Genomic DNA, 288,358 nt, shown 5'->3' with positions numbered 1-288,358 from the left:
ATTAATGGGAACAAGTTTCTCTATTTGCTCTGTCCAGATTCCTCATGAGTGTGTGCACTTCTGTCAGATCTCCTTCAGCCTTTTCTTCTGGTGGGATAATGGCCTGAACTTCATCAATCTATCCAAGAAGTCTTTCATCTTTCAAACTATTTTTAAACTATTTTCTGCACTCACAGTCGTTTACCCATGAATGTCTTCAGAGATGGCGTGTTTCGTGTTGGACTGCTATAGATGTTTCTTGCACCATGATGTTAAGACGGTTGAGTGATTGCGTATCAAAGCATTATCCTGGAGAAGTTCTCTCTTTCATTTACTTCTGATACACCATCAGCAGACGTCCAGTAGAAATATCTACTCAAAATATTTTGTCTATCTCATCACACTCCACCTAGCTCCAATACAACTCCTTCCTCTCTCTCATACTATCCCTATTTTCATCACACTCTCTCTATCCCATTTCATTCACCCTATCCTATCACACTCATACAGCTTGCAATTCTGAAGTTTTTTTTAAATGCAATTATTATATTTTCATATAGGAGACTTAAATTTAAGGTAATTTTAGAGGTTTATGTGACTTGTTCTGTAGTTTCCCAGGCAAGACGTCTGGTGTTCTTTTACGTTCAGCATCTACTTATGGATTAAGAAAAGGATTTAATGGATTCACTCTGAGCGCCATTTAAGACAAGGGCAGAAGACCTGTGTTTACAATGAATAGACTCTGGAGAGAACTTTCTTAGCTCTTAAGGATGGGAGCTACGGTGAGAAACTTCAGAAAATTGGGTGAGATATCAAGCGAAGTTTTTCTTGATGTCAGGTGCAACAAATCTTATTTTCCAACCAATTGCTGAAGGGTCTCTTGACTTGAAAAACCACTTCCTATCATTCTCATTATCCTAATCTCACCACATTAATGTGCAGGTTCTTATTCTCTCACCTACTAGACAGAAATTATCATGGAAGTCAAAGTGAGTACATGGTGACACCAAATTGCTTCAGGCTTATCTCTTGGGCATCCTGGCATTTCAGGGCACACTCCATGGGCAGAGACCATGCACACTCATGTCCATGGGCGTTGGCATCTAATACATATCATCCTCATCACACCAACATGCCACATCTCCGATCCACTTATAGAGTGCATCTGGACTGCCGTGGAGCACACCAATACCTTTCATTGAGAGGCCACTGTAGACTTGGTACAGAGGGACAGTTGGTAGGGCCAAGCTCTGTATCAGGTACACTTGCCTACTCTCTTTGCTCTCACTCCCTTTGTGCCTGTTCTGATTCTCACCGCATTCTTGCTTTTTTGTGTGCTTTGTCCCTTTAGCCAGACTTTGCCGTACCTCTGTCTTGCCTTGCTGTTTAGCTCAGACACAAAGACCAGCAGCTTATGATGATTGTCAGCAGTGGGCAAGGTGCTTTATGGCAGTGTGCGATGTCATTCACATAACTGTCCCAGATATCAGTAGCATAAACAGCAAAAACACTGCATGTGCAGCAAGTCAGATCTCAAAGTCATAGAGTCATAGAGCAAAGAAACAAAACTCTCAGTCCATTGTGTCTATGCTGACCATCATATACCAAACTTCACTAATGCCATTTACCTGCACTTAGTCCATAGCCTACCATACCCTGGCGTTTTAAGTACTCATCCAGATGCTTCTTAAATGTTGTGAGAGTACCTGCCTCCACCACAGTCTCAGGCAGCGTGTTCCATATTTCTACTAACTCTGGGTGAAAAAAATATTTCTCAGCCTCCTCTGTCAACCACCTACCCCTCAACTTAAACTTATGCCCTGTGGTCTTAAAAACATTTGCCATGGGGAAGAGATTATCACAATCTACTCTGTCCATACCTCTCAAGATTTTATATTCCTCAATTAGACACCCCCTCAGCGTCCTCTGCTCCAAGGAAAACAAGCCCAATCCATCCAGTTCCCCACATACTGAGGAGAAACTTCCTATCCCAGGCAACATCCTGAGGTGAATCTCCTTGTCACCCTCTCCAGTGCTATCACATCCTTCAGAAGTGGGGCAACCAAAGCTGTCCACCTATAACCTAATCAATGTTATATAAAGTTGTAACAAGACTTCCTTGCTCCTATATGCTATGCTCCAACCAATGAAGGTAAGTATCCCACGTGTCTCCTTCACCATTCTGTCTTTCTGTGCTGAGACTTTCAAGTATTTATGGCCTTGTATATCAATGTCCCCTTACTTCTCAGTACTCCCTAGGACCCTACCATTCATTGTGTATATTCTTCCATTATTAACCTCACTATTACTGGCATTAAGTTCCATTTGTCATTACTCTGCCCAATTTACCAGCTGATCAATACCAGAATACAGCCTGAGACCATCCTTCTCACTATCAGCAATGAAACCAATTTTTGTATTGTCTAACTTACTAATTGTACTTTCTACATTTCCAAATTACTAACATACATAATAAAACAGCAAGTTCCAAGCACCTATCCCTGTGGTGCGCTGCTGGCTTCCAGTTACAAAACCAACCCTTCACTATCACCCATCATTGTCTCCTATGTGGAAGACAATTTTGGATCCAGTGTGTCAACTTGCTTTGAATCCCATGGGCACTTACATTTTGGACCAGCCTTCTACTTGGGACCATGTCAAAGGCCTGACTGAAGATCATGTAACGCATATCCTCATCATTTGGTCACCATTTCAAAAAAGTCAGGAAAATTAATCAGATATTACTTCTAATACATATTTGCTGACTATCCCTGATTAATTCCTGCTTTTCCAAGTATTGATTAATCCTGCCTTTCAGAAATGGCAGCTGGATGTCCTCTGCTCTGTCCACTCTTCCTCTTTCTTTTCCTTTATTTTCTCCCTTTTGGTCACCGCTTAGTCCCAGAAGCAAATCCAGGAGTAGGGGCAGGCGTGGGGAGCACGTCCCGGAGCGCTGAAGGCAACGAATCATGGAACAGCACGTGGGCAGCGAGTCCCAAAGCAATGACAGGAGCGAGTCCTGGTAGAGCAGAGCATGGGTAGTGAGACCGGAAACAGTCCCAGTGCACCAACCACACGCAGCGAGTCCCACAACAGCACCACGAGGGCAGTGAGTCCCGGAGCATGATGGGAGCAATAGGTCCTGGGGCAGGGTGGGGGCAGTGAGTCCCAGGGCAGGGCGGGGGCAGTGAGTCCCGGAACACCATGGTGCAGCAAGTCTTGGTGCAGCATGTGGGCAGCGACTCCCTGGTGGAGGCTGGCATTAGGGAGGAAGTCCTAGATCTTACCTGTGAGCACCTGAGTGCTCGCATGGAGCAATCTGCAGCCTTGGAATGGAGAGGGGACAGCCTTTGGACTGGGGCCTGGCGGTGGCGGTCAGACCATGTGTGAAGGCCCTACGTTGAGCCGCTACACTCTAATGTTCATTTGAATTTTTTTACCTGACTGAAATGTCAATCCTTTAATGATGTCTTATTTCTAAATTATTTTTTAAACTCTGTAAAGTAATACAACTACTTTTTTATTCCTCTTTTGTAAGATTCGTACTTAAAAGATGGTGCCATAAGAGGCAGACATTGTAAAAGCTTTTCACTATACGTTGACAATGGAGTACACGTGAAGATAGAGGATATTATATGCTATTCCCTACCATTGACACCAGACTAACTTGTCTGTAATTTCCTGGATTATGTTTGCTAGATCCTGTCTAATGATATTGAAATTGGCCTTTCCCCAATTTAGACCCAATTCTTGTACTATCCTTATTCCTTTCCAGAATGATTTTGAATTTGAGGGGTGTAACTTTTCAGTGAAGTCAAGGGATACTGCCATTAGGCAGAGTCTCCTGGTCCTCTCAGTTAAAGACAGTGTCCGCATACAGTCCAGAACACGGTCAGTCATCAGCTTGGGGCAGTCCATCTCACTACAGCTCAGTGAGTGGGCCACAGTCAACCCTGCAGGCCCAGTGTGAGCAGATAGGGGATTCACAGATCTTCCGTAAGGGAGACAGATGCGCAGAGAGCAGTCTGGGGCCTGGTCAGTCATCAGTCAGGGCTGCCTGTCCCAGTTGGACTAGAGGGTGGGCCACAGTCAGTCCCGGGGGTGAGCAGAATGAAAGTCAAGGAACTTCTCAGGGAATCCTTTTGTGGTAGGGTAGGGAAGTGCAAATGCTGGGGATTGGAGGCAGCCACCAGCAATGTGGAAGGATCAAGGATGATGAAGGGCAGAACACACATATATGGGGTTGGTGGGGGGCACTCAGTAAGGCATGGGACATGATGGACATAGTGCTATTCCAGTCCCACTATCACCATGGCCTCGATAGGTGACAATAACAATGGAGGACAAGACTGAACGAGAGGGTAAGGGCTCAGAAAGTGAGGATGGGAGTCCCAGTCATAATTCTAGGTGGTGGATTGAAATGTGAAGGGATATCAATGGTGATGGGCTGTTTAGGGAGGGTCAGGTAAAAAGAGACGTGAGTATTGGGAGTGGTCTCAGTGGCCAGGCTGAACCTGTGACTCACAGTGCCAAGTGCAGCCCATGTTGCCTTCTATGGTCTAATTGCAATGATTCAACGTTGGCTGTGACCACACCCAGAGTGAGGAGATTCAGTGATTATTATATTTTACAAAATGCAAGTTCCAGTTCTGAGTGAGAGGAGGCCCTTCATCCATCAATCATGTCCTTGCAGAATGCAGGTTGTGTAGAAGACATGGAGCACACTGGAAAGAATGCAACAGTGAGTTACAGGAGTCGTCCCAGGAATGAGATACTTCTGTTATGAGGATAGACTGGAGAGAAGGAGGCTGAGAGAGGGTTTGACAGAGATTTTCAAAACCATGACCCTGCAGGATAGGGTAGATGGGCAGAAACCAATCCCCCTCATGAAAGGAACAACAACAAGAGGGTATAGACTTAAAGTGATGTACGAATAAAGCAAGGGTGATGTGCGAAAAGAAAGCATTTTTCACCTAGTGAGTAGTTAGGGTGTGGAATGTACTGCCTGGAAATGTGATGGAGGTAGGTTCAATGGAAGCATTCAAGAGGGTGGCGGGTGTTGGATCATTATTTGGATAGAGGTGGTGTGCAGGGATATGGGGAAAAGGCATGAGATTGGCATGAGGGAATGTTGATTTTTTGAAGAGCAGGTAAAGGTACAATATGTTGAATAGCCTTTCTCTGCACCATAACAGCTCTGTGATTCGGTAAACCTGAAAACTTTTCCACTCATACACATGTCTGTGTGAAATTAATGCACATGGTGTGTAAGTGCTGGTCAGAGGCAGTGACCATGTGGTTGGTCATTCTAGATTGAACATGGTTACCTCCGTGAAGCTGAAGTAATTATAGGGAGTCCTTAAAATTGTCAGCTGGATGCCACAATTCAAAGAGTTACTGTAAGACTTCAGAGATTGCACAGAGGCTCAGAACTAATTCACTCTCAACTTGAATTGTAAGCATAATGCAAAACACGTTTAGATGCAATTATGCTTTTCGTGCGTGTTAGGAAGCTAAGTGGACATAGGTTGAGTATTCATGCAGCATTTACAATCTCTGTCTGTCACTTTGAATGGTTCATTTGAATAAGGTCCAATGTCAAAGTGCCATACAAAGACATTCCATACTCCACCTTTACCGAGTGCTCTGCTTCCCACTGTATAAAGCAATATTTCAAGCCATCATTTGTATGTGATGTGAGTGACAGCAACTGTATCAACTACTGGAATGGGACCCGTGACCTAACACAGTGAGTCACTCCTTGGTGTCATGGCCATGAAGATGACAACTGTACTGAATCTTTAAGTGACTGGCTCCTGTGAGACCTCTCAGTCACCCTACCACACCTCAAACAAGTTTGTGACTGATGTTATTTCTACCAGGTCACATCATTTCATCTTATTTCACCATGGCGAGGTTAGTGCTGCAGCCCGGGGAGTAGGATTCAGGAGAATAGCGGTGATAGACCGAAGGCGCATGGCACTGAGAGGACTATGTCCTAATGGCGATGAGTTTTCATAGATTCATGGAATCCATACAGTGTAGAAGCAGGCAATTTTACCCATTGAGTCTTCAGTGACCCTCCGAAGGGCATCCTACCCAGACCCACCCTCCCTACCCTATCCCTGTAACACCAAATTTTCCATGATTAATCCACCTAGCCTGCACACTATGGGCAATTTAGCATGGCCAATCCACCTAAACTGCACATCTTTGAAACTGGAGCACCCAGAGAAAGCCCGCAGGAATGTGAAAAATCCATACTGAGAGTCACCAAGGCTGGAATTGAACCTGGTACTGTGAGACAGCAGTGCTAACCATTGAGCCAATGTACCATTATTTTATATTGAATTCATCAATATAAAAGGGTTTAATTCCATCAAAAGGCAAGTCATCTGTGATTATTAGTTTCTTGGAAGTCTGCGTTAAGTATCCTGTCATGATGTCTATATCCTTGAGCACCCTTAATTCCTACTGTGTTTCAAGGGCCAGATACTTTATAAACATGGTCACTGGGAGACAAAGGCTCCCTTCTGTGAGCATGGCTATCGACTCCAATATGCAACCTCCTGACTGAGAGAAAGTGAGCACTGCAGGTGCTGGAGAACAGAGTCGAAGAGTGTGGTGCTGGAAAAGCACAGCTGGTCAGGCAGCATCCGAGAAGCGGGAGAGTCGATGTTTTGAGCATAAGTCCTTCATAAGGAATGGAGAGGTTGCCGAAGGGGGCTGAGAGATAAATGGGAGGGGGTCAGTGCTCGGGAGAAGGTACCTGAGAATGCAAAAGGTAGATGAAGGTGGGAGTGAAGGTGACAGGGCAGAGGGGAGGGTGGAGCAGATAGGAGGGAAGGAAGATGGAGAGGTCAAGAGGGCAGTGCCGAGTTCGAAGGTTGAATTTAGGATAAGGTGGAGGGAGGGGAAATGAGGAAACTGGTGAAATCCATATTGATCCCATGTGGTTGGAGGGCCCCAAGGTGGAAAATGAGGCGTTCTTCATCCAGGCATCAGGTGGTAAGGGTTTGGCGATGAAGGAGGCCCAGGAGCTGCCAGTTCTTGGCGGAGTGAGAGTAGAATTAATGTTCGGCCGGGGCAGGGAAGGGGGAGAGGTTAGTGTCCAAGATGGCGGCAATCTAAGAGGATCACGTTGCAGAGCAGCACAAGCAGGACGATGTTCTAACCCACCCAACCAGGACCATCGCGATATCCTGGGTCTCTAGAAAGGTTGTGGAGTCCCAGGAAACTGAAAAATTGACTTGCGTGTGATTTTGCCATCCAGAGATGCCGAAGAAGGGAGGAGGGGCATCTGAGGCCGGGCCCGCGGCCCAGCCTGCAGGAGCCTTGGACTTGATTACCTACCAGGCCCTGGTGAAGGAGCTCGTGAAGTCTCGCGAGGTGCCAGGTCTTGAGGGTGAATATCAATTCCCATTTAAATGGTCGCAGGGGGGTTTTGTGTATTTGGGCATATTCATTACTCCAGTTCTGGATCGGCTTTTCAAAGCCAATTTTGTTCAATTATTTGACAAGATTAAACAAGACCTTCAAAGATGGGAGGCAATTCAGGTCTCGTGGTCGAGTCGGATAGCACTTATTAAGCTGAATATACTCCCCCATTTGCTATACCCTATACAGATGCTCCTCCTGATTTTCAATAAGCAAACGTTCAGGAGACTGAATGGCTGGTTCAGTTTCTTTATTTGGCATCATAAGTGGCACCTCATTAAATTAGCTAAACTGCAATTGCCTCACAGATTGGGGGGAGTGGACCTTCCGGACATTAAAAGCTACCAACTAAGCTCGCTTTTGTCCTACGTGAGTGATTGGGCCTGTGGGGACATTCTTTCAATATGGTTCGATATCAAAGCCTCCCAGGCAGGGTGCCCTCTTACTAACTTGCTGTTTTTGGACAAAATGAGGACAGTTAGGAAATATTACCATAACCCAATTCTTATCAATACTGTTAAAACATGGAGGGCAATTAGGCAGAGGGAAGGCAATATTGGCAAAACATCTTCTTTTATACCTTTAGTGGGTATGCCGGGTTTTCACCCGGGGATGATAGTTTCAGGATTCAAACATTTGGGAGCTAGGGGTGTGTCTTGGATGGGTGATTTATTTGAGGGAGACATAATGATGTCCTTCGATCAGTTAACACAGAAATACAAGCTATCTAACAAGGACCTCTTTCGTTTTTTTTCGAGTTAGGGATTTTATTCAAAAAAAGACAACACTTTTGATTGATCCCTACAAATCTGACATAGAGAGGAGGGTGCTCAGTGCTAAGAGTACACTTTCTGTTAACACTTTATATCATCAATTGGGGAGTGCCCCCTCAGATGAGTTTAATTGCCTCTGCAGGGTGTGGGAGAGAGAGCTAGGTGTGGAAGTCTCCTCAGAGACATGGGAAGATATTTGGGAAAACTCAAGAAAGAAATCAATTTGCAATAGGACCCATGCTTTACAGTTGAAGATTCTCCACAGGGTCCACTTTGCTCCAGGCCTTTTGTCAAAATTTAAACAATGGTTATCTTCAACATGTCCTAAGTGCAAGCTCTGTACGGGCACTCTCACCCATTGTCTTTAGTCTTGTGGGAGGCTTCAAGCATATTGGAGTGCTGTAGTGGGTGCAATGGAGGGGATTTTGGGTGTAAGGGTGGAGAAGGACCCGAATTTCTCTTCTTTTGGGCCTGCCCAGTGTGTTCCCTGCAAATGCGCATAAGAAAAAACTTTTCAATATCCTCACTTTTTGTGCAAGAAAGAATATCTTGCTAGGTTGGGTACCCGAAAACCCCCCTGGCCTGTCGGGTTGGTGGAAGATTGTTATGAAGCATATGCCCTTGGATTTTCTCACAAGTATGGTACACCACAAAACTGAGAATTTTTATAAGACATGGCAGCCCTTCTTGGAATGCTTGGACACAGATTTATAAGGGATTTTATGTAGCCGTAGCGGATTGTGTTTTACGAGTCCAATATCCAGGGAGGAGGAACTGTGAACATATGAGTGTCCTGTTTGGCTGAGTTGAGTTATTACTATTTATTAATTTGTTGTTGGTTATTAATTATTTAGTTAAATAGCTAGTTGGGTTTTTTAAATATTATATTTTTCTATACATATTTATACATTTGTTTATGAAGGCCGGTTAGACTTTTTTTTACAGTTTTTTTTCTTGTGTTCTTTTTTGAATTATATTGTTTTGTATTTGTTGTAATATGTAAAAATAATTTTTTTCAATGAAAATATATTTAAAACAAAAACGTGATCAGTCACAGAGAGGGGGGGTTGTCTCCACGCATGAAGCAACCCCGTGGCTGAACACTTTAACTCCCCCTCCCACTCCTCCAAGGACATACAGGTCCTGGGCCTCCTCCACTGCCAAATCCTAACTACCTGACATTTGGAGGAAGAATGCCTCATCCTCATTCACCTTGGGATCCTCCAAATACACGGGATCAATGTGAATTTCACCAGTTTCCTCATTTCCCCTCTCCCCACCTTATCCCAGATCCAACTTTCCAACTCGGCACAACCCTCTTAAACTGTCCTACCCGTACATCTTCCTTTCTATCTATCCACTCCACCCTCCTCTCCAACCTATCACCATCACCCCCTACTTCATCTAGCTATTGCATTTCCAGCTACCATTCCCACAGCCCCACCCCCACACCCCCCTCCCATTTATCTCTCAGCCCCCTTGGGCTACCCACTCATTCCTGATGAAGGGTTTATGTCCAAAATGTCGATTCTCCTGCGCTTTAATGCTGCCTGACCTGCAGTGCTTTTCCAGCACCACACTCTTCGAACTCCCTGAGACGGAGCATAGACACAAAACCGTCGAGTTTTTTGACCAGGGCCAGCATTAAGTGATGATAGGCAACTTGAAGATGAGGCATTGCACAGGGTTATGGGAAGGGAGAAAAATGAAATGGTGTAATAATAGGAGATTCCAAAGGCAGAGGGTCAGACAGATGCTTCTGCTGGCATCAAACTGACTCCAAGATGGTATGTTGCCACCTCTAGTGCCAAGGTAAGAGATGTTACAGAGTAGCTGCAGGACATTTTTTCTGTGATCGGTGATTTAACTAAGAATGAGATTAAGTCCTGAAAGAAGATGTTAGTGAACTAAATAGGAGATTGAAATACAGGAGCTGTAAGGCATTTTTTTTGAGGATGAACATAGAAAGCTAGTACAGGAGGCTGGGCATCAGATTTCTTGGGCATTGATACAAGTTCTGGGGAAGTTGGGATCTATACGGATTGAACAGTCTATACCTGATAAGGATTGGGGTAAATAACCTTGCAGGGAGATTTGGCAGTCCTTTTGTGGAGAAGTTAAATAGGATTAGCAGGAAGATCAGAACTTGGGGGCAAATTCAGAGCAGGGAACAGGAGAATTGGCTGTCTGACAGAAGGCAGAGAGTTGGGATAAAAGGTTCTTTTTCGGAATGGCAGCTGGTGACAAGCGGTGTCCCGCAGGTTCAGTGTTGGGGCCGCAGCTGTTCACATTATATATTAATGATCTGAATGAAGGGACTGGGGGCATTCTAGCGAAGTTTGCCGATGATACAAAGTTAGGTGGACAGGCAGGTAGTACTGAGGATGTGGGGAGGCTGCAGAAGGATCTAGACAGTTTGGAAGAGTGGTCCAGGAAATGGCTGATGGAATTCAATGTGAGCAAATGCAAGGTCTTGCGCTTTGGAAAAAAGAATACAAGCATGGACTACGTTCTAAACAGTGAGAAAATTCATAAAGCCAAAGTACAGAGGGATCTGGGAGTGCTAGTCGAGGATTCTGTAAAGGTAAACATGCAGGTTGAGTCCGTGATTAAGAAAGCGAATGCAATGTTGTCAATTATCTCAAGAGGGTTGGAATATAAAAGCACCGTTGTGCTACTGAGACTTTATAAAGCTCTGGTTAGGCCCCATTTGGAGTATTGTGTCCAGTTTTGGTCCCCATACCTCAGGAAGGACATACTGGCACTGGAGCGTGTCCAGCGGAGATTCACACGGATGATCCCTGGAATGGTAGGTCTAACATATGAGGAACGGCTGAGGATCCTGGGATTGTATTCATTGGAGTTTAGAAGATTAAGGGGAGATCTAATAGAAACTTACAAGATAATACATGGCTTGGACAGGGTGGACGCTAGGAAATTGTTTCCGTTAGGCGAGGAGACTAGGACCCGTGGGCACAGCCTTAGAATTAGAGGGGGTAAATTCAGAACAGAAATGCGGAGACATTTCTTCAGCCAGAGAGTGGTGGGCCTGTGGAATTCATTGCCGCAGAGTGCAGTGGAGGCTGGAACGCTAAATGTCTTCAAGGCAGAGATTGATAAATTCTTGATGTCACAAGGAATTAAGGGCAAGGGGAGAATGCAGGTAAGTGGAGTTGAAATGCCCATCAGCCATGATTGAATGGCAGAGTGGACTCGATGGGCCGAATGGCCTTACTTCCGCTCCTATGTCTTATGGTCTTATGGCAATGAGTTAACGAGAAAGATGTTGAAAAGTGTACAGAAAATAGGGTCAGTATTAGAAGTTGTCTATGTAAGCGCAAGGCGTACGGTGAATAAAGGCAATGAGATGAGGGCATAGATAGACACAAGGTGGCGAGGAAACATGGCTTTCAGAGGAGCAAGGACGTCAATTCAACAACCTCAGATAGTTTTCAGCAGGAGGGAGATGGGGATAAATAAAATGGGTGTGTGACATTATTGGTTAAAAATAATCAATTACATTTGTGAGTAGAGACGATATTCTTAACGAAGCATCAGATGAGGCCATATAGGTTGAGCTCAGGAAAATGGCAGCCTCACTACAAGATGTGTATTCTTGACCCTCAAATAATAGGAGAGAATCAGAGGACCAAGTATGTCGGCAAAGTTCTGAGTACCAAAACTAATAGGAGAATAATAGTTGGGACTTCAATACTCAAATATCTACTGGGATATAAATAGTCTGGCGTGAGATGCAGAAGGCAGAAAATGAACTGCATTCTTGGTAACAATTGTTTTAACTTGCACAGAGCAAGAACAATGAGTAAGAGCACAATTCTAGGTATGGCCTTAGAAACTGAAGCTGGGCAAATACATTGAAGCGGCAGTGAGTGACCTTTTTTCATCAAGATAGAGTCATCTTAAGCATAATTATGGAAAGGAACAAAGATGGAACCAGAGTAAAAGTTCTCAATTGCTGGAAGGCACATTTTACAAAGCTGATAGATGATCTGGCAAAGGTAGACTGCTTACAGCTACCTGAAGGAAAGTCAGTGGGAAGCATTCAGAGGTAGGTTTTTACAAGCACAGTGAAGACATATACTGGTAAAAGAAAGTGGATGGTACTGCCAAATATAGAGCCCCCTGATTATCCAGAAATATTCAAAGATAAAGCAGAAAAATAGAACTTCTAATGTTCTCACAAAAGTAATGCTTTAGGAAGCCTGGAGGACCTTACAAAGTACTGAGGTGAAGTTAAAACTAAAATTTGGAAAGCAAAAATGCAATTGCCGGTAGATAGGATAGTGAGAAGGCACTTAGTATGCTTGCCTTTATCGGTCAATGCATTAGTACAGGATTGGGAGGTCATGTTGCTGTTATACAGGACATTGGTTCAGCAGCATTCAAAATACTGCATTCAATTCTGGTCTCTTTCCTATTGGAAAGATGCTGTGAAGCTTGAAAGAGTTCAGAAAAGATTTACAAGGATGTTGCCAGGGTTGGAGGGTTTGAGCTATAGGGAGAGGCTGACTGGTTAGGGTTATTTTCCCTGGAACATCGGAGACCGATGGGTGACCTTATAAAGATTTAGAAAATCATGGGGGGCATGGATAGGGTCAATAGGCTATCCTGGGGTGGGGGAATCCAAAACTAGAGGGCATAGGTTAAAGATTAGAGGGATTTAAAAGGGACCTAAGGGGCAACTTTTTCATGCAGACTGTGGTGCATATATGGAATGAGCTGCCTGAGGAAGTGGTGAAGGCTAGTATGATTACAACATTTAAAAGGCATCTGGATGGGTATATAAAACCTTGATAGCTATTCCCATCATGGAAGAGTTGAGAGGGATATGGGCAAAATGCTGGAAAATGGGACCAGATTAGTTTAGGATATCTGGTTGGCATGGATGAGTTGGACCAAAGGGTCTTTTTCCGTGCTGTACATCTCAATGACTCTAAGACAAAGAATACAAAAATAGAATTGGCTGGTAAAATTAAGGAAAGTCCAAAGTGATTTAATAGTACATTAAGAGCAAGAGGAAAGGGTTGGACCCATCATTAAAATCAAGGAAAGTCCAAAAGTAGTTTACCAGTTCATCAAGAACAAAAGGAAAGGGTTAGGTCTCTCAGAGATGGATGTGATAACTTGTACATTGATGTAGAATGTGTTGGCAGAATTCTAAATTTGTGTTTTGTTTCTGTCTTCACAACAGAGAGGGGTGATGTGGGCAATCTAATTAAAAAGGAGAGTGCAAAATATTGATAAAATAAACAGAAGGGAAGCACTGGAGTGACTGGCCTCCTTGAAGAAGGGCCAGATTAATTGCATCTCAGAAATTAAAAGAAATCAGAAAAGAAGTGTTAGATACTCTGAGGATTATGTTCTTCACTAGGTATAGGCGATGTACCAGAGAATTATAAAATGTTGGAATATTATTCAAGAAGGGGTATGAAAGATACGCCAAATAATTTAGGTTAATTAGTCTGACTTCAATGCTGGTGAAATTACTGGGAATAATACTCGGGAAGAGGATTCATCATTATTTGATAAGGCATGGTTTAATCAGGGATAGTCAGCCTGGGGAACAAATTGAATCTTGGTAACTCTTGCTTCCTCTTATTGAGGAAGTAACAAGAATGATTGATCAGGTAGTGTACTGGATCTTAGTAAGACATCTGACAAACTTTCACATGGCAGACTGGTCAGAAAAATTAAAGTCCATGGGATACAGGGTAACATGGCAAATAGTATTCAAAATTGGCTGGATGTTTTTAAACCTGGAAAGCAGTTTCCAGTAGTTTCCCAAAGGATGCAATGCTGGGTCCCTTGCTGTTGGGACATTTGTTAAAAATGTAGATTTAAATGCAGGAGACATGATTGGGAAAATTTCTGACAACACAAAAATTAACTATGTAGTTGATAGTAGTGAAAGGGGTCGGTCCAACTGTAGGACGATATCAGTGGTTTAGCTGAGTGGCTAAAAATGTCACAAGTGGTATTAGATCCAAAGGAGTGTTAGGTTATGCGTTTGGGGAGGTTAAACAAAGCAAGGAAATTTACAATAAACAGGAGAGTGTTGACCGGGGTAGAGGAAGTCAGAGATTTTAAACATCATGTCCACATATCTCTGAAGTTGTCAGAACAGGTGGTAGAGAAGGCATTTGGAGATGCGTTCCTTCATTGGCAGAGTTATTGACTATAAGAGCAAGATGCAATGCTGGAATGACACAGGATGCTGGTTAGACTACATTTGGGCTCTTGTGTCCAGTTCTGGGTCACTACATTCCAGGAAGGCAGCAATTACATAATTACTCCAGAGATAACAGAAGAATGTCACCAGGACTGGAATATTACAGTTATGAAGAAAGATTGATGTGGAGGTGCTGGTGCTGGACTGGAGTGGACAAAGTCAGAAGCCACACAACGAAGGAGCAGCACTCCAAAGGCTTGTGATTTCAAATAAACCTGTTGGACTATCACTTGGTACTGTGTGATTTCTGACTTTGAAGAAAGATTGGATAGGCTAAGGTCATTTTCCTTATAACGGAGGAGACTTAATTGAGATGTAAATAATAATGAAGGACTTGGATAGATTGGACAGGGAAGATGTATTTCCCTTAATGGAGAGGTCATTTACCAGGATTTAAGGTGATTGAGATAAGGATTAGAAGGGACATGAGGAAAATCCTTTCCCCACAGAAGATGGTGGGTATTTGGAATTCATTGCCCAAGCTGAGGCACCTTCCAGTTGTATTATCACTAGAAAATTAATCTAGCAACCCAGGGGATCTGGGAATGGCAGAAGGTGTACTTGGATTCAATTTTTAAAAACCTGAAATTAAGGGTCTAACTGTAAACATGAAAGCATTGCTGATTGTCAGGGGAACAAGATCTACCTAGTTACTAATGCTCTTTAAAGAAATTGCTATCCTTACCTGGTCTGACCAACATGTGACCACACCAATGTGGTGGACTCTTAAATATCCTCTGAGCAATTAGAGATGGACAATAAATGACAATGAATAATAATCTAGCAGTAACACCCACATCCAAACAATGTAGAGGGCTAGTATATTCAGCTGGAGCAAACATGATGGACAGAATGATTTCTTTCTGCGCTATAACTTATCTATGCTTCTATGGTCCCAGAAAGATATAGAATCTGTTGCAACAATCATCTGTTCATTTACTTGCAAGATAAAAATGAATTGAACGCTCAAGGAGTTAATTAGCATTTCTACTTCAATTCAAGCATAAAGTAACAATAACAGGACAGGGCCTTCTCAAAAGTTCAATTAACATCTCAGGTTGACAGCAGTTTTATGTGGTCAGTAAAAAGAACAATCTTTGCGAGCTATTATAGTCTGATGCAGGAGGGATACAGTTTCTAGTTGAAGGTGTGTATTCTGCATTTTTCTATGGATTACAACAGGTTTGACCTGGCTTCAGGGAGGGGTAGAAGAGACAGGAAGAATTGTTAGGATTTAAAGGCTTTCCACAACTTTAACAAAGTACCTAGAGTCTGCCACTTAATGCTACCACATGCAAAACAGGGAGTTGGGCACCCGTTAGAACTGGGAGCATCTAAGGATTGTGAGTTAAAATTACTTCAGTTCTTATCAGATAGTGGTGTATGATAATAATAAAGGGGAAATATTCCTCTCTGTAATTTAAAAAAAGTCATTATCAAAAAATTAGCATTTAGTCAACAATTCTTTCAGTCATATGTTACAGTAAGAGGTTTAAAATTGTGAAATCTTTGAGATTCGCTCTTTCATTCATTAAGTGAAAATTTAAATCTTTTTTTTAAAGTTTCAGTCTCCAACAGTTATGTGACCAGATCTCTGAAAAAAAAATTAGTTGGACAATATTAATCCTGCAACCCACATCACTAAAAGAATAGGTTTGTCAATGTTTCCTCAATATTTGTGGGATCTTGCTGTGTCCAAACTGGCTCATGTGTTTGCTATGTTGCAACAATGCTTGTATCTTAAAGCCATTTTGCAAGGTGCTATGGCTGTGCAAAGATTTGCATAAGTAAAGGCATATTGTTCTCTATTAGGAAAAGTACTGATTAAGACGGCTGAATTGACAAATGTGTTGACTTGAGTCACGTATACCAATGAAATCTCACGTGACATAACACAGTCAATCTAAGATACAAGGTCTGATTGTGCTGTTTATTTCAGGAAGTTCACGCCAGGAAGTCGGCAGGATACACAGATGAGATTTTCCACAGCATTGCTCTGGAGAAAAATCCAGGAAAGATTCATATGAAAAGGTGTTGGTTCAAATTATAGCAGTGTGAGATGTATTGATCTCAGAGTTACTCAGAGTCAGGAAACAAGCCAACAATTTAGGGCACATGATGCAATTGAATTTATTTGAAATTGGCAAGCAACCAACCTTGGTGTAAGAGGTGAATATGGAAGTAGGCTCGCAGGGTGGAATAGCTTTGTCCTGTCGGATTTCTTCCATTGTTATACTGCAGCAGCTGCTTTGTTTGCCTGCAGGGCGAGTCCTAGCAGGTACAGAGTTCTCTAACATCTACGCAGAAGATTTCAGCTCTACCTGCCTGAGATCAATAGGAGTTAACACACAATGGAGCTACCTTCAGTTTCACGGTGACCTTTAGTCCTGCTGTATTTGTTGCAGGCCCTGTTTCCACAGTGATTGGTCCAACGCGAAAGGTTGTTCCTCTGCACTTAACATGAACAAATAAAGTGAGATTATTGCTATTGGAAACTGACCAATTTTCCAATGCATCCTGATTCTGAATATGTTGTCACACGGTTCAGGGTTGAGAAACATGTAATAGTGCATGGAAAGGGTGGTGCTAGATGGCAGCAGACTTTATAGAGTTTGAAACAATACCTTTGGTGAGGTTTAGTGTGCAAATCTTCAATGCTCTTGCTAAATAAGGATAATATTTACTTGCATTTAATGGCAATAAAAAGGAGGGAGTGGTGTCGTGCTAAGGTCAGTGGACTAGATTTAGATTTAGATTACTTACAGTGTGGAAACAGGCCCTTCGGCCCAACAAGTCCACACCGACCCGCCGAAGCGCACCCACCCAGACCCATTCCCCTACTAGTTTTCCAGAACCCCAGGGCAATGTTCTGGGGACATGGGCTGGAATCCGACTGTGGCAGACGGTGAAATTTGAACTTAATTTTAGCTGGACTAGTGGTGACCATTTAACTACTAACAATTGTTATAAAAGTCCAGCTATGTTAATAGTGCCCTTTCAGGAAGGAAATCTGTCATCCTTACCTAGTCTGGCCGACATGTGACTCCAGACTCACAGAAATGTGGTTGACTCTTAGCAGGCAATTGTGACAGGCAATAAAAGCCAGTAACACTCACATACTGCGAAAAAAAAGATTTAAAAATAAAGCATCCTAAGACATTTCATAGGAGCAAACATTTTTACTCTTTCATGGGATGTATGAATCATTGGCTTGGCCAGCATTAATTGCCCAGCCCTAATCGGCTTGAAGAAGTTGTAGTGAACTCTTATGGGATTTAGGGGGACTCACAGTACTTCCAGAATATTGACCCAGCAACAGGAAATAAAAGATGTTTGTAGTTCCAAGTCTGGATGTAGCTTGGGGGGATTTTGTAGCTGGTAGTGTTCCCATGCACATACTGCCCATAGCCTTGTAGGTGGTAAATGTCCTGGGTTTGGAAGGTGCTTTCAAAGGAGCTTGGTTTAGTTGTTGCAATGTATCTTGCAGATGGCACATACTGCTATCACTGTGTGTCAGTGGTGCAGGAGGTGAATGTTGATGGTGTTAAATGGAATGGCAATCAAGCAGGCTGCTTTATCCTGGATAGTGATCTTGCGTGTTCGAACTGCACTTGTCCAGGTAAGTAGGGAGTGTTCTATCATGCTCCTGACTTGTGCCTTGTAGATAGAGGACAGGCTTTAAGGTATCAGAAAGTGAGTTACTCACTGTAGAATTTTCAGCCTCTGATCTCTTTGTGTAGCCACAGTATTTATAAGCCAGATGTAGTTCATTTTCTGGTAAATTAGCTGTCAACTAATGGGGTTAATGAGGTTTCAGCATTGCTGATGCATGTCAAGAGGCAATAGTTATATTCTCTCTTGTTGAAGATGGTCATTGACTGGCATTTGTAGATTTTATCCATGTTTTACTGTATTTGGACATGGACATATCTGAGAAGCTGCAAATGATATTGAACATTATGCAATTATGAATGAGCATCCTCATTTCTGACCATATGGTGGAGAAAAGGTGAAGCAGCTGAACATGGTTGATCCTAGGACTCTATTAGTTGTCAATCAAACTTTGACACTGAATCAGGAGATATTAGGATAAGCAATCAAATGTTTGGTCAAAGATAGGTTGTATAAAGGACAGCAAGATGGAAAGACAGAGTTTTGAGAGGTACTTCCGGAACATTGGGCGCAGGCATAGTTAAACAATGGCTATGAATGGTGGAGTGGTAGAAATCAAGGATGTATGAAGCTAAAATTAGAGAAACAGTAGGACAGTAGGACTAGGAAAGGTAACAGAGATTGGAAAAGTCAAGGTATATGAAAAATTTGATGAGAAAGATGGGTATTTTACACAGTATTTAACTATAGAAACAAACTATTTGTCTGCGTGGGTTTCCTCCGGGTGCTCCGGTTTCCTCCCACAGTCCAAAGATGTGCAGGTCAGGAGAATTGGCCATGCTAAATTGTCCGTAGTGTTAGGTAAGGGGTAAATGTAGGGGTATGGGTGGGTTGCGCTTCGGCGGAGCGGTGTGGACTTGTTGGGCCGAAGGGCCTGTTTCCACACTGTAAGTAATCTAATGAAATAACGTTCTAGCTCTTTGCTCTGCTGTTCACAAGCTTCTTGTTGAATGTACAGACATTTAATGCAGTATGTCCCTCATTCTATCTCCAGCCTGTGGAAAGAAGCCTTGCTGAACCCTTATTGCAGTTATGAATGACTATCTTTGATTCATATTGATATGTTTTAGACTCCCCTCAACTGGAAGCACATTAAATATGTCTACTCCATATCTAACCTTCATAGTTTTAAATGTCAATTAATCTCCTTTCAATAGAACATAGAACATTACAACGCAGTACAGGCCCTTCAGTCCTCGATGTTGTGCCGACCTGAAACCCATCTAACCTGCATTATTCCATCATCATCCACATGTGTATCCAATGACCATTTAAATTCCCTTAAAAATGGCGAGTCTACTACTGTCACAGGCAGGATGTTCCACCCTCTTCCCACCCTTGTCCAGAGAAGAAAATCTTCCGTTTGTTCTGTCTTTCCTGACAGACACAATCCTTCAATTCTTGTAAATCTTTTTTCTGTATTATTTCAGTGCTCCTTGATAGGTTTCAAATTATGGTGTGGCTGGATCGTGAGTAGATACCGGGTTAGTGAGCACTGAGGTGATGGAAGAATGGGACTGGGTGTGAGCGAGGATCGAGGAGGCAGACTGTTCACTTTGCAGTCACAACACATATTCAGCTTTTATTACTTTGTAGTCTTTTAACTGGAACACTGTATGATTTATAATAAATAGTACTTTGATTCTAATGTGAGATCATGCGATCTTGCTGTTTGTCCAGCGGGTGCATATGTCTGCGAAGGTGAACTGTCTGGGTGCTGCTGTGTAGTTATAAGCTGTGTCCCCTCTTCCACCTTCATCATTGATGTATTTGTTCCAATGACCCAAATGTTGGTCATTCCTTGTTTCCAGCCTCAATGCTGTGGCTGTCTAGACCTCCTCAAACTAATTCCTAAACCTAATTTTGAAAATGTCCTCAAGGAAATGTGTGCGTCTGTCCTCTTCCTGCCGGAGCCTCGCAAACTTCCCTCTGTTGTGCATCTGCCATTTTTGTCTGTTTTTTTGGCATAGAGGAGTGTTGTTACTTGCCAGAGTGTGATTGAGGATGCAAGCTGTTTCCATTGTGCCTCTAACCCTTGTTTAAAATTACCTCCTTACAATGCGATGTATTTTATGCCTTTTCCCAACCTTTTAAAGCCTTTTGTTTGCTTTGTCATTTCATGGAATGTGGGTGACACTGACAACACGCACTTGCCTTTGTCTTGCTCTGCCATCTCTGAAGAAACTTTTCAGTGAACAGTATTAATTAGTGCCTGGGGTTCATGCGAGGCCGGTCTCGGTCAGGATAGCAGATTTCTTTCCTTAAAGGCCATTACCGAAACAAGTGGGTCATTACAACAATTGATAATAGCTTCATGGCATATTCCAGATTTTTTATTGAATTCACATCCCACCAGCTGCTGTGGTGGGATTTGACCATGTGACTCCAGAGCATTGGCCTGGGTCTCTGGATTATTAGTCTATAGTGAAATTACCACTACCCCACTATCTCTTCTATTAGTACATGAATAAAGCTGCCTCTGTGCAAATTGCAGTTCAGAACTCATGACTCTTTGCTTCCTTACAAACGCTGCTGGGTTATCCTTGTTTAACCTATAAATATGATTTCTCCCAAAAACTGCCTAACCTTTCCTCCTGTTTCACATCAATGCTCCACTGGGCACTTTCAACAGTTACTGTTTGATTTTACATTCTTATCATTTCTGAATCAGTGGGAGGAAGTGAGAGAGGAGAGAAGAGAGACAGAGAGAACTAGAAGGAGAGAGAGTGGTAGGATGGGAGAAACTCTGAATGCAAGATGGCAGGAGTGAAGGATCAAGAGAAACAAAAAGATGGAGAGGTAGAGTGGGAGAAGAAGAGGAAGTGAGAGAAGGTGGAATGAGAGAGTGAGTAAGGGGGAAGGAGGAAGACTGGGAAACAAAGAAGAAGGCAGCGATTAGGAGGGAGGGAGAGAGGAAGGGATGTCGGAGAGAAGAAAGTCAAGCAATAGAAAAAGAGACAGAGGGAAAAGGGAAGTGAATGAAGGAAGTGAGAGATGGAATAGGAATAGCTGGGGAAAAAGGAGAAAGACAAAATCTGCCGAGGGAGCAGTGTCTTTTCTAGAATATAACAAGAAATAGGAGCAAATGTAGGCCATTGGAGGTCTGATCTTCAACTAAACTTCACCTACTGTACAGTACAATGTCCATATCCCTTAATTGCCTAAGAATCCAGCAATCTATTGAGCTCAATGGAATTACACTGTGGAGCTTCTGCAGTGATGTCCCAGGTCAAAGATGACCTCCAATAGTCACAACCATTATCCTTTGCACCAGATATGACTCCAAGCAGCAGGTAAATCCCCATCCTCCTCTGATTACCATTGACTCTACCTTTTGTTCGGGCTCCTTGATGCTACAATCAATGAAATGTGGTTTTGATATGGCAGTCACTCTCACCTTGCCTCTGGAGTTCAGTTTTTTTGTCCATGTCTGGACTAAGACTATAATGAGGTCAGGAGCTGAGTGGCCCAGGTAGAACCCAAACCATGCATCAAAGAAGGGTTCACTTGTTTCCACTATCCGTGATCTCTACCATCACTTCATTGATGATTCAGAGTAGATTAGTAAGGCAATAATTGGTCAGATTAGTTTAGCCTGAAAAGGCAGTTTAACTGAACCGTGTGTAGTGTAAACAATTAAAGCATTGTGTTGAATCATGAGGAGAGGCGGTGGTGCTGGACATTGTACTGACTATAAAACACACCCTCTGGAAATAAACTTGAACTGTCTGAAGTGGGTGTAGCTTGCTCTGTACACAAACCTGCAAGGTCAAAGCTATCAAATAACGAACTTCTCAGTTACCAAACAAGTAACCAAACTAAACCAGGAATCATCCAACTTTATCTGCTCCTTCCATAGGTAATGTTCAGCATTGAATAAATTGGTCCAATCACAGGTCCGTTATTAGGGAAAGAGAGAGAGAGAAAGCATGTATCCAGGCATGTTCTCAAAGTCCAAGTTTGAGCAGTAATACCTGAGGGAGTGCTGCATTGCTGGAGACTCAGTTAGGTAGTGCTGCAGTGTTGCAATGTTGAGGGAATGCTGTACTGTTGCTAGGTCAGTACTGAGGACTGCACAACTGCAGCACAACACTGAGGGATGGCTGCATCCTCAAAGGAATAGTTCTAAAGGAGTGCTGTACTACCAGAAGAACAATACAGAAGGAGGACTGTGATAAATGAATTTGCATGGATCACTCCAAGACATACAGAGGGAGGCTATAAACATCTTGTAGGCAAACATGAGGACTGCAGATGCTGGAAACCAGAGTTTAGATCAGAGTGGTCAGGCAGCATCCGAGGAGCAGGAAAATCAACATTTCAGGCAAACGCCCTTCATCAGGAATAGAGGCAGGAAGCCTCCAGGGTGGAGAGATAAATGGGAGGGGGTGGGGCTGGGGAAAAGGTGGCAAAGAGTACAATAGGTGAATCAGGGTGGGGATGGAGGTGATAGGTCAGAGAGGAGGGTGGGGGAAGGGAGCAAAGAGTACAATGGGTGACCTAGGGGTTGCAGTGAGAGAGAGAGACTCTCTGAGATTCTTGTGGAGAGAGGAGGAGAACTTCTTCAAGGTAGGCATCCTTGCAAGAGGATTCACAGTAAGGTTAAAATCAACTAGGCAAAAGTGAGGACTGCAGATGCTGGAAACCTCTATTTCTGATGAAGGGCTTTTGCCCAAAACGTCGATTTTCCTGCTCCTCGGATGCTGCCTGACCTGCTGTGCTTTTCCAGCACCACTCTGATCTAGAAACCTCTTGTGCTCAAGACAGACAGTACTGACTCGCCTCATATTTTTCAACTTGGAGACGGGTGCTTGAACCTTCTGCTGAACAAACTGTTCCAGGTGCCTCAGTCAGAATGGCAAAGTTGCATTGCTGCTGAATAAGGTGGGGTTAAGTTCCATCCCAGATTAAAAGCACGAAAATCAAGGTTGATAGTCCAGTGCAGCACTGAGAAAGTATTGCACTGTCAGAGGGGCTGTCTCTCACATAAGACATTGAGTCAAGTTCCCATTTGTCTGCATGGTTAGTTGTAAACGATTCCTTGGATGAAAAACAGGAGCAGGAAGTTTGGTGTCCTGTACATGGCTATTCTCTGCAATTAAACAAAAAGTTATCAAATCATTTCACATTGTTGTTTGTGGGAGTTTGTTGAGCACGCATTGGCTGTTGGATTCCTCACATTACAACACTTCAAACCCACTTTTTGAAAAATTCACACATTGGCTCGAGGCGTGGCTGGCTAGATCAGCATTTATTGCCCAACCCTAATTACTCAGAGGGTGGCTAAGACTCAATCACATTGCTTTCGGTCTCTAGTCACTTGTACACCAGTTCAGATGAGACAGCTGATTTCCTTCCTGAAAGGATATAGATGAGTTTTAAATGACAATTCATGGTAATTATATGATTGCCATTAAACTAACTTTGAGGAGAAAGTGAGGTCTGCAGATGCTGGAGATCAGAGATGGAAATGTGTTGCTGGAAAAGCGCAGCAGGTCAGGCAGCATCTAGGGAACAGGAGAATCGACGTTTCGGGCATTAGCCCTTCTTCAGGAATGAGGAAAGTTGGTCCAGCAGGCTAAGATAAAAGATAGGGAGGAGGGACTTGGGGGAGGGGCGTCGGAAATGTGATAGGTGGAAAGAGGTCAAGGTGAGGGTGATAGGTCAGACTGGGGTGGAGGTACAGGTGAATCTGTGGCGGATATGGAAGTTTCCTTTGGGGCTTTGGAGGGAGGTGAGGGGGGAGGTGTGGGCGCAAGTCTTGCACCTCCTGCGGTTGCAGGGGAAGGTGCCAGGAGTGGAGGTTGGGTTGATGGGGGGTGTGGATCTGACGAGGGAGTCACGGAGGGAGTGGTCTTTACAGAATGCTGATAGGGGAGGGGAGGGAAATATATCCTTGGTGGTGGGGTCCGTTTGGAGGTGGCGGAAATGGCGGCGGATGATGCGCTGTACATGGAGGTTAGTGGGGTGGTAGGTGAGGACCAATGGGGTTCTGTCCTGGTGGCGGTTGGAGGGGCGGGGTTCAAGGGCGGAGATTCGGGAAGTGGAAGAGATGCGGTGGAGGGCATCGTCGACCACGTCGGGGGGGAAATTGCGGTCCTTGAAGAAGGAGGCCATCTGGGATGTGCGTTTTTGGAACTGGTCCTCCTGGGAGCAGATGCGGCGGAGTCGAAGGAATTGAGAGAATGGGATGGCGTTTTTACAGGGGGCAGGATGGGAGGAGGTGTAGTCCAGGTAGCTGTGGGAGTCGGTTGGTTTGTAGTAGATGTCCGTGTTGATTCGGTCGCCTGAGATAGAAATAGAAAGGTCGAGGAAGGGGAGGGAGGAATCTGAGACTGTCCAGGTGAATTTGAGGTTGGGGTGGAAGGTGTACAGGGGGCAGGATGGGAGGAGGTGTAGTCCAGGTAGCTGTGGGAATCGGTTGGTTTGTAGTAGATGTCCGTGTTGATTCGGTCGACTGAGATAGAAATAGAAAGGTCGAGGAAGGGGAGGGAGGAATGTGAGACTGTCCAGGTGAATTTGAGGTCGGGGTGGAAGGTGTCCAGGTAGCTGTGGGAGTCGGTTGGTTTGTAGTAGATGTCCGTGTTGATTCGGTCGCCTTCCATATCCGCCACAGATAACTTCCATATCCGCCACAGATTCACCTGTACCTCCACACATATCATCTATTGCATCCTTTGCACCCGATGTGGCCTCCTCTATATTGGGGAGACAGGCCGCCTACTTGCGGAGCGTTTCAGAGAACACCTCTGGGACACCCGGACCAACCAACCCAACCACCCTGTAGCTCAACATTTCAATTCCCCCTCCCACTCCACCAAGGATATGCAGGTCTTTGGACTCCTCCATCGTCAGACCACAGCGAAACGATGGTTGGAGGAAGAACGCCTAGGAACCCTCCAACCACAAGGGATGAACTCGGATTTCACCAGTTTCCTCATTTCCCCTCCCCCCAGCCTGTCTCAGTCAAATCCATCAAATTCAGCACCGCCTTCCTAACCTGCAATCTTCTTCCCGATCTCTCCGCCCCCACCCCAGTCTGACCTATCCGCCACGGCACGGTGGCACAGTGGCACAGTGGTTAGCACTGGCGGCACGGTGGCACAGTGGTTAGCACTGCTGCCTCACAGCCCCAGAGACCCGGGTTCAATTCCCGCCTCAGGCGACTGACTGTGTGGAGTTTGCACGTTCTCCCCGTGTCTGCGTGGGTTTTCTCCGGGTGCTCCGGTTTCCTCCCACAGTCCAAAGATGTGCAGGTCAGGTGAATTGGCCATGCTAAATTGCCCGTAGTGTTGGGTAAGGGGTAAATGTAGGGGTATAGGTGGGTTGCGCTTTGGCGGGGCGGTGTGGACTTGTTGGGCCGAAGCGCCTGTTTCCACACTGTAAGTAATCTAATCTAATCTAATCTATCACCCTCACCTTGACCTCTTTTCACCTATCACATTTCCGACGCCCCTCCCCCAAGTCCCTCCTCCCTATCTTTTATCTTAGCCTGCTGGACCAACTTTCCTCATTCCTGAAGAAGGGCTAATGCCCGAAACATCGATTCTTCTGTTCCCTAGATGCTGCCTGACCTGCTGCGCTTTTCCAGCAACACATTTCCATCATTAAACTAACTTTATCAATACAGAGTTTCTTTCTGTAATTCAAATTTCACTGTCTGCCCTAATGGGTTCTGAATTCATGTCCTTGACTATTTACCGAGGATTCTGGATTACGAGTCCAGTGATATTACCATTACAACATCACAGGCCCAAAATGCAGGATACGCTTTGAGATATTCAGTGAGCATTAAAAGTATGCGTGAAAGGAATTCTTTATAATTATGAGCTGCCCTCACCCAGGATTAACAGGATGAGAATGGCCTCAGAATGGGGTCACTAACCTTACTGTCCCATTTGTGCTGGCAACGCAGCTTACTCCTGCAGCTGGCATTGACCCATCTCCCCTGACTAACCTACACATCCCTGAACACTATGGGCAATTTAGCGTGGCCAATTCATCTAACTTGCACATCCTTGGACTGTGGGAGGAAACCGGAGCACCCAGATGAAACCCACGCAGACACAGAGAGAATGTGCAAACTCCACACAGACAGTCGCCCATGGCGCTGTGAGGCAGCAGTGCTAACCACTGAGCCAGCGTGTTGCATTAGTCATGATGCTAATGCACGGCGAGACCCGGAGGTGAGTCTGTGGGAGTGGAGAGCCCAGGTGAGGCCTGGAGGTGAGTCTGTGGGAGTGGAGAGCCCAGGTGAGGCCCGGAGGTGAGACTGTGGGAGTGGAGAGCCCAGGTGAGGCCCGGAGGTGAGATGTGGGAGTGGGTGAAGGTCAACTTCAAATTATTTCTGTGAAGCAGCAGTAAACTTCCTGTGTACCAATCCTGCAGGTCACCAATAATTTTCTTGAAATCACCTTGCTGATAACAGGTCCAACTTGATTTCCAAGCTATAGTTCAGAGAGCTGTGGCACAGGTTTGATATTTGCAACCCACCTCACATTTAGAAATAAGACAAAGTTTTCAACTTGACTGGGAGCATCTTCATGGATGGAATCAATGCTGATGAGATCACTTTCCCAGGTCGATCATGCAACAGCCAATGTTTCCCACACAACCCTTACTGTGGATAGGAATTGTATATAGACCAATGAAGACTAAAGATTGTCCTCCCACATACCGACATGAGTAAAGACCTGGGAAGCAGTACATGAATAGAGAAGGGTAGTGCATAGTTTCACATCCCTCTCCCATGTCCTGGCCCATGTATTACAGCATCCATATTAGACTATTTTAGTAATCTCAACGGAACCCAGGGATAAACTCATTTCCTCTTTTTTCCCTTTTGCATTTTGCCTGCACTTCTCTATTTGAGATTTCTCTCTGAAGCAACTTCCCATGGGAAAGATTACAGGAGCCTCTCAGAGAGCAGTACAATCCCACTCCCATCAGAATGCTGAGCAGTCAACTTTCCTTCCCAAATGATTCCTTTTCCTCAGGTACTGTCCCCCTCCCTTTCAAATTGGTTAACATCTTGGTTGTTGTATTTTCTCTTTGAGTCTTCCTTCCTGATGCTATTCTCAGATGTATATTGGCACTGTGCCCTGGAGCTCTGGCAGTGCTGTTGATTGAATTTGTGGGTTTGAGCCACTCAATATTTTTCGTCCCTCCAGTCCGAGTAGTACTTGAAAACAATAGGCATTATTTTCCCTTTAAACTCAAACAAGTTCATATTAAGCTGCTCCCATGCTCTGGAAGGAAGAGGAGACACCTGAAATTGTTCCTTTTCTTCTTGTGGATGGTGCATGTCAGTTGGAGGTCATGTTTTCCTCAGATCTCAAAATTCCCAACCACCACATGGACATTGGTGTCCTAGGCTGGCATCGGGGGTAATCTTCAGTGCCCTTAAAGGACCCTTTGAAGAACATGACAGTGAAGGGCTCTTGAGATGACTAACCTCTCTGTGTACATGAGGGGCATGGATAGGATAAATAGACAAGGTCCTTTCCCTGGGGTGGGGGAGTCCAGAACTAGACAGCATAGATTTAGGGTGAAAGGGGAAATATTTAAAAGGGATATTCTTCATCAATTCCCTGTGCCTGTCTAATCTTCTGAAGTTTTCTTACTGTCCCTCTGGTATGTACCTGGAAGTAAAGGATCTCTTCTACATTAAAAATATCTGATCCTCCTACTCTAACTACTCAATTAATACTCTTGACAAAGCATCTTGATACTTTCTCTATATTCTATTGTAACATTGTATCGCATTAGTACTTGACCACAACCTTCATATCCTTGGTGGCATTTTTACAACCTCTTCAGCATTCAATACTGTTAAGTATGTAAGTTAGCTCGCCGAGCTGGAAGGTTTGTTTTCAGACGTTTCGTCACCATGACTAGGTAACATTCTCAGTTTGAGTCTCCAGTGAAGCGCTGTCACATCATGGAATGGGTACTGCAGCACTCAAGAACTACAAAAAGCAGAAGAAAAATACCTACACAATGTTTTCCAGAAAAACGAGTACCCAATAAACGCAATCTGCCAATTCCTCAGAAACAAACACAAACAAGCAGACACAATGCAATCCAAAACTATAGCCACATTACCTTACATGAAAGGCATATCAGAAATGACTTCCAGACTACTCAGACCCCTTGACATCCATGGTAGCCCACAAACCTGCCAAGACACTCAAACAGCGAATAATGAATTTAAAGGATCCATTAAATACTACCAGCAAAACTAACACCATTTACAAGATACCATGCAAGTACTGTAAGAAACACTACATTGGACAAACTAGCAGGAAACCTGCCACCAGGATACATGAACACTAATTGGCCACCAAAAGACATGATCCACCATCACTAGTTTCTATACATAAAGACAAAAAAGGACACCACACTGACTGGGACAACACACACATCCGAGGACAGGCGAAACAAAGACACGTATGAGAATTCTTAGAGGCATGGCATTCTAACCAAAACTCTATCAATAAACTCATTGATTTAGATCCTACCTATCTCGCCTTGAAAAAAAGAAACAGAAATGACATCACCCATCTTAAGAAACCAAGACCTTTAAATAGAGAGGCAGGACATACCGCCAGCACTTCACCAGAGGCTCTCACTGATGATGTTACCTAGTATGGTGACAAATATTTGAAAACCAACCTTCAAGCTCAGCGAACTAGCTTACATATTTATCATCAACCTGAGCTACAAATCTTCTCAAAAATCGCTAACTCAGCAATGTTATCAATGGCTTTTGGTCTGTTTCTATAATAAATTACAACTCGAAGACATAATAAGAAAATTATTTGCATGCTGTCTAAATGATAGAGTTTCTTTCTCAATCGTTGCATACCTACCTTTTGTTCCTGGGTCTACATTTTTCTTACTTCTGGATTTTGAATAACACAGCCCACAGTCTTTTGATAATGTATCAGTCAACACTGTAATTTATAGTTCAGGGTCGTAATGAGCTGCAATTGCTGATGAGATAAACCTTTCCTGTACATCTTCAAATAACATCAACTTCTTTTTCCTGACACCATGTTTGATTCTGTGTGAGGAAGTGTTGTAATTGTCTATTTGTGCGTAGTGATTTGGTAAAGATTATCTCACTCACTTGACCATTCCCATAGACCTTTGCATATCCATGACATTTTTGGGTGTTGAGTACCTTTTTGAGAAATCTGGTTCTACTGGTCTGTTGTCATCCTACATGTCTAAATAACATGTCTCTAGAACTTGACATTGAGAACTCTTTTTAATTAAATTCAAATCCTTCCTGCAAAGTTTTCAGTCCTGTTCTTACCCTTTATGGCGCTCAGTTTTGATTGAACCATGTGTTGGGATGTCATCTGTATGACAGATAACTCCTCGCCTCCCTCCCTCCCTCCCTCCCCCAATCCCTTTGAGATGTCTGCATCATCCTGTGCAATTTTTCCAGTGTGGAAGTAATGCCAAAAAAGGGAACAGTTAAAGCAATACTGTCCAAATGGAGCAATGAATTTTGTTAAGAGATGAGATTCCTCATCCAAAAAATGTTGCCAGAAGCTACGATAAGTGTTGAGTTAGTGGAAAATAGACAGTCAGGAGGCTGGAAGAACACAGCAAGCCAGGCAACATCAGAAGGTAGAGAAGTCAACCTTTCGAGTGTAACCCTTCTTCAGGACTCAGTTGGTGGAAATGGCTTTCTTTGTTAGCTTCACCACTTGCCTCCACTGATGCCATAGAAGGGATTTCTCGCGCTCTGCAGCTTTATTTAATTGTGTAACATGCACAAAATTTCTTAATCAGGCATTTAATTTCATAACTGGAACCAGCCCAGGGACACAAATAACTGACTTGATCACTGGTAAAGTCATACCTTGCTGGAGCATTGCCTCAATCTCATGTTTCACTTTTTACAGAAGTGGATACAGGACATTTCTGGATGGAGGTTTGCTCGCTGAGCTAGAAGGATCGTTTTCAGATGTTGCGTCACCATACTAGGTAACATCATCAGTGAGTCATGAAGGGCTTTTGCCTGAAATGTCGATTTCGAAGGTCCTTGGATGCTGCCTGAACTGCTGTGCTCTTCCAGCACCACTTATCCAGAATCTGGTTTCCAGCATCTGCAGTCATTGTTTTTACCTTTTTACAACATCAGCAGTGAGCCTCCGGATGAAGCACTGGTGGTATGGCCTGCTTTCTATTCCTGTATTTGGGTTTCCTTGGGATTGGTGATGTCATTTCCTGTGATGACACCATTTCCCGTGGTTATGTCATTTCCTGTTCTTTTTCTCAGGTGATGGTAAATGGAGTCCAAGTCAATGTGCTTGTTGATAAAGTTCAGATTGAAATGTCATGCTTCTAGGTATTCTCGTGCGTGTCACTATTTGGCTTGTGCTAGGATGGATGTGTAGTCCCAGTCGAAGTGGTGTGTTTACTCATCTGTATACAAGGATGCTAGTGAGAGTGGGTTATGTCTTTTTGTGGCTAGTTGATGTTCATGTATCCTGGTGGCTAGTTTTCTCCTAGATGTCGCAGTAGAGCGAACAGCCAATGGGGAACTTCAAACCAGCATCTACAGGAAAACAACACACACGGACCAAATACTGAACTACAGAAGCAATCCTCCCAAAACGAAGCTGCATTAGAACATTATTTCAATGAGCCACCACACACTGCAGCACAGAGGAACTACAAAGAGCAGAACAAAATCACCTATACAATGTATTCAAAAAGAACGGGCACCCAATGAACACAGGCCGCTGATTTCTCAACAACAAACCCAAACAAGCAGACAAAACATGTCCAGAAACCCTAGTCACTCTCCCCTACATCAAAGACGTCTCAGAAATGACTGCCAGACTACTCAGACCTCTTAGCATCATAGTAGCCCAGAAACCCACCAACACACTAAAACAGCAGCTAATGAACTTGAAAGATCCTATACAGACAACAAGCAAAACTAATGTCATTTAGAAAATACCATGCAAGAAATGTAACAAACACTACATTGGACAAACAGGCAGAAAACGAGCCACCAGGATACATGTACATCTACTAACCACAAAAAGACATGACCCACTATCACTAGTATCCTCACATACAGATGAGGAAGAACCACTTCGACTGGAACAACATATCCATCCTTGGACAAGCCAAACAGAGACATGCATGAGAATCCCTAGAAGCATAGCACTCCAACTGGAACTCTATCAACAAACACACTGACTTGGATATCATTTACCACCCCCGAGTGTCATCATAAGTGTCATCACAACAGGAAATGATGTCACCACAGGGAATGACATTGTCAAACCAAGGAAACCCAAACACAGAAATAGAAAGCGAGCCATACCACCAGTGCTTCGTCCGAGGCTCGCTGAAGATTTACCTAATAGGGTGATGAAACTTCTGAAAATGAACCTTCCAGCTCAGCGAGCAAACCTACATCCAGAACCTCAGTCTGAGCTACAAATCTCAAACTTGCTAAGACATTTCAAGGTGTTACTTGACAATTGACATGCCATTAGCTTTCAGAGTTAAACAGCAACCTGCCTTTAGCTTTGCCAGGCTGCTGACCAACTTTGGGAACCCAACTTGTTTGTTTCCTGGCTTTCCACTTTGTCAAACTTGAAAATAAGTTTCAGGATGGTCTAAACCTTCCTGGTCAGAAAGAAAAAAAAAATCCCAAATGAAGCCTTGATGATTGTTTTTAACATGCAGTTTTACTGTTAACTAGCCTTTTAATTTTAGTAAGCTACCTCCTAGTCCATGGAGTAGAGGCTTGGATGTTTGTAATGCTTCTTGAATCAAAGATTACAATGTGTCTGAAAGGATTGATATACCTGGCTTAGTATCAAGTTTAAAATCCACTGGATGTTTCATTTATTTTTATGTCAGCACTCAGAAATTTCAAATACTTTGCTTCTTTCATTTCTCCAAGAAATGTGGTTTGGCTCTTCAAGTTTTGAATTTTATTCTTCATTGTGGATTTTTCCTTCTATTTTGGGGGTACAATCTGTTCATTAATACACACTTGTTCAAAATGGCCAGCCTTGCTGTAGGTAAAGCCTGTTGCTTTTCAGTGGGGACATCTTCCTGCTCACCCAACTTCGGCCCACCAGAGTGGGTGCACAGTGTAGTAGCATTTGGTGCTCTTTCTCTGTGCCTCCTGCCTTGAGCTTCGATGCACTGCTAGTTTCTTGCCCCATGTATTATGCTGCCTCAAGTGACTTATCCCCATAAGCCATCTCTATCGTCCTGAATGAAGACTCTGCTGTTTCCTTACGTCATCTTGCTCTGCTAACTGTACCATTTCAGACCTGGTCCTTGTTTGATTCGACTGCTAATTCTGAAGTGATTCCATATCTTTCTCTTGTTCTGTCATTTCTCAGTGCGTTATGGGCTTTCCATGCCTTGAATGATTCTGTTCAGGATAGGGTGAGTTCTGTGCTTTACCCCCCCCCCCCATTGGAGTTTACTTCTTCTTCTGTTTTGTTTCTCCACCATGCCTGTGCATTCGATTGCTTCCCGCCACTGAACTGTCTCTTCAGTGATTCTCCTGTTTTGGTTCTGCTGCTGGGTCTTCCACTCACTGACATCATCTGTTATTAGGCGAGCATGGCTAGAAAAAGGTTGAGTGTTGTACATCAATGAAGAGAGGCTGCTGGAGTCTAAGGTCGTTTTATGATTAAGGCCCACTCAACATTCCAGGAACTGTTGGCAGGTTTAGACTTAGCAAGAAGTCTACAGTTACATTTTACTTTAATTTCTCCATCATGTGATCTCTTGCATCACTACTGACATAACTTACTATTTACATATGTGAGTATTAACCCTTTACATTATATTCTGCACTGAAATTTTCATGATTCTACAATTTTATAAAACACAAGTCTATTATTTATTAAAATATTGCTATTTCCTTCAATATAGAAGCAGTTCAGATGGTACAATATATCTGAATTGCTTGAGGGTGAAAATGAATTTTGGACAATCCCTCAGTATGGGCCGTCAACCTTCTACGGCAGCACTTTTATGGTGTCAGAGCAGGGGCAAAGTATGTCTTCATTTGGGAATGATTAAATCAAAATCCAGCACCCAGGAATCCAAATAGGAATTAACAATTGAAAACCTCTGTTATGCATGTTGCACTGTTGGAGTGCGGTTTCTTGTGGCTTGCATTTCGAAAGTATCCTTAAATTAAACACAGCTGCATATTTCCCAGCCAGCCTTTAACAGTTTATGGCGTAATGGTTCAGAAATTTTTTTCAGAGCCTTTTTCAGTTTGTTCACTGTGACCACTGACAACTTATCATAACTTCAACTGTTAAAGCCATAAACTCTGGATCACTTCTTTGCCTTAATTTCCTTGAAAGACCAAGCTTTTGATGATCTAACCTAATACCTGCTTGAGCTTAGTGACAAGTTTTTGTTTGATTAAATTTCTGTCATATCTTTTGGGATGTTTAGCCAAAGAACAAATGTTAGGCAAACACAATTAGTTGTTGCATAATCAAGGAATGAGCAATCTTTATTTTGGACTCACAGCCTTACGTTTTATATATGTCGAACTGTCTTTACAATTGTGGATATTTATTCACTGACAAGTAAAACTATGCAGCTTAGTAATTGGCATCATAAGGATAAAAGTTCATAATTGCTTGGTTACCTCTCATTAAAAAAAAAGCTACAGATTCTCATCACGATTCTCAATAGTTTTGACGACTAAACATTTTGACTTCTCACAGTGAACTTAGCAAGTTCCATTCTCTAATTGCCTTCTCAAGCAAGAAATGAGGAGTGAGATCCCAATGTTAATCCATACCATCATGCCATTATCATTTTTGATGGTAAGAGAGATATCAGTGCTAGCACTAATAGTGAAAGTTCTGACTGGCTTTTGTGAATTGGCAAAGACTCTATTGTTTACGCTCAATAGAGCAGGCCAGGCGAGCAAACTTTATGTTTCTTTTTTAGTTAACAGGATGTAGGCATCACTGGCTGGGCCAGACTTAATTGTCCATCCCTAACTGTCTCAGGAAGGTGGGACTTGAATTGGTTTCTTAATCCACTGGCCATGGGGTGTTGGGGGAGAGTTCCAGGGTCTTGATCCAGTGAAAGTGAAGTATCTTAAGACCGCATATCCATAAAGTACTTTGGGCCATCAGCAGCAGCAATACCTACTCCAATACAATCTGAAACCTCAGCCCAGCACATTCCCCACTCTCTCAATATCATTAAACCACAGAATCAACCTTGATTCAATATATAGCATAGGAGGGCATGTCGGGAGCAGCACCAGGCATACTTAAATATGAGGTTCAACCTGGTGAACTGCAACAAAACATAACCTGTGTACCAAACAGCAGCAGCAGCAAGTGATAGATACGGTGAGTGATTCCCCCAACCAATAGTTGGATCTAAGCTCTGTAGTCCTGCCACATCCAGTTGTGAATAGCTGTGGGCAATTAAACAATTAACAATGAGTGAAGGGTCCTCAAACATCCCCATACTTATTGATGGGGGAGCCCAGTATATCAGGCTAAAGTATCTGCATCCAACCATCCTGACTGGATGATCCATCTCTGCATTTTCCAGAGGTCCCCAGCATCACAGATTCCAGTCTTCAACAAATTTGATTCATACCACATGAAATCAAGACCCAGATGGAAGAATTAGATACTGCAAAAGCTATGGACCTAAACAATAGCCTCCAGCAACAGCACTGAAGACTTGTGCTCCAGAACTTGCCGCTGAACTAGCCAAGCTCTTCCAGTTACAACACCTGCATCTGTTTAACAATGTGGAAAATCACCCAGGTATGTCCAATAGAGAAAAAATCAGGACAAATACAATCTGACCGATTATCATTCCATCAGTTTACTCTTGAACATCAATAAAGTGATTGAAGGTGTCATCAACATTGTTATCAATCTGCACTTGTTCAGCAATAACCTGCTCAGCGATGCCCAGTTTGGGATCCACCAGGACCCCTCAGCTCCTAACCTCATTATAGCTTTGGTTTAAACATGGACAAAAGAGCTGAATTTTAGAGATGAGGGGAGAGTGATAGCCCTTGACATCAAGGCTGTATTCAACCAAAAGTGTCATCATGGAGCCACAGCAAAATTAGCCCAATGGGCTTCGGGGGCAAACTCTCAAAAACAAAGAACAAAGAGCAAAGAAAATTACAGCACAGGTACAGGCCCTTCGGTGCTTCAAGTCCGTGCCGATCCAGATCCTCTATCCAAATCTGTCACCTATTTTCTAAGTCTCTGTATCCCTCCGCTCCCTGCCCATTCATGTATCTGTCTAATGTCAATGACGCTATCATGCCCACCTCTAACACCTCTGCTGGTAACGCGTTCCAGGCACCCACCATCCTCTGCATAAAGAACCTTCCAGGCATATCTCCTCGAATATTTTCCCCTCTCACCTTGAACTCATGACCTCAAGTAATTGAGTCCGCCACTCTGGGAAAAAGCTTTTTGCTATCCACCCTGTCTATATCTCTCAAGAGTTTGTAGACATCAATCATAGCCCCTCTCAACCTCCATTTTTCTAGTGAAGATAATTCTAATCTACCCAACCTCTCTTCATAGCTAGCGCCCTTCATAACAGGCAACATCCTGGTGAACTTACTCTGCACCCTCTCCAAAGCATCCACATCTTTTTGGTAATGTGGCAACCAGAACTCCACGCGGTATTCCACATGTGGCTGAACCAAAGTTGTAGACAACTGTAACATGACCTGCCAACTCTTGTACTCAATACCCGTCTGATAAAGGAAAGCATGCCATATTGACCGCTTTAGTGATCTGTGCTGCCCGCATCAGGGAACAATGGACCTGAACACCCAGATCTCTCTGTACATCAATCTTCCCCAGGATTTTTCCATTTACTGTATAGTTCACATTTGAATTGGAACTTCCAAAATGCATCACCTCACATTTGCCCAGATTGAATTCCATCTGCCATTTCTCCACCCAACTCTCTCCGATCTATCTATATTCTGCTATATTCTCTGACAGTCCCCTTCACTATCTGCTACTCCACCAATCTTAGTGTCATCTGCAAATGTACTAATCAGACCACCTAAACCTTCCTGCAGATCATTTATTATGACTCTATTTATGTATATCACAAACAACAGTGGTCCCAGCATGGATCCCTGTGGAACACCACTGGTCACAGGTCTCCATTTTAAGAAACTCCATTCCACTACTACTCCCTGTCTCCTGTTGCCCAGCCAGTTCTCTATCTATCTAGCTAGTACACCCTGGACTCCATGCGACTTCACTTTCTCCATCAGCCTACCATGGGGAACCTTAGCAAACGCCTTACTGAAGTCCATATCTATGACATCTACAGCCCTTCCCTCATCAGTCAACTTTGTCACTTCCTCAAAAAATTCTATTAAGTTGGTAAGACATGACCTTCCCTGCACAAAACCATGCTGCTTATCACTGATAAGCCTATTTTCTTCCAATGGGAACAGATCCTATCCTCAGTATCTTCTCCAGCAACTTCCTTACCACTGACATCAGGCTCACCAGTCAATAATTACCTGGATTATCCCTGCCCAAAGAGTGTGGTGCTGAAAAAGCACAGCTGGTGAGAATCGATGTTTCAGGCATAAGGTGACTCTCCTGCTCCTCAAATGCTGCCTGACTGACTGTGCTTTTCCAGAACCTCTCTTCGACTCTGATCTCCAGCATCTGTAGTCCTCACTTCCTCCTAGTGGATTATCCTGCTACCCTTCTTTAACAAGGGGACATTAACCATTCTCAAGTCTTCGGGATCTCACCTGCATTAAAGGATGCTGCGAAGATATCTGTTAAAGCCCCAGCTATTTCCTCTCTCGGTTCCCTCAGTAACCTGGGATAGATCCCATCCAGACCTGGGGACTCGTCCGCCTTCATGCCTTTTCGAATTCCCAACACTTCGTCCCTCCTTATGCCGACTTAACTGAGAGTAATCTAACTTCTATCCCTAACCCCAACATTCGTCATGTCCCTATCCTCAGTGAATATCAATGCAAAGTACTCATTAAGAATCTCATCCATTTTCTCTAACTCCACACATAACTTTCCTCTTTTGTCCTTGAGTGGGCCAACTCTTTCTCTCGTCATCCTCTTGCTCCTTATATATTTCTTAGAATCCCTAAAGTGTGGAAACAGGCCCTTCGGCCCAACAAGTCTACACTGATCCTCCGAAGAGTAAAACACCCAGACCCATTTTCCTACCCTATTATCCTATATTTACCCCTGACTAATGCACCTAACTATATATCCCTGAACACTTTGAGCAATTTAGCATGGCCAATTCACCTAACCTGTACATCTATGAATTGTGGGAGGAAACCGGATCACTCAGAGGAAACCCACACAAACACGGGGAGAATGTGCAAACACCACACAGACGATTGCCCGAGGCTTGAATTGAACCCGCATCCCCAGCGTTGCGAGGCAGCAGTGTTAATCACTGAGTCACCGTGCCGTTACGAATGCAAGGCTTTGGGATTTTCCTTAACCCTGTTTGCTAAAGATATCACATGTCCCCTTTAGCCCTCTTAATTCCTTGTTTCTGATTGGTCCTACATTCCGAATACTCTTCCAAAGATTCTTTGTCCTCTGTCGCCCAGACCTTATGTATGCTTCCTTTTTCCTCTTCGCCGTGTCACAATTTCACCTGTCATCCATGGTTCCCGAATCTTCCCATTTCTATCCCTCATTTTCACAGAAACATGTTTGTCCTGCACTCTAATCAACCTCTCTTTAAAAGCCTCCCACATATCAAATGTGGATTTAACTTCAAACAGCTGCTCCCAATCTTCATTCCCCAGCTCCTGTTGAATTTTGGTATAGTTGGCCTTGCCCCAGTTTAGCGCTCTTCCTTTAGGACCAAGCCCGTCTTTGTCCATAAGTATTCTAAAACTTACAGAATTGTGATCACTATTCCCAAAGTAATCCCCTACTTAAACTCCAACCAAATGGCTGAGCTCATTCTCCAATAACAGGGTCCAGTATGACTCCTTGCCGAGTTGGACTATTTACATACAGATCTAGAAAACTCTTTTGGATGTTCCTTACAAATTACAACATCTAGACCTCTAACATTAAGTGAATCCCAGTCAACGTTGGGAAAATTAAAATCTCTTGTCACCCACCACCCTGTTGCTCTTACATCTTTCCATAATCTGTTTACATATTTGGGCCTCTATCTCATGTTGAGAGGCCTGTAGTACAGCCCCAACATTGTTACCACACCCTTCCTACATCTGAGCTCTGCCCATATTGCCTCATTGTTCGAATCTTCCATAGTGCCCTCCTTCAGCCCAGCTGTGATATCCTCTCTGACCATTAATGCAACTCCTCCACCCCTTTTACCTCCCTCTCTATCCTGCCTGAAGTATCGATATCCTGGGATATTTAATTGCCAAACCTGCCCTTCCCTCAACCAAGTCTCAGTAATAGCAATAACATCATACTCCCAGGTACTAATCTAAGCCCTAAGTTCATCTGCCTGACCTACAACATTTCTCACATTAAAACAATTGCACTTCAGACCACCTGTTCCTTTGCATTCACTATCTGCTCCCTGTCTACTCTTCCCCTTAGTCATGCTGACTTCATTATCTAGCTTCTTACAGGCTTTATTTACTACCTCCTCACTGTCTACTAACCTCCTCATTTGGTTCCCATCCCTCTGCTACATTTGTTTAAACCCTCCCCAACAGCATTAGCAAAGGCACCCCCCAAGGACATTGATTCCAGGAATTCCCAGGTGTAGACTATCCAATTTGTAATAGTCCCACCTCCCCCAGAACCAGTCCCAATGTCCCAAAAATCTGAACCCCTCCCTCCTGCACCATTTTTCAAGCCACGCATTCATCCTGCTTATTTTTCCACATTATATTACTTACAGTGTGGAAACAGTCCCTTTGGCCCAACAAGTCCACACCGACCCTCCGAAGAGCAACCCACCCAGACCCCCCATTCCCCGATCATTACGGGCAATTTAGCATGGCCAATTCACCTAATCTGCACATCTTTGGACTGTGGGAGGAAACCAGAGCACTCCAAGGAAACCCAGGCAGACACGGGGAGAATGTGCAAACCCCACACAGACAATTGCCGAGGTGACAATTGAACCCGAGTCTCTGGCGCTGTGAGGCAGCAGTGCTAACCACTGTGCCACCATGCCGCCCATACCCTGACCAGCACGTGGCACTGGTAGCAATCCTGAGATTACTACCTCTGAGGTTCTACATTTTAACTTAGTTCCTAACTCCCTAAATCCTTCGTGTTGGACTTCATTCCATATTTCTACCTGTATCACAGGTGCCTATATGCACCATGACAACTGGCTATTCACCCTGCCCCTGAGAATGTTCTGCAGCCAATCTGAGATATCCCTGACCCGTGCACCTGGGAGGCAACATATCATTCGGGAGTTTGTTTTCGACCACAGAACCACCTATCTACTCCCCTAACAATTGAATCCCCTGTGACTATAGTCCTTCCACTCTTTTTCCTGCCCTTCTATACAGTCACGGTGCCATCAACCTGGCTACTGCTGCCTTCCCCTGGTGAGCCATCTCCCCCAGCAGTGTCCAAAACAGTCTATCTGTTTTGGAGGGAGATGACCACAGGGGACACCTGCACTGTCTTCCTGCTCTTTCTCTGCTTTTTGGTCACCCATTCCCTTTCTCCCTTAGCAATCCTAAAAGTGCTATCCACAACCCCCTCAGCATCGCAGATGCTCCGCAGTGAGTCCATTTACAGCTCCAGAGCTGTCATGTGGTCCATCAAGGGCTGCAGCTGGACACACTTCCTGCATGTGAAGGAGTCAGGGACATCAGCTGAGTCCCTGAGATTCCCCATTGAGCAAGAAGAACATAACATGGCTCTGAGATCCCCTACCATTTTTAATCTTAACTTTAACTTAGTCTTAACTTGGATATTTGGAAAAGGAAAGGAAAAAAGAGTTTTTTTACCAATCACACAATTAAAAAAATAGAAAACTCCTTACCTCATCAACACACCAAAGAGTTCTTTTATTTGGTTGGAATCATTGCTGGCACATCAGAAGATGGCTGTGGTTTTTGGAGGTCAGTTATCTCAGCTTCAGGACATCTCTGCAGGAGTTCCTCAGGGGAGAGTCCTAGGTCCAACCATCTTCAGTTGCTTCATCAATGACCTTCCGTCCATCATAAGCTCAGAAGTAGGGATGTTCACTGATGATTGGATAATGTTCAGCACCATTCACAACTCCTCAAATACCAAAGCAGTTCATGTCCAAATGCAACAAGTTTTGGATGATATCCAGGCTTGGGTCGAAAAGTGGCAAGTAACATTCATACAACAGAAATGACAGGCAATAGATATCTCCAATAAAAGCCATGGGAGTTATCATTAACTGGAAAATGAACCAGACTTACCTTAGAAGTATAGTGGCTATAAGAGCAGCAAGGGTGTTGGGAATCTGCAGCAAATAACTCACCTTCTGTTTCCCCAAAGTGCGCCTACCATCTACAAGGCACAAATCAGGGCGAGTGCAGCTCCAACAGTCAAGTTACAAGTTTGCTCGCTGAGCTGGCAGATTTGTTCTCAGACATTTCATTACCATGCTGGGTAACATCATCACTGAGCCTCCAATGAAGTGCTGGTGTTCTGGCCTGTTTGCCATTTATCTGTCTTGGTCTGTTGTGGTAGGTGATATCACTTCTGGTTCTTTTTCTGAGAGGTTGGTAAATGGGGTCCAAATTGATAGGTTTGTGAAGGGAGTTCGGGTTTGAATGCCAGGCCTCTAGAAATTCCAGTGCGTATCTTTGTTTATCCTGTCCCAGGATGGATGTATTGTCCCAGTCGAACTGCTGTTCTTCAGAAGGGCTTATGCCCGAAACGTCGATTCTCCTGCTCCTTGGATGCTGCCTGACCTGCTCCGCCTTTCCAGCAACACATTTTTCAGCTCTGATCTCCAGCATCTGCAGTCTTCACTTTCTCCTAGTCGAACTGCTGTCCCTCTTCGTCTGTGTGTATGGATACTAGCGATAGTTGGTCATGTCTTTTGGTGGCCAGTTGGTGCTCATGTATCCTGGTGGCTAATTTCCTACCTGTCTGTCCAATGTAGTATTTGATGCAGTCCTTGAAGGGTATTTTGTATATGATATTTGTTCTGTTAGTTATTGGTGTGGGGTCCTTTAAATTCATCAGGAGCTGTTTCAGTGCAGCGGTAGATTTGTGGGCTACCATGATGTCTAGGGGCTGGAATAGTCTGGTCATTGTCTCCGAGATGTATTTAATATATGGCAGGATGGCTAGAGTCTCTGGGCATGCTGTATCTTCCTGTATAGGTCTGTTGTGCAGGAATCGGTGAACTGAGCTTATCGGGTACTCATTGCCTCTGAATACATTGTACAGGTGTTTTTCCTCAGCTTCTTGTAGTTCCTGGAGTGCTGCAGTGTATTGTGGCTATTGTGTCATAGAGATGTATAGCACAGAAACAGACCTTCGGTCCAACTAGTCCATGCCAACCAGATATCCCAACCTAATATAGTCCCAACTGCCAGCACTTGGTCCTCTAAACCTTTCTTATTCATATACCTATACAGATGCCTTTTAAATGTTGTAATTGTACCAGCCTCCACCACTTCCTCTGGTAGCTCATTCCATACACACACCACCCTCTGTGTGAAAAAGTTGTCCCTTAGGTCCCTTTTATATCTTGCCCCTCTCACCCTAAACCTATGCCCTCTAGTTCTGGACACCCCCACCCCAGGGAAAATACCTTGACTGTTTATCCTATCCATGCCCCTCGTGATTTTATAAAACTCTGTAAGGTCACCCATCAGCCTCCAACACTCCAGGGAAAATAGCCCCATCCTATTCAGCCTCTCCCTATAGCTCAAATCGTCCAACCCTGGCAACATCCTTGTAAATCTTTTCTGAACTCTCTCAAGTTTCACAACATCCTTCCGATAGGAAAGAGACCAGAAATGCACACAATATTCCAAAAGTGGGAGAAAGTGGGGTCTGCAGATGTTGGAGATCAGAGTCAAGACTGTGTTGCTGGAAAAGCACAGCAGGTCAGGCAGCACCCGAGGAGCAGGGGAGTCAATGTTTCAGGCCAAAGCCCTTCATCAGGAATGAATACAATGAAGGGCTCTGGCCCAAAACGTCGACTGTCCTGGTCCTCGGATGTTGCCTGACCTGCTGTGCTTTTCCAGCAATACACTCTCAACCCTATTCCAAAAGTGGCCTAACCAATGTCCTGTACAGTTGCAACATGACCTCCCAACACTTGTACTCAATATGCTGACCAGTAAACGAAAGCATTCCAAACACCCTCTTCACTATACTATTCTACCTGCGGCTCTACTTTCAAGGAGCTATGAACCTGCACTCCAAGGTCTCTTTGTTCTGTAACCGCTCCCTAGGACCTTACTATTAAGTGTGTAAGTCCTGCTCTGATTTGCTTTTCCAAAATGCAGTACCTCGCATTTATCTAAATTAAACTCCATCTGCCACTTCTCAACCCATTGGCCCATCTCATCAAGATCCTATTGTAATCTGAAGTAACCCACTTTGCTGTCCACACCTCCAATTTTGTTGTCATCTGCAAACTTACGAACTATACCTGCTATGTTCACAGCCAAATCATTTATAGAAATGACAAAAAGTAGTGGACACAGCACCTGGTCACAGGCCTCCAGTCTGAAAAGTAACCCACCACCACCCTTTGACCTAGTTCTGTATCCAACTGGCTAGTTCTCCCTCTATTCCATGAGATCTAACCTTGCTAACCAGTCTCCCATGGGGAATCTTGTCAAAGGCCTTACTGAAGTTCTGGTAAGGTGGGGTGCCAACTCACATTCTCAGTGTCTTAGGCTGGTTCTCTGGATGCCCAATGACAGTGTCACATTGCCAAACTACACCCCGCCCCCCCCCACACCACTGCCTCCCACCCACACAGCCTGTGAAGAAAGCTTAATCTGTACATATGTACTGGATGGCAGATAGTCGAGAGTATATCATTGAAGATGGAAATGTGTTGCTGGAAAAGCGCAGCAGGTCAGGCAGCATCTAGGGAACAGGAGAATCGACGTTTCGGGCATTAGCCCTTCTTCAGGAAGGGCTAATGCCCGAAACGTTGATTCTCCTGTTCCCTAGATGCTGCCTGACCTGCTGCGCTTTTCCAGCAACACATTTCCATCTCTGATCTCCAGCATCTGCAGACCTCACTTTCTCCTCAGTATATCATTGAAACCTGGGAACTGTTATGGTGCCGTGGTGTTATGATGCTGTTATGGTCCCTATCTCTGAACCAGAAAGCCTGCTCTAAAGTCTCACCTCATCCAGAGGTGATTTTAACACATTTGAACCAACTGATTAAAAAATATTTACAATTGCACTGAATTATGGACAGTCCACGTTTAGCAAAGCAGCAAACATTCAGTAAGCATTTAAAGGAGATTTATCGGAATGTAACCAGAGATGAGGCTTTTAGTTCAGCAACAGTACCAGAGAAGCTGGTGATTTTCAGCATAGAGCAGAGAAGCTTATGGTGACATTTAATGAGGTGATCAAAATTGAAAAGGGATTTGGTTGAGATGGAAAAAAAAACAGATTGCAATGCCAGTACATTTGAGAACCATAAAGAAACAGATTTAATATAATTGGCTAAGAAAAGCTGGAGGAGGTGAGGAGAAATTTATTATGTAGAGAGTTGATTTTAGCTGGAATGTGTCCCCTGAAGAATGTTGGATTTATTAGTCATGTACAAACTGGAATGAGATAAGTATTTGAAGGGGAGATTTTGGCTTGGCAATAGGGTAAAGGTGGTGAACTTGGTACAAACATAAACAGGCAAGTAGCCTCTTTCAATGCTTCATTATTCTGCATTTCTCCAAACACTGGAAGGTAATGCACAGAGGGAGACTTGCTTCAGTCCCTCAGATCCTGGGTAAGCATTACACCATCTTTTGGAAGAATGCCATATTGTTTCAATCCTCAGCTTTTAGCATTTAACTCCTCATTGGAAAAACCTTTTGTTTCTTGTTTACCTTTTGTGCAATCGCAATACATCATCCAGACATATGATAAACAGCTGTGAATGGACGATGTCAGACTGAATATTACAAGCACTGTATTGGTCCATGCTGAACAAACTACACCTTCCTCAATGTCAATCAGGATGAAGGGATTATGCCCGAAACGTTGATTCTCCTCCTCCTCAGATGCTGCCTGACCTGCTGTGTTTTACCAGCATGACACTCTCAACTCTGATCTCCAGCATCTGCAGTCCTCACTTTCTCCTAAACCTTCCTCAATGTTTTAGATGAACCATGCTTGTTAATTTACTCATAGAAAGAAACCAGTTTGATACTTTTGACCAAGAATCTCTGAATAAATTGATTCAAATAATGCCACAATGCTGATGGTCCAAGGTTGCCACCCAGGTTCGGGAAATCTCAGCTGTCTAAGGGAATATCCAGCACTGTAAGATAAATGTCAATGAGCTTCTGCACTTGACTGGCTTCTCTCCGATACTCTCTGTCTCTGTTACTGTACCACATCCCACCAAGACAAATGCTTGACCTTTCTCATTATTGCCCACAACATCTTCCCTCATTTGTGGTTACCAACCCACCCTCTGTGCTACCTACTCACTCACTTGGGACACCTCCCCACCTTCCCCAAGAGTAACAGCTGTGCCACACACCTGCATCTCCCTTAGTACATGCTTCTCTCTCAATCCAGGAAGAAAACAGCCCCAAATAGTGCAGAAAGAATCAAGTGAAGTCATCGACTGCGTGACATTCAGCTCCTTCCCCTCATGTGGAGATGGTCCTGACTGTGACTGCCCCAAGTGACTGTTTCCATATCGCTGGATTGGTATCAAAGACAGCCCGTGATGGATTGTGCTAGGGTCTCTTATATGAAGCTATCGCTATTGACTCAACTGAGGACTGCTAATAACTGTGACAGGCTTCTTTCCTTCGTGTCTGCACCAAATGGCATGGCAACACAGCAGTAAGGCAAGTCTGGTACCTCTGGCTGAGGAAACAACGTGCAAAATGGCATAGCCACACAAGGATGCTGTGAGCATGTAGGCTCAGTATGAGATGCAGCCTGGTCCAGTCCATGAGCTGGGTTCACGTTGCAAAGCACACTGTGATCTTGCTGCAGCAAGGCCAGTTTCCAGTGCAACGCTGATGTGCCATGAAAGGCTGGTGCATGCTGGTGGCCAGTATCCATGGACAAGGGATGTGCATGGTCAGTGCCCATGGAACATGCTGCCCTGAGATGTTTGTGCCAGTGTCCCACCGGAGGTCCTTTGGGGCCAGTGGTGAGCTGAAATCACAATGTAGCTGTGACGATAGAACACTGCATGTTAGTGAGGTGAGATGTACAATTAATGAGGTTGTTAACAAACAATAGTCTTCTGTTATACACAAGTCGCCACTGCTCAGTGAGAATCTCAGCTCAACCACTCAGAATTGGATTAAAAAATGCAGCAAGTTGCTTCCAACATTGAGATGGGCCTCGCTGGAAACCTTGCACGATTCTGCCTCAAGTCTCACTGCAGCCTCTGTGTTCAGATCTCTACAAGTTTCCACTTAGTTTTTCAGCTCACCAGAGCAGTCACTAATCCCTTGAGGAGCATTTGGCCAGAAATGAGAGCAGCTATCCAGCAGTCGAAGAACTTTGTTGTCTCAGTTAATTTAGTGTGCCTGAAATATTGTGCCTTGCTGCAGTTCCACTTCCAATAATTTTCGCAATCTTTCTGTTTGAACAAAAACGCAACATTGGGAACATTGGCAACAGAATTAACAGAGCAAGATGATTGCGAAAAGGTTTGGCAGCACATTGAGTTCACTCCAACAAAATGTAAGCACGGCTCAGTTGGTCTTGCAATGCTGATTTAGTTGACTCTAGATTTCAGTTTGGAAGCAATTAACTTGACATCTGGATCTAAACTAAACTAGTACTATCACATGACATCCAATCACACTGCCAAGGAATTCTGGCAGTGTCCAAGATTTCTCAAGGAACGGAAAAGGAGAATGGGCGTGCAGGGAGAAGTTCAATTTCTCCCTGTTGTATCCCCACAGGTATAGATCCCAATCCGCACTGCCACTTACAGAGACACCCTGCCTTGAACATTCTCTCGGTGTTGCTTAATTGATGTTAAACGTGCTACAGCTGAAGCAATACAAGCGATTCATCAGATGTTTGCAGATCCATTCTTCTGAATTTTGAGCAAAAACAAAACCGTTACTACACAATCCATTTTGGATCAAATTCCTGGTTCATGAAATGTGTTGAAAAATACAAAAGTTTTCATAATTTATATAGCGCCATAAGACATTGGAATCACTGAAGAACTACCGTCGCCAGTATAATGTAGGAATCACAGTGGCCAATTTATACACTGCAAGCTCCAATTAGCAACAATGAGCTAAATGACCAGGTCATATTGACTGAAGCGAAAGTTTTTTGAAGGTAAATAATGGCCCCGGATTACCTAGGAGAACCTAAGAGGAATTAAGAGGGCTAAAAGGGATTAGGAAAATCCCAAAGCCTGATATAAGGAACAAGAAGGTAACTAAAGAAAGGGTTGACCCACTCAAGGACAAAGGAGGAAAGTTATGCGTGGAGTCAGAGAAAATGGGTGAGATTCTTAATGAGTACTTTGCATCGATATTCACCGAGGAGTGGGGTATGATGGATGTTCAGGTTAGGGATAGATGCTTGATTTCTCTAGGTCATGTCAGCATTAGGAGGGAGGAAGTGTTGGGTATTCTAAAAGGCATGAAGGTGGACAAGTCCCCAGGTCCAGATGGGAAGCGAGAGCGGAAATAGTTGGGGCCTTAACAGATATCTTTGCAGGTGAGGTCCCAGAGGACTGGAAAATTGCTAATATTGTCCCCTTGTTTAAGAAGAGTAGCAGCGATAATCCAGGTAGTTATAGACTGGTGACCCTGATGTCAGTGGTAAGGGAGCTGCTGGAGAAGATACTGAGGGATAGGATCTATTTACATTTGGAAGAAAATAAGCTTATCACTGATAGGCAGCATGGTTTTGTGCAGGGAAGGTCATGTCTTACCAACTTGATAGAATTCTTTGAGGAGAGAAGGCCTGTAGATGTCATATACATGGAGTTCGGTAAGGTGTTTGATAAGGTTCCCCATGGTAGGCTGATGGAAAAAGTGAAGTCGCACAGGGTCTAGGGTGTACTAGCTAGATGGATAGAGAACTGGCCGGACAACAGAAAACGGAGAGTAGTAGAAGGGAGTTTCTCAAAATGCAGAACTGCGACCAGTGGTGTCCCACAGGGATCAATACTGGGACCACTGTTGTTTGTGATATACAAAGATGATCTAGAGGAAGGTATAGGTAGTCTGATTAGCAACTTTGTAGATGACACTAAGATTGGTGGAGTAGCAGATAGTGAAGGGGACTGTCAGGGAATACAGCAGAATATAGATAGATTGGAGAGAGTTGGGTGGAGAAATGGCAGATGGAGTTCAATCTGGGCAAATGCGAGGTGATGCATTTTGGGAGACCCAATTCAAGGGCGAACTATATGGTAACTGGAAAAGCTCTGGGGAAAATTAATGTACAGAGTCATCCAGGTATTCAGATTCATTGTACCCTGAAGGAGACAACGCAGATCGATAGAGTGGTCGAGATGGCATTAGGAATGCTTTCCTTCATCGGATGGGGTAATAAGTGGTCAGGTCATGTTACAACTGTTTGGCCACATTTGGAATACTGCACACTGTTCTGGTCGCCACATTACCAAAAGGATGTGGATGCAATGGAGAGGGTGCAGAGGAGGTTCACCAGGATGTTGCCTGGTATGGAAGATGCTAGCTATGAAGAGAGGTTGAGTAAATTAGGATTATTTGCATTAGAAAGATGGAGGTTGAGGGGAGACATGATTGAGGTCTACAAAATCATGAGGGTATAGACAGGGTAAATAGCAAGAAGCTTTTTTCCAGAGTGAGGGGGTGGGAGGACTGAATTACTAAGGGTCATGAGTTCAAGGTGAGAGGGGAAAAGTTCTTTATGCAGAGAGTGGTGGGTGCCTGGAATGCGTTGCCAGCAGAGATGGTAGAGACTGGCATGATAGCATGTTTAAGATGCATCTAAACAGATACATGAATGGATAGGGAGCAGAGGGATACAAATCCTTAGAGAATAGGTGACAGGTTTAGATCGAGGATTTGGATTAGTGCAGACTTGGAGGGCCGAATGACCTGTTCCTGAGCTATAATTTCTTTGTTCTTTGTTCTTCTCCAGAGGAGTGGGATTTTTGTTTACATATATCTGAGAGGACAGACAAAGCCTGTATTTGATGTCTTACCTAATAAACCATTCCCTCAGTATGGCCTTGGAGTATTAGCCTGGATTCTTCTGCCGAATTAATGGAGTAACATTGTGCTCCCACATATCCACTAACTTCAAAGTCAGAGAGGGACCAACCATTCCACAGCCAACACTGAAGGGAAGAAATAAGATCCCACAGGTTGTTCTGATATAAAAGGTAATGGTGATGATGAGATGGATCATGTGACAGCCATTTATTGGTTATAGAGTCATAGAGGCATTTAGTTCATCAAATAGAGTCATAGAGGTGCACAGCATGGAATCAAAACCTTTGTCTAACTCGCCTGTACTGACTAGATTGCTCAAATCTGACCTAATTCCATTTGCCAGCATTTGGCCCATATCGCTCTAAACCCTTCCTAATCATGTACCCATCCAGATGCCTTTTAAATGTTATAATTGTACCTGCCTCCACCACTTCCTCTGGCAGCTTCTTCCACACATGCACCGCCCTCTGATTCGAAAGGTTGCCCCTCAGGTCCCTTTTATATCTTTTCCCTCTCACCTCAAACCCATGCTGTCTAGTTTTGGATTCCCCTACTCCAGGAAAAATACTTTAGTTATTCACCCTACCACTGTCCTTGTATGATTTTATATCGTTCTAGAAGTCACCCATCAGCCTCCCGTGGAAAAAGCCCCAGCCTATTCAGCCTCTCCCTGTAGCTCATAATCTTTAAGATGCAATGCCTCAGGAGGCTCTACATTTTGGTAGGGCAAATCAAGGCAGGATTTATACATTTAATGGAAAGGTTCTAGGGAGTGTTGCTGAACAAAGACCTTGGAGTGCAGGTTCATATTTCCTGGAAAGTGGTGTTGCAGGTAGATAGGATAGTGAAGAAGGTGTTTGGTATGCTTTCCTTTATTGGTCAGTGCATTGAGTACAGGAGTTAGGAGGTCATGTTGCCGCTATACAGGACATTGACTAGGCCACCTTTGGAATACTGTGTTCAATTCTGGTCTCCTTGCTATAGGGAAGCTGTTGTGAAACTTGAAAGGGTTCGGAAAAGATTTACAAGGATTTTGCCAGGGTAGGAGGGCTTGAGCTATAGGGAGATGCTGAATAGGCTGGGGCTGTTTTCCCTGGAGCTGAGGGGTGACCTCATAGAGGTTTATAAAATCATGAGAGGCATGGATAGGGCAAATAGACAAGGCCTTTTCCCACAGTACGGGAGTCCAAAATTAGAGGGCACAAGTTTAAGATTTAAAAGGGTCCTAAAGGAACAATGTTTTCGTACAGGAGGTGGTGCATCGATGGAATGAGCTGTCAGGGAAATGTGGGGGCTGGTACAATTACAATATTTTTAAAATATCTGGATTGGTATATGAATAGGAAGGGCTCAGAGGGATATGAGCCAAATCCTGGCAAATGGGTCTAAATTAATTTAGGATATCTGATTGGCAGGGGCAAGTTGGGTCGAAGGGTCTGTTTTTGTGCTGTACGTCTCTTTGAGTCTCTGACTAGGGAGTTTTCTAAAGGAATGTGATGCACTAATGAAGGCAGCTCTCAACTGGCTCTCCAGTCAACCATTAGACTCCCTTAGCAAGAGTCAAGGGTCCTGAGTTTCTGCTCCCATCAAAGAACTGTCACTGTAGTGGAGAATTGAGGGGTGTAGCACTGCTCTCTTTGTGATGAACCATTAAACTGAGATGCCTGTCTGGCCTTTCAGGAAGGAGTCAATAATTCTGGAGACTATTTGAACAAATGAGATTGCCTTGGTGCCCTATTTTTCAGCTGGAGTGAAGCTTCAATATCTTTGACATGCCATTATGGAATATCCGGAGCTAATCGACTTTCCTCTCTTAGAGTTGGGAATCGCAATCTTTGAAATAACTTCACTGAAATAAATCATCAGCCAGTTTAGTTCGTTGCTGTCCTGGGGATCATGCTGTGAAAAAGAAAGTTGCTGTGGCATTTTCCTACAAGGGTAGGCATCCTTCAAATACATTTCAGAAACTGAAAGATATTTTAGGAAATCTTGAACTCATGAAAAGTTCTTGCTTTGCCCCAGGGTTCTGGTCAGTGTGTACCAGTGCAAGCTTTAACCCCTTCTTATGTTGAATAGTAGTTAAGGTCATGTTTACATCGTAGCCCAGATTTCCATCTAAAATGAGTCTGCTGTCTGAAAACAGTCAACATTTCTGATAACTGCTACCATGTTAAATGTTGGTTACACAGAGTCTAAGCATGCACTTTTCCACCCTTTTTTTTTCTATTCATGTTCTGCAAAGTCTAACCACTCTTGGTTAACTGCTCCCCAAATGAATAAACCCGGTTGAGTCGCTCACTTAATTATCTCTTAATTAGCATATGATCCTAACCTGTTCCCTGGGTCCATTCAGTCTCCGGGATCATTGGTGACGTCTGTGAGGTGATAACATAATGTTTCACTATAACCTGGTGTTGTGTGATTTTTAACTTTGTACACCCCAGTCCAACACCGGCATCTCCAAATCATGATTTCAAAATGGCACTGTGTGCAGAGGTGGTCATAGGGATGGTAACACACCCACATCATGCTGAGGTGGCTTCCTGTCTATTAATGCTAGCCAGGGTTAGCTCAAAATCACTGTGAAGAATGAAGGCCCAGAACTCTCTGCTTGCTGCTTATATTCCATGCACAGTGAGACATGACCCAATCAGGTTTTAACCCTTGTTTGCCCCATAGGGATATGGAACTGTGTGTTAAATATATTAATTATTTAAATGGAGATATAACACACAGGAAACTGCAACAAATTTGTTTATTCATTTGGGCGGCACGGTGGCACAGTGGTTAGCACTGCTGCCTCACAGCGCCAGAGACCCAGGTTCAATTCCTGCCTCAGGCGACTGACTGTGTGGAGTTTGTACATTCTCCCCGTGTCTGCGTGGGTTTCCTCTGGGTGCTCCGGTTTCCTCCCACAGTCCAAATTTGTGCAGGCCAGGTGAATTGGCCATGCTAAATTGCCCATAGTGTTAGATAAGGGGTAAAGGTAGGGGTATGGGTGGGTTGCGCTTCGGCGGGGCGGTGTGGACTTGTTGGGCCGAAGGGCCTGTTTCCACACTGTAAGTAATCTAATCTAAAAAATTCAATGCCTATCAGCTCTTCAGCCACTAAATTACAGTTTCCTGTCTCTAAGCAAGGAAATTCGATTATCTGTGGATATTCTATTATAGAATATCAAAAAGATTGACGCTTCTCTCCATGTGGAAAATAGTAATGAATTGATTAAGCAAAGAATGATACAGCACAGGAACAGGCCCTTTGGCCTTCCAAGCCTGTGCTGACACATGTTGCCCTTTCATACTAAAACTGTCTTCACTTACTGGATCTGTATCCCTCTATTTCCTTCTTATTCATGTATTTGTCTAAGTGCTTCTTGAATGCTGCTCTTGTGTCTCTATGTTCATGGTAGATGAAAGTGTACATGAGCTGGGGAAGGAATTGGCAATTTGGATCCCTTTAAGACTGAATTTTTCTAGTGTTTCCTCAATCAAATCCTTCATTTCCCCAAAATGAACAATTTCCAACAGACAAGGCAAAAGAAAGATGGCAATAAAGACCTCCAAGGCCATATATAACATTGCCTCATGTCAAAGAGCAGTCTGACATAATGTGTACCTGCTATCACTGCGGTGATTGAGAAAATAAGAGTTTACTCCCAAACTTAGCTTCAAATGAAGTGGAGAACAGTTATCCTGATGTCATGATTAGTTATCTCAACTCCATTGGCTGAAAGGATTGAAATAAGTAATTGACACAATGTAAAATATTAGATATTAATGAGTGCCTGGGGTCAGAGGGCAGTCCTCATCAGATGGAAGATAGACTAGAAGAGGAAAAGCGAAGACCCAGAGAGAGAGTCCCCCGATGCTTCGGCTATGAAGCAGGATGCTGCCTTCACAGCTATAGTGAGATCAACATACTCTGTGCCAACTCCCTGTTCATTCCCACCTCCACCCCCCCACCACCATCACCACCACTGGTTTCAGTGAACCATTCTCAATTATTGCAGGTTACATATTATTTTTTGTCTAAATAACTGATGTTTAAGGTCCTGCACTGTGGGCGGCACGGTGGCACAGTGGTTAGCACTGCTGCCTCACAGCGCCAGAGACCTGGGTTCAATTCCCGCCTCAGGTGACTGACTGTGTGGAGTTTGCACATTCTCCCTGTGTCTGCGTGGGTTTCCTCCGGGTGCTCCGGTTTCCTCCCACAGTCCAAAGATGTGCAGGTTAGGTGAATTGGCCATGCTAAATTGCCTGTAGTGTTAGGTAAGGGGTAAATGTAGGGGAATGGGTCTGGGTGGGTTGTGCTTCGGCGGGTCGATGTGGACTTGTTGGGCCAAAGGGCCTGTTTCCACACTGTAATGTAATCTAATCTTAACACAATCATAAACTTTCTGAAAATTACCAGAAATCACCAATATTTATGTCGATCAACTGTAATTGCAAACTTCCAAAGGTGCATGATCCCACTGAGTGTTTATGCTGGACAAATCAGATCCCAGAGTGAAACATTAATTTTTTGCTTGTTTATTTTCTAAACAGTGGAGGTCGGCCACTGAGTTCAGTCATAAGAGTCTGCAAGTGTCTCTTTGACAAAGACAAAAGAAAACAAGAAAAACATGGGCTGGATAAAAATAAGTTGAAAAGATTTCACCACAAACACAAGTACTTTCCTTAACAAAGACCGAATTCCCAATTCCAACTCAGCTTTGCTATTATCCCCAGCAGGCTTCTCGTTCCACCTGGTTTCCTTCTGGCAAATTTCTGCAAATTTGCTTTTCTTCTTCAGCAAGTGTCTCTCTCTCTCTCTCTCTCTCTGTGACACCAAACTGCCAATTAAACTCACTGTTACTTTAACTTCAGAGCAAACATGTGACTTCTCTAAACTCAGTTCCCAAAGATTTTGCAGGATTCCTTACAACATTCCTGCCTTCATTTTCTAGCACACAGTGACTGACTCACTTCTCTACAGATTTTTCTATCTGCGTATCCCCGGACCACTGTCTCAAAAGCTAGCAGTTATTTCTCCCTCCTTAATGCACTAACATGCTAATCACTGTATATTCACTTCAAGGGCTTTAAGTCCTCATTGAAAGAAAGTGCATGGCTACAAATGCCCCACTCAGCACCAAACTCTCAAGAACAACTCTAAATGAAGCTAAAACCATGTGTTCAATTTATAACACAAAAAATACAAAATGCAAATTAAACTTAGAGTTATGCATTGTGCCCAATATAGAGCAGAATATAGAAGGCGATTAAATGGGTGAGATGAATATGTAAAAGAGGTCTTGTGAGGAAATGGGTTCTGTCCCTGCCAAAAGTTCCAGATTTGAGTCCCACTTCATGGTTTGATGATCCAGGCAGCTGTGTCCATGCTACAGTCAAACAGGTTCAATTGCCATTGTAACTCTACCTAATACACAACAGTGGGACAGGGCAGCACAGTAGCTCAGTAATTAGGTAAAAACAATGACTGGAGATGCTGGAAACCAGATTTTGGATTAGTGGTGCTGGAAGAGCACAGCAGTTCAGGCAGCATCCGAGGAGCAGCAAAATCGACGTTTCGGGCAAAAGCCCTTCATCATTATTTCTGATGAAGGGCTTTTGCCTGAAACGTCGATTTTGCTGCTCATCGGATGCTGCCTGAACTGCTGTGCTCTTCCAGCACCACTAATCCAAAAGCTCAGTAATTAGTACTGCTGTCGCACAGTACCAGACATCCGGGTACCATTCCCGCCTTGGGCGACTATATCTGGAGTTTGCTCATTCTACCCGCATCTGGGTGAGTTTCCGTTGGGTGCTATGGTTTCCTCCCACAGCGGACCGGAATGGTGGATTAGCCATGCTAATTTTCTCATTCCTGATTAAGGGCTCCGGCCTGAAACATCAATTCTCTTGCTCCTCGGATGCTGCCTGACCTGCTGTGCTTTTCCAGCAACATACTCTCGACTCTAATTTACCCATAGTGTCCAGGGATGTGCAGGCTAGGTGGATTAGCCATGGGGAATGCAGAGTTACAAGGATAAATTGGATCTGGGTAGGATGTTCTTCAGAGGGTCAATGTGGCCCAATGGCCTGCTTCCACCCTGGGGATTCTAGGACTCCAGGTCAGCCTTGCACTTGGTTGGATTGGATTCAGGATCTGCCTTCTTCTGCCAGGGCAGAAATCATGGGCAGGGAGCTCAAAGAATAGGATATTTAAGCTAATTCTACCATTTGAAAGAACATCTCAGGAAATTTTTTTTTTTGGATTGTCCTGTGCATCTATTGGCTGCTGTGCACCCCTGAAGTGATGGCAATTCAAAAGTCCTTCATTGACTGTAAAGTGTTTTGAGACTCCTGGAGATCACAGATGCTACTGTGGAGGTGGTGGTGTGTTGGCGAGGTCGCTGGTTATTGTAATCCAGCACCTCAGTTTGCGTGTTCTGGGGATGTTGAAACAAATCTCACTGTAGCAGATGGTGAAATTTGACTTCAATTAAAAATCGAGAATTAAAAAAAAGAGATGCCAGTCGAATGGTGACCATATAACTTTTGGCAGTTGGCATTAACAAACCACAGGGTTCGCTAATGTCCTTTGAGGAAGGTTATCTGCCATCCTTACCTGGCCTGGCCTAGAGGGGACTCTGAACCCACACAGCAGTGTGCTTAACTCTTAACTACCTTCTGGGTCATTAGTTCATGATGTCTACTTCACATGAATAAACAATAAATCTTTGATTAAGTAAACCTATTTCATTAGAAGTAAGGTAATGGTGTTCACAGATTGTGGAAGGAGATTAATCAAGTGAGTCATGGTAAAGCAGGAATGGATAGGGACCATGGCGGAAAAGGTTTTGATAAACAACCTAATTCTTATTCTATTATGACTTGATTTGTCTGTGTGGAAATCAAATCCCTCAATGTTATAAAAGAAAAACAAGATGTAATGGTAAAATGGAGATAGATAATGGAAGGATCAAAAATTCACAGAGACATCTCACATGCTCCGTTAGGCATGACACGTGTTTTGGTACATTCTCTGTACATACTCTTGGTCTGTATTCAGATTTGTGATAGATTTGTTTGCTCTTTTGGAACTTTAACCAGCTGTTGGCTGACTTTTGCTAGTTTCTATGTTCATGCGTATGTGTCTATATTATCAACATGACAGTCTAATCTCTTTGCTCGTTGTATAATTTTCCATGATTGTATTTATATTGCGTTGGCTCCAACTCAGCAAGTCAACAGCTTGCAATAATTATTGTGGCATGTATTTGTATATCCAACAACTTCTTCATTATAAGCAGAGTATAAGAACTGCCTTCCTACCCAAAAATGCTTTAAACAATAACTTACTTTTATCCATGACTTCAGTGAAAGGAAAACAAAACAACATTTGCATTCATTTAGCAGCTTTTATGACATCAGGATATCACAAAGTATTTTACAGCCAATTAGGTCCATTTGAAGTGCAGTAGGGAATGGAGGAAAGCAATACATGCATAGCAAGCTCCCACAAAGAGTAAATAGAAAATGATCAGATGATAACTTTAAGCAGCATACATATAGGCCAGGATAGCAGCTAAAATTATTTTGCTTTTCTTTTACAATCCGTGAGAGAGCCAACATCTGGGGTCAAAATTGAATAAGGGTGTAATGTTTGCAATTCTCCAATCCTCCAGCATCTCCCCCAAATCCAGGGGAGATTGAAATATAAATGCCAATGAATCTGCAAATTCCACTTTCAATTCCTTCAATATCTTTCAATGTATCTCATCTGGTCCTGAGGATCATCTTAATATCCAAACCTGCTCCTTATTAATTTTAAGCTCTTCTGGTGAATATGTTTCCTCCTCTATCACCATAACTCTTGGCAAAATCTGACTTGTAGATAAAGACAGATGCAAATTAATCATTTAAATTTCAATTGTGCCTCTTATCTTTAAATGTAAATCCTCTTTATTTGCCCCTAATTGGCTCCTTTTATTATTGTGCTGGTGGGATTTATTTTTATGGTCACTGCCAATCTTTTCTCATAATCTCCCTAGCTTCTCACGTTTGCTTTCTCACCTCGTTTCTGAACCATCTGTATTCAGCTTGGCTCTCTCTTTTTAAATTCCACACAGAGGGTGGTACGTGTATGGAATGAGCTGCCAGAGGATGTGCTGGAGGCTGGTACAATTGCAACATTTAAGAGGCATTTGGATGGGTATATGAATAGGAAGGGTTTGGAGAGATATGGGCCGAGTGCTGGCAGGTGGGACTAGATTAGGTTGGGATATCTGGTCAGCATGGATGGGTTGGACTGAAGGGTCTGTTTCCATGCTGTACATCTCTATGACTCTATGACTCTAATTGATACCTTTCATAAACACACTTTTTCTTCAACTAAATTTCTATTGCCCCTTCATATTCCAGGGAGGTCTGGATATGTTAGACCTGACTTTCTCCTTTGTGGAAACATATCTTGACTATGTCCAAACCATCTCCTCTTCAAAAAGTAGCCCATTGTTCAGTGACTGTTTTTCCTACCATTGCCTCCAATATATTTGGCACAGCTTTGTTCTCGCCCTATCGAATGCAGGTTTCCACCTGGAGGTTAATTATTCTGGAATCAAGATTAGAATGATGCTAGAAAAGCACAATAGGTCAGGCAGCATCCACGGAGCAGGAAAATCGATGTTTCGGGCAGGAGCCCTTCATCAGGAACATCGATTTTCCTGCTCCTCGGATGCTGCCTGACCTGCTGTGCTTTTCCAGCACCACTCTAATCTTGACTCTGATCTCCAGCGTCTGCCGTCTTCACTTTCACCTAAATATTATGGAATGACCAACATCATTTTCTACTATCACCTTACAATGTTATCATCAGTGTCTGCTAAAGGCTCCCCACCTGTCACTTGGCCCACCTCATTCCCAAGTATTAGATCTAGCTCTGCTAGTTTTTTTGTTGGACTGGGCACATGTTGCTGGAGGAAGTTCTGAACACAACACAGGAATGTTTATCTTTCATTGCCTCTTCCACTATCACTATCCCAGCTGATACCCACATACGGCTAAGAGTTGGCGGACATTAGAGATAGGATTGTCTTAGGCATTAGAGGTTCTGCCTTGATAGCATTCTGCTAAGAGAGGAGAAGGGCGGCACAGCCGCTCAGTGGTTAGCACTGCTGCCTCACAACGGCAGGAACTCCGGTTTGATTCCTGCCTCAGGTGACAGTCTGTGTGGAGCTTGCACATTCTCCCTGTGTCTACGTGGGTTTGCTTCAGTTTCCTCCCACATTCCAAAGATGTGCTGGTGAGGTGAACTGGCCATGCTAAATTGCCTATAGTGTTAAGGTGCATTAGTCAGGTGTCAATGTAGGGGAATGGATCTGGGTGGCTTCTCTTCAGCAGGGCGGTGTGGACCTGTTGGGCCGAAGGGCCTGTATCCATACGGTAGGGATTCTAATCTAAAAAAATAATTCTCGTAAGAGGATATCAACAAATGCAGCATGTCTGACGTTGCCAATTATCAGTTATAGAGTATGAATAGGTGAACAGGTGAGGCTTTGCAATTTGCTGAGAGACAGTCCAGGCTGAATGAGAACAAAAAATAACAAATGTTTACACAACAGCCAGCAGAAAGCTCAGAGGCAGATGATAGCATGTAAATATTGAAGAGGACTCCAAAGAAAAGTAAGCATGATCAATATGGGGAAAGCAATCCCCAACTGCAAAAAAACTGAATCACTTAGCTCGAGGGACCTTAGACAGACCTATAAAGATGGAAGTTAAAGTGTTATCAGATGATGATTCAGATTAATCAATGTACACCATGTAAGAGGTTGGCATCCTCAGATCAAAAAAGAATAACTGATTTGTAACGGTTCTAGTGATGACTACAGAAGGAGAACGTCAAGTGAATGTAAAGTGCCACCAGTGCTTTGTGCAACATCATGAGCTTCACCAACCTGAGTAAAGTGGCTTAAGATGACGATCCCAACATGAAGCCCTTGAAGTGGGGTTGAAGTGAAATGATGGAATGATTTTCATAGCAAGACGGCACAGTCAATCGCTGTGGTGATACATTGGAAGAACTCAGCACGGCTAATAATCAGAATTTAGTGAGGCTGCTAGGGAGAACTCACTTAGATGAATCTGAGATTGGACAAGGAAAAGATGCCAATTGAAGATGTCTGAAGTCAAGCACATATACTGTACTGTGTGGATCCTGACAAGGTGGGATTTTAACCAGAGATGTAGCAACAACAGATATGAAAGGAGTACAGTGATTTGTTGGATTCATGAACTATTTTTTTGATCTGTTTTGCCAGTTCCCTGCTGAGAATGCATAGTGGTAATGGGGAGCAGAACAAGAAGCAGCTTTCTCGAGAATAAAACACCTAGTAATGTCAATGCGCTGAAGTATTACAGCCTCAGTGGATGACATCACCTAGAAATCTGTTGCTAGCGAGGCAGGATTTGGTGCAGCCTTCATGTGTCAGGGACAACCAGTTGCATCTATATCTAGGGTGTCAATGCTAACTGAACATCACCACACTCAAATTAAGAATAAGCACATGTCAATTGTCTTTGCTTGTGAGGTTCTTATTCATAGCCTGTTCAAGAGAGACAAAGTGACAATAGAGTCTAACCACAAACCACTTCACAGCATCTTCCTTATGCCAACTCCACAGCAGCTGCAATGACTTAAGTCATTTGCTGAGACATGAAAAAAGTTGAGGATGCTAGATCAGAGTCTGAAATCTTCCAGATTCAATGAGAAGCAACAGCGCAACATGCCATGGAATTCAATCCAGCGCAAATATTACATTTGAAAGACAAGCAAATTGTTTAAATAAAATAATATTGGCCACAAGATGAAACTGTTCGAGTGCTGCAGGAATTTAGTGGTGAAAGGTTGGCTTGGAATGCCAAGGACACACTTGCTGTTGTGAGAGACTATTTTGCATACAGAGGTCAAGAGACAATAACTGCTTTCCCAAAAGCAAAATAAATTACTGAAGTCAGAAGTGATAGCAGGCCTAATTGGCAAAACCACAATGGAATTTACAGAAAGTAGAATTTAACATCTTTAAAACTGCGAAATCAATGCCAGAGCTAGACATTTGATGTGGCACGGTGGCTCAGTGGTTAGCACTACAGCCTTACAGCACCAGGGACCCAGGTTCGATTCCAGCCTTGGGTGACTGTGTGGAGTTTGCACATTCTCCTGGTGTCTGCGTGGGTTTCCTCTGGGTGCTCCAGTTTTCTCCCACAGTCCAAAGATGTGCAGGTAAGGTGAATTGGCCATGCTAAATTGCCCATAGTTCGAGGAGCATTAGTCATAGAACATAGAATATGGAACAATACAGCACAGAACAGGCCCTTCGGCCCACGATGTTGTGCTGAACATTTGTCCTAGCTTAAGCACCCATCCATGTACCTATCCAATTGCCACTTAAAGGTCACCAATGATTCTGACTCTGCCACTCCCACAGGCAACGCATTCCATGGGTAAAGAACCTACCCCTGACATCTCCCTTATACCTTCCCCCTTCACCTTAAATTTATGTCCCCTTGTAACACTCTGTTATACCCGGGGAAAAGGTTTCTGATTGTCTACTCTATCTATTCCCCTGATCATCTTATACACCTCTATCAAGTCACCCCTCATCCTTCTCCGTTCCAATGAGAAAAGGCCTAGCACGCTCAACCTATCCTCGTATGACTTATTCTCCATTCCAGGCAACATCCTGGTAAATCTTCTCTGCACCCTCTCCAAAGCTTCCACATCTTTCCTATAGTGAGGCGACCAGAACTGCACACAGTACTCCAAATGTGGCCTAACCAAAGTCCTGTATAGCTGTAACATCACTTCACGACTCTTGAATTCAATCCCTCTGCTAATGAACGCTAATACACCATAGGCCTTCTTACAAGCTCTATCCACCTGAGTGGCAACTTTCAAAGATCTATGAACATAGACCCCAAGATCCCTCTGCTCCTCCACCTTACTAAGAACCCTACCGTTAACCCTGTATTCCGCATTCTTATTTGTCTTTCCAAAATGGACAACCTCACACTTGGCAGGGTTGAACTCCATCTCCCACTCCTCAGCCCAGCTCTGCATCATATCTAAGTCCCTTTGCAGCTGACAACAGCCCTCCTCACTATCCACAACTCCACCAATCTTCGTATGATCTGCAAATTTACTGACCCACCCTTCGACTCCCTCTTCCAAGTCATTAATAAAAATTTCAAACAGCAGAAGACCCAGAACTGATCCCTGCGGAACTCCACTTGTAACTGGGCTCCAAGCTGAATATTTACCATCTACTCTCTGACTTCAACCGGTTAGCCAGTTTTCTATCCAACGGGCCAAATTTCCCACTATCCCATGCCTCCTGATTTTCCGCATAAGCCTACCATGGGGAACCTTATCAAATGCCTTACTAAAATCCATGTATACTACATCCACTGCTCTACCCTCATCCACATGCTTGGTCACCTCCTCAAAGAATTCAATAAGACTTGTAAGGCAAGAGCTACCCTTCACAAATCCGTGCTGGCTGTCCCTAATCAAGCAGTGTCTTTCCAGATACTCATAAATCCTATCCCTCAGTACCCTTTCCATTACTTTGCCTACCACCGAAGTAAGACTAACTGGCCTGTAATTCCCGGGGTTATCCATATTCCCTTTTTTGAACAGGGGCACAACATTCGCCACTCTCCAGTCCCCTGGTACCACCCCGTTGACAGTGAAGATGAAAAGATCATTGCCAACGGCTCTGCAATTAAAGATCATTGCCAACGGCTCTGCAATTAGTCAGTGGGAAATGGGTCTGTGTGGGTTACTCTTCGGAGGATCGGTGTGGACTTGTTGGGCCAAAGGGTCTGTTTCCACTCTGTAGGGAATCTAATCTAATAAAAATTAGAGAACTAATTCAAAAGTGAACATTCAACACTCTGAACAAGACTCCTCTGATGTGCCAACAAGAGACTTGTGCAGACCAGTTGTCACCTCAATCATACAAAATGAGCAGTTATATGTTCATAAGCGCAAACATATATACGCAAACAGAAAAGCTGTTCTTTCACTACAGGCACCTGAACAGGAACATGCAATCTCACCTGCTGTACAGGCTACACTATGACCATCAAAAGCAATGGATGAGAAACAACAGTTAGTACAGCAACAACATTTACAACAGGAATGACATTCCCCAGAGAAAGAAAGCTATTCTAGGAATCAACAGATTCCAGACAAACAGTCATTGACCATATTCATGCATGCTATTTATAGACCTGTATGGTTTAAAAATCCAACAGTGCTGCAGTAACTGATGAAAGCAGAATTGAGTGGAATTAATGCACAGTTTTCTAATGAATAATAGTTTTCTTTGTTGACCATGGATATTATGTACATTGGGTCATTGTAGGGGGAAGAAATAATGCTTGAGATTTTTAAAAATGGAAAGCTAATTAAGGGACACCCCTTAGAAGAGGCATCATGCGCTGTTTTATCTCTGTTGCACTCACTCAGTACTGACCCTCCAATAGAGCTGCACTCGCTCAGGACTGAACCACTAACAATGTAGCACTCCCTCAGTACTGATCCTTTGACAGTGCAGCGCTCCAGGTATACTGATCTTCTGACTGCACAGCACTCCCTCAGTACTGGCCATCGGGTGGTGCAGCATTTATTTGACAGTACAGCATTTCCTCAGTTCTGATACTCTGTGCAGCACTCGCTCACTACTGGTCTTCTGAGAGTGCTGCTCTGTCTCAGCACTGACCCTTCAAAAATGCGACAATCCACCAGTATTGACCTTCTGACAGTGCAACACTCCTGCAGGCTTGATGTTTATGAAAGTATATTCATACCTCTGTGTTGCTTCTCTGACAGTATAGTGTTAAAAATCCATTTAATATGATTAAATGTGTTCTTGGGAATCCTCTGGTGAATTGTGTAATGCTGACTGATTTTGCTGCTCAGGGTTACAGATAAGCTATTGTTTGTTTCTGACTCACAGAGCTGAACTTGCACATAAAATGGTTCAACAGAACTGCACACATTGATTGGTAGGAAGAAATCCATTATCGAATAGTTCCAATTGAACACCATCATTCAAAGTTAGTCATAGAATCCCTACAATGTGGTAAGAGGCCATTTAGCCCATCAAGTCTGTGCCAACCCTGTGAAGAATATCCCACCCAGACCCACCCCATCTCCATAACCTTACATTTTCCACAGTGAACATCCCCTGGACACGACTAACAATTTAGCGCGTCCAATCCACCTAACCTAGACATATTTGGACTGTGAGAGGAAACTGGAGCACCCAGTAGAAACTCATGCATACACAGGAAAAACATGTAAACTCTGTCAAACAGTCACCCAAGCCTGGCACGGTGGCTCAGTGGTTAGCACTGCTGCCTCACAGCACCAGGGACCCAGGTTTGATTCCAGCCTTGACTGACTATCTGTATGGCGTTTGAACATTCTCCCCGTGCCTGCATGTGTTTCCTCTGGGTGCTCTGGTTTCCTCCCACGGTCCAAAGATTTGCAGGTTGGGTGAATTGGCCATGCTAAATTGCCCATAGTGTTAGGTGCATTAGTCAGAGAGAAATGGGGTCTGGGTGGGTTACTCTTCAGAGGGTCAGTGTGGACTTGTTAGGCCGAAGGGCCTATTTCTACACTGTAGGGAGTCTAATCAACTTAGATTCCTGGCACTATGAGGAAACACTGAACCTCTGTGCCATCCAGGAAAGACGCCCCATTAAACTTTATCATTAAGGGACTGTGTCACAATTCCTTGTTTCCTTTACAATGTAGAAAATCTCCAGTGAAACCCTCCAAACATGTATCATGTGAATTTAACCTGCTCTTTACACATCAGGACGCTCTGTATTGGAATAATATTACAAAGGTGGTATATTGAAAGTTGCTTTTCCTAACCAGCTTCCAGATGCAGTTTGCCATTTTCCAGCATTTGATAATGGGTAACATTTGTAGTATTAATCCGGAGTGCAAGTCTTTCTGTTTTCAGCCCTGGGTCATGTATACAGGTGTAATCATCAATGTGTGCTTACTTCAGCAGAGACCTGGATGAAGTGAGAGTGGATGGAGTCAACCAAGTCCTAATGATGATGGGTCGACAATACTCTGATGTATTGTACACTTCATTGCTTCATGCAGATGGGTTTGTGCATTGGAGCAGAGAGCTGGTAGCTACATGGGGAATCATGTCAATCCTTCTTGATTGTGTTATCCCACCTGGCACTCGCAGAATAAAGTTGTGGCTGCTTTGGGATATATTTGATTCATTCCTATGTCCACTGCCAAGATTAACAGAGACAGGAGCAGTGATCACTGAGCAGCTAAATATTAGTGGAATGGTGCCTTTTCATGCGTGTTCCTGAAATTGAATGATATTGATGACATGGTAAAAACAATGACTGCAGATGCTGGAAACCAGATTCTGGATCAGTGGTGCTGGAAGAGCACAGCAATTCAGGCAGCATCCGAAGACAGGCAAAATCGACGTTTCGGGCAAAAGCCCTTCATCAGGAATAAAGGCAGAGAGCCTGAAGCGTGGAGAGATAAGCTAGAGGAGGGTGGGGGTGGGGAGAGAGTGGCATAGAGTACAATAGGTCAGTGGGGAAGGAGATGAAGGTGATAGGTCAGGGAGGAGAGGGTGGAGTGGATAGATGGAAAAGGAGCTGGGCAGGTCGGACAAGTCCGGACAGGTCAGGGGACCGAGTTTCTGGAGGTTAGAAGCTAGGATGAGGTGGGGGAAGGGGAAATGAGGAAACTGTTGAAATCCACATTGATGCCCTCCAAGGCCCCAAAGGAGCTTTCCACATCCAAGGCCCCAAAGGAGCTTTCCACATCCAATAAAAAGTTTTACCTGCACATCCACTAATATCATCTATTGTATCCGTTGCTCCCGATGCGGTCTCCTCTACATTGGGGAGACTGGACGCCTCCTAGCAGAGCGCTTTAGGGAACATCTCCGAGACACCCGCACCAATCAACCACATCGCCCAGTGGCTCAACATTTCAACTCCCCCTCCAACTCTGCCGAGGATATGGAGGTGCTGGGCCTCCTCCACCGCCGCTCCCTCACCACCAGACGCCTGGAGGAAGAACGCCTCATCTTCTGCCTCGGAACACTTCAACCCCAGGGCATCAATGTGGATTTCAACAGTTTCCTCATTTCCCCTTCCCCCACCTCATCCTAGCTTCTAACCTCCAGAAACTCGATCCCCTGACCTGTCCGGACTTGTCCGACCTGCCCAGCTCCTTTTCCACCTATCCACTCCACCCTCTCCTCCCTGACCTATCACCTTCATCTCCTTCCCCACTGACCTATTGTACTCTATGCCACTCTCTCCCCACCCCCACCCTCCTCTAGCTTATCTCTCCACGCTTCAGGCTCTCTGCCTTTATTCCTGATGAAGGGCTTTTGCCCGAAACGTCGATTTTGCCTGTCCTCGGATGCTGCCTGAATTGCTGTGCTCTTCCAGCACCACTGATATTGATGACATGTCTGGGCAAATTGGTGCCACATATGAGGATGGATTCGTATAGGAAAATGTGGGTGGGGTTGGGACAGGCTTCTCCTGTTTATCTTTCAGAAGACTCTAAAAGGTCTCTGGGATAAATTGTGTAAATTCTTCCCTTCACATTTTTAACCTCTAAAACTGAATGACATTCAATGCTGCTAATGAACTGGGCTGGTTTCAGTAAACAAGGCAGCTGGTGCACACATACATATGTAGTTGATTAACTAAAACATTCTCTGATAGCTGTGACCACCCTGATAGAAAAAAAACTAAAGTGAAGGTCAGTGGTTATATTGACATTACAATGTATTGTGTTAAAACTTCAGGACCCTGGAGCAACTTTGTGATGATGTCATGGATTGCTCCTTGCTGACATAAATGGCAAGGTATTAGTGGAGTTGAAAGTTATTTGGTTTTGTTGACTTAACACGTAAATGATAGAAATAGAGAAAATAAAAGCATGTGTTGACAGTCATGAGGAGTATCTGGATTAGTGGTGCTGGAAGAGCACAGCAGTTCAGGCAGCATCCGAGGAGCTTCGAAATCGACGTTTCAGGCAAAAGCCCTTCATCAGGAATAAAGGCAGAGAGCCTGAAGCATGGAGAGATAAGCTAGAGGAGGGTGGGGGTGGGGATAGAGTAGCATAGAGTACAATAGGTCAGTGGGGGAGGAGATGAAGGTGATAGGTCAGGGTGTAGAGGGTGGAGTGGATAGGTGGAAAAGGAGCTGGGCAGGTCGGACAAGTCCTGACAAGTCAAGGGGACAGTTTTGCTGGAGGTTAGAAACTAGGATGAGGTGGGGGAAGGGGAAATGAGGAAGCTGTTGAAATCCACATTGATGCCCTGGGGTTGAAGTGTTCCGAGGCGGAAGATGAGGCGTTCTTCTTCCATGCGTCTGGTGGTGAGGGAGCGGCGGTGGAGGAGGCCCAGCACCTCCATATCCTCGGCAGAGTGGGAGGGGGAGTTGAAATGTTGAGCCATGGGGCGGTTTGGTTGATTGGTGCGGGTGTCTCGGAGATGTTCCCTAAAGCGCTCTGCTAGGAGGCGCCCAGTCTCCCCAATGTAGAGGAGACCGCATCGGGAGCAATGGATACAATAGATGATATTAGTGGATGTGCAGGTATAGCCAACCTTATATGAGACAATAATATTTGTGAGGTAATTATTAAATAACTTACAAATGAAACTAGAGGAGAAAGTGAGGACTGCAGATGCTGGAGATCAGAGCTGAAAATGTGGATTCCTGAAGAAGGGCTTATGCCCGAAACGTTGATTCTCCTGTTCCCTGGATGCTGCCTGACCTGCTGCGCTTTTCCAGCAACACATTTTCAGCTACAAATGAAACTAGAGCCTGTTATGCCTCTGAATACCATGTACTGTAATTTTTTGTCTTTATGTATAATAACAATATCATAAGTAAGTTCTTGACTTTGCCTTCTCTTTGACCAGTCTATTCCAAACACAAACTCATGATTTTTGATATTAAACTATGTAAATGGTATGAGTATACAGGTAGTTTTTCTCTAACGCGTGTTTTGTCAGTGTAAATTGGCTAGAATGGGATTGATGCATTGTGAATGTTGTTTGCATAGTTTGAAGTTTCTGCTGAACGGTTTCCATAACGCGATCTTCTACTTCACGATTTCAATAGCGGTTTCCCATAGCATGATTTTCTATAGCGCGAGGTTGCAGAGGAACGTGGCTGTCGCGTTATAGCAGACCAACCTGGATGAGAATCCACTTTTCAAAAAAAATGAAAAGCTCACAATTTGCAACTTTAGAAATATGAGCAGAAATTAAGAAGAATTATGGTCACTGCTCATTTATGTACAATAGGTGTGCATGAAGGTTCGGTTTCTGCTGAATGATATGAAGAATTACAACACTTCATTGATGATGAAACACATAATGAACCCTAACCTTCTTATATGGTGCCTTTTGGACCTTGTGACTCATCTTGACCAGCTGGTTGACACTCACCCTAGTTATTTTCACACATTGAGCTGTTGTCCAAACAGTTGGACAAGCTCTTTGAACCTCTTTGAGCATAACCACAGCAGATCCTTCTTGAATCTCCACCTTAATTTCATACACTTCTCACAAAATCTAATGATCTCCGCTCAGAAGTTTCACCTATTGATAATTAACCTCAGGCCGTGAAGTTTTCTGGAGAGCTGTGTCTTCAGTAAGCGTGGTATGTGGAAGATTGAGCATGCTGCTTCTACAGGGACAATGGTGGCACGGTGGCAATGCTGTTGGATGAGTAATCAAAAGCCCTAGGCTATGGGTTCAAATCCTACCCAGGCAGCTAATGACATATGAATTCAATAAAATCTGAAGTAGAGATATGGTCTAATTTCAGTTGTCCTCAAACTCTGTACAGTACTGGTAACTCCACCTCCAAGGCAATGCATGCTATCTTAGCTGGAAGTCTGCACATGCTCTATAAAGTTCTTTTTTTAAAATTTCTGCTTTATAACTGAATGCAATGAATAGCTTTTACCTAATGTGAGCTCCAAGTTAGTTATGCTACAGAACAACAATGACTGAATTATTGTTGTGAAACCCATCAGGCGATTGCAACAGGAAAATCGATTTGGCGTTTTTTCCCCAATGTAAAAAAATGCTGATTCCCATTTAGAATATCCTGTCACTAATCTGCGATTACATGTCCAAAAATGCTCTTCAGAAACAAGATGAATTTATGGAAAACGTCTGGAAAACAAGGTACAATATATGTCTTCTTCATATGTTAGTCACTCAGTGATAGTCACTCACTGCACATTGACAGGATTGATGAGTGATAGATGGCATTGTGGGGGTGGGGAGGAGCATTTGGGATGTTGGTACCTTGTGGTTCAAGTGTCATTCAGTGACTATTAAAAATGGGTGTTAAAATTGCCAGTATTAACCTGTGTAGTGTTAAATCTACTCAGTGATGTGCTTCCACATTGGCTTGCCTGGCCAACGTCAAAGCAAACCTCCTGTTTTTGCAAGAGTCTGGGATACCATACCACAGCAGCTCGAGGAGATGGTTGAGCTTATGGACCCATGGGTCTTCAATTTGGTCGGGGAAAATGACAGCTGTTCCCCGGGACTGGGTATTCTCCTGCAAGTAGGCAACTTCACCATCTCCAAGGTTCAAGAAGTGATGATTGGGCATCATAGCCTCCTCATAGCAGATTTTGCATACAGAAAAGTTCCCCTGAGAAGAATTAATGTGTACATCCTGGGAAAGAGTGAGTGGTTGGCCATCCTGCAGCAGCTCCCCCTGCTGATAATGACGTCCAGATGGGTCATTCTGGCCGAAGACCTCAACTGCATCATCGATGTGGATGGACGATCCAGAGGGGCTGACAGTGAACTGCATTCTGTGTCCAGATTCCTGATGGAAATGGTTAAAGTCACCAAGCCGCACAACACCTTCAGTACCCCCACGGATAGAACACAGCGTAGACCCACCTGGTCATGGCCAGAGGGGGCTATCTGCTCAAGGATAGATTTTCTGCTTGTGTCCTGCATGTTCTCAGCCAGATCCACGGCCATTAAACCGGTGTTATTATCTGACCACTGCCTCTTACTGGCCGACTGTCACATGGAAGCTGAATGTGAAATTGTTGACCCTTGAAAGCACTGAGGAGCTTAGAAGGGATTACATAGGTTGGAGAACTGTAAAACCCCTCTTTGAGTCTCCAGTGGACTGGTGGGAAACAGATAAAGTGAAATTCAAGAGGTTCTTCATCCTCAAAGGTGTTTGAAAGGCAAGAGAGAGGCAGGCCAAGCTGTTCACACTCCAAAAACAGCATGTAGAACCTACTCCTGCTGCCAGATGTGGGGGTCAGTATCACGGAGGATTGTCAGGAGGTGAAGAGCCAGCAAGCCTCACTCTTTTCCTCAGAGGCCTCCAAGATAATCTTCCAGTTCAGGATCTGTACAATGGAACAAGATGAGATATGCTCTCATTTCTTCTTCAAGAAGGTGTATAGCCTGAAGGAAGAAGACAGCTCGGTAACATCATCTCAGACTGCCATTCTGAGAATCAACAAATCATTTTATGCCAGAAGCTCACAGATAGTGCAGCCTCCTAGTCATTCCCATCATCTATGACAGACATCTTGGATGACAGCACTGAGGAGAGACTGGACCAGTTGTTATCTCTGGATGAGCTGCCCAAGGCCCTCGAGCCCTTAGAAAAGAACAAAACTCCCAGAAGCGACATCTTACCAGCCGAATTGCATTCAGCTCTGTGACACCTGATTGGTCAGGACATGCTGGAGGTGTACAACAGTTTGGTTCTGGCAGGTACCATAAGCGAATCCAAGAGGAAAGGTATCATCACCATCGTCTACAAACGGAAGGGAGAGGGGGGAGGAAATTAGTAATTGGAGGCCAATATCATTGCTGAATGCAGACTACAAAATCCTGTCTAATGTCATCACCAAGTGGGTCAGGTCTGCTGTGGGATTGGTGATCCAACCCGACCAAACCTGTGCTGTACCGGGCAGGACGATCTCTGAGAGCCTCATGTTCCTCAGGGATATGATCGCCAATGTGCAGGCAGTGGGGTGGATGGATGCCTGCCATATCAGCCTGAACCAGGAGAGGGCCTTTGGTCGGACAGTGCACACCTATCCTGGGCATGTCCCAAATGGGCTTTGGGGAGGGAATCTTTAATTGGATCGGATTGCTCTACACCAACATCGTTAGCGCAATCGCAATCAAAGTGTGGGAATCAGAAAGCTTCCCGATCAGATCTGGAGTTAGGCAGGGCTTCTCCCTCTCTCTCCTGCCTTGTTTGTGTCTTGCATGGAGCCTTTTGCTGAGTCCACCAGGAAGGAGGCGAGCCTGAGAGGGGTGACTATTCCAGGTAGTGGGGCCTGTGGGTCAAGGCCTCCCTGTACTTGAACAACATCGATGTTTTCTGCTTGGATCCACTGTCAGTGCATAGACTCATGAGCAACTTTGATGAGTTTGAACTGGCCTCAGGTGCCAAGGTAAATCAAGGCAAGAACAAGGCCATCTTTTTTGGTAACAGGACCAAGTGATCCTTTATCCACTTCACCATTAGGACAGGTTAGCTGAAGGTGTTGGGAATATGGTTCAGAAGGACCGGGGCATGCATAAAATCTTGGGAGGAGCACATCGCCAATATGAAGCAGAAACTGGTCAGTTGGAAGCACCGTCCTAAGGCACTCTCTCTGTTGTTGTACATGGCGCAGGTCTGGCACATTACCCAAAACTGTGCCGTTTCAGTCATCTGAGTTGGTTCTAGAATTATGGTATATACAATCTCAGAATGGGATGAAGACCTTTTAGGATGGAGATGAAAAGTAATGTCTACACTGAATCATGGTAAGTCTTTGGAATTCTCTACCACCAGAGGCCTGTGGAGCCATATTGAATGTGTTCAAGGCTGAGACTGATAGATTTCTTCATTTTAAAAATAGAACATAGAACATAGAAAAATACAGCGCAGTACAGGCCCTTTGGCCCTCGATGTTGCGCCAATCCAAGCCCACCTAACCTACAATAGCCGACTATCCTCCATATGCCTATCCAATGCCCGTTTAAATGCCCATAAAGAGGGAGAGTCCACCACTGCTATTGGCAGGGCATTCCATGAACTCACGACTCGCTGAGTAAAGAATCTACCCCTAACATCTGTCCTATACCTACCACCCCTTAATTTAAAGCTATGTCCCCTCGTAATAGCTGACTCCATACGTGGAAAAAGGTTCTCATGGTCAACCCTATCTAAACCCCTAATCATCTTGTACACCTCTATCAAGTCACCCCTAAACCTTCTTTTCTCCAATGAAAACAGCCCCAAGTGCCTCAGCCTTTCCTCATACGATCTTCCTACCATACCAGGCAACATCCTGGTAAACCTCCTCTGCACCCGTTCCAGTGCCTCCACATCCTTCCTATAGTATAGCGACCAAAACTGCACACAATATTCCAGGTGCGGCCGCACCAGAGTCTTATACAACTGCAACATGACCTCAGTACTCCGGAACACAATTCCTCTACCAATAAAATCCAGTACGCCATATGCCTTCTTCACCGCACTATTTACCTGGGTGGCAACTTTCAGAGATCTGTGTACATGGACACCAAGATCCCTCTGCTCATCCACACTACCAAGTATCCGACCATTAGCCCAGTACCCCGTCTTTTTGTTACTCTTACCAAAGTGAATCACCTCACACTTACCTACATTGAACTCCATTTGCCACCTTTCTGCCCAGCTCTGCAACTTATCTATATCCCGCTGTAGCCTGACACATCCTTCCTCACTGTCAACAACTCCACCGACTTTCGTATCATCCGCAAACTTGCTCACCCAACCTTCTAGCCCCTCCTCCAGGTCATTTATAAAAATGACAAACAGCAATGGTCCCAAAACAGATCCTTGCAGAACACCGCTAGTAACGGCACTCCAAGATGAACCTTTACCATTAACTACTGGGCGGCACGGTGGCACAGTGGTTAGCACTGCTGCCTCGCAGCGCCAGAGACCCGGGTTCAATTCCAAGATGAACCTTTACCATCAACTACTACCCTCTGTCTCCTTCCAGCCAGCCAATTCCTAATACAAACCTCCAACTCACCCTCAATGCCATATCTCCGTATTTTTTGCAGTAGCCTACCATGGGGAACCTTATCAAACGCCTTACTAAAATCCATATACACCACATCTACCGCTTTACCCTCGTCTACCTCCTTAGTCACCTTCTCAAAGAATTCAATAAGGTTTGTGAGGCACGACCTGCCCTTCACAAAACCATGCTGACTATCCTTGATCACATTATTCCTATCCAGATGTTCATAAATACCATCCCTTATCAGGGGATAAATCGTTAACATGGGCAAAATGGTGTTGTTGTGCAAAAGCAGCTGTCATTTTATTGAATAAGGCTCAACAGGCTGAATAACCTCCTCTGGACCCTATTTCTTACATAAAATCTGTTCACTCCTACAGATTAACTGAGGATTGGAACTAGAAAGACCCAGTTAGTAAGTCTTGAAGCCAAAATTGAGTGATACAAATCAAAACTAAAAAGGGAAGGAAAATACTGAACTGACTGGAACTTAATCTGTCGTAAACAGAGAGCTGTTTAGCACGTCTCATCAACCCTTCCCCCACCCTGCTTCTCAATGCACCAAGTGTTTACCGGGTCCACCTCTCCTCAGTGGGATCTTGTCAAAGCAGAGGTCCCTTGAAGACCCACAGAAGGTGAAGCCTCCTGTGCATTGCTGTCCTTCCCGTTCCCCAAAGGCCACCGATTGCCTGACAATAGAGGCAGTTAAAAACAATCAAAAGCCCTGTGAAAATCTTTCTCTGTTGTGCAACTGAGCATTTTAAATTAATCAGGTTAACACATCAAAACAGCACTGAACTAAGTTTTGCAAGATGTTTCTTGCAATTTTTTTTTACGAACAACACCCTTCCTACTCATTGCTGCCAAGTTACCAGGCAGGTTTAGCACGTAGTGGAATTGGCATTGCAGTGGCAGATCCAAGTTAAAAGAAAACTCAGTAGAAAACCTGAATTCAAACCACGCGCAGTATTTTAAATAGTTCTGGTGTTAGACGGAGTGTTAATTCAGCTGGAAACATACTGCAATTTGTTTATACCATTTTGACATATAGTAAGCTTGCTTATTATCTGAAAAACAGGCATAGGGCTTGGAATTTCTAAGTAACAGTAACCCAGAGGTGCAATGTGTAAATATGTGAAAGGGTTAATGAGTGGGGGAGGGAAGGAATTTGCCTCCCCATTGGAAAGTCTTTCAGCTTCTTTTAAAATGCCATTTTAAAAGCACTGCGCAAGGGAGATTAGGCAGTTTTGTTAATAAAATCAATAGTGCCCCCCTGGAGAGTTTTGGCATGTTCTAGATTGCGACTGGTCTCCCACGTCTGCTACTTCTGCCTTCCCTGTGCAATTTTGCCGAGGACGTCAAAGATTTGTGTAAACCAGCTCACATCTAAAGCAAAACCCTTCCCTTTATGTTCAGCCCCTGGATGTTGGCTGCAATCTAAAGATGACGGGTCAGTGAGAGGGCACATGTTTCCCTGGGTTGGTCTGAAACCTTTAAACATTCATGTAGTTTCATGGAGCCAGTTCCACATTATTCAGCAAGTATGCTTCCAAAAGATTCCAGGCAGGAAATTACTTTCAACAAAGCTACTTAGTTTGTTCTGTTTACATCAAGAGAATGTTTTACCCTGTCAAACTCATAATACAGGAGAGAACAATCAAGAGTAGAGAGAGGTGATTGCGGTACTGGCATAGTGATTAATAATGGCTTGTTGGTCTAGTTTTGAATCCACGGCAGCTATAATGGCAATTAAATTGAACTCACTAAGAATTTGATTAATTAATCGGGAATATGAAGCAAATCCCATGAAACATCTATTGATTGCCTTCAAAAAAATGTTCGCTTCACTAATATTCTTTGGGGAAGGATATCTGATATCCGTATCTGGTCGGGCCTACAAGTGATTCTACATCTACAGCAATGTAGTTGACTCTGAACTGCCGTCCGACTGAGCAAGAGACAAAAAAAAACTGCAGATGCTGGAATCCAAAGTAGACAGGCAGGAGGCCGGAAGAACACAGCAAGCCATGCAGCATCGGGAGGTGGAGTAGTCGATGTTTCAGGACCTGAAGAAAGGTTAGACCCGAAACGTTGACTTCTCCATCTCCTGATGCTGCCTGGTTTGCTGTGTTCTTCCAGCATCTTGCCTGTCTACTCTAGCAAGGCACTCATTTCAGGGCAATTAGGGATTGGCATAAACCTGTGCCAGCTATACCCACATTACTTGAAATCATTTAAATAGTAATGAGGCCGAGACTTGGGTGTACAATTTGCTCCTTGCACTGGGGTTTCATTCATCACCATTTTCCAGGGGTGGCTTACCATGTGACTCCAGTGCACCTAGCATAGTCTCGGTTTTCAAATAAGCACCCTGGGCAAGTTTGAATCAGGGGCATTGTGGCCTGATAAACTGCATGGATACAGAGCCATATAGCAGCATGGTATCAACCACACAGGCTTTGTTCTATGACAAAGAAGGTTCAGATTTTACGAAAAGGTTTGGAGGCACTCACCCCTTGAAAAATTCCCGCTACATATAACAACTATATTTTCTTGGGATCATCGCATTCTGCCTTGTGTGTTTTTAAACAGATTGGCTGGGTGACTACCAACCAATGCATGGGACAGACATTAATCTTGCCTTTCCAAACAGTCAAAAGGGTGAATTCGTTGAGGGACATTGATTCGCAAAGAGATTTACAGATTACATTACAGTGTGGAAACAGGCCCTTCGGCCCAACAAGTCCACACCGACCCGAACCCACCCATACCCCTACATTTACCCCTTACCTAACACTACGGGTAATTTAGTATGGCCAATTCACCTGACCCTGCACATCTTTGGACTGTGGGAGGAAACCGGAGCACCCGGAGGAAACCCGCACAGACACGGGGAGAACGTGCAAACTCCACACAGTCAGTCGCCTGAGGCGGGAATTGAACCCGGATCTCTGGTGTTGTGAGGCAACAGTGCTAACCACTGTGCCACCATGCCGCCCACAAAGATGACGCTTTGTGATTGCAAAATGCTTGTTTCAAACCTCCAAACACCTTAATCCTCAAACTTCCACAATCTCTACCACCAAAGCAAATTCCCCAATTCATGCAGTTCCTCCATGAATTCCACCGAGGGAAAGGCAGAGCCAGAGCTGAAATGTCTGAGTAACTGGGGCACTGATGATCCCAATGCTGACCACCCTGATTTGGAATTTATTTATTTATTTGCAATTTTGGAGAAGATTTGTAGCTCAGGTTGTGGATCAGGTTGTAAGTTTGCTCATTGAGCTGGTGGGTTTAGACAATAGACAATAGACAATAGGTGCAGGAGTAGGCCATTCTGCCCTTCGAGCCTGCACCACCATTCAATATGATCATGGTTGATCATCCTTAATCAGTATCCTGTTCCTGCCTTATCTCCATAACCCTTGATTCCACTATCTTTGAGAGCTCTATCCAACTCTTTCTTAAATGAATCCAGAGACTGGGCCTCCACTGCCCTCTGGGGCAGAGCATTCCACACAGCCACCACTCTCTGGGTGAAGAAGTTTCTCCTCATCTCTGTCCTAAATGGTCTACCCGGTATTTTTAAGCTGTGTCCTCTGGTTCGGCACTCACCCATCAGCGGAAACATGTTTCCTGCCTCCAGAGTGTCCAATCCTTTCATAATCTTATATGTCTCAATCAGACCCCTCTCAGTCTTCTAAACTCAAGGGTATACAAGCCCAGTCGCTCCAGTCTTTCAGCGTAAGGTAGTCCCGCCATTCCAGAAATTGACCTCGTGAACCTATGCTGCACTCCCTCAATAGCCAGAATGTCCTTCCTCAAATTTGGAGACCAGAACTGCACACAGTACTCAAGGTGTGGTCTCACCAGGGCCCTGTACAGCTGCAGAAGAACCTCTTTGCTTCTATACTCAATCCCTCTTGTTATGAAGGCCAGCATGCTATTAGCCTTCTTCACTACCTGCTGTACCTGCATGCTTACCTTCATTGACTGGTGTACAAGAACACCAAGATCTCTCTGTACTGCCCATTTACCTAAACTGATTCCATTTAGGTAGTAATCTGCCTTCCTGTTCTTACCACCAAAGTGGATAACCATACATTTATCCACATTAAACTGCATCTGCCATGCGTCTGCCCACTCACCTAACCTGTCCAGGTCACCCTGTAATCTCCTAACATCCTCCTCACATTTCATCCTGCCACCCAGCTTAGTATCATCAGCAAATTTGCTAATGTTATTACTAATACCATCTTCTATATCATTAATATATATTGTAAAAAGCTGCGGTCCCAGCACTGATCCCTGCGGTACCCCACTGGTCACTGCCTGCCATTCTGAAATGGAGCCGTTTATCACTACTCTTTGTTTCCTGTCAGCCAACCAACTTTCAATCCAAGTTAGTACTTTGCCCCCAATACCATGCGCCCTACCTTTGCTCAATAACCTCCTATGTGGGACTTTACCAAAAGATTTCTGAAAGTCCAGGTACACTACATCTATTGGATTTCCCTTGTCCATCCTCAGAGTTATATCCTCAAAAAATTCCAGAAGATTAGTCAAGCATGATTTCCCCTTCATAAATCCATGCTGACTCTGACCTATCCTGTTACTACTATCCAGATGTGTCGTAATTTCATCCTTTATAATAGACTCCAGCATCTTTCCCACCACTGAGGTCAGACTAACAGGTCTATAATTTCCTGCTTTCTCTCTCCCACCTTTCTTAAAAAGTGGTACAACATTAGCCACTCTCCAATCCACAGGAACTGATCCCGAATCTATCGAACTCTGGAAAATAATCGCCAACGCATCCACGATTTCTCGAGCCACCTCCTTCAGTACCCTGGGATGTAGACCATCAGGCCCCGGGGACTTATCAACCTTCAGACCTAACAGTCTCTCCAACACCAACTCCTGGCAAATATAAATTCCCTTGTGTTTAGGTCCTTCAGCCACTGTTACCTCAGGGAGATTGCTTGTGTCTTCCCCAGTGAACACAGATCTGAAGTACCAATTCAATTCTTCTGCCATTTCTTTGTTCCCCGTAATATATTCCCCTGTTTCTGTCTTCAAGGGCCCAATTTTATTTTTAACCATTTTTTTGCCTTTCACATACCTAAAAAAGCTTTTACTATCCTCCTTTATATTTTTGGCCAGTTTACCATTTTTTTTCTGCGTATTTCCTTCTTAGTAATCCTCTGTTGTTCTTAAAAAACTTCCCAGTCCTCCGTTTTCCCACTTATCTTTGCTATGTTATACTTTTTCTCTTTTAACTTTTTATGCTTCTTAACTTCCCTCATCAGCCACAGCCACCCCTGCCTCCTCCTAGGATCTTTCTTCCTTTTTGGAATGAACTGATCCTGCATCTTCTGCATTATATCTAGAAATATCTGCCATTGTTCCTCCACTGTCATCCCTGCTAAGGTATTGCACCATTGAACTTTGGCCAGCTCCTCTCTCATAGCTCCATAGTTCCCTTTATTCAACAGAAATATTGTCACTTCTGATTGTACCCTCTCTCTCTCAAATTGCAGATTGAAGCTTATGGTCACTACTTCCCAATGGCTCCTTCACTTTGAGGTTCCTGATCAATTCTGGTTCATTGCACAATACCAGATCCAGAATTGCCTTCTCCCTGGTAAGCTCAAGCACCAGCTGTTCTAAGAATCCATCTCTGAAGCACTCCACAAAGTCTCTTTCTTGAGGTCCAATACCATCCTGATTCTCCCAGTCTACCTGCATGTTGAAATCCCCCATAACAACTGTAGTAACATCTTTGCGACAGGCCAATTTCAGCTCCTTATTCAACTTACACCCTACATCCATACTACTGTTTGGGGGCCTGTAGATAACTCCCAAGAGGGTATTTTTACCCTTAGAATTTCTCAGCTCTATCCATACTGACTCTACATCCCCTGATTCTAGGTCCCCCTGCGCAAGAGACTGAATATCATCCCTTACCAACATGGCCACCCCACCCCCTCTGCCCGTCAGTCTGTCCTTATGATAGCACGTGTAGCCTGGAATATTCAATTCCCAGGCCCTGTCCACTTGAAGCCACGTCCCAGTTATCCCCACAATATCGTATCTGCCAATTTCCAAAAGAGCCTCAAGCTCATCCATCTTATTTCTAATGCTTCGTGCATTCATATATAGTATTTTTAATTTGTTACTGCCCTCACCCTTCCTATCAACTCCTATTTCACTCAACCTTACGGAATGATCACTTTTTGAGTTTTCTGCTTCATTGATACAGTTGTCTTTCTTGACTTCCCTTGTTCTAACTTTCCCTCCAATTTCCTTTTTAAACATCCAGTTTGTCCCCTCCCCCCCGCTACTTAGTTTAAACGTAGCTGTGTTGCAGTAGCAAACCTGCCTGCCAGAATGCTAGTCCCCAACCTATTAAGGTGCAAATCGTCTCTCTTGTATAATTTATGCTTACCACAAAACATACCCCAGTGATCCAAGAATTTAAATCCTTGCTTCCTGCACCAGTTCCCCAGCCACACGTTCAGGTCCATTATTTCCCTGTTTCTGGCCTCACCAGCCCGAGGAACTGGAAGCAAACTGGAGATAACCACCCTGGACATCCTGCTTTTCAGCCTTCTTCCTAGTTCTCCGAAGGCCCACTGTAGTATGTTCCTCCTCTTCTTCCCAACATCATTTGTGGCGACATGTACCACCACCTCTGGCTCTTCACCTTCGTCCTTGAGGATTTCCTGCACTCTGTCTGTGATGTCTTTAACCCTGGCACCAGGAAGGCAACACACCATCCTTAAGTCCCACCTGCTGCCACAAAAACCTTGGTCAGTTCCTCTCACTATGGAGTCCCCTATTACCACAGCTCTGTGCAATGTCCGACTCTTCCGCTCTGCCTCCACACCAAGCTTTGATTGACAGACCTGGCCGCCTCGCGGACTGACAGTGTCATCTGTCTCTACTGTTTCCAAAAGATTCAACTTGCTCCTGACAGGTACTTTCCGCGGTCTCTTGCACCTGTCTCCTCTCTCTGCCTTCCTCATCGTCTGCTCTCTTCTGTTATGGTCAGTGTAATAACCTCGCTGAAGATCTTGTCCAGAAAGATCTTGTTTTCTCGGATGAGCCTTAGGTCCTCCAGTTCTTTCATCAGTGCTGCCAGTATGCTCTGCCAGTAGCTGAACGTGCACACACTTATACGAGCCAGACACACCAGAGTCATTGACCTCCCAAATCAAGCACGTAGCATACTGAACCAGCTTGGCAATCATGTCTTCACCCTCTTCAACTGTGGCGTAATCACTTCACTTAACCTCCTTGTCAAAGACTCCTGAGCTAAAGCCTCACTCTTCAATCCACAGGAACTTCCTTGGACCCACTTTTTGGGGCAAGTCTGTGGACTTTTAATTTAGGTTAGAGGAGGAGGGTGGGAGGGAGGCCCAACTACTTTGTTCTAGACCCCAGGTACTTTGTAGGACCTGGGGTCTAGAACACACCCACTCAAATAACAATCACTTACCTTCCCGACCGGCTTTGCGCTCCGACTTCACTTCTGCCCAGCACCCGCCGTTCTCTGCTGCAAAAGGTTTGTTCTCAGATGTTTCGTCACCATGCTAGGTAACATCATCAGTGAGCCTCAGGTGAAGCGCTGGTGTTATGTCCCACGTTCTATTTATGTGTCTTGGTCTCTTGAGATGGATGATATCACTTCTGGTTCTTTTTCTCAGAGGATGGTAGATGGGGTCCAAATTGTTATTGATGGAGTTCCGGTTAGAATGCCAGGCCTCTAGGAATTCCCGTGCACATCTCTACTTGGCCTGTTCTAGGATGAATGTGTTGTCCCAGTTGAAGTGGTGTCCTTCTTTGTCTGTGTGTAAGGATACTAGTGATAGTTGGTCATGTCTTTTGGTGAATATTTGGTGTAACATACAACATAGAACATAAAACATTACTGCACAGTATATGCCCTTAATCCCTCAATGTTGCGCCAATCCGTGGAACCAATCTGAATCCCATCTATCCTACACTATTCCATCAGCAATTCCTGATGAAGAGCGTAAGCCCGAAACGTTGATTCTCCTGCTCCTTGGATGCTGCCTAACCTGCTCTGCTTTTCCAGCAACACACTCTTGACTCTGATCTCCAGCATCGGCAGACCTCACTATCTCCCCGTAAAGTTGGCAAGATTACTACTGCTTTAGGCAATGCGTTACATGCCCCTACTACCCTCTGAGTAAAGAAACTACCTCTGATATCTGGGTCGAGACTGTGATACTGGAAAAGCACAGCAGGTCGGTCAGCATCCAAAGAGCAGGAGAATCGACATTTCAGGCATAAGCCCTTCACCAGAATTGAGGCTTGTGGGCTGGGGTCTGAGACATATATGGGAGGGGGGTGAAGGTTTTGGGGGAAGGAATGCAATAGGTAGGTGAAGGTAGGGAGAAGGGGAAAGGAGGGTGGAGCAGATAAATGGGAAAGTTTCAGGAAGGTGGTGCCAAATTGGAGTCTTGGGACTGGGATAATGTGGGGGAGGGGGGATAAGGAAACTGGTAAAACCACATTGATCCCATGTGGTCGCAAGATCCAAAGACGGAAGGTCATATGTTCTTCTTCCAGGCATCGGGTGGCTAGGATTTGGAGGAGGCCCAGGACCTGCATGTCCTTGGTGGAGTGGGAGGGGGAGTTGAAATGTTCAGCCACGGAGAGGTGGGGTTCGTTGGTGTGGGTGTCCCAGAGATGTTCTCTGAAATGATCTGCAAGTAGGAGTCCTGTCTCTCCAATGTAGAGGAGACCACATCAGGTGCAACGGTTACAGTAAATCACATGCGTGAAAGTACAGGAAAATTTCTGATGAATGTGGAAGGATCTTTTGGGGCCTTGGACAGAAGTGAGGGGGGTGGTGTGGGCCCAGGTTTTGCACTTCTTGCAGTGGCAGGGGAAGGTGCCGGGAGTAGGGTGTGGGCTTGTGGGGGGCATGGATCTAATGAAGGTGTCGCAGAGGAAATGGTCTCTCTGAAATGCAGACAGGGAGGGGGAGGGAAATATTTCTCTAGCAGTGGGGTCTGTTCGGAGGTGGTGGATGTGGCAGAGGATAATGCGGCGTATATGGAGGTTGGTGGGGTGGAAGGTGAGGACCAGGGGGGATCTTTCCTTGTTTCATTGGGAAGAATGGGGTTCAAGGTGCAGGAAGTGGAGGAGATGCATTGGAGGGCACCATCAACCATGTGGGAAAGGAAATTGCGATCTCGGAAGGAGGCCATCTGGGATTTTCCAGGGTGGAATTGGTCATCCTGGGAACAGATGCGACAGATGTAAAGGAATTGGAAATAAGGGATGGTGTTTTTACAAGAGGCAGGGTGGGAGGAGGTAGCTGTGGGAGTTGATGGGCTTGTTGTAGATGCCTGTGGTTAGTCGGTCACCAGAAAGACATCTGTCCTATATCAATCACCCCTCAATTTATAGCTGTGTCCCCTCATGCTAGCCAACACCATCCAAGAAAAAAGGCTCTCACTTCCACCTTATCTAATCCACTGATTATCTTAGATGTCTCAATTAAGTCACCTCTCAACCTTCTTCTAACGAAAACAGCCTCAAATCCCTCAGCCTTTCCTCATAAGACCTTCCCTCCATACCAGGCCACATCTGAGTAGATTTCCTCTTCACCCTTTCCAAAGCTTCCACATCCTTCCTATAATGTGGCAACCAGAACTGAACACAATATTCCAAGTGCAGCTGCACCGGAGATTTTGTACAGCGGCTCTGAAACTCAATCCCTTTACCAATAAAAGCTAACACAACGTATGCCTTCTTAATAACCCTATCAACCTGGGTGGCAACTACATACATGGACACCGAGGTATCTCTGCTCTTCTACACTACCAAGAATCTTACCACTAGCCCAGTACTCTGCATTCCTGTTACTTCTTCAAAAGTGAATCACCTCATACTTGTCTGCATTAAACTCCATTTGCCACCTCTCAGCCCAGTTCTACTGCTTATCTATGTCCCTGTGTAGCCTGCAACATCCTTGAGCACTATCCACAATTCCACCGATCTTAGTGTCATCCGCAAATTTACTAACCCATCCTTCTATGCCTTCATCTAGGTCATTTATAAAAATGACAAACTGCAGTGGCCCCAAAGCAGGTCCTTGCAGTACACCACTAGTAACTGAACTCCAGAATGAATATTTCCTATTAACCACCACCCTCTGTCTTCTTTCAGCTAGCTAATGTCTGATCCAAACTGTTAATCACCCTCAATCCCATGCCTCCATATTTTGTGCAATAGCCTACCATGGAGAATCTTATCAAATGCCTTATTGAAATCCATATACACCACATCAACCGCTTTACCCTCATCCACCTGTTTGGTCACCTTCTCAAAGAACTCAATAAGGTTTGTGACGCACGACGTAACCTTCACAAACCCGTGTTGACTATCCCTAATCAATTTATTTCTCTCTAGATGATTATAAATCCTATCTCTTACAACTTTTTCCAACACTTTACCCATGACCGAAGTAAGGCTCACTGGTCTATCATTACCAGGGTAATCTCTACTCCCCTTCTTGAACAAGGAAAAAACTTTTGCTATCCTCCAACCTTCTGTCACTGTTCCTCTAGACAATGAATGGCGTAAGGATCAAAGCCAAAGACTCTGCAGTCTCCTTCCTGGCTTCTTAGAGAATTCTAGGCTAAATCCCAATTTTGCACATGTGAAGGGAATGTAACATTGGCATTGGTTTCAATCCTTCCAGCAATGTTCATCTGGTCTAATCAAATGAGGTACTTTAAATAATAACATCTGAGTCATGTTAGCTAGATTGAGTAGCTGCATATTATCAAGTGTTTTGTTTCTCCTGAGTTAGAGGCAGTATATGCTTGAGTAGATATTTCTCTCTGGATAATGCTGCTTTGATTTGTGGAAGGTAACTTGGTGGTTTCATGGTCAAGAATTGTTCCATTCCCCTTTGCTTCAAACATAATGAATGCAAAAGTTCACTACATTGAGAGAAGATTCATTGGAATTAGGGTGTGCTCTTCTAATTCTAGGCAATTTATTTTGTTAAACAATAAGTCCTGGCTACCTTCAATAATTTAGACTTTTTTGACACTAAGCCCTATAGAGAACACATAGTTTGATAACTGGCTCGCAGTACGGCTTATTTACATGTATCAGAAACTGCATATATTCATATGCAAGGTTCTGTCCTTTGAAAACAGCTGTTCACACATTGTGCCTTTTTCAGTTAAGCAAAAGCTTAGGTGACAATGATTCCCAGTTTATTCACCATGGAAAGCCTGGGCTAATCAATTGCTGGAAATGCCTTGACTGATCAGAATCACCTTATTTGGTTTGAATTTCAACAAAAACTTTCATGTTAACTGTTGCCTGGTGCATTATCCATTGCAGTGCCTCAACCAACCGGAGTATGCTTGCTAACCAATCCACATCCTCTGCTCATACAGTATAAATTTTCATTCCCATTAAAATTTTGTATTCTTGCAATTTCTGTCCTGATGAATGCAAAAGGGAAAATTTCAACATTGTCTTTTTTTTTCGATGGGATGTTTATCAGGTGTATTGTCTGATCAGAATCCAGTAATTTAGTTATATATAACTAAAGAAATTTATTTAAGGGTCTAACTTTAATTGTTCCAATATTAGAATATTTTCTCAACGTTTGCTTGTTCGGTCTGGTCATTAAGGATGACCTCATCAGCAAGACAAGTGAACGTCAACCCATAAGTATCCCTGATCGAAATTACCACCTCAGCAAATATGAATTGACAAAATCAGGGAAAATAAATGAAAGAAATGTAAGATTCCTTCACAAATGTATATCTGATTTGGTCAGCGTGCAAAATTTTTTTGGTAGCTTCATTTAGAGAAATTTTTATAAGCAAATATGCTCATCGTCTGAGCTCACTTACCACACGTCATTCCTGCACATATTTTTCATCATGTTTTGCATCATATTGGCAGATTCCTGACTGATTCAGTTCCTGTCTTTACATTAAGTGCTTTGAAATTTGTGATGTAGCGGCAGTGACTTCACATCAGTCATAAGCTGGAATTTTCTTCCTTCCCACTAGTTGCAGTCAAACTTATGCTTTCTGACTCTTGAATTAAAATGAGTGCCTGGTGGTGATGAGCTGGTTGCTTTTAAGTTCCATTTTGCTGCTCACATACTGATATTTTGGGATTCTGGCCTCTGAGAGATGTGAATGGATGTGCAAAACTTGAAGACTGAAATGCTTTCGAAAACAATGTATCCTTTCTGAACCATAATGATAATTTAAAGAGTCATTGTCAATTGACTTGACTCAGCAGAAGATAGACCCATAGTCCCACTTAAAGAAGAAATAAACTCATCACCGATTTAATTGTGTGTACATGAGAATAATTGGGCCTTGGTGTTCATTGAGGTATTGAGGGCTGTATACTATTTGTTGATGCAAATACAGTCCAGCCCTTGCCTAATTATCACAACTGTGGGTTTGCCAATATTGACTATATATCGTGATTAGCACCTTTTTTTCTGCCCTGACCATAATCTAGGGTACTGAGACCAGTTGTAACACCCCATTGATAGTTAAAGATATTTTATTTTACTGAATCAAAGAATCACACAGCTCAGAAAGAGGCTATTTGGCCCATCAGGTAGTGCCAGCCCTTTCATTCGAGCAATCAGTAAGTCTCTTCCTTTCTGTTATTCCTGATATTTTCCACTTCCAAAGACTTGTCCCAGGCCTGTTTGTGCACTACCACTGAGTCTCTACCTAAAACCCTAAAAAAGGGCATTGTGCATCCTGAGCACCGATTAACTTTAAAAGGTTTCTCCTCATCAAATTCATGATTCTTTTGCTAGCAATTCACCTTAAATTTGTGTGTGGTGCTTATTGACTCTTCAGCCATTGAAAACCCTTCCTAATCCTTTCAAAATGTTAAACATTCTATCAAATCTCTTGCTCTGAGGCAAACCTCAACCTTTCCATTGCATTTGTACAATTGAAGTTCTTCAACCCAGAACAATTCTCGTAGATCTTGGCTCCTTCCTAACATGTGGTGCTGAGAATTAGTCCTATACTCCAGCTGGTGAGTCAAATTAGGTTTTTGTATGTAGATTTAGAATAGCTTCCTAGCTTTTGGACTGTGTCTTTATTTGTAAACCTAGGATCCCTTCTAGTTTTTTTAATGTGACCTCCCATCATCAGAAGTTTTATGCACACACCCAGGTCACTCTCTTTTCTTGCAGCCTTTTTAAAATTGTTGGAACTTGGTATGCAGTTTTTGTCCATTTTTCCTATGAGTAGGTATCTTTTTTTTTAGATTACATTACAATGTGGAAACAGGCCCTTCGGCCCAACAAGTCCACACCGACCCGCCGAAGCGCAACCCACCCATACCCCTACATTTACCCCTTACCTAACACTACGGGCAATTTACCTGACCCTGCACATCTTTGGACTGTGGGAGGAAACCGGAGCACCCGGAGGAAACCCACGCAGACACGGGGAGAACGTGCAAACTCCACACAGTCAGTCGCCTGAGTCGGGAATTGAACCCGGGTCTCTGGCGCTGTGAGGCAACAGTGCTAACCACTGTGCCACCGTGCCGTCCACCGTATCGCCTAATTCTTACCTGCATTAATTTATTTTGTCATCTGTCCATCTATTTCAAAAGCCTGACAGTGCCCTATTGAAGTATTATTACCCTCCTCATTATGACTGCACTTACAAGTTTATTGCCACCTTCAAATATTGAAATTGTGCCCTGTATCCAAAGTCAGCAATTTATATCACAAATAGCACTATCTTGATACCAAGTAAGAAACTCTTCAGCGAGAGAGTAGTGAATCTGTGGAACTCATTCCTGCAGAAGGATGTAGAGGCCAAAGCATTAGGTGCATTAAGACAGACAGGGATATGTTCTTGATTAGTAAGAGGATTGAAGGCTATGTGGAGAAGGTAGTAGAATAGGGTTGAAAAACATATCAGCCATGGAATGGCAGGGCAGACTCGATGGGCGACATATTGTGGTCTGATGGTTTAACCTTGAGAACTCTATTGTATACCTGTGTCCAGTTCACAAAGCAGTCATTCATCACAGTACACATTTTTCTATCCCTTAACCGACTTACTGTCTATGTCCCTTTTATTTGATAGAAATCAGTCTACTATGTGGTATTTTATTTCTTCTTTCAAGGAGTCCATTTGCACAACATTGTCTTATCCTTATTTCAGGAAATGTAGGAACAGGAGGTATACTTAGTACGTTTGCAGATGGCATTAAAATTGGAGGTGTAGTGGAGAGCGAAGAAGGTTTCCTCAGATTACAACGGGATCTTGATCAGATGGGCCAATCGGCTGAGCAGTGGCAGATTTAGATTTAATTTAGATAAATGCGAGGTGCTGCATTTTGGGAAAGTAAATCTTAGCAGGACTTATACACTTAATGGTAAGGTTCCAGGGAGTGTTGCTGAACAAAGAGACCTTGGAGTGCAAATTCATAGCTCCTTGAAAGTGGAGTTGCAGGTAGATAGGATAGTGAAGAAGGCATTTCGTATGCTTTTCTTTATTGGTCAGAGTGTTGAGTACAGGAGTTGGGAGGTCATGTTGCGGCTGTACAGGACATTGGTTAGGCCACTGTTGGAATGTTGCATGCAATTCTGATCTCTTTCCTATTGGAAAGATGCTGTGAAACTTGAAAGGGTTCAGAAAAGATTTACAAGGATGTTGCCAGGGTTGGAGGGTTTGAGCTATACGGAGTGGTTGAACAGGCTGGGGCTGTTTTCCCTGGAGTGTCGGAGGCTGAGGGTGACCATATAGAGGTTTATAAAATCATGAGGGACATGGAATGGATAAATAGACAAAGTCTATTCCCTTGGATGGAAGAGTCCAGAACGAGAGGGCATGGGTTTAAGGTGAGAGGGGAATGATATAAAAGAGACCCAAGGGGCAGCTTTTTCACTCAGATGGTGGTACGTGTATAGATTGGGGTGCCAGAGGAAATGGTGGAGGCTAGTAAAATTACAACATTTAAAAGGCATCTGGATGGGTAAATGAATAGGAGGGATATGGGCCAGGTGCTGACCAGTGGAACTAGATTGGGTCAGGATATCATGGACAAGTTGGACCGAAGGGTCTGTTCCCGTGCTGTATATCTCTATGACTCTATGATTCTATGACTCAACAGTATTGAGAATGTTTGCAGCCTCTGTGTCCTACTTCACCCAGAGTTGTCTTTCCATCCCCTATTCCCTTTTATTTACCAAGCTCACCAAGTCATCCCTGAACTATCACCTAGAGATATAGTCAGGGCAGAGTGCATATAAAGTGGTGAAAGGTCAGAGGTTGCATGTGGTATTTATTATTCTGTCTGCAAATGTGGCTGGGATTCTCAGGATTAGAAAGAGTTGGTGACTTAAGACTCTGATGGCCAATGACATGACTGCAATCATGATCAAACATTGGAGCCAAGAATATTTCTTTGACAACGTCAGGGACATAACAGCGTGTGACACAGCCTCCTGACACAGTTGGGGACAATGTCCGGGGAAAACAAAGCTTCCTTCTTTTTGGATGAATGGAAGATTGTTCTTAGCCTTCTCAGAATAAAGGCTGGTAACATTTCTGAGGGAGTCCTGAGTCATTGAAATTTCAAACAGGATTTATCCACTTTCGCACATATAGACTCTAAGCCTGTAATTGAATCTCTCGGCTGGGATGGCAATTCTCCCTCTTTTGCTTTAGAACATAGAACATAGAAGAATACAGCGCAGTACAGGCCCTTTGGCCCTCGATGTTGCGCCAATCCAAGCCCACTATGCTCCATATGCCTATCCAATGCCCGCTTAAATGCCCATAAAGAGGGAGAGTCCACCACTGCTAATGGCAGAGCATTCCATGAACTCACGACTCGCTGAGTAAAGAACCTACCCCTAACATCTGTCCTATACCTACCACCCCTTAATTTAAAGCTATGCCCCCTCGTAATAGCTGACTCCATACGTGGAAAAAGGTTCACACGGTCAACCCTATCTAAACCCCTAATCATCTTGTACACCTCTATCAAGTCACCCCTAAACCTTCTTTTCTCCAATGAAAACAACCCCAAGTGCCTCAGCCTTTCCTCATACGATCTTACTACCATACCAGGCAACATCCTGGTAAACCTCCTCTGCACCCGTTCCAGTGCCTCCACATCCTTCCTATAGTATGGCGACCAAAACTGCACACAATACTCCAGGTGCGGCCGCACCAGAGTCTTATACAACTGCAACATGATCTCAGCACTCCGGAACTCAATTCCTCTACCAATAAAAGCCAGTATGCCATATGCCTTCTTCACCGCACTATTTACCTGGGTGGCAACTTTCAAAGATCTGTGTACATGGACACCAAGATCCCTATGCTCATCCACACTACCAAGTATCCGACCATTAGCCCAGTACCCCATCTTTTTGTTACTCTTACCAAAATGAATCACCTCACACTTAGCTACATTGAACTCCATTTGTCACCTTTCTGCCCAGTTCTGCAGCTTATCTATATCCTGCTGTAACCTGCCACATCCTTCCTCACTGTCAACAACTCCTCCGACTTTCGTATCATCCGCAAACTTGCTCACCCAACCTTCTAGCCCCTCCTCCAGGTCATTTATAAAAATGACAAACAGCAATGGTCCCAAAACAGATCCTTGCAGAACACCGCTAGTAACGGCACTCCAAGATGAACCTTTACCATTAACTACTGGGCGGCACGGTGGCACAGTGGTTAGCACTGCTGCCTCGCAGCGCCAGAGACCCGGGTTCAATTCCCGCCTCAGGCGACTGACTGTGTGGAGTTTGCACGTTCTCCCCGTGTCTGCGTGGGTTTCCTCCGGGTGCTCCAGTTTCCTCCCACAGTCCAAAGATGTGCAGGTTAGGTGAATTGGCCATGCTAAAATTGCCCGTAGTGTTAGGTAAGGGGTAAATGTAGGGGTATGGGTGGGTTTCGCTTCGGCGGGTCGGTGTGGACTTGTTGGGCCGAAGGGCCTGTTTCCACATTGTAATGTAATGTAATCTAATCTAATCTAATCTAATCATTCTAGGTACTAGGTACTCCCAGTTACTAATCCAAGCCCTAAGTTCATCTGCCAGACCTACAACATTTCTTGCATTAAAACAAATGCACCTAAGAACATCATTCCCTTTGTGTTCATCATTTGCTCCCTGCCTATTCTTCCCCTTAACCATGCTGACTTCATTACCTACTTCCTTACAGGCTTGAGTTACTACTTCCTTACTGTCCACCAACCTCCTCATTTGGTTCCCAGGCCCCTGCCACATTAGTTTAAACCCTCCCCAACAGCCTGAGCAAAAGCATCCCCAAGGTCATGGGTTCCAGTCTGGCCAGGTGTAGGCCATCTAATTTGTAATAGCCCCACCTCCCTCCAAATGTCTCAAAAATCTGAACCCCTCCCTCCTGCACTACCTCTCAAGCCACACATTCATTCTGCCCATTCTTTCATTTCTACTCTGACTAGGACGTGGCACTGGTCACAATCCTGACATTACTACCTCTGAGGTCCTACTTTGTAACTTCGCTCCTAACTCCTTAAATTCTGCTTCTAGCACCTCATCCTATTTTTTTACCTCTATCACAGGTGCCTATATGCACCATGGCAACTGGCTGTTCACCCTCCCCCCTCAGAATGTTCTGTAGCTGTTCTGAGGCATCCCTGACCCATGCACCTGGGAAGCAACATACTATTAGGGAGTCTTGTTTTCAACCACAGTTCCACCTATCTTCATCCCTTACAATTGAATCCCCTGTGACTATACCCCTTCCACTTTTTTTCTCTTCTTCTGTACAGCAGAGCCAGCCATGGTGCCATGAACCTGGTTACTGCTGCCTTCCCCTGGTGAGCCAACTCCCCAGCAGTGTCCAAAACAGTCTACCTGTTTTGGAGGGAGATGACCGCAGGGGACACCTTCACTGCCTTCCTGCTCATTCTCTGTGTTTTGGTCACCCATTCCCTTTCTCCCTCAGCAATCCTAATCTGCGGTGTGACCAATTCACTAAATGTGCTATCCATGACCCCCTCAGCATCGTCTATACTTCAAAGTGACTCCAACCACAGCTCCAGAGCCGTCATGCGGTCTAACAAGAACTGCAAATGGACACACTTCCTGCATGTAAAGGAGTCAGGGACATCAGCCGTGTCCCTGAGCTCCCACATTGAGCATCCCTTGAGCTGTTACATTCAGTGTAGTGTCTCGTTCCCCCCTTCGTATGCTTTGTTCGTGCCTGCTGGCCTTCCTGATGCCAGAGGCTTGACCTTTCCCTGGGCAGGCTTCTGCTTGATTTTCACATCCGACGGCTTCGTTGTCTGAGGGGATATCACTCACTTCCAGCAGTGCTGTCTGTTGTGACCAGGTAGGGTGCATGTGGCCTTGCAACCTGCCTCAGTGACTATGCAATACTAGGAGGATGAATGTGGCAATTTTTTCAAGTCCAGGATTACCCTACCCACCCCCCCCCCCCCCCCCCCATCATCCCAACACCCTGTGATTAGACTTGAGGGGCAAGCACATTAATCTTCTAAAATCAGTTTCTGTTATTCGCTCACAGAATGTGGGCATCTCTGAGTAGGCCAGCATTTATTGCCCATCATTAATTGCCCAGAGGGCAGTTTAAGAGTCAGCCACATCATTGTGGGTCTGAAGTCACGTGTAAACCAGACCAGGTATGGCTGACGACTTTCCTTCTTAAAGGACAATATTGAACCAGGTGGGTTTTTCCGACAATTGGCAATGGTTGCATAGTGATCATTAGACCCTTAATTCAAGATCCTTTATTAAGTTCAAATTCTACTAACCACCATGGTGGGATATCCCCAGAATATTAGCTGAGCTTCTATGGTAATACTACTAGGTTATTGCCGTTTAAAACTTACCTGCCTTGGTGACATGCCCTCGTTTCCAAGGAGCTGTTCTGACAGCTGCCAATCTCCACCTCCTTCACTAAGATTTCAAACACTCAAGAGAATGTTTCTGGATGAGCCCACCACAGCGTAGCCTGCTATGTTCATCAGAACAGGTCTGTTCCAGAAACCTTCCTCCCCCCAACCATTCTGCTCACTTCCTCAGTACCTTCAGCTGCATGGCACCTGACAGCCATTTTTCTCCTCTGTGACATCCCTGTTCCCTTCCAATCAGAGAAACATGGCCTAGAAGCAGAGCTGAAGCCCACGTGTGTCACCAGGCCTCGAAAAGTTCCATGCCATCTCTCTCTGTCTCTCTTTGTCTCTCTCTCTCTCTCACTCTCTGTCTCCCTCCCCCCTCCTCTGTCTCTCTGTTTCTCTCTCTCTCTGTCTCGTGTTTTCTCTCTCTCTCTCTCCCTCTCTCTCTCTCTCTCTCTCTCTGTCTCGTGTTTTCTCTCTCTCTCTCTCTCTGCCTCATGTTTTCTCTCTCTCTCTCTCCCTCTCTCTCTCCCTCTCTCTGTCTCTCTCTCTCTCTCTCCCTCTCTCTCTCCTTCTCTCTGTCTCTCTCTCTCTCTGTCTCGTGTTTTCTCTCTCTCTCTCTCCCTCTCTCTCTCTCTCTCTCTGTCTCGTGTTTTCTCTCTCTCTCTCTCTCTCTCTCTGCCTCGTGTTTTCTCTCTCTCTCTCTCTCTGTCTCGTGTTTTCTCTCTCTCTCTCTCCCTTTCTCTCTCCCTCTCTCTGTCTCTCTCTCTCTCTCTCCCTCTCTCTCTCCTTCTCTCTGTCTCTCTCTCTCTCTCTGTCTCTGCCTCGTGTTTTCTCTCTCTCTCTCTCTCCCTCTCTCTCTCCCTCTCTCTGTCTCTCTCTCTCTCTCTCCCTCTCTCTCTCCTTCTCTCTGTCTCTCTCTCTCTCTCTCTCTCTCGTGTTTTCTCTCTCTCTCTCTCTCTCTCTGTCTCTCTCCTTCTTGCAGCATAGCCATAGCTGGACAGGCAGCTGCTCTTTGGTGACTGAGAACAGGAGTGGACAAAATTGGTTCAAGGAAAGGGATTTGAAAGGAAGATTAGATTAGATTAGATTAGATTCCCTACAATTTGGAAACAGGCCCTTCGGCACAACAGGTCCACACCAACCCTCCGAAGAGCAATCCACCCAGACCCATTCCCCTACATTTACCCCTTGACTAATACACCTAACACTACGGGCAATTTAACATGGCCAATTCACCTGACTTGGACATCTTTGGACTGTGGGAGGAAACCGGAGCACCCGGAGGAAACCCACGCAGACACGGGGAGAATGTGCAAACTCCACACAGACAGTTGCCTGAGGCGGGAGTTGAACCCGGGTCCCTGGCACTGTGAGGCAGCAGTGCTAACCACTGAGCCAACGTGCCGCCCCGGCGGGAGTTTTATAGCCTCGTCTACATCCAGCCTATCAGCCAGCCAGTAGGCTGGGCAGGCGCTCAGAGAGCAGCTTAAAAGAGAACGTACCATCAACCTGAAGGTTGAAAATGTGTTGCTGGAAAAGCGCAGCAGGTCAGGCAGCATCCAAGGAGCAGGAGAATTGATGTTTCGGGCATGAATTCCTGAAGAAGGGCTCATGCCCGCATGTCGATTCTCCTGCTCCTTGGATGCTGCCTGTCCTGCTGTGCTTTTCCGGCAACACATTTTTCAGCTCTGATCTCCAGCATCTGCAGTCCTCACTTTCTCCATCAACCTGAAGGCCCCCAGTGACATTGGACATCTCTGATCCTACCCCCAAACTGCCTGGTGATGCTAAGAACTATCTCCTCTGCCTGGTTCAGGAGATGCAGTTGTCCTTGATTCCCATTACCCGCACCCTGGGACAGAATGAGACTGGTTGGGAGCACCATTTCCACTTGTGTGCCTGCCACATCAATAGCCAGAGGTATGGAACCCAATGGGAAGTAGATGTCAGATTGATAGAGGAGGGTGCAATGGAGCATTTGGTGATTGGGTGTAAGTCCTGAGTACCAGGGCTGTTACGATGTGAGTGTTGGAGGTGTGGGACAGTGGGGAGTGTGGGTCTGTGGGCCATGTACGAGATTGATGCTGTACTGAGCAGGCAGTACCTTATAAATGAGCATCACTGCCCTGACTGGGATCAAGTTATTAGATCTCTTCTGGCACTGAACAACTAGGTCCCTGGGGCTGGGCTGCAAGAGTTGATTTTTGTGGCTGTCCACTGACACTCAAATCTGAGAATGGACCTGGAGATCGTCCTACTCACTTGCCCCTCCCAATGCGTCGCCTAGCCCTGCCATGCAGAAACACAGAGTTTCCCTCACACTCAAATTTCTAACCCAATCTTTTCCTTATTTTATTTCCTTTCTGTATGACTGCTCAGCTTCCCTTGATATTTATAACCTGTTAGTTCTGGTACCATCCTTGTTGATGTTATTACACCTCCCTCTTCAGCTTTTGCAAATCCCTTCTGTGAATGTCAAGACCAGAAGGGTTCCCAGCAGTGTAGTAGTCTCACCTTTGTTCATCAAAGTTTCAGTGGAACCTTTATTTCATAAAAAAATCTCTCTCCAGAAATGAATCCGCGTGGGAATTGCTTGTATTTTTATGACACCACGTTCTATAGACAGCTGCCAATTACCTCCTGTCTGTTTACCCCAGAAAGGTAACAGAACACTTAAAAATGTGCACTTGGAACTAGTGAGTACAGTATGGTGGAAACCTGTGAGCACAATACATTGGGATCCATTGAGTTCAGTATGTTGAAACCCAGTGTGTATATAAGTAATTAGGATCCAGTAACCACAGTATGTTGGAACCCAGTGGATTTGGTGCATTGGGATCTAATAGGTAACATGTATTAGGAGATGGAAATGTGTTGCTGGAAAAGCGCAGCAGGTCAGGCAGCATCTAGGGAACAGGAGAATCGACGTTTCGGGCATTAGCCCTTCTTCAGGAACACATGTCCAGCAACACATTTCCATCTCTGATCTCCAGCATCTGCAGACCTCATTTTCTCTTCAAACATGTATTAGGATCCAGTTACTAGATTATGTTGCGATCCAGTGCACTGTTATTCTGCGTATATACAGTGCTGAGAGGAAAGTACAATGTGTTGCATTCTACTGGATACAGTGGGTTGGGATCCAATGGGATTTAAGTTTGGTCAAGTATGACCATGTAGGTACAACAGTGTTTGATAGTGGGCGCAGTGTGGATCCTTTGTGTTTGGGATTCAGACTGCAAATGCATTAAAATGCAACAGATACAGTGCATTTGGAATCCATTATTTGCAGAGAATTGGAATCCAGGTGGTATGTCATGTTACGTTCCAGTATGCACAACACGTTAGAATCCAATGAATGCAGAGTCTTGTTATCCAATAGATGCAATGCATTGGGATCCAGTGTGTACATTGTGTTGGCATCGAGTTGGTATATTTGGCTCTAGTATGCAGAGTGCACGAGAGACAAATGGGTAAAGTGTAGTTAATCGGGTGAATCTTGTGTGTTAGCATCCAGTGGGTGCAATATGTTGGTGACCATTAGATATACTGTATTAGAATCCCGTGTTCATTGGAATCTAGTTGGTACAATGTGTTGGGCTGTAGCATGCACAGTACATTGGGATCAAGTAAGCAAATTGTATTGGGTACCAGTGAGTACAGCATGGTCAGATCCAATGAGTAGAAACTGGTGAGATCCAGTATGTATAATGTAGTGGAATCCAGCATGCATTCTGCATTTGGATCATGATTTGGAGATGCCGGTGTTGGACTGCGATGTACAAAGTTAAAAACCACACAACACCAGGTTATAATTCAACAGGTTTATTTGGAAGCACTAGCTTTCGGAGCACTGGTTGTGGAGTATAAGATTGTAAGACACAGACTTTTGCTATAACTTTGCATTTAGATCAAGTGAGTACAGTGTGTTACGATCCACTGGACCTATTTTTTTCAGTTCAAGTGTACTGAGTGTGCTGGGATTCGATGTATTTGAATCCAACGAGTACAAAGGTGTTGGGAGACCTGCAAGAATACCATATGGGGTCTAATGGATAAAGTATGTTGAATACAGTATTCTGTGCAATAATATGTTAGTGCAGTGTTCTGTTGGTACAGTGCATTGTGATCAGTTACTACATTGTATTTGATCCAGTGAGTACATTACATTGAGATAAAGTGGGCACAGTGTGCTAGAATCCAGTATGTAGTGCTCTGGAAGCCAGCGCAATGTTGCATTCCACTGGTATACAATACGTTGGGTCCAGTTAGGGAATGTATGGTAGGAACCAGTTGGTACAAAGTGTTTGATCCAGTGGCTACAGAGTGTTTAGTTTAGTAGTTTTGGAATCCAGTGAGCATATCACATGTATAAAGTATGGTCGTATCCAATTAGTACCCTGCATTGATATCCAAAGCGATGGGATTCAGAGAGAGCAGTGTGTTGAGAAGCAGTGAGTACAGCATGTTGGGATGCAGTAGTTAACAGTGTTTTGAGAGTGAGTAGATTAAGTATTCCAACAATCAGTGAATCCACTGATGAGAATGTAGTGAAGGGGCTGCCTCTCAACCCTGTTGCAAGTTAGTTTCAGTTCCACCTGCAGCTCTCAGTGAGAGAGAAGGGGGTGAGTAGTGACTTAGGGGGCAAGTGTCTCTACAAAGGATATGCTCAGGTTTATATGTGAAGATAAAAAGAAGCTATCAATGATTAGCAGAAAAGTACATGAAGCACGCACCACCCAATCTCACAGCAAAGATTAGTCTGTAAAAAATGAATTGACAGCAACTATAACATTTTAAGTCAAGACTTCCTGCAGCTGGCTTCCTGTTCTATTGTCAGAAGAAAACAGCAGCAGGATTTTTAATATAACGTTGTTTGGATGTTACAAATTAAGATATTCACATCCTAATTCTGCAGAGCTGCTTAACTCTTCAATCAAATCTGAGAAGGGAAATTCCTGTCTGTGAAAGACAAGGGAATTGAGAATTTCACAGGTTGTGCCTCAGTGTCGACAATTGACCCCAAAATTCCTTCTTCCTTGTTCCACTTCTTCTAACCCAATGTACGTGAGTGGAGGCATGGGCCAGTCCTCGGAAATTGACACAGTATCTGTATGAGTTATTGGAGCAAAAGTAACTGACAATTTCTTTTGAATGTGGATGAAGAATATTCTGCAGTTAAAAGGTAAGTACAGCATAGACACTGTGTTTTGCTGCCAACATTTCCGCCACCTCCAAACGGACCCCACCACCAGGGATATATTTTCCTCTGCACCCCTATCCACTTTCCGCAAAGACCGTTCCCTCCGTGACTACCTGGTCAGGTCCACACCCCCCAACAACCCACCTTTCTATCCTGGCACCTTCCCCTGCCACCGCAGGAATTGTAAAACCTGCGCCCACACCTCTTCCCTCGCCTCCATCCAAGGCCCTAAAGGAGCCTTCCACATCCATCAAAGTTTTATCTGCACACCCACCAATATTATTTATTGTATCCATTGCTCCCGATGCGGTCTCCTCTACATTGGGGAGACTGGACACCTCCTAGCAGAGCGCTTTAGGGAACATCTCTGCTACACCGGCACCAATCAACCACATCGCCCTGTGGCTCAACATTTCAACTCCCCCTCCCACTCTGCCGATGACATGGAGGTCCTGGGCCTCTGCCACGCTGCCCCCTCACCACCCGACACCTGGAGGAATAACGCCTCATCTTCCGCCTCGGAACACTCCAACCCCAGGGCATCAATGTGGATTTCACCAGTTTCCTCATTTCCCCTTCCTCCACCTCACCCCAGTTCCAACCTTCCAGCTCAGCACCATCCTCATGACCTGTCCTACCTGCCAATCTTCCTTCCCACCTATCCGCACCACCGTCCTGTCTGACCTATCACCTCCATCCCCACCTCCATCCACCTATTGTATTTTTTGTTACCTTCTTCCCAGCCCCACCTCCTCCCTCCCATTTATCTTTCCACCCTGGAGGCTCCCTGCCTTCAGTCCTGATGAAGGGTTTTTGCCCGAAACATTGATTTTCCTGCTCCTCGGATGCTGCCTGACCGGCTGTGCTTTTCCAACATCACTCTAATCTAAACTGTGTTTTGTTCTGTTCATTCATAGGATATTGGACATCGCTGGCTAAGTCAATATTAATTGTCCTGGAGAAGGTGGTAGTGAACTGCCTACTGGAACCACTGCAGTCGCTGGGATGTGTGTTCATGTGGTGCTGTTGGGAAAGAAGGTCCAGGATTTTGATCCAGCAACTGTGAAAGAATGAAGATATATTTCCACATCAGAATGATGTGTCTTGGAGGAGAGTGTACAGTGGAATATTATCAGGCCCTAACTGGAACCAGTGAAAAAGCAGAGGGGCCTGGCTGTTCAAAATATCAACAGGCCTGACTCTCCCAGACACAGAGGGGGCGTAACTCTCCCGGACACAGAAGGGCCTGGCTCTCCCTGTATCAGAGGGGCCTGGGTCTCCAAGTATCAGCGGGACATGGCTCTCCCAGACACAGAGGGACCTGGTTCTCCCAAACACAGAGGGGCCTGGCTCTCCCAGACACAGAGGGGCCTGGCTCTCCCAGACACAGAGGGGCCTGGCTCTCTCAAACACAGAGGGACCTGAAGCTCCCAGACACAGCGGGGCTTGACTCTCCCAGACACAGAGGGGCCTGACTCTCCCAGACATAGAGGGAACTAACTCACCCAGGCTCAGCAGGAGCTGGCTTCCCAGACACAGAGAGGCCTGACTCTCCCAATCACAAAGGGTCCTGGCTCTCCCAAACACAGAGGGGCCTGGCTCTCCCAAACACAGAGGGGCCTGACTCTCCCAAGACACAGCGAGGCCTGGCTCTCCCAGACACAGAGGGGCCTGACTCTCCCAGACACAGAGGGGCCTGACTCTCCCAGAAACAGAGGGGCCTGGCTTTCCCAGACACAGAGGGGCCTGACTCTCCCAGAAACAGAGGGGCCTGACTCTCCCAGACACAGAGGGGCCTGACTCTCCCAGAAACAGAGGGGCCTGGCTTTCCCAGACACAGAGGGGCCTGACTCTCCCAAACACAGAGGGGCATGGCTCTCCCAGACACAGAGAGGCCTGGCTCTCCCAGACACAGAGGGGCCTGGCTCTCCCAGACACAGAGAGGCCTGGCTCTCCCAGACACAGAGGGGCCTGGCTCTCCCAGACACAGAGGGGCCTGACTCTCCCAAACACAGAGGGGCCTGGCTCTCCCAAACACAGAGAGGCCTGGCTCTTCCAGACACAGAGGGACCTGGCTCTCCCAAACACAGCGGGGCCTGGCTCTCCCAAACATAGAGGGGCCTGGCTCTCCCAGACACAGAGGGGCCTGGCTCTCACATTCACAGAGGGGCCTGATTCTCCCAAACACAGAGGGGCCTGGCTCACCCAGACACAGAGGGGCCTGGCTCTCCCAGACACAGCGAGGCCTGGCTCTCCCAGACACAGAGGGGCCTGGCTTGCCCAGACACAGAGGGGCCAGGCTCTCCCAGACACAGCGAGGCCTGACTCTCCCAGACACAGAGGGGCCCGACTCTCCCAAACACAGAGGGGCCTGGCTCTCCCAGACACAGAGAGGCCTGGCTCTTCCAGACACAGAGGGACCTGGCTCTCCCAAACACAGCGGGGCCTGGCTCTCCCAAACATAGAGGGGCCTGGCTCTCCCAGACACAGAGGGGCCTGGCTCTCCCATTCACAGAGGGGGCTGACTCTCCCAAACACAGAGGGGCCTGGCTCCCCCAGACACAGCGAGGCCTGACTCTCCCAGACACAGCGAGGCCTGACTCTCCCAGACACAGAGGGGCCTGACTCTCCCAAACACAGAGGGGCCTGGCTCTCCCAGACACAGAGAGGCCTGGCTCTTCCAGACACAGAGGGGCCTGGCTCTCCCAAACATAGATGGGCCTGGCTCTCCCAGACACAGAGGGGCCTGACTCTCCCAAACACAGAGGGGCCTGGCTCTCCCAGACACAGAGAGGCCTGGCTCTTCCAGACACAGAGGGGCCTGGCTCTCCCAAACATAGATGGGCCTGGCTCTCCCAGACACAGAGGGGCCTGGCTCTCCCAGACACAGAGGGGCCTGGCTCTTCCAGACACAGAGGGGCCTGGCTCTCCCAAACACAGAGGGCCTGGCTCTCCCAGACACAGAGGGGCCTGACTCTCCCAGACACAGAGGGGCATGGCTCTCCCAGACACAGAGAGGCCTGGCTCTCCCAGACACAGAGGGGCCTGGCTCTCCCAAACATAGAGGGGCCTGGCTCTCCCAGACACAGAGGGGCCTGGCTCTCCCAAACACAGTGGGGCCTGGCTCTCCCAAACATAGAGGGGCCTGGCTCTCCCAGACACAGAGGGGCCTGGCTCTCCCAAACACAGTGGGGCCTGACTCTCCCAGACACAGTGAGGCCTGAATCTCCCAGACACAGAGAGGCCTGGCTCTTCCAGACACAGAGGGACCTGGCTCTCCCAGACACAGAGGGGCCAGACTCTCCCAAACACAGAGGGGCCTGGCTCTCCCAGACACAGAGGGGCCTGGCTCTCCCAGACACAGAGGGGCCAGACTCTCCCAAACACAGAGGGGCCTGGCTCACCCAGACACAGAGGGGCCTGGCTCTCCCAGACACAGCGAGGCCTGATTCTCCCAGACACAGAGGGGCCTGGCTCTCCCAGACACAGAGGGGCCTGGATCTCCCAAACACAGAGGGGCCTGACTCTCCCAGACACAGAGGGGCCTGGATCTCCCAAACACAGAGGGGGCTGGCTCTCCCAAATATAGAGGGGCCTGGATCTCCCAGACACAGAGGGGCCTGGCTCTCCCAAACACAGTGGGGCCTGGCTCTCCCAAACATAGAGTGGCCTGGCTCTCCCAGACACAGAGGGGCCTGGCTCTCCCAAACACAGTGGGGCCTGACTCTCCCAGACACAGTGAGGCCTGAATCTCCCAGACACAGAGAGGCCTGGCTCTTCCAGACACAGAGGGACCTGGCTCTCCCAGACACAGAGGGGCCAGACTCTCCCAAACACAGAGGGGCCAGACTCTCCCAAACACAGAGGGGCCTGGCTCACCCAGACACAGAGGGGCCTGGCTCTCCCAGACACAGCGAGGCCTGACTCTCCCAAACATAGAGGGGCCTGGCTCTCCCAGACACATAGGGGCCTGGATCTCCCAAACACAGAGGGGGCTGGCTCTCCCAAATATAGAGGGGCCTGGCTCTCCCAGACACAGAGGGACCTAGCTCATCCAGGCTCAGCAGGACCTGACTCTTCCAGACACAGCAAGGCCTGGCTCTCCCAGAGACAGAGGGGCCTGGCTCTCCCAGGCACAGAGGGGCAAGACTCTCCCAGACACAGAGGGGCCCGAATCTCCCAGACACAGCGAGGCCTAGCTCTCCCAGACGCAGAGGGGCCTGGATCTCCCAGACACAGAGGGGGCTGACTCTCCCAGACACAGAGGGGCCTGACTCTCCCAGACACAGAGGGGCCTGGCTCTCCCAGACACAGAGGGGCCTGGCTCTCCCAGACACAGAGGGGCCTGGATCTCCCAGACACAGAGGGGCCTGGCTCTCCCAGACACAGAGGGGCCTGGCTCTCCCAGACACAGAGGGGCCTGACTCTCCCAGACACAGAGGGGCCTGGCTCTCCCAGACACAGAGGGGCCTGGCTCTCCCAGACACAGAGGGGCCTGGCTCTCCCAGCCTCAGCGGGACCTGGCTGTCCCAGTATCAGCAGGACCTGGCTCTTCCAGACACAGCGAGGCCTGGCTCTCCCAGACACAGAGTGGCCTGGCTCTCCCGGGCTCAGCAGATCTGCCTCTCCCTCAAACACTGATGGTCTAATTCCTGCTACACTGCAAACATGATGCATGCAGGCTAATTAACCTGCAATAGTCATTTGTACATACTGGTTATTGAATATTGCTTAGCTGTTTTTAATATAGTTTGAAGACTGTGATGGAAAACGCCAGCATTGCTTAGTAAAAACGGTAGTATAACAGGGCGAGCAAACATGAGTTGCAATAATTCGTAACTCATTCAATGGATCCCTGGTCAACTTTGATATCACTCCAACATAGATACACTTATCATTTTGAGGTATTGCCTAATCTTGGCTGTATCAGGAGTTACCAGGTCAGTCAATATTCATTCTGAATCCTAATGTTTGCTGCAACTAAAGAATTTGCTGTTTATGAAACACGCCGAGAGGACATGATCCACCATGCTTTTGTTGTGATTCATAAGAAATTGCTGCCCTTGATTGAACTTGTTTGGTTGGTCACATCAAAGGGTAAAGTTCTTTTTGGTTCAGACTATAACTCTCTGAAATTAAAAATGTACCAAATTACATTTTACTATAAAAATAAGGGTCCAATTTGCTTGAATCATATAAAGAGGAAATTTATTACCTGTTGAACCAGAGAAAAATAATTCTTAAAATGCAATGTAAAGGATACAGCTTCATACAGATATTTAAGGCCCTATACACACATATATACAAAGACACACATGCAGTCACACACATGCACAGACAAATAGGTACATACATGTACACAAAAACACATGCACCCTAGCATTCATCTTCATTCATTCACACGCACACACTCATATACCAGAGACGTTGGTTAGGCCACTGTTGGAATATTGCGTGCAATTCTGGTCTCCTTCCTATCGGAAAGATGTTGTGAAACTTGAAAGGGTTCAGAAAAGATTTATAAGGATGTTGCCAGGGTTGGAGAATTTGAGCTACAGGGAGAGGCTGAACAGGCTGGGGCTGTTTTCCCTGGAGCATTGGAGGCTGAGGGGTGACCTTATAGAGGTTTACAAAATTATGAGGGGCATGGATAGGTTAAATAGACAGAGTATTTTCCCTGGGGTCGGGGAGTCCAGAACTAGAGGTCATAGGTTTAGGGTAAGAGGGGAAAGATATAAAAGGGACCTAAGGGGCAACTTTTTCACGCAGAGGGTGGTACGTGTATGGAATGAGCTGCCAGAGGGTGTGGTGGAGGCTGGTAAAATTGCAACATTTAAGAGGCATTTGGATGGGTATATGAATAGGAAGGGTTTGGAGGGATATGGGCCGGGTGCTGGCAGGTGGGACCAGATTGGGTTGGGATATCTGGTCGGCATGGACGGGTTGGACCGAACGGTCTGTTTCCATGCTGTACATCTCTATGACTCTATGACTCGGGGACGGAAAGGCAGCCAGGTACAGCTTGTGTAAGCAGGTTGGGTGGGGGCTTAGGTAGAAGTGAAACCTGGGGGATTCATTCGAAAGGTTATTAGGAAGCAGATCTGGGTATGAGGGGGCTCATTACATACCAAGGCTAAAACCCAGTGAGAAACACTCACTCCTTACTGGAATTCGAACATGCACAAAGTGAAGGGAAATGGCTGGGGCCATACTTGGCGTGGATGAGTTAAGTGTCTCAGCCGGTGAGGATAGGCGGCTGCAGAACCTACCAAGGGATAAGGGCTTTTAATGGGGAACCACATTACAGATGGAGCCATGCACAGTGCAAAGCACAGACCAGCAAGTTCCTGAGTCCGTAGCCATCGTAATTGCATTGACCACATGTGTGGTGCAACATTCCCTGTTCCAAACATCAAACACCATTTCATTCACAGCAGTGCAGGGGGAAGTGAATGAATTGGGGCTTTCCATCAGGAGGGGCAATGGTGTTGGTAGAATGCTCAATATTCTCCTCTTTTGCACCACCCCATCCATCAGGAATTCAGGTTCCTGTTGGAGAATCATGGCGCCATCTTCCTCTTCTCTGATATCTTTGCATTGTTGCCATTACTCAGCAGGGCAGCTTTGGAATGTTAGTGCTCATCTGGGTGCACAGTGGCCTTTTAAAAATGACTATGGTATCCTCATAACCTCGGAAACTGGGCATGGACATCATGGGATGAGGAATCCAGCAGATGTTCACTACATCCAGTGATTATATTACATTCAAGGGCACATCAGTGTCTGGACTAAAAGTAGGCTATTCAGTTACAACAAGTGAACATGCTTCTTGTAGAGTGTCATGCTTCAGATGAATCTAGGGTTAGATAGAATCTGAGATCTTTCTAGCTTCCGATAAAATATTATAGCGCAGTAAGGATATCATGAGCATGCTGACATGATAACTCAGCAACATGACAAAACAGTAGCTAGTCCCCCAACTCAATTTGTCAATCTCAGAGCTATATTCAGTGAAGAGAGATGACTACTCTGTATTTTATATCATCATGGGTATATCCACAAAGTCTGGCTTGTTATTCAATATTTCTAGGAGCTAGGCTGAGGTTAGGATCTGACTTTAGTTTTGCTCATGTGGTTAATGGCTGTTCATTTTGTTGCTATTAAAGACGGTGATGATTACCAAATTGTTTTCAATAAAATTACTATTACATAATGATACAAAGCAAAACAGAGAAAAACAAACATGCAGTAAACATTCCTTTAATTCAAACCACAATCTAAAATCATCCCAAGGGACATTGTTCAATTGTGAGCCCAGATTCAGTCTTTTTGTTTGAAGCAATTTCAAGCTGATAGACTTGATTACTTCAGTGACTGCCTGGCTGATCTTCCTATTTCTATCGATTCAGGTCAGCAGCTGATGTCTATTTCATATACACCTCATTCAGCCTTTAGTCCTCCCTGCTCACTGACTTACACTGGTTCCCAGCCTAACAACATAACCAAGGGCAAATTCTCATCCTTGCTTTCAACTTCCTGCAAGACCACAATCCTCCCTATTATTGTCAGCTCCTCCAGGTCCACAATCCTCCCTATTGTTGTCAGCTCCTCCAGGTCCACAATCCTCTGATACATCTGCATTTCTCTCATTTGGGCCCCTTACACATTCCTGATTTTAATCACTTCACTACTGGTGGCTGTGCCTTCAGTATCAAACCTCTGGGATCCTCCTTAAATATCTCCACCCTCCACTGCTCTCTCATCTCTTACAATCCACCTCTTTGATCAGGCTACTGGTCACTTAATCTCATGTCTCCAATTTTAAGACCATCGGACGTAAAAGCAGGAGTGAGGCATTCAGTCCATCCTGCTTGTTTCACCAGTCAATGAGATCATGGCTGACAAACCCCTCTCCTGCCTTTTCCCCATAATCCTTGATTCCCTTCTCAATTAAAAATCTGTTTATCTCAGCCTTCGATATACTTAAACACCTAGCCTCAGCAGCCCTCTGCAGTAAGGGGTTTCACAGATTCACGACCCTCTGAGAGAAGAATTTTCTGCTCATCTGTAACTTAAACGTATGACCCCCTCATTCTGAGATTATAACCCATCTTCCTAGATTCTCCCACAAGGGGTAAAAACCTCTCTTTGCCTCAGTCTCTATTTCATTATTGTCCAGTGAAACAGCTAGAGGCATTGTAACATGTAAAAGGTGTTTTATCAATGCATCTTATTGTTGTTGTCATTTCTTCTTAAATTATCAAAACAATGATTCTAAACAAAGGCTGACAATTTGTTAACAGTGTACCATTCCAGATATCATTCTATTTTATTTCCCCTGCTTCCCACCGTATTAAATGGAAAAACTCCTTCCACCGGCCAGTATGAGTCTAGACATGCCACAACACACTGTTGACTATATCTCTGCCTCAACTTATTGCTGGGTAATAAAACCATCACATCTACACTCGACCAACCTCGCAGCCCTACAGTCCTCCCAATATGTACACTGACTTGACATGCCATACATCCATACTTCTCTGTCTTTAATCCTTTATGTTCAACTGCAACGAAAACAGGGAATTAAGTTCTTTGTCTTTTGTTTGACGCAGAAGCTTCTAGAAGCAATGTAAGTTGAACCCAGGCCAGACTGAGCAGTAGGGTTGTTTCCTCTAAACAGCTGGCTGTTGTGAAAGTGGAAAGTTTTGATGCTATTTTCAGCTGAGTGCCGGTCTAAGATGGCTGTCTTGACCCTGTCCCTAGCCTTAGTGGGCGAGGGAAATGGAAATCAATTGGGAGCTTCTGATGCAACCTCCAACAGGAATACAAACAGGGCATTGTAAAATTCAACCACAAAATGAAATCTTGCACTTAGGTATAACCTCAGCATGCCCAAAGTGCTGAACCAATGCCAATGAAGTGTTGTAATGCAGGAAAAGCAGCGGCCTGTTTGAACATAGCAAGGTCTCACAGCAACAAAGTGATACTGATCTGAAAATCTGTTTTGTGAGGTTGGTAGTGAAGGGGATGTGGGATAATGAGATTCATGTTAATTATGCTGACATAAATGATCACATGACTCTGACATCAGAGAAAGAAAAGAATCTAATCTGGAATAAGGTGCGAAAAGACACTACCTTAGACAGCTGTATTTGATAATCTACTCTGTGTACAGATATAAATAAGGGAGTGCTACAGCACAAAAGGAATCAAAGAACTTCACTTAGTGATTAGGAACAATAGCCTTAGGGACAGTGTATGTGCAGACACTCACAGGCGACGAATACATGATGAGTGGGAGACCCTGACAAGCACCAAAAATCAGAGGGACCATGTTAACCCCTCACTTAAGGTAGTGGAACAGGTAAATAAAGTGGTTAAGGAGACTTATGGTTTACTTGCATTTATCAGTCAAGGCATAAAGTTTAAGATCAGGGAGGTTATTCTAGAACTGTATAAAAGAATTGGTTAGACCGCAGCTAGATGTATTGCATGCAGTTTTGGAATCCACATGACAGGAGGGATGCGACAGCACCGGAGAATGTTCAGAGGAGAATTGCTAGGATGTTGGCTGGGCTGGAGACTTACAGTTATGAAGGAAGATTTGACAGACTGGGATTGTTTTCCTTAGAGTAGAGGAGATTGAGAGGGGACATGATTGAGATGTATAAAATTACATAAGGGTGTAGAAGTAGAAACCCTCATAACATTGAAGACTTTTACACTTGCAATGCCAAGACTACAAGGTTATGGGCCAAATCCTGGAAAGTGGGATTAGAATGGTTAGATGGTAGCTTATTACCAGCAAGGACACAATGCACTGAAGGGCCAAAGGCCTTTATTAGTATTATAGGCCTTGATGATTGTAAGACTCCAGACTAACATTGCAATGTGCAGGTGGCCAAATTGGCTGAAACTAAAAGATAAAGTAAAGAAGAACCTTTCTGGTTTTCAAGCAGTGTCATGGGATCTTTTTTATCAATCCTAGATGGGGCATTGGTTTAACAATTCATCTGAAAGATGGTTCCTTTGACAGTGGAGCAGTTCCTCAGTATTGCACTGGGCGCACTGACCTAAATTGTGTGCTGTAGTGTCTGCTGTGGAACTTATCACACAACCTTGTGATGCTACCTTTAATCCTTAATAGCCAAGGAGAAGTCCTGTTTCAAATTCTGGTAAGCTCTGCCGACATGAGGAGGTCAGACTCCCACCTTCAATTCGACTGTAGACATAGGCCTGGCAGACAGGGCAGCATGGCTGCTAACCAACTGGTACTCTCGTCAGGGCCAAAGGATCAGCTTGCAGCTGCCCAAAGCTGACTAGGTGAGTAAACGTTCTGGGGATGTGGTGTCAAATCCCACCGGGGCAAGTTGGTGAAATTTGAACTACAAGAAAATCTGGAAGCAAAAGCTATACTTTTGGTGACCATAAAACCACTGTCAATTGTCCATAGCAACACATCAGATTCATTTATGCCATCTGGAGAAGGAAATCTTTACCACATTATCTGGTCTGGACTACATGCGACTCTGTATATATCAAATGTTGAGTGTAGACTCAATTTTGTGTGTTGGCATGTATATTGAATTGTGAGTGTCGGGAATCTGAAAAGAATTTCTAATGTTGGGTGTATATCAAATTTTGTGGTTTGGGTATGTATAGAATTGTGTTAGTTGAGTTTAAGAATAGGTGGAACATCACACATAGTTCTATATATACATCTGATATGCAGAATTCTACATACACACAGAATTGAACATTGGGAGTGTGTACAAAAGTGAACTTTTGGTATAGATAGTGTTTGTTGATATGTTGATAGAATTGTCTGTGTTTGGTGCATAGGGACATTTGTGCACATTCGTCAATCTGCCTCTGGTTGCCTGGTCTTACTTGGCTATATTCTGTTGCTAGTGACAAATTTATTGGTTGTATCTGAAATAATAAGTCCCAACACTTCCCTGGTGAGCTGATGGTTATGAGCAGTGCTTATCTTTCTCTGATCCTTATGATCTTAGCTTTTGTTTTCAGGCAATGGAAACCTAGCCGAGTAAGTCAATGCATTACACAAAGATTGAAATGACCAGCTAAATGACCTGTCTAACACTCTGAACTGTGGTTACAAACAAAGAATACAACAGATGAGTGACACTCAGTGAGCATAATCTCTTTATCCCCTTTCTGTCATCTGGATATTAGTAAATTAATTTGCACTGTTTATGTTCTTTCACTCATCCATTCTGCATAAACTGCACCACCAGCCAGAAAGTCCCAAGAATGGTAATTGACTTATTTCTGCAGAGAGAAAAATAGGAAGCAAAAGAATAATGTAGAAGTTCACTGAACCTCCTGGAAATGAGAACTTGCTGTTTTGAGACATCATCAATCTTTTAGCCACACACACACATGCATTAGATAAAATATGGGGGGGAAATCACATTTTCATTCAAATTAGTTCCTGATTCAACCTGATATTTCTGCACCGTCCAAACATTGTGATTTTTTTTTTGGACCAGTTGTAGTTCTCCTGTCTGAGCCAGAAGGCTGTGGGTTCAAGCCCTACTCCAGTAAACCCAAACACAGAAATCTAGGCTGATATGGCTCATGTGGTATCAAGAGAGTGTATCACTGTCTGAGGATCAATCATTTACATGTCATGTTCAACTGAGCTCCCACCTGCTTCCTCAGGTGTTCATGAATGATCTTATGGGACTACTTGGAAAAGAGAACCTGCTTCCCTGGCCAAAACAACATCACCAACCCTACTCCACCACCATCATTAGTTGCGTGTGAACGTTAAGACAGTTCATGACTATGGGTAAAAAACTTCAAAAAAAAGATGGATGCTAGAAATCAGAAAATAACCCAGAAATTGCTGAAGAAACTCAGCAGGCCTGGCATCATCTGTGGAAAGAAATCAGAGTTAATATTTCGGGTCCAGTGATCCTTCTTTAGAACTAAGTTCTGGACCCGAGAGAGTTGCTGCATAGATATAGGGCAAGGTTAAGATCCTGGTGAGGTCCCAAAAATCTACAAGATCCAAGTGCTGATAATCAGAGTTAAATTGCACGCCAAGGGCGCAGAGGGACTGAAGTCAAATAATTTACAACCTGCTCAAATTTGAGTGGAAGAATAAACAAATGGAGCCCAGACTGAACCTCACCCTGACATGGACTCTCCAAAAGCAGGTCACTGGGCAATGCTTCAACAGGGAAAACGGTAACACTGAGACCAATATGCACAACCAACAGCTTGGGTGAGGCTACTAAAACTCTGCTCTCTACAAGTGTCAGCTTGACCCAGTGCTTGCACTGTTGCCTTTGAGTAATGTGTTCCAGCTCAACTTCAACAGCATAAGCACGTGATCAAAGTAGGTATGGCATACAGTATCGAGAGAGTGTGGCATTGTGGGTAGTAAAATCAAACCCTGCCAGCCATCTCCGGGGTATGTGTGCATGTGTCTGTATGGCATTATTTGAAGGTGTGAGTTGGGAAGGTCCTTTTGCTCTCCTGGGCAATATATTTACCACTTATCATGAAGTCAGTGTTATTTCTTTGCTGCTTATGGGACCTTGCTATATAGAAATTAGCTGCAGCGTTTTCCACAGTACAACAGTGAGTACTCTTCAAAAGTACTTCGCTGGTAATAAAGCACTTTCAGATGTGTGAAAATCTGCTTCGTTCCATACCTCAATCTCAAACTGAGGCTAACGTATTCAAACCACTCAAATACTTTCCGTGCAATGCTCCCACTTTTCTGATCTGCAAATCGTGTTCAACATCTGTCGGGGCAAACTGTGAAGTTTAATCACAAGCTCCTTCTCCACATGAATTTGTTTGAGTTCCCAAGTTAATGGGCTGTGTCACAGACCACCCACAATGGCCCAGTGCATGACCTTGGACCGTACAAATGTCCTCTAGATATGTGGTGTATTAGATCAGATTGTTGTGTATTCAGTAAGGGGAGGGTGAATATGCAAATCTCCTTTTTAAACTTCATCCATTGGATAGGGGCATCGTAGGTTAACTCTGTATGTATTATCCACCCCTAATTACACAGGATCAGCTGGTGGTGATGAACTGCCTCCTTAAGCAGCCAAAGGCCATGTCCTGTAGGCTGAACTACAATGCTGCTTGGAAGGGAATACCAGGATTTTGACCCAGCAACATTGAAGGAATGCTGACCTATTTCCAAGATGAATGGCTTGAAGGGGAATTTACAGGGGAAGGCGTTCCCATGTATTTGCTGTCCTTGTCCTTCTGACTCCAGCTCTCCTTATGTTAATAATAACTTCAGATAATACTCCTATGTGAATGTGGCAAGGTCTCCACACACAAAAAAAATTCAGTAAGTCTGTGATGCATTTTCCAGAATGTTCTATTTAAATTGCTTCCTGAATGTGATATGCGGGATTTTCCTGGTACAATCCTTAGGACAACATGACCTAATTTCCCCTGGGTGCTGAGATGATTTATTCACACAGTATCTTTATGTTTTCTCAACTAATTCCATCTGAACAAGAGACTAAACTCAATGACATTTATAAAGCACATGGATCTGTACTCAGTAAGGTTAATGTTAACTATCTCTGGCATGGAAGTAATGGGCTGACTGGTCTCCTTCTGTACACTAAATGTCTGTCTCCACTGTTAGGGGGAGTTTAACCAGATCCTGGAGGAGGGATTGCTGGCAACAGATTTGCCAAACACAATCTGAACCAAATGCCTGGTTGAGTTGACAAAGGATATCTACCTCTGGGCACTTTTCCCAGAGGCGGACCAAGTACAATTTTGGCAGCGACAGAAAGGTTTGATTGGGAAACAGTTAACAGTAACTTTACCAAGGTAATGGAATTTACCAGCTGAACATAGAATGGCTGCAGTGCTGAAACTTTGTCAGATAACAAAATAGGTGCTTGGGCACTGAGAGGTTGGGCTTTCGAATGCAATCTGCTTTTTAAAGGTGCTAATTCACATATGTGGAGGTCAACTACAGGCAGAAGCTGGAGACTAATGTCAGGGTTCATGCTGCCAGTGAAGAAAGGGCTGTCATTTCTTCCAAGTCTTTTATGCCTCCAGTTCAACCCCCTTTCTCTCTCTGTTATTTTATATACCACAGCAGTGCTCACACTGCAAATACCACATGGATTTAGGACATCATATTGCAGCTGTACAAGACACTGGTGAGGCCACTTTCGGAATATTGCGTACAATTCTGGTCGCCATTCTATCGAAAGGATGTTGTTAAACTTGGAAGAGTGCAGAAAAGGTTTGCAAGGATGTTGCCGAGACTGGTTAGAGGAACAGGTTGAATAGGCCGGGGTTTTCTTCCCTGCAGCATCGGAGGTATAGAGGTTTATAAAATCATGGGGGGGGGGGGGGGAGCCACAGTCTCTATCTGACAGTGCGGGAGTCCAAAAATACTGGTTTAAAGTGAGAGGGACAAGATTTAAAAATGACCTGAGGGCTAACGTTTTCACACAGAGGGTGGTGCAGGTATAGAACAAGCTGCCACAGGAAATGGTGGAGGATGGTACAATTGCAACATTCAAGGGTTGAGAGGGACATGGACTATATGCTGTCAAATAGGTCAGATTGGGATGTCTGGTTGGCCTGGACGAGTTGGACCAAAGGGTCTGTTTCAACTCCTAGAAAGGAATAATTTAATTTGATTAGGGATAGCCAACATGGTTTTGTGAAGCCAACATAGATTGTGCCTCACAAACCTTATTGAGTTCTCTGAGAAGGTGACGAAACAGGTGGATGAGGGTAAAGCAGTTGATGTGGTATATATATGGATTTCAGTAAAGCACAGAAGTTTCCCCACAGCACGCTATTGCATAAAATACGGAGGCATGGGATTAAAGGTGATTTAGTGGTTTGGATCAGAAATTGGCCAACTGTAAGAAGACAGAGGGTGGTGGTTGATGGGAAATGTTTATCCTGGAGTTCAGTTACTAGTGGTGTACCGTAAGGATCTGTTTTGGGGCTACTGCTGTTTGTCACTTTTATAAATGACGCAGATGAGAGTGTAGAAAGATGAGTTAGTAAATTTACGGATGACACTAAGGTAGGCAGATTTGTGGACGGTCTGGAAGGATGTTGCAGATTACAGGGAGACATAGATAACCTGCAGATCTGAGCTGAGAGGTGGCAAAGTGAGGTGGTTCACTTTGGAAGGTGTAACAGGAACACAGAGTAGTGGGCTAATGATAAGATTCTTGGTAGTATGGATGAGCAGAGAGATCTCGGTGTCCATGTATATAGATCCCTGAAAGTTGCCACCCAGGTTGATAGGGATGCCATAAAGAACTACGGTGTGTTAACTTTTATTGGTAGATTAAGTTTCGGAGCCATGAGGTCATGCTGTAGCTGTACAAAACTCTGGTGCGGCTGCATTTGGAGCATTGTGTACAGTTCTGGTCACCGCATTATAGTAAGAATGTGGAAGCATTGGAAAGGGTGCAGAGGAGATTTACCAGGACGTTGCCTGGTATGGAGGGAAAGTCTGATGAGGAAAGGCTGAGGGACTGAAGGCTGTTTTCTTTAGAGAGAATAAGGTTAAAAGGTGACTCAATAGACACATTAAGATGATCAGAGGGTTAGACAGGGTGGACAGTGAAAGCCTATTTTCTCAGATGGTGATGGCTAGCACAAGGGGGCATAGCTTTAAATTGAGGGGTGATAGATATAGGACAGATGTCAGAGGGTAGTAAGGGCATGGAATGCCCTGCCTGCAATGGTAGTAGACTCGCCAACTTTTAAGGGCATTTAAATGATGATTGGACAAATATATGGATGATAATGGAATAATGTAAGTTAATGGATTTCAGATTAGTTTCACAGGTCGGCGCAACATCGAGGGCTGAAGGGCCTGTGCTGTGCTGTAATGTTGTATGCTGTGTGAATCTATGACTACTGGTGACATATGCAATTGGCAGCACAGAATCTCCTTCCCTGTCTCCCCAAACATTTGCTAGCCCTAAAATGACAGTATTTCCAGAGATAGCTTCTTTGTTTGATCCCACTCACCTATCTTGTAAATAACTAGGGTGCTAAACTCCAGCCCCACATCTCAGTCAAAGAAGACTACATTCGTATAGAACCTTTTGTGACTTTGGGAACTTTGTGATCACAATTGTCATATCAACACTGAAGTGTACTTGCTTATCTTCAAAACGTGCTGCATGATCTTTGACACCTATCCAAGAGGGCAGACAAGTTTAACACTTCTTTGGAGAAAATGGCACTGCTGACAGTGCAGCATTCCCTCAGTGGAGACCTGCAGGCTTTGTTCGTCCACCAAACCGATTAGGATTGTTCCAGATCTACAGTGCTGGAACTGGTTTACAAACTGATAGCAAGTAAGAGATGGGCCCAGTTTATTTTAAATGTATATTTTATTTCATTTTTATATTAAAATTTTTCAGTGGTTTTCTTTTAATAGGAAGACAAAAACAATTGGCAATGCATCATCATTACATAGTATAAATTCAGCCACGGTCCACAGCTCAATTATTCAGCGTCTCCCACCCTCATCCCATACCATTAGACAAACCCCATCCCCAACCTACACTACCTTCAAAGCTGTGTCAAAAGCAAACATAAAGAATAAAATCACCATAAACAAGCAGAGTGTCTTGAAATATTGAGGGATCAGTGGGCCAACGCCTCTCCCCTCAAGGCGCATGTTGTGATTATTGACGTGCCATATGTATATTAAAAAAACTGGTCGGCATTGTAGAAACATAGGGGCAATTCAGCTGCCAATTTCAGGATGCTTGTTCCATTGCAGACTTCTTTTCCTGTTCGATTACTGCAAAGACAATTTAGATTAGATTAGATTCCCTACAGTGTGGAAACAGACCCTTCAGCCCAACAAGTCCACATCAACCCTCCGAAGAGAAACCCACCCAAACTCATGCAACTAACACTATGGGCAATTTAGCGTGTCCAATTCACCTGACCTGCAGAACTTTGGACTGTGGGAAGAAACTGGAGCACCCGGAGGAGACCCACGTGGACACGGGGAGAATGTGCAAACTCTACACAGATAGTCGCCTGAGGTGGGAATCAAACCTGGGTCCCCAGCACTGTGAGGCATCAGTGCTAACCACTGAGCCACCAAGCCGTCCATTAAATGAGAGCTAGACACATGTCGCTCAAACACCTCAAAGCTTAACAAGAGCAAGCACTAGTGATGGGGCAGTGCACTGACCTGGTGCCACAATGTTGATAATGAAATGCCAAAGTTTTGTGTGGTGTTGGTTTCAACAAGTCTTTTAAACGAAGGGCAATCTGCTAAAATTCACAAGCCAATTCTAATGCAGAATTACATAGTTTACTTACAGATATATAAACTTGTTGATATATGTTTTAATTTGGTGCACAGTTCTTTCTTAATTTGGACCCAAAACCCAGAAAACCTTAGCGCAAGTTCTCCTGTATTATATGAAAGTAGACTGGCAATTAACGGTTCATCTGGAAAATGTAATTCACAGCTTGACATCCTTTCTCTTTGTATCTCAGATTTTAGTGCTTCCTGATTTTACTTCTGAACTGAATTGGTCTAGTTTGTTCTTGGTTCCTTTACAAGAGCACATGATATCTTTGTACTTATCTAATCTTTTCAACATTAATTGGTCTTATGATCAGATCACCCTTCCACTCTTAAGGGACTATGGGTTGAGGCCAGCCTTTGTTGCATTATAACGTTTTAAACCTTTGTATCATTCTGGTATATCTGAGTTCTTATCAATTTGACCTTCCAGTGATGCGATGGCCTATAGCATCCATTTCACAAGTTTGCTGTGCTGATCTACTTCTGCCATAGCTTTTCCCACTTGCATAGTGTGTCACTGTTATCTCCTCTTCACCTCCACACAATGTACTGTTCCGCTAGGCTTAGAGATTCTAGAAAACTTGGATATCAATTCCTTCATTGTTTGTGTTATATCCATGGTGAAAATCAAGGTGCATTCTGGAAAATGTGACCTCTCAGTCCCTGTAAGTCAGAGAAAGTTCCCACTATCTCGACTAATTTCTAAGGTTTATCTCTTATTTCATGTACTGTCATTTTTGTCAGCAGTCCACTGTGTAGAACATGATGAACTTCATTCTGAAACTCTATACAGGCACTGTGCTATAGGCACTGTGCTATCACCATTTAGTGACCTTTTCAAAAAGGTCAATCGACTGATTACATGTAGCTTCCTCTGAATAATTCTGTACTGACACTCTTTGATCAGCTAATGCCTATCTAAGTACACAGGTCTAATGATGAATTCCTAGTTCTGATTTCCCTTACTTCTTTCTGGTTATACAAAAAACAGTTTCTCCCTCTTTATTCTATCAAAATCTTGGAATGGCTTTGAAGAGCTCTAATAAATTTCTCACTAATCAACCTAAGAAAACAAATGATTCGACCCTCTTCAAAGTCTCTTTAAACTAAGGTCCTGCAACCCTTTCTTATAAATCTTCTCTATCATTTCCTAAGAATTTTGACATCTTTCTTGATATTTGAGGCAAAATGGTTAACAGGGAAGAAGGGTAGGAAAGGGGGAAGAGGAGAGGAAAAAGGTGATGAGAGAGTGGGGAGCGAGAGTAAGAGAGACAATCAAGAAATAAGAGGTACAGAACAGTGAAAAAAATTTTTAATAAGATGATAAATAAAATGAAATAAAATTACGGAGCAGAATGAAAACAGAGGGTTGAGATGGGATAATCATCTGAAGTTGTTGAATTCAATGTTGAGACCGGCCGGCTGTAACGTGCCTCGTCAGAAGATGAGATGCTGTTCCTCCAGTTTGCGTTGAGCTTCACTGGAACATTGCAGCATGCCAAGGACAGACATGTGGGTATGGGAGCAGGATTGGGTGTTGAAGTGGCAAGCCACGGGAAGGTCCGGGACTTGATTGCGTACAGACCAAAGGGCCACTTTCCAAAGTGGTGCTCTTAATATGTGCTCCTTCTTCTCCAACCGTGGCTTCCCACCTACAGTTGTTGACAGGGCTCTCGTCAGCGTGCGGTCCATCTCCCGTGCCATGACCCTCACCCCCTCCCAGAACAAGGATAGGGTCCCTTTTGTTCTCACATTTCACCCCACCAGCCTTCAAAATGTAAAGAATAATCCTCCGCCATTTTCGCCAACTCCAACACGACGCCACCACTAAACACATCTTCCCTTCCCTCCCCCTGTCTGCATTCCGCAGAGATTGTTCCCTCCAGATCAACCTAGTCCACTCCTCCATCACACCTAACACCTCTCCCATCATACACGGCACCTTCCCATGCAATCACAGAAGGTGCAACACCTGTCCCTTTACCTCTTCCATGCTCACCATCCAGGGTCCCAAACACTCATTTCAGATTAAGCAGCATTTCACTTGTACCTCTTTCAATTTGGTCTATTGCATTCGTTGCTCCCAAAGTGGTCTCTATAACATAGAGGCAAAACGCCAACTGGGCGATCGCTTTGCTGAGCACTTTTGGTCTGGGTCTACGCAATGAGGTCCCGGACCTTCCCGCAGCTTGCCACTTCAACACACAATCCTGCTCCCATACCACATGTCTGTCCTTGGCCTGCTGCAATATTCCAGGGAAGCTCAACGCAAACTGGGGGAAACAGCATCTCATCTTCCGACGAGGCACGTTACAGCCTGCCGGTCACAACACTGAATTCAACAACTTCAGATGATTATCCCATCTCAACCCCTCTTTTCATTCAGCTCTGTAATTTTATTTCATTTTTATTTATCATCTTTTTTCCACTGTTCTGTACCTCTTATTTCTTGATTGTCTCTCTTTCTCTTGCTTCCCACTCTCTCATCACCTTTTTCCTCTCCTCTTCCCCCTTTGCTACCCTTCTCCCCTGTTTTCCATTTTGCCTCTGTTTCACCCATCCCCCCAACCCCCCATCCCCCACATATTTTGTCACACAGCACTGGCTTCAGCCTTGGTCATTCACAGCTCCTAATCTCCCTATAATCTCTCTATGCACTGTCATTATCACCTCTTTATTGCTACCTTTGCTTCTGGAGCCATCCTCAGCCTCATAAATACCTCCCTATTTCTCCCCATTTTTAGCTTTGACAAAGGGTCAGTTAGACTCGAAACGTCAGCTCTTTTCTCTCCTTACAGATGCTGCCAGACCTGCTGAGATTTTCCAGCATTTTCTCTTTTGGTTTCAGATTCCAGGATCTGCAGTAAATTGCTTTTATTTTTTGATATTTGTCCTGAATTAAACTCAATATACTAGCCTAATTAGCATTTTATCAAGGCTTAGCACATCACCCTTGTTTTTAGACCCAACAATGTCACTGTTAATAAAACTAAGGCTATTCATCCAAATGTGTGTTTAGAATTTGCCTCTGAATTTTCCAAATTGTAAGTAGCTAATGTTATAGAACCCCTACAGCATGAAAGCAGGCCATTCAACCCCTCATTTCCACACTGACCCTCCAAAGAGCATCCCAACCAAACCCATCCCATTCCTGTAACCCTGCACATTCCCTGGCTAATCCACCTAGCCTGCACATCCCTGGATATTACGGCCAATTTAGTATGGCCAATCCATCTACCCTGCAAAGCTTTGGACTGTGGGAGGAAACCACAGCATCGACAGGAAACCCACCCAGAAACAGGCAAACTTGCAAACTCAACACACAGACAGTCACCTGAGAGTGGAATCAAACCCGGGTCCCTGGCATTGTGTGGTAGCAGTGCTAACCACTGAACAACCATGCCACCCTGGTCAGAGTTTAGGATTGGTGTGCTCTGACTGTGGCAACTTAAATATAAAAAAACCCACATTGTCAACACCATAGAAACTCAACAATTCAGATGGAGTTCAACTACTAGTGCTCTTGGGGGGGGTTTAAACTAACTCGGCAGGGGCATGGGAACCCAGATTGTAGCTTCAGGGTGCAGGGCCTGGAGTGTAGGGAGGTGAGGAACATGGCATCAATTTCCAAGGAGGGTGCCTGTAAACAGGGAAGTGGCTTGAAGTGTGTATACTTCAATGCAAGAAGTATACGAAATAAGGTAGGTGAACTTGCAGCGTTGGTTGGTACCTGGGACTTCGATGTTGTGGCTATTACGGAGACATGGCTAGAACAGGGACAGGATTGGCTGTTGCAGGTTCCGGGATTTAAATGTTTTAGTAGGGTCAGAGGTGGGGGTAAAAGAGGGGGAGGTGTGGCATTGCTTGTCAAAGATAGTATTACAGCGGTGGAAAGGACGATGGATGAGGACTTGCCATCTGAGGTAGTTTGGGCTGAGGTTAGGAATAGGAAAGGTGAGGTCACCCTGTTAGGAGTCTTTTACAGGCCTCCTAATAGTCCTAGAATCATTGAAGAAAGGATTGGGAAGGTGATTCAGGAGATGAGTGACAGTAATAGGGTGGTTGTTATGGGGGACTTTAACTTTCCTGATATTGATTGGGAAAGCTATAGCTCAAGTTCGTTAGATGGGTCAGTGTTTGTTCAATGTGTGCAGGAGAGTTTCCTGACACAATATGTAGACAGGCCAACAAGAGGTGAGGCCGTACTGGATTTGGTTCTGGGTAACGAACCAGGCCAGGTGTTAGAATTAGAGGTAGGTGAGCACTTTGGGGATAGTGACCATAATTCGGTGATTTTTACACTCGTGATGGAGAGGGATAAGTGTGTACTACAGGGCAAGAATTATAGCTGGGGTAAGGGAAATTATGATGCGGTGAGGCATGACTTAGGATGTGTGGCTTGGAAAAGTAGACTCCAAGGCAAGAGTGTAAATGATATGTGGAACTTGTTCAAGGGGCAACTATTGAGTGTCCTTGATAATTATGTACCTGTCAGGCAGGAAGGAAAGGGTCGTGCGAGGGAGCCGTGGTTTAATAAGGAATTGGAATCCCTTGTTAAATGGAAGAGGGCGGCCTATCTCAAGATGAGACGTGAAGGTTCAATTGGGGCGATTGAGAGTTATAGGGTAGCCAGGAAGGACCTGAAGAGAGAGCTAAAAGCAGCAAGGAGGGGACATGAAAGGTCCTTAGTAGATAGGATTAGGGAAAACCCTAAGGCTTTCTATAGGTATGTTAGGAATAAAAGAATGACTAGGGTAGGAATAGGTCCAAGTGAGTCTGCAGATGCTGGAGATCAAAGTTGAAACTTTATTGCTGGAACAGCACAGCAGGTCAGGCAGCATCCAGGGAACAGGAGATTCGACGTTTCGGGCACAGGCCCTTCTTCAGGAATGAGCAGAGAGTGTTCAGCAGGAGAAGATAAAAGGTAGGGAGGAGGGACTTGGAGGAGGGGAGTTGGAAATGTGATAGGTGGAAAGAGGTCAAGGTGAGGGTGATAGGTCGGAGTAGGGTGGAGGCGGAGAGGTCAAGAAGAAGACTGCAGGTCAGGAAGGCGGTGCCGGGCTGGAAGGATCCGGCTGAGACAAGGTGGGGGGAGGGGGGATGAAGAAACTGGTGAAGTCCAAGTTCATCCCCTGCGGTTGGAGGGTTCCCAGTCGGAAGATAAGACGCTCCTCCTCCGACCGTCGGGTTGTTGTGGTTTGGCGGTGGATGAGTCCAATGACCTGCATATCCTCGGTGGAGTGGGAGGGGGAGTTGAAATGCTGTGCCACAGGTTGGTTGGGTTGGTTCGTCCGGGTGGCCCAGAGGTGCTCCCTGAATCGCTCCGCAAGTAGGCGGCCTGTCTCCCCAATATAGAGGAGGCCACACCGGCTGCAGCGGATGCAGTAGATGATGTGGGTGGAGGTGCAGGTGAATCTGTGGCGGATATGGAAGTTTCCCTTGGGGCCTTGGAGAGAAGTGAGGGGGGAGGTGTGGGCGCAAGTGTTGCACCTCCTGCGGTTGCAAGGGAAGGTGCCGGGAGTGGTGGTTGGGTCGGTGGGGGGTGTGGATCTGACAAGGGAGTCGCGGAGGGAGTGGTCTCTACGGAAAGCTGATAGGGGAGGGGAGGGAAATATATCCTTGGTGCTGGGGTCCGCAATTTCCCCCCCGACGTGGTCGACGGTGCCCTCCACCGCATCTCCTCCACTTCCCGCTCCTCCGCCCTTGAGCCCCGCCCCTCCAACCGCCACCAGGACAGAACCCCACTGGTCCTCACCTACCACCCCACCAATCTCCATGTACAGCGCATCATCCGCCGTCACTTCCGCCACCTCCAAACAGACCCCAGCACCAAGGATATATTTCCCTCCCCTCCCCTATCAGCTTTCCGTAGAGACCACTCCCTCCGCGACTCCCTTGTCAGATCCACACCCCCCACCGACCCAACCACCACTCCCGGCACCTTCCCTTGCAACCGCAGGAGGTGCAACACTTGCGCCCACACCTCCCCCCTCACTTCTCTCCAAGGCCCCAAGGGAAACTTCCATATCCGCCACAGATTCACCTGCACCTCCACCCACATCATCTACTGCATCCGCTGCAGCCGGTGTGGCCTCCTCTATATTGGGGAGACAGGCCGCCTACTTGCGGAGCGATTCAGGGAGCACCTCTGGGCCACCCGGACGAACCAACCCAACCAACCTGTGGCACAGCATTTCAACTCCCCCTCCCACTCCACCGAGGATATGCAGGTCATTGGACTCATCCACCGCCAAACCACAACAACCCGACGGTCGGAGGAGGAGCGTCTTATCTTCCGACTGGGAACCCTCCAACCGCAGGGGATGAACTTGGACTTCACCAGTTTCTTCATCCCCCCTCCCCCCACCTTGTCTCAGCCGGATCCTTCCAGCCCGGCACCGCCTTCCTGACCTGCAGTCTTCTTCTTGACCTCTCCGCCTCCACCCTACTCCGACCTATCACCCTCACCTTGACCTCTTTCCACCTATCACATTTCCAACTCCCCTCCTCCAAGTCCCTCCTCCCTACCTTTTATCTTCTCCTGCTGAACACTCTCTGCTCATTCCTGAAGAAGGGCCTGTGCCCGAAACGTCGAATCTCCTGTTCCCTGGATGCTGCCTGACCTGCTGTGCTGTTCCAGCAATAAAGTTTCAACTAGGAATAGGTCCAGTCAAGGATAGTAGGGGGAAGTTGCGTGTGGAGGCGGAAGAGATTGGGGAGACACTGAATGAATACTTTTCTTCAGTATTCACTCAGGAACAGGGCATTGTTGTCGATGAGAATACTGAGGCACAAATAAGTAGAATGGATGGCTTTGAGGTATGTAGAGAAGAGGTGTTGGAAATCCTGGAAAAGGTGAAAATAGATAAGTCCCCTGGGCCTGATGGCATTTATCCTAGGATTCTCTGGGAAGCAAGGGAGGAGATTGCAGAGCCATTGGCCTTGATTTTTATGTCCTCTTTGTCTACAGGAGTAGTCCCAGAAGACTGGAGGATAGCAAATGTGGTTCCCTTGTTCAAAAAGGGGAGTAGGGATAGCCCTAGTAACTATAGGCCGGTGAGTCTCACTTCTGTTGTGGGCAAAGTCTTAGAGAGAATTGTAAGGGATAGGATTTATGCACATCTGGATAGGAATAATGTGATCAAGGATAGTCAGCATGGTTTTGTGAAGGGCAAGTCGTGCCTCACAAACCTTATTGAATTCTTTGAAAAGGTGACGAAGGAGGTTGATGAGGGGAAAGCGGTAGATGTGGTATATATGGATTTTAGTAAGGCGTTTGATAAGGTTCCCCATGGTAGGCTACTGCAGAAAATACGGAGATATGGCATTGAGGGTGAGTTGGAGGTTTGGATTAGGAATTGGCTGGATGGAAGAAGACAGAGGGTAGTAGTTGATGGCAAAGTTTCTTCATGGAGTGCCGTCACTAGCGGTGTTCCGCAAGGATCTGTTTTGGGACCATTGTTGTTTGTCATTTTTATAAATGACCTGGAAGAGGGGTTAGAAGGTTGGGTGAGCAAGTTTGCGGATGATACGAAAGTCGGAGGAGTTGTTGACAGTGAGGAAGCATGTAGCAGGTTACAGCAGGATATAGAGAAGCTGCAGAGCTGGGCAGAAAGGTGGCAGATGGAATTCAATGTAGCTAAGTGCGAGGTGATTCACTTTGGGAAGAATAACAAAAAGATGGGGTACTGGGCTAATGGTCGGATACTTGGTAGTGTGGATGAGCAGAGGGATCTTGGTGTCCATGTACACAGATCTCTGAAAGTTGCCACCCAGGTAAATAGTGCGGTGAGGAAGGCATATGGCGTACTGGCTTTTATTGGTAGAGGAATTGAGTTCCGGAGTCCTGAGGTCATGATGCAGTTGTATAAGACTCTGGTACGGCCGCATCTGGAATATTGTGTGCAGTTTTGGTCGCCATACTATAGGAAGGATGTGGAGGCATTGGAACGGGTGCAGAGGAGGTTTACCAGGATGTTGCCTGGTATGGAAGGAAAATCGTATGAGGAAAGACTGAGGCACTTGGGGCTGTTTTCACTAGAGAAAAGAAGGTTTAGGGGTGACTTGATTGAGGTGTACAAGATGATTAGGGGGTTAGATAGGGTCGACAGTATGAACCTTTTCCCGCGTATTGAGTCGGGTATTACAAGGGGGCATAGCTTTAAATTAAGGGGGGGTAGATATAGGACTGATGTTAGGGGTAGGTTCTTCACTCAGCGAGTCGTTAGTTCATGGAATGCCCTGCCAGTAACAGTGGTGGACTCTCCCTCTTTATGGGCATTTAAGAGGGCATTGGATAGGTATATGGAGGATAGTGGGTTAGTGTAGTTTAGGTGGGCTTGGATCGGCGCAACATCGAGGGCCCAAGGGCCTGTACTGCGCTGTATTCTTCTATGTTCTATGTACTCATGGAAACATTAAACATTGTATGAGGGCAGGCTCAGTGTAGGGGCAAGCGTTGAGTTATAAAATAGTATGCAACAGAGAAAAATCAAGACAAAGGGCTCTCCAAAACCCTAGACACTTTTTTTGACCTGCAGCCAAAGGCACAGCACGCTATTCTTAAAGGCAGAATTTAACACTGCAACTGAAGTCAAGATTGTAGATGAGAGTGGTGCTGGAAAAGCACAGCAGTTCAGGCAGCATCCGAGGAGCAGTAAAATCGACGTTTCGGGCAAAAGCCCTTCATCAGGAATACAGGCAGAGAGCCTGAAGGGTGGAGAGATAAGTGAGAGGAGGGTGGGGGTGGGGAGAAAGTAGCATAGAGTACAATAGGTGAGTGGATGAAGGTGGTAGGTTGGGGGGAGGGTGGAGTGGATAGGTGGAAAAGAAGATAGGCAGGTAGGACAGGTCACGGGGACAGTGCTGAGCTGGAAGTTTGGAACTGGGGTGAGGTGGAGGAAGAGGAAACTGTTGAAGTCCACATTGGTACCCTGGGGTTGAAGTGTTCCGAGGCGGAAGATGAGGCATTCTTCCTCCAGGTGTCTGGTGGTGAGGGAACGGCGGTGAAAGAGGCCCAGGACCTCCATGTCCTTGGCAGAGTGGGAGGGGGAGTTGAAATGTTGGGCCACAGGGCGGTGTGGTTGATTGGTGTGGGTGTCCCAGAGATGTTCCCATAAGCGCTCAGCTAGGAGACGTCCAGTCTCCCAATGTAGAGGAGACCGCATCGGGAGCAACGGATACAATAAATGCTATTGGTGGATGTGCAGGTAAAACTTTGATGGATATTAGAGTATGCTGGAAAAGCACAGCAGTTCGTCCTCTCCTACATATCCCCACAGAGAAATTAGATTAGATTAGATTACAATGTGGAAACAGGCCCTTTGGCCCAACAAGTCCACACCGACCCGCCGAAGCGAAACCCACCCATACCCCTACATTTACCCCTTACCTAACACTATGGGCAATTTAGTATGGTCAATTCACCTGACCCTGCACATCTTTGGATGGTGGGAGGAAACCGGAGCACCCGGAGGAAACCCACGCAGATACGGGGAGAACGTGCAAACTCCACACAGTCAGTCGCCTGAAGCGGGAATTAAACCCGGGTCCCTGGCGCTGTGAGGCAGCAGTGCTAACCACTGTGCCAAATTCTTTGCATGCACAATCTCTAGGTCAGACATAGATACTTGGAAGATACAGCCCAATGGGAAACAGTAAAGTGGATCAACAGAATTCGAATTGTACACACCGTCTTTTGTTGGCAATGTGTTCTTCTCTTGAGTCTCCGTTTTCTTTAGGCTGCTCTTTTTGAACGCTTTGATTTCTGACATGTCTTTCTTCTTATCTTCCTCTGGTTTGTTTGGCATGTTTTACAATTAACTGTAAAAAGAAAACAGTTTCCAGTTTCTTCATGAGAACATTCCCAATAAGGGCTGTGTGCTAGGGAGAAGGAAATCCCTGAAATCAAGCAACAACTGGGAAAAGAAACCGCAGGCACAGCACGAACTGGCAGCAAAAGGAGTAAAAATGAAACAAAGAGAATCAAAAATGCAAAAAACATAGAGAAGACAGGAAGGTAGAAAATTGGATTTTAAAAAAAAATCATATTGGACTTCTAAGCAAAGCTGCAACTACGTTACAACATTTTTCAGGAAGTGAGTAAGAGCTGGAATGCATTGCCTGGATATGCGATGAGGCAACTTCAGTTGTTGCATTCAACAAGAGCACGGGATGATTATATGGATGTACAGGGAAATGGAGAAAAGCAGGAGGTAATGATTTATCAGGCCATTGACTGAATGGCTTGTTTCTGGACTATATCACATCTGTGATTCCATAAGCTAAGTGACTTGCACAGTCAGAACCATGTAGTCTGACAACGCTAACTGGGATATAGAACATTACACCAATTTGTGAAACCAATCTGAAGCCTATCTAACCTACCCTATTCCATTATCATCCATATGTTTATCCAATGACTATTTAAATGCCCTTAAAGTTGGCAAGTCTATTACAGTTGCAGACAGGGCATTCCACACCCTTACTACTCTCTGACTAAAGAACCTACCTCTGACCTCTGTCCTATATCTATCACCCCTTAATTTAAAGCTATGTCCTCTCGTGCAAGACATCACCATCTGAGGAAAAAGACTCTCACTGTCCACCCTATCTAATCTTTTGATGATCTTGTATGTCTCTATTAGATCACGACTTAACCTTCTTCTCTCGAATGAAAACAGCCTCAAGTCCCTCAGCCTTTCCTCATAAGACCTTGCCTCCATACCAGGCAACCTTCTGGTAAATTTCCTCTGCACCCTTACCAATGCTTCCACATCCTTCTTATAATGTGGCAACTAGAACTGTTCTCAATACTCCAAGTGCAGTTGCACCAGAGTTTCGGCACAACATCATGGGCTGAAGAGCCTGTTCTGTGCTGTACTGTTCTATCTGCAACATGACCTCATGGCTCCAAAACTCAATCCCTCTACCAATAAAAGCTGACACACCATATGCCTTCTTAACAACCCTATCAACCTGGATATGGAAAGATTCCTTGCATAACACTGATTTCCGACCACATGATATCCGTTCAAATGAATTCAACCAATGTTAACAGAATTGTCTCATCATGTGTGGGTTCACTTAGAATTAGAATTTTCACCAACATTGTTAGGGTTTTCACATTCTTTGACGGGGCTCTGGTAATTCAGGAAAGGCAAGCATTTGTCCGTGACTACCTGGTCAGGTCCACGCCCCCCTACGACCCACCCTCCCATCCTGGCACTTTCCCCTGCCACCGCAGGAACTGTAAAACCTGTGCCCACACCTCCTCCCTCACCTCCATCCAAGGCCCTAAAGGAGTCTTCCACATCCATCAAAGTTTTACCTGCACATCCACTAATATCATTTATTGTATCCGTTGCTCCCGATGCGGTCTCCTCTACATTGGGGAGACTGGGCGCCTCCTAGCAGAGCGCTTTAGGGAACATCTCCGAGACTCCCGCACCAATCAACCAGATCGCCCCGTGGCTCAACATTTCAACTCCCCCTCCCACTCTGCCGAGGATATGGAGGTGCTGGGCCTCCTCCACCGCCGCTCCCTCACCACCAGACGCATGGAAGAAGAACGCCTCATCTTCCGCCTCGGAACACTTCAACCCCAGGGCATCAATGTGGATTTCAACAGTTTCCTCATTTCCCCTTCCCCCAACTCACCCTAGTTTCTAACCTCCAGCAACACAATCGCCTGACTTGTCCGACCTGCCCAGCTCCTTTTCCACCTATTCACTCCACCCTCTCCTCCCTGACCTATCACCTTCATCTCCTTCCCCACTGACCTATTGTACTCTATGCTACTCTATCCCCACCCCCACCCTCCTCTAGCTTATCTCTCCACGCTTCAGGCTCTCTGCCTTTATTCCTGATGAAGGGCTTTTGCCCGAAACGTCGATTTTGCCTGTCCTCGGATGCTGCCTGAATTGCTGTGCTCTTCCAGCACCACTGATCCAGAAGCATTTGTCAGCCAGCCTTAATTATCCCTGAAAAGGCAGTGGCGAGTTGTCTTTCTGAACTTCGGCAATTCAGCTGGTACAGGTACATGCACAACAATGCAAGGGAGAAGGTAGTAGTAACATTAAGTTCATCATCCAAAACCAAGTCTGGGACCCATGGTTCAAATCCCAGCATGGTAGCTGGTACAAATTAAGATTGAGGTGCCAGTGTTGGACCGCCAAACAAGCCTGTTGGACAACAACCTGGTGTTGTGTAATTTTTAAACTTGTTACAAATTAATTCACTTATTTCATCCATTCCCTTTGGACATTTCCCACATCACATGGGATGGCAACAATGCTGGTGGATCACTCATCACGTCACATGCCATTCTTGGATTTGGCGGGCGGTGTTAAAACCAGATGTCCTTCCATCGCAGAGACCCCATTGATCCAGGACCGGGACAAGCTCTGTCACACACTAAGTTGCCTGTGCCATTAGCTAAGTCTTTGTTTGCAGGTAAATGTACGGCTGGAAAATGGGAAGCCTTCAGAAGTGAGATAATGAGAATCCAGAGAAAGTATATTCCTGTCAGGGTGAAAGGAAAGGCTGGTAGGTATAGGGAATGATGGATGACTAAAGAAATTGAGGGTTTGGTTAAGAAAAAGAAGGAAGGATATGTAAGGTATAGACAGGATAGATCGAGTGAATCCTGAGAAGACTATAAAGGCAGTAGGAATATACATAAGAGGGAAATCAGGAAAGCAAAAAGGAGACATAATTCTATTTGCCAAAGGTATCTTAAGGAAATCCAAAGGGTTTTTACAATTACATTAAGGACAAAAGGGTAACTTGGGAGAAAGTAGGGTCTCTCAAAGATCAGCAAGTTAACCTTTGTGTGGAGCCGCAGAAAACGGGGGAGATACTAAATGAGTATTTTGCATCAGTATTTACTGTGGAAAAGAACATGGAAGATATAGACTGTGGGGAAATAGATGGTGGCACCTTGCAAAATGTGCAAATTACAGAGGAGGAAGCGCTGGATGTCATGAAATGCATAAAGGTGGATAAATCCCAGGAGAAAGTGAGGTCTGCAGATGCTGGAGATCAAAGTTGAAACTTTATTGCTGGAACAGCACAGCAGGTCAGGCAGCATCCAGGGAACAGGAGATTCGACGTTTCGGGCACAGGCCCTTCTTCAGGAAGAAGGGCCTGTGCCCGAAACGTCGAATCTCCTGTTCCCTGGATGCTGCCTGACCTGCTGTGCTGTTCCAGCAATAAAGTCTCAACGATAAATCCCAGGACCTGATCAGGTATGCCCTAGAACTCTTTGGGAAGCTAGAGAAGTAACTGCTGGGCCTCTTGCTGAGATATTTGTATCATCGATAGTCACAGGTGAGGTGCCGGAAGACTGGAGGTTGGCTAACGTGGTGCCACTGTTTAAGAAGGGCGGTAAAGACAAGCCAGGGAACTATAGACTGGTGAGCCTGACCTCAGTGGTGGGCAAGTTATTGGAGGGAAGCCTGAGGGACAGGAGGTACATGTATTTGAAAAGGCAAGGACTGATTACAGGTCGTCAACATGGCTTTGTACGTGGGAAATCATGTCTCACAAACTTGAGTTTTTTGAGGAAGTAACAAAAAGGATTGATGAGATCTATATGGACTTCAGTAAGGCGTTCAACAAGGTTCCCCATGGGAGACTAATTAGCAAGGTTAGATCTCACGGAATACAGGGAGAACTAGCCATTTGGATACAGAACTGGCTCAAAGGTAGAAGACAGAGGGAGGTGGTGGAGAGTTGTTTTTCAGACTGGAGGCCTGTGACCAGTGGAGTGCCACAAGGGTTGGTGCTGGTCCTCTACTTTGTCATTTATGTAAATGATTTGGATATGGGCATAAGAGGTACAGTTAGTAAGTTTGCAGATGACACCAAAGTTGGAGGTGTAGTGGACAGCGGAGAGGATTACCTCAGATTACAACAGGATCTGGACCAGATGGGCCAATGGGCTGAGAAGTGGCAGATGGAGTTTAATTCAGATAAATGCGAGGTGCTGTATTTTGGAAAAGCAAATCTTAGCAGGACGTATACACTTCATGGTAAGGTCCTAGGAAGTGTTACTGAACAAAGACTTTGGAGTGCAGGTTCACAGCTCCTTGAAAGTGGAGTCGCAGGTAGTTAGGATAGTGAAGGCGGCGTTTGGTAGGCTTTCCTTTATTGGTCAGAGCATTAAGTACAGGAGTTGGGAGGTTATGCTGCAGCTGTACAGGACATTGGTTAGGCCACTGTTGGAATATTGTGTGAAATTCTGGTCTCCTTCCTAACAGAAAGATGTTGTGAAACTTGAAAGGGTTCAGAAAAGATTTACAAGGATGTTGCCAGGGTCGGAGGATTTGAGCTATTGGGAGAGGCTGAACAGGCTGGGGCTGTTTTCCCTGGAGCATTGGAGGCTGAGGGGTAACCTTATAGAGGTTTATAAAATCATGAGGGGCATGGATAGGGTAAATAGACAAAGTCCTTTCCCTGGGGTAGAAGAGTCCAGAACTAGAGGGCATAGGTTTATGGTGAGAGGGGAACAATATAAAAGAGACCTAAGGGGCAATGTTTTCACACAGAGGGTGGTACGTGTATGGAATGAGCTGTCAGAGAAAGTGGTGGAGGCTGGTATAATTACAACATTTAAGAGGCATTTGGATGGGTATATGAATAGGAAGGGTTTGGAGGGATATGGTGCAGGTGCTGGCAGGTGGGACTAGATTGGGTTGTGATATCTGGTCAGCATGGATAAGTTGGACCGAAGGGTCTGTTTTCATGCTGCACATTTCTATGACTCTATGATTCCTGGGGTGGGAAATCAACTCAGTACTTTTCAGCTCAGAGGTAACCCTAACCCTAACCCTGAGCCACTCCAGCTCCTAATTTCAATTCATAAATCTGGAATTGAAAGGCTAGTCTTAGTAGGTTGACTTTTAATCTATTATTGATGGTTGTAAAATCAACACGGGAAACTAATATCCTTTAGGGAAGGAAATCTGCCATCATTAGCTGATCTGGTCTACATGTAACTCCAGACCCACACAATGTGATTAATCTTTTTTTAAATAAAAGCCTGTGAAATGGCTGAGCAAACTACTCAGTTCATTGGTGGGCAAAAAGTGCTTGTCTTGTCAGTGACCTCCATATCCTATGAAGTAAACAGGTAAAAAGCCCTGGAGGAAGGGAGCAGTGGAGGAAAACTTAGGAGAGGGTTACGAGGGGGGAATGCCAATACAGTGGAGCAATAGGGTCATCACAATATTTCCACCTTATCTATGTTAATCCTTCGTATCCGACCGTCTCCTCAGTATCATAGCCTCAGCAAAGTCATCTCCTTTGGTAAACACAAATGGTCTGCATTTACTTCAGTCATATTTGCTGCTTCCAAAACAGACATCCATTTTGATCCTGAGTAGGAACGCCTCTGACAATATACCCACAGAAAACATCTAGGTTTCCTTTTGTGACAGGCGTCATTCATTCTCACAGTCCCCAGTGTTTATTTCGTCACTTTTCTGTCAGCAATCTGGTATTTGTCATATACCCTCATTTTCTGCTTCATGTTACTCTAGAACAAACAAGCTCTGACTTTGGTTGCAGTCCCTTCCTTTCTGGGGTATACCTCAATTTATCCATTCTAACTTCTCTTTCAAGTCTGACCTTGTTATCTTCCATTTCAGCTTACCAATGTTATAATTCAACTAACCCATGTCAGGTCACCCATTGTTTTGCTGAAATTAGCCCTCTTCCAGTTAAGGATGTTTTATTCTAGATGCCGAGTGCATTCAGTCAAGCAATCTGACCACCTAAACAGACCCTGCAACTTAACACTGTGTCCATAGTTCTCAAATCTCTAGTCATGTGGCACATCCGGTCAGTAACCACCCTGTGAAACACTCCTTAATGTTTCAAAGACATCACCTCTCATTCTTCTCAACTCTAGGGAGTATATTATTTATTCAACTCTTCTCATTGATTGCTGGAATGAGAGGATTTTCCAGTCTAGAGTTTGATCCTCTCTGTACTGTTCACACTTTCTCTCTTTACTGAAAGTTCCTGGGAAATGCTGCCCCCCCAACTCACCCACTCACTTAAGCCCCAAACCACTAAGAACAAGACTCCTTCCTCCCGAAGTCAACTAACCTCGAACGAACCATCTTTTCCCCGAAACTCCAATGCTGAGTTCCCCTGGATTTCCCTCTTCAATCCCCGCCCTGTTGTCTCTCCAGTTTCCACAGGTCTACAGTCCTCACAGTTCTGGCTACCTGCAAGCCTGCACGGGATGTTACCAAACTTAAGAACTCTCTTCTCAGTCACTGTGCACACCACTCTGATTCATACTTCCTCCCCCTCTCTCTCTTGGGTACAGTCTCACCCTTCCTCTCTCTTTCTAGCACTCATGTTGTCTACGACACTAGCTTTATCCCTCTGGCCCACTCTCTTTCTTTTAGTTTCTACTTTCTGTCTCCCTCCTGCACACATGCACTCCTCTTTCCCCCCCCCCCCCATCTCTCACTCTCTAGGATTCTCAAACAGATTTCCTATTACGATCTGAATCCCGGTGTCTCCTGCCTGTCTCTCTGTTATCTCCTTCGGCACGCAAGTTCTGTCTGGCACGCATTCTGTCCGCCACTGACACACACCTCTCTTTCTCACTGAGGCACAAGCTGTCCATCACCAAGATTAGATTAGATTACTTACAGTGTGGAAGCAGGCCCTTCGGCCCAACAAGTCCACACTGACCCTCCGAAGCGCAAGCCACCCAGACCCATTCCCCTACATTTTCCACTCCACGTAACACTACGGGCAATTTAGCATGGCCGATTCACCCAACCTGCACATTTTTGGATTGTGGGAGGAAACCGGAGCACCCGGAGGAAACCCACGCAGACACGGGGAGAACGTGCAAACTCCACACAGTCAGTCGCCTGAGGCGGGAATTGAACCCGGGTCTCTGGCGCTGTGAGGCAGCAGTGCTAACCACTGTACCACCGTGCAGCCACAAAGATGCTTCTTTGTGTTTTAGAAAGTCTGGATTAGCTTAGGCAGAGTGAGGTACAGCATAAGAAAGTTAAGGAGTTGGTAAACTAAAGTGTTTTTCTCGCACGTTATGATTGTGGGGAAAGAGATCAGAAACTGATCTGGTCATTTATAATGCAATCACTGCAACAGTGGGGAATGTTTCTTCAGTACCTAATTTCGGGATTGCCATCCTTAAACCACTCTCCGCCCTCTCATCCTCTAATCTGACTCTCTCAACCAACAATGGTTTAAAGCAGCATATTTGCTCAAAGTACTGAGCTGTTTGCTTGCTCACGCCGGAACAATTCACATTCTAGGACTAATACGTAGTAATACACCCACGACATTCCCGCCTTCAAAATCCTACAAGAGCATCAAACTTTCCTTCAGAAATAGATCAAAATGAATTCAAACACGTTCCAGCAGCCAATCCTTAACAGCTTTAATAAGTAAAAAAAAAATTCAACACTGCCTGGACAAATCCCGGTCCTCTTTCGCCCCAGGGTCAGGAAATGAATTGAGCTGGAATCTCTGAGAGCGACAATATTTAAAAAAAACTTTGAAATGTTGCTTTCAATAAACCTAGTTTCATCCTCAGCTGCAACAATATAACAGTGTTCAGAGTCTTGCAACTCAGTGTTTTCGACACAATCAGATTGGATCATGAGATTGAAATTCCAGATGTTATCTCCAGAGCTTGAATGCCATGGAAAATATTTCCAGCATTTGGTAAACAAATTCGTTTTTACTTATCTCACGATTCTCCCCCCCCCCCTTTTTTTTCTTTGCATTGTAAAATCGGGAGAAAAATGCATATTGCAAAATCTATTCACTTTGGGGTAAATTTAGGGCATAATAATTTTAAAGCAACAGTTTTTTTTTCGTTCTATTGTTGGTAAATTGAACTGTAAGGATCAAACATCAGTTGCCTTGTCCTTACCTGTGTGTGTCTATACTGCTGTCTGTTCCTCCTTCTCCCTCTCTCTATCCCACGCCTCCCCGCTCAGTCGTTTTTATTCAGACCCTGCAGCTCAACCTAACCTGAAGCATTTCTCTCCCCCGCCCACTATAAGGAGGTGCTCAAAAAGACCTTGTTCCAGTTGGACCTCAGGCATGTCAATCATTGCACCCTCCAGCCTGCAGATTAGGATGCACTGTACCGAGTGTATCTGTTTGCTACACATTGTTAGAGATAAAAACACTGCAGATACAGTTGGACTGTAAGCTGGTGTTGTGTGATTTTTAACTTTGTACACCCCAGTCCAACACCAGCATCTCCAAATCATGCCTGCAGACGCTGAAATCTAAAGTAGACAAGCAGGAGGCTGGAAGAACACAGCCAGCCAGGCAGCGTCAGGAAGAGGAGAAGTTGACATTTCGGGTGTAACCCTTCGTCAGGACTCGGCAGTTAAATAAACAGAGGTACAGCAGAAGGAATTCTATTAACCACCGCAACAAAAAAAAAGTTATTTTATTCAGACAGATGCAATGCAATGCCGAAAAAGACACACTTTATCCAGCTAATTTTACGTGGAGATCCCAGAGAGGGTTTGATTCTTTGTAGAGATTGCCACCTTGTGGATAGAAGTCGAACTTGAGAAACTGGCGGTGTTTTGGACTGAAATGGACAAAGTTAAAAATCACACTACACCAGGATATAGTCCAACAGGTTTTCTTGGAGGCACTAACTTTCGGAGCGCTGCTCCTCCTTCATCAGGTGGTTATGCACTTTGAAATCTCATGCCTCTGAATAAACCTGTTGGACTATAACTTGGTGTAGTGTAGTTTTTAACTTTGTTCACCCCAGTCCAATAGCGGCTCCTCCAAATAGAGTCATAAAGATGTACAGCATGGAAACAGACCGTTCGGTCCACCTCGTCCATGCTGACCAGATATTCCCTCCAGCACCAGGCCTCTGTCCAAACCCTTCCTATTCATATAACCATCCAGATGCCATACAGTCATAGAGTCATAGAGATGTAGAACACGGAAGTAGACCCTTCCGTCCAACCTGTCCATGCTGACAAAATATCCCAACCCAATCTCGTCCCACCTGCCAGCACCCGCACCATATCCCTCCAAACCCTTCCTATTCATATATCCATCCAAATGCCTCTTAAATGTTGCAATTGTACCAGCCTCCACCACTTCCTCTGGCAGCTCATTCCATACACGTACCACCCTCTGCGTGAAAAAGTTGCCCCTTAGGTCTCTTTTATATCTTTCCCCTCTCATCCCAACCCTATGTCCTCTAGTTCTGGACTCCCCCGCCCCAGGGAAAAGACTTTGTCTATTTATCCTATCCATACCCCGCATGATTTTATAAACTTCCATAAAGTCACCCTCAACCTCCGACGCTCCAGGGAAAACAGATCCAGCCTGTTCAGCCTCTCCCTATAACTTAAATCCTCAAACCCTGGCAACATTCTTGTAAATCTTTTCTGAACCCTTTCAAGTTTCACAACATCTTTCCGGTAGGAGGGAGACCGGAATTGCACGCAATGTACCAACAGTGGCCTAAGCAATGTCCTGTACAGCCGCAGTATGACCTCCCAATCTCCTTACAAATTTGTTTCTCAAGAATAAGAATCCTTGCAACGCCACCCTCAGGAGCGGTAACTCGAGAATAACCACCAAAAGAGAAGACACCTCCAAGACCATCGGAAGAAGATTACACAACCCCAGGTTATAATCCAACAGGGTTATTTCAAACTACAAGCTTTCGGAGCGCTGCAGGTAGCTAGTGAAATAGGATCATAGGACACAGAATTTATAGCTAAAGATCCTAGTCCCAGTCTATATTTGGAAAGTTAGAAACCTCTACCATCAATATTCTTACAGATAACTGAAATCTCCTTACAAATTTGTTTCTAAATTTTCCTCTGACTATTGGAGGGTGTCTGTAATAAAACAATCCCAATAAGGTGATCACTGCTTTCTTATTTCTCAGTTCCAACCAAATAACTTAATTGGATGTATTCCCAGGGAAATCCTTCCTAAATAGAGCCATAATGTTATCCCTAATCAAAAGCGCCACTTCCTCTCCTCTCTTGCCCCCATTTCAATCCTTCCTGTAGCACCTATATCTTGGAACATTAAGCTGCCTGGCCTGTCCATCCATGAGCCACATCTCTGTAATTGTTATGATTTCCCAGTCCAATGTTCCTAACCATGACCTGAGTTCATCTGCCTTAGCTGTTAGGCCTCTTGCATTGAAATAAAAGCAGTTCAACTTATCAGTCTGACCTCATTCTCTACTTTGTTACCTCCCCTGTCTGATTGGCTTATTCTTTTCCCCAACTGTACCAGTCTCAGACTGATCACTTCAGTCACTATCTCCCTGGGTCTCTCTCTCTCTCTCATTCTCTCTCCCATGCGCTCTCTCTCATACACACACACACACACAAAGGCCCCTCCACCTTACTAGTTTATATTCTCCTGAACAGCTCAAGCAAATCTTCCCACCAGTCCCCTTCCAATTCAGGTACAATCCATCCTTCTTAGACAGGTCACTTCTACCCTTGAAGAGATTCCAATGATCCAAAAATGTGAACCCTTCTCCCTCGCACCAGTTCTCCTATTCCTACCCTACTAGCTGAGATGGTGCTGAGCTGGAAGGTTGGAACTGGAGTAAGGTGGGGGGAGGGGAAATGAGAAAACTGGTGAAGTCCAACCTGCCAGCTCATGACCTGTCCTCATGACCTGTCCTCCCTGCCAATCTTCCTTCCCACCTATCCGCTCCGCCCTCCTCTCTGACCTATCACCTTCATCCCCACCTCCTTTGACCTATTATACGCTTGGCTACCTTCTCTCCAGCCCCACACCCCCCCCCTCCCATTTATCTCTCCACCCCGGAGGCTCCCTGCCTCATTCCTGATTAAGGGCTTTTGCCCGAAACATCGATTTTCCTGCTCCTCGGATGCTGCCTGACCTGCTGCGCTCTTCCAGCACCACTCTAATCTAGACTCTGGTTAGCTGCAGGCCGAGCCAACGACGTTGGCACTAAATCCAGAACAAAGCAGAGACCAGCATAAGAGGAATACAGACAATTCAGAGGACCTGGAGTAGGTTACAGGGCTGCAGTAGGTTAGAGGAATAGGTTACAGGGCTGAAGTAGGTATGGGGTGGAAGGTAGGGAAAGGTGAGGGTGAGACCATGGACGGATTTTGAAAACCAGGATGAGGATTTTAAAATTGAGGCCCTGACAGAGAATGATCCAAAGTAGATCCATAACCACAAAGCTAATGGAATTCGATAAGAGTTTGTGTACAGAGTTCTGGGTGGAGGCTGGAAGGTGGGAAGCTTGGAGAGGACTGGAATAATCAAGCTGAAAGGAAAGGTAACTCTGGAATGTCCTGTTTAACAGATCAGTATCTGTTAGTTGAATTAGGCAGCAAAAGACCATTGGAGATTTACAAGCTTTCCAAACCTATAATTTAACACAAACATCAGCTTCTACCTTTTTCCCTGTCCAAAAGCCAACCTTCAACTTGGGAAGAAGCTAACCCTTTAGTTTGAAAAACATTGAACCTGTTCAGATATTTTGCAGCACATCTCTGGGGCAGACTGAAGTTTTAGCCAGATCTTCTGCACCACAAGAGTCCTCTTTCAGGAGCAATTACAGATACAATGACCTCCTTCTGTACTGTAAAGTTCTATGATTCTGTGATTGAGTGTTCGAATCAAACAGTTAATGGACTTTATTACACGTCTCTGGAGCCAGTGTGACTTGAATCTGAGCTTCCTTGGTCAGAGGTAGGGACACTGCGTCATGAGATTCCGCAAGATTTAGTATGATTTCTTTCTTGTCTATACCCAGATGTGCTCTTGCATACAACTGAGACATTCTCTTCTCCCATCGCCAAATCATCCTCCGTGGTTCTTATCACCTATTATCCATCACAATTAAATCCACTTCCGTTTCCAATGAATCAAATTATATACAAAGCCTGACCAACACAATGCATTACGACCAAAGGTGAGGATTAAATCAAAATGGAGTTGAATGGGGAAGATTGGATGCTTAAATGCAAAATTCATTGAACATTGTCTGGTCTCAATCAACTTTGAAGTTGTTATGCTTGACCCTTAAAGAGCCCTACATTTCTAGCACTCATATTTTCTTGAAATGAAGACTAGAATCCCTAAAGTGTGGAAACAGGCCCTTCAGCCCAACAAATCGAGACCAACCCTCTGAAGGGTATCCCAACCAAGCCTATTTTGTCCTGACTAATCCACCCTACCTACCCATCCATGAACACTATCGGCAATTTAGCGTGGCCAATTCATCTAAATTCTGGATTAGTGGTGCTGGATGCTGCATCCAAGGAGCTTCGAAATCTCTGGATTAGTGGTGCTGGATGCTGCCTGAACTGCTGTGCTCTTCCAGCACCACTAATCCAGAATCTGGTTTCCAGCATCTGCAGTCATTGTTTTTACCTCCCTAATTCATCGAAATTGCACAACTCTTGGATTGTGGAAGGAAACTGGAGCAAACTCCACACAGACAGTCACCTGAGGCTGAAATCAAACCCAGGACCTTGGCACTGTAAGGCAGCAGTGCTAATCACTGAGCCACAGTGCCACCCAGTAGAATAATGGAGGAGTTATAGAGTCATTGAGTTATATAACACAGAAACTGACCTGTCCAACTTGGCCATTCCGGTCAGATATCCTAAATTACTCTAGTCCTATTTGCCAGCATTTGGCACACATCCCTTGAAACCCTTCCTGTTTCATGTATCCATCGAGATGCTTTTTAAAGTTGGAATTGTACCAGCCTCCACCACTTCCTCTGGCAGCTCATTCCATTTAAAATATTTCCCCTCTCACTTTGAACCCACGCCCCTCTGGTTTTGGATTCCCATACCCCAGGAAAAAGATGTCTGTTCACCCCATCATGACCCTCTTGATTTTATAAACCTCTATAAGCTCATCCCTCAGCCTCCAACGCTCCAGGGAAAACAGCCCCAGCCTGTTGAGCCTTTCCCTGTAGCTCAAATCCTCCAATCTTGGCAACATTCTTGTGAATGTTTCCTGCACCCTTTCAAGACATCTTTCTTGTAGCAGAATTGAATGTAATATTCCAAAAGTGGCCAAACCAATGTTCTGTACAGCCACAACATGACCTCCCAACTCTTACACTCAACACACTGACCAATAAAGGCGAAACACTTCCTTCACTACTCTGTCTACCGGCAAGTTTACCTTCAAGAAACTATGAGCCTGCATCCCTAGATCCCTTTGTTCCTTATTTAGTTCCTTCCACTCATGCACTTGTGATAATAGGCTCCACAATGACCGCATAGTTATGGCTGGAGTCGAGGCCTTCTCACTGACAAAAACAAGATTTTGAGATCATTTCAAGTTCCTTTAGTTTAGAATAGCTCGCAGCCAAAATTGCAATTAACCGTATAAGTCTTGCTGTCAGCCCTGGGTCAGCAGGTTGCATTCTTTCATTTGAGTCATGACATCTTGAGTTCTGCAACAAATTTGGAGAATTGAGTGTATAATTGAAGCTGAAACCCCAGTGTACTACTGATTGAAAGCTGCACTGATGGAAGTGCCTGTTAGTGAAACTATTTGGAAGAAGAGCTGGCAAGTTGCCATTGTGCAATATTTAATATTCAAACAACATAATGAAAACAGATTATCTGTTCAATATCTTGTTACTGTTTTTGGGATCTTGCTGCATTTTTATTTTTGTTGCGCTTCCTATGATATGACGATGACTGCATCTTGGAACTTAAAGCTGAAAAATGCTTTGTGAGATATTGAGCTTGTGAAGGGTGAAACATAGAAAATAGGAGCAGGAGTAAGCCATTCGTCCATCCGAGCCTGCTTCCCCACTGAACATGACCATGGCCCTGCTCCTGCTTTTTATCATAACATTTGCTCTCTCTTGCCCTAAGAACTTCACCCGACCCCTTTCAAAGTTTTGGCATGAACCGATTTCTGTGACAGAGAATTCCGCAGGCTCAGCACTCTCTGGGTGAAGAAATTTTCCCTCATCTCTGTCCTAAATGGCCTACCCCATATTCTTTAACTATGACCCCTGGTTCTGGATTCCCTGGTCATTGGTAATATCTTTCCTGCATTTGTCCAGAGAGAACGAATTACAGTACAGTACAGGAATGGTCCTTCCGATGGTGTTGTGCGGACATGACACCAAGTTGAACAAATCCTTTCTGTTTATCCTTGGTCCATCCCTTGCATGTTCGCGTGCTTAACTAAAAGTCCCTTAAATGCCCCTATTGTGTCTGCGTCCACCACCTCCCTTGGCAGCATGTTACAGATTCCTACCACTCTTTGTGTAAAAAACTTGCCTCCCACATCTCCTTTGAACATTCCCCTCTCTTGCATGCTCCTGAGTAGTAGATATTTCAACTCTGAGAAAATGATTCTGACTGTCAATCCTATCTATGCATCTCATAATTTAAAGACTTCTATGAAGTCAACCCTCAGCCTCCGCCATTCCAGAGAAAACAACCTGAGGTTTTCTAGCTTCCCATAGAGTCATAGAGATGTACAACACAGAAACAGACCCTTCAGTCCAACTCACCCATGCCGACCAGATATTCCAGTCTAATCTAGTCCCACTTGTCAGCACCCAGCCTCCCTCCAAACCCTTCCTCTTCATAGATCCATCCAGATGCCTTTTAAATGTTGCAATTGTACGAGCCCTCACCACTTCCACTAACAGCTCATTCCATACACGTACCACCCTCTGCGTGAAAAAGATGCCCCTTAGGTCTCTTTTATATCTTTCCCCTCTCACCATAAATCTATGCCCTCTAGTTCTGGACTCTCCCAGCCCAGGGAAAAGACTTTGTCTATTTATCCTATCCATGCCTCTCATGATTTTATAAACTTCTATAAGGTCACCCCTCAACCTCTGACGCTCCAGGGAAAACAGCCCCAGCCTGTTCAACCTCTCCCAACAGCTCAAATCCTCCAACCCGGGCAACATCCTTGTAAATCTTTTCTGAACCATTTCAAGTTTCACAACACCCTTCCAATAGGAGGGAGACCAGAATTGCATGCAATATTCCAAAAGTGGCCTAACCAATGTCCTGTACAACTGCAACATGACCTCCCAACTCCGACACTCAAATACTCTGACCAATAAAGAAAAGCATACCAAATGCCTTCTTCACTATCCTATCTACCTGCGACTCCACTTTCAAGGAGCTATGAACCTGCATTCCAAGGTCTCTTTGTTCAGCAACACTCCCTACGGCTTTATCATTAAGTGTATAAGTCCTGCTCTCATTTGCTTTTCCAAAATACAGTACCTCGCATTTATCTAAATTAAACTCCATCTGCCACTCAACCCAGTGGCCCATCTGATCAAGATCCCGTTGTACTCTGAGGTAGCCTTCTTCTCTGTCCACTACGCTTCCAATTTTTGTGTCATCTGCAAACTTACTAACTATACGTCCTGTGTTCACATCCAAATTACTTATGTAAATGACAAAAAGTAGAGGGCCCAGCACCGATCCTTGTGGCACTCCACTGGTCACAGACTTCCAGTCTGAAAAGCAACCCTCCACCACCACCCTCTAGTCTTTTACCTTCAAGCCAGTTCTGTATCCAAATGGCTAGTTCCTCCTGTATTCCATGAGACCTAACCTTGCTAACCAGCCTCCCATGGGGAACCTTGTTGAAAGCCTTACTGACATCCATATAGATCACATCCACCACTCTGCCCTCATCATCTCTCTGTTATTTCTTCAAAAAACTCAATCAAGTTTGTGAGACATGATTTCCCACGCACAAAGCCATGTTGATTATCCCTAATCAGTCCTTGCCTTTTCAAATACATGTACATCCTGTCCCTCAGGATTCCCTCCAACAACTTGCCCACCACCGATGTCAGGCTCACTGGTCTATAGTTCCCTGGCTTTTCCTTACCATCTTTCTTGTAAACCTCTTCTGCACCTTCTCCAAAGCCTTCACATCTTCCCTATAATGTGGTGACCAGAATTGAACACAATACTCTAAATGCAGCCTGATCAAGGTCTTAAATATTGGTACCACATTAGCTAACATCCAGTCTTCCGGCACCTCATCTATGACTATTGATGATACAAATATCAATAGTCATAGGTGAGGAAGGGGATATTTGAGGATAGTCAAATATCAGGAAGGGGCCCAGCAATCACTTCCCTAGCTTCCCACAGAGTTCTAGGGTACACCTGATCAGGTCCTGGGGATTATCCATCTTTATGCATTTCAGGACATCCAGCACTTCCTCCTCAGTAATATGGACATTTTTCAAGATGTTACCGTCCATTTTCCTACATTCAATGTCTTCCATGTCCTTCTCCACAGTAAACACTGATGCAAAATACTCGTTTAGGATCTGCCCCATCTCCTGAGGGTCTACACAAAGGCTGCCTTGCTGATCTTTGATGGGCCCTTAACTCTCCCTAGTTACCCTTTTGTCCTTAATGTATTTGTAAAAATGCTTTGGACTCCCCTTAACTCAATTTGCCAAAGCTATCTCATGTCCCCTTTTTGCCCTCCTGATTTCCTTCTTAAGTATACTCCTACTGCCTTTGTATTCTAAGGGTTCACTCAATCTCTCCTGTCTATACCTGACATATGATTCCTACTTTTTCTTAACTAGACCTTCAATTTCTTTAGTCATCTTGCATTCCCTTCACCTACCAGCCTTTCCTTTCACCCTAACCCTCATAGCTCATACAATTTGATCCCGGTAAACCTCTTCTGCACCTTCTCCAAAGCCTTCACATCTTCCCTATAATGTGGTGACCAGAATTGAACACAATACTCTAAATGCAGCCTGATCAAAGTCTTAAAAGATTTCTACATGACATCCTGAGTCTTGTATTCAGTTCCCCGAACAATAAAGGCACTTTCAGGGAGCTAAGAAGTTGAATCCCAAGATCCCTCTATACATCAATGCTTTTCGGGATCCTATCATTAACTGTATACATTTCTTGAACATTTGATCTTCCAAAGTGCAGCACCTCACGCTTATGTGGATTGAACTCCATCTGCCATTTCTCTGCCCATATCTGCAAATAATCTATACTCTGTTGCATCCTTTGACATCCTTCTACACAATCTGCAACTGCACCGATCTTTGTATCGTCTGCTAACTTACTAACCCACCCATCTACATTTTCATCTTAGTCATTTATACATATTACAAACAGCAGATATCTCCGTACGGATCCTTATGGAATACCACTAGTCACGGACCTCCAGCCAGAAAAACAGCCTTCCACCAATACCCTCTGCCTTCTATGGGCAAGCTAATTCTGAATCCAAGTGGCCAAGAATCCCATGCAACTTAATCTTCTGGATGAGCTGACCAATTTGTCGAAAGCCTTACCAAAACCAATGTAGACAATATTCACTGAAGCTGAAAAATGTGTTGCTGGAAAAGCGCAGCAGGTCAGACAGCATCCAAGGTGCAGGAGAATCGACGTTTCGGGTATAAGCCCTTCTTCAGGAATTCCTGAAGAATGGCTTATGCCTGAAACGTCGATTCTTCTGCTCCTTTGATGCTGCCTGACCTGCTGCGTTTTTCCAGCAACACATTTTTCAGCTCTGATCTCCAGTATCTGCAGTCCTCACTTTCTCCTAATATTCACTGCTCTACCCCATCGATCACCTTCGTCATCTCCTCGAAAAATTCAATCAAGTTAGTCCGATATGACCTGTCCAGAACTAAGCCATGCTGACTGTCCCTAATTAGGCCATCGTTTTACAAATGTGTATAAATCCTATTCCTAAGAGGTCAATAAACATGTCATGTCCTGTTAGAATTTTCAAAGCTTCTGTGAGATCTCCCCTTATTCTTCTAAACTCTAATGAATATAGTTCTAACCGTTCCAATTACTGCCGTCTCAGGAATCAGTCTGGTGAACCTTCACTGCACTCCCCCCCACAGCCAGAACATCTTTCCTCAGATAAGGAGACAAAAACTGCAACCTACCACCCAACATTGTATTGTCTGCTAACTTGGAGATATTATATTTAGTTCCCTCATCTAAATCATTAATATATTGTGTCCAGGCCCTGATCCCTGTGGAACTCCACTGGTCACTGGCTGTGATTTGGAAAAAAGACCTGATAATCCTGACTCTTTGTTTCCTATCTGTCAACCAGTTATCTATAAACGATCCCAATCCCATGCACTTTAATTGTACATGATAATCTCTGATATGTAGTTGAAACTTTATTGCTGGAACAGCACAGCAGGTCAGGCAGCATCCAGGGAACAGGAGATTCGACGTTTCGGGCACAGGCCCTTCTTCATTCCTGAAGAAGGGCCTGTGCCCGAAACGTCGAATCTCCTGTTCCCTGGATGCTGCCTGACCTGCTGTGCTGTTCCAGCAATAAAGTTTCAACTTTGATCTCCAGCATCTGCAGACCTCACTTTCTCCTCTCTGATATGTAACCTCATTGAAAGTCTTCTGAAAGTCCAAGTAAGCCTTATTCCCTGCTTATTCATAGAATCATAGAATTTTACAGTTAGAATGAGACTCATTGAGTCTGTATCACCCCCTGAACAGTCTACCCAGGTAGTGACATTCTCAAAAACTTCCAGTCGAGCTGACAGGCATGATTTGCTTTTTGTAAATTTGTGCCTCCACTCATTCTAAGGAAGGGTGACTCGCCCTGAAACGTTAACTCTGATTTCTCTTCACGGATGCTGCCCAGACGTGCTGAGCTTTTCCAGCAATTTCTGGTTTTGTTTCTGACTCTGTCATTGTTCTCCATGTGCTCTGCAATTATAAATACTGTCTTTTGTTTTTACTTTTGAAGTGCTGTCGCTATCGTAACAAAGGGCAAAACAGACAGCCAATATGTGCACAGCATAAACAGTAATAAATTAATTTTTAATGATGTTGTTTAAGGGACAAATATCAACCAGGATACCAAAGAGGTTTCGCTTTACTGTCTCATCCAAGGTATATCTCTGGCAGTGTGGCATTCTGTCAGTCCCACACTTGAAAATTGGACTAGATTTTGTACACAATTCTCTGGAGTGAGACTTGAAACCAACACCTTCCAACACTTGTGACTACACCTTCAAATTGACCATGAAGCACTTTAGGAGCTTCAATGGCGATCAAAGGCATTATGGAATTGCAATTTTTCACCAAGTCGTCAATTTTGACAAATCTTGCTTGTGCTTTACACTGGAAGGAATGATTTTAAAGGAAGCTAAGTCAGTACATCAGTATACACTCCTTACGGTTTAGAAACATGGTATGTAAACTGGTTTCAGTTAGACCAAATGGTTTAACAAGTATGTGTTTTCTTTTGTATTTGGATGATGAAACTCTGCTAGGTTTTTGCTTACTTGACTCCAACAGCAAAACGACTTTCTTGAAAAGATCATGCTGAAAATCTAATGTTTCTGGAAATTTCAACAGGAGATTTCAAGGGTAATCAATTTGTTTTGACTCACAACTTTGCTCTGAACTTTGTGTGACCCCACATGAAGAGCTCTTGGGACTTAAGGTGTTAGGTAATGTTGATGGTGAGGTCGACCTTTTGGGGGGTGATACAGACATGATGGTCTCCTTCTTACTGTAAATTCTATGAATCTTTAGTAGAGTTGATAATGGGTAACCAGGGAATATGGTTTACTTCGACTTTCAGAAGGCTTTCAATAAGTTTGCATATCAGACACTAGCATGTTCGAGTGCATGTTACAGAGATAGCTGTTAAGTCTAGGATGGAAGAGTTACAGTGTTAGAATTTGGATGTTAAGACTTAGAATATTGGAATTAGGGAATGTAATTATAATATTGATTGATGCAAGATTAAAATACAGAAAGATTCTATTCAGCAAATCACCATTCTGCCAGCTCTTTGAAAGAATATCTGATTAGTTTCACTCTTCCATTCTTACTCCATCCCTGCTAAATGCTAATATTCATGTAGATATTGAATTCCCCTTTGCAATGTATTATTGAATTTGCTTCCACTGCTCTTTTCATTCACTGCATCCTAGATCATAAGAATTCAATCCATTCAGAATATTTCCTCCTGGAATCTCTGGTTCATTTGTCATTTCCCTCAAATACTGTATCCGCTGTAATTTTAGAGGTGTATCGTTGATATTTATTACTCATGCGTTGTCAATAGTAGACAGGCTTTGGGGGGTCAGAAGGTCAATTATTTACTGCATTGCTCTAAAGACCTCCACCTATTGTCCATCCCTGATTACCTTTGGGAAAATGTTGGAGAGCGATCTTCTTGGTGGCACAGTGGTTAACACTGCTGTCTCACAGCACCAGAGACCCGGGTTTGATTTCAGCCTTGGGCGACTGTGTGGAGTTTGTGCATTCTCCCCACGTCTGCATGGGTTTTCTCCGTGGCTCTGGCTTCCTCCCACAATCCAGTGATGTGCAGGTTAGGTGAATTGGCCATGCTAAATTGCCCATTGTGTCCAGGGTTGTGCAGGCTAAGTGGGTTAGCTATGGGAAATGCAGGTTTACAGGGATGGTGGGAGTGGGAGGGAGTGCTCTTTGGAGGGTTGGTGCGGACTTGATGGACTGAATGGCCTGCTCTTACACTGTAGGGTTCTATGATGATGATTCTGCAACCCCTGTACAGACACCCACATTATTGTTTAAAAAAAGGAGTTCCATGATTTTAACTCGTCCTCTGATGGAAGGAATGATGATATTTTTCAAACCAGGATTGTGTGTAACTTGGACAGGAACCAGAAACTGGTCATGTACCCACATAATTGCTGCCCTTGTGGTAGAGGACTCACCGATTGAAGAAACCCTCATTGTTGATGAACATGTTTTCTGTGTGGGCTTCTGTCCATCTTTGTTGGAGTGACTATGTATTGAAGGTGATAGGTAGGGTGCCAGTCAGGTGGTCTGCTTTGCCCTGGGTGGCCTGGAGCACCTTGCATATTGTTGGAGCTTCACTCATCCAGGCAAGTGGGGAATAGTCCATCACATTCCTGACTTATGCCTTGTTGATAGTGGACAGGTTCTGGGGAGGCAGGAGGTGACTTTTTCCCTGCAGGATTCCTAGCCTCTAATCTGCTCTTCTATTTAATGACTAGTCCAGTTCAGTGTCTGGCTAATGGTAAAAGCCAGGATGTTGATAGTATTTTTCAGCAATTTCAATGCCATTGAATGTCAAGGGCCGATGGTAAAATTGTCTCTTATTTGAAATGGGCATTGCCTGGCATTTATGTGATATGAATGTTCATAGAATCATAGAATCCCTACAGTGTGGAAGCACACCAAAAGCCCCATTGGTCCATAGCAAACCTCTGAAAAGCATCCCACCCACACCTACCCCTCTACCCATCCCTGCATTTCCAATGGCTAACCTAACTAGCCTACACACCCCTGGACACTATGGGCAATTCAGCCTGGCCAATCCACCTAAGCTGCATATCTTTGGATTGTGGGAGGAAATTAGAACACCCAAAGGAAATTAACACAGGCACAGGAAGAATGTCAAAAATCACAGTGCTAACTGCTGTGTTGGCCTTTGTGTTACTTGTCAGCCCAATCTTGGATATTGTCCAGATCTTGTTGCATTTGAATATGGACTGTCCCAGTATCTGAGGAGTTGCAAATGGTGCTGAGCATTGTGCAATCATCAGTGAACATCCCCACTTATGATGGAGGGAAGGTCATTGATGAAGCAGCTGAAGATGTTTGGTTCCAGGACATGACCCTGAGGAATTCATGCAGAAATGCATTGGAGCTGAGATGACTGACCCCCAACAACTACAACCATCTTCCTATGTACCAGATATGACTCTTACCAGTGGAGAGTTTTCTATGATACCTATTGATTTCAGTTTACCTGAGGCTCCTTGATGCCATAACTCAGTCAAATATGGTCTTGATGTCAGGGGCAGTTGCTTTCACTTTATCTCTGGATTTCAACTCTTCAGTCTGTGTTTGGACCAAGGCTGTAAGGTGTTTGGAATGCAAGTCCTCAACAGCATATCCAAGTGGTTTCTGCATCAACAGCATTTTCTGTACCCAGTGTGACCAACCATTTCTTGATATTTCATGAAAATTGCTGAAACTGATGAAATTCTTGAAGAGCGTTTTCAATAGTTTTCCAAGAAACTATCCAAGACTCCTTCCTCTTTCTTAACTACTTGCTGCTTCTTGGTGCCAGAGATGATAAATACAGTCCCACTTGGGACATTGATGATAACCAGCTGCCTCTCTGCCTCTGGATCTAATTATCCACCATTCAGTGACTAGACATTAAAACAGCCAATAAACAAATCAACATTCACCACCCTCTACCTCACTTTTTCTGTCAAGATGCTCAGTTACAATCTACCTCTTTGATCAAGTTTGCAAAATATCTGCCCAAATATTTTCTCTGTGACTCAATGCCATATTATATTTGATAATAACTGCGCAAAAATGAATTGGCCATGCTAAATTGCCCATAGTGTTCGAGGATGTGTAGGCTAGGTGCATGAGTCAGGGGAAATGTAGAGTAATAGGTGTAGGGGAGTGGGTCTGGGTGGGATACTTTTCGGAGGGTCTGTCTGGACTTGTTGGGCCAAAAGAACTGTTTCCACACTGTTGGATTTCTATGATAATGCTCCTATGAAGCACTCTGAGATGCTTTACTATATTAAAGATGCCATATAAATGCATGTTATTGTTGTCACTCAGACTGGGGAGAAAATATTCTCCAAATGAATCATGGCAGATGTTTGAAGGGAGATACTTTATTTGAACAGTAAAGGTTGCAGAGTATTACAAGCAGATTCCTGTGGGAAGGAAAACCCTCCTTTCCCCTTCCTCCTCACTCTGGAGAACTGATAATTAATACAAGTATAGACATGTGTGATCTGTGCCTGTAGTTTACACCAACTAATCACTGACACAATGAGATGTGATTGTGTAACAGATCAAGATTGGGATATCAGACAAGACCAGCGTGTTCCTGTCCAGTAAAGTAGGTAGCTCTGTCTCTTCAGCTCATTTTTACTTTGTACCCACTCTGTCAGAGCTCACTCTCTATTCATATTGAACACATGTTTTGAGGGGATTGAGACAGCAATGTTTAAACTAATGGAAGATGGGATATGTTTGATAGAAACAGGCTGCTTCTAAAGATCAAGAGGTCAAATGTCCAGAACTGTAGAGAAAAGATGAAGTGTTAGAGATTTCAAACTGTGATCAAGAGAACCATCTTAACATATGGATTTGTGAAACTGTGGTATGAACTTCTATGATTATTGACTGGAGCACAAAGTTCAATAGTGGCAAGTGACTCTCACGTTTTCACCCTAGATCGACCTCATTCAAATCATTCGCTCCAAAGATTGGTAAAATGGCTGATGGTAATCGGTGTTAGCTAAAGGAGCTGAAGAAGCAGTAAATGAAATCTAAATGCAAGCAAACATCGATATAGTTTATTTTCATTTATTCTTATTTTAGTAATGTGTAATAACAACCACAAAGACCAGGAATACGTATTATGCCCAGAACACACAACGATTTTGACATGGCAGTTGTCCAGATTAAACAGTCACATTCTATATTAAATACCATTCCAGTCTCTACAATCTGAGCAATAACGTTGATTGGTGAAATGTCCAGGGGGGCATGTCAATCTGTAGTCAATGCACTCTTCACCAACTGTTGTATAGTTTCCAACCGTTCTCTCTGTGAATTCTTCAACAACGTGTAGGTAAAAGCAAAGGATGACACTGCTCCGAAGATAGACTGGGTCATCGGACTGAAGCTACGTCTGGTCCCAGTTATCATGCATGCGATGAGGCCGATTCCTAAGAGGGTGTTGGTAACAACTGGTAGTATCTTGCTTGACAATTGGCGATTCATTTCAGCTTTCAGAATGGGACTGGGCTTGAAGATTTTGCTGGCCAAACTTTGCAGCAACTTATCACGGATTCCCAGCTGTTTCTGAAGATATATCCACCCAACAACTGTCCACCCAGTGACAGTCATAAAAGACAACACTGGCACTGGTATTCGAACTGGCAATGATCCTGGCATTTGAACTGACACTGGCACTCGTAATTGCAACGGTAATGCACCTACTGCTCCAGCAAGAATGCCAAACATCCAGACTCTCTTCTCTAACATCCTAGTTTTGGATTCTGTAATTTCCATCATAATCTTTGGGATTGACAGCGTGAAGATGTTTGATTTAATACTGGGGAGATCCCTGGCGAGCATGTTCTTTAATTCAGGAAGGTCATATTCCTCTCGATCAAAACTGGAGATCAGAAAAATAGCAGGTGGTGTCACCCCTACACTTTGGAAGTTACTGATACAGTCCCTGCGGATTCTGACCCAGCCTTCATTAAGGTCAGCGCCTTGTCTCTCCAGTGACCGGGCATCATTGTCTATTTTGGTCCGGACATAGTAAAACTCTTTGCCTTGTTCTCGAATCTTTTTGGCAAGATCTGCGTCATTCTCTCTGAATCGAGCTTGAGAAATAATAATGAAAAAGTCATAGCTTTCAAAATTCACCTTCTTTAGATAATGATTTAGTTCAAACCCAAAGGAATTTGTTCCTGGAAGATCCCAGAGTAGGACATTAGGCAGATCTTGATAAGGATACCCAGTTGGCTCAATCCTGGTTTCTTCATTCCCTGTTGGAGCAGCTCCTTGGTCATCACTCCAAAGTCCTCTCATTGCATTAATGAAGGTGGACTTCCCTGACCCCACATCCCCCATCACTGCAATGTTCAGCTGCACGTTGGTTAAATTGTGAGACTTACTCTTCATCTGAACAATCATAGTTTCCAAATCCCCCGTGTTGTACAGACATTGTAGGTTCCTGCTCTCCTGAGGAGTGAAGAACTTGGAGAGGGTAGACTGGGCCATTTGATCTCTGCAAAGAACATCAATACACAAATGTTATGTATTCACAAATATTTGAGAAGTATCACATTTTTACAGGTTATTATTTGTCCTCTATGTTATACTGTCCCTTTGATAACCATTCAGTCTTGTCCCCATGTTAAATAGTGCTGTCTAAAAAGTAAGACTCTCCACTAGAAATGTTTGATAAACATTAATCATGGGAAAATCCAACTCTGAACTGATAATGAGACAGGCTGAAATTATTATTGTGTCATGGAAATTGTTCTTTGGTGAATCAAGGATGCGAACACTGATGTCGAACTGTAGAATCACACAGTATAGTTGGGCTTTTGTCCAACTAAATCTACATGAGTCACACCATCCAGAAAAGCCCATAGTCTTCAATGTTATGACAATTTAAGTGCTCATTTAATTACTTCTTAAAGGTTGTGAGGTTATCTGCATCAACATACCTCTCAGGCAGTGCATTCCAGACCCTCACTGCCCTCTGGGTTACAAAAAAGGTTTCCTCAATCCCATCTAAACCTCCTTCCTCTCACCTTAAAATTACTCCCTCTTGTTCTTGACCCTTTGACTCAGATGTTTTCTATTCATCCTGCCCATGCACCTCATAATCTCATACACCTCAGAACCAGTTCTGAGGAAGGGTCACCGGACTCCATTCTGATTTCTCTTCACTGAGCTTCTTTCAGTAAATTCTGTGTTTGTTTCTGAACTTATCTAGCCTCTCTTCATAGCTAAACTACTCCATCCCACGCAACATCTTGGTGAAGCTCCTCTGCACCCATTCCAGTGCAATCGCATCCTCGCTCTAGTGTGGTCACCAGAACTGAAGACAGTATTCCAGCTGTGGCCTCACCAAAGTTTGGCACAGTTCCAACATAACCTCTTTGCTCTTATAATCAATTGATTTTTGCTACTATTGAACTTTGTGCTCCAGTCACTAATCCTGGAAGCTCATCCCTCGTTTTCACAAATCCCTATGTAAAAATGTTTCTCTTGATCACTGTCTGAATCTCTAACACGTCAGCTTTTCTCTACAGTTCTGGGCATTTGATCTCTCCGTCTTTCGAAGCAACCCAGCTCCCATTGACCACATCCCATCATTCATTATTTTAAGCATTGCTATCTCAGTCCCCTCAGATCATGTGATTGTTAAAAGCCAGTGTCTTGTACGTCTTCTCAACTACCCTATTAACCTCGTCTGTTATCATCAGTGATTTGTGGACAAACGTCCCAAGTTTGCAGTGTTCCTTTGAGCTTCCTAGTGTCCTGCTGTTCATTGAGTATGCTGTTGTCTCGTTACATCTTCCAAAGTGTATCTGCCCAATCCATTAAAATCCTCCTGTAATTTAAGAACTTCTGCTCTATTATCCAAGTGGTTATGTCAGACAAGGGATTACAAAATCACAGAAACTATTCCTGCAAACATAGGCCATAGAAAAGTACAGCACAGAACAGGCCCTTTGGCCCACGATATTGCGCCGAGGATTAAAAGAGGAGACTATTTGGCCCATCATATTTACATCAGTTGTATTACCTCATGCCAACCTCCTGCCTTTTTCCCATGTCCCTGTGCACTATTTCCATCTAATGCCCTCTTCAATATCAGTTGAATCTGCCTTTACCACATTTCATAGCAGTGCATTCCATACCTTAATTACTCACTGAGTAGTTTTCTCATTGTTTTTCTCATTTCACCCTTGTTTAGTTTGCATATCACTTTATATCTATGCCCTTTCATTTTTATTCATTTTAAGTGTGTGAATGGCTCTCCCAATTTACTCTACCTAGCTCACTTGTGATTTTGAAAGTGTAGTGATCTTGAGGTCCTTGATTGTGATTGTTAACCTGGGACAATCAGGAAGCCCTAACTGATATAAACAGGAGATTCAGAGGTCTTCGCAGTTTAGGGGACTGACTCTGTGATGGCTGGTATTACAGTCAATATGTTACTGTTAGTTTTGGCTTCCCCTACTTTTTGGAGGGTGAAACCTGATTCCTGAACCGGCTGAATTATTTAGCCAGTTTGTTAACTGGCATTCCTTTTAGTGAGGACTGATTGTTAAACTCCTGATGCACATCATGTGTTTCAGGTGTAACTCAGTTCTCATTAGGGGATTGTTGTTTCAATGGCTGGTTACAGCCTGTGTTACTCTTTTTTTTTGAGAAAAGGACAATGTTAATTTTGTGGTAGGGGTTAGCCCTTGGACTCAGGTTTCTTTTGTTTTTTGAATGTGTCCTCACTTTTTTTGGTGTTTGGACTGAGCCCTTGTGGAAGACATACATTTTACCAGAGGAGCTGTTCCTGTGGGGAGGCCTAGCCCTGGGATTGGGCCTCTGAAGGTTGAACACACGTGTGTGTGTGCGCTGGGAGGTGAGCAGTTGTTGTATCCTGGAGTTTGGGAGAACTCCTTTCCTTCAGGAGTGGACCAAACCCCCTGTGAGTTAACTGCACCTGTATAATGTACTGTTCCTGTGAGTGGGCCTGGTTTTCCAAGGCTGGGCCAGGACTCCATGGAGACTGAACACCACCTGTGGGGTGTGAGGTGTGCATTTGCTGCCTTTGGGAGTGGACTCTGCCCTTGGTTGTGGACCCTGATTTTTAGCAGTGTACTCTATTTTGGACAATGCACCTTGTGAACTGGAGTGGACTCCATTTCTGGGAATGGACTCTATATTTTGAAGACTCGATATATTTGGACTGTGTACCAGAAAGAGCTCAGTTTTTCAGTAACTAACTATGTTGGGTCTATCACCTGTACTGTCTTAGATTACTTACAGTATGGAAACAGGCCCTTCGGCCCAACAAGTCCACACCGCCCCGCCGAAGCGTAACCCACCCATACCCCTACATTTACCCCTTACCTAACACTATGGACAATTTAGCGTGGCCAATTCACCTGACCTGCACATCTTTGGACTGTGGGAGGAAACCGGAGCACCTGGAGGAAACCCACGCAGACGCGGGGAGAAGGTGCAAACTCCACACAGTCAGTCGCCTGAGGCGGGAATTGAACCCGGGTCTCTGGCGCTGTGAGGCAGCAGTGCTAACCACTGTGCCACCGTGTCCCCCTGGGTCTGGCAGGTCTTGCTGGGAGGCTCATGGGTCACCCTGAAAGCTGTCCCCTGAGAGCTGGAGGGTGGGTAGGCCGTTCTTCTCAGGATGACGGTGTTCCGGGCTGTCCTAGAAGTGGTCGAAAGGTGTCAGAGCAGCCGAGAGCCAGAAGGCGCATAGGAGCAGGCTGAGATCCGGAAGGGTTGTGGGCTACCCTGCACGCTGTCGTCCCAGGGAAGGGGATGGGCTGTCCTCGTGCTGGCTGGAAGGGTGCCAGGATAGCCCACTGGCCAGATGACGCATCGGGGTGAGAGCGCCCAATGGTACGTAGGGGCAGACCGAGAGCCAGAAGGCGGGTAGCTGTCCTCAGTGCTGTCACCCTGGGCAGGTACCGGGGTGGGCTGCCCCAGATGTGGTTGAAAGGTGCTGAGGGTGGTTAGTGAAGCCAGAAGGTGGGTAGGCTGTCCTGATTGCTGTCACCCTGGGTGGGTACTGGGGCAGGCTGCCCTAGAGGTGGCTGAAAGGTGTGTCAGGGCAGACAGAGAACTGGAAGGTGTGTAGGGGCGGGCTGCTTTAGTGGTCAGAAGGTGGGAGGGATGGAGGCTTGCTGGGTCTGTATTGTCTGCACTTTCTTATGTAACTGGATTGTTTCATGTACAAATTGTTGACTTTTCTCTTCCTGATTGAAACTGGGATTTGAGGTTTGTGCTCATCTCCCTGTAAACGAGTTGAACGGTAGGGTTTGGGGCCTAGCTTTGCTGCTCCTCTCCCTTGTAAAATTGCTGTTGTATACAGCTATAAATGTGAACTGTTTTCCTGTAAACTCTTTTGTAATTGTTTAATTTAATATAATATAACCAGAGATTGTTCCTGCTGGTATGGAGAATTTCTAAAAGAAAAAAGTACATAATCAAGAGAGAAAAATATAGTATGACCATGACATTACGCTCGGGCCTAGGTGTCTCTGGAGAAAGAGCATGCAGTATCCACCAACACCCTGTTCAGGGAGAGGTGGGTGCCGCAGGGAGTGGAGTGCATTATTTTCCCCCTCCAACTCTATTTTTTTTTTATTTAATCCCTGCTCTCCCCTTCACTGTTTGATCACACAACATTGCTCTTTGATGTGAAGGGCACTGCTTGTCACTGGCCACTCGGGTGTTTCCTTTCTTCCTGGTGGAAACTGAATAAAGATTTGTGCCTTGTGTCTTTCACTGTGTCTCACACCTGCACACCCACAACATGGGTGCTGGGGAGAAAAATAAGCACAACCACTGTTAGGCAGTAGTGTGGGGGTAAAAGAAACATATAACCAGAAGATTTTGTTTCAGTTTAGGGGACTGACTCTGTGCTAGCTGGGTTACAGTCAGTGTATTACTGCTGCTGTTGGGTTTTGTTGGGACAACCTGATTCCAAAACTGGCTGGTTTACAAAAGCCAGTTTTGTGAACTGTATTCCTTTTATTGAGGACTGATTTCTAAATTGCCTGATCTACGGTCAATGTGTTTCAGGTGTAATAGTTCTCATTAGGGAACTGTTGTTTCACTGGCTGGTTACAGCCTGTGTGTTACTCTTTCCTTTTACTTTGGGAAAAGGATAAAGCTGATTTTATGACAGGGTTTTGGTATTGGGGCTGAGCCCCTGAGGAAATGTGCCTTTCCTGACAAGCTGCCTCTATGGAGGAGGCCTGGCCCTTTGGTGGACTAGGGGTGCGTGCACGTGTGTACCAAACCCCTCAGTTAAATGCAACTTCACAATGCACTGTTCGTCTGAGTGGGTTGGCACTTTCGCGATACACCTGGCCTCCATGGAGACCGAACACTTGTGTGTGTACTGAGGGTGTGTATTTGCTGCCTTCAGGAGTGGATTCTGTTACTGGGAATGGACTCTGTTTTGGAGACGACTGTTTCTGGTAATGGATTCTGTGTACTAGAAAGGATTCTGTTTGTTGGTAATTGATTTGTCTTGTTGCTTGTTAGGTTATCACCTGCACTGTTTTGTGTCCCTGGGTCTGACAAGCTGGAAGGCTCATGGGTCGTCCTGAAAGCTGTCACCCTGAGAACTGGAGGGTGGGTAGGCCATCCTGTAAACCTGAAGGTGGGTAGGCTGTCCCAAAAGCCGGAGGGTGGGTAGGCCACCTTGATGCTGGTCACCCTGAGAGCTGGATGTGGGTAGGCTGTTCTGAGTGCTATCATCCCAAGAAGGGGTAATTGAAACAGACTGTCCTACAGGTGGCCAGAAGGTGAGTTGCAACGGCCAAAGCTAAAAAGTTTGTAGGGGCAGGCTGAGATTGAAGCTTGTAGGATGCCCTGTGCTCCATCGTCTTAGGGAAGGGGACAAATTGTCCTAGAGGTAGCTAGAAGGTGGGTCAGGGCAGTACACAGGCCAAATGGTGCATTGGGGTGGACAAGAGCCAGATGGTGCATAGGGGTAGACCAAAAGCTGGAAGGCAGGTAGACCTTCCTCAGTGCTGTCTCCCTGGGCAGGCTATCCTAGTAGTGGCCGGAAAGTGCGAAGGGCGGTTAGGGAAGCCAGAGGTGGATAGGCTGTCCTGATTGCTGTCGTCCTGGGGGAAACAGGACGGGCTGCCCTAGAGGTGGCCAGAAGGTGTCAAGGTGGAGCAAGAGCTGGAAGGGGTGGGCTGCCTTTGGGTGGCCAGAAGGTGGGAGGGACAAGTGGTTTGCTGGGTTGCCAGGAATGTCAGAGCTGAAAATGTGTTGCTGGAAAAGCGCAGCAGGTCAGGCAGCATCCAAGGAACAGGAGAATCGACGTTTCGGGCATAAGCCCTTCTTCAGGAATTATATGCACCAGTTTTGTTAGGTTTATCAGACTCTGTCTGTGATTGCGTTGACTGTTTCTTTTTTGATTGATGTAAGCTGGGATTTGAGGTTCATCCTTGTTTCCCTATGAACAGATTGTGAGGTTTGGGGGTCTGACCTTGCCGCTCCTTTCCCCTGTAAATTGCTGTTTCTTATGTACAGCTGTTAATGGTAACCAGTGCAAATTACAAACAAATAGTTAATTTCAAAAAAAATCAAAAAAACAGGAGATTTAGTCTCCTCAGTTTAGGGGACTGACTCTGTGTTGGCTGGGCCACAGTCTGTGTGTTACTCTATTGGTTTCTGCTTTTTTTTAAGGGAGGGAAACCTGAGTCCTGAACTGGCTGAATTATTTAGCCAGTTTGTTAACTGGAATTCCTTCTTTATTGAGGGAAAAAAATGTAAACAGGAGATCCCCCTCCACCTCTTTTGATTTAATCCCTGCCCCCCTTCACTTTTTTGATCACGGCATTGCCCTTTGAGAAGGGTATCTGCTTGTCATTGGTCATTACTGGTGGCAGAATATGAATAAAGTTTTATGCACTTGTTGTTCTTCAATATGTCCTTGCATACGATGTGGATGCTGGGAAATTAATAAGCACTACTGCTGTTAGGTGGTCATGTGGGGCTTTAAAAAAATATATAAACAGGAGATTTAGAATCTCCTCAGTTGAAGCGACTGACTTTGAGCTGGCTGGCTACTGGCAGTGTACTGTGCACAAGTAAATATAACTGACTTGGTGATTGGAATACCCAGCCTCTGTGCAGTTATTTCAGAAAGTCTTTATCAAGCCTCTTCAAGGAGATAGTCAAAGTCCTTCATTCTATCCTCACTATTGAAGTTTCTCATTTCTGGAACCATTCTTGGAAATTGCTTCTGTAATCTCTTCAATGTGTTCACATCCTTCCTATAACACAGTGCTTACAACTGTAGACTGCAGTACAGCTGAGGTCAAACAAGTGTCTTGTACAAAAACACCATGGGTCAGCACGGTGGCTCAGTGGTTAGCATTGCTTCCTCGGTGTCAGGGACCCGGGTTTGATTCCAACCTCAGATGACTGTTAGTGTGAAGTTTGCATGTTTTCGCCATGTCTATGTGGGTTTGTCCTGGGTGGTCTGGTTTCTTCCCACAATTCAAAGGTGTAGGTCAGGTGAATTGGCCATGCTAAGTTGCCCATAGTGTTAGTTACATTGGTCAGGGGTAAATACGGGAATGGGTCCGAGCGGGTTACTCTTCAGTGGGTCGGTGTGGACTTGTTGGGTCAAAGTGCCTGTTTCCATACTGTAATCTAATCTGAACTTGCTGGAAAAACTGAGCAGGTAGGTACCATCTGTGGAGAGGAAGCAGAACTGATTGTAGCTCAGTTAAATTTGGTATACCTGTTAAAGATTATAGTGGGAGGGTGGGAGAGTGGGGAATGACTGTCCGCGTTTACGGCTCCTTCATTCTCAACATCTCTTCCCCAAAGTCCGACACTTCTCCATGCCTGTTCACATCTTCCCTCCTCACTACCCAAGACTCCAGCCACACCTTCCTGGTCAGGTAGCACTTTACCTGCACTTCACTCAATCGAGTCTACTGTATTCACTGCTCACAGTTGGGTCGCGTCTACATGGGGGAGATAAAACACAGGCTGGGTGACAACTTTATAGAACACCTACATTCTGTGCACAGGAATTATCTTGAGTTTCCAGTTGCCTGCCATTTCAACAAACTAGCTCCCCTTGCCACTCTCAGTTGGTCACCAGCAAGGTTAATTTTTGAAAGGATCCCTTCCTTGTAGTTAGAAGTGTTAATTTATAATTTTCAAAGGAGTCAATGTAATCACATTGATTTTAGGAAGAGATTCTGTACTGACACTGCTTAGGGCAAATTTGGTCCAACTTTCTCCTTTCGCCGAATGATTTTTGTTTAAAGGCTATGAATAGTTTTTGTCAGTTGCTTTTAAAGACAGCAGACTCTGGTGTTCTGGCAGATCTGATAGTGTTGTCAACCAAACCTCCATCACTTTGGTGATTGTTTCATACCTCACTGAGGTAATGTTTTGGAAATCAAGTCCTGATATTCCTGGAGCCATCATGGAAGTTAACTTTCAAAACTATGGAAGTTAACTTTCAAAACTATGCAAATATCCCCAAATTACAGATAAAGCACCAATCAGGTCTCTGTTCTGAATAAGAATCACTATCTATTACAATCAATTAGATTCTAGCTACAGCGCAATAGCTATAAACCCTCAGCATATAATGCAACAAATAATTCAAATTCACTTATTAACTTCCCCTAGCGGCGCACACATACCCTCATACATAAACACTGACACACATGCAAACAGACACACAAAGGGTAAAATAGTTATTGATGGAGGAAACCAACAGGAAAGGGAGTCTTTTTTCCCAGGTTCTATTGCTGAGATAATCCTTGTGACTCTTCTGTTAGCTAGAAAACTGCCTCAGTCATCTTTCTCCTGAAGCTTCCTCCAGTTAGTGAGAGATACAAGGTGGCTGGTTCAGTTCTAAAAGGTTTCTGACTTATCAATTAAAGGTCACCGCTTAAGGCAACCATTGCAGGAAAGAGAAACTGGTTTTCTTCAGGCTTACAGTAAGTTTTGACTAGAGGGCTTATGCCCGAAACGTCGATTCTCCTGTTCCCTGGATGCTGCCTGACCTGCGCTTTTCCAGCAACACATTTTCAGCAGTAAGTTTTGACTGCAGAGAATAGACCGGCTGTTCCTGAGTTAGGGAAGATCTAAACACTTAGCGCTCTCTCTCTGTAACTTGTTCTCAGCCCAAGTGGTTCAGTTACCTGGGAACCAATCATTTGTTGGGGTCTCAGTCATCAATAACTGGTCTTTAATCCATTGATCAATTATCTTCCTACTGTTAGCAAAAGTTGCTTCTGTACATCCCCTCAGCTCAAAATTCTCTAATTCTGTAATTACTACTTTTCCAAACAGTCATTTGCATGATACTTGGTGTGGGTATCATGTATATTATTTTAAAAACTGCAGCCACCCTTTCAAACACTAATTTTAAAATAACTCTATCATTTCAATCTGTAGTTTTTAAAATCACAAAATAAAAAGACTCAGTTCTTGCAATTGGCAATAGCATAATGGGACTTTAATTGTTCCAGGTTGGACTTTACCTGCTTTTTGTGCACATGACATACCTAGGCAATTTTCAAGTTTATTTGCATGTCATGGTCACATAGTCATCACTGATAAGAGCTATTCCCATACTAAATTACAATGGAGGGATCCAGAAATGGAGTCCCAGGAAATATGAGCATGGATCTGGGAAGTGGCAACATGGTCATGGACTTTAGATAATGAGAAAGTTGGAAATGGAACATTAGTTTACACAAATGGAGTCAAGGGTGGTTTTTAAGGAGAGTGGGGGTGGTGGATAAAGTGGCAGCCCCAATGATAAGATGGAACAGTTAATGATATGGGAGAGATGAACGGAAGTTAGACAGCCAGAACAGGACTGAGGCAGCAGGAGCAAGATGAACTCGGAGCTCATAAAGGGGGACAGAAGAGAAAGGAGTGAAAATGTCATTTTGCAACTTTCACTGACTGTTTGTCTGTTTTCAGAGCCTACCCAGCACTTTCTCTGAACTCTGCACTTCAGCTTTGCAAATTATTGGCAAGGAACTGAACAGTACACGGACATTCCACTCACCGAGATCTGACCCCGGGGTGGAAAAGGAAAATACTCACTTTGTACTGTTCCTCCACTGCAGATTCAGAGTGTTTTTGAAGCACGGACACCTAAAATGGCGATGTTTTAGTCCACATTTAGCAGCTGCAGGAGCTTTTGGAGAAAACGAAACTGCAACCGAAGAATTTATCAAAGGCAAAGGGGAGGGCTCAGAAAGAACAGGGCAGGAAATGGAGTTCATATGCGCAGTAACACAGCCAGCAGCAGAACAGTTCACTGTAACACTTTATATAATTAAAAACCGTCTGCCTTCAGATATAATTAGCGATAATAGTTCAAGATTTCTTTTACATTTTTATTAGTTGGACATCAACTCGGACAATTATTTTATGAGCTTTATTTTCACGTCTTTGTTATCTGGTATTGGCTCAACGAGCAGAATGGTCACTGTTGAATATTACACACAGTCTGAATTTCTGTGAAAGAATTTATCCTGTTGCAGCGAGAACTCAAGCTTCCATTTTTAAGCAAACACACGGAGTTTTTATTCTTTGCACTTTTTAAAATTAATGCAGGGATACATATATTTAAAATGACAGCATTCAGCATCCCTTGCAGGTAGCTTAATGGTCTTTGTTTCCATTTGCGAAGATCACTCAAATAACCAGGTTCGGTCTGTATCCCTGAAACCTTCAATAAACAGAACTGGAGATAAAAAGGCCAAATTACGATTGTGGAGAGGTCACTGCTTGGTGCAAGATTTACTAATTCTTAACTAGTGTGTTGGAATTGGACAAAGTTCAGATATGCCCCGAATTTCAACCCCTGAGCAAGAAGCGTTTGTCATTGCCCACAAATGGCTTTGACGCGGTTCGCAGAGAATCGCTACCAGGCATGCCGTCCGAAGGACAGGGTGAGCATTTTGTCAAAACAAGCCAGCCTGTTGATGTAAAAGTCTTGAGAGGTGCCAATGATTTGAGGATTTTGATTTTTGTTTTGTTAATTGCAGAGTGCCACTGTGAAATCAAGTACATTTCCAAATTTACTAATGAAGTTTGCTAATGAAGACCATTGCAGTGTTCCTGTGGTGGGACAAAACCGTGCGTTCTCATCTTAGTGGCACAGTGGTTAGCACTGCTGCCTCACAGCGCCTGAGACCCGGGTTCAATTCCTGCCTCAGGTGACTGACTGTGTGGAGTTTGCACATTCTCCCCGTGTCTGCGTGGGCGCCCTCCGGGTGCTCCGGTTTCCTCCCACAGTCCAAAGATGTGCAGGTCAGGTGAATTGGCCATGCTAAATTGCACATAGTGTTAGGTAAGGGGTAAATGTAGGGGCATGGGTGGGTTGCGCTTCGGCGGGTCGGCGTGGACTTGTTGGGCCGAAGGGCCTGTTTCCACACTAATGTAATCTATTAGAATGTCTAACTTTCCTCTCTGTCTCTCAGACTGTCACTAATGATCCTGGAGAGGAAGGTGATGAGAATGTGGAGCGAGGTAACTGGTCCTTAAAGACTGATTACTTGCTGTCGATGATCGGCTGTGCTGTGGGTCTGGGCAATGTCTGGAGGTTCCCTTACCTGGCTTACAGAAACGGAGGAGGTACTGTATACAGGTCCACAATACAGAGGAGGGCAAACAGAAGTAAATGAAGGGATTATTAAAGAATTTAAATTCAATCTACTTAACAAGGTAAATGGTATGATTTTGGATAATGCTGAAAGAGGGAACAATGACTGGAGTATCAGTTAGAATCTGTTCTGTGTTTAGCAATATATTTTGTGTTGTCATGTGGAAGATATGACCAGGTGCTAATTACTACCCATTTTTGAGAGGAGGAAGACAGAGGCTGAGACTGGAGAGAATTGCAGGTTAAACCAGTCTTGGGTGCTGGTTCCCTTTTCACCAGGTGGATGTTAGTGAGTCGGTCACTGACACTCCAATGTGAGCTATTGTCAATTGATGATTTAATCACTTTGGGTATCCTTTTAAAAAAAATAGTCTATTGTGTGGATATTCTTGGGGGAGGTTGGAAACACTGTTTTACCAAATAGAGGATCCAAAAGTCTAAGGACTTCCTAAGGTAACAATTCATTTTTCAGTAAGAATGGATCTTTAGAATCAGCCCAGGGTCGAGATGCTTGTTTCTTTTTTCAGCATCTCTCTGTCATCATGTGTTACATTACACTGCCACTGATATTTGCTTAGTCAGGTATTAACCAATCACCAAAAAGGAACAATAGTGAAACTGCTCGAAGGCAGGAGTGCAGTAGGTTTGGAATTGAGACTCATGTCATTACAGTTCAGTTTTATTTTGAACACTGTAAAAGGTGCAGGAAACTCTGGTCTGGGCTCTCATCAATAACCGCACGGTGGGGGGGGAGAGAAAATGGCCGGAAAATGATGAGGTAGGATCCACTCCAAAACTAACTTAAGGGAAATTTGCAACACAAACCCTAAAACTTGATCTACAGAGAGGAGAAAAATTCAGGAGTGCTGTGTCATTTGATGGCCCACATTTCTGATTTGATGTCATCATATCCCATTTGAAACTCTATAGTTTCAAAGAAACAATGAACCCTCCATTTCCTGGAACATTATCAATGTACGATATCAATGTCTGTGCCAGGATTACAGATTGTATTTTCACCCTAGCAATGATCTATAATAAACTGAATTCTTGTTAAGCAGAAGAATCAAAAGTTATTGAGGATAGATGAGAATATGGAATTCAGATTTCAAACAGCCAGCCATAATCTTGTTATAGAGTCAATTGAGTCATGGAAACAAATACTTTGGTCCAACTAGTCAATGCTGACAATTTCCTGAACTAAACTAGTTGATTGGCAGAGCACAGTCAAGGGGCTAAATAGCCTAATAAAAGCAAAATACTGCAGAAGCTAGCAACCTCACAGGAAGTCTGAAATAAATAATAGGCTAAACGGTCTTCCTCCTAATTCATACATTCACACAAATTCCCTGTAAACTGTTTGACTATGCTGAAATGGACCATTTTTTTTTTGTTTTGAATTTAGATGCTGAATAACCTTGCATTCTGGTTTTAATGTTAATATAAAATGGAGCCATTTGTTTCTTTCTTTAACATCCACTCCAAAACTGTAAACAAGACAGGTGAGTCCAACATTAATACAACCTTTGTCAGTTTTTATTTCCTCTCTTTTCCAGGTGTGTTCCTTATTCCCTACACTCTCATGCTGGCACTCATTGGCATACCAATGTTTTTTCTGGAATCTTCCTTTGGGCAGTTTGCCAGCCTTGGACCTGTCGCAGCCTGGAAAGCTGTGCCCATGTTGCAAGGTTAGGGTTTATTCAGCAACATAAGGCTGGCAACAATTAAATTGAGTAATTGGGAGTAATCTGAATTAATACCACACATTTTAGAGTCATGTGCAAAGTGAAAACTACAGCTTTAGTGTTTAATCATGCTAATATCCTGTTTGTAATTTTATGATCAGAATGCTGTTGTACTGCCCAGAATCTATAATTTACCTTACAGAGAGAGACACATGCAAATGCAATCAGATTTAGACCAAGCACCTCTGGAACTCTCTGGTCATTTTGTTCTTAATACTGATGCTGTTTTCATCTAAATGGGATGTTGACTAATTTGTTTCTTTCAATTGCAGCAACTAGGGTTTCCTGATGTCATTGGTGGGGATTCATGGGATGTGGATGCTACTCGCTGGGGCTGCATTCATTGTTCATCCCTCATTATATTTGGCATGGGCTGGTTGGACTGAAGAGTCTGTTTCCATGCTGTATGACTCTATGACTGTGGCTTTATAATCTAAATCTATAATAGGTTCTCAGCACCACACTCCTTGCTAACAGCAGCCGCCACCATTTCATTCCTCATTGCCCTTGAACCAAGAATCTCATTAGACCATTTCAGAGAGCAGTTAAGAGCCAACCACATTGCTATGAGCCTGGAGTCACATGAAGGCCAGATTGGGTAAGGGCGGTAGATTTCCTTCCCTAAAGGACATTAGTGAACCAGATGGGTTTTTCCAACAATCGATAATGGTTTCAGTGTCACTGTTTGGAAAGTGCTGGAGTCCAGCACGTGGATGAACAAGGCTGCCCCTGGTCTCTGACTCTTGCCTGAAGGACAGGAGGGAGGTCAGATGCAATAATGAAACATACCTGGCTAGAAGTGGTGGGGGCTGCCGTTAGCAAGGAGTTTAACACTGAGAGCCTATCGTCTGATTGTATAGCCATAGGCATAGAGTCGCACTGCACGGAAACAGATCATTTGGTCCAACCAATCCATGCCGAACATAATCCTAAACTAAACCAGTCCCACCTGCTGCTCCTGACTCATCCTCCAAACCTTTCCTACTCATCTACTTATCTAAATGTCTGTTAAACTTTGTAATTGTGCCCACATCCATCACTTCCTCAGGTAGTTCATTCCACACATGAACCCACACTCTGTGTAAAAAATTACCCTGCATGTCTTTTTAAAATCTCTCTCCTCCTGCCTTAAAAATGTGCCCTCTAGACTTGAAATTCCCCATCCAGGGGAAAAGACACCTCTCATTCACCCTACCTGTATCTCTCCATATGGTCACCTCTCAGCCTCTTACAGTCCAGAGAAATAAGTCCCAGCCTATCCAGCCTTTCTTTGTAACTCAAACCTGGCAACGTCCTGGTCAATCTCTTCTGAACTCTGTCTGGGTTAATAATGGACCAACCAACCCAACCACCCTGTAGCTCAACATTTCAATTCCCCCTCCCACTCCACCAAGGATATGCAGGTCTTTGGACTCCTCCATCGTCAGACCACAACAAAACGACGGTTGGAGGAAGAACGCCTCATCTTCCGGCTAGGAACCCTCCAACCACAAGGGATGAACTCGGATTTCACCAGTTTCCTCATTTCCCCTCCCCCCACCCTGTCTCAGTCAAATCCATCAAATTCAGCACCGCCTTCCTAACCTGAGATCTTCTTCCCGACCTCTCCGCCCCCACCCCAGTCTGACCCATCACCCTCACCTTGACCTCTTTCCACCTATCACATTTCCGAAGCCCCTCTCCCAAGTCCCTCCTCCCTACCTTTTATCTTAGCCTGCTGGACAAACTTTCCCCATTCCTGAAGAAGGGCTTATGCCCGAAACGTCGATTCTCCTGTTCCCTGGATGCTGCCTGACCTGCGCTTTTCCAGCAACACATTTCCAGCTCTGGGTTAATAATATTCTTCCAATAACTAGGCGGCCAGATCTGGATGCAGTATTCCAGCAGAGGCCTGTAAAACCTCAAGATGACTTCCCAAATCCTATACTCAAAGACTGAGCAATGAAGTCAAGTGTGCTAAATGCCTGTTTAATCACTCTCTGAAAAAAAAGGTCAAAGTTCATCACAGTTTAGTTCATGACTCTGGGCTTGGGGAAAGCCAATTTAGGAACGATGGAACACTTGGATGATGGAAAGGTTTAATGATTTCATTGGGTCAGGAGAGGAGAGCATTATGTCATGTTCAGGTCACATCCAGCGTTCTTTGACTTCATGTCCAGCACTCATCTGGTCAACACACAACATTCAAAATGCCTGGAGCAGGATGTGTGGCAGACAAATCTGCCCTCAGTGTACTTTTATGTAAAGTGAAAAGTTTTATAAGTTGCCCTACCATGGCACTTATATTAATGACAGAAATCATACATGATAATGAAACAAAAGGTCAAAGTTCATCACAGTTTAGTTCACAACTCTGGGCTTGGGGAAAAGCCGATTTAGGAACAATGGAATACCTAGATGATGCAGCCAAGATAAGACCACCATTCTGGCATGACAATGCCAGACTGGGAGAGGCCAGCCCAAACCCTCTCTGAAACTCAATCATGAGGGCCAGCAATCAGAAAAGGTTCACCCCATGATCAATGAGGAGCTGCTCCTTCAATCAAAGATTCTGTCTCGCTCCTCCAATCACAGACTCCCACTTTCCCACTTTTGCTGCTCCTCATGAGACAGGATCTCTGATTGGAGGAGTGGTATGGATAGGGTGGGAAGGAATCTGTGATTGGGGGAGCAAAGGAGAGACGGAATCTCTGGAGGCTCAGCTCCTTACAGATCATAGGATGAACTTTCCTTCCAGTCTTGCAGAACAAGATGGTGTTGAATGATAGTAGAGAATGCCATTATTATGAAGTCTGCTTCAGTGAGGTGAGTGTCCATTAAGGCTAGGCTTGAGTTTTGACCAGGGAAAAGCTGAGGGGAATGAATGGAGCAGCTGGCTAATTTTGCATCACTCCACCTTTGTTTTTTTATGTACAACTCTTGAAACTTGAGTGAAAACAATATCTGGGTTGTCTCCTGATTTTACCATATGGGAAAAGTTGACAATTATGTACTTATGCTCATATGTTCCTCAGCTACCACAAGTCCTGCAGTTGGATTTGGACCCAGAGCTTCTGATGCTGTGGTGGAGACACTGCCCACTGCCTCACAAGGCTTCTGACATACAAAAGTGCTCCCATTCCAAGTTTAAAGTTCTTTTATTCACTTCTGAGCAGTTAACCTTTCCATTAGTCAGATAAATTGTTTTTAACATACATTATTTTCAGAAGCACATTTTCTGTGGCATTGCTCACAGTGGTCAGATAGCAAACTCTTTTATAGAAGCAGAGACTTGGCCCATCTGCCCCTACTGCATACTTTGCTCCACAGAATTTTGTTTAGTTTATCCTGTTAAGGCCAGATGGGTAAAAAGCCTCTCCACAGATACATTTTGAGAATGATTGATTGCCTCTCTATAAGTTGTTTTTCCTCTTTAGTCTTTCACGAGATGGGAGCATTTCTGGCTTGGGCAACATTTATAGCATCATAGTCATAGCGATGTACAACTTGGAAACAGACCCTTCGGTCGAACCCGTCCATGCCGACCAGATATCCTAATCCAATCTAGTCCTAAATGTCAGCACCCAGCTACATCCCTCCAAACCCTTCCTGTTCATATACCCATCCAGATGCCTTTTAAATGTTGCAATTGTACCAGCCTCCACCACTTCCTCTGGTAGCTCACGTACCACTCTCTGCGTGAAAAAGTTGTCCCTTAGGTCTCTTTTATATCTTTCCCCTCTCACCCTAAACGTATGTCCTCGAGTTCTGGACTCCCCGACCCCAGGGAAAAGACTTTGTCTATTTATCCTATCCATATCCCTTATAATTTTGTAAACCTCTATAAGGTCACCCCTCAGCTTTCGACGTTCCAGGGAAAACAGCCCCAGCCTGTTCAGCCTCTCCCTATAGCTCAAATCCTCCAACCCTGGCAACATCCTTGTAAATCTTTTCTGAACCCTTTCAAGTTTCACAACATCTTTCCGATAGGAAGGAGACCAGAATTGCACGCAATATTCCAACAGTGGTCTAGCCAATGTCCTGTACAGCCGCAACATGATCTCCTGACTCCTGTACTCAATACTCTGACTGATAAAGGAAAGCATACCAAACGCCTTCACTATCCTATCTATCTGCGACTCCACTTTCAAGGAGCTATGAACCTGCACTCCAAGGTCTCTTTGTTCAGCAACACTCCCTAGGACCTTACCATTAAGTATTGCCCATCTTTCATTGTTCTTGAGCTGAATGGCTCTTGAGGGCATTTGATGGCTATTAAGAGTTAGTCACAATCTGGAGTCACATGTAGGACTGACCCAGTAAAGTTGGTAGAGCTCAATTAGGTGAGCGTTAATTCTTGATGTTTATAAAATTGAAATTTCACTACCTGTGAAATTCAAACCCATGTCCCCAGAGCATTATCAGAAATCAAATAACAAAAGCTCATAGTCCAACAGGTTTATTTGAACTCACAAGCTTTTGGGGCACTGATCCTTCGTCAAGTCAAGTCACTTTACCCGATGAAGGAGCAGCGCTCCGAAAGCTTTGTAATTTTATATAAACCTGATGGACTTTAACCTGACGTCATGTGACTTCTGGTTTTGTCCATTCCGGTCCAACTGGCATCTCCACATCGTCCCAGAATATTACCAGACACTTCCACTACACCACCACTGATTCCTACCTTCCACCTGGTTGTGAATGCATGACTTTTGCACACACCTCTGACAATCCGGTGGAACAATAACTGGCTGATTATTTCTCCAGTTTGCTTTATATCATTCACGTTGTGACATCTGAAGACTGGTGAATGTAAATATATATAAAAATGAAATGTAACTTGTATCACGCTGTAAATAACTCTTAGAGAATTGTAGACATCAGTATAACAGTAACTAATGGTAATGAAAGAACTAAAAGAGCTGTGAATGCTGGAAATCTGAAACAAAGAGTGAAGTTCCTGGAAAATCTCAGCAGGTCTGGCAGCATCTGTGGTGAGAAATCAGAGTGAATATTTTGGGTCTGGTGTTCTGAGGAAGGGTCTACTGGACCCGAAACGTTGACTTGGATTTCTCTCCACTGAAACTGCCAGACCTGCTGAGATTTTCCAGCAATTTTTACAATGAAATAAGATTGATTTATTTTTTGACCATCTGAATCCATGTCCAAGAGTTTATTTCAAATTAGTAGCTTCAGCCTCTTCCTCATTCCATTTAAAGGTGTGGGTATAACCATGGTCCTTTTCGGAGCAATTGGCAACATTTCGTACTGCGGCATCCTCGCCTACAGTCTGTACTACCTGTTTGCTTCCTTCCAATCACCCCTGCCGTGGGCAGACTGCTTCAGTTGGTGGGGAGCAGATGAAACATGCAGCAGGACCCCCAAAGGTACAGTACTTCTATTGGGGAAACTATAGTCACTGACTGTTCATTCTGCCAGTCTGAATGAACGAGAGAAATGGACAGGAGTTTTAGTGACCATCTTCATTGTGATCCATGCAGCAGAAAGACTCGGATAGAAATCAGCAACAGTAATGTTGGACTGGGTGTTAGAAGGAGTACATCGGAGTGGGCTGTTCAGATTAGTGTGGTGCTGGAAAAGCACAGAAGGTCAGGTAGTATCCAAGGAGCAGGAAAAACGAAAAAAGCGCCACTCTAATCTCCCACATTGTCAGTACCCACTTCCGCCTAATGGGCAGTTGAGTTAGCCCCACTGAAATAATATGCAGTTGGCACTACAAACAGGTAGAAAGCTGAAATTGTCCTTCCTCAGTGCAGAATCTCAAGCTCTGAAGCTGCTGGCCAATTTTTCCAATCGACCTGACTGTAAGAGCGCTCCATTGTGGTTACTGCTGGGGCTGCATGTAGGCTGCAAATCAAAAAAGACAGATCCAGGTGCCAGAGGAAGCTATGACTGTTGGGCAGGGAGAGATGCGAATGACATGTAGGGTGGCACTGTTGGGTTTGGAAGTGCAGGTGGATAGGAATGAAAGAGATGTTTGTCTTTTGTTGGATGCTGGGGTTCCCTTGATCAGCAAAAAGGCACCCTCCAATTACAGCAGCCATCTGCATGTGCCAACTGTGTTATGGTGTGGGACAGGTATTTGGTGGTAGGTTGAGTTTTTAACAAGCCAAATGGACCTGCAAGTATTCGTGATAGTGGGCATGGAGAAGATGTTTCCACTAGCCGGAGAGACTCGGATCTGGGGGCAAGGTCGCCGAGTGATGGGACGATCCTTTAGAATTGAGATGAGGAGGAATTTCTTCAGCCAGAAGGTGGTGACTCTATGGAACTCATTGCTACACAAGACTGTGGAGGCCAGTTCATTGAGTGTATTTATGACATAGATTAGTAAGGGGTTCAAGGATTACAGGGAGTCGGTAGGAGAATAGGGTTGAAAAACATTAGCCATGATCGAATGGTGGAGCAGGCTCGATGAGCTGAATGGCCTCATTCTGCTTCCATATCTTGTGGTCTGATGTCTTATTTGCACTTAGTGCACAGGTTACTGATCTCAGTACCCACTGACCCTCTGCCTCATGTGGAGGTGAGCTTTGGGATGTGTGGGGAGCTGCAGGGCTAGCTTGTCAACCTATATTGCATGATGCTGCCACTCTCCCCAAATCCAAAATAACGCAGTGGCGTAAAATATCCAACTTATTGTTATTGAGTCACTGGAATTGCAGGATAATGAGCTGTAAAGGTTTATGAACAAAAGTGGTTTGCAAGAACCAGTTTGTCTCCCATAGAGTTGCTCTTTCTTTCTGTAACTGTGTCTCGCTGAATATTTTCTTGTTTTCTTCACTTCTGCTCAATGGATCACCAGGATTTAAATTGGGAACATGTGCATCCTCACTCAGTGTTAACATCCTGTTGCACAAGTATAGGGCCTTGGATCTCATCCTGTGCAGTGTATCACAGGATCCTGTGCAGTGGCCCACTTTTAACCCACTGGGTCTTGAGGCGAATCTGGGGTCTGAGGAGTGCAGAGAAGGTTAAGAGATCAGGAGGGTGGGAACAAGGGCTGTGTGGGGGTCAAGGTCCACTGGAAAACTCTGAGATTGAGAAAGACAGATTATTTTGGGCATTTAGGGAGCTAAAGGATGAGGGGGATAATGTAGAGCTGTGTTAAAAGATGACCTATGTTACAAGATCTTGGATTTGGGGATTCAATAGCCAATTGCTGCTCTCATTACTATCTTCTTTATATAAGCAATGATATATTAATAATTACTTTGATCGCACAGACCAATCGTGTCAATGAAATATCATAGACATTTGTGGGTATTGTTTATATCTATACGTAAGGTTCAAATGTGATATTTGAGAGCAAGAGCTAATTCCGACTGTTGTAAGTGCAGTGTATTATTAACTACTAAACCATACGCATATAGGATTTATGACTATTTGGAAAAAACATATTGATTATGGATAGTGAACATGGATTTGTGAGGGGCAGGTCATGCCTCTCAAGCCTTTATTGAGTCTATAAAGATGTGATGAGACAAGTTGACAAAGCTCGAGCAGTGGATGTGATGTATATGGATTTCAGTAAGGCCTTCGATAAGGTTCCCCACGGTAGGCTGGATGTCTAGTACAGAATTGTCGGGCCGAAAGAAGACAGCGAGTGGCAGTGGATGGAAAATATTCCAAATATTCCGCCTGGAGGTCAGTGACCAATGATGTCCTGCAGGGATCTGTTCTTGGGCCTCTAGCTTTTGTAGTTTTTATAAATGACTTGGATGAGGAAGAGGAAGGGTGGGTCAATAAGTTTGCTGGTGATGCAAACATCGGTGGTGTTTTAGATAGTGTCAAGAGCTGTTGCAGTCTACAACAAGATGTTGACAGGATGCAGAGCTGGGCTGAGAAGTGGCAGATGGATAAATGTGAAGTGATTCATTTTGGAAGGTCGAATTGAATGCTAAATACAGGTTAAAGACAGGATTCTTGACCATGTGGAGGAACAGCAGGATCTTGGGGTCCATGTCCATAGATCCCTCAAAGTTGCCACCTAAGTTGATAGAGTTGTTAAGAAGGGATATGGTGTTTTGGCTTTCATTAACAGGGGGATTGAGTTTAAGAACTGCAAGGTCCTGGTTATACCACATTTGGAATATTGTGTCCAGTTCTGGTTGTCTCATTGCAGGAAGGATGTAGATGCTTCAGAGAAGGTGCACAGATTTACCAGAATGCTGCCTGGATTGGGGGGCTTATCTTATGAAGAGAGGTTGAGTGAGCTCAGGATTTTCACACTGGAGAGAAGGAAGAGAGGTGACTGGATAGAGGTGTACAAAGTAATGAGAAGCATAGACAGAGTGGACGGCCAAAGACTTTTCCCCAGGGCAGAAATGGTTGTCACGAGGGTTCATAATTTTAAGGTGATTGAGGAAGGTATAGGGGAGATGTCAGAGGTAAGTTCTTTACGCAGAGGGAGATGAGTGCATGGAATGCATTGCCAGCGGTGATGGTAGAGACAGAGTCATTAGGGACATTTGAGCGACAGCGGAGCAAGCACATGGATGGCAGTAAATTGAGGGGTGTGTAGTTTAAGATAAATGCTCAGTACAGCATCGTGGGCTGAAGGGCCTGTACTGTGTTGTACTGTTCTATGTTCTAAACTCAATATACCCTCTGGTGAATCTTCCCTGTCAGTGGAACAGAGTTTGGTGATGATCTTGCGGTATGGGATGTTGGCTGTTGAGTATCGTTCTGAGAGTATAATAATGTGAGGCCGTTACTGGGTTCATCTGAGCGACAGCTCTCCCAGTCTAAGACAGTAGAGGGAGCTCTTTATTCTATTACTTGGTGGCTGTGAAGTGGAACTTGTCCACATTGAATTGAATTTGTCACGTATAACTGTAACTGCAAGCAATACAGTTAAGTAGCATAGATAGTAAATAATAAGTAAGCAGTGGAAAACAAAATCACAGGTACAGGCGAATATTAAGAGTTTGTGAAAACAGAGTTATTAGTAATTTTTAAAGGCATTCTATTAAGTTTAAAGAGTGTAGGGCGATTGTAGGAAGTAGGAAACTTAGATCTGCATGCAGGATCTCACAAGGAGTCGATCATATCCGGTGCCATCTTGCTGTGTTCTCTGCTAAAGTTAGATAAACATTTAGTGAAGGCAGAGGTTTACAAATGGGTGATTACAACTTTGACATAAACTGGGAGAAGCAGATTTGCACATACCAGAAAGATAGTGAATTTCCTGATCATTTTGGGGATTTTGTTTTGCAACAACATGTACCAGAGTGGGCTGTGTTCTGCCTTTTCATTGGTATGTTAATATGCTTTTAAGAAATATGCTCATGATATCATCACTGTATTATGGCATGTGATCTGACAGCATAAATGTCTCAGAATACATCTTCCCCTAGATCACTTGAAGCAGGACATTCTACTGGAAACATGTGCTCTGTTGTAACCTATTGGCTTAATATTACCATAGACAGCACTTGAGTATAATGTTCTACAAAATAGTTGGTTGTAGTAAATGTCTAGGGTGTAGGTTTGCTCACTGAGCTGTAGGTTTGATATCCAGACGTTTCATTACCTGGCTAGGTAACATCATCAGTGGTGACCTCCAAGTGAAGCGAAGCTGTTGTCTCCTGTTTTCTATTTATATCTTTCTCCTGGATGGGGTTCCTGGGGTTTGTGGTGATGTCATTTCCTGTTCATTTTCTGAGGGGTTGATAGATGGTATCTAGGTCTATGTGTTTGTTTATGACATTGTGGATGGAGTGCCAGGCCTCTAGGAATTCTCTGGCTTGTCTTTGCTTAGCCTGTCCCAGGATAGATGTGTTGTCCCAGTTTTTTTCATCTGTGTAGGGCTACGAGGGAGAGAGAGTTGGGTCTTTTTGTGACTAGCTGGTGTTCATGTATTCTGGGGCTAAATTTCATGCAAGGACTGCCACAAACACTACGTAGGACAAACAGGAAGAAAGTTAGCCACCAGGATACATGAACACCAGCTGGCACTCCAACTACAATGCCATAAACAAACACACAGATCTAGATACCATCTATCAACCCTGCAGAAAATGAACAGGAAATGACATCACCACAAACCCCAGGAACCCCATCCAGGACAAACATATAAATAGAAAGCAGGAGACAACAGCTTTGCTTCACTTGGAGGTCACCACTGATGATGTTACCCACTCAGGTAATGAAACATCTAGATATCAAACCTACACCCTAAACCTCAACCTGAGCTACAAACCTTCACACACCTTGCAGTAAATGTTTGTTGGATTCTTTGATTCCACAATATTCAAGACCAGTGGCCTTTGTTATGGAAGGTGACAAATGCATTGTTACATGAGATAAGTTACCCTTTTAGAGGTAAATAAAAATCATAATAGCAGTAGTTACTATCTGTAAAGTACTCCGATATTTGCAAAACAACAGAAAATTCAAACAATGAGAAAGTAGCTCATCGCTATTCAGATTCTGAGAGTCCATGCAGCTACAGAAATCTATAGTTAGAGCATCAATGATCAAGACAACAGAGCTGCTTTCTTCTTCATAAGAATGTATGAACTTTTAAGACAAAATAATTTTCTAAGATTGCCTTAATTAAAAGTAAAACAAAAGAGCTAAATTCTACACATAAGATGGAGCGGAAGCCAAGTGCAGTACAGAAAGCTCGAAAGCTGGATGCTCTATTCCAGAGAGTTGATGTTTAAGTAATAGATTTTTAGAACAACAGTGGCAAGAACTTTGTTCTTAAGGAAAGAGCAGTTTTAACATATGCTGACATTCTATAAGGAACAGTTGTCTTATGTTGGTACAATGCAACATTTTTAAGGCTGATTCATGGATAGCAGAAATCTCATAAGGCTTTGGGCATCCAGTGACACATTTACAGATTTGTAACTGTTTAAACAACCTAGGAAATTATACTTAATCTGCCAAAAGATAGATGATCCTGAAAAAAGAGCTGTAAAACTCAAGCAAAGTGTACTTTCACAAAAATTACAAAATTTGCAAAGTGTGTTTTCCATGGGTGATCTTAAAGACACAATAATGACATAGAAGGTTCTCAAAGGTTAACTCAAGTTAAAACTAAAGTTCAGAATGAATCAAATCCAACTCATGGTATACAGACAACAGACCCAACAATCTACTGACCAGTTTGTTGGCATGAGTATGATTTTTCTGAAGTGGGACTGTCAGAGTAGTTCTTTGAGTTTGACAACACTTAAAGCCTGAAGGGAGGAATTTTCCAGTAAGAGAGAGGGCCAGACATTATATGGCATTACTTAATGATTGATGCAAGTGTGAAGCTACAGCAGCAGAACAACATCACTGTGTTCAGCCAGCACACTCTCTTGCTCTAGTCAACAAAGCACAACCAACCAACAAAATTTACAGGTGTGGTTTGTCACATCTACCAAAACGCTGTTCAGCTTTTCTTAATCACTAAAGCATGTGACAATGAGAGATTTTGCAGGCAGTTGGTTCCAAAGGCTAAGCCTGATCCCAGATCAAAACACAGGAGCAGCAAGATGGTAGTAAGGCAAGGTGCACAAATGTAAACCAAAGTGCAAAGCAAAACTCAGATGACCAAACTTTCCGTATTGTTCACCTCACACACAAACGTCAAAGGTACAAAACAATCAAGACAAATCATTTTTAAAAGTAAGAAAGAAATAATACCAAAAGCTTTATTCCGTGTCCATTTAACACCAAGAACACATGGATATTGTATATATAAGGGGAGAAAGTGAGGTCTGCAGATGCTGGAGATCAGAGCTGGAAATGTGTTGCTGGAAAAGCGCCGCAGGTCAGGCAGCATCCAGGGAACAGGAGAATCGACGTTTCGGGCATAAGCCCTTCTTCAGGAATGGGGAAAGTTTGTCCAGCAGGCTAAGATAAAAGGTAGGGAGGAGGGACTTGGGGGAGGGGCGTCGGAAATGTGACGCCCCTCCCCCAAATCCTTCTTCCCTACCTTTTATCTTAGCTTGCTGGACAAACTTTCCCCATTCCTGAAGAAGTGCTTATGCCCGAAACGTCGATTCTCCTGTTCCCTGGATGCTGCCTGACCTGCTGCGCTTTTCCAGCAACACATTTCCAGCTATTGTGTGTATATATAAGATAGATAGCTTATGTGTTTGTGTACTGATCAGGGATGAATCAGCATGCTTATACTGTGAGATGTACTGAACATACTAAACACTGAATCAAGTTTTCAGTTTAGGAGAATAGACACCATAGAGAAGGGTCTTAGTTTGTGAAGTTGGAGTAGGAGAGTTAGTACACAAGGTTTTAAGGTGTAAGAACTGAGAAAGGGGTTAGACCATCAGAATTGAAAGGACCTTCAAACCATCAGAACTAAAAAGCAGTCTTAAAACTCTAACAACAGGAAAATTGAAACGCGTCAGCTAATTGTAAAAGCCAATTGTTAAAACAGGAATTATATTTCTCTGGGGCTGAGAATCTATAAAGGATATTGCTTGGGAAAGTGTTGACACTTTTGTTTTCCTGCTTATGTTAAAATCTAATATCTCCATACAAAACTTTTTGAAATTTCTTTATTATAAACTTGTATTCTTGTGTTTGGGAGCATTGTCAGCTTTGTGTAAATGCATTCAGTAACTAATCATAAAAGTAACCAACTCCAAAAATAAACCTATGGTCTACCAATCCAGGTTTCATTGTGGGATCTGATATGTCCAGTATTGCCATCAGCTGAGATCAAAACATTTGAAACGTTCCTCGTTTGAATCTTTTATGTTGGAAGTAAAAGACAGAAAAAATACAAACGATATTACACCATACAGGAACTATAAAATGAATTCATGATTAATATCTGAGAAAACGATTTTTCTCTTTTAATACAACAACACCTCAGGAAAGGGTTACCCCTATCACCACACTAAAATTCAGCTGAACCAGCAGCAAGTGATTTCTGTTTTGGCAAATTGATGAGCATTTACACATGGTGTCATGCTATAATGTTCAGTTCATGTCTCTCCCTAAGCCTCTAACTCAGCTCACTATTACTATAGAAAATGATTTCCTTAAACTCATATCTTCATGTTTTGGAGGATGTGTTCTCTGATAGCTTGACAGCCTTCTGCTTCTGGTGTTGTCCTGTAATCAAGAACTGGTCCCAGGAGGACCAGTTCAAAATACGTACAACACAGATGGCCTCCTTCTTCAAGGACCGCAATTTCCCCCCCGACGTGGTCGACGGTGCCCTCCACCGCATCTCCTCCACTTCCCGCTCCTCCGCCCTTGAGCCCCGCCCCTCCAACCGCCACCAGGACAGAAGAACCCCACTGGTCCTCACCTACCACCCCACCAATCTCCATGTACAGCGCATCATCCGCCGTCATTTCCGCCACCTCCAAACAGACCCCAGCACCAAGGATATATTTCCCTCCCCTCCCCTATCAGCTTTCCGTAGAGACCACTCCCTCCGCGACTCCCTTGTCAGATCCACACCCCCCACCGACGCAACCTCCACTCCCGGCACCTTCCCTTGAAACCGCAGGAGGTGCAACACTTGCGCCCACACCTCCCCCCTCACCTCCCTCCAAGGCCCCAAGGGAAACTTCCATATCCGCCACAGATTCACCTGCACCTCCACCCACATCATCTACTGCAGCCGGTGTGGCCTCCTCTATATTGGGGAGACAGGCCGCCTACTTGTGGAGCGATTCAGAGAGCACCTCTGGGCCACCCGGACGAACCAACCCAACCACCCTGTAGCACAGCATTTCAACTCCTCCTCCCACTCCACCGAGGATACGCAGGTCATTGGACTCATCCACCGCCAAACCACAACAACGCGACGGTCGGAGGAGGAGCATCTTATCTTCCGACTGGGAACTCTCCAACCACAGGGGATGAACTTGGACTTCGCCAGTTTCTTCATCCCCCCCCTCCCCCCACCTTGTCTCAGCCGAATCCCTCCAGCCCGGCACCGCCTTCCTGACCTGCAGTCTTCTTCTTGACCTCTCCGCCTCCATCCTACTCCGACCTATCACCCTCACCTTGACCTCTTTCCACCTATCACATTTCCAACGCCCCTCCTCCAAGTCCCTCCTCCCTACCTTTTATCTTCTCCTGCTGAACACTCTCTGCTCATTCCTGAAGAAGGGCCTGTGCCCGAAACGTCGAATCTCCTGTTCCCTGGATGCTGCCTGACCCGCTGTGCTGTTCCAGCAATAAAGTTTCAACTGTAATCAAGGACCTCTGCCCAGCCCAGTCTAGCCCTGCCTTGACTGTTTTTGCTGATGGATACTATCAGCACTTCTGTCATGTTGACTGAATTTCTGAATGAATCTGTTTCTGTTCCCCTACATTGTACTGCAAAACGCAAGTCACCAGACGGCTTATCTTGACAGACCTCAAGATAGTTTTCTCATCATTTCACAGAGATTGCAAAATTTCTTGAAAATGCTGTTTTGAGTTCATTGTTCATAATAGCAATCTGACCTTTCTGAAGAAAATGCAGTTGCTTCCAACTTCAATTCTGCAATCTCATATTATGAAACTTCATCCCACCTCACAGCTCCCCATGGAAAAATACAGTATATGTACTTGTAAAAGGATTTTAATTTTCAATTATTTCCTTTATGATTAGATTAATTCAACTCTGATTTTACTTTGACATTAACTGTATATCTGTGTGAACTGGCTGGATAGAGTGGGTGTGAGGATGATGTTTCCAATGGTAGGAGAGACAAAGACCCAAGTGCACAGCCTTAGGGTAAAGGGAAGACATTTTAGAATGGAGGTAATTAGAAACATCTTCAGTCAGAGAGTGGTGGATCTATGGAACTCATTGCCACGGAAGCGTGTGGAGGCCTGATCATTGGCTGTATTTAAGATGGAGATAGGTTCTTAAGTATCAAGGGGATTGAGGGTTATGGGGAAAAAGCAATGGATGGAGAATGGATGGAGAAACTTATCAGCCATGATTAAATGGCAGAGCAGACTTGATCGGCTGAATGGCCTAATTTCTGCTCCTATGTCTTATGGTCTTACAGTGTATATACGTTTTGACCAAAAATCCTGTTTCCTTCCATGTTTGCTCTTGATAAATCATTCAGTATGATACTGTCTCTCGCTGTGACGTAAAGATTTTTGAATTGGCTGATTATAGCATTACACTTTAACAAAAACCTAATTCCGTTCTGTTGGAAAATTCTGCAAGATAAATTAGAGAGCTGTAATCTATTATAAATAAGTCTGAGTTTTTGTAAATGTCAATATAAAAGTGTTGCATAGCCAATACCAATTTCCACTGTTCAATATTACTTGCGTAAAACAATAGCTGACTATTTGTTTGATTGCCATCTTGTCCTCTTGTAATAAAGCTGCACTAATGCCAATGTCACTGGCATTAACAACCAGTTTGAATGGTAATGTGTAATTCAGTGCTGCTAAAATTGGTGCAACAGTCAGTACAACTTTCAACCTGTCAAACGTATTCTGAAATCACGCTATCATTCATATCTCTTGCAAATATTTAAATAAATTATCAAAGGAAGCAGCATATGCTAAAATTCTGAACAAACCTATGGTAGTACTCACCCACTGCATATTTCTTCTTGTATCCTCTGGCTGCTTAGTTTTGCTTCTATTGGTGCTACTTGGCTTTGTTCCATGATTTGTTATTTTTGCTTTAGAAAATTCACTTTTGAACAAGACCATGGACAAAGTGGCTTTTTAATTTCTCCATTTGTTCATGTGGTATATATGTTCCTCCCAGACATAGCTGATTTTGACCAAATCATAATAAATACCACACAGTTGCATAATTGTCTGATGGCCTTGCTGGTTAATCATTGAAATATTGCTGATGCATTTTTCAACTTGAACTTATATTATACTTTCAACTTATATTGATAAATTCCATCAGGGTTAATGGAGCTGATATTTCTGAGGCTTTATTAGTCAAAGTAACTTGCCAATATCCCATTAATGAATACATTTTTATAACAAACTGTGCTTGTCTAATCCTCTCAATACTGTATATCCCTCCAGTCACAGAATCCATATAAATTTGTCATTTCCATCATATTGACTTGGTGATATTTTATCCAGCCATTGTGATCTGCCTGGTGTTCACACCATCATGCTGAGCGATCCATACCTTATAAGACTCTGTTCAATAATGTCATTGCCAATCATGAACTTGATCTCTTACTTATTTGCGCTAACTTCTCTGGGTTGAGTCTGAAGGGATGTTGATTTATGAGTGGTGTATAGACCTGACCAGACCCCCTGAAAATATTTTAAGGTAGCCAAGACCTTAACTTTTTCTTATATTGAAGGCAGATGTGAAGTGCCATGCTCCAGATGCAATGTGACTGGTCAAATGATACGATGGTAAGCAAAACACAATTTATTTGAACACTGTATTTAAAATACAAACAAAAGAAAATGGAATTTAGAATAACTTAACTTTTGGAACACCTAATTGAATAGTAAATATAGTATCCATTACTGATTAACTGTTCCAAAATAGTAACATCCCAGAAACACACCCCTTGGTAAAAAGGAAAATTCAGACACAGATTCTCACATGCAGTTCTCCAATTCAGGAGGGGAAAAAAAAATCAAGAGAAAATTCAGAGAAAGTTCACTGAAGCTCCCAACTCAATTGAGACCCCAAAGGCTCCTGCTTAAAATTATAAAGCTGAAAACTAGAAAGCCTGAACTGTGAGAGGTGGCCACACCTAGACTGCTTCCATTTTTCCATCTTAAAATAAAACCCAAGGCCTCTCAAATTGTTACTTTGTTAGAGACAGCTTGGTACCTCTGCCTTACAACCTCTCTTTCAAAAACAACGACAAAATAATCTCTTAAAGTGGCAGCATCGTCACAGTGGCACCTCCTGTGTTCACTCCATTATGACCAAAAATCTTTTACATATGAACATGCAAACCAGCAACAAGAGAAGGCCACTAGACCTTTTGTGCTTGTTCTGCCATTCAATAAAATTGTGGCTGATCTGATTTCAACCTCCACTCTACATTCCTGCAGATCCTAATGATCTTACATCCCCTTGGTAATTCAAAATTTATCTATTTTGGATTAGATATTAGGCAAGAACTTTTGAAAGCTGACTGAGGGCAGATGTTCATAGGTAAAAGGACAGCTGGAAAATGGGAAGCCTTCAGAAATGAGATAACAAGAATCCAGAGAAAGTATATTCCTGTCAGGGTGAAAGGGAAGGCTGGTAGGTATAGGGATTGCTGGATGACTAAAGAAATTGAGGGTTTGGTTAAGAAAAAGAAGGAAGCCTATGTAAGGTATAGACAGGATAGATCGAGTGAATCCTTAGAAGAATATAAAGGATATAGGAGTATACTTAAGAGCGAAATCAGGAGGGCAAAAAAGGGGACATGAGAGCTTTTGCAAATAGAATTAAGGAGAATCCAAAGAGTTATTACAAATACATTAAGGACAAAAGGGTAACTAGGGAGAGAATACGGCCCCTCAAAGATCAACAAGGCTTTGTGTAGAGCTGCAGAAAATGGGGGAGATACTAGACGAGTATTTTGCATCAGTATTTACTGTGGAAAAGGATATGGAAGATCTAGACTGTAGGGAAATAGATGGTGACATCTTGCAAAATATCCAGATTACAGAGGAGGAAGCGCAGGATGTCTTGAAATGGTTAAAGGTGGATAAATCCCCAGGGCCTGATCAGGTGTACCCTACAACTCTGTGGGAAGCTAGAGAAGTGATTGCTGGGCCTCTTGCTGAGATATTTGTATCATCGATAGTCACAGGTGAGGTGCTGGAAGACTGGAGGTTGGCTAACGTGGTGCCACTGTTTAAGAAGGGTGGCAAGGAAAAGGCAGGGAACTATAGACCAGTGAGCCTGACCTCAGTGGTGGGCAAGTTGTTGGAGGGAATCCTGAGGGATGTACATGTATTTGGAAAGGCAAAGACTGATTTAGGGATAGTCAACATGGCTTTGTGCATGGGAAATTATGTCTCACAAACTTGATTGTTACATCCTCAAAAAACTCAAAGGATTGATGAGGGCAGAGCGGTAGATGTGATCTACATGGACTTCAGTAAGGCGTTCGACAAGGTTCCCCATGAGAGACTGGTTACCGAGGTTAGATCTCACGGAATACAGGGAGACCTAGCCATTTGGATACAGAACTGGCTCAAAGAACTGGTGGAGGATTGATTTTCAGACTGGAGGCCTGTATCCAGTGGAGTGCCACAAGGATCGGTGCTGGGTACATTTTGTCGTTTACATAAATGATTTGGATGCGAGCATAAGCGGTACAGTTAGTAAGTTTGCAGATGACACCAAAATTGGTGATTTAGTGGACAGCAAAGAGGGTTACCTCCGATTACAACAGGATCTGGACCAGTTGAGCCAATGGGCAGAGAGGTGGCAGATGGAGTTTAATTCAGATAAATGCGAGGTGCTGCATTTTGGGAAAGCAAAGGACTTATACAATTTAATGGTAAGATCCTAGGGTGTGTTGCTGAACAAAGAGATCTTGGAGTGCAGATTCATAGCTCCTTGAAAGTGGAGTCGCAGGTAGATAGGGTAGTGAAGAAGGTGTTTGGTATGTTTTCGTTTATTGGTCAGAGTATTGAGTACAGGAGTCGGGAGGTCATGTTGTGGCTGTACAGGACATTGGTTAGGCCACTGTTGGAATATTGTGTGCAATTCTGGCCTCCTTCCTATCGGAAAGATGTTGTGAAACTTGAAAGGGTTCAGAAAGGATTTACAAGGTTGTTGCCAGGGTTGGAGGATTTGAGCTACAGGGAGAGGCTGAACAGGCTGGTGCTGTTTTCCCTGGAGCATTGGGGGCTGAGGGGTGACCTTAGAGAGGTTTACAAAATTATGAGGGGCATGGATAGGATATATAGACAAAGTCTTTTCCCTGAGGTTGGGGAGTACAGAACTAGGGCATAGGTTTAGGGTGCGAGGGGAAAGATATTAAAGAGACCTAAGGGGCAACTTTTTCAGAGGGTGGTATGTGTATGGAATGAGCTACCAGAGGAAGTGGTGGAGGCTGGTACAATTGTAACATTTAAGAGGCATTTGGATGGGTATATGAATAGGAAATGTTTGGAGGGATATGGGCCGGGTGCTGGCAGGTGGGACTAGATTGGGTTGTGATATCTGGTTGGCATGGATGGGTTGGACCGAAGGGTCTATTTCCATGCTGTACGTCTCTATGACTCTGTGAACTCTAAGCCAGCCAGGTAAGGATGGCAGTTTCTCTCTGTAAAGGGCATTAACAAACCACATGGGTTTTGATAACAATCTGCGATTGTTTGATAAAAATTGGGCATTGTTTAACTATGATCCTTAGTTCTGGATTCTCCCATGAAGGAGTTAGAAATACTTTGTATGGCTAAACTGTGTGGGAGAAGAAAACTGGGGATGGATTTGGATGGTCAAGTATGGTCATATTGAATAGCACATCATGCTTGAAGAGCCAAATGGCCTACTTTGGTCCTATTTTTCTATGTTTATACCTTTGGCAAGTATGTAGCTTATACAGTCAGTGAGCAATCTGTTACTCTGTACCCTGCAATCTCTGTAACTCAGGACCAGTACCACCATGCTACCAACTACAAACAATTTTTTCTGGAGAAGTGCTGGCAAGGTTTGCTGCACTTTCTGTGCAGTAAATGGCCAGATATTATTGCAACAAATTCCACAGCACCCACTTCGTTTGTTGATTGTCCGGACAGTTTGTTTTACAGCATAGCGTTTGTGGAGAATATCATGATAGTTGATGAGCTACAGTTTGTTTCCATGATACAGTCCATGTGGATAATTCAACAGGGTGTGTTGGAGGGAAGGATATATTTCAAACAATCCATTCATACTCTACTCTGTGCATATTGATCCACCCTACCCTCTCCAACTGGAAGAATATCTGCCAAATATATGATAGATTGTCACCTTTACAAGCCCCTGGCACTCTCAGTTACTGTCTTCCAACCAGACTAGGTGGCAACAAAAGTTCAAGGGAACTCGGGCAGATGTTATTTGAAGCAATGTTGATAACTGGAGAAGTTTAGAATTTGGAAGATTGATTAAGGGGGGGACACTAAAGTATGAAAGTAAACTTGCAAGTGACATGTAAGCAGATTGTAAGATCATAAGTATTTGAAAAGAACAAGATTTAGTGCAAACAAATGTAGGACCCTCAATGTCTGGTACGGGGAATTGATAATGGAAAACAGGAAATGGCAGAGTAATTAAACAGCTACTTCACATCTGTCTTCGTAGATAACAAATAACTTGCCAGAAATTTAAAGGAATATTGACTTGCAAGAGATTAGTATTTGCAAAACACTAGTACTGGAGAAATTAATAGAATTGAAAGTTAATAAATCCCCAGGCCTGATAATATCCTGCTTGTGAACTAAAGGAGGTGGACATGGAAATAATGGACATGGGGATAACTGTCTTCCAAAACTCTGATGAATCTGGAACAGTCCTGGCAGATCAGAAAGTGGGAAATGTAACTCAACTATTTAAAAGTGAGGGAAAGAAAAAAGTGGAATTTTCAGACAGGTTAGCCTGAAATCAGTAGTAATGTCAAAGGATCGGATAATAGCTCACTTACAAAATACCAATGGAAGTACACAAAGTCCAGACAGACTTCTGAAAGGGAAGTTAGTTTGCCAAACCTGTTGGGGTTTTTCTAGGATATAACTTATAGATAAGGGAGAACCTTATTTGTATTTACAGATTTTGATAAAGTCCCAAGTAAAAATGAATGCACATGGGATGGCGGGGAGGGGTGGGAAGGTGTGTGTGTGTGTGTGTGTGGGGTGCAATCTAATGGCTTGACAAATTGCACTCGGAAAACTAACTAGTGCATTTTTGGAGTGGAAGGTGATGACAATTGATGTACATCAGGGATTAGTGCTTGGGCCCCAGCAATTCCCAGTAAGGATCAACAATTTGGCTGAGAAAATCAAATGTAATAATTTCACATTTGCTGATGACACAAAATTATTTAGGATTATGAATGATGGGGATGTAAAGAGGCTTCAGTGTGAATTAGACAGGTTGAGTGAGTGAGCAAATGCATGGTAGATGCAGTATAATGTGGACAGGTGTGAAATTGTTTATTTTGGTCGGAAAAACAGAATGGCAGAATATTATTTAAATGGTGATAGATTGGGAGACATGGTTGCATGAAGGGACCTGGATGTCATTGGACACTACTCACTGAAAGCAGTAAGCAGGAGAAATGATACTTTGGCTGTCAACACAAGAGGATTTGAATACAGGAGCGAGGATGGTTTACTACACACAAAGTATGAGAAAGTGAGGACTGCAGATGCTGGAGATCAGAGTCGAGAGTGTGCTGCTGGCAAAGCACAACAAGTCAGGCAGCATCCATGGAGCAGGAAAATCGATGTTTTGGGTATAATCATGGCCTTCATCAGAACCCTTCATCAGAATTACACATGAAGTATGTTGTTTTTGACTCCTTGCCAGGAGGGAGAACAATGAAGGTTCACCAGGCTGATTCCTGGCATAGCAGCATTGTCATTTGAATCGAGATTGAGTTGACTGGGTATGTGCACACTGAAGTTCAGAAGAATGAAAGGGGATATATCTGCCACATTTACAATTCTGACAGGACTGGACAGCCCAGATGAAGGGATGCTTGGCCAAGGAGCCTCACACTCAGGATTCTCAGTTGGCTAGGGGACCAAGATAAGAGAAAGTCCTTCACTATTAAGATAGTGAACCTGGGGAGGGCATATCACCCAATGTATTTAAGAAAGAAATGGGTTTATAGAACCAAGGCTTATGGGAAGAGATTGAAGCATGGGATTGTGATGGTGTATTGTGCATATTCATACTGAATGTTAAATTGGGCGAACTGGGTCAAAAGGCTGATTCCTTTCCTATTTTCCATGTTTCTATTATGTGTTGTCTCAAGGTCTGTCATACGACATATTAAATGGGGCAGTGCATTATAATTGAATCATTTGTTACAATTAGACTGTGTTACACTGAGTTAAATATTACAATGCATTAAAAATTGCAATTCTGATCAGTTGGGGCTATGGGTAACAATAGGACCATGTGTTGTATTTTGGCTCTGTGTTATTATGATATCACTTCAACTCTGAGAACTCTACTGATATTTCCACAGAAGTTAATTGAAACAATCGGGACTCCTTTATGTGAGTTCTATGTGTTTCTTTGTTATTATAAAGCTCATCAATATGCAATCACTCACTGGAGGAACCCTGTAATTTAATATCTTAATCTGTTTAGTGGAAGTCTAGTTTCTGTCAATTAAAAGCACCAGTGCACAGAAAGGATGACCGTGTTGAACTGTGCTTTGAGTAGAGTACAGAGACTGTATCTCTTTGTCTGACACATCTGTAACCATCAGGCTGAATCAGTCCCAGTGAGCCAGTGATCCTGATTAATCACTGGAAATAACAGCTTTGTTCCTGGTGAGCTGCAATTCTAAACACATTCCACATGTTCCAGATCCACTCTGCAATCTCACTCTGGACGATGGATATTTTAAAATCGTTAACACAACATGGCTGCAGACAAACAATGAAAGTTGTCCAAATGGATCAGAAATCTCCATTCCTCACCAGGGTCCGAGTGAGCAATACTGGGAGTAAGTACATTGCTTCAGAGAGCTGCACCTATAACCTGTGCACCTGGACCGGTAATTCCTCGTAGAAAGGTTAGTTGGTGAATGTCCTGTTGAATGAAAGGAAACTGTTTGATTTCAATGGAGCTGTTATTTATATCATACTCCAGTTAAACTATAACATTGCAACAGGAGTCCTTCATTTGTAAATCGCTCCCTGCTTTCTAACACTGCAGGTTTATTTTAACAACGTTTACACAGTGAAACATTTATTGAACATTTTTATTTATTAATCAAGGAGCAGATTCACCATGAGAATTGGTTCTAATTATCTCTGTTTAATTAAATAACCCATAATGCTCGGAACTGAATGGAGAGCAGGTACTGTGCTTTAACATTGCCACCATGTAGATGTTTTGACTAATCATCATGAGATTGCTGTTTCACTTGAACTTGTTTTCACCTAAATACTGCTTTACATTCACCAAGTCTTGCAAGCCCAGCTTCTTCACAAACACAGAGCACAGCATCTGTCAAAGAGCCACGTAATGGTGCTGCACCATTGTGGGTGGACTGACCATGTTCCATTTTAATGGCATTAGCTGCTGTCAGGTACACTTCAGTGTCCAGTGTGGGGCTGGTGTTTCACTGAATGGGGTGAGTGCATGACTGAGTGAGTGAATATATAGGGTGGATAAGTAGGTAGATGTGTAGGCTTGCAGCAGGGTGACCCCACAGGTTCCAAGTGTACACCTTGGCTCTGTGTCTGGTATGTGAAGATCTGGGCTAATATAAGAAAATCAATGAAGCATGGTTAGGGATGTCTTCAAATCCAATCAGCCCTCCAGGGAATTTGATTTGCTTTCTCTGTTTAACTTTGTTAATCAAATCGGTAAAAGTAGAGAGCAAAATCATAAAAACATAAAATTTTATCTTTGTTTTAATTAAATACAGTGTAGAATATAACCCAACCTTTTCCAAAATTCCATTTCCAAAAGTCGAACTGATTGAGTTAGACATCATTCTAAACTGGATATATTTGCTTAAATACTGTCTGCATTCTGTGTCATTCCAAAGATGCTTTTTGTCATTCTGTTCTTCAGTAAAGTGGCTTTACGTCGGACTAGTTCAATAGATGAGACAGGGGAGATGGTTTGGTATTTAGCCCTCTGTCTGCTTCTGGCCTGGCTGATCATTGGAACTGTGCTATCCAAAGGAATCAAATCTTCAGGAAAGGTAAAATGACAAGTGATGAAAAGGATTGGACTGTTGTCATAAAGGACAGATTGCTGCAACAGTAAAATTAGAACATCACATCCATGGGTTAGCTCATTGCACAGGTGGTGTTAGAAATGACTGGAGAGTGTGGAAAGGATGCTCACACTCTGTTATGTGAGTGGAGAATGGGCACTTTCCCAGCCTGGGCCAATGTGTCCAATGGAGGTGTTTGCCCTCACAGCCCCCAATACTGTTACATGACATTACCTGTCTGTACTTGTCTGCTTTTCCAATTACAGGAGTTACTATCCAAAATCATACACCCCCTCCTATTATCTTGATGACAGACTTTCCAGATACTGGCTGCAGCTTTAGAAATGGCCATTGTTCCCATTTGTTTGGCCAGCAGATCTCAAAGGCTGGACATAGGAAGTCTCAGCCTTATCCAGTACCTGGGCAAAAGTGAGGACTGCAAATGCTGGCAACCAGAGTTTAGATTAGAGTGGTGCTGGAAAAGCACAGCAGGTCAGGCAGCATCTGAGGAGCTCGAAAATCAATGTTTCAGGTAAAAGCCCTCTGATCCAGTACCTGGCCTGCTGGCAGTAAAACCAGCTTGTGCCTTCCTAGCAGTGTAGAGGCTGCTACACTCCCTGACTGTCCAGCAAGAGGGAAAGCCTGGTTACCTCTCCCATGCAAACTCACTGTCATTTCTTGTTATCTAATGTTCGTGTGAAGAAGCATTTTGCTTATTTAATAATTAAAGGTGCCAAATAAAGACACATTTCTGTTGCTGTGAAATGTGAGATTCATAATTTATGAGCAATTCAGGTGAAGAGCGCTCTGAAGAAGGTTTAAAGATCTTTCTCTGGTGTTGTGGAAGGAACAGCGGTGAATTCACCAAATCCCTGTGAATATGTCCCTAGTTTGAAGGGTTTCAGCAACTGATACAGGGTCTCTGGGGTCATTTCCTATAACTCTGGAAGACTGGGTGAAGTGATTGAGTAGATTACTGTTAGATGAAGGGCTTTATTTGATTGAAGTCAGATTTGTCTGAGGAATGAGAAAGAAAGTTGAGGAGTAAATGTGAGTATTAAAACATATTCATAGAATCCTTACGGTGTGGAAACAGGCCATTTGCCCAAAAAGTCCACACTGACCCTCCGAAGAGTAACCCACCCAGACCCATTTCCCCTGATTAATGCACCTACTCTACATATCCCTGAACACTGTGGACAATTTAGCATGGTCAATCCACCTAACCTGCACATGTTTTGACTATGGGAGGAACTGGATCAACCAGAGGAAACCCACACAGACATGGGGAGAATGTGCAAACTCCACACAGACAGTTACCTGAGGCTGGAATCGAACCCGGGTCCCTGCTGCTGTGAGGCAGCAATGTTAGCCACTGAGCCACTGTGCCATCTGTTCTTCATCATATTCCATTTTAATGTTTAAACTTAGCTGAATGGGAGACATAAATAACTCGAAGGTGCTCCTTAAATGCAGTTACAATGCACAGCCTAGTGTTAAATATGGACATTACATAGTTATTATTGTCCCAATTGTCTTTTGGATCATTCCTTGGTATTATTATTCTGCCATCCAATATTGCCAATATTATACAAGCGATACAGAGAAATCTAACCTGGAACTCTCCACATTCAGGTGGTTTATTTCACTGCAACATTCCCTTATGTGGTTCTGACTGCACTCCTGATCCGCGGGGTTACCCTGGAGGGAGCCCATAAAGGAATCGAATTCTACATTGGAAGTCAGTCAGATTTCTCTAGACTGGCTGATGCTGAGGTAAATATGATAGGAATCCATGGAAGTTATCTGTAAATTTCTGACAAACAGATTCAGGTTCCTATTTATTTATCTCCAGGATGTCTGAGGCAAAACGTTAAAGGCCTGGGCATTGCTTTGGGTTTGTTAGTTATTGGTCAGCTTTTAATCAATCATGTTTGGTTCAGGGAACTGCGAGAAAGTTACACTTCACTCCTTGGGATAAGACTGGGCTGTTTAATTTCTGATGTTTGGCTTTCAGGCAAGTAGCAGATAGAAAGGATTAAAATGGAATAAGATGTGATAAGATACAATGAGCTAGAATTGAATCACCCAGCTTGATGGTGGAGGGTGGGATTGGGCAAGGTGGGAACAGAAACAATGCCAAAGGTTCATGATATGCATTAGCTGTGTTGTTTTTGCTTTTTCATAGTTGAGATTTGCTGAAAAGATCAAAATGTTTGTTCTTACACACAATCAGGGCAGAATCACAAGAATACCAAATCACAAAGGGAACAACAATTTACATGACATGGATCGTAGATACAGATTGACTCTTTTTCTAAAAGATATTGCCATTGAGAATGCATGCAAAAGCAATTCAAACCAGACAAGTCAACTCTGAATGGCCAAAGTGTTGCCACGGGGAATGCACCATTACTGAAGCTTCTATTTAGTTGCCAAGGAAGTAATGTACAGAGATTTTCCACTTATTAAAAACATACACTGGTGCCTTCCGCATTGCATCAATTTTCATCAATCATAGTAGTTTGGTTCAAACTTAAATAGAACGTCAATTAGTTTATTATTCCCTGTTAAGTTGTTTGTGGCATTATTTCTACCAATTGGATTCCACTTGCCAACCAACCAGCATCTTATGCAGTGTAACCTGGTGTTCTCTGACATTTGACAGTCTTGCAATTTTCTCCTGAGTGTGCAACACAAAAAGCTTTAACAATGTGTCTCTTTTTACCCTAAATATTCATATTGTGTATGTCCAAGAAACTGCATTTATAGTCATACAGTATGGAAACAGACCCTATGCCAGCCAAGTTTCCCAAACTAAACCAGTCCCACATACCTGCGTCTGGCCCATATCCCTCTCAACCTTTTCTATTCAAGTTCTTGTCCAAGTGCCTTTTAAATGTTGTAACTGTACCTGTATCTACCACTTCTTGTGGCAGTTCATTCCACATACAAACTACCCTCTATAAAAGAAAAAAAATCTGCCCCTCAGGTTCCTTTTAAATCTTTCTCCTCTCACCTTAAAAAAAAATATGCTCCCTAGTTTTGAACTCCCTCACTTTAGGGAAAAGACCATTGCTATTCACCTTATCTATGCCCTTCATGATGATATAAACCTATTTAAGATTACCCATCAACCTCCTATGCTCTAGTGAAAAATGTCCCATCCTATCTATATATCTCAAGCCCTTTGGTTCCGGCAACACACTCTTAAATCTATTCTGAACCGTCTCCAATTTAATAAAACTCTTCCTATAGTAGGGTGACCAGAACTGTACACAGTTCTGAACAATGAAGGGAAGTTTGCTAAATTCCCTTTAACCACCTGTCTACCTGTGATGCAAGTTTCACAGAATCCCCTGGGTCAACAGCACTACCCAGGATCACAAATTTGACTGGGACAACACAACAAGCCAAACCGAGGACAGCCAGAGGAGTCCTAGAAGCATGGCACTCATCCACAGACTCCATCAATAAACACATTGACCGAGACCCGATATACCGGCCACTGCAACAAACAACCAGAACCAGCGGGAGCGAAACCAAATACATTCCAACTGACACAATACAGCAGCACTTCACAGGAGGCTCCACAGCACTGACAATGTCACCTAGAAAGGGGACAAAATGCCTGCAGACCAAGTTCCCAGCTCGGCGAACATACCCACAACAACTGCAACTGGCACCCGAGCTACAAATCTTTACACACATCTAGACTACCCAGAGCCCTGCCATGAACTATATAAGTCCTGCCCTTGTTTGTTTTACCAAAATGCTATCCCTCACATTTATCCAACTTAAACTCCATCTACCACTCCTCAGCCCATTCGCCCATCTGATTCGCCCTTTGTAACCTTAGATAATTTCCTTCACTGTCCACACTACCACCAATTTTGGTGTCATCTGCAACTTATTACCCATGCCATTTGATTCTTGTTTCTAAATGGTTGCCTGTTAAACAATGTAAATTTCAGTTAAAAGTATGTACCAACCCTAGTTGAGAGTCATTTAATTCTAACTCTGTGACATATAAGAGGACACACAAAAGCATGGCATGGTGCCTGTTGAAATCTTCTATTGCTGACTAATTGTCACTTCTCTTTACCAGGTCTGGAAAGATGCCGCAATACAGATTTTTTATTCAACATCAATCAGTTGGGGGGGCTTAATAACACTTTCATCCTACAACAAGTTCCACAACAACTGCTACAGAGATACCATCATTGTCTGCATTGTTAATTCTGCTACAAGCATATTTTCTGGCTTTGCCATCTTCTCCATCCTTGGACACATGGCTCATCTGCAAGATAAGCCTGTTTCAGACGTTGCACAGTCAGGTACATGCAGAAATAAATTTATTGTGTTTTTTTTTAAAGAATTCCCTACAGTGTGGAAACAGGCCCTTCGGCCAACAAGTCCACACCAACCCTCCGAACAGTAAGCCAACCAGACCCATTCCCCTACCCTGACGAAGGAGCGTCCCTCCGAAAGCTAGTGTGCTTCCAATTAAACCTGTTGGACTATAACCTGATGTTGTGTGATTTTTAACTTTTACACCCCAGTCCAACACCAGCAACTCCAAATCATACAGACACTGGATGTGCAAACTCCACACAGACAGTTGCCCAAGGCTGGAATCGAACCTGGGTCCCTGGCACGGTGAAGCAGCAGTGCCAACCACTGAGCCACCATGCCAATCCAAGATGTTCCTGTATCTTGCAGAGAAAAAGACACCTTTTGTGGAAGCTTTAATTCTCTCTGCTCTATAGGTTTTGGATTGGCTTTCATTGTCTACCCAGAGGCCCTTGCCCAGTTGCCATGGGCACCTTTATGGTCTACATTATTTTTCTTCATGCTGGTCACTCTGGGAGTTGATACTCTGTTTGCAGCTTTAGGTAAGTGAGATATTATTTAATTGAACTCTTTTTCACTTTTATAGAAGGAAGTTATATGAATGGAGAAATGGTATTGTGCCTGATTGGAGTGTTGCCTATTATATACATATCTTAGGATCATAGCATCCCTACAGTATGGAAACAGATCTTTTGGCCCAACAAGTCCACACCGACCCTCCGAAGAGTAATTCACCCAGACCCCTCCCACTACTCTATTACTCTACATTTCCCCTAATGAATGCAACTAACCTACATATCCCTGAACACTATGGGCAACTTAGCATGGCCGGTTCACCTAACCTGCACACAGGGTCATAGAGATGTACAGCATGGAAACAGACCCTTCAGTCCAACCCGTCCATACCGACCAGAAATCCCAACCCAATCTAGTCCCACTTGCCAACACGCGGCCCATATCCCTCCAAACCCTTCCTATTCATATACCCATCCAAATGCCTCTTAAATATTGCAATTGTACCAGCCTCCATCACATCCTCTGGCAGCTCATTCCATACACGTACCACCCTCTGTATGGAAAAGTTGCCCCTTAGGTTTCTTTTATATTTTTCCCCTCTCACCCTAAACCTATGCCCTCTAGTTCTGAACTCCCCTGACCCCAGGGAAAAGACTTTGTCTATTTACCCTATCCATGCCCCTCATAATTTTGTAAACCTCTATAAGGTCACCCCTCAGCCTCCGATGCTCCTGGGAAAACAGCCCCAGCCTGTTCAGCCTCTCCCTGTAGCTCAAATCCTCCAACCCTGGCAACATCCTTGTAAATCTTTTCTGAACCCTTTCAAGTTTCACAACATCTTTCCGATAGGAAGGAGACCAGAATTGCACGCAATTTTCCAGCAGTGGCCTAACCAATGTCCTGTACAGCCACAGAGGAAGTTCACACAGACAGTCGCCTGAGGCTAGAGTTGAATTCAGGGTCCTGGTGCTGTGAAGCAGCAGTGCTAACCGCTGAGCCACTGTGCCATTCCTAAAAGGGTCAATTCTGGCACAGTGGGAAATTAATCTCCAAGCTTGTTTATTTATTACCATTTTATTATTCTCTGCACCCATTTTAGACACAGAGGGAGCCTCCTAGTTCTGGGAGAATGAGAAACCAATGAGAGCAGAATTTGCAATCCTGCACCTACAGTTCCCGTTAAGTTTGATTTTTTTTTAAAATGGATCTTATCAATTGAGAAACAATTACTTGTTGCCCCTGTAATGAGCACTAGTTGATTTCTAAGTGTCCACAAATATTACTCCAGCCTGTTTGGATCATTCTGTGGTCACTCAGCATCTTGTTGTGTAAATGAGGCTTCAAACAGCAATGAAGCTGTGTTTCCCTCATCAAAGAGGTTAATGGCAGTTTCAGACAGGGTCCTGAACACCTAACTAGGAACTTTGATCAACATGGTAGCAACACACGCCAGTGCTGAATGAGCACAAAACCCAATCAGCCATAATGATTGTGCATTCACCTACTCTCAGTTCAACATGTGTGGCAGCAGCAATTTTCGACACCATAAGGTCTCTGATTTATTACAAGGCTGAAGAATAATTCTTCGTAATGTTTGTGATAAATGTGTAATGTTTCTTTCCTAGAATTGTCTACCCATTATCTTAATGCACCATCTACCTATAATCTGGAAGATTTTGTTTTGCTTACATCTCAGTTGGTGCTGCCTCTATCGGGAGTCTGTGGGTTGAATTCTGCCTTTTTTGTTCCTTTTCCTCGACACCGTCACTGCGTTTTCCCTATAAATGTCACTGATAACAAATCTCACATTCGACCTTTCAAATTTGCTGATGACTTCTGTGGCATCTCAACACTCGGCAATTCCAATCCAAATGGTGGAATGTTCAGTCATTACAATTGTATGGCAGAAGTAACCATTCAGCCCATTCCAGTTGTGCCAGGGAGAGCTTGTTTAGCAGTTGACATCTGACTTCATCCCATTGAGAATCCCACTCCATGGTGGAAATTTCCTGCTCCCACAGAGCTAGGTTTGGAGTGGGGACTGGGTACCAAATGAGGAAGTTACTTCTCAGAGGGTCTCTGACTTGTTCTTGCCTCCCTGCTCCCCAAGAGATTTTGCCGGAGTCCCAGTCAACCTGCCTCACTGAGTGATGGGTGATTTATACATAGAAATTACATGCTTCAGGAGTCACCGCTAGATAACCTATTGCCTATATGCACATTTCCTTTTAAACTTTGTCCTTTCCAACCATTGAACAAATTTCCTTTTTTCAGTGACCCCCAATCACTTTCTTGGCACCACTTACAGCAAACAAATTCCCTCTAACGTGACTGACCTTCAATCTCTCAGTGAAAATCCTCTGTTAATATCCTCATGTTAACAACCACGGCTACATTCTTTCACAATTTACCGGTTATTATTTTGAAATCTGCCTTTGCATTGTTCCTATTCTTATGAAGAAGTTTCAAAATATTTTCGCCTTTCTTCCCAACCTTAGGCCTTGAATTTCAGGATCTGATTGATATCTCTATGTCATTTTACATTGGCTCAACGATCTTACTGACAGTGGAATTGCCACAACACATTTTCCAGCTGTGGCCTAAAGCAATTCAACATCATTTCTTACTTGTATTCCAAACTCCAGTGTAAAGGCCCAGAATAATTCTTATGGCCATTTTAACCAGTACTACCACCTTTGGTCTCTGTGTCTACTGCCCTGGATTTCTTGACTTTGTTAAGAATCTGAGAGAGATCACTGTGTAGTGCATAAGGCCATCGACAACTTATGCAGACTTCTATCAGTCATAGAATCCCTACGGCCTAACAAGTCCACACCGACCCTCCGAAGAGTAACCCACCCAGACCCATTTCCCTTTGACTAATGAGACTAATAACACTACGGGTAATTTAGCATGGCCAATTCACCTGACCTGCACATCTTTAGACTGTGGGAGGAAACCCACGCAGACACGGGGAGAATGTGCAAACTCCACACGGAAAGTCGCCCGAGGCCGGAATCGAACCTTGGACCCTGGTGCTGAGAGGCCGCAGTGCTAACCACTGAGCCACCCGTGCCACCCATTGTCTTCTCTCTTCTATGGTACAACAGCACCAACCTCTCCGGAAAGCTAGCAGCAAAAGGATTTTTCAAGGCTAGAGCATGAGTAGACACTGCAGTTATCGAGCTATCCAGCAGGGTCACTTAGTCAAATTACTCCTCCTGATGTTTAAGTGAAAGAAAGCTGTGTGCTAATATTCTGCTTTGTAATTTTGTAAGGGGCTAACAATCCACCCAGATTGCTGCAATGTTCCAGAGCGTGTACACATGAATAGAAGAATCTGACCTCCCCTGTTCTCTGGACTGCAGAACTTCAATCAATCTCTTGGCAGGTGCTCAGTAACTGTGAGAATTGTTAATTAGTTACTGATTACATTTCACTCTTTATTTATCAGAAACAATCATGACAGCCCTGGTGGACCAGTTCCCTACGTTTCTACGACCAAAGCGCCTTTATCTGATAACTGTCGTTTGGTTGTTGTTTTATTGCTTTGGCCTTGAATGTGTAACTCAGGTATGTCGTTCATTTAATACTGTGCTACCTTTCCACAAGTAGTTCTGGTCATTACTCTGCAAAAGCAGGGATTGCACAGGAGTTAATAAAAAATAGAACCTTTGTTCAAGTGTTTATTTTCCTTCGAATTTGGGTGGGTTACTCTTTGGAGGGTTGGTGTGGACTTGTTGGGCCTAATGGCTTGTTTCCACACTGTAGGGATGCTATGATTTGCTTAATATTATGCAGTGGGGCTAACTGACTCTTCCTCAACTCTGAATTAACAGCCTTGGCAAGAATGGGCCTCAGTTTATTATGGGCTGTCAAAATAAGTCAAGTCTGGTGCCAGAGGGTGTGCTCTCATTATTTTTTAAATTCACTCCAGGAATGTGGACATTGCCGGCCAGGCCAGTATTTATTGACTATCTCTAATTGCCCAGAGGACAGTTAAAAGCCAACCACATCACTGTGGGTCTGGAGTCACATGTAGACCAGACCAAGTGAGCACAGCAGATTGTCTTCCCTGAAGGGCATTGTTAAGCCAGATGGGTTTTTTTTGACACATGCTAAATGAACAGGATATTGTTTGAAATCTCTTTTGGGTGCAAAGATGACCACTTTATCAAGTTTCCACCTCAGTGTTAGCTTGACTCAGTTGGTAATGGTCACCACTCTGAGCAGAAATCTATGGCCATAACCTACAATTGGGGTACGTCAGGAAATTCTTCAATGCATGGACAGTGATGTTTATGTGTAGAATTTGTCCATAAGAAATAGGAACAGGAGTAGAGTCCCCTCCGCCATTTACTAAGACCATGGCTGATCTGACACTCCTCATATTCACCCTCCTACCCTTTCCCCATAACCTTTGATTTCCCTACTGATCACAAATCTGTCTATGGTGTTGGAAAAGCACAGCCAGTCAGGCAGCATCTGAGGAGCAGGAGAGTCGATGGGTCAAGCATGAAGACATTCTTGATGAAGAGCTTATGCTCCTCGAATGCTGCCTGACCTGCTGCGCTTTTCCAGCACCACACGTTTTGACTCTGATCTCCAGCATCTGCAGTCCTCACTTTCTCCAAGAATCTATCTATTTTACCCTTAAATATTGTTGAAGAAAGTCTCGAGAGGCAGATCTTGAACATTGACTAATTTAACACATGGTGCATCATGGGGAGACCAACTGTGTCCTAACAGTGGCTTGGTCAAACTCCAAAGTACAGCAGAAAGTTACAGGGAATATCAGAAACAAGACCTAGGCTGAGGCACAGGCTGACCATTAATTACAAGGTGTCAGGATGGCCTGAGGAGGTACCGAATAAGGGGTCAGCTCTCTAGGTCAGCCCTAAAAGATGCTACACATTCCACAAGTGAACAGGAATGAAAGTTATCACCTAACATGATGTAACAAATGTCCTTAATTAGAAGCACCACACACTTTGGCAAAACATCGTAAACTAATTGATGGGGCTAAGCACGCTTGAGCATCTAAGCTACTTGCCCTAGCAATACATCACAGTGGAGAAACACTGAGCAGGCAAGATGTGTCACCTTGAACAGATAGGCTGCGTGAGGGGCATATGGGACAGCCACAGCTAACAGGCCGGGTAAATTGTTCTGGGGTGAGGGGCACATAAACAAAATGGTTCCTTGACCCGGAGGGAAGCCATAGCCAAGAAAATGGCTTCCACAAATATACACAAGAACTCTGCTCCTGCAGCTTTCTGTGGCAAGAAGTTCCAAAGACTACAACCCCCCTGAGAGAAGAAATTCCTCCTCATCTGTTTTACATAGGCTTCCCTCAACAGCTTAGTACTATTGTGCTGCTAAATTATTAATCCTGAAACTCAGCTTTTGTGGGGAACATGGTTTGCATCCCACCACATCAGATAGTGAATTTGAATTAAATTAAAAAAAATGGAATTAGGAATCTACTGAGGACCATTGCCAATTGCCGGAAAACCCATCTGACGCACTAATGTCCTTCAGGGAAGGGAATCTGCCATCTTCAACTGGTCTGGTCTATATGTGACTCCAGACCCACAGTGATGTGGTTGACTCTTAACTGCCCTCTGGGCAATTAGGGATGGGCAATAAATGCTGGCCTAGCCAGTGATGCCCACATTCCTGAGTGAATTTTAAAAAAGAACTGAGAGCACGCCTTCTGGCACAAGCTGGGCTTATTTTGATTGGAGGGGTTATAATCTGATATGCAGTACCTTTACCTTCCAGGCAGGAATTTACTGGATCAAGTTAATTGATCATTTCACTGCTGGATGGGGTATTCTGACAGCTGCTCTGCTGGAGGTCATCGGTCTGAGCTGGATCTATGGTAAGTGAAAACACTGAAATAAAATTATTGCACTGTAAGAAATATTTACATGGACATTCAGCGGTATTAAGACATGTGAATTGAGTGGCTCTGGACTATATCAATATGGCAGATGTTCAACTTGCATTGAGTAAAGTAATCTGGGATTAAAAAGCTAATGGTGATCCCAAATACTGTCAAATAAAGCAAAAAGGGATGAGAATGAGCTGAGGGGCAGCGTGCTGACTGTGTTTAGCACTACTACCTCACAGAGCCAGGGACCTGGGTTTGATTTCGTCCTCGGGCAACTGTCTGTGCGGAGTTTGCACGTTCCCCTGTGTCTGTATGTTTCCTCCAGCTGCTCTAGTTTTCTGTCTCCAAGATGTGCAGATTGTGTGGATTGACCATGCTAAATTGCCCATCGTGTTCAAGGGTGTGCAGGGTCGGTGAATTAGCCATGGAAAATCGTTACAGAGATAGGGAAGGGGGGAGGTGTTTGGGATGCTGTTCTGAGGGTCCGTGTGGACTTGATGGGCCTACTTCCACACTATAACGATTCTATCATTCTATGGAAAATCTCTTCACTAAGAAAATGGTAAGCCTGTGAAAATCCACCATGTACCTAAATCCACTATAGTCCTGGAGGACTGTGATTTTACAGAGAGAAATGACTGGCGGTGAATTTAACCTGAGGGCCAACTCACTTCATGTGAAAGGTGAGGTTGGGGAAATGGGATCTTTAGGGTAACCTCAGCTGGTACAGGAATTGAACCCACACTGTTTGGTGGTGTTCTGTATTCCAAACCAGCCAAATGAACTAACCAGCCTCCTTAATCACAGAAAGCAGTTGAGGCCAACGCATTGAATGTTTTCAATAAGAAATTATATACAGTTCCTAGGGCTTAAGGGATCAAAGGGTATGGGGAGAAAGTGGGAACAGGGTTTTGAGTTGGATGATGAGTCATGTTCATATTGAATGACAGCAGAGACTCAAAGGGCTGAATGGCATGAACTTTCTATTTTCTACGTATCTGTGAAGTAGGAATTCAAGTGCTCACTTCAAAGATTTTCTCCCAGCTGGTTTCAGTGATCTGAGAATGGCAGAGTCTTCTCCATCAGTCACCCTGTGACCTCTCTATTTGCTGTGAGGTAGTGTTGCTTATTGTTGGGGGTAAGTTTCATTGCAGCCAATTTCCTGTTAATTGCTGATGGAGATGTTACTCTAAGTGGTGGCAGTCAAAGTGTCCCCACCCTCTGGGTCTATGAAGCTCCCGGTGAGATCTGGTGCATGTCTGAATAGGTTTTTTTAATGTATCTTCACCCCTAACTGCCCCGAAGACAGGACAAAATGGATGATTGTCTCTCTGCTGTCTTGTTGTTTACAGGGCTGAACAGATTCATCAAGGACATTGAGATGATGATTGGAGAAAAGGACTGGCTCTTCTGGCTGTGGTGGAGAATCTGTTGGTTTTTTGTCACTCCGTGTGTGCTGGCAGTAAGGAGATGTCACATCTGATGATTTAATTGGAAAATTATCTTTGAACAGATAATCTATTTTATCATATTTCTGATATAGTTTCGTGTGTTTGTTTCATTTTAGGCAACATTGCTCTGGTCCTTAGTCACATTTGGCCCACCAACATACGGACCTGTTGAATATCCTGACTGGGCAGTAGTGCTGGGTTGGTGCATAACCATTTTCTGTACAATGTGGATTCCCATTATCGCCATAGTTAGAGTTGTTCAAGCTGAGGGCTCCACTTTGTGTCAGGTAAGAGGAAATATCTTGATATCTTTGAAAGTTCATGGGCAAAATTTTTGTAAATTTCCCCACTCTACCACAGTTTAAGACCATAAGACTGTAAGACATAGGAGTTGAAGTAAGGCCTTTTGGCCCATCGAGTCCACTCCGCCATTCAATCTTGGCTGATGGGCATTTCGAATCCACTTACCCACACTCTGCCTGTAGCTCTTAATTCCTTGCGAGATCAAGAATTCATCAATCTCTGCCTTGAAGAAATTTAACGTCCAGCCTCCACTGCACTCCATGGCAATGAATTCCACAGGCCCACCACTCTATGGCTGAAGATACGTCTCCTCATTTTCATTCTAAATTGATCCCCACCTTTGGCAGATGATCAACTTGAAAGATGTTAAAAATCATACAACACCATGGTATAGTCCAACTGGTTTATTTAGAATCACCTAGCAGGACAACCACCTGATGAAGAAACAGCGCTTTGAAAGCTAGTGATTCCAAGTAAACCTGTTGGACTATAACCTGGTGTCGTGTGATTTTTAACATCTTCCAAGTTGATCACCTGCCAAAGGTGGGGGTCAATTTAGAATGGAAATGAGTCCAACACCAGCTCCTCCACATCATAACTTGGAAAATGGCAATGATTTTTTTGAACTAATTGAAGTCAGAAGAACACCATTCAACCCAGTGACATAGGCTTGCTCCTTCAGACAGCATTCCTGCTTACTTTAGAGGACTTTTTTTTTGTGAGTGCATGAGTCAGCAATGGTCAGTTGGAAACACTCCTGCCTGGAGTCAGGAAGTTATGTGTTTGAGTAAGATTTCATGACATGCTCACCAAAATCAAAGTTGGCACTCTCCTTGCATGCTACATTGTTAAAGCTATCACCTTTTAGAGGAAAGGATCTAAATGAGGCTCGAGCATAAGAACATAAGAATTAGCATCAGGAGTAGGCAGTTCAGCACCTTGAGTCTGCACCACCATTTAATATGATCATGGCTGATCTCATTTCAGCCTCAAGTCCACTTTCCTGCCCACTGTCCCTAACCCATCAACCTGTTACTACTTAAAAATGTCTATCTCCTCTTAGATTCACTCAACATCCCGACATCTCCAGGGAAGTGAATTCCACAAATTCATGACCTTTCGGGAGAAATAACTTCTCCTCATCTCTGTTTTAAATTTGTAACCCCATATCCTAAGTCTATGACCTTGCATTTTAGATTTGCCCTACATGAAGAAACATGTTCTCTGTCTACTTTGTCAATCCCCTTCAGCATCTCATGTACCTCCATTAGATTTCCTCTTGTTCTTCTAAGCTCCTGAGAATGTTGGCTTAAACTGCTCACCTTTATCTCTGCAATTAATTTCATAGAAGTGTGAGGGGTTTTTCAAAGAATCTCTATACAGTGTGGAAAAAGGCCATTTGACCCAATAAGTCCACACTGATCCTCCGAAGAATACCTCACCCAGACCCATCCATTTACCTTATTACTCTACATTTACCCCTGACTGATGCATCCAACATCCCTGAACACTATGGGCAATTTAGCCTGGCCAATCCACCTAACCTGCACATCTATGGATTGTGGAGGAAACCGGAAAACCCAGAGGAAACCCACGCAGACACGGGGAGAATGTGCAAACTCCACACAGACAGTCACTTGAGTCTGGAAACGAACCGGGGTCCCTGGCGCTGTGAGGCAGCAGTGCTAACCACTGAGCCGCTATGCCGCCCCTGATGAATTTCTTCTGAACTACCTCCAATACATCTCTATCCCCTCTCAAGAGGACCAACATTGTATGTAGACTCAATGTTCTGTACAGTAGCAGCATTACATCTCTACTCTATTCCTTTAACAATAAATGCCAAAATTCCAATTGCCTTTTTATTACCTGCCGTACTTGCATATTAGCTTTCTGTGATTTATGCACTTTGACACCCAGATCCTTCTGCACTGAAACACTCTGAAGCTTGACATTTGAAATCTACAGGAAAGAGCCCATAAACCTACTTTGAAGAACAGCAGGATCTCTCCATGTTATCCCAGTCAGTATGCGTCCCTCCATCAACAGATTTTCTCCTACAGAACTCCTGTAGCTGCACTTGAAGGGTATTTTGTTGGATGTAAATTGATTTGTCAGGTGGCGAAGGGCAAATTCAATTCTTTCACTTGTCCATAAAAGTTCCCTATTTTCAAATGCCTTATTCATAAAATTATTTATGGAATCAGTTTACGCTGTCTTTTTCAGGCAGAGCGTTACCGATCCTGAAAACTGTCTGAGTCAATAAAAGGCTTCTTTTCATTTCCCCTTTAAATTGTTAGCCAATGGCTTTTTATTCTACATCAATAATGAAGTGACAGAACAATGTCGAACTAATTACTAACAAGTAATTCCATTGTCCAAGAATCCGGCAGTGGCCAATCTCCCTCTGTTTTTCGAACATGTCAATAATATTACCAGGTGAGAGATTAACTGTCCAGTCACCCTAGACTATTTCTGAAAACCTCAATAAAGTTCAATATTTATCAGACATCAGGCATCTATCATGGCTTCTGGGCCTTTGCAGGTGAAGGGGCCCTAACTCAAAGAACTGTTTTAATGAGATGTCCAACAACCGATCGGACCCAGCCACTCCATTGGGACTAGGGATCTCTGCTGGGACGACAGGAGCTCCGGGATCAGTTGCAGTGCACAGGATCAGGAAGGGGACAGATTCTATAACCACTGTGTCTTCCTGCTTAATCTATACAGCTTCTTCATTGCCTTAACCTGCATCCTCAGCCACTGCAGTCCAGAACTGGATGGAGAAAAGTTAGAAACGCTATTAGTATTTAAGCATCAAAGTGCTTCTGAACATAAGAACAAGAAGCAAAAACAAGCCAGTCAGCCCCTCAGTCTTGCTGCAGCATTCAATAAGATTCTAGTTGATCTGAATTTACCCACAAGTCTACATTCCTGCATATCGCCAATATCTTTCTTCTACTTGGTCATCAAGAATCTATCCCTCTTTACTTTAAAAATACTGAATGATTCTGTACCTCCTGCTTTCTGAGGAAAGGAATTCCAAAGACACTTCATGCTTTGAGAGAGAGAAAAATGTTTTAACAGGTTATAAATGAGTGACCCCTTATTTTTAAACTGTGCCCCATAAGTTCGAGATTTTTCCACGACGGGGAAACATCTTTTCCACATTCACCTGCTCTATCTTTTCCTCATGAGGCAAGCCACTCAATCCAGTATTAGTCTCGTGAGCCTTCTCTGAACTGATTCCAGTGCATTAATATCTCTACGTAACTATGGTAACCAGCACTATACACAGTTCTTCTGATTTAGGCATGATAGATAAGGCAGATGGGGCCATAAAAAAATCCTGTGTGACTTCTTCCTCTGGACCCGCAGTATTTCTGTGTCAAAGTTGTGGCCACTATCTCTCTTAAGGAGTATGGCCCTCCACACACTTTTATAAGCCACCTATGGCCATCTTTCGAATCTGACCTTTTCTGCAGAGTGTGTCTCAGTATTGAGGCACCTCTCTCTGTCTCCCTGCATGGGGAATTAGCCCATCCCACATCAGTAAGTAGGTCTATTATGTGTCAGTCTCAAAAGCATCCTATTGGTTTCAGGACCACCTTTTCAACACCCCATAGCCCCTATCTGTGGTGATTAGGTTCCCTATGGCATGGAAACTGGCCCTTCGGCCCAAAAGGTCCACACTGACCCTCCAAAGAGTAACCCACCCAGACCCATTCCCCTACCCTATATTTACCCCTGACTAATGCACCTAACACTATGGGTAATTTAGCATGGCCAATTCACCTGACCTGCACATCTTTGGACTGTGGGAGGTAACCAGAGCACCCAGCGGAAACCCACGCAAACTCCACAAAGTCAGTCACCCGAGGCTGGAATCGAAACCAGGTCCCTGGCGCTGTGAGGCAGCAGTGCTAACTGTTGAGCCACCGTGCCACCCTTGGTGGGATGATGAGCTCCCTCTCTGCTCATGAATTCAGAAGCTTGTTAAGCATTGATGTGGCTGTGCCAAAGACACCCCACAAGGGGTTAGGGTTTGGGTGTAATCCCCATGTCAGATCCAGGGAGAAAGTGAGGACTGCAGCTGCTGGAGAGTCAGAATTTAAACGCGTTGTGCTGGAAAAGCACAGCAGGTCAGGCAGCATCCAAGGAGCAGGAGGATCAATGTTTTGGGCATAAGCCCTTTGTCAGGAATGAACTGCTGTCCTTTTCCAGCGCCACATTTTTCAACTCATGTCAGATCCTGACCTGGGAATGAAAATCCCATCCGATATGTTTTTAAAATGCTTTCAATTTCAATTTATTGTTTGTTGTTAATCTTCTCTCATAACTGCTCTTCTCCTCTGATATTAAATTCAGTTCTGTCAAATAGTCATTATAATTGTCTGCATTATTAACTGAGACTACCTCCTGACATTTAACACAAGCTTCATTTATTTGTCTGATCATAATTTATCTTTGTGCTTCTTCATGGTGCCTAAGCTTTGAATGATTTATCTTTTCCCTTCAAAGGAACATTCTTTGTACGTGAATTGTTTCTTTTCTGAATGCTACATCGATGCGTGATGTCTTTATGAATATTCAACCATATAAATTAGGAGCAGGAGTTGCCCATTCCGTCTCTTGAGTCTATTCTGTCATTTGATAAGATCATCACTATAGAGTCAACATCAGTTTCTTGTTCCTATAACTTTTGAGAGCCACACCAATCAAGATTCTATCTAATCCAGCATTAACCCGACAATCACCTTTTTTTTTCATCTACTTGTGCTAGGTCCCTTTTTAAATCACTGAAATGATCTCTCATGGAACATTTTTGCCCTTAATATTTTCAGTGTAGCATTTGATAATTCCTGGAAACTAAATTACATTGCAGTCATTGTTAGCTCTTTGATCCCTGATAGTAACTCAAACAATTACCTGAACTGATTCATTTTCTTGAACTAAATTCAATATAGCTTCATTCCAAGTTAGACTGGTGACATATTGATCAAGAAACTACTCTGTACACACATGAGAAATTTTGCTCCTCTGTTATAATCAGAAACATGTTTTTCTTTATCTACATTGAGGAAATTAAATTTGCCTAATATTACAATTCCAATTTTGTTGCACTTCTTAAACTTTTTCCAGCAATTTCCTTTCTAGGTCTGAAACTGGAACTCCCAACACTCTTATCTTTTTCTAACTGTATTCCTTAAATCAGAAGATTCTGGAAATATGAGGTCCCAGAACCACATGGCACACCCAATAAAAGTAAAATACTGCAGATGCTGGAAAATTTGAAACAAGTAAAGAGAATGCGGTGTTAACACCCCACTAGCCAAAAGAATAGCAGAGTAAAACAGCTGCAGAATGCTTAGAAAAAAAGTAAAGAGAATGCTGGAGGAACTCAGGCAGCATCTGTGAAGAGAGAAACAGATTGAATATTTTGCGACCAGTGTAGCTCTTCAGAACTACAGTGTTGTTCTTAATCAACACTGACACTGTCCCCTTCCTTTATTCTTACTCTACTCTTCATAACTACTTGTTAATCAGGAATGTTAAAAACCCACGCCTGACCTTGTTTGAGTCAGGCTCCATTAGCATGATCTCATGAACCAATGTGTGCTTGCAGCTCACTAACATTATGAGTTAATTATAGGCTATGAGTTTTACTGCATCCTTCTTCACACTTGCTCCTATGCTCAATATAGTTTATATACTTTTGGAAATTGCAGTACTGTTTTTCTGTCTCTCTATGATCAAGCTTCTAGTTTGAATCTATGTTTTGGTTTTAGTAAGGATGGCAAATTAGTTCAAACAGTCCAAACTAATCTATACTTCTGGTTTATAACAAATGCTCTATAACTCCCTGAGTGAGATTTCTCCCCCGTTATTAAGTATTAAGGTAAATTGAATCCCATTTACAACTTGACATGGTTGAAAACCGATTAGAATCAGGTTTTGCTGTAGTTGGGTATTAATGATGGGTAAAAATCAGGCAGGAATGATTAAACATTTTACTTTTGCTTTCACAGAAAATTTCTGCTGCTTGCGCATCAGCTTCCGACTGGGGTCCGTACTTAAAACAACACAAAGGGGAGAGATATAGAAATAGGTCCAATTCTACAGAAGTCCTAAACTACGCACAATGTCATATTACAACAGAGATGTAATCATCTTAGAGAAAATTTATAAATAATGGTTTTGAAAAACCGCCACTGTTATGATGTACATCCTCTTTCATGTTCTGCAGAAGAATAAGCAGCTTGGCTGGTTCACAGATATTCCTGAAGAAGGGCTTATGTCCGAAACGTCGATTCTCCTGTTCCTTTGCTGCCTGACCTGCTGCGCTTTTCCAGCAACACATTTTTAAGCTCTAATCTCCAGCATCTGCAGTCCTCACTTTCTCCTGGTTCACAGATATGCCAACTCTTGGTTTTTCTGATGTTTCCCCTGTAGAGTAAATAGTTTACTGTATAATCAATACTCTAATAAATATTGAGCAAGTATGCAACATATTGTGTCCTATCTCATGGTCATAATTATGTCAGTATACGAAGAGACTTTCTCAGGATATCACCTTTGCATTGTGGCATGTGACCTGAAGGTGTAACAGTTTCAAACTCCATCTTTTCTCAGCATCACTTGAAGCATCATCTTTTGAAGCCAGCTGTTTGTTGATCCTCTGTTGTAACCAGCTTAATATGAGCCTTAATACTCAGATGCGAGAAATCTAATGTTTGTGTGTAATTTTTATGTTATAAATGTCTGATAGATTCTTTAATATTATGATATCGACTCCCAGTTTCTTCTTCTGTGGGAGTTAATAGAAGCATTGCCACATCAGGTAAGTGGGCGGCACGGTGGTTAGCACTGCTGCCTCACAGCGCCAGAGACCCAGGTTCAATTCCCGCCTCAGGCGACTGACTGTGTGGAGTTTGCACGTTCTCCCCGTATCCGCATGGGTTTCCTCCGGGTGCTCCGGTTTCCTCCCACAGTCCAAAGATGTGCAGGGTCAGGTGAATTGGCCATGCTAAATTGCCCGTAGTGTTAGGTAAGGGGTAAATGTAGGGGTATGGGTGGGTTTCGCTTCGGCGGGTCGGTGTGGACTTGTTGGGCCGAAGGGCCTGTTTCCACACTGTAATGTAATCTAATCTAATCTAATTCCCTTTTGGAAGCAAGTAAGTCCTGGTTGGCAATAGAAAGCCAACTTTTCATTCACCAGTTTTCTGCTTCTGTCTACTGCCTTTTTATTGATTTGTGCGTGGGCTCTTTAGATCAAATAGTTTACAACTTGGCCAAAGTTCCCAAAGCGTTTACCAATGAACTGCAGGGGGAGGTGGCTGCAAGGCTCACTTGTAGAATCTTTCACCTGCCATTGTGTGAGCATTCTGCAAAATATCAAATGAAAGGGATCTCAAATTCCTGCTGTCTGAGCTTGGTCCAGCAACAAGACTCATTGAGCCTACAGAGAGACTAAAAGCAACAATCTATCTTGTAACTATCTATCTCCTATCCCCATGAACAGCAGGCAATAGTTTCCAGGACTATCACTGGTCTCATCTCCTCTGGAGATCTCACCTCAACAGTTTTCCACCTCAACCCTGCACAGCCCACTTCTACCTCCTTCCCAAAATCCACAAAGAGGACTCATAGTTTCAGTCTGTTGCACTGAAATTATTTGTTTAGTTATAGTAAGTTGACTTACTTAGTCAACTTGAGAGAAAGTGAGGGCTGCAGATGGTGGAGATCAGAGCTGAAAATGTGTTGCTGGAAAAGCGCAGCAGGTCAGGCAGCATCCAAGGAGCAGGAGAATCGACGTTTCGGGCATAAGCCCTTCTTCAGGAATACTTAGTCAACTTCGTCACTGTTGACTGTATCTCTCCCCTCTTGTTCAGCCCCTTCCCAGTTAAATTCATGATATTTCTGAGACTTTACACTGTTTCCACATTTTCCAGTTTTTTTTCACTAGCCACCACCTCTTCACCATAGATGATTGATCCTTTTACACATCCAACCCTGTCGGAGAAATTTGCCCAGTAGGTTAGAGACCACAAAACACAGCTCGAAGTGAAATTGACAAACAGTTTATTGCAAGCGATATCGCTGGAGGAGAAAACAGACTAGCTGACACAGAACTGACAGTCTGCACAGAGAATTTGATTTCTCCTCCCAGAGCTGAGGATTAGACCAGTTTTATAGTAATGCTGCACAATGACACTGATTAAGAAATGGGAAACTACAATGTTTCTGGAAATGGAGTAATTTAGTTGCAAGGATGCTAATTGGAAAACAGTTTATTGGATGAATGTCCTGTTCCTTCACACAATGCAACACCCTGACAGTATCATGGTTCCATTTATCTTCCCAGGTCGGTGTTAAAGTCTTTTCTGAAGTGGTGAGGTGCTTCCATTGTCCTGTGGTGCCTGTCTGTCTGTCCTGCTCTTTGTGTGGCTTTGCTGTTGCTGGGTTGTGAAACTGCCTTAGGACTCTGAACCTCTTGTCATGTCCATTTGAGCTTGAAAGCGTATTCCATTGTCTGCGTGCCGTCTGACCCAGTTCATGAGCTGCTCAGGAATTCTGGGTGTCCTGGTACAATTTGGCCAATTTGCTTTTGTGGGCCTATTGTGGGTTAGCAAATCTTTTCCCACAATTCCCCCTTTTTTTGGCTTAGGGGAGGGACGAGTAGGTGGCAATGTAGCCAGAGCGAGGGGGATTTTCTGGTGGAGGGGGGCTCCGTATTGGACAGGTAGCTCTCAGTGTCTGAATCTGGCCCAGCAGAGGCTATCCTAGGGGCAGGGATGTTGTCCCAGTGGATTTATGCTAGCTGAGTGGTGAGGGGGGCAGAGGGTAGCAGGATTGCACATAGACGTGAGCAGCACAGTTGAATGGCCATGGCTAGCACTATAAGGCAAGTAATGATAGCAATGAGGGCTATCAGTCCCTGCAGTAGGGCTGTGCCCCATCCCATAGGTCATGCAGGACAGAAGCTGCCTGCCGGATATGTTGGGCCAGATCTGTGATGTTTTCACTGGAGTCAGGAATGTAAGTGCAGCAGTCAGCACCAATGAGGGCACATGTGCCCCCTTTCACAGCGAGCAGGTAGTCCAGGGCCATCCTGTTCTGGAGAACCACAGTACAGATGGCAACAGCCTCCATATTCAGCTGGGCGAGTGCGTCTGCTATGCAGTTTGCCACCTCTTCTAGTGTAGCGGCGAGTTTGTGGGCTTCTACCTGTAACCGTAGGGTTGTAGAGTGGGGTAACATCAGGTAGAGAGCTGCCTCAATAGCAGTAAGGGCTCGTCTGCTGCGGGTCATGGGCTTTGGGAAGGGAGGGGACTTGGAGTGATACATGAATGGTATGGCCTACCTGACATAACAGCACCCAGTTCAGGATACTGGCAACCAGGCATGGACTTTGCGGCCACAGATAAAATAGATGCCATTGTAGGTCTGGAGATGACGGGTCTGGGTCCCTGTCCACATGGTGAGGAAGGTGGTGTTCTGGCTGGTCCTACTGAGGACCTGTAGGTTTTAAATGCTGCCTTCTGCAGCGGATCAGCGTGCTGCGGGAGTTAGGAGGAGGGAGCCAGTGCACCGGCTCCAGCCAGCCTCCCATCTGGATGGCTGTGTGCTTTTTAAACAGATGGATCCCGCAGGTGGCCTGTGTGTGTCAGTGTCAGCAATGGTCAGGGCTGGGGGCTCATGGGAGAGGTTGTAGGCCAGGTAAAGCCACCCTTTAAATTTGTCCAGGCGTTACCCCGTCAACTTCCAGCGGGCTGGGCTGTTGTCCCCCATAGTTGGGCGTGGCCGGTGTGGTAACTTCAGGGGATCTGTCTGGGTCTAGCCACCACTCTGCTGTGTCAGAGATGTTTAAGGGGATTGAGGCAAAGGGAATGCCCCCCCGTGAAAGTGGACAGGGAGCCTAGTACAGACCCAGCAGCAGGTCTGATTAAATTACTGGGCATACCCATGGACCATTTTGAGGAAGGTATTGTCCCGTAAGTCACAGCAGGTTATGAAATGTGCTGCCCCTTGTCCCTTTTTACCAGCAATCCACAGTGTGTTGGTCAGACAGATCAGGCCAAGGGTGCTGATGGTGATGGCTGTCGTGAGCAGTTGGATCCATCCGCGGTGGTCAAAGTGGTGCCTTCCTCTGTGTGGTCCCTGGTCATAGGTTGTGGAGCCCTCTTGCAGCGAGTGGCATGTGTCCATTCGGGCCAATCTTCCAGTTTCACAGCAGTCCAGGTCATTATTAGGATCAGGTATGGGCCTTTCCACCTTCTTCTTGCAGTCAACGTATTTACCATGCCTTTTCAGGGTACTCTTCTTCATTTTCAGCCCCAGACCATTCTCACCGTGTGGTTGGGGTTGCCCAGCTCTCACAGCTGGCATCTCCTGGCAGATGGTGGATGTCCGTGCCCCCATGGCATCCTGGGATGATTTCTAAGTGCTGTATTGGGTTTCGAGGGGGGAAAAAAAACAGATGGCTAACAGAACACAGGCAGTGAGTGATTGACAGGCTACGCAATAAAAGTTACTCAAGCGTGTAATCGCTGACCACAAAGTGAACAAACACCTCAGCTCTGAACAAACACAGCCAGGTGGGACACCTGACACTGACAAAGCAGCACTCAGTCAGCACAGAACATGATGTGGAGATGCCGGTGTTGGGCTGGGGTGTACAAAGTTAAAAATCACACAACACCAGGTTATAGTCCAACAGGTTTAATTGGAAGCACACTAGCTCCGAAAGCTAGTGTGCTTCCAATTAAACCTGTTGGACTATGACCTGGTGTTGTGTAATTTTTAACTAAGCACAGAACAAGCAGACACACCCAAAACAAACACTTAGAAACCACAGGACAGGACAACACAGCTGGACCCAAGTCAATGTTGTTCGAGCTGTGGATCTTTCATTAGTAAAGTGAGAATTTGATGAGTGGTCTCTCCATGTATTGTGCCTAACTTTCTCTACCCGACTGCCTTTCTCCTGGCCAGAACAGGTTCATGGCAGCAGTTCTGACTCAAGGTGAATCACGCGTGGGCCAAATTAAGGTTTGTTGTAAAATTTCAGGTAATTAATTTAGCACAGGTGATGACTTCCACAAGCCCAGACAACGCTGTGTAGTACCGAATTACCGGCTGCCAGTTAACTTACTTTCCCACCAGACCACCTCCTCAGGCCCAGACCTGGCAGCTTAAAAGTCAGTTAAAAATTTAGGAGCCAAATGCCCACCTCCCCAGGCCAGAGTCGCTACTCACGTTCCAAATTGCAGCAGCAGCCGGCTGCCAATTAGTTAAATTTGAAAATTAATTTAGTCACTTACCAGACTACCTCCTCAGGCCAAGTTTTGGCAGCAAATTAGGAGTCAAGTGCCCACCTCCCCAGGCCAGGGTCATTACTCAATTTCAGAATTACAGGAGGTGAAGCCAATTCACCGCAGATCAGAATTGTGGCCACCCTCTGCAGGTGTCCAGCCCTTTTCTGGTCTGTCCCGCTGGGCAGGGCTGGCCGCCAGGTACCAGTCAGCTTAAATTTAAAATGTAAGAATCGCTTACCCTGTTGAGAGAGAAAAAAAGGGCCTGCCGACTAATGCCAAATTGTCGGACAAATTTGCCCTGTAGATTAGAGATCACGAAACACAGCTCGAAGTGAAATTGACAAACAGTTTATTGCAAGCGATATTGCTGGAGGAGAAAACAGACCAGCTGAGACAGAACTGACAGTCTGCACAGAGAATTTGATTTCTCCTCCCAGAGTTGAGGATTAGACCAGCTAATTGGAAAACAGTTTATCGGATGAAATTCCTGTTCCTTCACACAATGCAACATCCTGATAGTATCATGGTTCCATTCATCTTCCCAGGTCGGTGTTAAAGTCTTTTCTGAAGTGGTGAGGTGCTTCTATTGTCCTGTGGTGCCTGTCTGTCTGTCCTGCTCTTTGTGTGGCTTTGTTGTGCTGGGTTGTGAAAGTGTCCTCAGGGCTTTGAGATCATGTTGCAGTTGTATAAGACTCTGGTGCGACTGCATCTGGAGTATTGTGTGCAGTTTTGGTCGCCATACTATAGGAAGGATGTGGAGGCACTGGAATGGGTGCAGAGGAGGTTTACCAGGATGTTGCCTGGTATGGTAGGAAGATCGTATGAGGAAAGGCTGAGGCACTTGGGGCTGTTTTCATTGAAGAAAAGAAGGTTTAGGAGTGACTTGATAGAGGTGTACAAGATGATTAGGGGTTTAGATAGGGTTGACCCTGAGAACCTTTTTCCATGTATGGAGTCAGCTATTACGAGAGGGCATAGCTTTAAATTAAGGGGTGGTAGGTATAGGACAGATGTTAGGGGTAGGGTCTTTACTCAGTGAGTCGTGAGTTCATGGAATGCCCTCCCAGTAGCAGTGGTGGACTCTCCCTCTTTATGGGCATTTAAGCGGGCATTGGATAGGTATATGGAGGATAGTGGGCTAGTGTAGGTTAGGTGGGCATGGATCGGCGCAACATCGAGGGCCAAAGGGCCTGCACTGCGCTGTATTTTTCTATGTTCTATGTTCTGTCTCTATCATGTCCATGGGAGCTTGAAAGCGTATTCCATTGTGAGCGTGCCATCTGACCCAGTTTGTGAGCTGCTCGAGAATTCTGGGTGTCCTGGTACAATTTGGCCAATTTTGCTTTTGTGGGCCTATTGTAGGTTAGCAAATCTTTTCCCACAATCCCCCATTGGGATGGTTCTGAAACGAGGCCTAAACCGTTTCCATCCAGCGTATCCTCCTCCACCGAGCTCAGTTTGTTCTTAGTTTGAACAACTTCTCCTTGAAGACATCTCATTTTCTCCAAGTATGGTGTTGGGTACCTTCATGGCCCCAGCTAAACCTGTTTCTTTGTGGGGCATTTGGAGTATTCCTGTTCCAGTCCTACACAGACCGCTACCCACAATTCTATTTGATATTTTGTTGTAATCAGTCCTGCTTTCATCAGGAATTTAGAAAAAATAATCCAGTTTTACTTTTTATTTCCATTCTTCTCTCACATTCAGCTGGTCCACTTGACTTTTCTTTCCCTTCCTTGACTTCACCATTTCCATTTCTGAGGATAGGCTGTTCACCTATATCCACTACTAACTCTCTGACCCCCACAGTTACACCTGCTCACTCCCTACTTCCTACAAGGATTCCAGTTCCTGGAGTGGATTCCAGTTCCTGGAGTGTCGGAGGCTGAGGGAATTCTGGGTGTCGGAGGCTTATAGAGGTTTATAAAGTCATAAGGACCATGGATAGGGTGAACAGCCAAGATCTTTTACCCAAGATGTGGGAGTCCAAACCAAAAGGACACAGATTTACAATGAGAGGGAAAAATTTACAAAGGACTTAAGGGGTAACTTTTTCATGCAAAGGGTGGTGCGTCTATGAAACAAGCAGCCAAAAAATGGAGTCACAGGGGACAGGGCAGTGAAGAAGTCAGGGCATTGAGTATAGAAGTTGAGAAGTTATGTTGCCGTTGTATGGGGTGTGGGTGAGACCGCACTTGAAGTATTGTGTTCAGTTTTGGTCACTTTGCTATAGGAAGAATGTTATTAAACTGGAAAGAGTGCAGAAGAAATTTACAAGGATGTTGCCAGGACTCAACAGTCTGAGCGATAGGGAGAGGTTGGACAAGCTAGGACTTTTTTATTTAGAGTGTAGGAGACTGAGGGAGGATCTTATAGAGGTGTATAAGATCATGAGAGACATGGATAGGGTGAATGCACTCAGTCTTTTTCCCAGGGTTGGGGAATCAAGGACTAGAGGGTGTCAGTTAAAAGTTAGAGGAGAAAGAATAAAAGGGACTCTGAGGGGCAACTTTTTTACACAGTGTGGCATGTATATGGAATGAGCTGCCAGCAGACGTGATTGAGGCGGGTACATTATAAACATTTAAAAGGCATTTGGACAAATAAATGGAAAGGAAAAGATTAGAAGGATCTGGGCCAAATGCTGGGAAATGGTGTTCGTATGGATGGACATTTTGGTCACCATGAACCAGGTTAGACTGAAGGGTCTATCTCTGTGCTGTAGGATTCTATAACTAAGTGGTGGAGGCTGATACAATCACAAAAATTAAAAGGCACCTGGATTGGTGTATGAATAGGAAGAGTTTAGAGGAATATGGTTCAAATGCTGGCTAATGGAACTAAGTCAGGTTATGGGATGCTTGGTCAGCCTGAACGAGTTGGACTGAAGAGTCTGTATCTGCATTGTGTAACACTCAGACTCTATGACATTCTATTCTTTGACGCCATCTCGTCAGTTCTGATGCCATCTGATGACATCGGGGTGGCTCTTTCTCCCCAACTGCAGATCCCCACCCCAGGAGCTGGCAGGGCTCTCACCCATGTCTGACCCATTTTCTACAATTCTGCCTTCCGCCTTGCCAGAACAAGTGCTCTGTTTGTCCTTACTTTCGATGCCATCATTCCTTGCATTGGAAGGATCATTCTCCATCATTTCCTCTCTGCCAGCAGGATGCCACTACCAAATATACCTTCCCTTTCACCATCAGCATTTCTCAGGACCTTTGTTGCACTCTTTGTCCACTCGTCGGTCACTCCTAACAACTCCTCACCTGTCCGTGGCCCCTTCCCATATAATCATAGAAAGTCTAACACTTGTCCTTTTACTTTCTCCCTCCTCACTGTCCAAACGCCCAAACACATCTTTCAGGTGAATCAACACTTTAATTATATTTCTTTCAATGTGATCTACTGCATTTGCTCCTCACAATTCAATCTCCTTTATACCAGTAAGGCCAAACGAAAGCTGCTTTACCGAACATTTCTGCTCTGTCCAATCCTTCAGCTGCGTACCATTTCAACAAACCACCATACTCGGGTATTATGTTTAAATCCTAGGCTTGCAGCAGTGTTCAAACGAAGCTTAATGCAAGTTGGAGGGAAAACCACATATAATTTTGCTTAGGCATTTACAGCCTTTACGATTCACCGCTGAGTTTGACAACTTCAGAGTGTGAATTCAGTCCTCCATTTGATTATAATCCCATTCCCGCCCCACCTCTTGTTCATGTCTCACTGGATTTGCTTTCAATAAATCATCACTTTTTCTCCCTTTCACATTTATCTATTATATACCTCTGTTTCTCCATTGCCAACATTTGCTCTATATAGTTTGCTTCTGGCATTCTCACAATCTGTTCCCCTCACATTGCAACCCCCTCCCCTCGTAACAGTATAAAGAAAACCTCCATTCTCCAGCCCCTCTGGGTTCTCAAGGAGAGTCATACTGGACTTCAAACCTTAACTCTGTTTTCTCTCCGCTAGTGTTGCCAGACCAATTGAATTTCTCCAGCATTCTCTCTTTTTGATCTATCTCCTAAAATGATTAATTTATTGGAGTTTTTCGAGGAAGTCTGAAATACATTGGATAGATGGGAATCAGTAGATTTGGTGTTCGCGAAGGTTTGACAAGATACCTCACAAAAAGTTAAGTCATAAGGTAAGAGCCCATGGTGTTGGAGGTAGTATATTGGCATGGCTATAGAATTGGCTCATGGGCAAGAAATAGTGAGTGGGGATCAGGGGTTCTTTTTCAGGTTGGTGATCCATGACCAGTGAGGTGTTACAGGAATCAGTGCTGGGATCGTGACTGTTTACATATTAATGACTTGGAGGAAGGAGGTGACTATACCATAGCCCAATTTTCAGGTGACACAAAATAGGTGGAAAGGCACGTTGGGAAGGACATAGAGAGAGATATTGAACGTTTAAGTAAAATGGCAAAAGGAGAATGTGGGAAAATGTAAATTTGTTCATCTTGGAAGGAAGAATGAAAGCATAGAATATTACTTAAATGGACAAAAACTGCAAAAAGCCATGAGACAAAGAAACACAGTAAGCCAGCACACAGATAGTAGGGAATCCGCAGGACTAATGGAGTGTTGGCTCTTATTTCAATGCGGTTGGAGTATAATAGTAGGGAAGTCTTACTGCAATTGTACAAGGGGCTGGTGAGCACTTCTTTGGAATACAGAGAGCAATCTTGGTCCCCTCACTTAAGGAAAGGTATCATTTCATTGGAGGCAGTTAAGAAAGTGTTCACTAGGATGGTTCCTGGTATGGAGGGACTGTTGTATGAGCAAAGGCTAAATGAGTCGGGACTCTACTTACTGGGGTTTATATGAACGAAAGGTGATTTTATTGAAACATACAGGATACTTCAGGGACTTAACAGGTAAATGCTGAGAGGATGTTTCCCCACATGGGAGTGTTGAGGATCAGAAGGCTTAGCCTCAGGTTAAAAGGGATGCAGACTAATTTCTCTCCTCAGAGTATTTTGAGTTTTTGCAATTCCTTGCCACAGAGATTGGTGGGGGCTGAATCCTTGTGTATATTTAAGGCTGAGATTGATTCTTAATTCGAGAAATCAAAGGTTATGGGGAAGCGGACGTGAGGAATGCTGGATTAGCTGTGATCCTATTTAATGATGGAGACATTGGAGGGCTGAGTGGCCTACTCCTCTTCCTATTTCTTATGGTCTATGAAATGTTTAATGGATCTGACAGGGCAGAATCTAAATCACCCATTGTCTTTTGATGATGAACATGCGAATGAAACTCTTTAAAATTTTAAAGAACTTTAGTCACATGTTCTGAACTTTTGAGTGTGATGCCACTGACAAAGAAAGCAACTGATTCCAGGCAAGGAACTCCACTTGCTTCAAAACTCACCAGCTTCTGAGGGTCCTTGAATTCACATTAAAGCAAACGTATCCTTTGTTTATTAACAACTCCATGAAGAGCAGTCTCACCAATTGCCTTGTCCCTAACTTGAAGAAACTCATCAAATTCCTCACCCCAGCCATTTGGACTCTTGTCCACACGTGAACTAATCATTATGAAACAGTATTTCCGACCAGCTGTTCACCATAAGCAAGATATTAAACATAGCCAACCAGCAAAACTCGCAACATCATTAGATGTGACTCTGCAATAGGACAACACTTGCTTTTTTTCCCCAGCTCCCTCAGAGCCAGCTCTCAGAGTGAACAGAAGCCCTCTTGTTTATTTTTTCTTTTCTGCGGTAGTGCGTATTTTCCCCCGCACCCATGTGTGTGTGCAGGTGTGAGACACAGTGAAAGACACAAGGTGCACAAATCTTTATTTAGTTTCCACCACCAGGAAGAAAAGAAACATCGAAGTGGCCAGTGATAAGCAGTGCCCTTCACATCAAAGGGCAATGCTGTGTGGTCAAACAGTGAAAAATAACCTGCTGCTCCATTGCATAGCTCAACACAAGTACAGCGTGGTGACATGAGCAGCCACTGCTAGCAGAAACAGCCTACAGCCTACTGCAGCTGGTATTCCCAGGCAGTCTCCCAGCCAAGTACTAACCAGGCCTGAGTCTGCTTAGCGTTTGAGATCAGGCCTTTTTAAGACTAGCATGGCCATCGGTGCTGTGCCTCCACCCCACACACTTGCTATATGATCCTAAGTGTGTAAAGAATTATATTGAGAGCCAATCAGGGATTGTCAGTTGATCTTACATCAACACACTTGCCTGTACTGAGCGTTACATGTACTAATCCACAGGGCCCTGTACTTTGTGGACAGAAAGAACATGCATACACACTTAGGCTTGTTCCAACTCGACAAAATAAGCGACAGGAATTCCATAGTTTCTTTCTCAGAGCTTTGCCCTAAGCAATTTGAGTCAACCTGCTTGCGTTAAAAGCACAACCAGATTCTGGCAGCTAGCTGTCAGTCATAATTACCAGGTGCATTCTCATGTGTGGGAACATGTAATAACTGAACCATAGCTAGCACAGCAGCTGAGGTAAGGTTGAAGTGTAAATTTCAATGCTGTGTGAGTAATTTAAGGAGTATTAGTCTCCTTAGAAACAATTCAAACCTTCCTCATTCTATAAACAAACCTTGTGAATAAAACATTGAGTATTCCCGGCATCTTGGGAGGCGATGGCCTAGTTTTATTATCACTGGATTGTTAATCCAGAGACCCAGGAATGTTCTGGGGGCCTGGGTTCAAATTCTACCACAAAAGATGGTGGAGTTTGAATTCAATAAATAGGAATCTGAGATTAAGTGTCTAATGATGACTACGAATCCATTGTCAATTATTAGAAAAACTCATGTAGTTCACTTCAGGGAAGGAAATCTGGCATCCTCACCTGTTCTGGCCTACATGCCACTCCAGACTCAGCAATGTGATTGACTCTTAACGGCCCCTTGGGTAATTAGGGATGGGCAATAAATGCTGGCTTAGCCAGTGATGCCCTAGCCCCATGAATGAGTGAAAAAATGAATAAGTTTGACTTGCTAACCATTGTTTATTGATGAATGTTTGTGTGCTCGTCCCCCTGCCGACAACTTCTATTCATGAGTCCTATTGGACAGAAAACAGGAGTTGCATTTCTGAGAAGGTATGATATCAGCCAATCAAACAGGATAACTGTTTTCCTCAGAAACAACAGGATTGTCACTTGATCAAGGTGTTGATGTGTTAGCAGCAATAGACTCTCCACAGGATATACATTAGGTAAGACAAGAAATAGAACATAGAATTATTCTTATATTTAACTTAAATTTAGGTTTCCATAAACCTGTGAGCATTGAGTTTGAGACATTAATCAATTGGTAGCAGTCAGCTAATAGAGGCTTAATGTGAATGGTGGTATCGGGATCAAAGAGGGATATGATCTTGGCTAATCTATCCCCCACTGCTGAGCACTTCATATACAAAAAGAAACAAAACAGGACAAGAGGCATGGAGGTGTGACAAAGCAAAGGGCTGTGAGGTTTTCATCCACTGTATTTCTAGAACCAAGTGCAGCCATACAAAGCAGAATCAAAATGGCTGCTGGATTTGGGGTCTTTATCTTCAGGGATTGGAATTTGGCAATGAGGAAGGTACACAGAGTCTTGGTTAGACCCCTTCTGGAGTACAGCTGTGGGGCACAGATTCGTCAAGATGATACCAGTGATTAAAGAGTCCAATTAAGAGGGCAGGTTACATCAGTGTGGTTTACATTCCTTTGAGTTTCAAAGACTGATGGTAATCTAATTGTGGTGTTTATAAAGAGGGGTAAATATAGAGGGACTGTTTTCACCTGGTGAGGGAATCCAGGAGCAGGGATAATATTTGAAATAATCTGAGCTGGGTTGTTAAAGTCTGATGAAACTGCTAATTCACCATCACTGGTTTGCATCTTGACTCATTGAGCACAATCAAAATTAATATCTGGTGGATGTAAACTAGGCTGTGGACTCACTATAACTCATTTTTCACAGTCACAATCCAGCTCAGTGTGTGAGGGATTTGGAACAATCTGCCTGATGCAGGAGTAACAAGAGAGTTGTTCAAAATACACCTCAATGCTGTCCTCAGAATATCATAGTACAAGATTTGGGGGACAGGGGTTTTGGAATTTAATGTTGTTTGATTATCTGCAGTCATGGTTTATATCTCCCTGAGAAGTCTTAACTTTTCCACAACATGAAATTGAATTTCTTACGAGAATGTAAAATTCCAGTACAGATATTCAGGGTCCTGAGTCTCAAGCTCAGTGTTTCACAAACACCACAAGCTGACACGGTGCCAATGACATACAACACCAGGGATTATTCTAGCTGCAGGTAAACAACCCTGAAACTGTTTATTTATAACTCTACTTGTCAAAATTCTAAAACCTCTTTATAAAACTCCCCTGAAGGATAAACATGCATGCGTGCACACACACACACGAGAGATGAACTGGAGGGCCTATCTGACAGGTAAATTTGGAGCTTTGATAAATAGTTTAACATTTGTGATGACACTGGGAATAGCAAGGCTTGATTCCAGAACACATTCTCAGTGAGGCATGACACAATGGTAAATCATAGGTTATAACTGTGTCCTAGATCTCAAGAAGGAGCAGAAAATCAAGATGGGAAAAATATTGGAGATTTTGAAATCCCATTTGGAATCCTCTGCTGATTTTAGTTATGGACAAAGTTAAAAATCACATAACACCAGGTTATAGTCCAACAGGTTTAATTGGAAGCACACTAGCCTTCGGAGCTAGTGTGCTTCCAATTAAACCTGTTGGACTATAACCTGGTGTTGTGTGATTTTTAACTTTGTCCACCCCAGTCCAACACTGGCATCTCCAAATCTTAGTTATGGACAGTATGGATTTAATTTCAGACCTTAGGAAGATAGGGAGAATATCGATGAGTATGTTTTTGCACGAAGACATTGACCTGAATCCTGTGAATTTGGACATTTGCAAGATTATCACCATTTATTTTCAAGAATGCTTCCAATACATGAGCTTTGAAGTTGTCAATCATTAGCCAGAGAGTAATAATGACAGAATGGATATGTTGAGAGAGAATGCAACCATGGAGTAAGAGAGGAAATATTTACAGAAGGGCCAGCAGAACAATAAAGGATGTAGATACTGTAAGGGCCAACCACATAAGGTAGGAGGATGGCCACTATGGGGAAAAGCATGCCCTACTGTAAGAAACTGGATCATTTTGAGTACAAGCACTGGACTAGAATGAAGCAAAGTAAGCTTACAAAGATGGCTACTGAAGAGAGGTGAGATGCTGTTTCTGACAAACATTCTATTCCCTGAAAGAGGCTGGCATTGTCCTGAGTCCTAAATCAATAGCCACTGATCCTCATTTCCAACTTGTCTGACATTTGGTATCTAATCCTCCTGTACCCTAAGATCCAGTTCACTCCAGCACCTGAGATTCAGCTCACCAACACCAACATTCAAATAGTGAGTCAACAAATGTGTCGCTGGAAAAGCACAACCGGTCAGGCAGCATCCGAGGAACAGGAGAGTCGACGTTTCAGGCATAAGCTGTTCATCAGGAAGATGGGGTGAAGCAAGGGAGCTGAAAGATAAATAGGAGGGGGGTGGGACTGGGGGGAAGGTAGCTTGGAAGGCAATAGGTAAGTGAATGTAGGGGGTGGTGGTGATAGGTCGGAGGGGAAGGTGATAGGTGGGAAGGAAGATGAATGGGTAGGACAGTTAAAGAGGGTTGTGCCAAGTTGGAGGGAGGGGAGATGAGGAAACTGGTGAAATCAACATTGATCCCATGTGGTTGGAGGGTGCTGAGATAGAAAATGAGGCGTTCTTCCTCTAGCTGTTGGGTGCTTAGATTTGGCAGTGGAAGAGGTGACCCAGAAAGGTGATAACCTTGGTGTCATGTTTGATACGAAGGTGAGCTTTAACCATGCATCCATGCCCATCACTCAGACCACCCAGTGTCACCTCTGACTCCACCTCTGCCTCAGCTCATCTGCTTCCTCAGTCATGCCTTTGTTCAGTCCAAATCTTGATCATTCCTAAACTCTCCCAGTGGCTAATCTTGCGCCACCCTCTACAAACATGACTTCATTTTACTCACAGCAAGCTCCATTCACTGAGCTGCATTGGCTTCCATTTAAGCAGTAGGTTAATATTAAAATTCGCAATCTTGTTTTCCGACCCCTCTGTGGCCTCACATCTCCCTAGCTTCATAACCAGTTCTAGCTGTGCACCACTCCAGGATGTCTGCACTTATCTTGTTCTGACTCTTTCTTCATTTCTCTGTGCTAACGGTAGACTCGTGGAGCAGAACGATGGCCTCATAAAATCTAAGAAAAAGGTCACACTACACAACAGCTTAGATTCTGAAGACTTAACTTCGAGAATCTCAAGATAAAACCCTGTGCAATCTGGAATCAAGGCCCATCAATGACTAGGGGCTAGACGCCAGTATGGACTGGATTGGAAAGACTGTTGTGCTGAATTTTTTATTTTTTAATTTTTCTGATTTATTCCTATGATCTGTGTTGCTGCACCTTTAATTTCTTTACTTTTCTATTTTTTTCCCTAAGCATTTGTACTTGAGCATCCGTACCTCTTTGTACCTAAAATGGAGCCGTAAGTGGCAACTTGTAAACTTTTCACTGTATTCATTTGAGAATGTGACAATAAATCTATTGTAATTCTAATTCTATCGAAATGCACTACTGACAACTGAAGGTTCGCTATAGGCTAATTCTTCCTGACTCTTCACATCCTTAAGTCCTGATCATCCATCACTTTCTAACCACATTCTGTACTTTTTTAGTTAATACATTTGCCATTTCAGTACGGGACACTGTCTGAAGTCTTCAAAAGCCAGGCACCTGAATCAGTGATAAGTGTGAGAGAAATGGCAATGCAGATGACGTTGTAACAAATAGTTTCAGATAAATGGTTGAACACTGAACAGAGACCTGGATGTTTTTCAACAGCGATGGGATGAAAATGGTGCATCAAACAGGACAATGTGAAACTCTTTAGTTAAGGAATATAGCTAATTAGATACTACAGGAGAGAACTTTGTGTTGATGAAGCCAAAGTTAAAGTAATTTGAAGATGCTGAATAAAAATTCTATGTGCAATAACATTACAAGATCTTATGGACTGTATTGAATGGTACCAACAGCTTAGGAAGAAACAGTTTGTTGAAAATCATGTGGATGGCCCTGTTATCATTGCTGAGGACCATGATCTCTAGCTGTTAAGAGGAGACAAAAAAGTTTGGACGGGAAACAGTTTTTCAAAATGATCCATTCTGAGAAGTCTTCTTCAGACAAAGAATACTGGGAGACAGTGTTTCCTTGCAACATGGTATGGGGGAGGTGATGGCCTAATGGCAATATCGCTGGATTGTTAATCCAGAGACCCAAGTCATGTTCTGGGGACCTGGGTTTGAATCCCACCAAGGCAAATGGTGGAATTTGAATTCAACAAAAATCTGGAATTAAGAGTCTAACGATGACCATGAGTCGATTGTTGGAAAAGTCCACCTGGTTCACTAATGTCCTTCAAGGAAGAAAATTGCCGTCCTTACCTGGTCTGGCCTACATGTGACTCCAGACTCACAGTCATGTGGTTGACTCTTAACTGCTCTCTGGACAATTAGGGATGAGCAATAAATGCTGGCCTGGCCAGCAACGTCCTCATCCCATCAATGAATAAAAAAAACGGTTAACTCAACAAAAGAGAGAAAGGCAGCAAATAGAGCTGACAAGAAATGATATTCCCCAACTGCACTGCTAAGATCCTACCTCATGCAAAAGCAAATTTACTGAATCCAACCTATTGTTGATTAAACCCTCAACAAGGTACGATTCTAAATCATTACCACAACTTAATCAGCTTTACCAACTACTGAAAATAAAACAATTAACTGTGGATGCTGGAACTCTCTAACAAAAACTGAAATTGCGGTAGAAGCTAACCAAGTCTGGCAGCAGCTATGGAGTGAGAAACAGGAATAATGTTTGGAGTTCAGTTCTGAAGAGGGGCACTGGACCTTAAACATTCCCTCTCTTTACAAAAGCTGCCAGAACTGCTAAGTTTCTCCTGCAATTTCTGATTTTGTTACCAACTATGAGCTTGGTTCTAAAATAACTCCCAGGAATTTGTAGACACCAAAGATACCTCAGAATAAAACATAACTGCTTTGATTTATTAGAGCAAAAACATCCCAGATGACCTAAGCTATCTCAGTACAGAAAATGTTTCATTTTAGAATTCTAGAGAATGTTATCTGGATCTTTAAGGCATTAAATGTAATTTTGCAGCCTTTAAGATGATTACTAACTAATATTTTGTTCTAAGAATCAATCCTGGAATCCATTATAGTAATGGTTACAGTATGTCAGAGGAAAGACTAAATGAGATAGTTGACACGTCTCGAGATAATAGAGAGGCTTTATACAAACACTTAGAAAGATATGTAAAGTTACAGTTCTGTTTGGAAGTGTAACAAATCCATCTAAAAAGAATTAGGGTAAACAAGTTATCATCATATGGAAACAACACTTTGATTTGATTGCTTTATTGTTGTCACATGTACCGAGGTACAGTGAAAAGAGTTGGTTTGAGTGCAATACAGGCAGATTGTACCATTCAAAGTGCATTAGGGTAGCAGAATGGAGTGCAGAACACAGTGTTACAGATATGGAGAAGGTGCAAATAAAGATCAACTTCAATATTTGAGAGGTTTGATCAAAAGTCTGATAATAATGAGGAAGAAGAGTGCAGTGCAGATGCTAGCACTGCTACCTCACAGCGCCAGGGACCCGGGTTCAATTCCTGCCGTGAGCAACTGTCAGTGTGGAGTTTGCACGTTCTCCCCGTGTCTGCGTGGGTTTCCTCCCGGTGCTCTGGTTTCCTCCCACAGTGCAAAGATGTGCAGGTTAGGTGAATTGACCATGCTAAATTGCCCATAGTGTTAGGTGCATTAGTCAGGGGTAAAAAAAAAACGTAGGGGAATGGGTCTGGTGGGTTGCTCTTTGGAGGGTCGGTGTGGATTTGTTGGGCCGAAGGGCCTGTTTCCACACTGTAGGGAATCTAATCTAAAAAAAGATGTTCTTCATTCTATTTGTACATGCATTCAAACTTTTATATCTTCTGCCTGATGGAAGAGAATATAACCCAGTTGGGCCGAGTTTTTGATGATGTTGGTTGCTTTAGGCAATGAGAAGTATAGACAGAGTCAATGGATGGAAGGCTGGTTTGTGTGATGGACTGGGAAAAACAATTGCCAAACAATGCTGTGATGCATCCAGATAGGACGCTTTTTACTTAGAATCCCAACATAAATTCATTGCTTTTTTCTGTTGAAGAGGAGCTATCTTTTGGGAGAACTCGACTTGGCCATTATGACCAAGGTTGTTGAACTGTTATGAGCAGTCATCGACAAAATGGATTTAAGTAAAAATTCTTGGAAAACAGCAATTTTTAACATGTCTTTTTCAGTTCTTTCTGTATGCCTATTTGTGGGTTGTCAGCCAGTGCAATGTTGTATAATTGTTTATGACTTTGCTCCTAGCAAATTCTACAACAGTTATTTTATTAAATTAGTGATTTACTTCATTTGTGGTATTAATTCTAATGCGAGAAATTCCTCTTGAACCTGATGATTTCCTGGACAGCAGAAATCAGCTCCAGTCCCTCCATTCACTCTCCGTAACTGGTAAACCGTGTATATCGGTCGTGGATTGTATGCTTTTTCTATTTACTTCCCTTAGACATTATATTTCAACTGTCGTTTCTGAATAGTCTACTGAATAAATTATCCTAAATTTTATGAATTTAACCCCCTTTTGTTAATCTGTGACTCCCAACCTTTAAATTGTGCAGTCATCACTGATTTCTGGAATCCATCAAATGCTTGAATATAGAAACAGGAGTAGGCCATTCAGCTGCATTATTCAATGAGATCATGACTAATTTGTGGCGTAATTCCACATACTTGTTTTTGGCTCATATCTCTTAATACCTTTGCTTAACAAAAATGGATCCATCTCAGACTGAAAGTTAACAACTGGTTCAGCGTCCATTGTTGTTTGTGGAAGAGAATTCCAAGCATCTACGAGTGGCACGGTGCCTCAGTGTTTAACACTGGTGCCCCACAGCACCAGGGATCCGGGTTTAATTCCAGCCTGGGGTTACTGCATGGAGTTTGCACGTTCTCTCAGTGTCTGCGTGGGTTTCCGTTGGGTGTTCTAGTTTCATCCCACAGTCCAAAGATTTGAAGGTTAGGCGGATTGGTAATGTTAAATTGCGCACTGATAGGCAGGCTAGGTGGTTTAGCCATGGGAAATCTGGGGTTACGAGGATAGGGGTCTGGGTCTGGGCAGGATGCACTTCAGAGGATCAGTGCAGACTTGATAGGCCAAATGGCGTCTTTCCACACTGTAGGTGATTCTACCAATTTTTGTGTGTCGAAACACAACATCTCTCCTGAATAGACTGGCCCAACTTCTCAGACCATGTCCCTAACTGTAGAGTCCCAACTAGTCTACCTTTATCTGTCCAGTCTTTTCATAGAATCCTGGTATTGTCTTGAAGACTTCAATGAGAGCACCCCTTAACTTTCTAAATTCTAGAGAAAAAAGGTCTTATTTGTCTCCTCAAAACTGAAGCCTTGAAGCCCAGGTAACATTATTCTAAACCTATGTTGAATTCTTTCAAAGGCTAATATATCCTTCTTAAGCTATGGTACCCATTGCCCATCAAACTTTCTCATTGTCTGAGTAAATGTCTTCAATATCGGTGAGATGTAATATAGAAGGCTGTAGGATGGTTATAGAGAATTGATAGAATTAACATTATAATGAGTTAAAGCAGCAGTCACCATCATTCCAATTCTTCATTTGGGGCGGCACGGTGGCTCAGTGGTTAGCACTGCTGCCTCACAGCACCAGAGACCCAGGCTCGATTCCAGCCTCGGCGGCTGTGTGGAGTTTGCACATTCTCTCCATGTTTCTGTGGGTTTCCTACGGGTGCTCCAGTTTCCTCCCACAGTCCAAAGATATGCAGGTTAGGTGGATTGGCCATGCAAAATTGCCCATAGTGTTAGGTACATTAGTCAGAGGGAAATGGATCTGGGTGGGTTTCTCTTCGGAGGGTTGGTGTGGACTTGTTAAGCCAAAGGGCGTTTTTCAGCACTCTAGGGAATCTAGTCTAATCTAATCTAATTGATATCACTCTGCAGAGTGATGTGTCACAATCTGGACTTGGATATACAATGAATCAAAATGGACAAAGTTAACAGAGATTCACACAGATGAGGGAGTATTCCTTGTGAGCATCTCCACTTACAATTAATTTAGAGCTTGTATCCACAAATGGAACATGATGAATATTGAGGAAGATCACCAACCATTGGAATAAAAATTACTGTATAAGGTGTACTCTCTTAAGGGCAAGGTGCACCTACCATAACGACCTGGTTCAGAAGCAACCATGTGTAATCATCTAGCAAGTCAGCGTTATCTTAAAACATCCTCCTTTAACTATTAGAATAAATTAGTGATTCAAAACAAATTCATACTCGACAGCATAGAGCTTGGGAGAAAGTGAGGACTGCAGATGCTGGAGATTAGGGTCGAAGAGTGTGGTGTTGGAAAAGCACAGCAGGTCAGGCAGCATCCGAGGAGCAGGAGAATCGACGTTTTGGCATATGCCCTTCGGGAATAATGGGGATGGTGGGGAGGGGAGGGGTGGGGGGATGTGAGCAGGGGGAGCAAGGGGGCTGAGATATAATTGGGAGGGGGTGAGGCTGGGGGAGGGAAGGTAGTTAGGAATGCGATAGGTGGATGAAGGTAGGATCATGGTAATAGGTCAGAGCAGAGGGTGGAGCAAATAGGTGGGAAAGGAGATGGACAGGTAGGACAGTTCAAGAGGGCAGTGCCGGGTTAGAGGGTTGGGTCTGGGATAAGGTGGGTTGAGGGGAGATGAAGAAACTGGTGAAATCGACATTGATTCCTTGTGGGTGGAGGGTGACAAGGCGGAAGATGAAGCATTCTTCCTCCAGTCATCAGGTGGTTAGGATTTTGTGGAGAAGGTGGCCCAGGACTTTCATGTCCTTGGCGGAGTGGGAGGGGGAGTTGAAGTGGTCGGCCATAGGTTAGTGAAGTTGTTTTGTGCTTGTGCCTCAGAGATGTTCTCTGAAATGTTCCGCAAGTTGGCGTCACCTACAATCAGATCCCACCACCATGCCCACCCCAATCAGCATTCCGCAGAGACCATTCCACGACTCCCTTGTTAGGTCCACATCCTCTACCAACCCATCCTCCCCTCCTGGCATCTTCCCTTGCCACTCAGGAGGTGTAAAACCTGCGCCCACACCTCCCTCCTCACCTCCATCCAAAGCCCCAGAGGATCCTTCCACATCCTGCAGAGCTTTTCCTGCACATCCAAACACCTCATCGACTGTGTCTATTGCTCTCGATGTGGTCCCCTCTACATTGGGGAGGCAGAATGCCAAATTGGGATAACCAAAACTTGTATTGCATGAAAGTGGCCTCTACCAAACAGAGTTCACTTCATCAAAAGTAACTTGCTTACCTTCAATCCCTATATACAATGTTCAGGGAGAACTCCAGGAAATGTGAGAGAGATTGGCAATGGTAGGAGAATAGGAAAGTCTAGTTGGGCCTTGGCACTTGTTAAATAAGTGTGTCCTTTCAGAGCTGGATCCCTAACAGCAGAGGTTGTTGACACTGGAGGGACATCGGGTGGGGGAAATTGGTTGGTCTTGTGAATCCTCATTCAGGAGAAGAGTTGAGATTCTTGGTTGATTGTGCATGGGGGAACTGAAACTCTGACAATGGCCCAAAGCAGACATTGGACCGGAAGCCTTGAGGAGAGAGTAAGTGAGGGAAGCAACAATGAGCTGGAATGAAAGTGCAGGACTGGTAAATTACAGCATTGAGGAGAAAAGAAGTTGAAGAGGGTAGCCTGAAGCTTTTGCCTGCAGCATAAGTGAAATGGAGAGGGCATACGGCTGCAGGACGAGAGGAACCCAGGCAGGTCAACAGGGCAGCGTCCCTGAGTCTGAGAGACCATGAGGAGAGGAAGATGCTCTTGGCATCAGAGAATCCTGACATTGTGGAAGCAGGCTATTTGACCCATACCAACCCTGTAAACAGCCACCAAGCCGCATATCCCTACTCTATCCCTGCATTTCTCATCGCTAACGCAGCTCGTCTGCACATTTCTGAACACCATGGGCAAATTAGCTTGGCCAATTCTCATAACCAGCACATCTTTGGATTGTGGGAGGAAACCAGAACACTTGGAGGAAACCCACGCAGACACGGGGAGAATGTGCAAACTCCACACAGACACTGCAGGTTGGAATCAAATTTGGATCCCTGACATTGTGAAGCAGCAGTGCTAACTGCTGAGCCACCGTGCCATCTTCTGAGATAAGACAACCTGGATCACGCAGTCATGGAAAACTAGCAAGAGCAACTTCACCAACTGGACTCTCCTAGCCATCTAATTGAAAGTCGGGAGTTCAGCTGTAGAACGCAGACTGCTAATGTCCGTTGTCAAAGGTTTATCGCTGTATTAAACTTTATTTGGAGAGATTTGTTGCCTGTGGAATGAAGGATCCCTTATAACATAGAACATTACAGCGCAGTACAGGCCCTTCAGTCCTCAATGTTGCACAGACCTGTGAAACTAATCTGAAGCCTATCTAACCTACACGATTCCATTATCATCCATATGCTTATTCAATGACCGTTTAAATGCCCTTAAAGTTGGCAAGTCTACTACTGTTGCAAGCAGTGCATTCCATGCCTCTACCAATCTCTGAGTAAAGAAACTACCTCTGGCAACTGTCCTAAATCTATCACCCCTCAATTTAAAGCTATTTCCCCTCCTGCTAGCCATCACCATCCAAGGAAAAAGGCTCTCACTGTTCACCATATCTAACGCTCTGATTATCTTATATATCTCAATTAAGTCACCTCTCAAACGTCTTCTCTCTAAGGCAAACAACATCAAGTCCCTCAACCTTTCCTCATAAGACCTTTCCTCCATACCAGGCAACATCCTAGTAAATCTTGTCTGAATCCTTTCCAAAGCTTCCACATCCCTCCTATGATGCGGTGACCAGAACTGTATGCAATTCTCCAAGTGCGGCCGCACCAGAGTTTTGTACAGCTGAAACTTGACCTCATGGCTCCGAAACTCAATCCCTCTATCAATAAAAGCTAACACAGCATATGCCTTCTTAACAACCCTATCAGCATGGCTGGCAACTTTCAGGGATCTATGTATGTGAACACCGAGATCTCTCTGCTCTTCTACACTACCAAGATTCTTACCATTAGCCCTGTACTCTTTGTTCCTGTTACTCCTTCCAAAGTGAATCACCTCACACTTCTCTGCATTAAATTCTATTTACCACCTCTCAGCCAGCTCTGCAGCTTAACTATGTCCCTCTGTAACCTGCAACATCCTTCAGCACTATCCACAACTCCACTGACCTTAGTGTCATCCACAAATTTACTAACCCATCCTTCTAAGGCCTCATCCAGGTCATTTATAAAAATAACAAACAGCAGTGGCCCCAAAACAGATCCTTGCGGTACATCACTGGCAACTGAACTCCAGGATGAACATTTCCCATCAACCACCACCCTCTGTCTTCTTTCAGAAAGTCAATTTCCTGATCCTTTCTTCAATCACATGGAGCATTTATCATAGATAACATCCAGATAAGCAGGATGCGTAGTACTGGCTAGGATATGGGATTTAAACACATCCCATCATCATCTCACTGCCCACCATCCAATGGCGAAGCAGAGAAGACCATGAAACTACTGTGTGTGAGACATAAAGGCTCTGCTCCGTCAGACTTATGATCCCCATTAGAATGGTGTTCACACAGAAAGAAGGTGTGGGGACATAGACTTACAGGTTTCAGGTGTTGTATTTCTGAGGACAGGAACACCACTGTAGCCTTAATATTCCACTGATGAAGACACAGGAGCTGGTTGGCATGAAGCAACATTCTGACAGCCAACAGATTAAACATCCTCCGGGACAGCAATCAGTGATCGAGTGAGTGACAGTCACTGGTCACAGAATGTTGAATGCTGGGACATGCCCACAGTTGGAGGCTCCTCGAGTTTATGTCATGTACATTATGTATGCCACATACTTTAGCAACTGATTTCACCTGGTTTCTGCTGATGATTTACTTGTAAACAACACACCTCAGATTGAAGACACACCTGAAACATGAATCCCCAGTGACCTCTTGAATACTCCATGGTCTTCAAAGTGAATAGCAGCTCTAACACTCCAACTCCTGAACGTTTGACTGAATACTGACCACAGATCAACATCAGCCTCCATCTCTATTGAGGAGCTGTTTGTTTTAAATAGTGCCTCTTTCTGACTGTGGGGTTTATTTTGACTAATGCTCAGGGTATCACCACATATGTTATTTTTAAAATTCTAAATCAGTTCAATAATAGTATATGTCTTGAAGACAAGAAGGATTAAGTACAAGGCCCTGTGCTGCTGGACTTGCAGATACTGGATTTAGTGTTGTGCAATAAGTCAGACTTGATAAGGGAATTTAAAGTGAAGGAACCCTGAGGAGGCAGTGATCATAATATGATTGAATTTATTCTGCCATTTGAGAGGGAGAAGATAGAATCAAAGGTAACGACAGCCAAGTACAGAGGCATGAGGGAGGAGCTGTGTAGAATTGACTGGGAGAGGAGCCTAGCAGGAGAGACAGGCGAACAGGAAAGGCAGGAGTTTCAGGGATAATTCAGGAGACACAGCAGAGATTCATCCCGAGGAAAGAGGAGCATGGTACAGGGAGGATGAGGCAACCATGGCTGACTAAGGAAGTCAGGGATAGCATAAAAGCAGAAGAGAAAACATATAACGTGGTGAAAGGCAGTGGAAAACCAGAGGATTGGGAAGCTTACAAGGACCAAAAGAAATAAGAAGGGAGAAGATTAACTATGAGGTTAAGCTATCCAGTAATATAAAGGAAGACTGTAAGAGTGTTTTTTTAGATACATAAAGAGCAAAAGAGAGGCAAAAGTGGACATTGGACTGCTGAAAAATGACATGGAGAGGTAGTAGTGGGGAACAAGGAAATGGCTGAGGAACTGAATAATTACTTGGCGTCAGTCTTCACGGTGGAAGATATGAGTAATATCTCAAAAATTAAAGGGAATGACGGGCAGAGCCAAGTATGGTGGCCATCGCCAAGGAGAAGGTGCTAGAAAAACTGAGTGGTCTGAAGGTGGATAAATCGCCTGGACCAGATGGACTACACCCCAGAGTTCTATGGGAGACAGCTGAAGAGATCGTGGAGGTGTTAGTGGTGATCTTTCAGGAATCACTACAATTAGGAAAGGTCCCAGATGACTGGAAAATTGCTAATGTGACACCCTGTTTAAAAAGGGAGTAAGGCAAAAAATGGATAATTACAGACTGATTAGCCTAACCTCAGTCATGGGTAAGATCCTGGAATCCATTGTGAAGGATGAGATTTCTGAATACTTGGAAGTGCATGGTAAAATAGGGCAAAGTCAGCATGGATTCATCAAGGAGAGGGTCATGCCTGACAAATCTGGTCGAATTCTTTGAGAAAGTAATGAGCAGGTTAGACCAAGGAGAGTCAATGGATGTTATCCAGCTGGACTTCAAGAAGGCCTTTGACAAGGTGCCACACAGGAGGCTGCGGAGTGGGATAAGGGCCCAAGGTGTCAGAGGCAAGATACTAGCATGGATAGAAGCTTGGCTGTATGGCAGGAAACAGAGAATGGGAACAAAAGTCAGGATCTCAGGATCTCCCGCAAAGCTCAGTGTTGGGACCATGACTTTTCACTTTATACATGAACGAACTGAATGAAGGAAAAGAGGGCATTCTGGTTGTATTTGTAGATGATACAAAGATAGATAGAGGGACAGGTAGCTTTGAGGAGGTAGGGAGGCTGCAGAAGGATTCGAATAAAAGCAAATTACTGCGGATGCTGGAATCTGAAACCAACAGAGAAAATGCTGGAAAATCTCAGCAGGTCTAGCAGCATCTATAAGGAGAGAAAAGAGCTGACGTTTCGAGTCTAACTGACCCTTTGTCAAAGCTCCTTTTTCTTCGGGCTGTCTGGGGTTGGGAGACTATGAAGTTGGAAGCTGTTGGGGGGGCGGGGGGGTGGGGGGGTGGGGGGGAGGCATCCGGAGGAAATGAGGTCAGTCACGGTGTTGGAGATAATGGCTTGATGCTCAGTGGTGTGGTCATGCTCCAGGGGGAAGTAGGAGGAGGAATCTGAGAGTTGGCGCTCAGCCTCTGCAAGGTAGTGGTCAGTACGCCAGACGACAACAGCACCCCCTTTGTCAGTAGGTTTGATGACAAGTTGGGGTTGGACCTAAGGGAGCTAAGGGCAGAAAGTTCAGATGGAGATTTTTTTGGGTTTTTTTTGACAAAGGGTGAGTTAGATTTGAAATGTCAGCTCTTTTCTCTCCTTACGGATGCTGCCAGACCTGCGGAGATTTTCCAGAATTTTCTCTGTTGATTGTAGAAGGATTCGGACAGGTTAGGAGAGTGGGCAAAGAAGTGGCAGATGGAGTACAATGTGGGGAAGTGTGAGCTCATGCACTTTGATAATAAGAATAGAGGCATGGACCAATTTCTAAATGAGGAGAAAATTCAGAAGTCCGAAGTGCTGTGAGATATTGTATTCCAGGTTCCTTCACTAACACATTCACAAGCTCTTTATGTTTATTCATTCATAACTCCTTTACTAACAAGAAACACTGCATTCCTATTTCATTCATTCATAACTCACTACTATAACATGGTTTCATTCATTCATAAGACCGTGGTTGTGTAGTATATTTTACTCTCATAAGATAGACCAAATTATAACAACCATTTCTTAATCAATAAAGCCCCTTTCAAACCCATTACTGGATTTTGCACACCTTATCAGCTCTTGCTACAAGCAGTGTTTAGGCCTATTTACCTCTGAATAAGTGTAGTATATTCAGAACAACACTAATCCCGCCATCATGTCTCCATGAAAGATTATAATATTAATCGGCCCTGAGATACCAAAACATTTCCCCAATTAAGTCTTCCCTGTCCACACTGTCCAAACACTCGTGTTGATTCCAATATGGAACAGGATCTTGCCATTCAGTTTCATTGTTTTTCAATTTGGTTCAATATTGAGGATAGATTTCTATGAATTGTGCATCCACACATTCCCATATAACCACATTCAGACTCTGAAGAAAGTCAGAAGTCACAAACACCAGGTTATAGTCAAACAGGAACCAAAACAGAAGCTGCTTGGGAAACCTCAGAAGTCTAGCAGCATCGGTGAAGACAAAACAGTTAACGTTTCGGGTCCAGTGACCTTTCCCTGAAGGAAGGCATTCCGATGAAGTGGCAGCATTCCAACTGCTTGTGATTTCAAATAAACCTGTTGGACTATAACCTGGTGTTGTGTGACTTCTGAATTTGTCCACCCCAGTCCAACACTGGCACCTCCACATCAAGACTCTGAAGAGAGGAAGAGTCTGGCCATCTGATGGAGGTCATTGGCTGTCTACCGCAATGGGAGCCAGGATTTGCAGATGCCCTCATGGTAGCTGACCTCCTTGGTGATCCATCATCCATTCTTGCTGGATTATTCCTGATTTGGAAGTGCCGGTGTTGGACTGGGATGTACAAAGTTAAAAGTTACACAACACCAATTTACCCAGGTTGTGGAGTATAAGGTCGCTAGGTGCTCCACAACCACCTGATGAAGGAGTGGCACTCTCAAAGCTAGTGCTTCCAAATCAACCTGTTGGACAACAACCTTTTAGCCTGGAGGAGAGCTGCAGAAAAGGATCACCTCTGCTGCTGTTGGGGTCTTGTGTGTGCTGTGGTGATAGCAGCCTTCCTGTCTACTCTTCGGTCCAGCCCCACCACTGTTGCTAATATAAGCTTGCACAACAAATCAGGGCTGGCATGATGAATTCAGTACCTACCTCTCAATTTGGTAGCACCACCATCAGCACTTCTTGTTATACAGTATTTGGAAAGCATCACACAGGTCCCTCATACCGTCAGAAAGAGGTACTTGGAACGAGGTAGGTATAGAGTGACCAGTGAGTCATGGCATCATGGCACCTAGAGACTTACTGAGTGGGGGGGGTGGGGTGCTCAGCCACTCAGACTTTGTAAAGGAATGGGCACTCAGAACTTGGCCCTTGAATGGTGTCAACTTGGTGGGAATAGATGCACAGGGACAAAAATGGCAAGAGCACTGGAGTGGGCACCTGCCCAGTAGAAAGATTCCAGCTGACAGCAAGGGCAAATTGTCAGAGCTTGGGTTCAGTGGTGATAAGGAACATCACCCCCACCCCGGGACAAGAGGAGAGTATGGAACTGGAAGGAAAGCGAAGGCAGGTGCTGCTGCTGAGCATGAAGCTACCTGGAGGTGATTGAGGAGAAGTGCTGCAGTGACTCCCCAAGGAGTTCCTCACAGTGATCCATGCTGTTATTTCCAAAGATTATGTATCAAGCTTATTGCTGCTTGTGAATGACTGCACACCATTGTACTCTACTGGTTACTCAATGAATGTTGGCTTTACTCACCTCTGTTTTGTCTTGGCCTTATTCTCAACCAGCTAAGCTTCTTGTCTCAGTTTGCCACTTCCAAAGCCCCTCCAATAACAAACAGAGCACAGCTCTCCTAGCTGCCAGTCTCAATATCCACCATCTTCATATCTCACTTTCAGGCGTAGCTATAGTAGACTCTCAGAAGATCACCCCATGGCAGTTCACTGTGCAAAAGCTAACATTTTGAGAGAGGCAATATAGGATCGTAGAAAATAACAAAAATGATAGAAACTTGGAACAACTATTTTGTGTCTGCTTCCACTGAAGAAGACTTAGGAGGACTTCCCAAAGATACTTGAAAATTAAGAGTCAGTAGGGAGGGAATCTCTTAAAACAAACACAATTTGAACACAACAAGTTCAAAGTTTAATTTGGCAACTAGAAGATTACATTCTTTAAATGCAAAATATTGGATTAAGAAATAAAAACGTTAATTTGATCATGGGCTGTTAAAGCGCAGCAGGTCAGGCAGCATCCAGGGAACAGGAGAATCGACGTTTCGGGCATAAGCCCTTCTTCAGGAAGGGCTTATGCCCGAAACGTCGATTCTCCTGTTCCCTGGATGCTGCCTGACCTGCTGCGCTTTTCCAGAAACACATTCCAGCCCTGATCTCCAGCATCTGCAGACCTCACTTTCTCCTCATGGGCTGTTAAACCAGCTGAGAAGACATGTCAGATGCAGCAAAATCTGTGCCACTGATGTCAAGGCAATCATCTTCAATACAGTTAAAAATAATTAGATGTTATTAATAGAATCTATTTTTGAAAAATCCTGGCCTGCATTAAATACCTTCATTTAATTTTATGATGATAGCATATGGGTAAAGACTTTGAAAGCATCATTTAGAATAGCAGAACCATTAACACCTTTAGGTCCTAATATAACAACCTTTACAGCCAAAATGCTTCAACAACATTGTTAATTAACTAGAAATATCACACATAATAGTACAAGCAGAACAAAATCCTAATAATTATCTTCCAAATCAAGAAAATAGCAACTTCAAGTGCCCATTAACAATAAAATAATGTTAACAAACTTGTCCATTCCAAACGTTCCACCAGTAAGTTTAAATTTTCAGATCCATTTAAATTGAACAATGAATCATTAGACATGGAAATCACAATTCCTAATGCTTCAAACACATTCAGGACACCAGATCAAATTAGCATACCTCTAATTCATTGGAACATTGAATCATGCAAGAAGCAAATTATTTTGATGACTTCCAAAGAGCTTTTGGTCAATATTTCACTTCAAGAACAAATTGGACACTGTCAAGATTAAGTTGATGTTGAGGATCCAGTGTTGGATTGGGGTGACTAAAGTTAAAAATCACACAGCATCAGGTTCTAGTCCAACAGGTTTATTTGGAAGCACTAACTTTCAGAGCACTGCCCCTTCATCAGGTGGTTGTGGAGCAGGATCATGAGACACAGAATTTATAGCAAAATATCACAGTGTCATGCAACTGGAACAATATATTGAACAAATCTAAATTAGGTTTGTTTAATATATCATTTCGGCTGCGTGACACTGATCTTTTGCTATAAATTTTGTGTCCAATGATCCTGCTCTACAGCTACCTATTGAAGGAGCAGTGCTCTGAAAGCTAGTGCTTCCAAATAATCCTGTTGGACTAGAACCTGATGTTGTGTGATTTTTAAGATTAAACTTCAATAGCAGATATCAACTCCCAGGAGAGCTTTTGTCGAGAGTTTCATGAATAAGCTGTATGCAGTAGATGGACAAAGTAGCTATGAAACCTAAAACAAGAGCTAATTTCTGACAGAATTATTATTGGTCTCTCATAGAAATCAGCTACTGCTTCAACCAAAGAGAATCTAACTCTTGAATGAGCAGTCAACAAAGCAGTAGACACAGATCCTAGAAAATTATTCACAAAGCATTATACAGTAAAAGTTCAATTTAATGCAAAACATTCAACAGGGAACGTTCGCTGTTGCACAATAACCATCTGACCAGAGTAAAAACACCTCTCAGCTGAACAATAACACATTTGCAAACAACAATATAAAATATGAAACAATCTGATAGTGTCACTCATGTGAAAAGAAAACTGTCCAGCCTTCCAGTAGGAATGTACTCAATGCAGCAAAACTCACAATTTCTTACAGATGTGGTAGAGTCTCAAAAACATACTAGCAACAAATCAATTCATTCTCAATTTAACACTGACGTTCGTGTCTTGAACAGAACCTTGAAGACCACCCTAATGCTGCAAGGAAACAAACATATTCATATGAAGAACAACAACCCATGGGTGACCTACGTCAAGCAAACATATCCAATACAAAAGCAACTGGTCAAATATAACCACCCTGCAATTCTTCTGCAATTATATCATTACAAGCTTCTTCAGAAAAATCAATTGAATTGTTGATTTCATGGAAGCCAGCAGAGAAAATGAAAGATCAACAACTTTATCTCAAGTGTTTCTACACTCAGCCATGACTTTCCTGAACCTGGACACTATCCAGGGGTTGTGTACATAATGTACAGGGACAATGTAGATTCTACACAGGGACTCAATGGATATATCCCAGGGACTGTGTACTTACTGCCCCAGGAACTGCATAGATACTGTCCCTGGAACTGTATAGATTTTACACAGGATGGCATGGACATAGCTCAGGCACTGTGTAGATACTGCCACAAGATCTGCATAGATACAGCTCCAAGATACTGCCAAGATACTGCATAGTCAGTACCCCAGGGATTGGGTGGACACTGTCCCAGGGACCCCGCGGTCTACATAGATATTGCCTCAGGAACCATGTGGACACTGGTCCAGAGATTCCCCTGGTTGCAGTGGAGTGCAGTAGAATGGTGATAAATTAGTAAATTAGGTAAATCAATCTGTGTTTAAAAATTAAAACGGATATTGTTCTTTCTCAGGAGTGGGCAGGAGTTTCACACAGACTGGGGCTTCTGCAGAATCAGGTTTGTTTTCATATCTTTCCCCTTTGTGTTCTTCCAAGCATGGATCCCAACCTGGAGCTGAAGTACAAGCACCAGTAATTTTCTGTGAAAGGAAAAATTGAAATGTTTCATTATTTCTACCTGACCTTTATGCAGAATTAACATCAAACTAGCAAAAGAAATCCTGATCCAAATGAGATTGTTCTGTAGTTTGTTTAACATTTGCAACTCACATTAAACCAAGAGTAGCCAGCAGGTTTATCCTAGAGATTATACTCCTGTATCAAAACTCTAATTTCTCAGACAGTGAGATGCACTGAAGGAATAGGTATTAGACTAAAATAATTCCTCGTACAAATACTTTAGTGCAGGCACTGGCACATCAACTTAAGCATTGTTATTGAGCCATTAATTTATTCTCATGATGAAAAAACATAAACGGCATGCTGTCAATGGAAGACCTGTCATAAAACAATTTTAATTTTTTTGACATGTTCCCAAATCACTCATTCTGAACACTGTAGATCCCATGGAACTAATTACAGCATGAGCTGGGGCAAGGGAAATGCCCACCACAACCTTATCAGTTGAGTTTCATGTTGAGGTGATATTTATTCAGGGCCCTCGGTTTCTGTCCCATGTCTTCATGGGATGAACAGACTGATTCTCAACCTGTAGATCTTTGGGGAGGTGGAGCAAGGTGTCCAACAAGGAACTGGAGTTTAACATTTGAAATCCTAGAATCCCTACAATACGGAAGCTGGCTATTTAGTCCATCAAGGCCACATCAAGTTTCTGAAGACCATCTCACCCAGAACCACCCCCACAACTCTGAATTTCTCATGGCTAACTTTTGTAACCTGTACATCCCTAGACACTGTGGGCAATTTTCCATGGTCAATTCACCTAGCCTGCATAGCTTTGGACTGAGAGAGGAAACCGGAGCATCCCCACACAGACACGGAGAATATGCAAACTCCACACAGAAGTCACCTGAGGCTGGATTTGAACCCAGGTCCCCATTGCTGCAAGGCAGCAGCGCTAACCACAGGGCCACCGTGCTGCCCAACTTACTTCCTTTTCTTTCCTTTCCTTATGTGCTACCGCCCTGTCTCACCTTTAAAGATATTTAGATTGAAAATATGATGCAGCTTGATAGGCTATTTGCTGCCATTTTGAATGATTGCGAATAAGATCCTCCAACCCATTTATGTCAATGTTGCTGTGCATCAGGAACGGTTTCTGAGTGTTTCTGTCATTTTTTCTTTGCCTTCCCCCAGAACACTGGCAACTTGAAAGCTGGGAAAACAGGACTTGGTGGGGGAAGTGATTTTCATTTCTCTGGACACATGATGTACAGTCACAGTCTCACTGGACTGGTGGAGTTCGGAGACCACAACAGCTCTGTGTATTAGGAGTGGTGTTAACTTGTGAAGGTTTCTGTTATTATGAACCAGTTGCTATAGTTTGTAGATTCTAGCATCTGCAGATTTTATTTTTGTCTCTAACATGGTTTGGAGATGGCTGAGTTGGTGTAGTTGACCCAGCGTTGGATCTTCTTATCAAAAATATTCTTCTCAATAACCTCTTAGCATATTCCAGACTCTCTCCTTTAACACAAGCACTGTTTTAGCAGGATTCAAGTTCAGACCGAGTCATCTACGTTCAGAATTGAAGAGATTGAGGGTGACTTGCAAATCTGGTACAGAGTGAGTACTTGAGTCATTGGCATGCTGTTGATCATGTTTGCCGATGGTAATCAGTTCAGATTGGCATGGAGGCAACTGAGATTAAAGACATTTCCATTTAGTTCACTACAATGCCATTTTGTATACACGCCAAAGGGCAATGGATCTTTGATGAGATACCCAACTGTGGTGTAAAATGAATGTGGTGAAACGGTTAAAAATTATGTCCCAATACATGTGTGAATCTAACCGGAATGGAGGTGTTGCTTAGTCCCGTGTGAATCTTATTACACACCTCCCCGTGTGAATCTTCTTATCTGTATGTAACCAGAATGGAATGTGTTTTTTAGCCTTGCTCTGCTGTTCACATGAATGTTTATATCTGGAAAAGAGTATATCAGCTGGAAAAGTCTCCAGTTCGGTGAGTCTGCTCCGGGGTTACGTTTAACCGCCGAGCGTGGGTTGTTGGCAACCGCTCTACGAGAACTGACGGCTCCCAGTTCCGGTAACATGTAGAGTGAGTATAAGCCAGACCCGTTGTGGCGACGCTGCGGGGAATAAAATGCCCATATTCTAGCAGACTCGCCTCTTGGTCGTTTGTTCTGTGTCAGACTACTCTCCTACGAACCTGACCTTGAGAATTTTTTAAAACACCAACCCATATAGTGTGGGAGAATCACACAACCTTGCTTGTCACTCGTCTCGATTTAGAATCATAGAATCCAAACAGTGTGGAAAAAGGCCATTCGTCTCATCAAATCTACACTAACCCTTCGAAGAGCATCTCTCCCAGACCTAGCCCTCCCAATTTATCCCCATAACCGCACATTTCTCTTGGCTAATCCACCTAGCCTGCCCATCACTGGACAACATGGACAATTTAGCATGGCCAATTCACCTAACTTGTACATTTTTGGACTGCAGGAGGAAAACAGAGAAACCCTAGGCAGCCAAAAGCTGCAATTCAACCCAGGTCCATGAGGTTGTGGGCAACAATGCTAACCACTGCGCCACCCTTCCACTCTTGGCCTTCTTTGAAGGGCTCTGTTTCAGACCTCTCAATGAAGAGATTGGAAAGTGCAGTGCAAGGTCAATCATTGAACAGCTTCTTAACGAAACTATTAAATATCTAGAGACTAATGACATCAAGTCGTATGGAAATACTGTGGTAGTCCTGTGGTGAATGATCAGCCATGGTCTTATTGAGTGGTGAATCAGCCATCATAGGTAGAATAGCCTATGCTTGTTCTAATGCTCCTATGTGATTTGTGGGCTTCTCACTATGAGGCAGTTGCAGGATTGTGACAAAATTCCTTGGATTTCCAAAACCTTTAGAGTGCAATCCAGAGTGCCTTGTGATTTACTGAATCAAATGCTTTGGTCAGATCAATGAATGCAAGGGAGTGCCCCTAGTGTGGCTCTTGACATTTCCCTGCCAACAAGGACCTGGTTCATCAAGAAGGCCTCAAGCCATGCCATTTCTCTGACATGATTTTCTCAGATACAGGAAGAAAATGAATTGAGTGAACGCATGTCAGCGTTTTCCTGGCTATGGATGGAAGGGAAAACCCTCAATAGCTTCCATGGCATCTTTTATCTTCCTTCTTGAAAATAGTGACAATTCTTGCATTCCTGAGTTGACAGGGCAGTAAGGAGAGATGGGATGGGGCATGTGGAGGGAGGAGAAAAGGAGTTCTGCTTCTTTGCAGGATGAGTACATCAGGTCTTGACATAAGCAACTTTGAAGACTTCAACTGCAATCCCATAAAAGGCCACAGGTTTTGTCATTTGTCATTCATTTAACAGATGGCAGCTCTCCCATTGACAGCAGTTTGCTTACAGATTTGATTGCAGGGCAGTGGAGAGAGAGGCAAAAGATGACCATTTGCTCCTATGGATTCAAAGTTGAGGAGTTGTTAGAAATATTCCTTCCAGCATTAACAGATAGTATCTTCATCCTGAGGAAGAACACATGAATGAAGGGTTTTTCTCCACTTGGCATAGGTCTATAAATGGTCCATGCCATGAAGGTCAGCATCAGTTAGATTTCTCAGAGTTTCTGTTCACACCACATTTCCTTTATCTTCCAGATGCGTCTTTGGGTATCAGCCTTGGGTTGTTGGAATGAGGTTTCCTTGACTTGTGACTATGGATTTTTCCATCAAGCAGTGAGGGCTGTTCGGTTCAATTCCAGGAGAACATGCATTTCAGCTTCCGTTGCACCAGTGCTGGTGACAATGATGTTCGCTCCCACTGTTCTTGACATGGAAATTTATTTGATCCCACTGTTCTGAAATTGAATTGGATATGCAGAAATTTCACTGATTGACTGTGAACTGCTTTTTGTGCACCAATTTTAGTTGGGCTGCTTTGGGCAGGAATTATAAAACTTTTGATTTTGGCAACAGGATTATGTTTGTGCTGGATGGATGCTCACCACTAACAAAACAAGTCGATAATTCATGCAGCAAACATCCGCTCTGAGTGATACTGTCATCACATGCAGCTTTGACTCAGACAGTAGAGTAACCCAGGAGGTGGCACCGCTCAGACTCAGGTTGCCTCCATGTGGTTTTTTTTTATTTGTCCCCCTGCTAGACGACAGTGTTTGTTAAACGGGGGTGGGGGATTGTCACAGTGGCCACACTTTGTCAGCAGGACACCCCTTGAACTGGATTCTCTGACACCAGTTTCCAAGATTTTGGAGTGTCTTCAGGATGGCAGTGAGGGCTTCATTATGTTCAGGATAGGAACTTACCATTGACCTCCTCATTAAAGATTATAAGCACTGATGATGATAACATATTGGCTATGGCTGAACTGGTGTCACAAGCCTCTCGTTTATACAACTGAGACGTTCTGACAGTGCTTTGAGGATGCAACCCTGGGTGTTTGACACAAGTCTGTGGACGTGAAGCTTGCTGTCAGTCTTTTATGTCCAGTTGCAGGTGTTCCTCTTGCATGTACTTTCAGTCCTTCGCCAGGACATTTTATATTTTATATCAGTAGAATTCTTGATGGTTCCTGTGATATGACTACAGATCCTCTTTCTGGCTGGTCTTGTTTCAGACTTTGCATGAATGTTCTCACAACTCAAGTCGAAAAATGTATGGGTTTCTTTCTTTGACCACCGAAATGCTGATCCTGCAGATACATGGTTTCCCCATCCAGGAAAAAATTGGAGCTAATTTTAGGGCAGCTTTCTCCCCCCCCCCCCCCCCCCCCCCCAAATACGGGATGGGAAAGGGGCAGATCAGTCATAGCCCAAAGAAACTTCTGATCTAACACAGGTATCCAATAATCTCATGCATCTGGAGAAATAAACAGCAAATGACTATGAATACTCAAAATCTGAAATAAAAGCAGAAAACGCTGGAGAAACCCCAGCATCTGCAGAGAGAGAAAAACACTTAACATTTTGAGTCCAAAGACTCTTCAGTTGAATCGGAAATGTTAAATCTGTTTCTCTCCCCAGCACATTCTGATGTTATTTCATGCTTCTAGAGCCTTTGTGCAGACTCTCAATCACAGGTTCTCAGGCCCAGCCCCATTGCAGTTCTCCATCACCTGAGGATTTGACAAATGGACTCTGGAAGGAGCCAGTGTGTGACTTCGTTCAATGTGGAGAACTTAGGGCTCCCCCTCAATGACTGGGACCACCTTGCCGATGCAGCCTCAATCGCGCTCTGCAACTGGTGATTTCATGGACGTCTTTTGCCTGGTCTGCTGTGGAGTACGTTATGTTGCCTTTTCCTCAGGAGAAGGAGGTTGCATTACTAAACATTTCTGATGAAGTAGAAAGATCTGAGATGTTGAACAAGAGTTCTCTCAATACATTTTTTTTAATGTTGAGGCATGAAAGGGAACTTCAGAATGGATGGCTGAAATCTTCATCAAAGAGTTTTTAAGGAGCTTCTTTAATGGAGAGAGATGTTCAATTGGATAATTCCAGACCTTAGGGCTCAGGCAGTTGAAACACAGCAGCTAACAGTGGAGAGATTATTATCAGCCAGATACAGAACTGGAGCAGCACAGAGATGTTGGAGGCTCGTATGATAAGAGGAGCCATAGTCAGGAACAAGACCATGGAGAGATTTGAAACCAGGATATGAATTTGTAATTGAAGCATTGCCAGGCCAGAAGCCAGTGTAGGTGAAAGTGAGGACTGCAGATGCTGGAGATTAGAGTCGAGAGAGCCAGTGTAGGCCAGTGAGCCTATACTCACCGGAGTGATGAATGAACACTGCTTAGTGCCAGTGTGAAATTTTGGATGAGCTCTTCTTGACCAAGGCTGGCAGATAGAGGCCAGGCAGGGAGCAGTGGGATAATCAAAGCTAGAGGTGGCTCTTTGTCAGTTTCCATCCTGGCAACTGTCTGAGACTGAACCAGTTGTTTGTAATCGTGAATCATATTTCATCAGGTGATGAATTTCCAATCACATACACATGTTGTTGGCAAGATCTCCACCGATATCGCTCTGTAACTTTACCCAAGTGGCTCTGTTTCATTGCTGAAAGCTTCATCCATTGCTTTTCTTGCATCTAAACTAGATGTCTCTGATCGATTGCTGGCTAATCCCCCAAATCCTGCTTTTGGTAAACTTGACATTATCCATTCTGCTGGTAGTGTTCTTACTCATGGCAAGTCAAGTTCAGATAATTATCTGTATGCTTGCTAACCATTGTTGGCTCTGGGTTAAGGAGCATTCTCAATTTCAGAATTCTAAATTCCCCTTGGCTTTAAATTCATCTGTGGTTTTGTCCCTCCCTGTCTCTGAGATCTTCCCCAGTCTCACAAATCTCCAAGATTCCTTTAAGTTTGCGTTTTGAACATCCCTGATTCTAACTGCTTTGCCATTGGTGTTCCTTCCTTTAACTACTGAGGTCCTGGGCACTAGATTTTCCTCTTTTCTCTCTCTCTACCATTTCTTTGATAAAATGCTTCTTAAAACCAACTTGTTTTAATAAATTGCCTTATATCTCCTTCGGTAGCTCAGTGTCAGATTCGACAGTATAACCTTCCTGTGAAACGATATATTACTATGTCAAAGATGTAATGCAGTTACAAGTTGTTGTTATTGTTGTAATTGTTGTACAATGAGAAATTGGGAGAACTTCCTTGATGTCTTATTCCCTTACCTTTGAAGCATTGTCTTACCTGCCACAAGGTGGAGCCCTCAGCTTTGACAACTTTCACAATGGCCACAATGGGAATCCACATAATACAGAAGATAACCATACACCAGCCCAGTGCTATTGCCCAGACAGGATATTCAACAGGTCCGTAGGTTGGGAGGGCAAATATTGCCAAGGACCAGAACAAGATTGCCTGTAATGAAATTGTTGCATAAATCAGATCAGAAATATATTTATCTAAGAGAATATGCAGCCTACTGCAGAAATATTATTTTTAGTTTAAATCTCTAAAATGTGTAACATCTACTCACTGCCAGCAAACATGGAGTGATAATAATCCAACACGCTCTCCACCACAGCCAGAAGAGCCAGTTCTTTTTCCCAATCATCAACTCAATGTCCTTAATGAATCTGTTTATCCCTGTAAACAACAAGACAGCAGAGAGACACAATCATTGGCTTTGTCCTGATTTCAGGGCAACTTATTTACTGTACACATTCATCTTGTACCGAGCTTAACTCATGAAAAGGTTAAAGCAGAGAAGGGGTCACACAGGAATTCAAGCAAGAAGTGTAAATTATTTCCTGTCACTAATTTGATAGTTGGGCAGGATTATTATGAATGCGCCATTGGAGTTCTTGCCCTGTTGCCCCAGCACCTTGGTAAACTGGGAACTGTCTAGATCGAGTGGCAACTTGCTAAACTGAGCATGAAGGAAATTGAACATCATCTCCAAAAACAATTAGTGGGAAAACAGGACACTGACATTTTCCCTAACGACAGGCATCAATAGTGCCACTGGGAAAGGATATAAAAAGGAAGGTGCTGGCCTAGTGGTATTATCACACAACTGTTAATCCAGAGATCTACATCATTTCCTGGGAACCTGGTTTCAAAACTTGCAATGTTAAATGGTGGATTTTGAATGGAATTAAAATCTGCATGTAAGAGTCTAATGATGGCCATGCAAGTATTTAGGGAACACACTGCTGCCCTTACCCTGTGTATCTCCAGGAATGTGATGGACTCTTAAGCGCTCTCTGGGCAATTAAGGATGGAAAATAAAAATAATGCTCACATCACCTTAACTGAACAAAAAGAAGCATTTTGCTGTTTTACTCCAGCATCTGGGAACAATATTTTGGATAACAAAAGGAGATAAAAACTCCCATCACCATCAGGGAAGAAAGATTAACTAAATCCTATCATTCAACCCCAATTCTCATGTATTTTTCTGAAGAAACAGGAAGATCCACACAAGTAGCATTTAATGTAACACTTTCATTCACTTAGTTTTTCTTTCTATTGCACTCACCATAGATCCAACTCAGACCAATCACTTCCAGCAGAGCTGTTATAATGGTAGTCAATCCAGTACAGAAATGATCTATTAAATTTAACCAGTAAATCCCAGCCTAAATGTAAATGGAAAATTAGAAAGTTTGACATGGAAACAATCGAACATTCATGATAAGAGATTAATAGGGAATGAGAAATGTAGATTTATGTAAATACCATCCACACAATTCTAACTAGTTTGCTCAGTCTTTTTCTTTTCCCTAATTTCTAAAATTATTTTGTTTCAAGAACTGATCATCCTTTTTGAAGCAAGAAGACTAATAACATAAGTAACAATCCAGAGTTCATCTTACTTGGGGCAAATATGTCTCTTGATTTAGGTTATTTCTCCTTACTATTCATAGAATTCCTACAGCACAGATGGAGGCCATTCAGTCCATCAAGTCCACACCGCCCTTCCAAAGTGCATCTCACCCAGACCCAGGCTCATACCCTATCCCCAAAATCTGTCATTTCCCATGGCTAGTCCACTCAGCCTGCACATTCCTGGACACTATGAGCAATTTAGCATGACTAGTCTACTTAACCTGTACATCTTTGGGCTGTGGGAGGAAACCAGAGCACCTGGAGAGAACACAGGCAGACATGGGAAAAATATGCTAATTCAACACAGTCACCTGAGGCTGGAATTGAACTCAAGTCCCAAATACTGTGAGAAAAGAATGTTAACCACTAGCCACCATGTCATGCCAGAGCTTGTGTTGTTTTCACTGCCCTGGGACATTGAATTAGCTGTAATGGTAATGTATCTGTAAATTGATCTAGATCTCTCTCCCTTATTGATACCTCAACCCATTTATCACTTGCTCAACATCAATCTTTCCATCCACTGAATCTTGTCATATTGGACCAGATTTTCCAAGGAGTGGCAATCACTGTCAAATTGCCACTCCACTCCTCATTTTGTTTTATGTTAAAGAAAAGCTTTTCTAATCATGGCTCCTTCAGAAATGCTATCTAACAGGCTCCATATAGTGCAGCATAGAGTTTAAACCATACCACCTTTTCCCAGCACTCAGTTGTCATATTCTTATGGTTTAAATATCAGTACATCAATGGTGGAGAGAGTGTATATCTGTGGATATGGTGCAAATCAAGTGGGCTGCTTTATTCTGATGGGTGTCAAGCTTCTTGAGTTAGGGTATGAAATATGTTGGAGGCAGGATCAACTGAGACTCTCAAGGGAGTATTGGATGATTATTTGGATAACAAATAGTGTGGAAGAGCAAGGGGATAAAACAGGAAACAGGCAGCAGACAATGACACTTATTTGAAAAGCTGGTGCAGACACAATGAGATGAATGGACTCCTCTGTGCCACAAAACTTCTGTAATTCTGTTCAGAAATCACAGCTTAATTACGAATATAGGAGGTCCAACTTGATTCAGATTGTTTCTTCAGCGATTCCAAAGTTCAATACAGAAAACAGTTCCAAGTAGGAGTTGCGAAGAATTTCCTAAAACCATCTCTAAAACTTTATTTTGTTGTTGGAAATTGTGCCCTCTATATCCATTTTTTAACTATTTCTACAATCTTTAGCAAATTTGCGTTCCTCTATAAGATCAATCTGAGATATTTGACTTCCAAATTGAAAGATTCAGTGTTGATAATCTTTCCTCAATCCTAAACCCTGACTCCTGTTGCCCTTTTCTTAGAATCCTTACAGTGTAGAAACAGGTGATATAGCCCATCAAGTCCACACTGAATCTCTAACGAGCATTCCCAGCCAGACCCACCCGCTTCCCTATCCCTGTAACCCTGCATTTCCCATGATTAATCCAACTAACCTGCACATCTTTGAACTGTGGGAGGAAACCCACACAAACACAGGGAGAATGTGTAAACTCCACACAGTTGCTCGAGGCTGGAATTGAACCCACATTCCTGGCATTGTGAAGCAGCAGTGTTAATCATTGAGCCACCATTCCTCCAGGGTTTGAATGCCTCTCTCTCTCTCTCTTAGTTGGAAGGAATGGATGGAGTTATGATGGGGTCTACCCAGAGCACTACACACTCTGATGGTCACCCTGTCTGATTTATATTCTCCTGTTGCAGCAATACAATTGAATAAACCTTTTGAATTTGTTGCTGATGATCTCAAGAAGCTCAACACTATCAAAGACACACCATCCAGCACTTTAAACATTCATTAGCCATGTCACAACTTGCCTAGGTTCCTTCAACTGTAATTACCTTAACTCACATTACGGTGAAGAAAAGAAGGGCCAAGCAAATGAGAACATGACCACTTGTAAGTTCCCTTCAAACTTGCACATCACTCTGACTTAGTCATTTATCATGGTGCCCTCACTATCACTGAGTCTAAAACTGGTAACTCCATTACAGTACTATGGGTGTACATATAGAGATTGAATGCAGTGATTGGTAAGGTGCTCACCACCAACATTTCAAAGGCAATTAGAAATGGACAGTACATGATGGCCTGAGCACTGTTGACCAGATCCAATGAATGATTAAGGCTTCAATCTACACTGGTTGGGTTTCAGGTAACTACCATCTCTAAGTCTAATTCTGTGTCTTTCTCTGTTGTTTCAACATCATTCATGACGTGTGTGTTGGTCCTGATGTTTCTTTGATTGTCAATATTGTGCAATGATGATGTGGGGAGTGACTAAACCTTCACCAGAGCCTAGAAAATTACATTTGTTGTCGCTTTTTGAATCAGAATTACATGGGGTATATTTCACAGGAGCAGAATATAGTTTGAAACTTTATCTTTCTGTGCAATCAAGGCCATGGTGATGACCTTCTGTCTCAATGTCACACATATTGAATCTTAAGATGAGCAGAAAGTCTGCTAATTGTGGATGGTGTCAGTCATAAACATCAGTGCTTATTGCCAATGATTGTCACTGCTACATAATTCTCATTAGTCTCGCTCAATATCATCTGGCACTGAAGATCTAGAAGGTTTAAATCACATTTTGACGTCTTGCATTTTCATGTAATTTATGAAGAAGTCATAAATTTAATTTGGAATGGATTTATTTCTCTTGCTTTCTTTAGTGAACATTCAGAGGGGAGGAGGGTATAAACAGCAACCTCCTTGCCAGTCAGTCTAACCTGGGTAGTTGGGAAACTTTTGGAAGTAATTCCATGGGTCCGAATGAATCTGCATTTGGCGAGGCAGGGATTAATTAAGAACGATCAGGGTTTGTTAAACGGAGCAGGTGAAAGTAGGGTACTGCAGATGCTGGAGATCAGAGTCGAGATTACAGTGGTGCTGCAAAAGCACAGCAAGTCAGGCAGCATCCTGGAGCAGGAAAATCGACATTTCGGACAAAAGCCCTTCATCAGGAATTCCTGCTCCTCGAACGCTGCCTGACTGGCTGTGCTTTTCCAGCATCACTCTAATCTCGACTTTGTTAAAGGGAGGTCATGTCTGACTAACTTCATTGATTTTTTGAAGAGATGACTAGGTGTGTAGATGAGGGCAATGCTTTTGATGTCATCTACTGGGACTTCAAAAAGTGGGGCTTTTGATGAGGTCCCACATGGGAGACTGTTAGAAAAGATAATAGGGATGGGATCCAAGGAAATTTGGCAAATTGGATCCACAATTGGCTGAGTGGCAGGAAGCTGAGGGTGATGGTTGAGGGGTATTTTCCAATTGAAAGTCTGTGTCTTTTGGGGTCCCACAGGAGTAAGTGCTGAAGCACTTGCTGTTTGTGGTTTCTATAAATGATTGATGCTTAAATATAGGTGAGTTGATTGGTTAGTTTGCAGATGATATAAAAATTGGCAGGGTGACCAAAAGTGAGGAGGATAGCCTTAGATTATAGGAGGAAAGAGACCAGCTGGTCAGATGGACCGATCAATGACAAATGGAATTCAGTTTGGATGAATGTGAGATGATGCTCTTGGGCAGGACAAAAAAGGCAAGCTTTACATAATGAATGGTAGGACACTGGGAGGTGCTGAGGATTAGAGGGACCTTGGTGTGCCTGTACTCTGGGTCTCCGAAGGTATCAGGACAGGTGGAAAAGTGGTTAAGATGGCATATGATATACCTGTCTTTATTAGCCAAGGCAAAGATTTTAAGAGCAGGGATATTATGCTGGAAATATAAAATGTTGGTCAGACCACAGATAAGCATATTGTGTACAGTTCTGAAATCCACTTTGGAGGGATATGATTGTACTGGAGAGGAGATTTACCAGCATGCTACTTGGGCTGGAGGGTTCAGTTATGAAGAGAAATTGGGCAGACTGGAATTACTTTTATTAGAGCTGAGGAAATTGAGAGGGGACATGATTGAGATATATGAAATTATGAGCGGCATTCTTAGGATAGACAGAAAAAACACATTTCCCCTTGATGGAGGGATCAATGACCAGGATTGAAGTTAAAGGGTAAAAGATTTAGAGGAGGTGTTTTAAAGAGATGACCTGTCTAGAGTTACAAAGTCCAGTCTCCTCAATCTCTCCTGAAGGGAGTGTTCTGCCATTCTAGGATTCAATTTGATGATGTCTGCTGCTCTCCCTCTATGGCAAGTATATCCTTCCTTAGATAACCGTATCAAAACCGTAAGCAGGATCTAGGCAAGCTATCATTAGTGCTCTATATAAATGCATCATCCTGACAACACACATTCCAATCTATTTTTGGGAACTGCTGACAAAGATTCATTTTGTCAAAGATTTTTTGCCTTGCACTCACCAGAACAATTCACAGGAAATTCCAAAGAAACAATGATTTATATTGTATGTGAGGGGAGTGGTGATGAGTTTGCAAATAGAATCTAATTGGTAGATGATTCATCATGGAGAATACACCAGTTAGATGATAATTGACAGTTAAGTGCCAAACTTATCATCGATGTTCAAACTGAGAATGAGTCATTTGTTCCTCCTCTGTGTGCCTTCCATTAGCAATCTTGAATCCATATCCATGTATTTCCTGCGAGCTCACATTTTAATTTTGTTTACTAATCTTCCTTGTGGCATCTTATCAATGGTTTTCTTCAAATAGTCTCATCCAGTCCCTGATGTCTCTGAATGCACTGGCTTTGGAAATGTATTTTCTCATGTTAAATTATTAATATCCCCACAATTTTTATATTCCCTTCCCATTTTAACTTCCGAATGCTGGAACAGTCTCCAGGATTAGCAATGCAGCACACCCTTAATGATACATTGGATTGACCACTAGATTTTGTTGCCAAAACCTTGCACTACCAATCGGAGATGAGTACTTCCAACTGAACTAAACTGACACTTAGTTAGAAATATATGCAGTTGTCAATACATTATTTCACTTTTATTGTGATCTAAGACTAAATATGGAGAAATTGTGAAATGAAAACATACCTGTGTTACACATAGAAGACCGCAGATAAAAAATAACGAACAAACAGAAATTGTCAGAGAAAAGCGCCTTGATCGTAGAACCTTCGGGAACAGGTCCAGCAGGGCTGTTATAACTGATTCTGATGAAAACAATCATTAAATGAGATTAATAATTCATCGATAATTTACACAGTCCCGAAGAAACCTAGCACTGCCGATGCTGACGGATTGATGAGGGTAAGGATTCTGTCATGTTGGTTCCCCTCTATGTACTGATGCTGCGCCAGCATAACTGCTATGTCTTTCAAAGAATCGCCCAGCCTGGCTCTTCTGCAACTACATTGATTCCAGACCCCATCCAATTCTCAGTACTTGCTCCAAATGGTGCACAGTGTGAGGAAGAACAGTTACATGATAGGTCATGTAACTGAACAAGTGGTTTCTCTGTCCATGTTTGACATGGGGATCTGAGATTTGAGTCCAGAGTCAATGTTGAAGAATTCCAGGCCTGTGAGTGCACCGCTAGTGTCATCCTTTCAGAGTGGGAGGTGGATGACTCTATGACATTAGCTGTAAGCTATAAGTCAGTGACAGGATGATAGCGGACTGTTACTCCACTGGTCTGTGCAACTTTATGGGCAGGCAGAGCAGTGTGCACCTTTGTCATTTCTGGTGCCTAGGTGCTTCCCAGCTTTATAGTCCCCTCAGGTTTATACTTCTTATCGTAATAGTTAGTTACAGATAAGGGGCTGCATAGACCATTTCGAAGTGGAGGCTAGGGTCAACCACATGGTTGTAGGCCCGGAGTTTCATTACTGCCTCACCCACACGATGACATATTCTTTTCCCTAAAGAACCCTAGTAATACAGAGTGGGATTTTACCACCAAGCTGCTAGTTTCATGCTCAACATTGCTCACACCGTTTCCTCATTCCAGATGTATTTAATTAACTGAATTAAATTTATCAGTTGCTTGAACTCATCTCCAAATCATTTCTCTAGGGTTCTGGATTAATCTAGTAATATCACAAAATTTACTAAAATGTCACCATTCCCCAACTCATTTTTAATGTAACTGTGTCCCTTTTACTTTGGTGTGAGAGTACTGCGCAGGATGTACCTTAAACTGCACAGTGACTATCCTCAGATACCTGCAGCACCTAAGTAAAAACTGAGCATTTTTTGAAAATTCATTCAGGAATGAGGGCACTGCTGGCTGGGCTATGATTCATTGTCCAACTCTAATTGTTCTTGAGAAGATGCTAGTGAGTTACCATTTTGAACTATTGCTGTCCTTGCAGTGTATGGACACTCAAAATGCTATTACAAAGAGACTTCCAGGATTTTGACCCAGCGACAGTGAAGGGACAATGATGCATTTTCAAGTCAGGATGGTGAGTAGCTTACACAAGAACATAAGGACATAAGAACTAAGAACAGGAGTAGGCCATCTGGCCCTTTGAGCCCGCTCTGCCATTCAATAACATCGTGGCTGATCTTTATCGTGCCCTCAGCTCCACTTAGCTGCCCGCTCACCATAACCCTTAATTCCTTCACTGTTCAAAAATCGATCTTTGCCTTAAAAACATTCAATGAGGCAGCTTAAACTGCTTCATTGGGTAGGGAATACCACAGATTCACCACCCTTTGGGTGAAGAAGTTCTCCTCAACTCAGTCCTAAATCTGCTCCGCCTCATTTTGAGGCCCCCAGTTCTAGTTTAACCCATCAGTGGAAAGATCCTCTCATCTTCTATCTTATTTATTTCCTTCATAACTTGATGTTTCTATCAGACTCCCCCCACATTCAGTGATGGAATCATCCCCATTTTCCTGGATGGGTGCAGCTTCAGTGATATTCAAGAAGCTTGACTCCATCCAGAACAAAGCAGCGTGTTTAACTGGCATTCCGTCCACCACTTTCAACATTCACCCCCTCTCCCACTGACACAGTAATGTAAATAGGTTTCCTTTATAAAAGGAATGAATTTGGGTAAATAAAGTAATATCATTCTTACCTGTACTTGCAAACAGACTGCTGAGCCCCACAGTGACCAGCATGAAGAAAAATAAAATGGACCAGAAAGGTGCCCATGGCAACTGGACAAGAGCCTCTGGATAGGCAATAAAAACCAATCCAAAACCTAAACAGTGGATAGAATTGATATGGCAATATTAACAGTGCTTAATACAGATGTTGATTGACAACTTTAGCTCTCCAATGTCATGTAAAAGGTTAACGTAAGATCGATATATGTATACGTAAGATCGATAGCATCTTCATTAGGAAGTGATGTAAGATCACGAGACTACAAAATGATGGTTCTTTATATTTAGCTTAATGATGCAGATCTTCCGGTGGGTAAATAGTTATTGTTGAAGTATAAGCAGGCATTGTGTGTCAGGACCAAGCAGAAACCCTGGCAAAATTGAATCTGTGGCATTATTTAGGAAGGCAAAATTTCCAATGGACAATTTCCCAGCATCCGGAATACTCCTAAAAAATCCTTAACTCTGAGTTAGAGACTTTGGCAAGTTCCGTCTTGCTCAATTGTTACCCAGGAAAGTGAGACTGTAAAAGCTGTTCTAACTCCTGGCTAACAATAAAATTGATCCCTCAATTCAGGTTTGAACCAATCCCTGCTACCAAAACCCAAACCACTTCCAGCACTGGAGATGACTCCCAACCAAAGTCTCTCTATCCTCCAGATAATACACCCACTTTCCTCAGGTTTACCAGGATCCTGCCTGCATTACAGGGCAACTGTCTGTGGGGCGCTTGCACAGTCTCCTCGTGTCTGTGTTGGTTTCATCCGGGTGCTCCAGCTTCCTCCCACAACCCAAAGATGTGCAGGTTAGGTATATTGGCCATGCTAAATTGCCCATAGTGTTAGGTGCATTTGTCAGAGGTAAATGTAGGGGAATGTGTCTGGGTGGGTTACTCTTTGGAGGGTCAGTGTGGATTGTTAGGCCGAAAGGCTTGTTTCCATACTGTAGGGAATCTAATCAAATTGACTGGTGAGAGACAGGATTTGTCATTTTGGATTTTTGTAGGCCCAGTTAACACCCTCTCTTAATCACTTCGTATAAAGTTTCTGATCAAGATGCATCCCACCACTCTACCCGAACATTCATTTTATTTGTAGAGCTCACCATGGATCTTCAGATGAGAAATGTTTCTTTCTTTTGATGGTACAGAGTTAGGGGAAAGTGAAAAGGTGTCATTGAGAATATGGAAAAGATTTGCAAGCTTTCAGGATTGTTAAGGGGGCGTTGCTGGTTTTAGTACAGATGAGTTGGGAAGGAATGCCTGTCAGACGACACTTTGGGAGAAGGAGCAGGAGAAGAATGAGGAGGATCAGGGTGAGGAGGGATTGAATGGAGGTTATTTGATCCCATTTGCTCTGAAAGGTTGTCCCTGAGCAGATACTCAGGTCCCAGATTTGTGTGATCTAACCCTCACTTCAAAGTTATTGCAGAGTTCCCACCTCTCAATCCATCTTCTGTGGCATATTACATGTGCTCATAGTCAAAACCTGTGATAAAAAGCACAAACAAACGAATCCATTCCATTATTTTAGCTTTATCTTGTACTTTATGCCAATATGGCTATCTGCTCATTGAGGTGTTTGACTGGAGCATCTGGGCTGTAGGTGTCTGCAAATACACAATTTCTGAGGCTGTTGCACCTTATCTCGAAGGAAAACTGACTATCTACTATGCAACTCAGATATTTATATCTGTATACAGCGGATTGTCAAATACAGCTCTCTTGGGTAGTGCCAATGACTTGTCTCTTCACAAATACATTGCAGACTGGTATCTTGTCTCTTTCTAATGTCAGGGACATGGGATCACTAAGATGAATTTCATTGTACCATAACAACATTATCCAGCACCAATTCTAACAATGTTTAAAACATTAAACTGTCCTTTCATGCATTCTCTTAATGCTTGGTTTATGTTTGACCCTTAGCTAGTTACTTTCCATCAATATCATCTCTGGTTCTTTCTCAATTCCCAAGTCCCATTGTTCTGCCATTCACTAATGTTCCAGATGCCCTGCTACCCTCATCAGTTCAAAATTCCATTGAGTTTTGCAACAAACATTTCCAAACTTAGGGCTATATGAAAACTTCTAATTAGCATGATACATGATGAAATGTTGGTGCTTCAGCATCACTCAGATCAGTAAATTTAACTCTGTGGCTACCTGACTGTATGACCTCTGCAATAGGTTTGCCTTGGACATGGGCCATGTGTCCAAGGATTGAGAAGATGACAAATCCAGCAAACACGCTCGTAACGGAATTAACAACACAGACAACAATGGTATCTCTGTAGCAGTTGTTGTGGAACTTGTTGTACGATGACAGTGTTATTAAACTACCCCATCCAATAGTAAGAGAAAAGAAAATCTGTGTTGCAGCATCTTTCCAAACCTGGAATAGGACAGAGAATTAGTTAGTATTGAGAAAGTTCATCCAACAGATAAAATTACACTGACCATGAGTCATGTTGGACTATAGTTAACTGAGGGAGTACTGCTCACCACAACCTTGCCTCACCATCCACCTTGTCTATAAAGAATATCCTCTGCAGCTTGAACAAGATGATGGTAGGACCTGCCCTCAATGGAAGCTCCTTCAGAGCTGCTCACCCATTTGACTTTCTGGCAATATCAGAGCTTGGCAGCAAGCACTGCTGGCGCTATGGGCAGGCCTACAATGAAGACTGCCGTAAGTGCTGAACCGAGAAAAGCCAGAGTATTAGGCTGGGAGGGATTGGGAACGTTTGGGAAGGCGATCAGCCAAGGTTGGGTTTTGCACTCGGTCAAAATTGTCAACTGAGTTTTCCCCCATTTAACCAAGAACTCCAACCAGATTAAATTCACTACCTGAAACAGGCAAAAACAAAAATGAAAAATAACTGAAATTCAGTCAATTATATTGTTGTATTTACCTCAGCATCAGCCAGTTTGGAGAAATTTGACTGGCTCCCAATGTAGAATTCAATCCCTTTACTGGCTCCCTCCAGGGTAACACCTCGGATCAGGAATGTGGTCAGAACCACATAAGGGAATGTCGAAGTGAAATACACAGCCTACAAATAGAGAATGCCTTTTTTAAAAAGATTTTCCTATAAGGCTAGTACAGGACATAATGAATGGATAACCAACAGAACTGCGATGAATACAGATAATTAACCCTATGACTACTGGAGTAGTTGTAGTGATGTGTTTAATACTGAGCAGCAAATTGGAATATTGCCTTAAATTTTATATAATTCATGCACAGGAAAATAACACATTCAATTGAAGAATAGAACAAACTGTGATGAATAATAAAACAAAAAAGTGCAGATGCTGGAGATAGACAATAGACAATAGACAATAGGTGCAGGAGTAGGCCATTCAGCCCTTCGAGCCTGCACCGCCATTCAATATGATCATGGCTGATCATCCTCAATCAGTATCCTGTTCCTGCCTTATCTCCATAACCCTTGATTCCACTATCTTTGAGACCTCTAGCCAACTCTTTCTTAAATGAATCCAGAGACTGGGCCTCCACTGCCCTCTGGGGCAGAGCATTCCACACAGCCACCACTCTCTGGGTGAAGAAGTTTCTCCTCATCTCTGTCCTAAATGGTCTACCCCATATTTTTAAGCTGTGTCCTCTGGTTCGGCACTCACCCATCAGCGGAAACATGTTTCCTGCTGCCAGAGTGTCCAATCCTTTCATAATCTTATAGGTTTCAATCAGATCCCCTCTCAGTCTTCTAAACTCAAGGGTATACAAGCCCAGTCGCTTCAGTCTTTCAGTGTAAGGTAATCCCACCATTCCAGGAATTGACCGCGTGAACCTACGTTGCACTCCCTCAATAGCCAAATGTCTTTCCTCAAATTTGGAGACCAGAACTGCACACAATACTCCAGGTGTGGTCTCACCAGGGCCCTGTACAGCTGCAGAAGCATCTCTTTGCTTCTATACTCAATTCCTCTTGTTATGAAGGCCAGCATGCTATTAGCCTTCTTCACTACCTGCTGTACCTGCATGCTTGCCTTCATTGACTGATGTACAAGAACACCCAGATCTCTCTCTACTGCCCCTTTACCTAAATTGATTCCATTGAGGTAGTAATCTGCCTTCCTGTTCTTGCCACCAAAGTGGATAACCATACATTTATCCACATTAAACTGCATCTGCCAGGCATCTGCCCACTCACCTAACTTGTCCAGGTCACCCTGTAATCTCCTAACATCCTCATCACATTTCACCCTGCCACCCAGCTTTGCATCATCAGCAAATTTGCTAATGTTATTGCTGATACCATCTTCTATATCATTAACATATATTGTAAAAAGCTGCGGTCCCAGCATGGATCCCTGTGGTACCCCACTGGTCACCGCCTGCCATTCCAAAATGAAGCCGTTTATCACTACCCTTTGTTTTCTATCAGCCAACCAATTTTCAATCCAATCTAGTACTTTGCCCCCAATACCATGCGCCCTAATTGATCTGGAAAAAAGAACAGAAATTGCTAGAGAAACTCAGCACCTGTGGGAAGAAAGCAGAGCTAAGGTCTTGAGTCCAGTGACTCTTCGTCAGAACTGAAATGATGAATATGTTTCACGCCCCACTTTTACTTTTCAGTTTTTTTCCCAATTGCCATGCTCCGCGTAAATCTCATCTCCCTGTAATAAACCTTGACCCTAATCCTTTCTCAATCCCTTCTCCCCAGTTCTGCCTAGCTTTCCAGAGCAACTGGAAATTTATGCAGAGTCCCTGTATCAATGACTGAAATCCTGAGAATGACAGACATAATTCAGGGGTTTGCAGAATCGCTGAGTTTTAAACATTGTTATGGTTGACTTGCAGCTGCAGGGATGACAGTTGCACAGGAGAAAGTGAGGACTGGACACCAGAGTCGAGAGTGTGGTGCTGGAAAAGCACAACAGGTCAGGCAGCATCCGAGGAGTAGGAGGCTCGACATTTCGGGCATAAGCCCTTCATCAGGATGTTTTTCTAAATTGAAAACAGATGTGCAGCCTGTTTGTGGCACTTTGCATTACGGCAGACAGTCTACAAACTAGTTGCTGTCTCTTCACTTTCCTGATTGTAATCTTAGAATAAAGAACAAAGAACAGAGATCAGTATAACACGGATCAAAAAATACGGAGGTCTGGCATTGAGGGTGAGTTGGAGGTTTGGATTAGGAATTGGCTGGCTGGAAGAAGACAGAGGGTAGTACTTGATGGTAAAGGTTCTTCATGGAGTGCCGTCACTAGCGGTGTTCCGCAAGGATCTGTTTTGGGACCATTGCTGTTTGTCATTTTTATAAATGACCTGGAGGAGGGGTTAGAAGGTTGGGTGAGCAAGTTTGCGGATGATACGAAAGTCGGAGGAGTTGTTGACAGTGAGGAAGGATGTGGCAGGTTACAGCGGGATATAGATAAGCCGCAGAACTGGGCAGAAAGGTGGCAAATGGAGTTCAATGTAGCTAGGTGTGAGGTGATTCACTTTGGTAAGAGTAACAAAACGATGGGGTACTGGGCTAATGGTCAGATACTTGGTAGTGTGGATGAGCAGAGGGATCTTGGTGTCCATGTACACAGATCTTTGAATGTTGCCACCCAGGTAAATAGTGCGGTGAGGAAGGCATATGGCGTACTGGCTTTTATTGGTAGAGGAATTGAGTTCCGGAGCCCTGAGGTCATGTTGCAGTTGTATAAGACTCTGGTGCGACCGCATCTGGAGTATTGTGTGCAGTTTTGGTCGCCATACTATAGGAAGGATGTGGAGGCACTGGAACGGGTGCAGAGGAGGTTTACCAGGATGTTGCCTGGTATGGTAGGAAGATTGTATGAGGAAAGGCTGAGGCACTTGGGGTTGTTTTCATTGGAGAAAAGAAGGTTTAGGGGTGACTTGATAGAGGTGTACAAGATGATTAGGGGTTTAGATAGGGTTGACCGTGAGAACCTTTTTCCACGTATGGAGTCAGCTATTACGAGGGGGCATAGCTTTAAACTAAGGGGTGGTAGGTATAGGACAGATGTTAGGGGTAGGTTCTTTACTCAGTGAGTCGTGAGTTCATGGAATGCCCTGCCAGTAGCAGTGGTGGACTCTCCCTCTTTATGGGCATTTAAGCGGGCATTGGATAGGTATATGGAGGATAGTGGGCTAGTGTAGGTTAGGTGGGCTTGGATTGGCGCAACATCGAGGGCCAAAGGGCCTGTACTGCGCTGTATTCTTCTATGTTCTATGTTCTATAACACAGCAATAGTCCCTTCCAAAGTTTGTGAGAAGATTTGTAGCTCAGTGCTCATTGCTGTGGTTCTGTTCGCCGAGCTGGAAGTTTTTGTTGCAAACGTTTCGTCCCCTGTCTAGGTGACATCCTCAGTGCTTGGGAGCCTCCTGTGAAGCGCTTCTGTGGTGTTTCCTTCGGCATTTATAGTGGCCTGTCCCTGCCGCTTCCGGTTGTCAGTTTCATCTGTCCGCTGTAGTGGCCGGTATATTGGGTCCAGGTCTATGTGTTTGTTGATGGAGTTTGTGGATGAGTGCCAAGCTTCTAGGAATTCCCTGGCTGTTCTTTGTTTCGCTTGCCCTATAATGGTAGTGTTGTCCCAGTCAAATTCATGTTGCTTGTCGTCTGCGTGTGTGCCTACTAGGGATAGCTGGTCGTGTCGTTTTGGATAGTTGATGTTCGTGGATGCGGATCGTTAGCTGTCTTCCTGTTTGTCCTGTATAGTGTTTTGTGCAGTCCTTGCATGGGATAAATGCCGGAGGAAATGCCTCACTATAAATGCCGGAGGAAACACCACAGAAGCGCTTCACAGGAGGCTCCCAAGCACTGAGGATGTCATCTAGACAGGGGACGAAACGTTTGCAACAAAAACTTCCAGCTCGGCGAACAGAACCACAGCAATAGTCCCTTCCGCATACCAAGAGTGTGTAACCTGATGCCTTTCTAAATTCAAACATGCTGCATTTTGGAAAGGCAAATCAGGGCAGGACTCATACACATAATGGTAAGTTCCTGAGAAGTGTTGCTGAACAAAGGGACCTTGGAGTGCAGGTTCATAGTTTGTGAAAGTGGAGACAAAAGTAGACAGGGTGATGAAAAAGGTATTTGGTACAGTTGCCGTTATTGGTCAGTGCATTGACTATAGGAGTTGGGAGGTCATGTTGCAACAATTGGTCATTGGTTAGGCCACTTTTGGAATACTGTGTTAAATTCTGTTCTCTTTGCTATAAGGAGGATGTTGTTAAACTTGAAAGGCTTCAGAAAAGTTTTATAAGATGTTGCCCCGGTTGGGGGGTTTGAGCTACAGGGAGGCTGAATAGGCTGGGACATTTTTCTCTGGAGAATCAGAGGCTGAGGGGTGATCATATAGAGGTTTATAAAATCATGAGGGGCATGGATAGGATGAATAGTCAAGGTTTTTTTCCTAGGATAGGGGAGTCCAAAACAAGAGGGCAGGTTTAAGTTTAAAGTGAGAGAGGAAAGATATAAAAGGGACCTAAGGAGTAACTTTTTCATGCAGAGGGTGGTGCGTGCATGGAATGAACTGCCAGAGGAAGTGGTGGAGGCTGGTACAATTACAACATTTAAAAGGCATCTGGATGGGTATATGAATAGGAAGGGTTTAGAGGGTTATGGGCCAAATGCTGACAAATGAGATTAGAATAATTTAGGATATCTGGTCAGCATAGATGAGTTGGAACGAAGGGTCTGTTTCCATGCTGTACATCTATGACTCTGACATCCATTCATGCAGACTTATGGGTCTCCTGCTGCCTTATTTCCAGATGGCTGAAGCTCAGAGTAACCTAAGAGGGATTAGAGCCTAAGGTTTTTAGAGCACAGTTTGGAGATTCTATTGCAAACAGTGGGAGGACCACATCATTCCCCACCTACTCCAAGGTCAGTCAGATGCTCAGTGCTATCGAACCAGTTTGCCTGAAGGCAGCAAATGTGACTAGTGTTGTGGGACAACTCCATTAGGGCTGGATCATGTGCCATCAGCGACTTTCTGTGTTACAACAAGGTGAGAGTAAATGTCTGTAATAGGAGTGGTGCCTGGTTTAAATCCATGCCTTGCATAGACCAATCCCCAGTTTGTTACATCTCCAGGTGGGATGTCCCAAACCGTTAAGCTCAAGGGTGAGGAAGGATGAACTGGTTCACCTTATTTATTCACCCACCTGCTAAGTTGGATAAAACAAGTTTAATTTAAAGAAGATCCCTTCCCATTGATGATACCTTTCTCCCAGACCACATGCATTTTAAAAGGAGCCTATCCAGCCTGGTTTTCTTGAATTAACAAAAAAAAAAGGAGTGAGTGTATTAATTACTAGAAATAAGAATAAATACTAACAACACACATACATATTGATTAGAAATAATAGATGAGTCTGAATATTTAAATAAGTTGGTGGATAGATCTCTGAATTGTTTAAAATAGTTGGATGTTATGATCATTGCAGTAGAGGTTATCGAAAGTATTGATATTGGTAATTGCATGATCATAGAGTCATAGAGATGTGCAGCATGGAAACAGCCCCTTAGGTCTCTTTTATATCTTTCCCTTCTCACCCTAAACCTATGCTCTCTAGTTATGGATTCCCACACCCCAGGGAAAAGACTTTCTCTATTTATCCTATCCATGCCCCTCATGATTTTATAAATCTCTATAAAGTCACCCCTTAGCCTCTGACAGTCCAGGGAAAACAGCCCCAGCCTGTTCAGCCTCTCCCTGTAGCTCGAATCCTCCAACCCTGTCAACATCCTTGTAAATCTTTTCTGAACCCTTTCAAGTTTCACAACATCTTTCCGATAGGAAGGAGAATTGCACGCAATATTCCAACAGTGGCCTAACCAATGTCCTGTACAGCCGCAACATGACCTCCCAACTCCTGTACTCAATACTCTGGCCAATAAAGGAAAGCATACCAAATGCCTTCTTCACTATCCTATCCACCTGCGACTCCACTTTCAAGGAGCTATGAACCTGCACTCCAAAGTCTCTTTGTTCAGCAACTCTCCCGAGGATCAGTTTCATGACCATTAGTTTTGCAGATTGGTTGAGATTCTTTAATTCTGATTCTTTTAGACTATGATTAAATTACAAAAATTGGAGAGAGAGATAATCTTTGCCTGCCACACAGCAGGTACTAGGAGATTGTTCTTCCACTATGATCTTCCCAGGATGTGCTGATATACCTGAGAATATTCAGTCCCATAAGAATATCCTGTAGAGTTGAAGCAGGCTTTTTAACCCCTGTCCTTGCGTATTTTTCAAAAGGAGAATCACAAAATGTGTCTGCAGTTGAGGATATTATCCACAATGTGTCAGACTCATGTTATTTTTGTAGTCCCAAGTGGTCTGTTTGACTTGACACGCCAGTGGCCCCTTTGAAGGTCTATTGTTTGATGTCTCCATCAAATCCAAGCTGTGATATTCTGTCAGGCTCCCTCTCCAGACAGCCATGAATTTACATTCACACCCATTTTAGCATGCACTAGTCCTCCTTTAAAAAACATGCTTTGGAATTACAGATTGAAAATGTTCACAGCTTTTTGGGGTTCTGATCCCATGGTGATGACAGGATTCTGGCAGTGGTTAAGTGAGCCTCCGGGCAGTGACTGTCTGTCTGTGAACACAGGGACTGTCAGAGTCGTGGAGATGTGGAGCATGGAAAGAGACCCTTTGGTCCAACTCATCCATGCAGATATCCTAAGTTAATCTACTCCCATTTGCCGGTATATGGTCCATATTCCTCTAAGCCCTTCCTATTCATTTAGCCATTCAGATGCCTTTTAAATGTTGTATTGTGAGCTGAAAATGTGTTGCTGGAAAAGCGCAGCAGGTCAGGCAGCATCCAAGGAGCAGGAGAATCGACGTTTCAGGCATAAGCCCTTCTTCAGGAATGAGGAAAGTGTGTCCAGCAGGCTAAGATAAAAGGTAGGGAGGAGGGACTTGGGGGAGGGGCGTTGGAAATGCGATAGGTGGAAGGAGGTCAAGGTGAGGGTGATAGGCCGGAGTGGGGGTGGGGGCGGAGAGGTCAGGAAGAAGATTGCAGGTTTTTTGTACCAACCTCCACCACTTCCTCTGGCAGCTCATTCCACACATGCACCAATCTTTGTGTGAAATTGTTGCCTCTTAGGTCCCTTTTGTTTCTTTCCCCTCTCAACTTAAACCTATTTGAACTCACTGGGAGAAAGACCTTGGCTATTAACCTTATCCCTTCATGATTTTATAAACCTCGATAAGGTCACCCCTCAGCCTCTGAAGCTCCAAGGTAAATAGCCCCGGCCTATTTTGATCTCTCCTTATAGCTCAAACCCTCCAACCCCAGCAACATTCTTGTAAATCTTTGCTGCATCCTTTCAAAGTGAACAGTTTCCTATAGCAGAAAGACCAAAATTGAACACATATTTCAACAGTGGCCTAACCAATGTCCTGTACAGCTGCAGCATGACATCCCAACTCCTATACTCAATACACTGACCAATTAGGGCAAGTGTAGGACTGAGTGAAGAACACAGCAGCAGGAACTGGCTTCAAACAAAGAACAAAGAAAGTTACAGCACAGGAACAGGCCCTTCAGCCCTCCAAGCTTGCGCCATTACAGATTCTCTATCTAAGGGTCTGTATCCCTCTGCTCCTTGCCCATTCATGTATCTGTTTGGATACATCTTTAATGACACTATCGTGGAAGTGCGTTCCAGGCACCCACCAAAGGTGTCTGTGTGCAATCCTCCCAGAGGGGAGAAGGTAGCTACTGAGAAATTTATCAGTACGGTCAGATTGAGCAGTTGGACCCAATACAGTAAATGAGCAGGTTGCTGAAAAGTAATTCTATGTGTGGTAAGTATTAATCTTGCATTCTGTAGAACAGAAATCTTTGTGTGAAAATGTGTAGCTAGTTACAATGCTCTGAATTTTCTGAGCAGCAGGAATGTTAAGCTGATTGAAGCTGCAATCTCATGATTCTCCTGACTCAATGCAGCCACACATTAATGAAAGAATCTTCTGATGCTGGCTGTCACAGGAATGCACAGTGCAGCATCCACAGGGATCTCTATCAAAGCGAAGTAGAGAGCTGTGGGAACACAGGATACATATCCTTTTTATAGTATTAACTACTGTACAGTAAATTTAAAATTTAAATTTAAAGAGATGAAAGTATGAGTGTGTGAGAGAGACAAAGATTGAGTGTGTGCATGAGAGAGAGAGAGAAAGACTGAGTGTGTGAGAGAGAAAGCACCAGTGAGCGTGTGCGTGAGAGAGTGAGTGAGTGGGTAAGTGAATGAATGTTTGAGTGAGGTAAGTACAGTGAGTGAGTGGGTAGAGGATGAACAGGGATTAGGCATTGGTTGGTCATGTTGAGGTGGTGTATGGTTGGGTTTTGGGGGAGGTAATAGAACTTGGCTGAAGGACATTGTGAGTGGCAACTCGGTATTTAAGAATGTCATCATGGGGGTCAGGAGTATTTAGGTAATCAGGACGTGTAAGTGCTCAAGTCATCTGGGATTTCGCAAGTGGGATTAGGAGGTCAGATGTGCAGTTACCAAAGAGTTAGACTAAGTTTCAATCTGTCTAACAGTTCCTGGGTAACTGCTCTGGAGTATTCTGCAAACTTAGAGCCAGACATTCACTGAGGGTCACAGGGAGCAGGGCAATTGCCTATCAGAAGTTGAAACTTCCCAGGCAGTTCCCACATAGTTTGTGCAACAGAATTTCTATAGGGTGCTGACATGCATCTTATATCAATCCTTGGTGATTTGGATTTACATTTCCCTCAGGCCTGAAGTGTTGATGAATTCTGGATCTCCCACTCTCCAAAGAGACACATTAACATCACCTGGGAGATAAACCAACCACTTGTCAAATAATTTATAAACTTTGATTTTATTGATTCAGGAATTTGTATTTTATCACGAGCTTTAACACTATTCATCAACAATCACTTACCTTTCCTGAAGATTTGATTCCTTTAGATAATGCTGCCCCAACTATTACCCAGGCCAGAAGCAGACAGAGGGCTAAATACCAGACTATCTCCCCAGTCTCATCCATTGAACTCGTACGGCGTAAAACCACTTTACTGAGAAAAAAAATCGCAGAGAAATTTATTACACAAGGACACTGTCCATTATTCTCACAAAATATTAGATGCAATGTAACTGAATATTTTGTCTCACATCAAATATTATTCCAAGCATCAGTTTGACTTTTAGTGTAGAATTAGTGTAGATGAGAACTTATATGAAATTTAACTTAATTAATAATTTCTCTGTATTTCTATTGTTTTTTTAAAAGTATAAACCTTTGTTTAAACAATCAGTGTTGATGAGATTTCCCTGGAGGGTGGATTTAAGTTGAAGGGATTTCCTGACAGTGTTTCATTGATTGCCTTACATTTCCCTGATAAAACTACTTGGTTTAGTCACTGTGTCTTCCAAAATATTCATCCCTTACATATTGCTAAATGGGGTACTTGCTCCTAGACTGATTCCCCCAATTCACTTCCCAGCCAATGGGTTAAACACAAAGCTGTATTGAATTTAAAACAGAGCTGATAACAGTCACAAATAACATATTTAATGTTGTTTGCAAATTCTAGTGGTAAACCCCTATGTTGAATAATTAAATAAAAAATATTCAATATATATTTTACTGTATTAATATTAAGATAAATGTGCACTGTTACAAAGCAGGAAGCTGTTAATGAAGGATCCCTGTTGTGATGTTATTTTGTAACAGGCGTATGATATAAATAATACCGCTCTTGAAATCAAATAAATTATCTCTCATTAAAGAGACAATTCACCAACTAACCATCCCCTGAGGGGTTACTGGCCCAGCTGTGCAGGTTACAGGTGCAGCTGTCTGCAGCAATGTACTTACTCCCAGTATTGCTCACTCGGACTCTGGTGAGGAATGGAGATTTCTGATCCATTTGGACAACTTTCATTGTTTGCCTGCAGCCATGTTGTATTAACGATTCCAAAATATCCATCATCCAGCGTGAGGTTGCAGAGTGGATCTAGGAAGCGTGGAACGAGTTTTAGAATTACAGTTCATTGGGAATGATACTGTTATTTGTCGTGATTATAATCAGAGCCACTGTTTCACTCTGATTGACCCAATATTATCTCTTGGAGGTTTCAGATGAGTCAGACATAAAAGTACAGTCTGTAAATTCCACTTAGAGCACAATTCAGGTACTCATTGTATAATGGTCATTTTGTTTCGATGAAGTATTCAATGTTAGCAATTCTACAGCCAAATGAAGACATTCAAATAAAAGCAGCTATTACTACTAGTCATGACTCAAAAGAAATAGTTGGTTATGAAGGAAAGCCTTGGAGAAAATAAGAAGTTCTGAATTAATTCTAAATTGTAAGGGATACTCACTGATTTTGAAAAAAAAGCCTTCCCAGCCATTTAGCTGAGGAACCTGTGTGTAATACTTGAAACTGGAGTCACAGGTAGACAGGGTGGAGAAAAAGGTATTAGGCATGTTTGCCTTTGTTGGTCAAAGTTAAAAATCACATAACATCAGGTTATAGTCCAACAGGTTTATCTGGAAACACTAGCTTTTGGAGTGCTGCTCTTTCATCAAGTAGCTTTGGAAGAGGATCATAAGACACAGAATTTATGTACTTACTCCCAGTATTGCTCACTCGGACTCTGGTGAGGAGCAGAGATTTCTGATACATTTGGACAACTTTCATTGTTTGCCTGCAGCCATGTTGCATTAACGATTCCAAAATATCCATCATCCAGCGTGAGCTTGCATAGTGGATCGAGAAAGCTGTGCTGCTTCACTGGAGAGGTGTTGGGGTAGCTAGGTGGTCATCAGGTGACTGTTAAGGTATGTAGTGATTGGGGGCTGGCCAGTTGTGATGTGGAGATGCGGGGTTTGTGATTGCGGTGTTACCTGGCGGTTAGACAAATTTTGTTCTGTGTGAGCTTCCCAGGAATAGCTTGCAGGTAAGCGCTGTCTGTCTGGTCCAAATCTCCACTCATTTGTAGAATGTTTATGTTAACAAAGCAAGAGCCTGTTGGATGCTTAAACTAGCCAAGCAATCCCACATGTGTCCACATCCCAGGATTTCTGCAGGGTCTTCATGCATTTGTTCAACATACATCTATCTCCAAGGACCCAGAAACCAGAAGATTTAGTCATGTATCATCAAGTGTTGCAAGAGGACATGTGATACCCATCAATCATGTCACAGTGTCGTACAGCACAGAAACAGGCCAACTTCGGTCCAACTTGTTTGCACTGACGAGTCATCCTAAACTGATCTAGTCCCATTTGCCAGCAGTTGCTCCATATCCCTCTAAACCCTTCCTTTTAGAATAGAATTAGAATAGACAGCAGGTTGATTGAGGGATCAGTTACAAGGGGGCGTAGTTTTAGGGCAAGGGGCAGGAGATTCAGAGGGGATTTGGGAAACCATTTTTTCACTCAGTGAGTGGTTGGAACTTGGGAATACACTGCTTGGGAGGCCGGAAAACTTACAATTTAGAAAAAAATTGCTTGAGCACTTCAGGAAATTGGGATTTAGTATACTTTTAGTGGTGGATATGTTGGTGCAGTCTGGATAGGCTGAAGGACCTTTCTACGCTGTATGTATCTATGACTCTATTCATATACTGACCCAGATGTGTTTTATATGTTGCAATTGTACCAGCATCCACCACCTACTCCGGCCACTCGTTCCATACACTCACCACTCTTTATAAGAGAATGTTGCCTCTCAGGGTCCCTTTTAAACTTTTCCCTTCATAACTTAAACTTCCATAACTTCCCCATGGTAGAGGAGTTTTGGACTCCTCTACCATGGGGAAAGACCTTGGCTATCCATGACCCTCATGATTTTATAAACCTCTTTAAGGTCAACCATCAGCCTCCAACGCTTCAGGGAAAATAGCCCCAGCCTATGCAACCTCTTCCTGTAGCTCAAACCCTCCAATCCTGGCAACGTAGTTGTAAATCTTTTCTGAACCCTTTCAAATTAGCAACATTCTTCCTATAGCAGGGAGACCAGAAGTGAATGCAGTATTCTAAAAGTGGCGTCAGCAATGTCCTGTACAGCTGCAACATGACCTCCGAACTCCTATACTCAATGATCTGACCAACAAAGATGTGGAAGTGACGGTGTTGGACTTGGGTGGACAAAGTTAAAAATCACACAACACCAGGTTTGGAAGACACAGAATTTATAGCAAACAATTACAGTGTCATGCAACTGAAATGATATGCGATCTTCTTAGAGATCCTCTCCACTTAAAATAAATTCTGGGATTTACATATTAATGAGCCAAAACCTGCAACCCATTCTAAAAGACTTCACAACAATCTAGGTTTTTTCAATATATCTTTTCAGTTGCATGACCCCAACACCTCTCCAGTGAAGCAGCACAGCTACCCTCTTCACTGCCCAACTCAGTCACTCACCCCATCGCTGATCTGATGGCATCTCATCCCACCACCTGATAACCTTTGTTCAAAGTTTGTGCGAAGATTTGTAGCTCGGGTGCTCGTTGTTGTGGTTCTGTTCGCCGAGCTGGAAGTTTCGGCGAACAGAACCACAACAACGAGCACCCGAGCTACAAATCTTCGCACAAACTTTGAACACTTACGGGCGAGAGACGCTGAGACAAGCCAGGAAATGGGAATCCTGCGCTAACCGACTAAGCGCCACATACGAACAACTCCGGTTCCTGCATGAATGCCGAAAGAATCGAATCCTTCCACAATGTGTCAGATACAGACCACCAGTCAACAATCCACAAGCCAGAGAAACAGCCAAGCCGAACGGATTCAGGATGATTGCAACAAAAACTTCCAGCTCGGCGAACAGAACCACAACAACCTTTGTTCACTACAACTGAGCCAACCTACAACCCACTGACCAGCCAGTAAACCCAAATACACAATGACCTAACACAAATCTCTCCTCGTTCACCACATCCTCCCTTAAAACATATGAATGTCACATGAATGATGATAAAGGTGAAACAATCCTTATCATTTCTCCTTCGTCTATAGCTGGTAATGCATTTGTTGACTCTCAATCTGCTCGGTGTCTGGCAGAATCATGGGTGTTCAGAAAAACCAGAGCACTCATTATCTCGGAAGCTACCTTTTTTCCTTGGGATCAGTCCAAGAATTTTCTTGTATTTTGGTCCTTATCCAGTACATTCTCTCTGCTGCTATTAACTTCCTTAACTTGTTCACTTTTTTTTAAACCCAGAGGTTACTGTCTCTTTCTGGTATGTACCTTTTTTCCGCTTATGTTTTCCCTCATCTCCTATTCCTCGTGATAATTCATCCTCCCTCTGCTTGTGAGGGACCAGCTTTTACATTAACTACTCCCTTCATTTTTATATACTTGTAAAACATCTTATACATTTCTTCCTGTTTCATTTTATTTTCCATTTTCTCCCTTGCTATCAAAATTTTGATGGCCCTTTGCTGGTTTCTAAAATGCTCTCAATTTTCAGACCAGCAACTTTATTTTTTTATTTAATCTAATACTGAGCTAATTTAATACTTAACCTAAAATGTACTGAGCAAGCTATCAATGGATTTATTTGCAAAGCTTTCATTTTCCAACAGATGTAATTTCTAGTAAACATTTTAAATTATTTCTTTAGACATTTCACACTTTTTGTCTCCTGCCATACCTTTTGGCTCATTTACCTAACCAACTTCATCTATGACTCCACTCATAACTACATAGAATCTCTACAGTGAGGAAGCAGGCCATTAGGCCCATTGGATCCATACCTACCTTCCAAAATGTATTCCATCCAGACACATCGCCCTGCCCTATCCCTGTAATCCTACATTGGCTTTGGCTAATCCACCTTACCTACAAATTCCTAAAATTTATGGGCAATTTAGATTAGATTAGGTTAGATTCCCTACAGCATGGAAACAGGCCCTTCGGCCCAACCAGTCCACATCGACCCTCTGAAGAATAATCCACCCAGACCCATTTTCTGTGATTAATGCACCTAACACTACGGGCAATTTACCATGGCCATTCACCTGACCTGCACATCTTTGGACTGTGGGAAGAAACCGGAGCACCCAGAGGAAACCCACACAGACACGGGGAGAGCGTGCAAACTCCACACAGACATAGCCAGTCCACATCGACCCTCCAAAGAGTGACCTACCCAGACCCATTTCCCTCTGATTAATGCACCTAACACTACGGGCAATTTGCCATAGCCAGTCCACCTAACCTGCACATCTTTGGACTGTGGCAAGAAACCGGAGCACCTGGAGGAAACCCACAGAGAGATATGCAGACTCCACACAGACAGTTGGCCAAGGGCGGAATTAAATCGAGTCTCCGATGCTGTGGGACAGCCGTGCTAACCACTGAGCCACCATGCCTCATAATTAACTTGGTTTAACATCATGATGCTTGTTCATGAAGAGAATGGATTGGATTGTTGCTTAGAGCAGTAAATTACAGAACCTACCTGGGATCAGGACATGTTAAGTCTGATAATATGTAATGAGGAAGGATTAATAAGAGATCTTATTATTCAGGATCATCTAAGAAGTAGTGATTACAAGAAGGGAGAATTACACGTTCAGTTTGAAGGAAAGTAACTCGGATTTCAGACTATTGTCCTCTACTTAAATAAGGGCAATTATTTGAAAAAAAGGTTATAATCATAAAATCGTAGAAATTAACAATATGGAGGACGCCCTTCAACCCATCATGTTGAATTGTCTGAAACCAGCTAGGAGTAGCGACTAAGGAAAAGGTAGCTGGATGAGCAGTGGCAGACATTTAAGTAAATAATTAATAATGATCAGCAGACTAGTTACCTTGAGGCTTCAGTTCAGCAAATGGGTTCAAACTTCAGGGCAAGTGGTGGAATTTGAATTCAATCAATAAAGGTCTGGAACTTATGCAAGTTCAGTGGTGCTGTGTAGTCATTGTTTCGTGTCACAAAACACACTGCTTCACTAATGTCCTTTAGGGAAGGAACTACTCTGTCTTTACCTGCTCTGCCCTAGATCTGACTGCAGACCACAGTAATGCGATCGATTCTTAAATAGCCATGCTGTTTCTTTTTCTCGAGATGCTGTCAGACCTGCTGAGTTTATCCAGCACTTCCCCTCTTTATTTGGGTAGAGAGTCAGGCAAGTAATGGAGGAGGATGGCAGCTGGGTGAAGGGACATCATGCCATGAGGGCGAGGGAGTAGTTGGCCAGGTGGTGACTTTCTAGGATGCTGTGTGGATGGAGTGGTACAGTGGCAGTGTATGGAGAACTGGAATGCCAGGTGGGTCAAGGGATAAATGTGTCTGGTGGCTAAGTGGGTACAGTTGCCAGCTGGGTTGTTGTTTTAAGTGCCAGGTAGGCTATTCAGCAGCCGAGTGAAATGGCAGGTAAATGAATGAAGCAGTAGGGGAGGCTGCAGGCTGACAGATTGGATGTGAGTTTGGAGGCTTTGATGTGTGTGTATAGTTGTGGAGAGGTCATGGGATTTGGGGGTGGCAAGTTGGATTAGGTTGGGTTAGGAGAGAAGAGATTACTGGAGCGAGGTTGTGGCTGGGCAGGATGTTGTGTCATGTCCTCAGGAAGAGATTAATCAAGGTGAAGTGAGAAATGGTGGGTCCAAGTGTGGAGTTGGAGGTTGAGGAACAGAGTGAACTTAGGATGAATCATGTGTGGCTAGGGTAGTTTGAATCTGTGGTTAAAAATCATAAAACACCAGGTTTATTTGGAGACACTAGTGTTTGGAGCACTGCTCCTTCATTGGGTGGTTGTAGAGTATAAGATTGTAAGACACAGAATTTATAGCAAACGTTTACAGTGTGATGTAACTGAAATTATATATTGCTCCAAATCATGAATCTTTGGGCCATTGAGAGCGGTCAGGCCAGCAGCAGGAGCATGTGGGATGTTTTGATGTTTATGATGGATTGGTGGTGTAGTTGCAGAAGTGAGCATGAGTGCTGAGTCGAGTTTGTTGGTACCCAGGAGTAAGAGCAAATTTTTGTCCTCGAACATTTCCTGGCTGACTATTCAAATGAGTATGTCAGAATCCTCCAAAGCTCTGAATGTAACTCAAGATTTGGAGATATTTCTGGATGCTGGATAATTAACAATCAGAAATTTCAACTTCCTCAGCAATTCCTTTGAAGTTAGTTACATTAAACAAATTTTAGTTTGCACAGTCCCCACATGCAACTCCTGTCATTATGGCTGATCAAGAATCTTCCCATTGAAAGGCTGGGACCTTTGCCAATGTCTCTCTCTCTCATTCACACTGGCAGAATGACCAGTCATTGTCCACAGTATCCCCAATAAAAGTGAAGACTGTACCTTTTCCAGTCCTGCTGCATGTTTCATCTGCTCCCCACCAACTGAAGCAGTCTGCCCACGGCAGGGGTGATTGGAAGGAAGCAAACAGGTAATACAGGCTGAAGCCAATGATGCAGCAGTAAGAAATGTCGCCAATCATGGCCACAAGGACCATAGCAATGCCCACACCTGAAAATAGAAGGAGGAAGGGGAGATTAGATTGGGAACTAGTGACCTGAAAAAGAAAATCAACATGGACTCTGCTGGTCAGACAAACCAAATGTACCTATCTGCATGGAATGGCTTGTTACCATCCGTGGAACATGAATGAGAAGCAGCCCTTGCCTTAAACAAGGTGCAGCTAATTGCATGATAGCAACCATTTTTATTGATATGTTAAGGGGTCTTATGGCACAGTGGTAGTATCCCTACCTCTGGACAATGAGGCCTGGGTTTAAGTCCCATTTGCTTCTAGAAGTGTTCACAACACCTCTCTGTATAGATTTACATTAGTAATGTTAAAGGTGTTACAGTTCAGTGTTACTATCTCTGCCTCAGTACCAGGAGAAGAGCTTATGAAGAAGGGCTCATGCCCGAAATGTCGATTCTCCTGCTCCTTGGATGCTGCGTGACCTGCTGCGCTTTTCCAGCAACACATTTTCAGCTCTGATCTCCAGCATCTGCAGTCCTCACTTTCTCTCAGTACCAGGATGCATGGACTTAAATCCCAGCTTGCTCCAGAGCTGTGTTATAACACTTTGAACAGGCTGCTTTGAAGTATCTACATTGGTATGATTTACACTACTATTGAGACAATGAGAGCGAGCTGTCAAAATAGAGTATTTGCAAACCATGAGATTCCAATCAGATTAGTCTTGAATCATCCTGGATGGAAGTTGCTGAGTCAGAAGCTGACTTTAACACCCTGACATGTAAGGAGCTGGGGATGTACACAGAGACAATTACATTTGATGTTTGGATTGAGAGGAAGACAACCAAGATGTTAAATGCATACAAGAACTTTAAATGGATGAGAGCTAAGTTGGCCACAATAAACTCGTAATCAAAAAGTTGGGATATTTTGAAAGAATTTTTAGGTAGGTTACAAAACCAGTCACCACTGGTCAAGAATTCCATTTGTGCAGCGTGACAAACATGGTTAACGAATGAGTGAGGAGACAGGATCGAGGTGACAGATTACAAAAAACCTACAAATGTGAGGAGAAGTCACAATCCAGCAGATTGAGAAAGCTTGATATGAAACAATTACTGATGGTCACTGTACAGCACTTGGGTTATGATGTTAGTAATAACATGTCACCGTACCGATCTTATTGCATGGATAAGACAGAATAAGAAGTCTCCAATATTGCAATTGCTCATCTTGAGCCAATTCAGTTCACTCCACATGCCAGCATTTGACCAAATGTGACAACAAGGAGCTCCATTTAATTTGAATTTAGGGCAAATTACAGCTTGGTACCGAACCAAGCACAAAAGAGGGCAATCCTAGTTAGTGGAGGATGTGGTTTCTGGAGTTCTACCCCACTGTTTCCAAGATCCAAGTCTCTTCAGCTCCTTCATCAATGGTTTTCCCTCTGACATAATGTTCAGTTCCATTTTCAAAGCTTCAGACAGTGAATTACTGTGACTGCATGCAATAAGTTCTGTACGGTGACATGTTATTACGATCATCATAACCCAAGTGCTGTACAGTGACCATCACTGGCATTCTGAGAATTGCCGTTGACTAGAAAAGTCACAAGACCAGAACTTCACCTCTAACTGTCCTCATTGCCCCCCCCCCCCCACCGAGACCCCAAATCACACCTGAGTGATGCCTGCCCTGCTCCTCAACACTCCCCATAGGGATACACTGCCAATAACCTCCTCCCTCCTACTGTAACCTACCATTGTTCTAATGCTGTTACGCCAACAACGCCCCCCCCCCGCCCCGTTAAGCCTTGAGATTTTCCCCATCACTGTCCTTGCTCCCACCTCCATAAATGATTATTTTCTCTTTCCAGCTTTGACCACCCCAACATCTGTTGGGCTGAAGAGTCTGTTTCTGTGCTGTATGACTGTATAACTCTATATTTATGGTAGTCCTGCTGTCCGTTCAGGCCCACTCCCTCACCTTGCTCCTTTCTTGACGATGAATGGACAGACCCGCAGGACTGCAATTGCCCCAGACATCCATTAAACATCCACAAGCAGCCCCAAGACAAGAGTGCCCATATGCCTAACTGCTGTCTTCACAGTTCCCCAGCTGATGTTTCATGATTCCCCTCCAATTGCTTGGGGGGCCTTCAGGACCAACTGCTGGTCACTCCCCAGACTAGAGTTGGATAGATGCACCAAACACCAGTCAACGAGATGGAGAACTGACAGCATCCAAACTCCTCGACTCATTTTCTACTGTGACTGTGACTGAAGGTGTAGGGGCCCCCTGACAGACAATGGAACTCCCCTCTCCTCTTTAGCTGGACTAAGGACCAGCCCCTATGGCCATTGTGATTAAATAATGTCCAGTTTTGGCACACAGGCAACTGGCACATGCTGTAGGTGTTAGATTGATATCTCAGTGTGCTGTACATCAAGACATCGCCATTCCCCAGACAGATCCCTATTAACAAACAGCTTGACTGCATGACTGTGCAAAAGAGCACTTTGACACCGCAGTACTGAAGTTCTGGCCGATGTACCAAACATGTTAACAGGCACAACATGGCCAGGCAATGCAAGGCATAGATACAGATAGACGCTAAGTGAAAGAGTACGAAGAGAGCAAGTGAGCAGTCCTGAGATACACCCTGGTCTAATCAGTGAGCAGTCTTTGTCCCTATATGTAAATTGTCCTCGAAGCAGCCTATGCAAGTTGGCCACTGCACCCTGCAATGCAAGTGTGCAGTTCCCAAATGGCCACCGCTGGTTTATAATGGTGATGAGCAACTGACAAATATCAAAAGACCAAACTTGGGATGAGGGCTGTGCATTACTGGTGCCTGTATGTTATGATCTGAAATATTGCGGGGTGCTGATAAACAGGGAGACTGATAGCGAACTGAATCTGGCACCTTTTCTCAATGTGTAACTTGTTTGGTGCATTTGATAAGACAGAAATCTGAATGTTTATGAACCAGAAGTTGCATTACTGAGATGTTTTACAAGCTTTAATCCTTGTCAACCAGTGGCTCACCTTTGCATAGTGAGAAATTTGTCTTGCCACTTCATTGAAGGTTTTGGTCCAGGAATTATGACAGGAATTATGACAGGAATTATGACAGAGCAATGAGTTTCGGGTGGCCGTGAAACCAAATCACTAAATGTAACCAGAATGTCCAACAGAGTGTTGGCCTTTTGCTAAAAGGAGCTACCATAACATAGGTTGGAATTATATTTCAATTATCTTTGGTTAGACTGCATATAGACTGGCACATTCAGATTGGACACTGTAGCCCAGGGAGGGCATGCCAGTCTAGGAAGATATGCCAAAAGTATAAAAGATTGAAATATGAGCTTAATTGTATAATGTTGGCTTTATTTCCCTGAGTTCAGAAACATGATAAATGATCTAGTCAAGGAGTTTCAAATAATTACATAATTCATGCATGGACAATGTGTTTTGTCTATTTTCTGGAATTCATAACAAGAAGACATAATATTGGTACTGAAGCTCATTCAATCCTGAGTGAAATGAGGAAGTGACCACTCACAAAATATATTGATCATGAGTTTGCTTTCCCGAGACTGTGGCTGTTAGTATTCAAGACTACGATTAGGAGATTTTTTTAATATCAGTTACAGGCAGCAGGGGATATGGAGCAAACACAATATTTAGTGATTAGATTAGATTAGATTAGATTACTTACAGTGTGGAAACAGGCCCTTCGGCCCAACAAGTCCACACCGACCCACCGAAGCGCAACCCACCCATACCCCGACATTTACCCCTTACCTAACACTACGGGCAATTTAGCATGGCCAATTCACCTGACCTGCACATCTTTGGACTGTGGGAGGAAACCGGAGCACCCGGAGGAAACCCACGCAGACACGGGGAGAACGTGCAAACTCCACACAGTCGCCTGAGGCGGGAATTGAACCCGAGTCTCTGGCGCTGTGAGGCAGCAGTGCTAACCACTGTGCCACCGTGCCGCCCGTGATGATCACGGTGCAATAGACTGGAGCAATTGCTGTTTCAAAGATTGAGCATCATTACAGGTTAAAAGTATAAGAGCGATTATTGGTGATCAAACACCAACAGCAACATCCTTTGTTTGAAGAATGCAGTCTTGTCTGTGCATCTATATGCTCTGAAGTAATTCCATAGATTAACACACGATGCATTTTAATGATACACAACTTATTATAAACAGTTAAGCCTCCAAATAATTAACATAAACTCTGGAGCTCATTGGAGTTCAGATGTCACACATGTGAAAATGTAACAAATATAAATTATTAATTGATGAGGAAAAGTGATAATCATTTTCTTTTGCTCTAGATATTTAAATTAGCTTGCTCAGACCGGTTATGGCACACCTCTAGTAGCAGGTGGGATTTAAACCCAAGCCAAGTCACTCATTAGTAACTGAAATAATTCCACATAGGTAGGGATTTGTACTTCAAAAACTGTGGCATCTCCAAGAGCGACTCACTCCCTGTGCCTGCTCGTGAGAAAGCACACTGGAATCAAGCTCCAATCAGCCACCTAAATCTCAGTGAATCACAAGTATCAATCCCGAAGACCTGCACTGCCAGGAGCTGCAGACAACTCAGACGTCAGTAGCTTTCAGGGTCTTAGAGGTCAGCACTGCCACTAACCTTGTGCCATGGGCACAGCTTTCCAGGCAGCAATAGGCCCAAGGCTGGCAAACTGTCCAAAGGAAGATTCTAAGAAAAACATTGGTATCCCAACGAGTGCCAGCATGAGAGTGTAAGGAATAAGGAATGCACCTGGAAAACAGAGGAAAAAAATTTCAATGAGATTTAAAATTGAGTCATTCTTTTGTCTCCAATACGGAAAATTAACTAACTATCGTGAGTTCCTCATAGATATATACAGCACGGAAACAGATCCTTTAGTCCAACTTGTCCATACCAACCAGATATCCTAAATTAATTTAGTCCCGTTTGCCAATATTTGGCCTATATTTGGGTGGCACGGTGGCACAGTGGTTAGCACTGCTGCCTCACAGCGCCAGAGACTCGGGTTCAATTCCCACCTTGGACGACTGTCTGTGTGGAGTTTGCACATTCTCCCTGTGTCTGCGTGGGTTTCCTCCGGGTGCTCTGGTTTCCTCCCACAGTCCAAAAGATGTGCAGGTCAGGTAAATTGGCCATGCTAAATTGCCCGTAGTGTTAGGTGTAGGGGAATGGGTCTGGGTGGGTGGCTCTTCGGAGGGTCAGTGTGGACTTGTTGAGCCGAAGGGCCTGTTTCCATACTGTAAGTTATCTAAAAAAACTCCTATTCATATACCTATACTGCCTTTTAAATGCTGTAATTGTAGCAGCCTCCATCACTTCCTCTGGCAGCTCATTCCATATATGTATCGCCCTCTGTGTGAAAAAGTTCACCCTTAGGTCTCTATTAAGTCTTTTCCCTCTCCCCATAAACCTATGCCTTCTAATTTCGGACTCCCCCATCCTGGGGTTAAAAAAAACTTGTCGAATGATCTCATCCACCTCATGATTTTATAAACCCCTCAGCCTCCAATGCTCCAGAAAAAATAGCCCCAGCCTATTCAGCATCTCCTTACAGCTCAACATCCTCATAAATCTTTTTTGAACCCTTCCAAGTTTCACAACATTCTTCTTATAGCAGGGAGACCAGAAGTGCACACTATATTCCAAAAGTGGCCTAACCAATGTCCTGTACAGCCGCAACATGATCTCCAAACTTCTCTACTCAATACAGTGACCAATAAAGGAAAGAATACAAACACCTTCTTCACTATCCCATATCCCTGTGACTTGACATTCAAGGAACTATGAACCTGTACTCCAGGGTCTCTTTGTTCAGCAACTTCCCAGGACCTTACCATTAAGTGTGTAAGTCCTGTCCTGATTTGTCGTTCCAAAATGCAGTACCTCACATTTACCTAAATTAAACTCCATTTGCCACTCCATAACCCATTGGCCATCTGATCCAGATCCCATTGTACTCCTTCATTGTCCAATACACCTCCAATTTTGGTGTCATCTGCAAGCATACTAAACATACCTCCTATGTTCACATTGGGGTAGTGGACCCAGCACCAATCCTTGTGGCACACTGCTAGTCCAGTCTGAAAAACAATCCTCCTTCACCACCCTCTGTCTTCTACCTTTGATTCAGTTCTGTATCCAAATGGCTAGTTCTCCCTGTATTTCATGCAATCTAACCTTCCTAATCAGTCTCCCATGGGGAACCTTGTCGAATGCCTTACTGAAGTCCATATAGATCACATCCACAGCTCTGCCCTCATCAATCCTCTTCGCTACTTCTTCAAAAAACTCAGTCAAATCAGTGAGATACAATTTCCCATGCACAAAGCCATGTTGACTATCCCTAATCAGTCCTTGCCTTTCCAAATCTATGCAAACCTGTCACTCGGGATTCCCTTCAACAACCTCCCCACTACTGATGTCAGGCTCACCGGTCTATAGTTGGCTGGCTTTTCCTTACTAGATTTCTTAAATAGTAGCACCACATTAGCCAACCTCCTGTCTTCCAGCACCTCACCCGTGACTATCGATGATCCAAATATCTTAGCATGGGGCCCAGCAATCACTTCCCTAGCTTCCCACAGAGTTTTAGGGTACACCTGATCAGGTCCTGGGGATTTAACCGTTTTTATGCGTTTTAAGATGTCCAGTACCTTCTCCTCTGAATTATGGGCATTATTCAAGACGTGGCTATTTATTTCTCCACATTCTCTATCATCCATATTCTTCTTCACAGTAAACACTAATGCAAAATATAATTTATACTTCCCCCATCTCCTGCGGTTCCACACATAGATGGCTTAGCTGATATTTAAGGCATCCTATTCTCTCCCTAATTAACCTTTTGTCCTTAACGTATATATAGAATCTGTTTGGATTCTCCTTATTTCTTTTTGCCAAAGGTATCTCATATCCCATTTTTGCCCTCCTGAATTCCCTTTTAAGTATATTCCTACTGCCTTTATACTCTAAGGACTCACTCAATCCCTGCAATCTATACATGACATATGCTTCCTTTTGGTTCTTGACCAAAACCTCAATTTCGCCAGTCATCCAGCATTCCCTATACCTCGCAGCCTTTCCCTTCCACCTAACAGGAATATACTGTCGCTGGAGTCTTGTTATCTCACTTTTGAAGACTTCCCTATTTCCATCCATCCTTTTACATCTGTCCACAATCAACGTTTCAAAGTTCTTGTCCAATACTCTCAAAATTGACCTCTTTCAATAGCCCTGAAGACTGTAAGGTCTTATGATGTGATTCATCAATTGTGTTTGTGAACAGTTTAAAGTTCGGCTCTAATTCTGAAAGTTCAATAAATCAAGAAAGTTGCCATTTTCTAAAATTCATCCTCCAGCAGATCAACATATGACCCTTCTCTTTAAAAAAAAATCATGCAATGTGTGGTTGATGTGTACAATTCACATATGTTCGACAATAACATTTCAATGGTACCTAAAGTTAATAAATCATCAATTCGACAAACCTCTCACAATTTGTTCACGTCCATTTTAAATATGATCTATTTCTTGCATCCTGCTCTTATCAGAGCTATAAAACATGGATTCTTCCCAAAAATAGTATGTTAATATTTTAAGGCTGAGACTGAACTTGAGCATCATTTTTTATAGCAGCATTGTCTAACTCTGTATTTTACAATAAACTGGTTCAGTTTTCAGTTAATTTAGTTTGCTTTCAAAATCATTTTCTACTTTTGCTTTCTCTCTGCTGTATTTTGGGTTGGTCTGCAGTACCTCCTCCATTTTTGTAAGCCAGGTACGGGAACCTCCAGATATTGCCCAGACCAACAGCACAGCCGATCACTGAGAGCAAGTAGTCAGTCTTCGAGGACCAATTACCCCTTTTCACATTCTTATCACTTTCGCTCACATATTCACCAGTGGCAGCCTGAGGGAAGGAGAGAAAGTAGCAATGAAGAAGTTAGACTAGAGCTCAAGTAAAAAGTATGATTTTTACTAATTAAAGGAACACCCACTTCGGAGGTCAGCATCATAATAAGCACCTATCCCTGACTGTGAAAGGAGCAGTGAAGAATTATCTAACTATGTCAGTAGTGGAGACTTTCAAACATGCAAATACTGGTTGGAGACTTGAGTGGAAATTGCTATTATCCAACAGCTGTACCATACCAAGTTGCCTGTGCAACCGATCAGATTAGAGAATATTTACCAACAGCTAAGAAGGATGAAAAGCGATAATAATAAAGCCATTTTCAAAAAATAAAATTAGAGAGAAAGTAAACACTGAGACATAGAAAGAGGATTATGTAAAAGCCAACATAACATGAACAGAAGTTATTATTTAAGAAGTCTGCTTTTAAAAAATACAGCAATCATGATGTTTTACAAGATTTCACAAATTATAAAATTATATTCTCAAGGTCATTAACAGTTATTAGTAATCAAATCATTGTTCAAATCTCAATTAACCCTCTTTGAACAAGACTTATGTTTTTATAACAGTTCTGAGAGAACAGAAATGGGATTGTTTTTGGCAGATTGACTAATGGTTCAAGGAGAAAGTGAGGACTACAGACGCTGGACATAAGGGTCGAAAAGTGGGGCACTGAAAAAGCACAGCAGGTCAGACAGCATCCAAGGAGCAGGAGAGTCAATGTTTTGGGCATAAGTCCTTAATCAGGAATGTTGTTTACTGTCTATGATGGGGGGGGGTTGGGTGCTACAGTCCAGGCTCTGGTGGATCAGTTGTTGTCAGCCCAACTGCAACTTGAATATTTCTACTTTAATCTGTGTTTGTGCTCACTCCCGAAGTCACACTCACATTCAAATTGGTTTGGCAGCGATCCTGTCAAAGACCCTGTAAAGTCCAAGTCATCTGTTCCATTTAGCAGCACTCCCTTGACAATTTGAAACATCCTGAATCCCACAGAGAGTGGGAGAGACTCTGCAATTCACAATAACCAATACTCCCAAATCATCAGCACTTCTCAGGATTTTACATTACGTATCTGTCATGTTTTGTTAAAAATACTCACCAAATCCATTAAAGAATATGTTTGATGTTCATTCTGCGACAACCCAGAAATGGTGAAGCCACTCATGTCTATTTTGGAAATCTATGATTAACTCTTGCACTTCCTCAGGGGTTGAATATTAATACTTGTGACAAAGAGGCTTGAAACTTCAATTTGTTCCAGGAATCTCTTTAGAGATTATTCAGCTCCACACACCAGGTAATAATGACTATATAATCTGAAGGCAGTCCCTTATCTGTTTAGTGAGTGACTGGTGATATTCAAATTCCTAGATTAGATCTGCTCGTAATTATTCAAATTTCATACTGAATATTTCTTTTGCGTGACTACATTACCTTAAATACTATTAAATTTCAGTTTTACTACAATAACAGGTTTGACAGCATTTGTAATAAATACCAGCAAGAGGAATAATTACAAATGTTGCATTGCACAGCCTGGAAAAGTACGGTATGTTAAAAAAAATGCCATTGGAGCATGAGATTGTCAACCGTAGCTAAATATACTACTGGATGTTTCATCAAATGATTTGCCCCAAGCTTTAGTTGTTGTCAGCCCAAAACATCAGTCTGGAGCAAGCCATTTGATTAAACATCCGGCAGAATATTGAGTTACAGTTAGAGGAACCGTTATTTAATATCCCTCTCACCTCTTTTTGGAGTTGTACAAGAGTCCTGGAGATTTACCATCAATTCCTGGCCACTACACGCCAACTCTGGACCCTGATAATCTTTTTACTTCATCTCCCAAAGGACTAATTCCATCAGTCCCACAGGCAGGTGAGCAGCAAAGTCAGGATACTCCACAAGTGAAGAGGAAAGCCAATTAAACCTGTTCCCTAGAGATTTGAGTGGGACCTTGAGCATGGATTCCTACTTACCACAATAGAATCATAGAATCCCCACAGTGTGGAAGCAGGTCAGTTGGCCTATTGAGTACACACCAACCCTCTGAAGAGCATCCCATCCAGTCCCAATCCTACCCTATCCCTGTAACCCTGCATTTCCCATGGCTAACCCACTTAGACTGCACATGCCTGGACACGTTGGGCAATTTAGCATGGAAAGTCCACCTAATCTGCGCACCTTTGAACTGTTGGAGGAAACACAGGGAGAATGTGCAAACTCCACACAGACAGTCTGTCCAAGGCTGGAATCAAACCTAGGTCCCTGGTGTTGTGAGGCAGCAGGGCTAGCCACTGAGCTACCATGCCACCCTATATGGTAGAACAGTCTCAAGCTGTTGGTCTGACATAGCAGCCTGGAAAAAGTGAGTGCACTGAGACCCTCTGCACCAGTGATGTGGAGCAGTAGGTGGAAGAACACCGCAAGCCAGGCAGCATCAGGAAGTGGAGAAGTCAATGTTTCGAGTGTAACCCTTCTTCAGGAGTGAGGGTGGGGGCAGCGGGAGCTGCAGATAAAGTGTTGGGGGGTGAAGAAAGGGTGATGTGTGGGGAGAGGGGCAGAGTGGTGAGTTAGTGATGGATGATTAAAAGTGGTGGGTATGACTTGGTTGGTCAATAAGAGGAATGAATCTGGTTGGTAGTGGAAGGGAAAAATCGGTTCAAGAGATGGAAGGGGTGGGTACCTGGAAAGGGGGTTAGGGGATGGGTGGGAAGGTTATTTGAAATTGGAGAACTAAACGTTGAGTCTTCCAGGCTGTAGGTTATCCAGGCCGACAACTTGTGATCTAAATCACTGTGGCACCGAGTAATGGAGATGTCAGTAAGGGAATGGGAAGGGGAATTGAAATGGGTGGTGACTGGGACATCAGGCAGGCCCTTATGGACGGGGCTGAGATGCTCAGCGAAATGTGCCCTCAGCTTACATTTGGTTTCACTGATGTAGAGAAGACCACATCAGGGGCACCGATGCAGTAAGCTAGGTTGGAAGAGAGGCAGGTGAACCTCTGTCTCACCTGGAAGGACTATTTGGGACCCTGGACAGAGGTGAGGGCGGTGGTGTGCCAGCTAATTTTGCACTTTTTACGGTTGCAGGGGAAAATACTGGGGAGTTTGGGGGGTTGGTGGGGAGGGTGGCATGAATCAAGGAGTGGCAAAGGGAATGGTCCTTGTGGAAAGCAGAGAGGGGTAGGAAGATGTTCTGGGTGGTGGGGTCTAGTTGGAGTTGGGGGAAGTGCTTAAGGATGATATGTTGGATGTGTAAACTTGTGGAGTAGAAAGTGAGGACAAGGAGGCCCCTGTCTTAACTATGCTTGGAGGGAGGGAAGGTTTACAGCAGTGGAGCAGGGAATAGAGGAGGTGTGGTGGAGGGCTGGGTGGATGACAGAGGGGGTAAAGCATATTGTTTAAATGGGTGGATGCTTGGGAGTGGAATGTCACCTCATCCGAGCAGATATGACAAAGACGGAGGAATTGGGAAAACGGGATTAAGTTTTTACAGGATACAGGTTGGGGGGTGGTGTAGTCCAAGTGGTCAGGAAGTCTGTGGATCTTTAGTAAATGTCAGTCCATAAACTGTCACAGGAAATGGAAATGGAGAGGTCAAGAAACGGGAGGGAGGTGTCTGAGATAGATTAAGTGAATTTAAAGGCAGGGTGGAAGTTGTTGGCAAAATCGATGAACTGCTCCAGTTCAGTCTGGGGTGCAGGATGTGGCACTGATGCAGTCATCAATGTAAGTTGGGGCACAGTGCCTGCGGAGGTACTGAAGAGGGACTGTTCGATGTAGCCCACAAAAAGGCAGGCATAGAGAGGGCCGATGCAAGTGCCCCTGGATTTGGAGGAAATGGGAAGAGTTAAAGGAAAAGTTATTGAGGGTGACGTCGAATTCGGCAAGACGGAAGGTATTAGCGGAAGGGAACCGGAATGGCCTGTTGGAGAGGATGAAACTGCGGGCTTGCAGGCCAACATTGTGGGGAATGGATATGGAAAAGGACTGCACATCCATTGTGAAGATGAAACACTGGGGGTCAGGGAACTGAAAATTACTGAAGAGATGCAGGGAGTGGTTTGTGTCCCGAATGTAGGTGGAAAATGCCTGGACTAACGGGGAGAGAATGGAGTCAAGGCAGGAAAAAATGAGTTTGATGGGGCAGGAGCAATTGGGGAAATGATGGATTGGCCAGGATAAGCACCTCCTCTATCCACCACTCCACTGTTCTGAACCCTCTCCCCTCCAAACATAATCGTAACAGGGTTCCCCTTGTCCTCACCTACCACCCTATGCATCCAACGTATCATCCTTAAACACTTCCACCAATTCCACCTTCCCACCCCTCCTCACCCCTCTATACCTTCCACAAGGACCATTCCCTTCGCCACTCCTTGATTCGTACCACCCTCCCCACCAACTCCCCCAAACCCCCCAGTACTTAGCCCTGCAATCGTAAAAGATGCAAAATCTGCCAGCACACCACCTCTCTCACCTCCATCCAGGGCCCCAAATTGTCCTTCCAGGTGAGACAGAGGTTCACCTGCCTCTCCTCAACCTAGTTTACTGCATCAGGTGTAAACCTGATGCCATTGGATCATGAGATTGTGGTCCCGATGTGGTCTTCTCTACATCGGGGAGACCAAATGTAAACTGAGGGCACGTTTCGCCGAGCATCTCAGCCGGGCCCATAAGGGCCAGCCTGACCTCCCAGTCACCACCCATTTCAATTCCCCTTCCCACTCCCTCTCCGACATAAGACCATAAGAAATAGGAGTGGAAGTGAGGCCATTCAGCCCATTGAGTCCACTCTGCCATTTAATCATGGCTGATGGGCATTTCAACGCCACTTACCCGCACTCTCCCCGTATCCCTTAATTCCTTGCGAGATTCAGAATTTATCAATCTCTGCCTTGAAGACATTTAATATTCCGGCCATTCATTGTGCTCCGTGGCAGTGAATTCCACAGGCTCACCACTCTCTGGCTGAAGGAATGTCTCCTCATTTCTGTTTTATATTGACATCCTCTAATTCTAAGGCTGTGTTCATGAGTCCTGGTATCCCCGCCTGACGGAAATAATTTCCCAGCCATGCATTATCTTGTAAGTTTCTATTAGATCTCCCCTCAACCTTCTGAACTCTAACGAATACAATCCTAGGATCCTTAGTTGTTCAGCGTATGTTAGGCCTACCATTCCATGGATTATCCATGTGAATCTTCGCTCGACATGCTCCAGTGCTAGTATGTCCTTCCTGAGGTGTGCAGCCCAAAACTGGACACAGTATTCTAAATGAGGTATAAGTAGAGATTTATAAAGTCTCAGTAGCATATCGCTGCTTTTAAATTCCAACCCTTTTGAAATAAATGACAATGTTACATTTGCTTTCTTAACTACAGACTCAACCTGCAAGTCAACTTTAGAAAATCCTATACTAGCACTTCCAGATCCCTTTGTACTTTCGCTTTATGAATTTTCTTACCATTTATAAAATAGTCCATGCCTGTGTTCTTTTTTCCAAGGTGCAAGACATATCCATCCTCGGCCTCCTCTATTGCCACAATGAACCAAACCATAAACTGGAGAAACAAATCCTCAACTTCTGCCTGGGCTGCCTACATCCCGGACAACTCAACATTGAGTTCTCCAATTTCAAATAACTTTCCCTCCCATCCCCCGACTCCTTTTCCAGGCCTGCCCCTTCTCTTCCATCCCTCCAACTGACTCTTCCCTCCAACTGCCAACCGGATTCATTCCTCCCATTGACCAACTAAGTCATACTCACCACTTGTGTTCACCTATCACTATGTCACCACCCCGCCCCTCTCTCCACACATGGTCCTTTCCCACCCCTGCCTTTATCTGCAGCTCCCCCTACCCCCACCCTCATTCTTGAAGAAGTTCTCCACCTCCTGATGCTGCCCGGCTTGCTGTGCTCTTCCAGCCTCCTGCTTGTCTACTTTGGTTTCCAGCATCTTCAGTATCCCTGTCGCTAACTAAGCCTGTAGATTGGTGCCAATGGATAGGTTGGCAAATGCGAATAGATTAGTAGCAGTGTGTAGATTGACAAAAGGAGGTAGGTTGGGAGCAATGGGTAGACTGGTAATTTGGAAATAGGGAGATTGTCAGCAGCAGGGCAATTGGAAAAGGCATGGAGGTTTGCAAAGGAGTGGAGATTGCCAGCTGCAATGAATAAAGGAGCATCAGAATCATGATGTTGGCTGATGCGCATTCCTGGAGAGCTCAGTGTGATTAAAAATAATTATTCAGATTATACAATATGCTAATGAGACATAGTATTAAAGTCTGGTGCTGGAAAAGCACAACAGGTTAGGCAGCATCTGAGGAGCGGGGAGTCGACATTTCAGGCATAAGCTCTTCATCAGGAATGCAATATCACACAATATTAACCTCATGATAAGATAAAGCCACAGTAAAATTAATGTTGCCTCTACATCAGCAGACTTTAAGTATTCTTTCTTAGCACAATGGGATGAAGAATTAGACTCAGGGGTGCAATAATGCATTCAAATATGGTACCATCTACCATTGCCTGATGATTGGACTGGAATAGTTGATACCTTTTTCCAAGGGCAATCTTCCCTGGAGAGATGTGTGTCCACAGTGCTCTCTCATTATTACTAAGGGATACTCAAAAGGGTTCTCTTCAGAATTTTGACTTTGAACCTGGAGAGAAGATGGGAGCAATGTCATTCACAGTCAGAAGCAGCAGTACTCTCTATCACAAGTTACTTTACATTTTCATCTCAGCTTGTGTGAAAGTAGATGTGAAGTAAAACTGACCAGGGATCAGTCATAAACTGATTAGCAACCCATAAGAACCCACCACCCACTCAAGAAACATTGAGTACTAAACCCAAAGGAGTACATGTATGTGCATTCATAACCAGGCAGGCAAATTAATGTGATAACCTATCCTTTGTGCCAACATTCAGCCTCAAAGAAGCTGTGAGGAAAAGATTGTTACATTACATCTTAACTTCTGCGAACTTAAAATATGCCAAGTGTCCTTGCACATCCTATGAACATGTGATTCCCGGAGCTACATCATGGAGTTAAAAATCAACATAGGGGCAAAGATGATGGAGGACAGAATGATTGAATGAAAGTAAATAAAGAATGAAACATGAAATTCAGAGGTAAACTGTTTTAATACAGGAGATACGTTTTTGTGAAAGGTAATAGTCATGTTTGAAACAAAATCCCTGGTAATATCCAAGCCTTTGTTGTAACTGATACAAAAGTGTCAAAGATCAATGTCAAGCATTGTTCAAAATCACACAGAAGGTGTCATTCATTAAAGCACTCTGTTCACAAACATGGAATCCAATTCTGACATTGACTTCTTAAATGAAGAAAATGAGCTAAATGAGTCAACACTTGATGTAGTACATCCATATTTTACTCATGAGTGGCTTCGTCTACTGATCTGCCATGGTAACGTGGGCTCTTCCTCAAGTAGGCTAGTTAGACCTGATGCAGCAATACGTACCTTAAAATGAGAGATGAGCAATGAGGCATTGAAACATTCAATAGAGCTTTATTAAAGCTCCTGATATAGATAGATAGATAGATAGACAGACGGACAGGTAGACAGACAGATAGACATACAGACAGATCAGATAGACAGACAGATAAATAGATCAGATAGACAGACAATAAGATAGATAATTATACTCTTGAGGGAATGTTAACCTGTTCCCTTACAAACCGTCGCACATTTTGATCAGGGTGCCATACCTCAAGTGGCCCCAGTTAAGATGGAGTCTGACACCTTTACAGCCTTAGGTCGCATGTTATGATGCAGTGAGGATATCATGAACATGATTCTTAAAGCTATACTGCATATCGTTGTGAGATTTTAAAGTCGATTTAGGTTCTATTGTCATGTGTGTACAAATACAGGAGTACAATGAAAAGTGTACAATGGCACTATTCCCAGTGCCATCTTAGGTACAAAATTACCCAAGTACAAAATCTCAGGTACAAAAATAGAAAAACAAAGAAATATGATAAAAAAAAACGTCACCACTGCAGTTCTCTTTAGTATGAAGTAGAAAAATAAAGAAATTAAAAAATTAGAAGCTAAACAGCTTGTTCTTTCTTAAGTCTACAGTTGCTACACATTGGACTTTCCCTCTGAGGGGTCACTTTCCCCTGCACTGGATGAACTTTCACCCATTCTGGGCAAAATCCAACCCGGGCTCGCCAGCTGCTCCACTGCCGACCACCACTTCACCACGAACTGCCATCTCAACTTATGCTAGGCTGAAGCCACTGTCACTTAGAAGATAGAAACAGGAGGAGGCCCACTATTGATGCTAGGCTTACTGGTTTATAATTCCCTGGCTTCTCTCTACCAACCCCCCCTCCCTTTTTGACTATTGGAGTGACATTAGCTACCCTCTAATCTGAAGGGACTGTTCCAGAGTCTGTAGGATCCAGAAAGATGACCACCAGTGCATCCACTATTTCTAGAGCCACTTCCTTCAGTACTCTGGGATGTAGATTTTCAAGCCTTGGGGAATTATTCACCCTCAATCCCATCAATTTTCCCAGCATCATTTATACTAATATTAAGTCTCCCTCAGTTCTTCCCTCTCACTAAATCGTGCATTCTCCAACATTTCTGGTATCTGATTTATGTTGTCTTTTCTGAAGTCAGAACCAAATTATGTATTCAGTTGCTCAGCCATTTCTTCATCCTCGATTATACATTCCCCTGTTTCTGTCTGTAGGGGACCTACATTTCTCTTCACCAATCTCTTTCTCTTCACATATCTACAAAAACACTTCGTGTCAGTCTTTATGTTCCCTGCAAGTTTACTTTTGTATTGTATTTTCCCCTTCTTAATCAATTCCTTGGTCCTTCTTTATTGAAGTTTAAACTGCTCCCAATCCAGAGACCTATTATTTTTCTTGGCCAAATTGTATGCTTCTTCCTTGGATTGGATACTATCTTTAGTTTCCTTTGTAAGCCATTGATTGGCCCTCTTACCCATTTTGCTTTTGTGCCAGCCAGGAATAAGCAGTTGTTTCAGTACCCTCATGCATTCCTTGAATGTTTCCCATTGCCTATCCACTGTCACCCCTTTAAGTAACTCTCCCAATCAATCAAGGCCAACTCACACCTCATATCTTCATAGTTTCCTTTATTAAAATTCAGCCATCAAGTCTCCAAATCAACTACCTTGCTATCCACCTTCATAAAAAAATTCTATAATGTTATGGTCACTCATCCAAGGGGTCTCACACAGTGAGATTGGCAATGATTCCCTTCTCATTACACAGGACGCAGTCCAATATGGCCTGCTCTGCAGTTGGTTCCTCCACATATTGGTCAAGAGAACCATCCTGTATACACTCCAGGAATTACTCCTCTCTGGCATTGGGGCTAATTTGATTTGCCCAATCTATGTGCAGATTAAAATCACTCATTCCCTTATCACATGTACCTCTAATTTCCTGTTTAATGCCATTCCCAACATCACCACTGCACTTTGGTGCTCTATTTAATGACACCCATTCATATTTTTTGCCCATCTCTATTTCTCAAGTCTAACCATACAGACTCCACATTGTCAGAGCTGATGGCCTTTCTCAAAATTGTGTTAATTTACGCTTCAACCAGCAATGCCAATCCACCACGTTTTCCTTTTTGTCTGTCTGTCCCAAATACCCTGGGACATTCAGTTCCCATCCCTGGTCACCCTGCAGCCATGTTGCCACAATCCCAACAACGGACATAATGGTCGAACACAAGGCCAATGGTGAGCTCCAGACCAGCTTATACATGAAGGGCAAACAAACAGATCAAGTACTCAACTACAACAGCAACCACCCCAACATCCGCAAACAGAGCTGCATCAGAACATTGTTCGAGCGAGCCGTAACACACCGCAGTACCCCAGAGCTGTGCAAAGCCGAAGAAGAACACTTATATGGTGCATTCAAAAACAATGGCTACCCAGAAAACATAGTCTATCTGCACAACAGACCACAACAGGAAGACACAACATGTCCAGAAACACTGGTCACCCTGTCATACATCAAGGACATATCGGAAATGACCACCAGACTGCTCCCACCCCTCGGTATCATTGTAGCCCACAAACCAACAACTATACTAAGACAACTATTGACAAGTATAAAGGATCCCATACCCACAGTTAACAGAACCAATGTTATATATAAAGTACCATGTAAAGACTGCCACAAACATTGG

General features: G+C 43.9%; 4 protein-coding genes across 9 annotated transcripts; 1 reads left to right on the top strand and 3 right to left on the bottom strand.

The window, feature by feature from the left end:
- Window positions 1–112,158: 112,158 nt before the first annotated feature.
- On the bottom strand, window positions 112,159–131,146 carry LOC148148874 (thymosin beta-10-like). Of its 3 annotated transcripts, none has more exons than XM_087992282.1 (3): window positions 131,051–131,146; window positions 122,810–122,940; window positions 112,159–112,593 (listed from the first exon to the last, which is right to left on the bottom strand). In XM_087992282.1, exons 2-3 carry the CDS (start codon window positions 122,925–122,927, stop codon window positions 112,550–112,552), a joined length of 162 nt encoding a protein of 53 aa, XP_087848408.1. In that variant the 5' UTR covers window positions 122,928–122,940; window positions 131,051–131,146; the 3' UTR covers window positions 112,159–112,549. The 3 variants fall into 3 exon arrangements, with proteins under 3 accessions (XP_087848408.1, XP_087848410.1, XP_087848409.1); XM_087992284.1 differs by lacking the exon at window positions 131,051–131,146 and adding an exon at window positions 129,232–129,255; XM_087992283.1 differs by lacking the exon at window positions 131,051–131,146 and adding an exon at window positions 128,357–128,405.
- Window positions 131,147–146,518: 15,372 nt separating this feature from the next.
- LOC148148873 (interferon-gamma-inducible GTPase 10-like) lies at window positions 146,519–176,527 on the bottom strand. 4 transcript variants are annotated; one of them, XM_087992272.1, is made up of 3 exons: window positions 157,563–157,655; window positions 155,396–155,449; window positions 146,519–147,972 (listed from the first exon to the last, which is right to left on the bottom strand). In XM_087992272.1, the coding sequence occupies exon 3, from the start codon at window positions 147,963–147,965 to the stop codon at window positions 146,721–146,723; it is 1,245 nt and encodes a 414-aa protein (XP_087848398.1). In that variant the 5' UTR covers window positions 147,966–147,972; window positions 155,396–155,449; window positions 157,563–157,655; the 3' UTR covers window positions 146,519–146,720. The 4 variants fall into 4 exon arrangements, with proteins under 4 accessions (XP_087848398.1, XP_087848396.1, XP_087848397.1 ...); XM_087992270.1 differs by lacking the exons at window positions 155,396–155,449; window positions 157,563–157,655 and adding an exon at window positions 176,406–176,527; XM_087992271.1 differs by lacking the exon at window positions 155,396–155,449 and having other exon boundaries at window positions 157,563–157,686.
- Window positions 157,390–203,731, top strand: LOC122557057 (sodium- and chloride-dependent neutral and basic amino acid transporter B(0+)-like). Its single transcript, XM_043704307.2, is given in 15 exon segments — window positions 157,390–158,361; window positions 158,364–158,416; window positions 158,948–159,101; window positions 160,686–160,817; window positions 166,073–166,240; window positions 183,337–183,475; window positions 184,555–184,687; window positions 186,338–186,478; window positions 188,811–189,039; window positions 189,472–189,597; window positions 193,026–193,144; window positions 195,356–195,455; window positions 196,820–196,929; window positions 197,035–197,205; window positions 203,251–203,731. Coding segments are annotated over 15 exon segments (1,965 nt in total). The 5' UTR covers window positions 157,390–158,309; the 3' UTR covers window positions 203,389–203,731.
- Window positions 203,732–235,096: 31,365 nt separating this feature from the next.
- LOC122557533 (sodium- and chloride-dependent neutral and basic amino acid transporter B(0+)-like) lies at window positions 235,097–279,450 on the bottom strand. Its single transcript, XM_043705280.2, has 14 exons — window positions 279,222–279,450; window positions 277,960–278,113; window positions 274,822–274,953; window positions 270,016–270,183; window positions 263,550–263,688; window positions 262,614–262,746; window positions 253,598–253,738; window positions 252,849–253,077; window positions 250,654–250,779; window positions 248,660–248,778; window positions 243,286–243,385; window positions 242,281–242,390; window positions 241,992–242,162; window positions 235,097–235,249 (listed from the first exon to the last, which is right to left on the bottom strand). Exons 1-14 carry the CDS (start codon window positions 279,285–279,287, stop codon window positions 235,097–235,099), a joined length of 1,941 nt encoding a protein of 646 aa, XP_043561215.1. The 5' UTR covers window positions 279,288–279,450.
- Between the last annotated feature and the right edge of the window lie 8,908 nt (window positions 279,451–288,358).

Source organism: Chiloscyllium plagiosum, unplaced genomic scaffold (genome assembly GCF_037043375.1).
Source record: "Chiloscyllium plagiosum isolate Xiang-an unplaced genomic scaffold, Cpla_swu_hap1 HiC_scaffold_11, whole genome shotgun sequence".
NCBI lineage: Eukaryota > Metazoa > Chordata > Chondrichthyes > Orectolobiformes > Hemiscylliidae > Chiloscyllium > Chiloscyllium plagiosum.
Note: the sequence above shows the minus strand (reverse complement) of the source record. Positions and strands in the feature narration are given on the sequence as shown.

Bases quoted from the DNA above. Each gene is read 5' to 3' on its own strand.
- LOC148148874 (XM_087992282.1), bottom strand. From the start codon at position 122,927: ATGCCAAACAAACCAGAGGAAGATAAGAAGAAAGACATGTCAGAAATC. The intron at 112,594-122,809 runs GTGTGTACAATT...TTGTCTTTGCAG, and splicing joins CACATTGCCAACAAAAGACG to TAATCGAACAGGAAAAGAAG.
- LOC148148873 (XM_087992270.1), bottom strand. From the start codon at position 176,479: ATGGAACAAAGCCAAGTAGCACCAATAGAAGCAAAACTAAGCAGCCAG. The intron at 147,973-176,405 runs GTGAGTACTACC...TGTTCTTTGCAG, and splicing joins CAAGAAGAAATATGCAGTGG to AGATCAAATGGCCCAGTCTA.
- LOC122557533 (XM_043705280.2), bottom strand. From the start codon at position 279,287: ATGAGTGGCTTCACCATTTCTGGGTTGTCGCAGAATGAACATCAAACA. The intron at 250,780-252,848 runs GTAGCCACAGAG...TCCACTGTTTAG, and splicing joins TGCAGAGGTCATACAGTCAG to GTTTTGGATTGGTTTTTATT. The intron at 248,779-250,653 runs GTAAGAATGATA...TGTTTTCATCAG, and splicing joins CAGTCTGTTTGCAAGTACAG to AATCAGTTATAACAGCCCTG.